The sequence below is a fragment of the Podarcis vaucheri genome (genome assembly GCF_965113315.1).
Source record: "Podarcis vaucheri genome assembly, chromosome: 1".
Classification (NCBI taxonomy): domain Eukaryota; kingdom Metazoa; phylum Chordata; class Lepidosauria; order Squamata; family Lacertidae; genus Podarcis; species Podarcis vaucheri.
In genome coordinates this window covers 37216341-37438316 of record NC_138759.1, presented here as the reverse complement: position 1 = coordinate 37438316, position 221976 = coordinate 37216341, and the positions used below count along the sequence as shown (strand labels likewise).

Sequence of the window (221976 nt, the reverse complement as noted above, 5' to 3'; positions counted from 1 at the left end):
TTCTTGATACAGGTAGGTAGCCATGTTGGTCTGACACAGACGGGAGGGAAAATAAAATTGTCCAGTAGCACTTTAGAGACCAACTAAGTTTGTTCTTGGTATAAGCTTTCGTGTGCATGCACACTTCTTCAGATACACTGAAACAGAAGTCACCAGACCCTTATATATAGTGGGAGGGTGGGGTGGGGTTTTTCTCAGGAGGGTAGTAGGAGATGGGTGATTGACTCAATGGGTATGATAAACCTGTTGACGACTGCTGGCATACACAATGTTAGAAGATGACCAATTGAATAGACCTGAGATGGTATGTTTGATGTTGTTGGGTCCAGTGATGGTGTTGTCTGGGTGTATGTGGCAGTAAAGTTGGCATCAAGCTGTGGGAGGAAGACCTTTCATTGCCTACAGACAGCCACCCAATCTTAAACAAATCCTCACCCACAATAATACAGCAACCAGACTTAACATAGACACTGGTACCAGAGCCTGCAATAAACCCAGATGCCAACTTTGCTGCCACATACACCATTTTTTCTTATTTGTCATAAGATTTTTTTGAACAGAGAGAGGGAGAACAAATCTGCCTTTCATTTAGTTAGTTAATGCATGGAGGTTTTTGAAAAGCTTTCCTTTCTTTAGAGTGGATATTTCCGTAGTTATAAAACTAAAATGTTCTTCCAAAAACTGCAGTAATTCTAGAATCGCCGTATTATGTGAAATGAAATGCGGTATTTACAGATTTGGTGCCCTCAACCTCTTTTCTATTCCTCTAGGTGTCATTTGTAATTTGTTCAGCCTTTCTCTTGGCCCAGCCTCCTTATGCGGTCATCTCCATGTGGTCAGCATGTGGGTTTCAGGTGCCTGCACTCACCAGTAGCCTAGCCAGCCTTTTTGCCAAATCTGCCAGTTTTTACAACCCATTCATCTATATTGGCATGAGTTCTAAATTCCGTAAGGACATAGTAACTTTGTTTCATTGCCTCAAAAGAGACAAGGAGTCAGCCATGCAAATGCCTATGTTGGTGCTGGATCAAAGGCATGAGCCAGCAGTCTGTCCAAACTGACAGAAGTATTTGGTGTCCAAAGTTCCTGAGGATAAAATGCCAGATGTAGAAATTAATTGAGTGTCCAGAGACACCATCCTTTGGCTTCAGAAGGACCTACATTTGTTCTCTTGTTTCTAATAAACTTATTGTTGTAGTCGCTAAAACAATTCCAAGGTATAAAAGACAGTCTGACTCTGACCTTGGGCTGAAGAAATAAATATCCTCGCAATTAAGTTTCCCAGCAACAGTTTTTGTCCTTAATTTATTAATATATTTCGTATTTTTAAAAAGCATAATTTTACTACACCTTAAAATTCATTGGTGGAAACCGTCTTTCTAAGAAGGAAACAGGCTTTTTTCCCTAGAAGCTTTTTGTTAAGAGCATGTTACATTTACTAATAATGAAATATATTTGTCCAGTTAAAATATATGCTTCCTGTTTATGCTGTTATGTATAGTATTTGTTTTGTTTTCCATTTCCTGCCTAGACCAATTCTTTTTCCTTTATTTGCAAAACCCTGCACCAATCATGACTACCATTTTCAAATACAATACAGTCAAACCTTGGTTGTCGAACGTAATCCATTCCGGAAGTCCATTCAGCTTCCAAAACATTCGACAACCAAAGCGTGGCTTCCAATTGGTTGCAAGAGCTTGCTGTACTCGAGTGGAAGCTGAACCAGACGTTCAGCTTTCAAAAACCATTCGAAAACCAGAGCATTTACTTCCAGGTTTTCGGCATTCGGGAACCGAGGTTTGACTGTATCTCACAAATACTCAGGACAGTCTAACACCTTGAACATCCATTAGAGTACAAAGAAACACTTTGAAAGTTCAAGCAGATATACTGTTTACCCATTCTGTTTACAGGGGATTCTCATTTACTGTTGTTAAAAAATCAACTGAGTCTGAATATTCATCTTATCTTTCTACATTAGCATTAATTTTCACATTTACAATCCATCTTACTAGAGTTGCCAGTGCCTTACCATCACAGTTTTGAAAGCGTCAGATGGAGGCCAGTGAGGAATTACCAGATGGTTGGTGACAACTCCAATCCTTCCATGGCCTCTCTCAGCCTGGATTTTGTGTCACTTTGGCAATGGCACAGAGATGTTGGACACAGAGGATTAAGATGGTAAGATTTGGGACCTTTGGGTTTTGTTTTGGGCTCAGCTTGAAATACTGGGGAAGCAGACTCATGAAACACAGCAGTTGAGGAAAGGTCAGATGCAGAATAGTAACCTGGAAGGGTGTGGCTAACACAATGGAAAGGGAAGCGGGTGGCGCTGTGGGTTAAACCACAGAGCCTAGGACTTGCCGATCAGAAGGTCGGCGGTTCGAATCCCCGCGACAGGGTGAGCTCCCGTTGCTCGGTCCCTGCTCCTGCCAACCTAGCAGTTCAAAAGCACGTCAAAGTGCAAGTAGATAAATAGGTACCGCTCTGGCGGGAAGGTAAACGGCATTTCCCTGTGCTGCTCTGGTTCGCCAGAAGCGGCTTAGTCATGCTGGCCACATGAACCGGAAGCTGTACGCTGGCTCCCCCGGCCAATAAAGTGAGATGAGCGCCACAACCCCAGAGTCAGCCACGACTGGACCTAATGGTCAGGGGTCCCTTTACCCTTTACCTTTAACACAATGTAAAGTCTAATGGAAAGAATATACAGCCAATAGGAAGGGTGATAACTCAGCAGCAGAGCATCTGCCGTGCATGCAGAAAGTCCCAGGTTCAGACCTCAGCATCTCCAGGTAGAGTTAGGAAGGACTCCTGCCTGAAACTCTGGAGGCCACTACAGTCAGTGTAGACAAGACAGAGCTGGATGGACCAATAGTCTGACTTAGAAAAGGCAGTTTCCTATGAGAAAGGTAAGGGACTAAGAATGGCACCCAGAGTGACCACTATGGGGTGCAGAAGATACAGAAGAAAGGAGACAGAGGAAGAAATAGCTGGTGGCAACCAATGGGGGGGGGGGATAGCTCCTAGAGATATCAAAAATAGCATGGGCTCCTTGGGCTTCTTGAGTGAAAAGTTGCTGGGAAGCTTGCTTATCAGCGTTTCAGTAGGTAAAAAGAAGTAACAGCTAAAATGGACTGATGGCCAAGAAGAACCTTATTTGTCCATAGTGTGGTAACAGGCTATTTTACAACAACAAAAGTCCAAGAACAATGTACCCATTATAGCTTTATTTTTAGCAGATGTCTTGAGGTGACGCTGAGCAACGAAGCAGCAGTGAGTTCCATATTACAGTTCCTGCTGAGAGCTTTTCCGGAACATTGGCTACCCTGAGCACTTAGATTATCATTTTTTAAAAATACAGACACATGGCAGCATCTTTCTAAAAGGTTCAAGTTTTGCATCTGAAATACATAGTTTAATCTACGCGTCTCCCCTAATACCTGGCTCTGGGGCCTTGTGATCGGATACATTCCTTTTGAACTCCAAAACAACATTTCTGGGACAATGAATAGAGAAGCCTTTGGTTTACAAAAATATTTTTGCAACAATCAGGTGCCTGAATGGGCTTCCTGTAGGCCTGGCGCTCATGAAGGCGAATTATGATGCTATGAACTATCACTGACCTCAAGCTTTCTGGGATCTATTGAATCATGCCAGCACTGAAGCAATAGGACTCTTTGTCGTTAAAAGTTACCTAACATTTGCCATGGGAACATTTGGGGAGACTGGACTCCCTCTCTTTGGCAGCAAGCACCAGGACCAGTTGCAAAAAGCGCCCAGGAACACAACTATGGAACAATGGTCTGGGGGGTGGGACTGTGCTGTTCTATGAAACTCTCTCTTCCATGGTTTTCTCCAGCTGCATTTCTGTTTGGATTCCTCCTAGGATGTATGGACAGAGCTGGTAGTATGTTTTTGCATTGGCACTAAAAATAAAACACCCAAGTTATTTGCCAACACACTGTGGCTTCTTTAGCAACCTTTAGTTTTTTGTGCTTAAAATGGATTTCATAAGCAGTCCTGGCCCAATACGGAACCCAAATCTACCCATTCCTCAGTGGGGATTTTTTTTGTTGTATTATTTTTGAATTTTATGATGTTCTAATGGTGTTATTGTATACCACCATGACGCTTTTTATGAGCTTGCATATTCTTATAAAATAAAATAGATTGCGCTGGAGAAGTCCTACCAGCATTTCTCCCTATGAACAGATGTTAATTACCATATTGGTCTGAATATAAGCCTCACTTTTCCCCCAAATTCTGACTGTGAAAAGTTAAAGTGTGGCTTAAATTCACGACCATACAAAAATTGGCTTTTATGATATCGCTGCTGAAACAGACATATGGTGAAACAGAACAGGGGTGAGTGCCTGCGGAATTTTAAGGGAGCGGCTTATATTCAGGTATTGTCTTCTTTTCTTTTTCCCCCTTGAATTTTAAAGGTATGGCTTATATTCGGGTGCAGTTTATATTCGGGCCAAAATGGTACTTTCAATTTAGTTCTGTGTTTAAATAGGTATTAGGCTTGTTCTGCTTATGTTCCTTTGACATAAATCATTTTAGGAGGTATATACCCATCAAGCTGATTTATTGCAGCATGGGATGTTTTTTAAAAGAAAGTCTCTTTTTTCCCTACCAGCGTTATTTTTTTATATAAAAAAAATGTGTTCAAAAGCACAAGCCTTGCCATAACCAACAGAATTAAAATCCATGCTTCCATCTGAAGGCTGTAACTAAACAATTCTACAGTGCCACCCTGATGAGCCAAAAATGACCACACAACTAGAATATTTCCTTTGTTTCTTTATTCCGAAAATTTATGCATTGTCTATTCTAATTTGCTTTAAATTTCCAGGAGAAATGTACATGGGCATAAATCATGTATTTCAAATATCCCAGATAAATGCTTCGTTTTGGTGCAACTGGATTGACAATCTCCAGAATCATTAAGAAAATAACAAGAGACAATTATAAAAGCAATTTACTCTCTCAATAATTTTGCATTCTTAAGAGAGGCATAATATTCAATTGGATCAATTTATCTTACCTAGAGAAGTAAAACAAAAGATCTGCCAAGCCTAATTATTTGTATGAATTTATAGCACTCGCCTTTGTATTTTCCTGCTCTGAATACACTGCTGTGGCTTACAGCCTTCTAATCACAATGTACACCTAACGTTTTCCATATCTAAGTGGTGACATCTTTTTTTTTTTAAAGAAAGCATTTCTTTTTTAAAAAAAGTACAACAATTTACTTTTATTCAAACAGAATATAACAACTTCTAAACTGTACATCCTAGGTTCATATCTATGTATTTGAGAGCTTAAGTTTAATAATGGCCTTTTTGCCAGTTGCCATGATAGGGACACAGGTGGTGCTGTGGGTTAAACCACAGAGCCTAGGGCTTGCCGATCAGAAGGTTGGTGGTTTGAATCCCCACAACAGAGTGAGCTCCCGTTGCTCGGTCCTAGCTCCTGCCCAACCTAGCAGTTCGAAAGCACATCAAAGTGCAAGTAGATAAATAGGTACTGCTCTGGCGGGAAGGGAGAAACAGCATTTCCGTGCGCTGCTCTGGTTCGCCAGAAGTGGCTTTGTCATGCTGGCCGCATGACCCGGAAGCTGTATGCCGGCTCCCTCAGCCAATAAAGCGAGATGAGCGCCACAACCCCAGAGTCGGTCACGACTGGACCTAATGGTCAGGGGTCCCTTTGCCTTTACCTTTACCTTTATGATAGGTAATGGGAAGCTGTGCTGTTGCCAAGCTTCTCTGGAGGCAATAAAGGCAAGAATGGGTTGTTTTCGGAGCATGTAAGGGCAGACTGGGGGAGGCTTTTGATCTGCTGGATTTCCCCAGAACATGAAGAAAACAATGCCAGTCTGTAACCAATAGGGGGGCAAGGAAAAAACCTGACAAGAAAAGGAAGCAGTGGGGGGAAAGCCTTCTCACTTTCCACTGACTTGAGTCACCAGTTTTGCCATTGTTTGTTTCAGCTGCCAGGCTTCAGGCTTCAGTTCTATCTCTAAGACTTCAGAAATGAAATCTCTGCGATCGGATGCTGCTGGAGTGAATGCATGCAAATGCATCTATGGTCTCAGCCCCTGCATTCATTTCATTTCACTTATAATTTGTATACTGCCTTTCTATGCACAAGGCTGTTTGCAAGCTGTAGAAGCAACAAAATATGCAACAAGGATCACACGTCCTCTAACAATCTGACACAATACAAAGAAGTCACAATAAAACATATTACTTTAAAAGAAGCAACTTATATGAAATAAGGTAATCGTTGATAATCCGCTTTGAATATATTGCGCAATAAAATTAACTCTCAAAATATCAGGAAATAATAATTTAAAATAATTTACTCTCAACAATTGCAATAAATCATTACTAAACTAAAATCAATAAAAAGCAGCAAGATCATAATATGTAAAACACCACAGTACATTTAAAGACCATGCCATGAGATTGAACTGAGCAACAAAGTTAGGAAGTTTATAAGATTCATTATTTGTATGTATAATTGTGTACAGTGCTACCTCAGGTTATATACGCTTCAGGTTACAGACTCCCCTAACCCAGAAATAGTACCTCGGGTTAAGAACTTTTTCAGGATGAGAACAGAAATCATGCGGTGGCGGTGCGGCAGCAGCAGGAGGCCCCATTAGCTAAAGTGGTGCTTCAGGTTAAGAACAGTTTCAGGTTAAGAATGGACCTCCAGAACAAGTTAAGTTCTTAACCCGAGGTACCACTGTATAGCGATTAGGAATGGGGAGTTCTCTTGGTTTTGGCTTCTCCCCGTTTCTCATTTTTCCATTATTGAGATGAGTTCACATCTACACTTCAGTTTGCGGGTTTCTTTTTTTAAATGATCCAGTTATGGTTATAGCTCTTCTTCTTCTTCTTCTTTGCCAGTCACTCGTAGCTGAGTAAGATTGTCTTCCATAAACATGGTTTTAACAATAAGTCCATAAGTGACCGTGGAGGCCAATTTTGGATCCACATGTCCTTCCACAGTGGAGACATTGGTTTCTGGGTGGGAGTTGATCACGGTGTGGATTTGCCGAGCATGCCTTCCTCTTAGCACGTTTCTCCCTTGCATCCTGAGTCTGAGTGTCTTCAAAGCCCATAACACCTTTGGTAAAGGCTGTTCTCCAATTGGAGCGCTCACAGCCCAGTGTTTCCCAGTTGTCAGTGTTTATACTACATTTTTTTATATTTGCCTTGAGACAGTCTCTAAACTTCTTTTAAGTTTAGAATAGAGTAGTTGCTTTGGAAGACAATAATCAAGCATCCGCACAACATGACCAGTCCAACAAAGTTGATGTTGAAGAATCATTGCTTCAACACTGGTGATCTTTGCTTCTGCCAGTACACTGATATTAGTTCGCCTGTTTTCCCAAGTGATGTGTAAAACTTTTCGGAGACACTGTTATAGCAGCAGTAATAATAATACAGGTGAAACTCGAAAAATTAGAATATCATGGAAAAGTTCATTTATTTCAGTAATTCAACTTAAAAGGTAAAACTAATATATGAGATAGACTCATGACATACAAAGCGAGATATGTGACGATTATGGGATACAGCTGATAAAAACCCCAAATTAACAATCTCAGAAAATTAGAATATTGTGAAAAGGTGCAGTAGCTATTCAATCCATAACACCTGCAATGGGTTCAGTAGGAAGCACAATCATGGGGAAGGCTGCTGACCTGACAGTTGTGCAGAAAGCCATCATTGAGACCCTCCATAAGGAGGGAAAGCCTCAAACGGTAATTGCAGAAGAAGTTGGATGTTCCCAAAGTGCTGTATCGAAGCACATTAATGGAAAGTTATGCAGAAGGGGAAAGTGTGGAAGAAAAAGGTGCGCAAGCAGCAGGGATGACCACAGCCTGGAGAGGACTGTCAGGAAAAGACCATTCAAACGTGTTGGGGACTTTCACAAGGAGTGGACTGAGGCTGGAGTTAGTGCATCAAGAGCCACCACACACAGACGGATCCTGGAGATGGGCTTCAAATGTCGTATTCCTCTTGTCAAGCCACTCCTGAACAAGAAACAATGTCAGAAGCATCTTGTCTGGGCTAAAGAAAAAAAAGAACTGGTCTGTTGCTCAGTGGTCGCAAGTCCTCTTTTCTGATGAGAGCAGCTTTTGCATCTCATTTGGAAACCAAGGACCCAGAGTCTGAATGGGGAGGCACACAATGCCAGATGCTTGAAGTCCAGTGTGAAGTGTTGATTTGGGAAGCCATGCCATCAGCTGGTGTTGGTCCACTGTGCTTCATTAAGTCCAGGGTCAATGCAGCCGTCTACCCGGAGAGTTTGGAGCATTTCATGCTTCCTTCTGCAGATGAGCTTTATGGGGATGCTGACTTCATTTTCCAGCAGGACTTGGCACCTGCCCACACTGCCAAAAGTACCAAAACCTGGTTCAATGCCCATGGGATTACTGTGCTTGATTGGCCAGCAAACTCGCCTAACCTGAACCCCATAGATAATCTATGGGGCATTGCCAAGAGAAAGATGAGAGACATGAGACTGAGCAATGCAGAAGAGCTGAAGGCTGCTATTGAAGCATCCTGGTCTTCCATAACACCTCAGCAGTGCCACAGGCTGATCGCATCCATGCCATGCCACACTGAGGCAGTAATTGATGCAAAAGGCGCCCAAACCAAGTACTGAGTACATATGCATGCTTCTACTTCTCAGAGGTCCAATATTGCTCTATTTGCAATCCTTGTTTTGCTGATTTCATTTTCTGAGATTGTTAATTTGGGGTTTTCATCAGCTGTACGCCATAATATCACAATTATAACAAACAAAGGCTTGACATATCTCGCTTTGCATGTCATGAGTCTATCTCATATATTAGTTTCATCTTTTAAGTTGAATTACTGAAATAAATGAACTTTTCCATGATATTCTAATTTTCTGAGTTTCACCTGTAATATAGCCATCATAACTAGTAGCCATTGATAGCCTTGTTCACCATGAATTTGTGTGATCCTTTACATTTTGTGGAAGTGAATTTCATAGTTCAGCTCAGGGCCGGATTTAGGTTTGATGAAAGGTCCTAAGCTACTGAAGGTAATGGGCCCCTTTATATGTCCAGCTGTCCTTTGTCAACAACAAATTGTCCCTGTTTTTTGTGTTGAATATATGCTATATGGTAATTTATGGACCTAAAAAGTATCTAAAGCCATTTGTACATGCAGAATGTAGGCACCCTATATACAGAAATGAGCAAACCAGTGATATTTTAGGGAACAGGCTAGCAGGCGGGGTCCATTACTTATACCATAGGAGCCTACACAACACAAACACTGTTCCCTTATGTAAGTTTTATTTTATTTGTTTTTTATCTTATATTTTGGAAATGTACATCCAGGTGTTTTTTTCCTTTAATTTTTTTTGGGGGCCCCAAGAGAGTGGGGCCCTAAGCTATAGCTTGTTTAGCTTATATGTAAATCCGGCACTGGTTTGGCTATGCGCTTGTGTGAAGAATGCTCACGTGTGCTTCTGTACCTCCTCTCTTTTACAACTGCTGACAGTGTGTCAAGCCACTTCCACTTCTCTTTCCAAAACAGTGGCAAACAGTTCACATGGCTTGAGGAGGAATAATGTGGTGATGGCAAACTGGAAAGGGGAGAGAGGGAAACGGCATGGCGTGCCACCCATTTACCACCTTCCCCCACCCCTCAGTCTTCCAGGACAGGCCCTACAATCTTCACATTTGAGTTACAGTGGTACCTCATGTTAAGTACTTAATTTGTTCCAGAGGTCCGTACTTAACCTGAAACTGTTCTTAACCTGAAGCACCACTTTAGCTAATGGAGCCTCCTGCTGCTGCTGTGCCGCTGGAGCCCAATTTCTGTTCTCATCCTGAAGCAAAGTTCTTAACTTGAAGCACTATTTCTGGGTTAGCAGAGTCTGTAACCTGAAGCGTATGTAACTTGAGGTACCACTGTACAGCCTTGATAGCCCAAATATTGGGCCCCAGGTCTAGATGCACTGGGCCAAAGCAGGAAACCTGGGAACCCTTCCAAGGAGGGAGGATAAAGTAAGTGGGTTGTAGAGGTTCTGCATGTGAGAAGAAGGTCAGAGAACAACAGGGGATTTTGCAGTGAGCCATCTCTCTTTAAAATAAATTTCCAATGCAAACATCTCAGCTTTTACCTCCTCACTCTAGATTCTACCAGCAGATTCTGTTCAGTTCTATTAGTCTGTAAGCCTGAAGGGAAAGCATGCCTTGGATTTAAATGTGTTTTAGAAATCATAATAATTTGATGGCATTTTCTTTGACTGCTTTTCACTGGTGGTCTGAACTGTATTTATTAGAATGATTTGTGGGAAGATGCTAATAGCTTTTTAAAACAAAAATAAAAGTTAAATGTATTCTTAGTAGAAGAAGGTAGCAGCATATTAGGCTGGCCAGAGAAATGTTTATGTTGACTCGCTGGATATTTTGGTAAGCAACAGTGCTTTTCTTGGCAAGCTATAAGAGCACACAGCAGCCTAGGATATTATTTAACAGTACAGCAGGCCATCTTATCAGCTTGGTAGAGGCATCGAGCCCTGAAGCCTTCAAAAGATGATCCAGAGAGTTTAGAACAACAACAACAGAGCCCAGAAACTAGTGGACAAACTTTAGGATATTTTCTAAGGAGCTGTGAATTATATAATTGGGGCAGGAGAGTCACCTCTTGTGAGCTTTAAATAAAAAAAGATGATAGCGTACTTAAGCTACTGAGTACTCAGTACTAAGTACCTGAGTATAACTGAGATATTGCATAGGAAACTGAGTTAAACAATTGGTCCATCTAACTCAGTATACTGACTGGCAGTGGCTCTCTATGAAATTAGCCAATGTACTCTCCCAGCTATACCTGGGAGATTCCAGGGACTGGACCTTGGACCTTCAGCAGACATTGCAGATTCTGTCACTGACCTATTTGTTTTGAAGGTGACATATACCCTGAGGCATCTGGTCAGGGATTGTGGGAGTTTTAATCATCAACATCTGGAAGCCCGCAGGCTCCCCGTCCCTGATCAACACCCTCCTACCCATTCTAGGTCTGTCTTTGTTTCCAACCCCTTTATTCCTACCCTCAATTTTATCCTTAAGGGCAATATCTTAATACGAAGGCCCTTCATTTCCCTTCGGTTTTAAAGCACACATCCACAGCTGCAGCCCACAAATTAGGATTTTCCTGATCCACAGAAAATTAGATATATGGGAAGAAGATCTGATATAAAACTTCCTGTTGCCCAACATGGTCATTTGCTGCTTTAGTTCTTTTCTTACTACTGCCATTATCTTTGGATATATGTTAGGTAAAGGGCCTTAGCTCAGTATCACAGCACGTGCTTGTGCACTCTAAAGGTCTAAGCATCAATCCTGATCCTCTTCAGGTGGAGAGAAACCTGCATGGACGCCTGGACAGCTGCTACGCTGGAGAGCCCATTGGCCTTTAATATGCTGGTGTGGGAGGCGAGAGCACCGACAATGACCAGCCATCACCGCACAACACCATGTTGCACTTTCCTGGGTCTACATCTAGTCAAGGCAAACTTTGTGCCGTGTAGAGACAGGTGCAAGCTGCCACCACAGCCTTGCAGCAGATAATACTGGGAGTGATGGACCACTGAATTGGTATAAAGCAGTTTCCTATATATAGCCAAAAGGGGTAGGGGGCCTCCTCAAGAAATGAAGATTGCGTGCTAGGTAGTTTCTAGAATTGTCCCCATTCTAATAAAATCTGTTAAGCCTTTAAGCCTGTAATCTTCCAAATGGCATAAGAATGTTTCCTGTAAGCTTGCCAAAATATCTATCCATAAGCAAACCATACTATCTCCTCCCTGCCCATCACTTTTAGCCCTTATTATTTGTGATGCTTAATAGGAATTCTCTGGAGCTGTTTTCTTTGTTTATTGAATAAAACACTTTGTCCACCTACCCAAAGGAAGTTAGTCTAATATTGAAGAGGAATGCTAAAATCTTGCTAGCAAGAATTTAATCCAGCAGAATAACTACATCCACAAAGCCACTTTTCTGCAGGCAGAAGACGACTTCCCTTTATATCATGATGAATTCATCATTTGCACAAGGGTGCTGGGAAGTCTGTGCACAAGTCTTGCACAAGGGTGCTAGGAATATCTGAATACCCTCCAGATATTGTTGAACTCCAGCTAGCCAGCCTGGCAAACGATCAGGGATTGTGAAAATTGTAATCGCGAAATAGCTGGAGACCCACAGGTTCCCCATCCCTGATCGACACCTTCCAACCCATTCTAGTTTTATCTGTTTCCAAGCCCTTTATTGCTCCGCTTTCCATCCTCAAATTTATCTCTAAGGGCAATAACTTAAAGGCCCTTTGTTTCCCTTCCATTTTAAAACTCCCTTAAGCAGAGTATCTGATTTTTTTAATCTTCTGGAGTGTAGATGAAGAAAGGACACATTCCCATTATACATTTCAAGCACATGTGTACCACTTAAACAGTCACGGCATCCCCACCAAAATCATCTGAACTCTAGTTTACCCCTCACAGAGCTACAGCCATTTGGGAGGGGAACTGAGGGAAAGGGGGAATCAGGTGCCCAAGGCAAGAGCTCGTGTCAAGGGTCTGTATTGTACGACACCCGCTAAGACCCACATCCCAGCAGCGGCCCCATTGGAGGTTCTTGGCCAATTGCTGCTTGATATTCACTGTATCTTCACCTGTCTCTCCTAAACAAGTGGGCAGTGACCAGAGCAAAGAGAAGGAACAGCTTCTGTTCACCTTGCACTCTCTCACTGTGTGAACTGGATCCATAGAGAAAGGCAAGCAAATGGACGACAGTGAAAAAGCAGTGGGCCCACTGAAGGCACCTTTCCCAGCCCCCCCCCAATAAAAACCCTGAAGCTTTGACCTCAAAGAAAAGGTCAGTTCTGCTCAGCCAGTAGAATTAGAGCCCTTTCAAAAAGCTTAAAGTCTCTGGGGTCCCAGCCAGTATACTAAGAAAAAATTAATTTTAATCACATACCGTTTCAATGACCTAATAGTGCAGTGTTTGCATATGCATAACAAATGAAACAGGAGCATCAGACGGCTAGGGAAACTTTAGATGGAACTTTTCACCTTAAAATCTTTACAGAGATCCAACTGATTAGAAGCAAAGAATCTTCGGATTTCATCACTTTGGCTGTAAAAGAGAAACAAAAATTATTGCCACGGGAAACATATAAAAACATATCAAGCAGCCAAAACATGTGTTGTTGCCGCACTCTGCTTGTTTCCCAAATACCCACAGTCATTTTGCTCACCTCCCAAGGAATATCTTGTTGGAACAGATTAGAACAGTCTATATCGAGATCCACAGTGGTCAATGAATGGCCTATTGGAAGACTATACGCAAGTTAGAATGGTGACAGCCAGTCCCTGGTTGCCTTGATCATCTGATAAATGTTGTGTTACTGTAGACAGCCAATTTCTTATGTTATTTTGTATTTAGATAGCAACCCATAAACCATTGGATCTGGGGTAAAATCATACAAGTGTCACTGTATTTTGCCAATTTACTAAGTAAACACTCCTCATTGCTGAGACTGCCTCAAGAGATAGCATAGGATCAAGGAGTACCCCAAGCTGCATACCTGTTCCCTCGGATGGAGTGATGCCCCATCTCAATTCCAAGACCTGAGCACTGTTGACCCACAAAACCATCATTGTGTCAGGATTTAGCTTCAGTTTATCAGATGTCACCCAACCCATCACTGCTCCAAGACGTTGGTTCAGCACCTGAACAGCCTCTCTTAATTCACATGGAGAGCTAGAGCTGAGTGTCATCCCAACAACTTCATATAGGTGTTAAGCAGCATAAATGTATTACTTCTGGGCAGTAGTTCCCCAGAGCGGCCCTGCAAGTCAGAGTGGAATCACGGCAATACAATGTCTCCAACCCCCACTGAGTGGCGAAGAAGGGAGCCATCGTTTTATGGCACAGTTCAACAAGCTCTTCAGGCCAGGGCTTTCTGAGAGAGACAAAATGGCAGCTGCTTTGATTCTCGTCACCAACAAAATTATCTTGCTTCCTGCCAGAAATGCAACCAAAACAAAATAGACAATTTTAAGCTGGCTGAGAAGGAATCCTTGCCAATTTGGTGCAACTCAGTGCAGACCATGAAACCAGCCACTTTTATATATATTTTTAATTGTCTTCATTCACATGTGTATGTCCTACTTGAAAGATGTGAGAACTGGGGGAATTAAGTGATTTATTTGGCATGGGATGGGAAGCTACACCCATCGCCAGATGGGTCTCATTCTTGAACTTGAAGCACAACAGCATATTTACCACGTGAGTATGAATCATAGTGCATTCTCGTTGAGATGAAAACCAGATTTATTCTTTTTACTCCATCACTAAGGCCCTAGATATGTGGCAACTGGCACAGCACGGTGTGGTGTTTGCAAATTGTGTCTAATTTGAGTAATAAGGTACGTCCACACTTGGATGCAACAAGATCTAAGCGACCTACTATAAACATTTAAGCACTGCTTCTTTCCAGACCACAGAGCACCACAGAGGCCAACATAATGGCAAACCTTCACATTGACCTGTCACTTTGGGTCTGCCATGTTTATTCTTTCCTGCTGTAGCTCTTGGTGGGAAAAATGTCCAAAGAAACCCTATCTCCACTTGGTACACTTCAATAAAAATTTCCTGGGTTTTTATATCAAGTGCTGCATGACAAGCACAATATGAACTAAGATTTTTCATTACTTAACTTTAGATGTATATAAAACAATCAAAAAAGGAATGTTTTGTTGATGCAGCTACACCTAAGACCCATTAAAGAAGAACTTGACAGAAAGAGAATGAAGACACATCTGCTTGGTAATCTTAAAGAGTAAAGCAGGGATTAATCCAAATAAATGTGTGGTATACAGCTGCTCTGCACAATATAGGCACCAGAAACAACCAAAGAAAAAGACATAAGGTCCTTGTGCCTCAGTCTAGATTTTTTTTCAGGAAATGAGACCTTCAGGCGCCACAGACAGGTCCCCCAAGCCACACTGATTTCAACGGAGAAAGTAGCTCCAAAAGGAGAAGCCCATATATGGCAGTGTTGCATAGTGGTTAGGTATCAGCATAGGACTAGGGAAAACCAGGTTCAAATTCCCACCCAGTTTTGAAAGTCACTGGGTAATCTTGGGCTAATTATTATCTATCAGCCTATCCTTCCTCATAGGGTTGTTGTGAGGATAACATTCAGGGGCCAGGAGAGAAAAATTATTCATGCTACTTTGAACTCCTTAGAGGAAAAGAGAAGATTTAAAAAATGTAATAAAAACATTAAAACATGCAAATATTGCACATGTTAATTTAAGGGATCTTGACCTGGGCATTTGATTTTTAACAGAAATCTTAGCTTGCACTAGAGTGGGTGTCCCTGACCCTTCTGAGCCCCGGGTAACATTCGGAAATCTAAAAAATAGTTGTGGGCACCACAAAAGAACCCATTTCACAGAAGAGAAAGTGGTGATACTCAGTACTCCCATCTAAAACAGGAAGAACACTGATATCTGCCCTCAGCAAATTAAACATGAACAAAAAAAAACAGGCAATACTCCCACCTCACCTCCAGAAAGCTGAAACCCACCAACCAAACAGCCAACAGAACCATTTTGAATTTTTTATTTTAAAAATATAAATTGGGAAGGGCAGGAGTTTTGGCTGGGTGGCAAGGGGTGTGTGCCATGGTTCTCCAAGGACGCCACACTGGAAGATTCTATCATCAGAGGATGTGGGAATAAAAAGAATTAGATGAAAATGCAAATTCCCCATGCCAGCAGCAATCAATAATAAGAGAAAGGAGGGAGATGAAGTTGACTCTTTCAAAGGTTGGCCGTGGGTCTGTGCAATATTTTGATTAATAACATGGGTACAGGGGACAGAAAGTGAGCTCATTAAATCTTCAGTTGGCAAAAAAATAATGTGACTGCAAACACTTGAGAACAGTTAATAGCCAATATCCACATGAGGTGGCCAGCTGGATATGTTTACCCCATATTGATTTTAAAAGAGCAGAGTGAGCTCAGTGGAATTCAAATAATACCTCAGAACTCGTTTTAAATGTTTTCTCAGGGATCCAGTGGTGTTTCCATAAAACATTTTTCTTTTCTAAGGTTGATACTTTACAAGCCAATATCAACAACAACAGGAAGAGAGAAATAGGTCTTTGGAGTAAATAAGAACAGGTATTATTTCGACCATATTATGATCTAATTTTAAAAAGTCTATATTACTGGGGGTGGGGAATAATTCATCAACAATCTAAAGAAAGACTTCAACTGCCTGCTTGCTCTTCTGACTGTTCACTTTCATTTAATTACTTGAGCAAACATGGCAAATCTTTGCAGGAGCTTTATATTAGCATTTAAAATAAACTAGTGTGTTTTCAAAATACAAGTCACATTCCGGTTCCTTCTGTGTTGCGCAAGCAGAAATTCTACACCTCAGTTAACGATTCCTATATTCAAGCAGAGCTTTCTTCTTAGTGTTTTACAGCAGCCAAGAACCCCATGCATTATGCAAAGCCACATATTCTAAATGGAAATTAAAAAATAAACTCAGCTTTCCAAAACTGGCCTTCCCTCGTTAAAATGAACCTGGACAAAAATGAAACAAAACCATTTTCTAGATTAGACTTTACCACATTCCTGTGATACACAACAAATTTATCTGCAGCTATTCTGATGCTCTGAAACCATTGGAATTTTTCCTAAGAATGTTCTCTGTCTCTCACCTGATTTCTTTGCCTTCCTGGAGAATTAGAGCATTTGAAACAATACTTTCAGCTCCAGTTCCTCTCTTTTCAGCCACTTTGCTTTTGAGTATGAATAAGCTTTTAGACTGAATTTGGATACAGGTCCAATCCTAGAATCACCAAACCAGCAATAAATGCTTAGGATGGGACACAATGAGCCTGATGCTATTAATCATATAACCAGTGGCAGTATACTGAGATCTCAAGCAAAATAGAGAACCTGGGTAAATAAACTGCTGGGCATAGTTTGGGGAAACTTGGGGGATCAAATCCCTGTTAAAACTTGAAGTTCGCTGGGTCAGTTGAACGAGTCACTAGTAGCTACCTCACAGAGTCATTCTGAGTATGAAATCAGGAGGATGGGACACATGAAGCACCATGGAGGGAAAGTGGGGTACAAAATAATAAACAGGATGGGGTGTTGCAGGAATAGCTCATGCCAGTAAACTAGGAAACACTGTCAGCACCAGGTAGGTAAATATTTCAGTTTCTCATTTTCCCCATTTTAAGTTTGGTTCTCTAGATTTTCACTGCAGTTTGTGATTATTTTTAAGTCCTCGTGAAAATTCGGTAGCATTTGATTGTGAATTTCTCCTAATAAACATTTTTTAATGCAATTTCCCCTAACGTACACATTTTTTGCAAAGCAATTTTCCCTAGTACAATGTGGTTTTGGTATGCTGTTTTCACTAATATATGTATTTCTATGCAAACTTTACCTCAGTGTATGCTTTTTTTTTTGGTACACATTACTTGGCTGGAGGCTGCATTGCAAATTGAGAGAAGTGTCAGTTTTGAAGGACTGCTGTTCTTCTGGTCCTCATATGGTTTCAGGAAGTGCAAATTAGGTAAGTTCACCTTTAAAAAATGGAATTGAATTCCCCCTCCCTATCACCTGGTCCCTCCTGCTCAAGCATTGTGCTTTGAAGGGCTATGATCAGTTACAGACTGCAAGTGCAGACATGAGGTCAATAAGGCTCTCTTTGGTTGCCGTACGGCAACAGCAGTCTGCAAATTAATAGGTTGCTTTTAATGGGTTCTCAGTGGAGTTTGTTATCACTGGAGATCTCCTGTTATTAAGTTAATGTTTCTTCCAGTTCCACAGAAACCAGAAATAACACTAACCTTATTATTCTAAGCCAACCTTATGTTTTGAATGCAAAGCACAGTATAAATTTAATAATAAATATGTAAAACATTAAGGGTACCATACCCTGGCCTGGCTGAGAAAGGGGGGAGACCAAAGAAGCTCTGGTGTTGGAGCCCCACTTCCTACTGCCTCAGAAACATTCAACAACCTGGACCAAGCAATGCTAGAGTTACAACACTGGGCCCAAAGTGGAACATGCTAAGGGAGGAATGGGAAACAGCTTGGACCCAAAGGATCCAAAGCTACTGCAGTCCAGCCAGTGGTGGAGCTTCATGCTCCGACACCGGGGGTGGGGTGGGGTGGAGAGCAGGCAGGGGCCAGCAACAGGCCCTGAAACTCAGGAGAGATTTAAATCCATCCATTATTTAAGAAAAGGGAGGAGATATAAAAGGATGTAGGAGTCTGAGCAGGGTTGGCCCACCCATGCAGCTAGGTGAGGTGACTGCCTCAGGAGAAAGGATTGCCAGCGGCTGCAGATCCTGATGTCAAACTTTCTCCGCAGCCCCTTGTTCCAGATGTAGATCTTCACTGAGCCCTTCTGCCCTAGCAAGGAGGGGGGTGCCATTTTGGCATTCACCTCAGGTGCCCAGATGTATTGGGCTGGCCCTGAGCCCAAGACCACTCTCCTGACTTAACTTTTGAAAACCCAGCAGGGCTTTCGATGAGAGGTTAAACCACCTTCAGATTTCCATCATCCCCAGCATCTTTAGGACTTCACAATAAGCTGTTTACACTGAAGCCACTTACTATGGGCTCATCCAAATTTTCACCTGACCCTTGTTTTGATCATATCATGTACCAGTTAATTCCCCCAGAGCTTTTCTTATTGTTCTGCTGCTGTGCCTTCTAAAAATCCAATCTTATTCACTGTATTGGCTCTTAACGGATGTGTGGACAGCCCAAAGAGAGATTTTGCTGAAGCAAGCTTTAGTTCAGTGGGTGAGATCGAATTTTTGCAAGGCACAGCTTCGGAACGAGAAAAGCTCTTGGACGCAGGGGAATTCATCAATTTACAGCACGATTAAAATGCGAGTTGAGCAAAAGTGTGGATAAGCCCTATGACAAACTCCCTACTCTGCTTTTTAAAACTGAGTTTTGTTTTTACAACCCGGCGTATAAATTGCGTGAAACAAATTGTATGGGGGTGGGGAGAGAAACAAGACATTTACAGACACAAACTCATGTAGGTCTTCAGTCTGGATTCAGTTTCTTAGGTTCTCAGAAGGCCCCTGGGACGCTACAGCCATTGGCATCTCTGTTTCTGGGCCAGTTCAATCATTCAGAGGATCAGGTATAAGAAAATGTTTAACATGTCAGGACAATTCTCTTTTTCTTAAAGCAGGATGTTGCCTATATTTCTGCTCCAGGATGTAACCATAGACTTTCTATCCCAAGAAACCACAGACAAGAGATATTTTGTTTATATGGTAGAAAATGTCCTGCCAGTGGTGAACTCATGTTACCTTGAGAATAGTGCTTTTGTGCTGCCTCATATACAGGCTGTCCTAGCGGTCAATTTGTTTTTGAATGTGTAAAAAAACACACCCACTTCCCCTGAATGTCTTCAAATGATACCTCATAGATGTAACTTTAAATAAAGTACTAAATTAAGCCTATGTGTGACTATTAAAAAGAAAAAAAGGGGGATGCAAAGGGACACATAATAAAACAAAATTAAAAGTGGTTTATTTTTGAAATGAATACTTTTATTTTTGAGTTTGCAGTTCGTGAGGTTTTCTGCAGTTCACATTTTGACACAGCTTAAAATCCCACCCCTTGAATAATTAGCAAGGCTGAAATTTGACTCAGTATCTTAGATTGGCCCTGTCTCCAGTGCTACTGAATCAACAGATATACTATTAAGATATTTTTAAAGAGCGTTTTATAACTGTGGTTGCTGGCTCCTCACAACTCATTTTTTTCTGTGTGTGTCAACAGATTACTTTAGCAGAGATTATTGTATCTCCAGATTCATCACAATGGAAACATTATAGAAGAATTTATTTGCCCCTTGAGCCAATTTTTTTAAATCTCTATTTATTTTAATTTTTTGACAAAATATTTTGTTATTTTGTAGTTAAGACTTCTGCTGAAAGCATGTTGTCAAGTGACTTAACTTCAAGGGAAAAGATTGGGAGTATATTCCTGATTCCCCCCCCCCCACCTTTCTTCCTTTGCAGGATTCAAGCCACACTCTCAAAGGAACATTTTTTTAAAAATTGAGCTGCATCTGCAAATAAAGATTCCTGTTACAAGTCGGGCTTGTGCTTGGCACTGAATTTAAATTCTGTGTTGCCTGACGTGCAAGAGAGATTGACTGCACTTGAGAGCTCCAATCAACAGACTTGCATTGTTCTTCTGTGAGTGGGACCCAAGTCCCACTCACAGAAGAACAATTGACCACTCACTCTAACACTTCAGATTGTTCCTTGCAGTTGTGGCTTTACCTTTAAAGCCCTATGCAGCCTAGGACCCTTGTACTTACGGGACTGCCTCTCCTGGTATGTCCCGCAAGGGACCCTAAGGTCCATGAATAATAATAGCTTAAAGGTCCCGGGCCCTAAGGAAGCCAGACTATTCTCCACCAGGGCCAGGGCTTTTTCAGTGACGGCTCCAACCTGGTGGAATGCTCTGTCCCATGAGACTAGGCCCTGCAGGACTTGCTGTCCTAAGACAGAGCTATTCCGCTTGGCCTTCAGTTTGAATTAGTCTGATGCTCTAGTCCCTTTTCCCTTTCCTCTTCTATGAAGAAACCCTTTCTGGGACCCCACACTTAAATTCTTCCCAGGTCTCCTTGCTGGCCCTAGTAGGACCAGCTTGGCCAGTTAGCCCTGGTGATCATTTGATGTCTACTGACTGGGTGTTCCCACCTCCCAAAAATGACTCCTGAATTTTTGAATTTTATTGATATTGATGCTGTATTTTATGTTGTTTTTAAGTTGCATTTTAATCAGTGTTTTATATTTGCTGTTAGCCACCTTGAGCCTGGTTTTTAAACCAAGACGGGTGGGGTATAAATAAATTATTATTATTATTATTATTATTATTATTATTATTATTATTATTATTATTATTGCCACCCCATATCTGATGGGTGGTGTGGGGCAAATAGGCATGGCGGGGGAGTGGGTGGAAATGACTAATTTGGAATAGGGTGTGTCAAGGTTTTTAAATTTTAAATTAGAATTGCTAACAGTCATAATCATGAGTCTGTTGGCATTGTGGGAAGGAAGAGGCTGCATCATATTCTACCTGATCTAATAACAACAATATGATAACTACTTCGCTGACATTTTTTAAAAAATAGGGGAGGGAATGGATTTGAGGTAGGACATTGCACTACCCTAGCATGTGCTTGTTGTTGTTGTTGTTGTTTGGTCGTTTAGTCGTGTCCGACTCTTCGTGACCCCATGGACCAGAGCACGCCAGGCACTTCTGTCCTCCACTGCCTCCCGCAGTTTGATCAAACTCATGCTAGTAGCTTCAAGAACACCATCCAACCATCTCATTCTCTGTCGTCCCCTTCTCCTTGTGCCCTCCATCTTTCCCAACATCAGGGTCTAGCATGTGCAGTGTCTATTAATTCCTCAAAATAAAACAAATATCCTCCATCACCAGAAATAGTTTCATCTTTTATTTGTGGCAGAGGTGGTCTAAGCTAAGAGGCAATGGCTAGACTAAGACCTCCCCATAAATTCTTGACTGAACTGAGTTTTGAACTGTAATTAGCCATTTATTGTAATTGTTAAGAGTGAATTTCTGTTTAATTATTAAACGCTGGTGTTTTGAGTTACTTTCATTGTATACTATTATATTCTAATATTATTGAATATTACTTTATCTGGTATAAGTTGTTTTATTTTAAAGTTATGCTTTATTATGACTTTCTATATTGGATCAGATTATTATTATAAGGTTTTGTTCTTTGTTGTTTATTTTGTTGCTGTAAACCACATTGTGTACAGTAATATAGAAAGGTGGTATACAAATTAAAAGTGAAATGAAATGAAACCGAGGGCTTCTGGCTAAAAATAATGAATTTATTGCCCAGAATTCTCCAGTATTTCCCAGGCTGGGTTGCAACAGTTTAACATTCAGAATTAAGAACTGTTAAAACAGATTAGTGTACACTCAGAGAAATACTGTGGGACCTGAAAACACACATCTCAGGTGCTTAAGGCCAGGGTAAAAAGGTGTGTCTTCAGCATCTGTCAGAAATTGTATAATGAAGAAGCCAGACTCAGCTCTGTGAAGAGGGGATTTCACAATTTAGGAGCTGCCACAGAGAATACCCTCTCCCAGACTTTCTTCTTCTTCTTCTTCTTCTTCTTCTTCTTCTTCTTCTTCTTCTCTCTCTCTCTTTCTTTCTTTGGCGATCACTCGTAGCCGAGTAAGATTGTCTTCCATAAACACAGTTTTAACAATGAGTCCGTGACTGTGGAGGCCAATTCTGGATCCACACGTCCTTCCACAGTGGGGGCATTGGTTTTTGGGTGGGAGTTGATCACGGTGTGGATTTGCCGAGCATGCCTTCCTCTTAGCACGTTTCTCCCTTGCATCCTGAGTTCGAGTGTCTTCAAAGCCCATGAGACCTTTGGTAAAGGCTGTTCTCCAATTAGAGCACTCGCAGGCAAGTGTTTCCCAGTTGTTGGTGTTTATACTACATTTTTAAAGATTTGCCTTGAGACGGTCTTTAAACCTCTTTTGTTGACCACCAGCATTATGCTTTCCATTTTTAAGTTTGGAATAGAGTAGTTGCTTTGGAAGACAATAATCAGGCATCTGAACAACATCACCAGTTCAATAATAATAATAATAATAATAATTTATTATTTATACCCCGCCCATCTGGCTGGGTTTCCCCAGCCACTCTGGGCGGCTTCCAAAAGAATATTAAAATACTGTGATACATCAAACATTAAAAGCTTCCCTAATCAGGGCTGCCTTCAGATGTCTTCTAAAAGTCTGGTAGTTGATGTTGAAGAATCATTGGTTCAACACTGGTGATCTTTGCTTCTTCCAGTACACTGGTATTAGTTCGACTGTTGTTGTTTAGTCGTTTAGTCGTATCTGACTCTTCGTGACCCCTGGACCAGAGCACACCAGGCACTCCTGTCTTCCACTGCATCCCACAGTTTGGTCAGACTCATGTTTGTAGCTTCGAGAACACTGTGCAACCATCTCGTCCTCTGTCGTCCCCTTCTCCTTGTCCCCTCAATCTTTCCCAACATCAGGGTCTTTTCCAGGGAGTCTTCTCTTCTCATGAGGTGGCCAAAGTATTGAAGCCTCAGCTTCATGATCTGTCATTCCAGTGAGCACTCAGGGCTAATTTCCTTAAGAATGGATGCGTTTGATCTTCTTGCAGTCCATGGGACTCTCAAGAGTCTCCTCCAGCACCATAATTCAAAAGCATCAATTCTTCAGCGATCAGCCTTCTTTATGGTCCAGCTCTCACTTCCATACATCACTACTGGGAAAACCATGGCTTTAACTATACGGACGTTTGTTGGCAAAGCGATGTCTCTGCTTTTTAAGATGCTGTCTAGGTTTGCCATCACCTTTCTCCCAAGGAGAAGGTGTCTTTTAATTTCGTGACTGCTGTCACCATCTGCAGTGATCATGGAGCCTAAGAAAGTAAAATCTCTCACTGCCTCCATTTCTTCCCCTTCTATTTGCCATGGGCCCAGTGGCCATCATCTTCGTTTTTTTGATATTGAGCTTCAGACCATATTAGTTCGACTACCACCACTCAAACTTCTGATGGTGCTGGAATTACCAAGAGGAATTAATTTGTTGACTGGAACACGCAGGAGGGTCTGTAGGGAAGGCGGTGGTCTGTCAGCTTGTAGCTCACCTTCTTAACTGCTACGCTTCATCTGTTCCCTGAAGTACTGTGCTGCAGCTGGAGCTTAGACTTCAGCTGTCAAAGTTCAAGTAGCGTACTTTTCAACAATGTTTTTAAAAGGTTGAAATCACTAAAGCTCAGCATACCCAAGAGGAAGATCTGTTTTCATTTTTACATAGTTCCTTGTCTGAAGTTAACCTAACTACGTATCACATGTAGTTCACTTAGCTGAGCTGCACATATATAATTAATTCCAGCCAAACCTACTGGGATACCAATGATATGCACTGGAGAAATCTCTTCCACTTAAATGCATGCTCAATATGCTTTCTACGTGCCAGTGCAATGACTTTAATGATGCACTTACACCCAAGGAAAGGCATATTTGGAACACGGGAGCCCAAAAAAGTAAGTGGAAATGTCAAAACCATTAAGAAACTGCAAGCACACCAAACAGAGTCAGCCACTGTACTGAAAGAATGAGCTATTAGAATGCAGTGATGAAAAGCAGGAAACAGGGGTTTGCATAATGTCAGTTTTTGCAGGCTTCTACATGCACAATAATAAGATAAAAGAATGTGAGCTATTTCTTCGTAGCTTTGGTACATTCATGGCATTATTGGTGTTGATAAAAGAGAATCTGCCTCTCTTTCATGAGAAGTACTTTTTTCAGCTTCTTATCTTAGTTATTATGCATATTTTTATTTTGTAACTATGAAGCAGAAGCTTGTGACATGCCAGGTCGCCATCTTTGGGAGAGAAAGGCAGCCCCCTCACCCACACAAGAAGCTGGTAATTTTCTCTGTCAGTATTTTTCTGCATTTCATTTTCTCCTCATCACATTGTTTAAAGTTCTCACTCCTTCCCCCTGTGTCCCCCCATAACATGCATACCCTTCAACATTTCTCCGATGAAAATGGGGACATCCTAAGGAAAAACGGGACACTCTGGGATCAAATCAGGAACCGGGACACCTCTAGATCAGGGACATCCTTGGAAAATAGGGACACTTGGAGGGCCTGTAACATGGGAACTTGGAGTCATAGAATTGCTTCATCCAGGGTGCAAGCCTAACCCCAGCCACTGCCCAGTGGGGTTTAACAGAGTGGTAGGGCCACTGCCACATCCTCAGCCCTGCCAAGCATGCCAGATGGGGCATAACACAGAGAGCAGGCCATCCAGATTGGGCCTAAATGCCATCATGTGCTAGCAGTGTGGCAGTCTTGGGAAGCAAGTGACTTCGGGCAGGCTCAGCCCCTCCCCACATTCTTGAGCTTTCTGCTGCCTGCCTCTAACGGTGGCAGCACTTCTGTCTCCCTGCACTTTTGGTGGGCAGAAGGGGACGCTTTGCTCACTGCCGGCACTGCCTGGAAGGGCTATGGTCCATCTCCACCCAATCCAACCATAGCTGTCAACGTTTCCCATTTTTTAAGGGAAATTCCTTTATTCTGAATAGGATTCCTCGCAAGAAAAGGGTAAGGTTGACAGCTATGAATCCAACCTACCTCCCAGCCCAGTGCAAAGGGGCAGGGTCGCTCTCTTTCCTTCTTTTACAGTGCTTTTCCTTCTTATACAGACACACAAGCCCTTGTTTTGGGACATTTTACTACTCAAAGGTACACTAGGATTTGGCTTCAGGTAGAAAAATCACTTAAGTTTTTAGTTTTGGTTTCACATTTATTAACTCCAGAGATGTGAAGAAGTATAAGAACATAAGAACACAGGGAAAGCCTGCTGGATCAGGCCAGTGGCTCATCTAGTCCAGCATCCTGTTCTAGTCCAGCCAACCAGATGCCTATAGGGAACCTGCAAGCAGAATCCAGTCACAAGAGCTTTTTTTCCCTCCTGTGGTTCCCAGCAGCCAGAATCATGGCTAGTATCCATCTATAGCCCTCTTCTCTATTAGTTCATCTATGCCATCCTGCCATCTACCCAGGCTACCCCACTTCTTTCTGTGGACCAAGAATCCTGCTTCCTACAGCTGATAAAAGGGAAGAGGAAGGTGCAACAATAGGGCTGGAGGAGGATTAGTGGGCAAACTGGAGAGTCTGTGGCTGAAATCACTTCACAGAGGGTGAAAAGAAGAAGGTGGTTCTCTGGGTTGTGGCCTGGCAAGCTTAAGAAGGAGGAATGTAATAGCAGTCTGATTTAGGAGGGATGGATGAAGTCCTGCCAAATAATGGGAACTTTTATAAACTTAATTTCATGTGTTAGAAAGACTTGCTCTGATCTAGAAATCTGCATGCAGGGGAATATTAATATGGGTAAACTCTGAGTGGGGGAACCCAGTTCATGCCTCAGACTGAATAAATGGATGGGTGGAGATGAAAGTGTTTTTAACTGTTTTATTTATGTTAAAAAAAGGGGTTGGATTTGTGTGGGGAAAGGGAGCCTTGGACAGACACAAGTGGGAAACTTACATGTTTATCATCTCACAACATTCCTACTATGTTGAGATTGTATTCATCCATTCCTTTCTCTCTGGAATAGAACTGCGTGCATTCCAGCAAGCATTAGGCGATACAGTCCCTGGCCTGACTGAATAAAGTTTTACTTCTTTCCGTCCTCTTTGATTCCAACAGTCAGTCAGTACTTTTCGTCTCAGGCCACTCTTGACATACCAGCAGATGTTGGCATTGACGTGACATTCTCTCTTTTGAAGCAGAGCTTCAAAATGCCTCTTGATTTATGAGCAGACCATGAATGCTGGGCATTCACTCAGAACAAGTCACCTGAGTACACCCTGTTCAGACTGAACAAAGGTTACAAAATGTCTCTCTTGTGCTAACACCTATTTGGGCATCAGCTGACCACTCAAGATGGCCCTATAGTTTGTTTGGGATTGTATTTGTTTGTTGTTTCAGCATTACTAAAACACTTTTCAAAGACATTCCTGAATTAGTGGACTATTTCTTGAAATACAATTTGTGCCACTGGCAGCTTCAATCCATTAGGCATTTCTAATTGCACATTAGGCTAAATGCTTTATTGAAATATGATCCCCTTTACGAGGATTATTCTGCTAGTGTGATTCAATCATTTTAGCAACAGAATGTTATCTTGTTGTAGTAGTTATAATGCATATTCATAACCCACTTGCCATTGAATATTTCAGTCCCAGAGCAGGGAGCAACAAAATAAAATAGCAGTAAAAATTTACATGGAAAAGGTGACAGGATACAAAAATAACAGATTCCATAAAAAGAAGTCCAATAAGTAACAAGCTAATAAACAACTCCATCATAAAACAAAACTGAACTGAACAGTGATATATTTGCTTGGCTCAGTAGCTGAACATCCTTTCTTCTGATTCTATATAATTTTCTGATATATTGTGTGCGTACACCATTATTGACAATGACACTACTAACATCATACAGGAAACCTTCAGCAAGTAAAAGGAGGGTGGAAAGTCCTACCATAAGTACAATAGAAAACAGGACCCCAAAGTCTCTTTAAAGCCACAATTATTATGGCTAAATGAATATACGCGCTGGGCAGCTTATACAATATGTACAAAGCAGCTACATAACTGCTCCATCTTCTTCTCTGACATGTTTAATATTGTCTAAATTGTTGATCTAGAGATAAAAAGCTTAATGACCATTGCAGATGGACTTCAGCAAAGCTATTTTTATATGTCTCGTCTGTTTTTCTCACACTATAGTGATGTGATCCAATGTATAAAACCAAGCCCAGTAAAAGGATGCAATCAATGTTTTAAGTGCATACCAAATAGTAACCTAAAGGCTTAATTGCACCAGAATCTTTGCCATTCTTTTGACCGGTGTTTAAGAATGCAGCCACATCTGTTAGGGCCACACCTTAAGCCATCTGCAAAACAGAAGATTAGTGGTGCTTTCAACCCTTGAACTGATTGTTCTCTCTTGCCAAGAAAGAGTTGCGGACGACTCTGGGGTTGCGGCGTTCATCTCGCTTTATTGGCCAAGGGAGTCGGCGTACAGCTTCTGGGTCATGTGGCCAGCATGGCTAAGCCGCTTCTGGTGAATCAGAGCAGCTCACGGAAATGCCGTTTACCTTCCCGCCAGAGCGGTACCTATTTATCTACTTTGACGTGCTTTCGAACTGCTAGGTTGGCAGGAGCAGGGACTGAGCAACGGGAGCTCACCCCATTGCAGGGATTCGAACCACTGACCTTCTGACCAGCAAGCCCTAGGTTCTGTGGTAAAAGCAGTGAAATATCTCATCAGGGTGGATATGGCTTACTCTCAAGGAACAGAGTAAGCACAAGGTGGATCAAATATGACATTAGGGGTGGGGCTTGAGCAAAAGTGTCTTTGCAGGAATTGCAAATGGGCAGAACCTGCAAAAACCCTATGTGCAGTGCTTTCCAAATGCCTGACAACCACTTGATTGTTGAGTGCTTTGGAAGCACTGCTCAGAGCGCTTTGCAAGATCTCTTTTTGGTGTTTGGGAAGTGCTGAGCACAGAGCTTTCAAAGCCCTTTGTGCATCACTTCCCAGCCAGATGGGCGGGGTATAAATGCTATTGTTGCCATCGTTGTTATTCCCATACACCCAACAATAATCTGAATATCAGGCATTTGAGAAGCACTGCACAAAGTGATTTGAAAACCCTGTGCTCAGCACTTTTCAACAATTGACTTGTTGGCAACTGACAATCAGCTGGTTGTGGTGTGTTTTAGAAGAGCTGACCAAGTCCTTTGAACTATCTCCCATAACAGGCCAACATGGACCAGTGTCAATCAGCTCACATCATATGGTGGATGGCTCTGCCCACCTGACAAATAAGAGATAAAGATCTGGTCCATCAAGCCAAAAGATTCCCCATTCCTGGTGTATGCAAATTGAGACCAAGCCTGATTATACCAGACAACATGCAATAGTATAGGAATCAAAAATTAATAAGGAGTTAAATGGGCTGACTAACAGGGAAATAACATAGAGTTGGAATTACACAATTACACAATAATTATGTAAGAACATAAGGGAAGTTCCACAGGGTCAGACCAGGGACCCATCCATTCCATTATCCTGTTTTCACCAGTTGCCTATGGAAGCCTGCAAGAAGGCACTGAGTGCAACAGCACTCTCCCCACTTGTGTTTCCTAGCAATTGGTACACAGTAGGACACATTGGAGGTGGAACACAACCATCATATGTAATAGGCATTGAGAGCCTTCTCCTGGCTCTGTCTAAACCTGTTTTAAAGCCATCCAGGTTGGTGGACAACAATACATCTTAAAGGAGCAAATTGCACAGTTAAACTATGCACTGTTACAAGTGTGAAGAAGTACAGAAGTTTGTACTGGGGAAAAAATACTAAAACAAACAGGTCATATTTCAAAACTTCAGGAATACAGCTAAGATTACATTGAGAAAATAGCTTTTTCTCAATTGGCATTTGTGCACTAAAACTGAAGGATGAGATGTGAACAAATGAGGTATCTTCCCTTTTAGCTTTAGGCTCTGTGAAGAACTCCCTCTCTATACATTCTGGTTTTGAATTACTAGGATTTGCTGTATTTGTTGCTTTTTACCCTATGTCCCCAGGTACTGTACTTGAGTCACGTGCCTTGGCATGAGCCAAAGAGTGAGAGCAAAAAGGATCTTGTCCTTCAGCTATCAGCCAAGGGAGAGCAGCCAGAGCATGCAGTGCTGGCCAACAAGATGTCAATGAAGCATGAGATGGACCAGGCCAACTTGCAATGTACCAGGAGCCAAGCTTGTTGTCATCACAACAGCACCATGATTTTCAATTTTCAAGTTATACCAGATACTTTGAGGAGGTGCAGAAGGGGAATAAGCAGCTGAATTTACAGTGACCTTCAGGGCCCCTTTTAGTGTGAGGTTGATACTTGTGTCTGCTGTCAGTGCTGACTGGTTATTTGCCAGGAGTTGGGAGTGTGAAATAACATGCAGTTATGTACCGGTAGCTGGGAGCTGGTGGATGGAGGTGGCTTTATAGCCATTCACCCCAGGGTAAAAGCCTACACTGTTATAGAACTGGGCCTCTCCCAGGTGAGAGATGAGAGAAATGTATTTGATGTTCCGGTAGGTGTGGGGAATGGACAGTCTCTTACATGTGTATGCTTCGAAAGTGAGGAAGAGGAAGAAGAAGAAGAAGAAGGGCTATAACAGTTAAAAGCCAGATATTGTATGTTTTTGGGGTGGGGTTAGATGCAAACTAATGGCTTTTAAATCATCAGTTTACCTGAAATCTTGGTCTTTGTTGACAGGAAAGAGTGTGTGGTTATGGTGGTGCTTAGGGGTGCCAACTACAGGGGTCAGAATGGGCTTTGGCCCCCTCAATATTTGTGGGCAGGGAGCTGAGTCGCTCCCCCCCCCCAACAGATCGGCCTTCTGCCTGCAAACACGCCCTCCATGCTTCCCATCCCCCACCGCCAGTAGGGCAGATTGGGGATCTCTGTGGGGTGGGGCACCTGGTTCACCCCCCCCCCCGATTGTGCATGATGTGCATATGACATCATGCGATGCCGGGCCCCCTCAATGTGGGGGACAAGTCAGTGCCCCTGGTGGGGATGGGGATGGGAATATAAAGGTTTACGGATGCTGGCAGAGACAGTGCACCATATTTTCCAAGTAAAAGTGCATAGTATTAAGTTGTACAACAACAAAAGGCAACGCTTAAGAAAATGATGTATGTCAAAAGCTAGACTTAGTTCTTTGGTAATTTTTCTTTTGAAACAAAAAGGAAAAGAAACAAAATCCATGTCTCCTTTGATTTACTGTTCTAACTGAGTTTTCCAGTGCTGGTTACCAGAATAGATTGGCAGAAGAGAGAGGAGCAGGAGGAAATAAATGAATAGCAAAGGAACCGAACTCAAGAATGAAAGAAGAATAAAACAGACCATATAGTAATAACCCTTCACTCTCACATTGCCTGCTCCCACTGAAGCAGAATACAGAATTTTGAAATAGTTGCAGTAGGAGCATTTTTCCACCCAATGATGGTATAAGTCTTTCACATCAAAATTAACATAACAGCAAACAAATCATATTGTTTTAATGGGATTTCTTTTTTGTTCAAATATGGATGTTTTTATTTACGTGTATTTTCACATACTTTCATCAGATACATAAAATGCCATGTAGACAGCAGAGTCTATAATGACACAGTTGTCTCCTTCTGCCATGCAGATGGGCAGGAGACTAATGCAGGCTCAGCTTGGGGCTTGTGCAAAATGGATCAGATGCAATGAATAGCCAGCAATGCATTGGATTACTGAGAAAAATCCTATACAGCCATTCCCATACATAAATGTGTTCAGTTTTATCTTAGAGCCATTACATGTTTCAGTCTTTATAGGTCCAATGATTTCCTTTTGCTGCTTTTCTTGAACTATACACTACCACCATTAAACTCAGTCTATCACTGTACATAGTCCTGGCTGGAGAGAAGAGAACAGGAAAGCAATTATTAATCCTGCACTGAAACTATTACATTCCAACTGATATTAACTATGTTTACTGTGCTCATACAGAGCAATTGTGTCATGCTATTGAAGGTTGGCGTCTTTTTGCTCCTCTGCCTCCATCAACGCTTCCCTGCCTTTGCGTGTGCTACTTTTGCTTTTGGGTCTCTTTCAAGTTCTAAGAGAGCCTATGTGGTATAATGGATAAGTTTTGGGACTTGCAATTGAATTTAGTTCCCTGCTCACATGTGGCATTCCCCTTGGATCAGTCACTCACCCCCTCTCAGCCTTACCTAACTAGTAGGGTTATTATGAAGATAAAATAGGGTGGACCTTTTCCTGAATATCAGGATATCACTTTTTCCTGAGCTGCTAGAAGAAGAAAAAGAAGAAGACAACGACAACGACGATGAAGAAGAAGAAGGAGGAGGAGGAGGAGGAAGAGGAAGAAGAAGTTTGGACTTGATATCCTGCCTTTCACTCCCCTTAAGGAGTCTCAAAGTGGCTAACAATCTCCTTTCCCTTCCTCCCTTATAACAACAAACACTCTGTGAGTGAGGCTGAGAGACTTCAGAGAAGTGTGACTAGCCCAAGGTCACCCAGCAGCTGCATGTGGAGGAGCGGGGAAGCGAACTCGGTTCACCAGATTACAAGTCCACCGTTCTTAACCACTACAACATGCTGGTTTAAGAAAGGTAAAATAAAAATGTAATAAAATTAATTCTAGTTTTCTCGGTTGTCAACTGAAAGAACACTCATGGGTTTGTCTCTGCCCCCAGAATATTCAGATCATCATTAACAGAGGAAGTGGAAGAAACAGCATCAGTAGCAGAGCCAGAAGCAGCAAAAGTCAACTTAGCAACAGAACTGGAGCCAAGTTCTGCCAGGATGCATCCTGATCAGGACAACAGCTGAATGCAGCTTCACCTGAAATTAAATATTTACCTAAGACTCTACTGAATCCTTAAAGAACGAGACATTTTGTCTTTCTAGTTCAGAAAAGGGTTAGCAATCAGACTGAGAACAGCTGGTGTTAAGAACAAGCTTATATAATGAATTGAATTATTTCTGCCCGACTGTGCACTGGGTACTGAAAACTTCCAGATTAAAATGAATGTCTAAAAATATTATTTCATGGTACAACTTAGCATCGGAATCTGATACAGAGGCTATCACCTGAGAAGTAAATTGCTAGACAAAGGCTACAGGTAAAGGCCTGTACAATGGAAAGCGTAAACATTAATTGTATCGTACTGGAAACTGTCAGATCAGTTTCAGAAGTCTCTAGCTGATTGTGAAGTTGTACAGGAAACAGACTCTTTTCCTAATATTATATCCTAACACTTTCGGGTAATTCAGTAAAAAAATGTTTTTATATGGTTAGGAAAATAGCTATAACAATATACCATACACACTAAATATACTATATCCAGTTTGTTGTTCTTGTTGTTGTTAATCAGTTAAATTTATTGGATGCTTTTTCTTGCCACAGGCAACTGAAAGCATCTTTACAAAAACAAAAAAACCATACATTCAATTAAAACCAATTAAAACAAGAAAACCTAGTATATATGTGCCAGTATTTATTTATGTATTCATACTGATTCTGTTCAGTTTCATTTGTATTTCAACATAAACCATTTTAATGTCATTCAAATATTTGATAATCTGAAAAATATGGTGTGCACCAGCTCTAACTGGAGCCTAACCATAAATACCTGATTGCAAACAATGATTTAGTACGTCACAATGAGCAAGTGGTTTTTCCAAGTCCAAGTACCTTATTCAACAGTCAATTTTATCCAGGAGTCTGGAAAACAAACGCAAGGAACATTAGCTAATGTAACAATACACCAAATGGTCATGCTTTTGCAAATATTTGTGTCTTGTAGGATGTTTTCTAAATCAACATTTTTTTATTTTACAAGTGGTCATATTTGTGTTTATATTTTCACCAGTTCATCAAAATGTACTTCCAAGTGCAATCTTGTAAACAAGTTACTAACTGGCATCATTGTACATATTTCAAAACCAAGCCCGCTCATGTCAAATGTTGGATCTTAGGGGTGCAACAATTTAGCCAACAAATTTTATTAAATGGGACAGAAAAGGGGACAAATTTCTCATGTCATCCCGGTAATGAGATGTGCTGCACTACAGGGAAGGAAATAATATCATCCTTCAAAAACAGAGGATTTGGTTGTCCATTCACCACCTTTGTTTTGATACCAGGACATTTGTGCAGATTACCAAGTTCCGTTTATGGCCAAGGCTGCTGACATAATCTTCCTGGCTTGGAATGCCACGACATCTATATTCCAGACTCTTCAGAGGCAGGGGATAAAAACCTTGGACACATGACAGAATTTAACCTCAAGGAACCACACAGCACATTTACCTTCACCTGCGGCCCTTGAAGGTAGCAAAGGGCCCCAAAGGCCGAACCCTGCAATGTTATAATCAACCACTAACTCTTCTCATACAAATGGAGGCAGGAGAGACAACTGTCCTCCCAGGAAATATATACCCTGATGGTTCCAATAACACTAATATAGAGCCACGAAGGCTACCATTCACCCTGGGCTCCTTGGGGAAGAAAGGCATGATATAAATTTATTTAATCTAATTACACATAGTTTTATTACTAAATTTAGAAAATCCTATATATACTCACTTACCTGGGAGCCAACCCCCTTGAACTCAGGATGAGTTCAGCTGTTAGGGTTTCTCATTTTCTTCATTTCCCTTTTCTTCATTTCCTTTCCAAATACAAAAACATATACTTTCGCATGTATACACATGCATATATTGAAGGTGTGAAAGGCTCTTTTCTGTGAGGTTTGCGTGTGTGTTTTCTAATGCTGCCTTTTAAAGCAACAAAAAAGTCCTCCGGGGCAATTCACAAGTAATATCATAAGATGTTAGAAGAATACATGCTTGATTTTAAAGCAGAAATCTAACCAGCTAGAATATAGAAATTATGAATGTAGGGTAGAATTCAGAACCTTTGCACACATCAAACTCACAGGAAGGGCACATCTAGGGGGAATGCAGTTATGGTATCTCGTATGCTATTTAAGCACTTTTTTAAAAAGTATTTTTATTAACGATTTTCTTGGGTTACAAAAGTACAGTATGTGTCATGTATCTCTCTCTCTCTCTTTTCCAAGTAACATTTTTTACAGATGTTTCATTTGTTGAGACATTAGAAAGAAGAGGGGGAAAGAGGTGGAGGGGGGAAAGGTGAGTGGGGGTGGGGTCAGGTGGTGACATTTCTATTACACTTAATATATGTGGGGTTTTGTGTTAGCATCACTTGTGAAGGTTCTGTTATACACTTGTGCTCCTTTGGTGGTGAGAGAGGCTGGGGTTGGCCTAGGGTGTGGTTGTTTGTGATTGGCTATGGTGATCTTTGTTTTCATGTGTGAGTGGGGTGGGTGGGTGTTTTGGATCAGGTTCGCCATATTGATTTATATGCTGTCGGTGGATTTTTGTCATTGTCTTGCTGGGCTACGTATGTGATCACTGAAGCGCTGAAATGCAGACTAATTCAATCACTAGTATTGGTACCCAAGACCATCTAAGTAAAGGCAGACATTTTATTCTTTGAACTGCCCTGAGATCTTATGATGAAAGGTGGAATAATAATAATAATAATAATAATAATAATAATGCAGATACTTTTGTCCATTTACTGTATTTATTTTTCCCGATTTGAACTATAAAATGGTAATTTTCTTGAGTCAAAAATGAGAGTACCCCTAAACATTTTAGAAAAAAGCACTGGATGAGACACATTTTACCCCATCCTAGTCGCCCACCACAAGGCTGAACTGAAGCTACAATAGCAGCTCTCAAGATGCAGGCAGAAGTCCCCCCACACTGTGTGTGTGTGTGTGTGCGCGCACGTGTGTTGCCAGTCAAGAGTGGACAACAATGGGCTGGAGGTGGATTGCTTGTTTTCTGGTTCACTATCTCAGGCTCCAGCTGCTTGCAAGGAGGAAATCAGTCCACGGAGTCTAAGGGAATCCAACTTGTACAGATGGAGCCCTTTCAGCCAGTGTCCCTCCGGGCCCCAAGCACACCATCCAGGGCTGGATTTAGCTTTGAGGAGGCCCTAAGCTACTGAAGGTAGTGGGGCCCTTTATATGTCCAAATGTCCTTGGTCAACAACAAATTGTCGCTGTTTTTTGTGTTGAATATATGCTATATGGTAATTTATGGACCTAATAGGTATCTAAAACCATTTGCATATAACAAATAGGAGCCTACACAACACAAAACACTGTTGCTGTATGTATGTTTCATTTTGTTTTTTATCTTATATTTTCGAAATGTACATCCAGGTGATTTTTTTTTGGGGGGGGGGCCCAAGAGAATGGGGCCCTAAGCTATAGCTTGTTTAGCTTATACGTAAATCCGGCAGGGACGCCATCCCTCGCTCTCCCGCGTGCCAGGCACATGGCAAGGCGCCACCGCCTCGGGAAAGGCTGGCCGGGTTTAAGGCCTCCAAGCGACCCCCGGCCCCGCGAAAACAAATGTTGGCGGGCGGGGGGGCTCTGCTTTGCTTCAGAGCTGGGGAGAGGAGAAACAAATGCCAGGCGAGCCCCCCCCCCAGCAGCGCGGGAAACGAGTGGAGCCGGAGAGCGCACCTGCCCCGCTTCTCAGGCGCTTCCCGCGCGCGCGGCAGCTGCCGCCTCTTCAGAAGCGCCCGCTGCCAAGGGCTCCGGCCCACCCGGGGCTCCTCCGCGCCCTCCCTCTCCCCACGCCCCCACCCCACTCCGGCGGGTCAGCCGCCTTCCCAGGCCACCCAGGAGGCGGCCGAGGTCTTGCCACTAGTGCTCATGCGCCTGGGCAGGGTTTAAAGCCAGCGCGCGCGGTCCCCTCGACGCGCAGCGCTGGTCCCAGGCAGACATCCCTGCGGCCGTGGCTGCTTCTCCTCCAGCATCACTCGCTGCCCGCCCGCCCGCCTGCCTTTCGCCTCGGCTGCCCAAAGAGGCGCGCTTTCTTCTTTTTCGCGCCTCTCTCAATTTCCCCGGCGCTGCGTATTCCAAAGGGCGCGACCATCCCACCGGTTGCGAGAACCCGAGGTAAAATAGGTTTGCCTCCCCCCCGTCGCTATTATCCGTTGGCGCCAATCAGGAGCCAAGAGCGACTGCTACCCCCCCTCACCCAAAAAGATGGTCTCCCCCTCCATCTCCTCCAGTGTGGGGAGGTGGGAGGGGGCGCGTGCGTGAAGAAGAGCTCCTCTGATTAACCCTGTCGGGGCTGACTCTGTGCCTTCTCCTCCTTTTCCTAGGTGCAGCCATGGCTCCGGTCCTGCTCTTCCTGGGTGGGTATTTTTAACTCGTGCTGGATCCCGGAGCTGGGTTGGGGTGGGAGCTCGGAGAGAGGCTTTCTCACATGATTTCCCCTCGGGGGAGGGGGGCTCTTCACCACAAGCCCCCGTGCCTCCTCTGCTCAGCGTCAGTCTGCTTCCCCCCTCGGGACTCCCTTTGACGACCCCGCTCTCCTCTCTTGATGGCAGGTGTCGTCTTTCTAGCCAGCCCTGCGAAGGCCGAAGAGAGCTCGGGTGAGTTAAGAAAAAATTGGGGGGGGGAATCCTTTCTCAGTTGCAAATAAGTTTGCTGCGCGGGGTGCATGAGCAGATGCATGCGGAAGCTGTACATGATGCATGCAGAAATGTTGTCTTGGGAGATCTTGCCATTTCCACGCGGAGAGGGACAGGATTGCTTCACAACCTCCTTCCCCTGCAAGAAACTGTCTGTAGTCCATGGTTAGGATTTCCGGAATGTATTTTTAAGTGTCCTCCTATTCTTGCATTGCAGAGGGTTGGACTAGATGATCCTTGCATAGCTGTCAACTTTTCACTTTTCTTGCGAGGAATCCTATTCAGAATAAGAGGATTTCCCTTTTAAAAAGGGAAACGTTGACAGCTATGGACCTTTGGGGTCCTTTCCAACTCTTATGATTCTATGATTCCATGGTTCTACACCCAGTAAAGACAAATTTCTATGTAATCAGTCAATGCCTTTCGATAATCTGTAGCTTTATTTTTCTTCATCCTAATTTGAACTTCTGTTAGCGATAGGCAAAGTACATACAGTGGTGCCTCGCAAGACAAAAATAATTCGTTCCGCGAGTCTTTTCGTCTTGCGATGTTTTTCGTCTTGCGAAGCACGGTCCGTCGCAACTGCGCCTCTTCAAGCGGCTTTAAGAAAAAAGCGCAAGATGTTTTCGTCTTGCGAAGCAAGCCCATAGGGAAATTCATCTAGCAAAGCAACGCAAAACTGAAAAACCCTTTCGTCTAGCGAGTTTTTCGTCTTGCGAGGCATTCGTCTTGCGGGGCACCACTGTACTTATTTAAGGGCTAAATGGCAAAGATAGCTTAACACCCTTCCCTGTTAACATGCATGATCAAATATTTTCATCCTGTAAGAGAATATAGACGAGTGTGTGTGTGTGTGTGTGTGTGTGTGTGTATGAATGAATGTTTTGAGTAAGGCAAAACTCTGTCCGTTTGCATCTTTTTCAAAGCTAAACATGAATACTTACACTTTTATATAAAGTCAGAGTCTAATGGGGCTGTGATACCCTATGGAACAGCAGGTGTATTTATCAACAGTTTTAAAAAGCAACTATGGAGTCCTGATATCCCCTCTCTCACCCATGCCCTTATAGTTGTGGTATCAGAAACTGCTTTTGGAAACTTCCCTGATTTTCAAAATGTATTAGTTTCCTTGCTGGGATATTTGAAAGGAGAAAAGCACGCATTCTGCTGCATGCACAGATCTAGTGAAGAAACTAGAAGGGCAGGGCAGGCCTCAAACAGGTGCTCTGGGAAATGAAAACAGACTTAAGTCCAAAACATTTCAACACGTTGCCCCAATTGCTTGGACTACTGTGGTCTGCTTAAACTGAAAATCCTACACACACTTACTGGAGAGTAAATCTTAGGGAACTCAGTGGGACTTATGAGTAAATATGCTTACAGTTGTGTTAGTTTTCCTTCCGCTGGAATCTTCTGTCTGATAACAATGAGATGTGACTAGCTCCGTTGGTAGAGCATGAGACGCTTAATCTCAGGGTAGTGAGTTCAAGGCCCACATTGTGTGAAAAGATTCCTGCGTTGCTGGGGGTTGGACCGGATGACCCTTGTGGTCCCTTCCAACTCTACAATTCTATGATTCTATGTGTTGGACTTGTTTGTCATAATAAATGTTCGTTTTTAAAGCACCTGTTTCATTCCTTGCTTCTTCTTCTTGTTTGTTGTTGTTTTACTCTCTGGTACTGCTCTTTTTTCTTCTCCTGAGCAGAACTAGTGGCAAAACTATTGTGGTCCAGGTGTTGCATTTGTGACTTGGAAACAGTTATGTTTGTGAGTCTACTACTGTAGCACTCTAAGTTTAATACCACTATTACTGTACAGTGAACTTCAAACTCAAAACTTCTCAGGATAAAAAATTGCAATATTACTTGTGTCTAAGGTTAATATGGAAATTGCCCATGTATAAATAGCAGGAGTAGAATCTTTTTTTGACATTTTTATGGCAAGCAGAAAATAATTGTGTTCACTATAGGCTACCACTAAAGCCCCTGTTAATTTGGTTTTCTAGATGACAGTAGGATTGATTTCCTTGTGGATTATTTAGGTCATAGCAACACACAGCAGTAGCTCTAGAAAAGTTACTGGAGAAGGATAGAGGAAGTTGTGCATTGAGTAAATTCCCACTTGAACCTTATCACCAGTGATGAAGTGTGCAAGACTATTGATCAAATAAGTACGTGTTTTCAGTTAATTATTATTTATTCTTTAATTTATCTGTCACTTTACACGAAAAAGCCTCTAAGTGACTTACGACAGGATGAAAACCTAGAATGTTCCAGTGTGAATAAAAGATGTAGATTGTGTGAGATACTGAGAAGCATCCAATGGCATAGCTGAATATACTTTACATTTAAGAACATCTGAATATTTCATGGCTGTAAGAAATAATAAATAATGGTCAAAGGTGCTTACTATTTTGGACTCAATGCAAAGATTATTGGAACAAGTGCGAAGGGAAAATGTGTTACACACAATTATATTTCTAAGAAATGGAATTCTACTACCACTGTTAAGAAGAACAGGAGAACCCAAGAAGCTACGCACCTCCGTTAAAGGGCACTATTCAGACAATAAACAAAATAAATGGATCCGCTGATACTGAAGAAATGAAAATTCTTTTGATTAAGGATCATGTTTCCAGTGAAGAATTAATTAATATCATTAAACAGAAATGGAGATGAAAACAGCCATGTGTATTTCTAAGCTCCATCAGCACTGGAAGGAGAACACAGAACTCTTTCCAAAATGGTGAGTGAGGTTTTTGGTGTATTTTTGTAAGCAAAGTCTGAGGATTTGACCTTTGACAATGGAAAAGCTCATCAGTTGTAGGAGTTGGCAAACCCATAAAGGACCTAAGCAAGATTGTTACAAAGGTTTCTTGTACTGTAGATATCTGGAGAAAGCAGCTATGTAAACTCAAGAATGCTTTCTTTCTCCTTTTATACAAGTAGAATGAAGTCTAAAAAAGAGGTAGTGACTCTGGAAGAACGTATTGGAAAAGAAAGACCAAAGGTGTCAAAATAAGAACGAAAAGGTTGTGTATAATAGCAGTAGTATCTTAAATATAGCTGGAAATTATATTGGAAAGGTATTTGACCTGCTGCTTGTGCCATGACTTCCTTGGACGTTAAAATCAAAATATACTTCTTGAACCTTTGTCCCATTCAAAGTTATTATAAGGCTTTGGAGAGAGTACACTGCATTGGATATCTGTTAGTAACAGTTGTCTGTGATACTCATTTTTTGCTCTGTAAGGGGAACATAGGTAGCATAATGCAAATTTGAACCATTTTTATATTTCTGGCAATAACTTAAACACTGTTGTCTGAGATATGGCTATTTTACATAATAACATAAGAGGAGTCTTGCTTGGTTAGCACAAAGGCCTGTCAAGTCCAAAATTCTGATCAGCTTCTCACAGTGGCCAGCCAGGTGCTTATGGGAACTCCGTTCAATTTCAGGTGTCTTTTAATAACTGTATTCTTCAAACAAGCCTTTCAAACCTGAGATTCTTTGCCACTTCTGCTGCTTCTTTTTACACTTCTATTGTTATTAGGTTGCCTTGTCATATTTTATATGAGAGTGTGGTTTAGAACTATGTAAATAAAATAAATATAAACAAATATCTCCAAAAGGAAAACATGAATGCAATAGGTCTCTCTGGGTGGCGCTGTGGGTTAAACCACAGAGCCTAGGACTTGCCTATCAGAAGGTCGGTGGTTCGAATCCTCACGACGGGGTGAGCTCCCGTTGCTCGGTCCCTGCTCCTGCCAACCTAGCAGTTCAAAAGCACGTCAAAAGTGCAAGTAGATAAATAGGTACCACTCCAGTGGGAAGGTAAACAGTGTTTCCATGAGCTGCTCTGGTTCGTCAGAAGCGGCTTAGTCATGCTGGCCACATGATCCGGAAGCTGTACGCTGGCTCCCTCGGCCAGTAAAGCGAGATGAGTGCCGCAACCTCAGAGTCAGTCACAACTGGACCTGGTCAGGGGTCCCTTTACCTTTTTATTCATGATCCCCAGCAATTGATATTCAGAGGGCTGCTGCCTCTGATTCTGGAGGTAATATAGTCATCAAGCTACAGGTTACTAAGGCACTGATAGCCTTGTCCTCCTTTGATGCCTAATCCCCTTTTAAAGCCATTCAGGTTGGTGGCCATGGCTATAAATATAGCAATAAACCATAATAAATCAATCAGTGAGGTGGAGAATAATGAAATGGTCATGGAACTTATTGACTATTATCTGCAGCATAGTGACTACTGTGGGCTGGATGAAGGACCAAAAAGTTGATTTTAACTTTGGTTATAATATCCAGGAAAACTATAGCACAACTATTGTATCAAATACCTTTTGAAATATAATTTTCAGCAATAATTGCATATGTAGCAGTAAGCTTTTTGTGGTGCTCTAGGCACATCTGTGCATTTCTAGATGTTGCACATCTACTTGGTGTTATCAAAATTCTGTGCTGATCATATGTAAAGGTCACTGTAAATATTATTACCATTCAGAACTTCACATACAGCCTCAAGAGCTAGATGCAAATATGCAGCCCCAGAAGCTGCGTCTTTTTACATTGCCTCCAACCTCAGTGGATCAAGGTGGTAATTGTCTTACAAGAATTTTTCCTGAAGCCTATAAACATGTTTAAAAACTTTCTTTTTCTTTTATAGGTTCAACAGAGAAAACTTATATTGTTCTATAAATACTGCAATTCTACTTTTGAACACACATGAGATTGCACTGTAATTTAAAAAAAAGCTGGAAATAAAACAGAAATAAATTTGTTTCTATTAATGAGTTATACTAAACTGGTGTGTTTCTGTGCTGTATGGAAGAATGTAGATTTTACCCTTCTTTAGTCTTGTATCCCTTATTTCAGTAAAAATGCATAAGATTGCAATAAAAAGAGATGAGATAACTTTTCAGTACTTTATAATGAATAACCCAATAACCAAACATAACGATAAACCAATCTACCATGGCTTAGCTAGATTTGTGTAGACTTTTTTAAAGCACAAAAGGGAATGGAATGCTGGATTTCCTTTAGTCGCTTGTCAAAATGTAGCGCCTATAATTTGGATTTTTAAATTGATCTCCTAAATCTAAAACTGATTTCCACACCAAATTATTGCACAAAATAGAATAGCACTATAGTACTAATATAATTAACATAAGTGAAAAATTCCCAAATGTGAATTTACGGTAATTAATTCAAAACAGAAACAGAATTGCTAAACCACAGAAGAATGAATGGAAAATTAGTGCAAGATCATTTATAACCCAGCCCGATGATTTGTTATGCCACTACACAATTAGCAAGACATACCAAAAGCCACAAAGTAATTGAAAACATGTCACACCACTTTGCAGTGACCTGGTGCCAGTGTCACAACCCAAAACAACACAGATAGTCCACACATGTAGACAAATATATTTCCCATCTTTGGATATGAAGAGTCTTACTAGTGCACACGGAACCAATGTTATTCGTAGCAAGTAAGGCTAACGTGAATTCCAGGGAGTCAGTGGAAAGTAACTGACCTGCCACATTTTCAATAGTCTGCAAACACATGGCTAATAAAAAAGGATATCCTGCCAAGGGCCTGTCACAAACTTTGAGAATCCTGGCAGCAAGCAGTGCCAAAGACCCATGGGCTTATGTGAAGATTAAACCAATACAAGATTTCGCTAATGCCCTGCTATGAGGTTAAAATGACAAATTAACATCAAAGAGAACACCCTGGCTTCTCATTGCAAGGGCAGGCTAGGTGAACAACAATAAGTGTTATTGCATTGCACTTCAGTGTTCTGACTTGTGAATGCGAACTAGTCCTGAAAACAGTAATTTGAGGTAGGTAAAATTCATCAATAGCTAATGTGTCCAGTGACACACACACGCAAACTAATGCTCTGTTTTCAAATTCAAAGGAGGCAAATAATTGCTAAGTGGTAAGGAATTGGGGATGATGAAACTAAAGAACTGTACTGTCAGTGCTCTGATGATGCAAATGCGGCCTATTAGACAGTATGTTGCTGTTATATTTAAGCTGCTCTCAAGTCAGCTGTCTGAGGAAAGAACTGTGTGGCAGGAGTCGCCTTATTCTCCATCTGCTTAAACATTGCCATGCTCTTGGATATGATGTGGGGGTGAAGAGTACTTCAAAACTACCACTGACATCAGCCATAACTTTGAGAACTGTCACTTTAAGGACTTGTTCCTGAGCTTGCTTTACCCTCTTCCCTCCCACTCCTTTTTCCTTGTGTGTCATGTCGTTTTAGACTTCAAGCCTGAGGGCAGGGGCTGCCTTAGAAATGATTTTTGTAAGCCACTCTTGAGAGCATTTTGGCTAAAGGGTGAGGTACAAATGCCGTAAGTAAATAAAATATATGAATTTACACTTAATGATGTATTCATAGAGGTAGACTGGCTGCGCTGCAATTGAATACTAATTTTTCTGTTAGGATATCTGAAGGTATCTGTTAGGTATCTGAAGAAGTGTGCATGCACACGAAAGCTCATACCAAGAACTAACTTAGTTGGTCTTTAAGGTGCTACTGGAAGGATTTTTTTTTATTTTGACTATGGCAGACCAACACAGCTACCTATCTACTACTTTTCTGTTAGGCTTTATGTTTTATATGCCACCTCTTTATTTTCCTCTGCAGTCCTGTCAGCTGTCTCCTGCTTTACCAGAGGACTGGATCTCAGAAAAAATAGTATAGATGTCCTCTGCCCATCGGACTGTCCTATATGGCAATTCCAAGTCTATGGGAATGTTGCGTATGCCTCCCTTTCCAGCGTTTGTGGAGCTGCCGTTCACAGGTAAGCCTGATTATAAACAGTTCAGTGAAAATTAGGGGTCAGTTTCCCATGCTGTTGTTGTTACTAATTGCATTTCTTACTCACCTTTGACCATAAGGCCTCAGGGTGGGCTATAACATAAAAACGTAACTTTAAAATCAGTTTAAAATGGTGTAGGTTGTTGGCTATGTAGCCTACATAGGTCTGTTTCAGGACATAGTCTGCAAGCACATGACATGTCAACTGTGGTCAGGCCTGGAACTGAGCAATAGAAGCTGCTTGGGAACCTGTTGCATGGCACTCCATCATGGAAGAAATGAACGATTTAACTATAAGAAATAGATGTCTCTAACCTCTAGCTTTTCTCATACTTTAAAAATAATATCGCATTAAGTTTGTTAGCTCTGCCCAAATGAAAATGTTTTTGGAGAGTACATGCAGTCATTTTCCAGCTATGTCCAAATGCAGCCTCCCTAGGCTTCTCATGGCAGGGATGGTGGCAATAGAAAGTGTCTCAAAAAGTTATGTGCCAGGTTCTGCCTTTGAGTATTCGTAAACTGGTTTCTCTTGGGCAGTAGTCTTTTGGAAATGGTGCTGCTCAAGAGCGATGGTGAAAGGTTTTTAATGAGTTTGGAACCTGGCATAATGCATTGTCTTCTAGCCATGTACAAATAGTCTGTGGAAAAATGTCCGCTAATGAGTGGATGCCAATAGCAAGGCATTCCTCGCTTTGGATGCATGTTACTGCTATTCTCAAGAGGTGCTTCAATATGTTTTGCGCAACTCAGTAGAATAAAAATATGCTTGCAAAAGAGAAACTTCTATCTTTTTTTGCCTATGCAGCAAGCCATAATTGGAGCCAGTGTTCAGTCCTGGAACTTGTTTGCTGGGATAGGGCTCAGCTCTGGCACATTACAGAAATAGATATGTTTGTGTGCATTGCGATTTAAGAACACAGTAATAATAATAATTAAGCTCCTCCCTCTCTCTGTGTGCGGATGTGTGCATGTATAACACAGTCAAGGTGTTAGGGAGGGATGTACCCCTTTCATCTGATCTCTGGACCTTATGTCTTCATGTCTCTTTCTTAAGATGTTTCAGCTGGAATATATTATACCAATAATGACACAGAAATAATATTTTGCCCCGATTGGGCTCATGGGCAACCCAACATTCTGGTTTGGAGCAGAAGTGGGATTTGTACATTGCTAACTGAACAGACTTTGTGCAAATCCTCTTTTTGGAGCAGGGTAGAACTGAAAAAATTAAGAGCAGAGGAAATATATAAGCCTCTGACCTGCAGGTCTCATTAGACATGTCAAGATGCTGAGATTGGCCCCCACAGCCCTATTGGGTGAACCTCACCCACCCTTCCTACACCTGACATCATATAACATCAGACGTGAGAAAGTTAAAGCTGGCAAATAACTGAAACGCTAAGAGTGTGCACCCAGTTTTTTTCTTTATGGTGGCAGTTTAAAGTTTCAATCATCTGATGTCATATCATATCAGGAGATTGACAGGTAAGTAGCCCCACTCACTTGTCAAAGTGGCTCATGAAGAGTTGGCCATTTCTAGATCTAGTCCTCCAGCCAGAAGTGATTCCAGATGTGATTCTCCGCTATTGATTTAAGCAGATAAACATGCATGTGCTTTACAAAAAAGCATGTACTTTACTGAAAAGCTTCCAGTGTTGAGACTCTGCAGATGTATTTCAGCAGCTCATGTTTCTTTAGCCAGCAGGAGAACAGACCTTCAGCAGTAACTACTTTGGCTATCAGTGAAAAGACTGTGACTATCTTCCTTGCACTTAACTAGCAGTTCTTTTCTTCAGAGAAACCGTTAGCTTCTCGCTATTACCAGTCATTAGCCCAGATAGATTCTAAATCAGGGACGGGAGTCTGTAACTTTCTGGATGTTGTTGGACAACAACTCCCATCATGGGAGTTTGTTAGCCGCCCTGAGCCCGGCTTTGGCTGGGGAGGATGGGATATAAATAAATAAAATTATTATTATTATTATTATTATTATTATTATTATTATTATTGGCCAAACCGTCTAGGGCAGGCTTCCTCAACCTCGGCCCTCCAGATGTCTTTGGCCTACAACTCCCATGATCCCTAGCTAGCAGGACCAGTGGTCAGGGATGAAGAAGAAGAAGAAGAGTTTGGATTTGATATCCCGCCTTTCACTCCCTTTAAGGAGTCTCAAAGCGGCTAACAATCTCCTTTCCCTTCCTCGCCCACAACAAACACTCTGTGAGGTGAGTGGGGCTGAGAGACTTCACAGAAGTGTGACTGGCCCAAGGTCACCCAGCAGCTGCATGTGGAGGAGCGGAGACGCGAACCCGGTTTCCCAGATTACGTGACTACCGCTCTTAACCACTACACCACACTGGCTCTCAGGCAGCCCTGTTTCAGGAAATATTTGATGTATTATAGTATTTTAATATTCTTTTGGAAGCTGCTCAGAGTGGCTGGGGAAGCCCAGCCAGATGGGCGGGGTATAAATAATAAATTATTATTATTATTATTATTATTATTATTATTATTATTATTATTATTATTATTATTATTATTATTATTATCTGGATCACAGGTTCATTACCCCCATTCTGTTAAACAAACAAACCAACAAATGTTTTTCCCTGTCTCCTATCCCCATATTCATAGCATAATTCCAAGCTGCCATGTGATACTTTTCCATGTTATCATGGGACTGTTTTGTATCCGTAATAGGCTTCTGGGCTATTCTCCCATTTTTAGGTTTTCTGCAATTTGGCCTGTTAAATCCTTCCTAGCTTATAAGAATTAGCTGCCATGACAGGGTTTTTCTTTCTTCCCATCCCTAGAGGGCAGCATTCTTGACTCTATAACTTCCTGAGGGTTATCTACAGACAAATATTTTTCATACAGAAAAAAGAACTAACCCGGACAATTTTAGGCATTTATGCTGCCCTTATGTGGCCTGAAAAGCCACAGAAGGGGCTATGCTTATGGAGCTAGGAAGCCAGCTCCCTCTTTGCACAATAGAAATAAATCATTTCTGATGATGCACATCATAGCTATAAATTCCAAAGATTTAAAACTTTCCAAAAAGACTAAAACACTCACTACATCATCTTAGATTCTTTTCAAGGAATGTATGATATCAGGCGTATGACCAAGAGAAGAACTGTGGTTTTGTTGCTCTTTAAAGAGACACACTAAATCTAATTGCATTATATTTTAGGGGGAAATCCTTTTGCTTAATTGAGGGGGGGGGGCATTACCAAAGTGTATTTTATCTACCAACCCTCTGAGTCTTCTGACATAGCATAATAATATGGAAGCAAGGTTAGGTGGTGTGGAGCTACAAATCAATGGCAGAGTCCATACAGCAAGTCCCAGCTACAGTTCCTAGCCATTAAAAGTAGCAGGGTTGTGCAAGACCCCTCCCTGGGGTCTTCATATATTCATATATTCAAAAGGAATGCCTATTTCCCAGGCCACATAACCTCTCCCCAGGCCACATGCCTCACCAACTAATAATAATAATAATAATAATAATAATAATAATATATCAGGCCAGGTAGGGGGCGGGACCACCCTGCCCACACAATAGGAGGAGGATCTTACCTGTCTGTCTTCCCTAAATGGGGGTGGGAGTGTAGCAGTGACCCATGCCCCCCTTCTCTTTGAGGCGGCAAAACCAGGAGGCTTTGGCTGTACACCTAGAGGTTGTCATTGCTCTCCCCTGTGACGGCGGCTTAACGGGGGCAGGCTCTCTCTGCTTGAACATATGTTCTCCGGAGCCAGCCCATCCCCCCCCACACTCTGGATAACCCCATAGCACGTTGTCTTGATTCGTTATTCCACACGGGGGCTGCCCAGGGTTTGGGGTATCTCGCCTGTCCACGCAAAGAGTAATGTGATGCCATTGGCATGTTCTCAGTACAGTGGTGCCTCGCAAGACGAAAAGAATCCGTTCTGTGATTCTCTTCGTCTAGCGTTTTTTTCGTCTTGCGACGCAAGCCCATTGACAGATTAGCAGATTAGCGCTATTAGCGGCTTTTAGCGGCTTAGCGGCTTATCGGATCAGCTGATAAGCGGCTTAGCGGCTTAGAAAAAGGGGGGGAGGGAAAAAACCCGCAGGAACTCGCAAGACATTTTCGTCTTGCGAAGCAAGCCCATAGGAGATTCGTTTTGTGAAGCACCTCCAAAACGGAAAACTCTTTCGTCTAGCGAGTTTTCCGTCTTGCGAGGCATTCGTCTTGCGGGGCGCCACTGTACTAGCATCCACTCAACCAAAATTTACAATTCTACTAGTTGGTTGTGAGGACTGGCACTGTATTTGCTTCCTTTAGTAGCTTTTTACACCAAACTCCTTAAGTCCCAAACTCAGTTTGAAAGTTTGGCATGATACATAAGGTAAGAGAAAGTGTCTGCAAAACAGTTGTACCAATGCTATTTCTTGCAGGCATTCACATTGTATTACTGTATCACAGCCAATGGCAGTATGAAAAAGTATATAATACTTCAAAGGTCAAAACAAGATAGAAATGGCAAATAGTGAAGACAAGAAGAGGAACTAATTTCAGCCACTTCAAGTTAAGGAGAAAAAGGGAGAGAAAAGAACAAGAACAATATTTATCTGATAATCTGTCTTCCCTGACCCTAGATTCCAATAGATTTATTATTTTGCATTCCAGTCATTAACCACAGAGAATACCATTGTAGTTAATTGCATGCAAAATGTTTTCATATATTTAATTGCCATATTTTGGGTTTTCTGCTTAGACCCAGGAGGTCTGCATTTTGCTTTCCATTTAATGCACATGTGGTTTCCCCATCTGTATTGTCAGAAAGCAAAGTAATAGCATCATGGTGTGCCATTTGGATCTCAGATGAGACATTTTCCTTTGGATTTCTGGACTGAGTAATGCATGTGCAGTTCTTGTAAGGACAGCACCTCAACTCATCTCTTTTTTATTTTTTATCTCCATCACAGTGGAACATTGTAGTTAAAGACTAATAACAATTCTCCTTCACTTTGACATGTTTTTTCCTGTCTTCGCATGGCCACATCATCTCTGTCAACTTGTATGGACATTGTTCTGGCATCGTTTTGTCCTCCCTGGACAATTATGCTGAGCTGATCATTATATTACTTTGACAGCATTAAGCCCATTCAAGAGAACAGGGACTAGTTGGCAGCATCTCATCTGTGCACATATAGCTGATGTATATGGATAAGAGGGCTGTAGCTTGAAGTCAAAGCCTAGCAACAGTTAGGTGAATTCTAATTTCCAGAGGGGGAGCTGTGTGAGTCCACTGCAGCAAAAACAACCACGGTGAGTCTTGTGGTACCTTAAAGGCTTAACCAATGTATTATGCAATAAATTGTTATGGACTTCAGTCCTCTTGAGATAATATCCAATGAAGTGGACTTTAGTCCATGAAAACAAATTCTAACATCTCTGAAAATTGTTTTCTTCAGTAGAAGACCTAGAAAATTTATTTTTGTTTTCCTTCTACTATTGTGCTTAAGCATAAGTCCTTCCACAGATGTTAGAAATCGGCTTTAAAATGAAATCTATGCTAAGAATGCAGATGCTCTTTGTGATAGGGTCATGTATACTGGCCGGAACTTAAGGCAGCATCTGGATCAAGCTGAAACACTTTAAAGTGCTATTGATTTTAGTGGCAGGGACTTAATGTCCACATTTATATCAGCTGTGCTTTCCCATGCTTAACTCTGAATAGGCTGCCTCCTTAATTTTTTTAAAAAATATATATGGTATGATCTTTAGTCTTTAGTCATACCTTGGGAATCCAGGCATTGTTGGACCACAACCACTGAACCACTGCTATTCCTGACCATTGGCTATGCTGGCTGGTGATGGTGGAGGCTGTGTAATAGGCTATAAATGCCAAGATAAAATGTAAATGGAAAGTGACAAAGACAGAGTAAGGAACTGTTCTAGTAGCTTCAAGCAAAGAAGTAGAACTAGAGGGGAAAATGAGAGCAGTGTTTATTAGTCCAATAGCATAACTGAGGAAGGCTGCACTAGATAAAAACCTAGGTGAGGGCTCGTTGTGGCCACTCTGTGGTAAGAGGAACGTGTGCCGCACAAATGTTTTGCTCCTCTCAGTTGTTATTAGACCTACATCAGAATGATACAGGTGCCGGAATTTAAAGAAAAGTGTTTCTGTTGCGCTGCTCTGTAAAACTCAAAATAATTCATAGCCTTTCACCATCAGATGCTAGTCCAGTTAAAAAAAAATAGCCAGAACAATTGTCTTGAAGTATTATTTGCTCTTAAAATAGGAAAAGGCCATTGCTAGCTGCTCACTTATGGTTTTTGATTCAGGTAGGTAGCCGTGTTGGTCTGACACAGTCGAAATATTTTTAAAAATTAAAAAATTGTCTAATAGCACCTTAGAGACGAACTAAGTTTGTTCTTGGTATAAGCTTAGAAAGTGTGCATGCACACAAAATCTTGTACCAAGAACAAACTTAGTTGGTCTCTAAGGTGCTACTGAACAATTTTTTAAAAAAAAATTATATATATTTATACTCACTTATGCTCACCGAAGACAAAAAATTAATATCCCAGGCTGACTACATACTAACCCATTTGTATCATTAAAAATCCAGCTTTTCTCATTCTGTAATCACCTAAATTGATTCTAAATACTGCCTTCCACAAGGGTGGGTGTGGTTACTTGATATGCTTTCTAGAACCCTCCCTTTGATTAGGTTATCCATTCCATTTCTTCCCTCAGACCCTCCAAGTGTCCTTATTTTCCAGGGGCAGTCCCAGATTCACAGAAGCCGTCCCGGTTTCTGATTTGATCTTGAAATGTCCCACTTTTCCTTAGGATGTCCCTATTTTCATTGGAGAAATGTTGGAGGGTATGGAGTTATCTGATCCCCAAGCCATTTGAAGGCATCCCCTGTATAGGGAAGGTTTTTTAATGTTTAATGTTTTATTATGTTTTTACACAAGTTGGAAGCTGCCCAGATTGGCTGGGGCAACCCAGTCAAATGGGAGGGGGTATAAATGGTGGAATTATTATTATTATTATTATTATTATTATTATTATTTAGGATGTCCCGATTTTCATTGGAGAAATGTTGGAGGGTATGCTCCCTGCACATGCCCCAGGTGAATGAAGAAGTACCCATCCATAATGTCATTAGGGTAGTGCGAATACACCTTCCATTGCTAGGGCAATCTGTTTTCAAATGGACACACTGCGGGGTAGTGCAAAATTAATCCACAACAAACCTTTGTTGTTGAATGAAACCAGTTTCTCAATAAGCACTTGTCTGGGGTAAGAAATATGCAATAGATCTAGTTTGTATGTGGACTATATAGAAAAAACAAGTGCTCGTTCTCTGTTGATTCTAGAATAAAATGTATGTATGCAACTTTAGAGTCCTGAAAGGGCAGTGATGTTTTGTTCCTTTTCCCTAAGGCTTTCTCTGTATTTCTCCATTCAGTATGTCATACCTTTCAGAGCCATACCTGTAGAATGTGATCTGCAGGATCATAAAATAATATTGTTATTAGCAGTGTGTAATAGTTATTAAAGGTAAAGGGACCATTAGTCACGGATGACTCTGGGGTCGCGGTGCTCACCTTGCTTTATTGGCCAAGGAAGCTAGCGTACAGCTTCCGGGTCATGTGGCCAGCATGACAGCCGCTTCTGGCAAACCAGAGCAGCGCACAGAAACACCGTTTACCTTCCTGCCAGAGGAAATATATACCTATTTATCTACTTGCACTTCATGCTTTCAAACTGCTAGGTTGGCAGGAGCAGGGACCGAGCAACGGGAGCTCACCCCATCGCAAGGATTCGAACTGCCGACCTTCTGATCGGCAAGCTCTAGGCTCTGTGGTTTAACCCACAGTGCCACCCGCGTCCCATGTAATAGTTATTAGCAGGGTTTAAAGAAACACAGTGACATCTCCAGGCTGTTCCTGTCAAACAACTGGGGCACTTACAGGAAATGTGGTAACCATTAGGTAACTGGCAAAGTGAAGAGAGTGTTGGAAAATTACCAGGGTAATTCAAATAGATGTTGACGTGCTGAGTGGCAACAAGCCCAGGGCACAAATAGTGGAATGACATGGTGACAACAAAACCAGGGTTTATTAGAGGGAAGTTACTTGATGTTCTTTGAGGCAAATCCAAAAGATGTTCCAAAAGGGCCCCTCAGTGCTAAAAGAAGCAGAGATGTAGTGTATTTACATCACATAATGATAAGTCCATCCTATGTTGCCCACAGTATATAAAGTACAACATTCTAGTGATGACGGAAAAGCTTGTAATCCAAGTAAGCCAATATAGTTAGATTTAAACCCATACAGTTCCACTGACCTCCAAGGAGATAATTTGCCAATCCTAATTCTGTTACTTTAAGGTAGGCCGCAATAATTTCAGTGGGTTTGATCTGCTCGTCATTTTTACTAGACTGCCCATTAGGAAGTAGCTTTGATTGGTACGAATACATGTTAAAAAAGAAGAAGAGGGTGGAAAATCATAGATATTCATAGAGAAATTCTCCATTGTGTTCATGGGGAGGGGATTTGAAACTATGGGAGTGGCTTGCCTAAGTCAATTTATTGACTTCATAACAGTTTATATTTGGCCCAGGCACTTCCTGATTTATATCCGAATTGTTTAGCCACTATGTTATGGTGACTATTTTACATGTTTGTTATCTCAAAGATCACACTTATTCAACGACAGCAGACCAAGATAACTGTGGTGTTAAACAAGAATTTAATGCATAATCCAGAATTTTGCTGGAACATCAAAGTAGTATTACTGTTCCAGCAGATTAAATTAATTGAATATAAGTGTGTTTGTAGCTATAAAACATAATCCTTCATTTCCTGGGAATGCTGATAAAAGTTGTGTAGGCTGAATTTTCGATGTGGTGAGTTTTTCATCCTTTGATCTAAATTAATATGATGGTAAAATGTTTATGTTCCCCACATTAGTAGAAACATGTGGTTGAACTACAGGTAACTTATATGAACAGGAGCAATCCTTCTAACGGGACCGGGGAGAACTGAAGGCAGAAAATCCAAAATATCCAAAGTCCTGCTAAGAGCATGGCAGCAGGATAGAAGGGAGGTCAGAGATTAGTTTTTCCTTTTTCCGTTTCCTTTGCTTTGTTTTTCATTGTTATTCTTGTTTGTTTTCTGATTCTGAGATTTCCCTCCCATTGTTTTCAGTGTGTCAGGGCTGATATATTCTCACCACCTCCACCCCATTTGAGAGATGGTGTTGGGGGAATTGGAAAGCTTTGGATTCAAGTCTTTCCATAGTCTACCCTCATCTCTCCTGGCTCACCCCTGTTTTGCTGCTACCAATATTGGAGCTCTAATACAGGATTGGCAAGTTAAAGGCTGCAGAGATTTCTGCAGTGGCTAGTAGAGGCCTTTAGAGGTTGGATCTCCCCTCTGAGGTTGGAGATCCCTCTCCACCCTTGGAGAGAAATCCTACTAAGAACTATAGAAATGTTCCCCAATAGTGGTTGTATCAGGAATTCAAATCTATTTCCTATTTTCCTGAATGATTATATAAGGGTGATTTTCATATTTCACTCTTACTCTTCCTTCTGCTATTTTACTATCCTCCATTCTAACTTTTATTTTCCTCTAGCTGTAACTGCTCCAAACAAATATTATTTATATTACTTTTGTACTACAGTAATAGGACATTCATGAGTGGGAGGAATTCATTTGACATTGATAGTTAGCTCTTATGAACTAGCATGCTGAGTAAATGTCACCAATCACTTAAGAAGTATGAAGGATGTGTAGTCAAGAATTATTTATTGCTGTCCTACCAAGTTGATTTATAAATATTTGAAACAGAAATCCCCTTTCAGATAGCCATTTTATCATCTATTTTTGGCAGAAAAGATGGAAGATTTTGGAAGTTAGCATTACAAAGTAGAATTGCTTGGGTTACGTCTCTGCAGCCACAGTCCCGTTTTACTTCTCACCAGTTGTGATTAGTGGCTGGAAAAAGGTGGACATGGCCTCAGTTGCTCATGCATTGGTTATATCCCCGTTGGACCATTGTGGGAAAGCAAACTGTGGGTTAGAAACTATCATTTGTCCATATTGTTGCCGAAAAGATGTGTGTGGAAGCAAAGTGATCAGCTCATATTGCACCCATCCAGCGTCAATTGTACCAGTTTCAAATATGCTTACAGACTCTACTTAAAAGTTATTGACCTTTTAAAGACTTGGGTTATCCAAAATTCTGCTTACACACAAAGAAGCCAAACCACTTGGGAGCAGGCCATTAAGGAGTGCTGCAAGTTATGTATCCAACTAAAGCTGTTACAAACCTCAAAAGTTTATCAGCTAAGCTAAGGAGACAAATTTGTACCCTTGGCAGTTATATTTTAAACTATAACAGCAGTTACTTCTCAAATCAGTCCAAAACACATTTTGCTGTGTTTATACTAAATGTATTGATAAGATGTTTGAGTTCTACTGAACTTGCTCCCAGGTAAGTGTGTATAGTATTATAGCCGAAAGCAACTGTTCAGTAAATCCGAAATGTTTCCTAGAAAGCACATTGCATTGCACTGAGTTGAGTTTGCTTCTTAGTCACTATGTTTCAAGCTGACCTGAAAATACATAAACTTACTTTCTTTCTTTCCCTCTTAATCTTAGTGATTGGAACTAGCCCCTGCAAAAAGGCATTGCAGCCATCTTGCAAAATTGATCAGGCTTGTAGTTAGACAAGTCTTCTCCACAGTGTGAATTGGTCATGGTTGCATGTAGTTATACAAATGTGTATCTGAAAATCTTATTTTGGTACAGAGGGGTGATCACCAGTAAAGGTGGGCCTGTCAGAGTGCAAATATTGCCAGGGCAAGAGAACTACCTTGCAATCTATGCCAATGGAATCCAGTCTCAAGCACTCGCTAGATGGTCATCATCATTCTCAGTTTCCAGTAAGTGCATGTTCAAGTGTTATTATTTTGCCAAGTGAGTTTTGAAAGTATCAGCATGGAAGAAATTGGCTGGCTCATTATTATTTTTTCTGTTGGTTTAATTTTCTATTTTTAAGAGTAGCAAACCACCGTGCTGCTCATCTTGTGTGATGTGATAAAGAATTTCAGACAAACCTAATGTACAAAATCAGCAGGCATCAAATGATGCCTTGTTGAGTCAAGGTTTTTCCTCCAGGGAGTCTCCTAAATATTTTAGGCTGCCGTGAAAAATATGTGAAGCATATGCAACTGTCAAAACATTGGCTTTTGCTTTGGCTTGAAAAAACTGATGCCAGGAATAATGTACATATTATTCCTGGACAGTTATGCAACGCATAACATGAATAATTACTTCAGAACTACCAAAGCAGTAAGTTCTACTCAATAGGCCGTAGGATGTGAGAGATCTTCATAAATGCACTCATTTACATTTGGTTCCTGATCTTTATTTGAGATGCTGCACTCTGCATGGTCATTCTCAGTCTCAGGGCTTTGGGCTTATTATATTTGCTCATGGGCCATTGAAAAGATAATACTTAGTTTACAGAGTCACCAGACTGTAAACTGATAAACTGGTGCCCTGTTTGCAGTCCAGCTATGTTTCTGATGAAACTAGAAGTTGAAATATTTTAAGTAAATTAACATTCTGTTCTTGTCAGTCACTTGTTTCTCCATTTCTTTCTCTCTCTATATATATATATATATTAGTTAACATTATTGGCTTCTATCAATAATGACTTACATCAAATAATCATCAATATAAAAACAAAGTAAAAAAACTTTGGGGCATGAATCATCGGTATGATAAAAAGTACTTCACAGTATAGGTAACTGGGGGAAATATTCTTGTCATCTGTAGGGTTTTCCATTTTACTTTCTGTCTGCCACTGCTCTGGAGTTAGTTTACTTTAGTATTATGCAATCTCATTTTAGGCTGGAGCATAGGCAGGAAGACTCTTTGCATCTAAATGCCTTATCTATTGTACTAGCTCCTAGGAGTCTCCTTCTCAGTGAGATCCAGGGGCTTGAGGTGTTGACTTTTTGCAGTTTCTTTTATTAGGTAAAACTGAGCATGTACAACCTGTTTTACCATAATGCAATTTGACAGAAATGCAGTAAGCTTAATTTATTTTTCAATGTGGTAACAGGACCCATGAGTGCTGCACTTGAAGCTGTTGGGCGGCCAATTTCAACAGCACGCCCACCCACAGGTAAGATGTTTCTTTCAAAATATGTTCTTACTGATCAGGTATATATATATATATATATATATATACACACACACTATATATATATATATATATATATATATATATATATATATATATATGCTTTCGTAGATTTTCACGGGTACAGGAATGCAGGTTTTGGTGTCTTCGGGTGTCTTCCCGTGTAAGAGTCGGGGTGTCTGTGCGACGTTTCGACGAGGTCTCACTCGTCATCTTCAGGCTGGTGCTTTCGGCTTCTTGTTACTGGAACAGAGCAGAGTCTGGTGTTTGAGTTCCTATAAATACTGTTGAGGGGTGTGGTGTATAGCCTCCAACGTTCTGGGCAGAGAGGAAGTTCCTAGATTAGTGTGCCTTTTCTTCTTTTGTTCCTTAATTACTTGAGGGATATCTTGGGTGATTTCATGAGTGATATTCTGAATACCACTGGGTGGGTCATTAAGTGTAGATTAGTTGCTAAAGCATGTGTTGGTGCCTTTTCTTCTTTTGTTCCTTAATTACTTGAGGGATATCTTGGGTGATTTCATGAGTGATATTCTGAATACCACTGGGTGGGTCATTAAGTGTAGATTAGTTGCTAAAGCTTTCGTGTCTTGACCTCTTGAGCTTGTGAAGAGTTTTTCTGAGAAGATGGCTGTGCTGCATTTAGTTGTGCTCTGGCTTGGCTTCGTGTATAGGGGCGAGCTGTGGTTTTGTGCCTTGTGCCAGCCAGATCTGTGTAGGGATTGCAGGGGGGTGCAGCATCCGGAGGTGCCACTATAGTTTGGCTACTGGATGGAGTCTGTAATATGTCTGTGGAGAGGGTCTGGGTTTGGGTCTGGTGTGGTTGATTGGTGACGGCGTTCTGTGTGCCTCTGGTTCTGGTGTCGGTTTTTGTGGGGAGGGCTAATTTCCAGATGTCTGGCAGGCGGGACGTGTCATCACGCTTGTTCATGTTGTGAGGGTGTTTCTCTATCTCGATGGCTTCCATGATTATTCTCTTGTGGTGATGTTCCATGTTAAAGAGCAATTTGGAATCTGCAAAATTAATTTCGTGTCCTGTTTCTTTCATGTGTTGGAAAAGAGAGGAAGTTTTTTCTTTTTTTTTGACGGCATTCTTGTGTTCTGCGATACGTGCATTTATTCGTCTGTTTGTTTGTCCAATGTACGTGGCTGGGCAGACTTTGCAGGGTATTTCATAGACCCCTTGGTTTTCCAGCTGGATTTTGTCTTTTGGGTTTCTGAGGATATTGGCTATTTTTTGGTTGGTGCAGAAGGCTGTTTTGATATTGTGTTTATGGAGGATTTTGCTGATTTTGTCTGTAGTGCCCTTGATGTAAGGAAGGAGGGCCATGCCATTGTTTTCTTCTGTGTCTTGGTTTTTGGGGGGTGTTTCTTTTTGGATTAGCTTCGTAACCCTGTTTTTCTGGTATCCATTGGCGATTAACACATTTGAGAGATTCTGTAACTCAGTTGTCAAGTGGTCTTTGTCAGCCAGGCGTTTGGTTCTGGAGATGAGAGTCTTGGCTACGGAGTTTATTTGTGCAGGGTGGTGGTGTGATTGTGCATGTAAGTAGCGGTTGGTGTGTGTTTTTTTCCGGTAGATAGTGTGTCCTAGGGAGCCATCAGGTTTTTTGTAGATTAGGACGTCAAGAAAGGGGAGTTGGTTGTTGTCTTCTATTTCCATAGTGAATTGTATTTTGGGGTGTAGGCTGTTGAGATGTGTGAGGAAGCTATCTAGTTTTTCTTTCCCGTGTGGCCAAATTACAAAGGTGTCGTCAACATATCTGAGCCAAAGTTTGGGTTTGTGTTCTGACTTGTCTAAAGCATTGGTTTCAAAGTGTTCCATGTACAAATTTGCGATGACCGGTGAGAGGGGTGATCCCATAGGTGCTCCTTCTATCTGTTTGTATCTTTGTCCATTGTGGATGAAGTACGTGTTGGTTAGGCAGTGGTTGGTCAGGTCCAGGATGTATTTGGGGGGGTTGTATTTGTTTTGAATGGCTGTCAAGGCTTCATTAATGGGCACTTGAGTGAAGAGAGATACAACATCGAAGCTCACAAGTAGGTCATCGGGATGTAGGTATTGCTTCTTTATTGTTTCTATGAACTGGAAGGAGTTAGTAACGTGTGAAGCGATGGATTTTGCATAGGGCTGAAGTTGCTTAGCGAGAAATTTAGCGAGATTTTGTAGAGGTGAGCCTATGGAGCTGACTATTGGTCTGAGTGGTGTTCCTTCTTTGTGTATCTTGGGGAGACCGTAGAGTTTGGGGAATCTGGATGATTTTTCTCTGGGGATGATTCTTAGCTGGATTTCTTCACTGATAGGAGAGGCTTTTATTTTGGATTTGGTGGTTTTTTCCAGATAGGTGGTGGGATCTGTTTTTATAGGTTGGTAGGTAGGGTCTTGGAGTAGATTTGATAGTTTTGCTTGGTAGTCCGATGTGTTCATCACAACAGTGGCGTTGCCTTTGTCAAAATCCAGCTGGAAAACCAAGGGGTCTATGAAATACCCTGCAAAGTCTGCCCAGCCACGTACATTGGACAAACAAACAGACGAATAAATGCACGTATCGCAGAACACAAGAATGCCGTCAAAAAAGAAGAAAAAACTTCCTCTCTTTTCCAACACATGAAAGAAACAGGACACGAAATTAATTTTGCAGATTCCAAATTGCTCTTTAACATGGAACATCACCACAAGAGAATAATCATGGAAGCCATCGAGATAGAGAAACACCCTCACAACATGAACAAGCGTGACGACACGTCCCGCCTGCCAGACATCTGGAAATTAGCCCTCCCCACAAAAACCGACACCAGAACCAGAGGCACACAGAACGCCGTCACCAATCAACCACACCAGACCCAAACCCAGACCCTCTCCACAGACATATTACAGACTCCATCCAGTAGCCAAACTATAGTGGCACCTCCGGATGCTGCACCCCCCTGCAATCCCTACACAGATCTGGCTGGCACAAGGCACAAAACCACAGCTCGCCCCTATACACGAAGCCAAGCCAGAGCACAACTAAATGCAGCACAGCCATCTTCTCAGAAAAACTCTTCACAAGCTCAAAAGGTCAAGACACGAAAGCTTTAGCAACTAATCTACACTTAATGACCCACCCAGTGGTATTCAGAATATCACTCATGAAATCACCCAAGATATCCCTCAAGTAATTAAGGAACAAAAGAAGAAAAGGCACCAACACATGCTTTAGCAACTAATCTACACTTAATGACCCACCCAGTGGTATTCAGAATATCACTCATGAAATCACCCAAGATATCCCTCAAGTAATTAAGGAACAAAAGAAGAAAAGGCACACTAATCTAGGAACTTCCTCTCTGCCCAGAACGTTGGAGGCTATACACCACACCCCTCAACAGTATTTATAGGAACTCAAACACCAGACTCTGCTCTGTTCCAGTAACAAGAAGCCGAAAGCACCAGCCTGAAGATGACGAGTGAGACCTCGTCGAAACGTCGCACAGACACCCCGACTCTTACACGGGAAGACACCCGAAGACACCAAAACCTGCATTCCTGTACCCGTGAAAATCTACGAAAGCAAATATCTCACCTCTACGGGGAGGAAACCTTCCAGCTGACAAGAACCTACGAGAAACTAGAAATCCGAAGAGCCACCATCTTATGTGATCTCCTGTTCCTACGCAACTGCCGAGACAACAACTTAACTCCCACATGCTTCCAACTTAAATTCCACTCTAAAACCCCAGCTACCGAAAGGATCCTGAAACGAACTGAACTATCCCTAATCAGAAACGAAATACATAAGAAAAGATACCTACTAAACCAAACCAACAAAGATCTGCTCACTCTTCACCTCAAACTATGTAACAAAATCCACCCTGCACTCTGGGACAAATGCAAACAACTAGCCGTCTGGAGAGCTGAAACTGAGACCTCACATAAGACAGACAGACACACCAACAAACTCTACAAACTAGAGAAACGCCAGAAGCCCAGCCACCCTCCACAACAACCCATGAAACAAACAGTACATAACATATCAGACAGGATCCTCACCCCAACTGAAACCAAAGTACTCTCCAAAGGTTTCAACTTTGCAGTCGCCCCGAGACGCATCCCCACGGAAAACATCATATGCGGAGTCGAAGCTAGCCTGACCAAAATCGACCCAGATGAAGCCAATAAAATCAGACTTGAAGTCACCAACATCCTCTGCTCCAGCAAACCACCCAGAAGCAATTTACACAAAGAAGAACAGAAAGCACTCACCAACCTGAGGAAAGACAACAACATAATCATTCTCCCAGCAGACAAAGGCAACGCCACTGTTGTGATGAACACATCGGACTACCAAGCAAAACTATCAAATCTACTCCAAGACCCTACCTACCAACCTATAAAAACAGATCCCACCACCTATCTGGAAAAAACCACCAAATCCAAAATAAAAGCCTCTCCTATCAGTGAAGAAATCCAGCTAAGAATCATCCCCAGAGAAAAATCATCCAGATGCCCCAAACTCTACGGTCTCCCCAAGATACACAAAGAAGGAACACCACTCAGACCAATAGTCAGCTCCATAGGCTCACCTCTACAAAATCTCGCTAAATTTCTCGCTAAGCAACTTCAGCCCTATGCAAAATCCATCGCTTCACACGTTACTAACTCCTTCCAGTTCATAGAAACAATAAAGAAGCAATACCTACATCCCGATGACCTACTTGTGAGCTTCGATGTTGTATCTCTCTTCACTCAAGTGCCCATTAATGAAGCCTTGACAGCCATTCAAAACAAATACAACCCCCCCCAATACATCCTGGACCTGACCAACCACTGCCTAACCAACACGTACTTCATCCACAATGGACAAAGATACAAACAGATAGAAGGAGCACCTATGGGATCACCCCTCTCACCGGTCATCGCAAATTTGTACATGGAACACTTTGAAACCAATGCTTTAGACAAGTCAGAACACAAACCCAAACTTTGGCTCAGATATGTTGACGACACCTTTGTAATTTGGCCACACGGGAAAGAAAAACTAGATAGCTTCCTCACACATCTCAACAGCCTACACCCCAAAATACAATTCACTATGGAAATAGAAGACAACAACCAACTCCCCTTTCTTGACGTCCTAATCTACAAAAAACCTGATGGCTCCCTAGGACACACTATCTACCGGAAAAAAACACACACCAACCGCTACTTACATGCACAATCACACCACCACCCTGCACAAATAAACTCCGTAGCCAAGACTCTCATCTCCAGAACCAAACGCCTGGCTGACAAAGACCACTTGACAACTGAGTTACAGAATCTCTCAAATGTGTTAATCGCCAATGGATACCAGAAAAACAGGGTTACGAAGCTAATCCAAAAAGAAACACCCCCCAAAAACCAAGACACAGAAGAAAACAATGGCATGGCCCTCCTTCCTTACATCAAGGGCACTACAGACAAAATCAGCAAAATCCTCCATAAACACAATATCAAAACAGCCTTCTGCACCAACCAAAAAATAGCCAATATCCTCAGAAACCCAAAAGACAAAATCCAGCTGGAAAACCAAGGGGTCTATGAAATACCCTGCAAAGTCTGCCCAGCCACGTACATTGGACAAACAAACAGACGAATAAATGCACGTATCACAGAACACAAGAATGCCGTCAAAAAAGAAGAAAAAACTTCCTCTCTTTTCCAACACATGAAAGAAACAGGACACGAAATTAATTTTGCAGATTCCAAATTGCTCTTTAACATGGAACATCACCACAAGAGAATAATCATGGAAGCCATCGAGATAGAGAAACACCCTCACAACATGAACAAGCGTGACGACACGTCCCGCCTGCCAGACATCTGGAAATTAGCCCTCCCCACAAAAACCGACACCAGAACCAGAGGCACACAGAACGCCGTCACCAATCAACCACACCAGACCCAAACCCAGACCCTCTCCACAGACATATTACAGACTCCATCCAGTAGCCAAACTATAGTGGCACCTCCGGATGCTGCACCCCCCTGCAATCCCTACACAGATCTGGCTGGCACAAGGCACAAAACCACAGCTCGCCCCTATACACGAAGCCAAGCCAGAGCACAACTAAATGCAGCACAGCCATCTTCTCAGAAAAACTCTTCACAAGCTCAAGAGGTCAAGACACGAAAGCTTTAGCAACTAATCTACACTTAATGACCCACCCAGTGGTATTCAGAATATTACTCATGAAATCACCCAAGATATCCCTCAAGTAATTAAGGAACAAAAGAAGAAAAGGCACCAACACATGCTTTAGCAACTAATCTACACTTAATGACCCACCCAGTGGTATTCAGAATATCACTCATGAAATCACCCAAGATATCCCTCAAGTAATTAAGGAACAAAAGAAGAAAAGGCACACTAATCTAGGAACTTCCTCTCTGCCCAGAACGTTGGAGGCTATACACCACACCCCTCAACAGTATTTATAGGAACTCAAACACCAGACTCTGCTCTGTTCCAGTAACAAGAAGCCGAAAGCACCAGCCTGAAGATGACGAGTGAGACCTCGTCGAAACGTCGCACAGACACCCCGACTCTTACACGGGAAGACACCCGAAGACACCAAAACCTGCATATATATATATATATATATATATATATATATATATATATATATAGTGTGTGTGTGTGTGTGTGTGTGAGAGAGAGAGAGAGAGAGAGAGAGAGACCCAGAAGCACAGCATGCAGGGAGATTTCTTTGTACAGAAGGATTTTATGAATTTTCCAAGACCTGCAAGAGGTGTTCAGGTAGCAAGCTTATTCCAGGCATATGGGAAAGGAAAATAGCTGTTAGCAAATAATTTGTGTATTATTATTGGCAAAATGAACATATGTTATCTTATTTACTGGTAATCTCTATAACGTGTGTGTGTGTATGTAAATATTTTTATTTGAGTTTTCAGCATTATACGAAACAAAAGATAAGTCCAGATAATAATCTCTGAAACTTGTTATTATAACAGTTAACAGTGAGTCTATTTCTGTCTATATCAGGGATGGGAAGCCTGTGAGCTGTTGGATGTGGTTGGACTGCAGCTCCAGCCAGCATGGCAAAGTGATTAAGGAAATTATAGTCCAATGGTATCTGATGGGCCACAGGTTTCTTATCCCTGGCGTATATACTCCACACTCTGTGTCTGTGGTCAGCAGCGTGTTTTTTAAAATGATTAAATACTAATGGTGAAATGAATCTTCGAAGTATGTTTTGAATGTCTTTGCTGAAGGGCCTTTCATAGCTCTATTACTAAGAGTACTTGCAGGTATAGAATTCATGATGTTTCCTGCTTTCTAGGTAAACGGCCCAAGAAAACAGTTGAGAAAAAATCTGGGAACAAAGGTAGGTTACCATTTCACCATGTCCAATAAAACAAATCTCTCATGTTAATTTGCCCTTAAGTTAATCTAACTATCTTGGGTGTTCACAGACTGTAAAGCGGATATTGCTTTTCTGATTGATGGAAGCTACAATATTGGGCAGCGTAGATTTAATTTGCAGAAGAACTTTGTTGGGAAAGTAGCGGTGATGCTGGGAATTGGATCTGAAGGACCGCATGTGGGAGTTGTACAAGCCAGGTACTAGAAATATGTCCTATTTGGTACATTGCTCCTTCTTAGGTGCTATAATTTATAACAATGTGATTAGCGTGGGCATTATTACAGTTATGCATTTTCTGTTATAGTTTGAATCACATTTGAACTGCCTATCAATGCCATCTGTTTCCCTACACATTAAATATTAAATGGCGCCCATGCAGTATATTAGGAGTATATTAACAAGTAAATGAAAATAAATAAATAGTAATAGTATAGAAAGTGATGTGTTGACACCAGTCTAGTGTGGCATTGTGATTACTGTGTTTAGCCCATTAGATCATGGTGATAAACCCACACTTGTATCACTCCCTAGCATTCGGTAGCCGAAGGCACATTTTCTCTGGGTGTTCTTGTGATGCTCTTGGTTATTTGTACAGCAGGTGTGGGGAACATTTGCCTCTCCAGATGCTGCTAAACTACAGCTTCCATAATCTCCAGCAGGTGTGGCCAATGGCCATAGATGATGGGAGTTGTAGTTCATATTAAAGGCCAAATGTTCCCCATACCTCTTATATAGGCTTGTAGTCATCAATAGATTTAATCTATATATAGGTATATTAAGGTTATCAGAACACAGTTGTGGAAAGCATGGTTAGCATGATAAGGGACAGAATAATAGCTATTCAAGGAAGTAAAACAGATATGCGTTTGCTAAAGCCCTGCCTCACATTACACCTCACCCCGCCTTATCTCCCTTTAAGTTTCTTTGATACAACTCACTGTTTTGTGCATCCAGAATACTTTTTTTAAGATGACGTCTGAAGTTCCCACAGTGCCAGATTAGCAGCCAGATTTTAAGCACCTCGAGACTGTGGATATACAGGGCATGGATACCCTGCCTACCAACAAATCCCCCAAGCTTGATACGCGGTTGGTTTCATTTGGCTTCTGAATAAACTGCGCTTACGTTTGAACATTGGAAACAGAGGAAATGAGAGTGACCACCCACCACAAGACATGCCAAAACATGGCTGTTTCTATATTGCGACGATCCAAAGCTTTAAGGTGGTATATTTGCTACAGATACATCAGTTACCATCATGGGGACACTTCCAAAGAATGGGAGTAAAGTTAAGGACAAAAGATCAGTGGTCCAATATAATGGTTTAAAATGCACCAAAAAGCAGCTCTGTTGGTCCTTAGGGATTGTAGGAATCAAGGTGCCTTATACCATCAGACTATTTGCCCATCTTTCTGCCTAGCATTTCCTACTTCTGAGTGGCAGTAGCTTTTCACAATCTCCCATTACATAGGAACATTGGAATCTGCCGTATACTGAGTCAGAGCAATGGTCCACCTAGCTCACTGACAGCCGCTTTATGCTGGCTGTCAGTGGCTTTCCAGGGCTTCAGACAAAGGACATTTCCAGGGCTACTTGGAGATGCCAGAGATTAAACCTGGAAACTTCCACAAGCAGGGTGGATGCACTGCGACTGAGCTATGTCCATCTCCTATTATCTGCAACTTGGCCCTTTTTAGTTGGAGATACCAGGGATCAAAGCTGCATGCAAAACGTCTCCCACTGTAGTCCTCACCCCAATTTTAAAAACAATACTTCAGTTTCTTTGGAATCCTTACATCTGGTTTTGTGTAATGGCAAGTTTCCAACACTGTAACTTTTTTTGGAAATCACTTCTGGGAGAAAGGGGCTATAAATCCTTTTTTTCCCCCCTCCTCTAAAATTTGAACCATCTGTGAGATTAAGTAGTGGAGATTTTATTTCTGCCACTTTCTCCCTCCCTCCCTCTGTCTCTTTTACTAAAGTATCAACTCTGCTCTGTCAATCCACATTGATCGTTACTGTGCGAATGTAATCCAAAAACAAATGATTGTTAACAATATATGTAAAAGAAAAAGGACCAAAAACATCTGGAACAATTTACACTGCTTGTTACCAAGCTGATGATGAGTTACCACATAAACATCTAAGTCACAAAAGGATTATTCAATTATATTTGTGGCTGCACTAGCAGCACAAACATTTCATCCAAGAGAATTAGTGTCATCTATGCTCCAAAAATGAGCAGTTCTTCTGAAAACTTTAGTAGAGCCAAGAAAAGCTTTTTGTGTTGAGTGGCTGACAGTGATGGAATAACCACATACAAGAGATTAAGGCCGGCAGAGTTTAAACTGAAAATAGCACTCCTAGATTTAGTTAAATTGTATATCTGACATGCAGCCAATGGATATGGTCACTTTGCTTGTGGTGGGAAAAATACAGAACAAAAAAGCCCAGAACAGGTGCTTGGAAACAGTTTATTGAAGTGAGTCCAATGCGTTTTGACTGTAAATCTCTCTTCCGGGGCAGCTGTGAAGACATCCATTTAAACAGTAATTCACAACTAAGCACAAAAATATCTCCCATGGCAATAAAACATGATAATCTGCCTCTTATTTTATCTTCATGTTTTTACAGTTTCTTCTGAAGGACACATATCCAAATGCATTGGGCAAATGAATGCAACAGAACCCCGGGTGGGGGGGGGGGATGAAATCTGCTTTGGAAAGAGAGGATTTAGAGTGGGGACAATTGTGGAGCTGGTGGTGGCGGGCGGCATCATGTACTTAAGCCTGAGCATACCTGCTTTTTTCCACTCCAATTCATCACATGACAAGAAGAGAGTAATACGACCCTCGCCAGACCCTTCCCCTCTGCAGCAACCCAGCTGCTTTTTCCTGTGAGAGGTTCTATTCACCTGTTTACAAGAGAAAACTTGTGTTTGGAAACCCAAGGGGTAAAAAGTAATTGAAGCGTTTGTGTCAGGCAGGCAGAGGGTCAAACATTTCTCTCTCTTTCTTCCCTCCAAATAATCAATCATCTGCTTCCCTCTGTCAACAAAATGCTCTGATCTCCTTCCAGCTCCTGCAAGGTGGGGGTTTGGGGAATCAAGCTGATCATTCAGGCTCTTTGAGAGTGGACCTTAGATATGGTTTCTTCTATTGATAGCTATCAAGTCAAGAAGCTCATGTCCCCAAAGAAGAGATATGCTACGGGTTTCGGTTGTGGGGCAGGGGTTGCTGGAGAGAGAGACACATCAGCCGCCTTTCAAACAACAAGAAAAGCAGATATAGGAAGAGAAGCTTAAACATGCTGACTTGGAAAAAGGGTTGCTACACAGCCTACACAACTTCCAGCAGCTCAGAACTTCATGCTGTGCCATCAGAATGTGTTTGGTATCCAAACACACCTAAAAATGTAAAGAAAAGAGAAAACAATTATCTATTTTAAATTGTATTTAGAATCTAGATAAAGTTAAATGTGTGGTACAAGTTTATAAAATAAAAAATATGGCATATATGGCTCCATTTTCATAGACCTCAGTGACATTTTCTGCAGTGCGGTTGTTTGCTCAGTTGTCTTTGTTTCAATGCTTTGGAAGGAAGACAAGAAGGTCTGTGGTCTACTTCCATCCACTGGTAGAGCAAGCAAATGTAGAAGATTCTGACTGGACTTAAAAGAGCCGATTTTCTTCTAGCATAAATTTGCAAGGCACAGAGAAAGGAGCAGGGTGGAGATACAGAAGATGTGCTCAGACTTCCCATTACCCTATTACTTCCCACTGTGCCTATAACACACATGGGACACAGGAGAAACTAGGACAACTATTAAGCACTTTTGAGATTATTTACAAGCAGGCCCTACATGCAGCTAGATCATGCCTGAAGTGTTTTCACAAGTGATTTTATGGTTGACACCTGATGCATTCTTACTGTAGAGTAATTGCCATTGAACCCAATGGGATTGATTGAGTTATTAATATGTGTGCTGCTTAGAAAGTGAAAGAAAACTGTACATACCTTTTAATCAACGTGTGTTTCCGCCTCTAATTTACAAACCTGGAAAATGTCATCACTGATTAAGTGATGCTTGTGGAAATTGCCAAAGATTGTTCTGAGATAGTGTGCAGTCATATTTGAGGACTGCAGCTATCTTTGTTAAGGAAGCAGTAATTTACTTGGGACTAGGAGCACCAGTGGGTCTGAATCTGACTCTATATTGGAGAAGAAACTAACAGAAACAGATGTAGTAAAATCAGTTTTGAAAAGATTCATAGATTAAATAATGCCACTCAGACTTCAAAGCATTAATTTTAGCACTGTTACATTATGACCTTGTTCTGTTTGTTTGTTTGTTTGTTTGTTTGTTTGTTTGTTTGTTTGTTTTTTAAATAGTGAGCATCCAAAAACAGAATTTTACCTGAAAAACTTCACTGCATCAAAAGATGTTTTATTTGCCATAAAAGAGATAGGTTTCAAAGGAGGCAATTCCAATACAGGTAAGTACAAGCCCAGGCAGGCAAAAGATAAAAAATAGTATTTTCAAATAATGATGTACTGTATTGGAGAGGAATTCAATGTAGCGCTAAGGAGATGGCTCTGTCAGCGCATTTCTGGTTGTCTGATGGAACATTCTCCCCCCTCCACCCATTGCATGCCCATGAGACCCCTGAACGAATTTTGGAGGGCAGGAAGAGGAGAGAGGGGAAAGGCCCATTGCGTGAGCAGAAGTCATTGTGCAAGCGCCCACTGGTAGCACCATGCAGTTGAATCTGGCCCTTTATCTAAACTAAAGCCATTCAAGCTATTTGCACTTAGAAATGCGGCTTTCTGAAATAGCAACCAAAGTGATGGACAGCCTCGAACAACATATGCTAGATGAGGGGTGAGGGACCTCAGGCCTGGGGGCCAAATGATGGGAACTGGAGTCCAACAACATCTGGAGAGCCACAGGTTCCTCACCCCCGATGTAGAGAATCACTACTAAATCTCTTCTGGAACTGTTTCCACTTGTATCTATAATTCCTGTGTGTGATCCCTGCAGAAAAGCATAGGGCTGGATTCAGCTAACTTGTCCCACTAGCTCAAGGACTTCCGTGAGCACAATGGAACTTTTCTTCTTCTCTTTCTCCAGCCCCCCCCCACGAACCAAATTGATGGGGAAGGGGGGCAGGAGAACCCCCAAAATTGCTTGTGAGGTGAAAAGAGGGGAAATCATTCATTCAGTCAAACAGAAATACATGTGCTGATGGATCGTTTGCAAAAGCACAGTGTTGATAATTTGTCATTTAAAAATAATGTATTGATAACTCTCGTGCCTCTTCTGCTATGATTTTGTAATACCAAAACATTTGTGACCCACCCCTGTCATCAAATTTCCTTTAAAAGAATTCACACTGTCTTTGATATATGGCTCTTAAAACTGAACACAAGTTGCAGTGGCCCTTTGTCTGAAAAGGGCTAGCCGTCCCCCCCCCCCCGCCCCCAGCATGTAGGATGGCTGCCTTACTGCCACACTGCTTGAAATTAGGTTTTACAGATTCTCTATTTACTGTTCATAAGTCCCTGGTCTGTGAAGTCTATGTTTTAGACATCTGAACAGAATGAGTTGTGCTTTCAAAAGTAGCAAAAATTGACAATTAAATCATTTTTCTTTTCTCTCCCCCTACTGCTGCCTTATCAGGAAAAGCATTGAAACATACAGCACAAAGATTCTTTACTGCTGAAAATGGGGTACGCAAAGGCATTCCTAAAGTCATCGTGGTTTTCATAGATGGCTGGCCATCAGACAATCTGGAAGAAGCTGGAATAGTGGCCAGAGAATTTGGTATTAATGTATTCATTGTGTCCATTGCAAAGCCCACACCCGAAGAGCTTGGGATGGTTCAAGACATTGGCTTTGTTGAGAAGGTGAGAACAGAACTTCCTAAATTTCCTGCCTCTGGGTGGGGCTTCAATAGATTTTGGACAAGATCCCCAACTGAAAAATCGGCAGGTTGTAATCCACGCTTTTGCTAAGGTAGCGTTATAAAAGGAAGACTATGTCAACTAAAAGCTCTCGAGAGCTGAGAAGTTTAGGGTAAAGTTCAGGAGATGATGCAGCTATGCTCTAGAAACAACCATTAGACATCACTAATGCTACAGGGATCGTTGTAATATACATAAGAAACATTCTACACAGCAATCTCAGTAACAATAGGTAAGCTTGCTAGGGGAAGGAAAGCATTTCCCAAGTAGTAAATATTATGGGCTATATCCAACTCAGAGTAGACTCATTGAAATGGGTGAGCCTAAGCTAGTTATGCCTATTAATTTGAATGACTTTGCTCCAAGTAGAATTTAAATTGGATACCGCCTTGATTTTGCTTGCCAGTGTAGCATCACTAGGTTGGGCATACTTGTGTCTCTAGTGGATGAAGGCAGGAGTAGCTTTTACAGGAAGTAGTCTGGTCCCTCTTCAGTTTTTTGCCTCAATATCACATTCTCCTTTTGGCTTCTCTTACTCTTTCATCTTGGCTTAGCAATTTTATTCTTCTGTTATTCCACTCCTTTTACTGTTCTTTCTCTGCATAAATACACACACCCACACAAATATTAGAATCCATGGCCTCGCTTTTGAGAGGGGGACAAGAGCAGCTCGCCCAGGCCACCAGGGTTTGCTGCTCATCTACAATTATTTTCTTTCCTTGTTGGGACAAAGCAGTGGACGCTTCCCCCACCACAACCAGTCTAGGGAGCACTGGATGGTCCTCCATAATGGTAATCACTGTACTATGAGATCTATCACCCCACAGGCTTTAATCAGCCCTTACAAACACAGCATTGGCTGGGTTGGATTCTTGGAGACAAGTCCGGTCAGCACTAGTAAAGGTACTGACCATTCCCTCCCCACAATCTGCATTTACCAGGCAACGTGGAGGGGCTTTCTTAAATGGGCTGGGCACAAGCAAGGTTCAGTGGAAACCACATCCATCCCTGACTTATTAGTATTCCTACAGGAAGGTCCTTGACAAAGGTTCGAACCTAATATCGAAAAAAACAACAACAACAAGCAGTGGCCATTTCTTCTATTCCGGCATGGCTGGATAGCCCTGCTCTGACCTTCAGGTAGGCACTATGGTACTATTCCGTTTGTCAGTGTAGCATCACTGGGCTGGGATGTACAAAAGCTTACCCAACTAGGGTGGGTCCCAACTGTAACAAGTTATTACTATGGGAGAGCCTGCTGCCGCCCACCCCCTGCCAAAATGCCACTTCAGAGGAAGCAAAGGTGCCTGGTGAACGTGCTCAGGGACATCCAGGTTGCTGCTCTGCATATTTCTAACATTGTCACCAATAGGACATTGATCTCAGAGATTCTCTGGGCTGAGGTGATGGCCACCAGGAACAGGACTTTAAAAGAGAGGATCTTCAACAGTACTTGTTTCAGTGGCTCAAAAGGTGGACATTGGAGAGCTGAGAACGCTGTGTGAAGATCCCAGAAAGGAAAATGATGAACAACGGGATTATAACGGAGGAAGTGGTTTGCTAGCGGGATTTGCTTGTTCAGTGTAGCATCACTGGGGCCACACCCTGCAACACCTTTTCCCATCTCTGTTTGCACAGTTGGCTTCCAGGTAATGGTTTGTTGTTGGAAATAGGTTAACAATATCCTGATCTTCAGTTCCCCACTGTTCATGCTCAGTGAGTACGCAAAACTGAAGAGGGGACAGACTATCTTTTGTAAAAGCTCCTCCTGCCTTTGTCTACTAGAGTTGTAAGTAAGCCCAACACAGTGATACAACACTGGGCAAGCAAATCTACCCTTCAGGTAGGTACAATGGTTCTTTCTGTTAAAGTCTAGGAAAATATACCCTTTTTAAAATAGACAGTCTCAAGGGAAGATATAAGCACCATGCATCACAAACAAACATTTAATGCAGAGAGTTATAGATAAGTAGTTAACATCCACTTATTCAATATAAGAGCCAAAATCCATAGCTTTTCTGTTTCGTTTTTTAAACAGGCTGTTTGTCAAAATAATGGCTTCTTCTCCTACAACATACCCACTTGGTTTGGTACTACAAAATATGTGAAGCCACTTGTTCAAAAACTCTGTGCTCATGAACAAATGTTGTGCAGCAAGACATGCTACAACTCAGTCAACATAGCTTTCCTGATAGATGGCTCCAGCAGCGTTGGAGATAGCAACTTCCGCCTCATGCTTGAATTTATCAGCAATGTTGCCAAATCATTTGAGATCACAGATATTGGCGCCAAAATTGCAGCAGTTCAGTTCACCTACGACCAGCGCACTGAGTTCAGCTTTACAGACTACGTCACAAAAGAGAGGGTTCTTTCTGCCGTCCGAGGAATCCGTTACATGAGTGGTGGCACAGCTACTGGAGAGGCCATTACCTATACAACCAGAAATGTTTTTGGACCTGTGAGAGATGGGGCCAACAAAAATTTCCTGGTGATTTTGACTGATGGCCAGTCTTATGATGATGTCCGAGGACCCGCTGTTTCTGCTCACAAAGCAGGTAAAATGATTGTCACTGTCTGTGCTCATACAAGTTACGTCTGGTGTGGGGAGTGTGGCTGCTTTTGAAGCTAATGATCTGAACAGCTGTGAAAGATAATTCATAGTTGTTCATTGCTATGTGTATTAGAACTCATTGGGTGGTATCTGACTAGGTCATACTTGGTGGACTCAAGCTAGTCTTGATTAACAACTCTACAGATGTCAGTAGAAGGAGCGTCTCCACCCCCATCGTTCTGCCCGGACACTGAGATCTAGCGCCGAGGGCCTTCTGGCGGTTCCCTCATTGCGAGAAGCAAAGCTACAGGGAACCAGGCAGAGGTCCTTCTCGGTAGTGGCGCCTGCCTTGTGGAACGCCCTCCCATCAGATGTCAAAGCGATAAATAATTACCTGACATTCAGAAGACATCTGAAGTTCAGGGAAGTTTTTAATCTGTGATATTTTAGTGCACGGGTGTCAAACACAAGGCCCGCGGGCCGAATCCGGCCCGCCAGACCTTGTCATGTGGCCCATGTAGCCGCCAGCCTTCACCTTTTATTCTCGCTTTTTTTTTTTTTTGACACAAGAAAGCCGCCTCTTCAGCGCATGCGCGGCAGCCTACAAGCCAGAGAACGTCTGCCCTCTAGCGGCGCCGGCCGTTCTACACGGGAAACCTCCACTTTACATGTCCTTTACATAGTCCTACAGATACAACCGGCCCTTTGAGGGTGACCAAACTGCTGATGCGGCCCCCGAGGAATTTGAGTTTGACACCCCTGTTTTAGTGTATTTTTGGTTTCTATGGAAGCCGCCCAGAGTGGCTGGGGAGCCCCAGCCAGATGGGCAGGGAACAAATAATAAATTATTATTATTATTATTATTATTATTATTATTATTATTATTATTATTATTATTATTATATTACCTTGGGATACCCATCCTGGGTTTAACAGAGATTCCCACTACATTCTGGACCAACTTGCTTCATTACACGTTGTGACACAACAATCATAAGGGGTTGTATCCAAAGCAGCACTAAGTCATGGTCCCGTTGGCACACAAATTTCTGCTTGCACAATAGAACTTTTGCCCTCTCCTCCTCTATGTGCTCCCTAAGTATGTTCTTGGTGTCCCTCAACCATCCAGAGCAGATATGGGGAAGGTGTGGGGCACATGGAGGGGCAGGAGAATGGGCAAAGACTCATTGTACAAGCAGAAATCCTTGCACTAAAGAGACATGTTGTTTGGATACTACCCATAGACTAATCAAGAACCCAAAATACATATCGTGTGTGCTATGGGATCATTCTGCAAGCCATCTTACAAAACCCACTCTCTGTATTCCTGTGAAATTGAAGCAGCACTTACAGCAATGGGCAGGTCCTATAAGCTCTTTATAGCTACGAAATAGGATAATGACACAGGCCTCACTTTTTTTTTTTTATTTAAGGAAGACTCAATAAACCATTGTCATGTCTGCTTGAGGCTTAAACCAGCCTTTCTTTTTTGCAGGTATTACCACCTTCTCCATTGGCATTGCTTGGGCACCACTGGAAGACTTAAAAGATATGGCATCTGAACCAAGGGAGACACACACCTTTTTCACAAGAGAGTTTATGGGACTGGAGCAGCTTGTTCCTGATGTTGTTAGAGGCATTTGCAGAGATTTCTTGGACTCCAAACAGTAAATGGAAGGCTGCAGGAGATGACTCTAAATCACGTCAGGAATGCTAAGGAGGTCTCTCTAGGGTATAGATGTTCTGTTATTCTAGCACACAAAGGGCTACTCTTCTGCTTTCTTTAGGCAGATCTTGTACGGAAGTCAGTGGAAGTTTTGTTTGAATAATCAGTAAGCGGAGAAGTTAGCCCAAAGCTGCCATTACATATGTATATTTAATATTTCTCAGTTAAAGTTTAAAGTGATGCAGATCTTATAGTTAAGGTTACTTGATATTCATGTTATGTATATAGAGAAAATACACAGCTGATCCTGGCATTAAATGCTGAATATAATCTCAGATACATTCTATCAAGTGTAAAAAAGATTGCTTTAGAATACTATCAACTGTGGTGAAAGGAATATTTTGCTGAGTACATAGCTATCAGCGCTGCATTTGCATAGCACAGACTAGTGCTTAGAACGTCTTGTATGCATCCTGATAAACAGTTCATGTACAGCAATTAGTTTCTTAAAAAATTATTTGACTACTCCAAAGCACAAATAAAAGCTGTTTAAAATCTGGCTAAGTTTGGATTTAAAACAAAACAAAAACAACATATACATACAAACCTTGGTCATGTGCATCTCCAAAGATTTGGTACTGTATGAATAATTACTTGCTTAAAAAAAAATAAAAAGTATTGAGTTCTCACTTCCTTAATGGCCTGGAATGCAATGAAACTATTAGGAAGAAAAATGTTTTAAGGGGCAACTTTCAGCTTTTATCTGAATTAATTCAATTGTTGTCAGTGGGACTGAATTCATTTAAATCCAGTTATGCCAGATTAAAAGACCCATTAACTGGGCTGTAAACTGCCTACCCACCATCAACTGCAGAACTGTTTGCCCCGCAACAAGTTGTTTTGTTTGTAAACATTATAAGCAATTACGAAAGGTACAGAAGGGATCATATTTAACTGGCTTTTAGTCATAATTTATGATTGTCAATATATTACATAAATATAAGTGGCAGCAATGCCTAGTATTTTTCTACTTTATTACCTAGATATTTCAACATAGGTGTTGTTGTTTTTAGCATGTGGGAGGGGAAATATGCACTTTTCTCAGATTACTATTTTATTCATAGCTTTAAAACTGTTTGATATGGAAAATACACATACCTTACATGACAGCTGTTCTCCACACTATGGTTTGTTTGTTTTTTTATAAGACTCCCAATAGTATGCTATAATTCAATAAAGCAATAACAAAGAATGCAGCTGTTTGTATCATTAACTGTGGAATTATCACAAGAAAACAAAAATAATTATTGTATACTGTTTGGGGAAATGATGAATTGTAGCAAGTGGTATAATGTAAGGCAAGGGTATGTCATCAATCTCAACCTACCCCATGGTAACTGTTTCCAGGGGGTACGGTGGTGGAATCATGTGCTGGGTCTGAATGGTTCAGGTGATGAGGCGAGAGCAGGTATGAGGCTTGCTTCTAAAACTGAACTCCTTTGTCAGGAGGGCCACCTTTATATTATTTCAGATGAAATACCTGCCACTTACACCTTGTATGTTGAAGCAACCAACTTTCCTACTGCTAACGTCTCATTTTTAAATATTCCCTTATTCACCATTTAGTAGACAAGGGCTGCCTTCGGCTATAGGACAAACGTACCAGAAGTCTTCCAATTTAAAAGCCAAACAAATATATTGGGTGAAATCCAGCATTGCGTGAGTGAAATTCCACTTGCACAAGGGGGCTTCTTCTTTCTTTCCTCCTGTAAAGTCCCCTAACTGCTTGGGTACATGGAAGGCATGAGCAGAAGTACATCCAAACAGCATTGGCTGCCCGCATTAATTTTGTTGAAACTTACTTATGACATCAGATTAGGTTTATTAGTGAGTTAGATGTTAAATACGTGAATATTTGCTTTAAGGGTTACTTTAAAGAGGGATAAATTTCCTTGCACTCATTCTCTTTCTTTTTGGAAGCCAATAGCCAGTTGCTATTATCTTCTCCCCAGTTAATACATTCGCTTTACAGAAGACTTGATCCAAAGTCTTCATCTGGCCAGGAACTCACTGCTACTTGTAGACACCTGACAGTCTGCCTTCAGCTCTTCTAGAGGACTGCTGCTGAAGTCTTCCCTCTTCCTACAGATCAACTCAGCTTCTGTCTCAGCCCTGGTGTCTTCACTTCCTCCTTAGACAGCCACAGCCTGATGCCACTAGGACCTTTCAGCTCTTATTTCTGTTTCTGCTTCTTCCTCTAGCTGATTCTTCAGTCCTTAACTCCAGACTCCCACAGTGCTAGGTCTGTCTTTTTAGTCTCTTCAGCCAAAACTCTTTAACCAATGAAAAGTTAGGCTCTTGACAAACCAAAGAGAATGTCCACTTTAGGACCTATCACAGCCTAACTTTTTTATTCCATGTGCTAATGTTCACTGACACAATAGAAAACTTCACATGGTAGAGTCACCTATTTAGTAACTTTATCTACATTTTTCTTGGCAAATTGCCACCTATATGACACCTGGGAGATGAAACCTGCCAACCTCTCTGTCCTCATTTAGTTAACTATTCACAAACGGAGCAGTTTTCACATATTAATACGATGCACAGGTAACTTTTACTGTTTCTCCACACTGCAAGTCTGTAAAAGCTGAGCCTGTGGCATTTGAGGCAGAATTCATCTTCCAAACCCTCTCAGCTTTTAAAAAGCAAGTTTCCATAGTTGTGAAGATATACTTGAAATCTGAGAAGGCAGAGGAGGTGCAAGAATAGGATTTCTTAGTGCTTGGCAGTGCTCCCTGTAGGTCATCCTCGTTCCCGAAAAATAAACAAAAAAGAAATAGTGCACACTGGTTCAATTTGCACAGCTCAGAGACTTTAGCTCTTCTTAGTGCAGAATCTATCTCATTTCTACTTATTAGTGCAAATCACACACAACCCAGCCAACCATCTTATTGGATTCCACAAAAGAGAAACCCAAGGAAGGAAATGACACTCTTAAAAAGCATTTTAGCAGTTGAGGAAAGTTCCAAGCCTTTAAACGGTTTGTGAGAACAGAAGGTACAGTATCAAACTTTATTTCAGTCACAGACCAGCATAAGATAAAATATACAGATAAACTGAACACACAAGTCTTAAAACAGGTAAGGGATAAAAAGTAGTAATTAAAAGGTGGTTTTATTCTACATACTTAAAAAGACAGAAACTAGGGCAAACGGTTAAAAGTGACTGAGGGAGTGTGAAGGAGCACAGGTCTTGCATTTTGGGCCTAGTTTGTTGCGCAAACCATCCTTTGACAAATATCCACCATGGCAGCACAAAATCTAGCAACCAAGTATGTAACATCTGGGATTTCATCTTGAAGTAAGGTAAAGGTAAAGGTACCCCTGCCCGAACGGGCCAGTCTTGACAGACTCTGGGGTTTGTGCGCCCATCTCACATCTATAGGCCAGGGGCCAGCGCTGTCCGGAGACACTTCCGGGTCACGTGGCCAGCGTGACAAGCTGCATCTGGCGAGCCAGCGCAGCACGCGGAACGCCGTTTACCTTCCCGCTGGTAAGCGGTCCCTATTTATCTACTTGCACCCGGGGGTGCTTTCGAACTGCTAGGTTGGCAGGCGCTGGGACCGAGCAGCGGGAGCGCACCCCGCCGCGGGGATTCGAACCGCCGACCTTTCGATCGGCAAGCCCTAGGCGCTGAGGCTTTTACCCACAGCGCCACCCGCGTCCCTTCTTGAAGTAGCAGACAGGTATAAAGTTGTTCTGTGCAACCTGATAATTTTTGTAGTATAGGTAAGATGAACCTGGCTTGTATATCTGTATAGCATTGGCAGTGAGAACAGAGGCATTGGACTATGGAGCTACAACTAAAACTAAGCTGGAAATGCTTTATGAACAGTTTGCCCATGTTCAGTTTAGTAAAACATTCTTTATGCCTGAGGATTGAGGAGAATCTATGGGAAAGTCATATCAGTGCTCCATGGCTCTATTTCCTCCACTGAAACCTTAGCTGCTGCTGCTGAGCCATAAGACCAACATTAAAGAGGCCACAGCTGTCCACAGAAACAATTCAGGGGTGGGAAGGTCTATAGTGTGTAACCAGAGATTGTTCAACTTGACTATTTGCAGTCTTTCTACAACTGAGCCCCGCACATCATTATGTGGTACCGAAGAGAAGCAACAAGAAACAATGGTGGACTGTGCCTGTTGGTGATCTTCTGTATTGTATGGAATTAAGCATTTCAGAACTAACTTCTAACAAATACTAGGACGATACATATATGAACTTAATATGTGTATGCATCTGTGTGTCTTCAACAGGAAGGATAGTGGTATCCACGTTCCCCATTTTTAATACAATTTCAAAGAAAAGCAGTTTGTTTGGCAATGTTTTATTAAAGAGTCACATTTCATTTAAGCCTTAGAATGCAGCACTCTGGAAAAGCTGCCAGGAACAATGTTTGACTTAAGAAAAGGCAATTATGAAACTAATTCCAATATAATTAATTCCAATATAATAAAATAAAAACCACTCTTGCCTATTAGTTAATGCTTTAAATTGGTGGAAAAAACCAAGAGTGCAAATCAGCAGAAGAGTTTTCAAAAACCTCTACACACAGACACATTTTGAAATCACACTTTGAGCTCTATGGTCAAAGGTGGGGTTTCCTTTTTTATTTACAGTATAAATTTAATGCATCAGGATTGCAAACAATGGTGCTGCTTTTTCTCTAATCTGGTTCTATGCAATATATGCTTACATTACTTTGTCAAGGGTACATTACCATCTTGTTTTGCTCCAGTTCAATCTGAGAAATACATTCTCTCTGCTAATCTAATTGTAAAACATGGAAACACAAGATACCATCCATTATAAGAACATTTTCCATGTCCCAATGATGTGCTCAGCAACTAATTCAAGAAACATGCTGCCACCCATTCTTAGTTTGTATTGTGCCGTTTTTCTCTTTAGAGAATGGGTCCATTTGTAGAAACAATTTATGGAAGAAATGAATGGCACACAAAGGTACTATGAACTGCTTTGCCATGAACAGTTACAGAAACAATCATCTTATGATTTTGGGGGTGAAATAGGCATGGAAAAACCACTCAAAATCTGTGTTTTAAGAATCTAGTCTGTCATTAAATGGAAAGTTTTACACTCCAAAGTGTGCTACTTAATATCATCTACCTTTTAGAGTAAAGGCACAATGATTTCATTAATTGTAGATGATAAAGAATAAACACAAGATTCCTTTAAGATTGTAAAATCAAATATCTAAAACTGTAATCCTAGTCGTCTGCCTCAGTGAACTCAGTGGGACTTACTTCTGAGCAGGCATGTGAAGAATTGAACTGATTTGCTTTCAAATTTGACTCTAATGCCATTGCTTGACAATATTCTCATTTAAAAAAATACAAGCTGCCCTGCCATTGTGTTTCCCATTTTTAAAATACAAATCACTATTTGTTCTTGAAACTGGTTCTTATAAGGGAGTGACACAGTTGAAACTGTTGATAAATATTACAAGTCTTTAAAGCAATGCAGTTTATTAAAATGTGCAAAGCAAGTTTTGTTAAAATTTAAACCTTCCTTTCCTAATTACTTGAAGAATAAAACGACACTTAAAACTCTGCAACACAAAATATAACCAACAGTAACATACAGGTACACCATTTAGTATTTATTATATGCATTTTATATACATTATTTTTTTAAACAGCTGTACTTTTGCTATGTTGTACAATCTTAAAAATTTGCTGATTCATAGTTTGTAAAACAGAAAACTTACAAAACTCATCAAAACTTGCAAACTGATCAGAAAGATTTTTGTGGAAGACTAGAAAAAATACTTTATTGTCTTAATCATGCAGTTACACAAACAAAATCTTTTTGTTACACCATAAACTGAAGCACATCCGAAAAAAACAAATCAAAGCAGAGAATAACTATTCCAAACACAGCCAATTTCTGACTCTTGATTCAACTACTTTTGCATTCTATTTGAACTGCAAATAAAAACATTTTCACTCCAAAAGTTCTGAAATGACTTCCTGGAATCAACTTTACTCCAGACACTTAACTGGAAAAAGTCTGTCTAACTTTTAAAACTATTACATGTCCCATTTTTAATCTATTTTAGACTGTTCGAAGAGTGCCATAATAGATATACAGGGCCCCTTGATACGCTACATAAAAAGAATATAAAGACCAACAAAAATGAAATAAATAATAGGCCATTAGCCAGATGGGTAATCCTTGATAAATAATCTCGTAAATACAGTTAAGATGTACAAAATATCACATAGTGATAGGATGCCAAGATTAATTTTAAAAGTTCATTGGGAGGGCTGGGGGTACTTAGTTCCTTTGTGTTTCGCTTACACAATTCTTTACAGTCCTTTAGGAAGCCAGTTATGCAATGATGATGAATTAGCATCCTGATGAAAGGACTTAGTTGAGCTTCATTAGATAACAAAGGAAACGGTATTGTTACAGGGCAGCGGGCCAGCAAGATCTCTGTGGTTTCGGGTCCTATAATGCAGAAAAAACATCATCCATACAATCTTGAGCACTGTTGTGACAGGCTAAATATATAAAAGACATATAAAAACTAGAATTTTATCCAAATATTTTGTGCAACTAATGCTAAACATTTTAAGTTAATTCCTTTTTCTTTAAAGCAAAATAAAAGTTTAAAAGGGGAATCTGTGGCATTTGACTGATAAGTGAAGATACTAAGAGATGCAAAGAAAGCTACTCTTGGAGCTCACTCCCCCAACAAGAGCACCACATTCCTAACCCTAAGGCAGCACACAGAGTCCAAAATAAAAGTCTTTAATAAGATCCGACTCCACGTTCGTTTAAAGACACACCTAAATAACAGACAAACGCTCAGTCCATATCCAGTCAAGGCTACAAATACTGGTTTGCTTTTTTTTTTCCTTTCAAAAATACAGTAATTACAGTTAAATGAATCAGCCCAGCGTTATTCACGAGATCGTGATTTCACCAATTTAAATCTGCCCCAAACACACAGTCTCTGCTGAGGCTGGTCACATGTAGTGTCTCATCAGTAACCGTTTCAGTGATGGCAGTGACGCATTCCCTCTTTTCGTCCAGGCAAACCTGCTACATGAGATGCAGGTTTGCTTTGTTATGTCACACAAATACTTTGGCAAGGGCATCGGCTCCTGCACTGGCAATATATGCTTTTGATGGATGAAAAGCTACGTCATAAATGGATTCATCCAGCTTTTTCCTATGGGCTGTTATTTCTTGCACACACGTTTTGCTGTCCAAATTCCACAATCTAATAGAGCAGTCATGACCTGAATGAAGAGAAAAACAAGGGTCAGGATTTCAGACATAGCTAAATGCACAACACAACAAGATCCACTAGCAATACAGGAGACGTTGCTGATAACAACAACAACAACAACAATTTATTTATACCCCGCCCATCTGGCTGGGTTTCCCCAGCCACTCTGGGCGGCTTCCAACAGAATATTAAAATACAATAGACTTACTTCCAGACATCAAGTAGATTCCATTAGGGTCCACAGCTAAACTTGTGACAGCGTCCAAGTGAGCAACCATAGAATGGATCATTTTACCTAACAGCAATTAAAGAACATGTAACGGTTACCAAGGATTCAACCTTAAGAAACAAAAATACTGCACTGTTGGATCAGAACAGGTTTCCATCCAGTTCAGCATTCTGTTTCCAATGGTGGCCTGCTAGGTGCTTCAAGGAAGGTCACAGAAAGGCATAAACATTTGCCCTTAAATCAGTAACAGTTTTAAAACGATTTATGTTAAAGGGATGGCATACGACTTTTAGAGTCTTCATTATCATAGTAATTTTGTTTCTGATTGCCAATTCTTTATGAATGCCACTTGAAGGCAAGTTGACACACTCGATTGAGAAGGTTAAACAGCTATTAATAGATTTGCAAAAAGCAAGAACAAACATAGGAAACACCAAGCCAATAACTTATTGAACATAATTCCCAGTCACTGAAGCTGCACAAAGTACAGAATCCAGGACAGCTAGAACAGAATAATGGAGACAGGAATATGCTTCTCAATTTGGGGCAACAGACTAATCCCATCTGCAGCTCCCATTTCCTGATGCCAATTCTAGCTCCAGCTATTTCCCCGCTACAGCAGTGAAAGATAAAATACTTTTAACTTCAATCTTAAAGGAATAAACATAGGCCTGCCATCCCCCCGCTGCACCTCGGCCACTATCTTGAGCTGCTGTGATCACAAGATTCCAGTGGAGGATTTGGGAAACTGGGGATTAGGTGGGGAAGGCTGAAAGAAGACCCAAATGTCCCAGACTAAAGGAGGGATGATTGACAGAGAGGAGAATCTATAGAACAAGCAGATGCATAAGAAAAGTATCAGAGGAATTGGCAGGATGCTGACGAAAAGGAAGAAGGGCATTTTCATTTCCTTACCCGTTTTATTGTCAAAAAACTTGATGTGTCTATCTTCATGAGCTGTTATTGTTACAGGGAGTGTTGGGTGACTTACTACCCTGTTAATGTGATTGTTTGATTGTAAACCTGAGAACACAATAGAGATGACAATCAGAGGAGGAAGGAATCACAATGAATTCAGTTAACATGTTTGGTGCCTATCGATCTATCTATCTATCTAATCTCCACAAGTTATCCCTGTCACTCTAGCTTCTTATGGGAGTTTACATGTGTGTCAAAGGATGGATTCAAAGACAAACTGGCTCCAATTCAGGAAAAGTGGGGGCTGGGTTGTTGCTATGAGAACGAGCAACAGCAAGCCTCAGGCTCTCGTGTTCCCCTCCTTTGCACACAATCAGAAACGACTGGACTCTTCCGCTTATAGCAAGACAAAATACGGTTTGCCAAGAAGCTAGAAGTGGAAGCTTTTCATCTCCCCCACCCCAGAAAGAAATGGGAGGAAAGAAAACTTGAGCCAGAGGACATACCATGACTACCCCTATCCCCTGTCAATGGAGTTTTGTGGAGTAGTTGAGCTGCCGCCACCACATCTGCAGTTCAGTCATTTATGGCGAAGCAAAAGGTGGGAGGGCAGGACGATTGAGCCAGATCCCTGCAGAAGCTTCAGGCTGGAGCAGTGGTCAAGTTTCAAGTCAAACAATAATGGCTCAGTCCCCCTCTCTCAGAATGCCCCATTTCTGCTAAACTCCACTGGCCTTGAAACCCCTCTCTACGTACAGCAGAAGATCAGGGAGAGAGATGAGTAGAGGGAGGCCTCTGCTCAATCTAAACCAGTGTTTCCCAAACTTTTTTGGGCAACGGCACACCTGTTTAATGAAAAAAATCTCGCGGCACACCACTGCGGCACAGCCCCGTGACGTTAGCGCGCAGCGGCACGCCGGGAGGGACGCACGAAAGTGAAAGTTTTTTCCCTCCCCCTTGCTGGGGAACCTCCAAGCTTTGGGGGTGGGAGGAGGCAGCAGAGCGAGGGACTGAGGGACGGCGGCAACTGAGGCAGCGGTGGCTGTTGTGGTGGTGGCGGCGATAGCGGGCGGAGGAGGGGGCGGCGGCGGGGCTTGAGGAGCCGTCGCCGGGAGTTGCTGCTGCTGTTGTTGCTGCTGCTGCCCGGACATGCCGGCCTCCTCCTCCTCCGCTCTCTCGCGCTCCTCCCTTTTGCACGCGCTGCCCCGCCGCTCGGCACCACCACCGCGGAGCCGCCCCCGGCTCGACGCGGATCCTCGCCGCCGCCGCCTCTCACCGCCCAACTTGCCCGCCTCCCTCCCACGGCACACCAGCCAACGTCTCACGGCACAGTAGTGTGCCGCGGAACACTGGTTGGGAAACACTGATCTAAACCATCCCCACCCACACAGACCAGTGTATATTATGGTTTGATTCTTTTGCAACTGAACTACTATTACTCTGACACAGAACTTCTAATAAACCATGCTTGCCAATGCTTGCTTTAATCAAACTGATTATGGTCCTAGTTTTGGGGCGCTCATGTACTATTTTAGCAAAGATTTCTGGGGTATGGGCAATGAAGAAAAAGTGGATGAGCAGATGTGTAACACTGGCACTTGTACTACTTGAAATGAACATTTTAAGAAGCAGCTTTCATTAGGCATCTCCTTACTTGAAGAGGTCGGGGTGAACATGTCAGCAAAAAGACATCAAGGACTTTTTATCTGGCAAGTGAAATGTGGTTTTTTTAAAAAATCTTGTTTGTCCTCGCCATTTTTCTTTGAAGTAGTTCATCCTAATTCTTCCATTTTACACATGGGGACTTGCTGATGGTAACTTTCAAGACCTCCCAGTAAGTTCACACAGTTGAGGCAGGATTTAAAACAAAGTTTCCCAGAACCAAATTCAACACCACCAGAGGAACTTAAAAATATTCCTGTTTACCAGGCATTTGATGGCAGAAAGATAGTGTTCCTGGCAACCGTGAAATTATTAGTTGTGAGGGTATGTGACTGTTCATACATTTTCAGAAGTTCTGAGATGCTTTCACATGTTTGAATGTGTTTTTAGATTATTTTTAATTGCATTGTTTTACTACACAGTCACCCTGGGCTCCTTTGAAAGGAAGGGAAGGGTAGAAATTAACAAATAATACGGTGGCAAGCAAATATCTGGTAAGAACAAAAACTGTGGCATCACTGAACTACTTCAGCTGAACCTCCCCCAGGATTTCTGTACACATATTTCATTGATGTAAAATATCCGTTTGAAGAAAATTATTTTCCTATATTTATATTACACCTTGGCCTTGTAAGATTAAGTCCCTGCTGCAAAAGTGATAAAAAGAGCAGTAAAGAACCTCTTTTGCTTACCAGAATCAGTCTGTGATGAAAGCATTACCAGTGCCTGGGATGTTTCCAAATCATAGATGACGGTGTTGCCAGTGCTAAATGATGTCACCATATGAGCAGGATCACAACCTATAAAGTCAACTGATGTGGGTATTCCATACTCTGGAGCCGAAAGAAAAGAACGAACAATGAATCTGTTAAGAGAAATACTTCTACATACAATTTAAGTTTCTAATATAATTAATTTACTCAAAGATAAATATAATAATTAAAGTCAATGTACTGCTCTTTTTTTAAAAAAAAAAAACTTCATACACCAAGCTATATTTATTTTAAAGCAATTTATGTTGCTTCCAAGTATAACTGCCATCTGAAATAAAATGGCTTGGATTCAGGGATCATAATGTGATTTTATTGGTTTATTTGTTGTTAGCCAGCCAGAGCAATAGAAAATACAATGAAAGGAAATTATTTAAAATTTTCAATAAAAACCAAAAGGACTTGGAGTTAAAGGAAACACAGGTGTCTAGACTATCATTACCCGCTGTTATGAACCTTAGATTTGCTTCTAGAAATACTATTTCTTGGCTGGTGTGTGTGTGTGTGTGTGTTTACAAAAATATTTTCTTTTAAACTTGACCTTTGTTAACAGATAGAAAACCTCACAGCTCACCTCTATTTCCATTGTAAGTGCAAATGCAGGGCACTTTTTCTGGTGGATTCCATAATCTAATACTGCCATCTGCTGAGCAAGATAGTAAGTGATTCTTTATACCGCTATAAGCAAGACCCCAGACCGCATCCGTGTGAGCAATTAATGTGCCAGCTAGAACGTTTGGCTCTTTAGAAAAAAAAGAAAAACAAAATTGATTAGTCAATCTTTTGAGTATTTGTAACCAGCATCCCAAAAGATGTATGGGTTCTTATAATGCAAATCTGTGTGGATAATCTATCAATTTGTTGTGAGATTCCAAATTATATAGTCATAATAACTGATCTTATTTCTTCTCTCCACAGATGGCTTCAGGAAGCAGCACTGGATGAGTGCTACTCTGGTCCTACCTAGGCTTTTGAGCTATGGGATGCCACAGGGCACCAAACTGTCTCCAATGCTATTTAACTCCAATGGGAGTGGTCACTGGAGCAAAGTGTCATCAGTATGCTGATGATACCGAACTCTATTTCTCACTAACATCTGATTGGGAACAGCTGAGAAGGCCCTGGACTGTTGTCTGAATACAATGGTGGGCTAGATGAGGGCTAAAAAAGAAGAGTCTGACTCCTGGCAAGACTGAGACTCTGTGGGTGAGCAATTAAGTTCCCACATCAAGGAAGTTGGAAAGCTGCCTGCCTAGATGGGATCCAGCATTGCCACTGCAGGCAGAGGTGTCCTTCGTGGCTAGGAGTGCCTTTCACCAATTTTAATTGTTTGGATAACTATAGCTGTTCCCGGATCAGCATAGCTTGACCGCAGTTGTCCATGCATTGGAAACCTCACAGTTGGATCACTGCAGAAACAACCTAAGTGGATTAAACTACATTATGACATATTTAAATAATGCTTACCATATGTATCATAAGGATCCACATTTGGGCTAGGCATGTTCCACCATTGTATAGTTGCATCTATTCCACCACTAAAACACTGCTCTCCATTGGAACTAACTGCCAATGATAATACAGGTCCACTGTTTTAAAACACAAAAGCAGTAGATTAAATACCAAAGTCAATTTTGCTTTATTGTTTTAAATATCAAAGCTTGAGTAGAATATCAAAATTACACTTTTAAACACACATACTTGCTGGTAACCTTACAATTTTGTTAAATAGTACAAAAGCTAAGAATCAGCATTAAAATATGAAAGATTCGAGAGGAAAAATCCTATTAGTAGTACAATTGGAACTATTAACAAAATAGATACTAAGGACACATAAGGTGCTCATTTAGGAAAACAGAAACTCAACTAAGGTAAGAACTTAGGAACAGCTAAGAACTTTAAGTATGTTTAGTAATTTAACAAACTCATTTGAAAAGTTACAATTATGGGAGAGAACAGCAAGTTACCAGCACATACAAAAAGCTGCTTCCATTCTTAATACACAACATCTCCTTATTTCGTCCCACCACATAACATGTGGTACCATACAGTGGTACCTCTGGATGCGAACGGGATCTGTTCCAGAGCCCCATTCGCATCCTGAGCAGAACACAACCTGTGTCTGTGCGTGCCACGATTCGCTGCTTCTGCGTGTGACGTCATTTTGAGCGTCTGCGCATGTGCAAGCAGCGAAACCTGGAAGTAACCCGTTCCGTTACTTCCAGGTCGCCACGGAACGCAACCTGAAAACGCTCAACCCAAAGCATATTTAACCCGAGGTATGACTGTACTCCATTTATCAGAAACAAGGGAACAAACACATCTTACATTATATTGTCACCTCAACTTTTCTTTTAACCCTTCATAACCATAACCAGTAGTGAACAGCATGGTGCGATGGCATCACTCAACAGATCTCTGGTTGGTTGCATCACTGCTACTTACTGGGAGACAGGGGCGGGGCTAAGGTGGCTGTCAGCACAAGCACCTTGGCAAAGTCAATCTGGTGCTCCTGTTGGTGCACCAAGCCAACCTTGCCCCTCCTCCTCTATCTCCCAGGAAGCAGCAGTGACACAACTAGCACCTCGCTCCAGACAAAGCCTGAGCGCCTACCATAGTTTGCTCTAGGTGTACCAGCAGTGGTCTGCCTGTGGAATGTATATATGAGAACATGGCGATACTTACATATGGGCTCTAAATGTGTAGATAGGTTCCACATCTAAAGAGGCACTCCTGTAAGAAAGGTGTCAGAAATAAAGAGGTCAGCATAATTGATCTCCCCCAATATGAAACTTCCAGCAATTTCTCTCAACAGTATCTAAATGTATACTTGCTTTTTGGCAGGAACTGTCTTTTGCAAGTTCCAGAGTTTTAGGGTATGGTCCTCAGAGGCCGTAACCAGCACAGGCTCTACAGGATGAAAAGCTAATGCCCGCACTCCATCGAAGTGGCTGCGTAGCGTATACTTAGGATTCCATGTTTTCCGAAAGGCATCTTTGTTGGCTGGCAGCTAAAGTAAGAATGCATATTGTTAACATCTAAGTATGAGAGGCACACAGCTAAAAGCTTGTCGGCTGTGGGCCCTTAATTGCCACATGTATCACAGAACACAAACTGAAGCATAAGTTCAATAAATGTTATCAAGGAATCTGTTCTGCTAGGATTGCATTGCAATGCTGTGGAATGACCTTCAGTACCAACTCTTGCATTTTTATAGGAATACAGATAACGTATTTTTTTTCATTTTGAAAGCAGGTTTTTTCTAAATTTGCTGCTTGTATAGAAAATGTTGAGGATTTATGACAGCCTCCTGAAGTTTTAGTAAACACAAGCTACCTAGAGGATTTCTGATGGTTAAAGAAGACAAACTTCCATATCCCATCTTCCTTCTCCTCCCCTAATTTCTATCTTTATTACAACACAATACATCATACCTGAGTCATCTTTCTTTCACATCCTCTCAGTCTATGTATGTGTCTTGCTACGTTTTTAAGGATTCTGTTTATAAAAACCTTTTCGGGATGCACTTGAAACAATGTAAATACCACAAATATACTGTCATTAAATGCCAACTACAGTAAGTTTCTTGTTGATTTTACAAGAATCTTATCTGGTGTGTGTCATTAATACATTTTATTGTGGAGACCTATTTATAATAATAATATGAAATAATATGCATGGTGCATAGCTATAGACCTACATTATGTGGAACATTCTAAGAATGTACTACTGTGAGATCTATTTTAAAATAAAGTTGTACTTACATCGTAACTGTAATCTGCATCATTAGCTACAGTCAAGTCTGCAAGGTCCCCAAGGCCCAGAACACTTAACAAAACGTCATCTGAACCCATAATAAATGACTTGCCCCCTCCAGATGGAAACGTAATTGGCTCAGCTACAAGAGACAAAAAATAGTTTATTATGATCTGGAGATTAAGAATTGGTAAGATTTTAATAAGAACCAAGAATTAAAGCTCAACAATTCGCCAAAATAAGTATATTTTGCATTGGCACATTTACAGTTATATGTTAAATTCCATCAGTAAAATATGGTATCTACTAATAAATCCCTTCTTACATATTTGTAGTCACTAACATCTGTAACTATAATAATGCTGTAATTTTTTTGTTTCCCTTTCCACACATTGATCCCCCTTTTGAGTATATTAATTTTACTGATCTGTTTTATTGATTACTAATGACCATGAATAAGCAAGAGATAAATATTGCATCAGAGCTGTTTCAGTTTCGTTTAATATTCACTTACCTTTTCAAACATGCCATTATGCACTGTTATTCAAAATGAAATTTGTGCCTTTCCCCCCTCAAATAACCTTTCACTGAAAATATAAAATAGTTGCAATCCTATAAACAAGGTAATCCCTGTGAGTAAGTCCCACTGAATTCAATAGACTCACTTCTTAAGAAGGCATGGACAGAATTACCAAACTACTGCCTCACTGAATATTTTTTTAAAATCATGTTTTGTTTTGTTTTAATAGGGCAAATGTACAGTGTCTGTACTTGATTATTAAGAGATAAGATGAAGAGGCATTCACTCATTTAAGCCTAGGGTGAAATTCAGTAGAAGTGAAATGGCTTTAAATCCAGCACATGCTATATTAAGAGAAGGGGATAGGAATTTTCTTCAGTTGTCCCTTCCTACTTCAGCCCCCTGCACCCCCCAAAAAAACTTTTCCAGAGGGTTGGGGGACCCTCCAGAATAGCATGGAAGGTGGCCGTGGGGGCTGAAAGAGAAAGGGAAAATCAGAGACAATCACTCCTTTTCTCTTAGGTTAGCATATGCTCCCTGCCCCCAAGCAAAAGCCGTTTTCAAGTGGAACAGCACTCCACCAGATTTCCTCACTAATTCCTACTTTATTTTTCAATAGTTTGCTAAAAATCAGTGAAGTGGCGCTTTCAAATGCATTTACAATTTCAGGAAATTATTTTCTTTTAAGAGAATTTAACCTGCTTTTGGACCAACATAACATTCCATAATGTCACATTTTCAATTTTAGTTTTCTTTGTATCTTTACTTTCAAAAACAGACATCATCAGGCTACCTATCCTACAGACTTTTCTCTACTTCCAAATCTGAAGGAATCAGTTTTCAAAGCATGCACAATTGTTATTTAGACCAAGCGATTTAATAATTATTTTTAGAATGAATACATCAACTATCTACAATATGAGGAAGTCTCTGGCATTCTCTAAATTTTGTCAAGTTTGTATTTTCCTGGTACTGAAGTTCTAGCAGAAGTAAATGAACAAAATAACCAGGAGAATCAGACACAGTAAAAAGAAAACAAAACTTTAAAAATCTACTGTTGCTGTTAATAGACTATACAACTAGCAGTGGGAAAGGAAGGCAATGCTCAAAACAACATGCTGTTTTCCACATTATGCAGCTTGCAGCTTGCCAAAAGAATAAAATTCCAACATAAAGTGCAGGAATGCTGCACTCTAGTGAGAGAATGAAGTCACACATCCAATCCATCTATGTATATAAACTGATGCATCCAGCTGCACTACATTAAAATGACTACCTCCTTCCAATGGTTTATTTCCTAATTTCTTTTATTTTTTAAAGGATCAGGCTGGGTTGCTTCAAGGTAGTTCTGTGCATCTTTAGAAGAGAACTGATTCCCATGATGTACCATTTGCACATACAACTTTTGATGTCAATACTAAAGGGTCCAGGACAACTAACAGTAACAGTGCATAAGCACAAACCTTGTTCAAACACCACATACTAAGGGTTTTGCATGGCCAACACATGAATATCAAGGAAAACCTCATTTTTTATTTTTTATTTAAGATAGAACTGTCCTTAAGATAGGATTTCCTTTGTTTCAGGGAATATTTTAGGAGCAAATTTGGGACTGACGTTGAAATTTTGAAAACATCAGAACATGTACTTTGATTACCAATGCTAAAATGCTGAGCTAACAGCATCTTATTTCAGGTGAGCAAAGCACAAATAATTTCCACTCAACACTGGTGCAATATGTTTAGATAAGGACAGATTTTTTTAAAAAAATATTCTCAATAAAGTAGAATTAATAAAACTTCAGAGAAGGGTATCATTTACCAATTTACCTTATTGTTGCTTAATATTTGCTATGCACCACTGTTATATTATTAAGCTTTATAATCAAGTAAACATACAAAATCTGGGTATTGATTTCTGTTATACAAGACAAAAAAGCTAAAGGACTAAAGTGGTATTCTTTTGCAAATCCATGTTGCCCAGCAACAATGGCATCTAAATGGGTTTGGAGGGGCTATACAAGTGTGGTTTTAAAAGAAAGCCTTCTAAAAATAAAATAAGTAGGTGAATTAGTTGTACCTTCCTCTGCTCTTGCACCTTCATGATCAGTCATTCTAGAAGAGGGTGACCTAGATTGATTAATGACTCCTGAAGGGATGTGGGGTAGCTCATCATCGCCCAGATCAGCTATCATGTCGTGCAGTTTAGTCCTGTTGACCCCTGTAAATTAATGTCAGCAGCAAAGGTTCATTTGATTGCCACCGCTTGACCTGACAGCCATTTACATGCCCAGTTTGCTAATCAATATTATTGTTTGAATGTAATCTCGTTATAAGACACATGAAGGAGTGTGTGTGTGTGTGTGTGTGTGTGTGTGTGTGTATATATTTACATGATGTTGTGTTGGAAAATGAATTAAGATCTCTTTTTTAAAGAATTCCAACTTGTTCTTTGTGTAATTGCTATTTGCTGTGCTTAAGATAAGAGAAGCTTGAATGTTTGAATTCCCTAAGAATGTAATCCTTGAACATATGCATATTAATTATATATTGACAAAAAAAATCCAGTATTTATATTAAAAGCTAGCATCACCAAGAAAGAACAAACTTTACCAAAAGAAGGGACAAAAGTAAAGGTGAACAGGTAGCTGGGAGGCAACAAACTGTTAACTTTCCCCTCTTGTGTTTTTAAATAGGTAATTGGGCAATTTAAAAATATTCATTTATCAGTTGTAAGAAATTTTATAAAATAATTATTGTATCTGGAAAGTTGACTTCAAATTAATACTCTGGCCTATAAAGTGCTTTAAACTAAAATGAGTGCAGAATCTCCAAAGAAACTTTCATAAATAATAAACCATAATCATAGATTGAAAATCAGAGAGATAGGAGGTGGAGTCTCCTCAGTCTGTTTTTGGCCAACAGAACTACCAGCTCTTCTTCTTAGCCAGGTAACCACAAGTCCTTCATTACAATAAATAAATTTCTCAATAAATTCTAAAACTACTCTTTTCACTTCAAGATCCCTACGCATCCAAGTTTTACCACTAAATAAAACACAATGTCCTTATATTACAAAAGATGGAGTTATTCTACACAAAGCGAAATAAAGGACCATGCCATTTACTGACACTCTAAAAAGTGCTAGATATGCACATACTAGGGTTGCCAACACCCCTTCCATTCCCCCCACATTAACTCACTACATTCCCCTTCCCACTCAATGCAACTGCTAAGTTCGCTTTTCACCTTCCCAACCCCATTTCTGATGACACTACTACTCACTTCTATTTTGTGGTCCCTCTTTGCACTAGTTTTCACTTTTACCCCGTGACTCCCACTGTCAGTATGTTTAAGTGACAAAAGACAAATCAGCTTTTAGTTACTAGACCAAAATTATGAACAGCCCTTTCCAAGCCTTTCTACCCTCACCAAGCTTTTAATGCTTTTATCTACTATTGAAACTTTTATAATCTCTGCACTTTTCTGAGACTATACAAGATATGATTTTTTCCACTTCTATACTGAGAAAAAATGATGGTCAGTACAAACTTGGAAGAACACAGTTACAGATAGGTAGCCGTGTTGGTCTGCCATAGTCAAAATAAAAAAATCCTTCCTGTAGCACCTTAAAGACCAACTAAGTTAGTTCTTGGTATAAGCTTTCGTGTGCATGCACACTTCTTCAGATACACAGTGTGTATCTGTGTTATTTTGGAAGAACACAGTTGCTCTTGGGACAAGGAGTTGAGAGACACCTGTAAGCATATCTGAACAGTGAGATCAACAAGAGGAGAGCTGCAGAGTGCTATCTTGCAGGCTATAAACTCTAAAGTGCTAATCATTTTAAAACCAGGACCTTGAGTCTGTGTTGTAAATAGAACACACAGCCTAGTCTTATGGCAGTTCCCAACTGTCTCAAGAGAAAGAATGCAAGAATGCTGGCAAAACAGGGAAAGGAACTTTACAGAGTGGGTAGAATCAGGGGGTGCTCAATCATACCCTAAATGCTAGTTTCTAAGGATTTGAAGTGGGTCTCACTTTGCCCAGTAATTCTGTCTGAACAAAGAGATGATGTCGGATATGGGTAGAAACAGAGATTACTGTGTTCCACGACAGGAACTCCATAACTGCTATGATTCTTAAAGGAGACCTGAAGCCCTGTGTTATGAAGTGGTGTCATCTTTACTTGGGAAATGTGGCACATCTGAATGTTCTCTGAATTCCAAGAGTGTACTGTGAACAGCACTAGGAAGAATAGGAGTGTGAATGAACATATTTTACAAGTCAGGCTACCCAATTGGTGAAACCCAAGAGTAAACTCTGTACTTGTCACATTGAAATCAATATAGAACTGACATATCATCATGCTATCTTCTACCTATTAACATTTTCAGAGGCAGTCACTGGTAGTTCCAACTATTTGTTATGTAGAGATCAAATCAGAATGTGATGAACCATTTTTGTATTACTGTTCTAGTACAGTTGCATTCTTTGTGGTATTGGCTGCCTTGGTTCTGTTGGGAAAAGGAGGGATATGCATTTTTATATAAAGACATTTTTCTTTACTAAATCAGATGCATCCTGTTGATTTTTTTTCTGTTGAAAAGCAACAGAAATTTTAGTAGCTGCATCACCTGGGAATATTACAAGCAGAGGACACTGATTCCCTAGCACCAATGAAAACAGCTGTGACCGTAATATCCAGCTGTTCTGATTACTAAACTCTTGTAGAACTTCTCTACATTTTTTGGTTTTCTGTAGATTTGCAACATGTACACCATTTCATTACAATTTGTGAGGAAATAGACACCTTACTGCTAAAACGGTTCATTAGTCCAACATTTTATCCTATATACTTTAAATATATATGCCGCAAAATAGTTTGATGTGGAAGCAGAGCCTGTCTCCAAACATATATTGCAGCTCCATAATAACTTTACAACAGACGTCTCTGTATTTGTCAGCACAAGATGGAGTTATATAATGGGCATGGGGCATTTCCTGAGGAGGCAAGAAAGACCCATTCAGAATAAAGTATTTAGTATTGGATTAAGCATATAATGCAAGGAACATGCAACGCTATTTTTAAAAAAGGAAAAAAATGCATGCACAAATCTATTTATAGTGTTAAATGTTTGCATACAAAGCCAATCTAGCATCAATATTTTACTAAAAGAGTACAAAAGATATGCTTTGATAACAGCATTCCTATGCATGCATTTGTGGAAGAAAATCTCACTGATGGGTTTAACTTCTGAGTACACAATTATAATTGGGCAACAATGTCAAATCTACAGACTGATGTTTATATCTAATGTTATTTGAGTGTGAGCAAAACAGATATTTGCTTTCATCTTTCTCTCTCCCCCCCCCCAGACCTCCATGCACCCTCAAAATTTGTTTCAGAAGTTTAGTGAACATTCTGAAGCAGATTTGGGGGCAGGGGGGAGGAAGTCTGTTCTCACAGTGTTGGATTTGCCCCTTGTATATATTTTACATTTCTGCTTCTTCTGCCTTAAGTCTACTATCTATCTTGACCAAAGTTTATCTGGCTAGGCAGCATTTCTCAAACCCCAGCTTAAAAACCCTGGCTATGTTCCAAGTCCTCCAAACTATTCCTGCAGAATATGAATGAACAGAATTCTTGGAAACTGATGTGTTTAAGAATCTGTGGACTGGTGAACTAATACAACACTGCCTAAGATGAGAACTAGAATAGGACATCTCAAACTAGTTGGCTGGACGATAGCAGTTCATGCAGCTAGAAGCTCTGATCTGTTCCTTGACTTTCTGCAGCTTCTATGGTTATCACAGCAGGTTTGGTGATTACAGTGCTAAATATTTGCTCGTGGGAGGAAAGCATCTCTATCTATGCTGCAGGATCCTTTCCCCGTTTCAAGTTCTTACTGCCCAGTTTGAGAATCACTGAGATTCTCGGATTAAAAAACACATGACTGCTGCAGACTCTTGTCATCCCAGTAGTGTCTGAGGGAAGAAGATGCTGAACTTATCAGCCCCACACTCAGCCCCTACAAAATTAGCTGCCAGAGCTACTCAAACAGACTTGCTTGATCATCAATAGGAGCAGCTCCTTCTGCACCGACAACTATCCTTTCCCCAGAGTTCTCCATGAACAGCAGAGAAAGGCTAAAACTCTTACTTCTGTGTGGCTTTTGCAGAAGGAGCACGAGACTCTTTGCACTGTTGGCAAAGCCACAGGCAAAGCTCAGCCCCTTCTTCAGGTTCCCTTTTGCTACTTTCATTCTTCAAAGTCAGCACAAACTGGTAGAAAAGATAATGTCCCTCCAAGCCCTCTGCAAGCATGAGGATTTGGGGGACTGTTTGATTCCCACTTCACTTCATGTGATATTTTAGCAGTAGCAGTGTGAAGTGCAATGAGATATGGCTCCTCCCAAGTCCTAGTACTAGTCCTTAATTAGTAAGCCAAGCCAAAATCTGCAGACTGTTGTTAGAAATACCTTTCACAGACAGAAAACTCTCTTGCTTCCTCAAAGTCCTTAAAAAAAAACACAACTCTACTAACTTTGGCAAACAGACAAAGGAAGACCCAACACTATTAATTTGTCTCAGGTTTCAAGTTCTCATTTTCTTCCAAATTGTTCCTAAGCAACGCTGAAGCAACTGCTCCACCTCCTGCTCCCCTCACCAGATTAGGATATTTAGATTTCATTTGAGATGTAGTTCTGATTTGCATATTTATCTGTTGGAAAGTTAAAGTTGGTTGCCCCCCAAATAGCAAAGTGTTAAAATGGAGCAGTAAAAACAGAATACATTAAAAAAAAAAACCTGTCAAAATTCAGAATCTGCACTTACTCTTTACCCCTTTCTTCCCCTTTCGTTCCTTCTTGTACTGTTCCTTCAGTTTACTTATTAGTCCCTGGTCTACATCCCAAACCTCAGCAGTTGGGGACAGGTCATCTTTGTCTACATGCAGCATATTATTGAAACAAAAATAATCAGCAGTTGGCAATGCAAGCTGTCTGTGAGTGTTATAGGTTAATCATCAATACAAAATGTTATTCAGTTACATTTCAGTATTATAAAGGTGCAGTTTGTTACTGTTTTGCAAAATGCTTCCCTTTTGGTAAAAAGAAATATTCCCCACACATTATAATGATTTGTCAACAGTAAAGAAGAAAAACTTCTTTGCATTCACTGATATGAAAAAATTAATGGATTAACGCTAATGTATGAAATTACTGCATCTTTAGTAAGACAATATTAACAAATTATTCAGCCAGACTTAAATAAGCAAATCAATATTTTCCATGCAATACAACTCATGAATGTGCAACTGAATTAAGTGTCAGCACCATTTTGTTCATGAAAACTACCATGCATTTCTCCTTCGGTCTTGCTCTACATGCAATAAGATCTAGTAGTGCTAAAACACATCCAAATCATCATAAAGGGAAGGGGGTTTTTTGTTTCAGGTTATTAAAAACATTAACGAAATTCATAGGGTTTCCTTTTTCCTTCTTTTAATTAAAAAAAGTGCACCAGTTCAATGTATGCTGTAACTCAAGCAGTCACGACAAATTCGGGGGGGGGGGGGAGTGATGGAAGAATAGGCTTGTCTACATTTATAATTTAAGTAATGAACATTCAAGCATTTATACCCAGATTATAAAACACATTGCATAGAACTTCCACTGAAGACACTGAGTCTCTATGAAATAAGTTTGGGTATGGTGTTATCTTAAAAGAATTAGCACAGGCACACTTAGTTGAGAAAGCTTGTAAGGAAAGAGAGCTCACTTCCACTCTACAGCAAGGTCAATAGATGTGTTCTGAGCATATGAAATATAAATATTTTAATGAACTAGTAAATCATGATCCAAGGTGGATTTTTGTAAGATTGATGCTTGTGCTCTACTTACTTGGAACTAATCCCTATTGAACTCAACAGTACTTACTTCCAGGAGCAGTCAGTGAGGAGTGGTGGCACCACACAGCTGGTCTCCTCAAAGAGGCAAGTGAAGTCAGTGCAAAGTGGGCAGATCAGTGGAGTCTAGAGGCACTGCAACTACTGCAACTACACCTGGAAAGCCAGGTGTGCAGCTGTGCTCCTCCTCACTGCCTTACTCCTGCTCCTTTCTAAGTATATAAAGGATTAGGTTGCAACTTGGAAGTTCCCAGCCAGCATTCCTATTAATACACTGTAGGCAAGCAAGCGTAAGTACCCGATGAAGTACTTTTTTGTTTTATTCAGTCTCTAGTCCTGTTTACAAGATAGTTCACACTTCCAGGATAATACACATTATAAGCTTAGGAGTAAGTGTGCACTTCCTTCTCTGACTATCTTACTGTGGGAAGAGGCTGACTAGGTAACTGGGAGATTCTGCAAGATCGAACCTGGCCGGGTTCAAACAAACAAAAAAGAGCCACTATCCACTATCATTTGGCACTATATCCAGCTACTTATGAAGGAGCAGATAGCTGGTGATGTAAAATTAGAGGGGTCCACACCTGATTTCATCAAAACAAGAAGTGTGATCTGAATACTCTCAAAAGTTTTAACCAAATGTTATATTATTTCTGCTTCAAGTGAGTAAGTTATTTAGGATCAGGTAGAGAATCAATTTAAATGCTATATTTAATAATAGGTGTTCAGAAGGACACTTTAATGTTGCTTCCTCTCTACTAGAAACCAACCATTAAATTAAATTATGATGATCCCCACCTGACTATAGGAATGATGCTTACACACTGGGCTTAACCATGGTTCACTGTAGGAAGACTGCATTTTTATAGCTGCCTGAGCATGGGATAAAATTGCATTAAAAGAACACAAAAGCTGCTACTTGAAACACCTAAGGAATGGATCCCCAAGAAGCAATTCCAATTGGTGGCAAACATACTATTCAAGTATCTGCTGAATAAAATCTATTACAACAACCAATACCTGTTGGCAGACAAGGGAGCAAGCATGGACTGAGATCATATGCTAACTGAATGGAATGAATCCTTTTGGAATATCCAAGACTTTTCTTGCTGCCACAAAATTATTGGGGAAAGGTGCTAGGACTTCACCAAGACAGCAATGTGAAATGCACAGGGTGGATGCTGAAACGAGTTTCTTCACTTATCTCTCCCCTTTGTTCCTTACACTGAATAGGTAAGTAAATATAAAGGTAAAGGACCCCTGGACAGTTAAGTCCTGTCAAATTTGACTATGGGCTACAGCGCTCATCTCCACTTTCAGGCAGACAGTTTTCCGGGTCATGTGGCCAGCATGACTAAACTGTTTCTGGTGCTGAGTACACTAAGTTCTACGAAAGGAATGGGAAAGGGTCACAGCTCAGTGCCAGAACATCTGTGTCACATGCAGAGGGTCACAGATTCAGTCCCCAGCACCTGCCAGACAAGCTGGAAAGTACTTCCTGTCTGAAACCCCAAAGAGCTGCTGACATTAACTATAGACAAAACTGTGCAAGATGGACCATTGGTCTGACAGATTCCTATGCTTTTATATTAATAATGATACAACTCTAGTTAACTGATCAAATTTATCTGATTTGTAAAGCCTATGTTCTAGTGATGAAGAAGCAGCTGTACTTAATTCGAGTTCTTCCCACCCGACATGAATTAAGAAAGAGTCAATTTCATTAGATTTTGCTCATTTTTTAAAAAATAAAGGATTACGGTAACTCCCTATGGGCGGATTTATGTGGGCATCAAGAAAACAATCTGAAGTGGCAACACATTCAATGGCTTTGATCTTAAGAAGCTCTTACATAAAGGGTCTGGCAGTAGGAGACCTTTGTTCCCCTCCTGAGAATCAGAGAACTCTCCTGAACTAGGTGAGATATGGTAGAGGGGCGTGGGATTCAGCAGAGGCTCCCCACAGAAAAAAGGGGGATAGAACGGATTCCCCTTGCAGCTCCCAGCAGCACCTTTTCAGGGGATTGCATGGGGAAGGAGAAATCTGTGAAAATCAACTATCCATTTTCCTTATTACAAATTCTGTTTGTCATGAAGGTCACTTCTTGGGAAGATAAAGAGAGCCAGTCACCACTGGCCAAATGCCTCCAATAAAGCTAGTTAGGAAACTCTTCAAGTAATTTGCATGTGCTGCTCCTCCTCTCTTGCAGGAGACCTCGCTTTCATTTTTTGTCCCAACCTTGAAAGATGCTTTAGAAAACTACTGAATACAATCTTTACAACAAGAATAGGTGGTTTGGAGGATCCAGGCACTATAAAAAAACTCTAAAACAGGGCCAATCTTTGTTCCCTCCAAACAAGTATCCAAACAAGAGTCCAAAGAATAAGAACAGATGGGGAGGCATGCAGTGGGAGGTGAAGCCAAGCCTCAAGGGAAAAACTTTTTAAAAGAAGGAGCTGGAAAAATAAAGCAGCTAAAAACAGAGGAGCTGTGAAAAATAGGGGAGATGTAGTTTAAATTCTTTCTGCATAGGCAAGATGAGAAAAATCAACTTCTGCCCTGAGTCAGATAGGAAACTAAACTGAAGAGATGAGGAGTACAAGCAAATTACTTGAAGAGCTTCCTGCCTAGGCCAGTTGGAAATATTAACCCAGTTGTGACTAGTTCCCTTCATCCACAGGAGAATTTCACTGAGCACAATTATGGTTCCTCACCCAGTGGAGGGGTGAAAAACAGACAATACTTGGAGAAAAGGTAGATTGCTGCCCAAGTGGTACTTGAACCCTCATTATCAAAAATAAATAAATCACAATAGAAATGCCGAAACAGGCACAAGTAACAGATGTGGCAGCAAACCCAACAGGAAATTTTATCTTTGCATTTCAAATGGTATTGCTAATAGCTGGAGCCAAGCTTCACCTTTCATATACGGAAAGGCTCCTTATGCCCATAGACTGCTTTTGATACAATGGGGAAAAGCTGCTTGCTTGCCTGACTGACTCTGCTGATTTCTCCCAACCTCTGCAGCCCCCAGTGCCACCTTCCTACACAGCTCTGGAGGGTCCCCCAAGCCTCTGGAGCAGTGTCAGAAGTGGCACAAAGAGCTGCAGACAAAGCAGAGAACCTCCCACCTGCTGACAGGAGCACCCCTCTGTTGACTGCAGGAAGGGCATGGCTGGGACTGCTGAGCTTTTCAGTGTCTGCCTCCTTTAGGTTTTCCATTCTGAGGTTCTCAGCCAAAGGCCAGAGGTCAACATGAAAACCATTACACAGCTGGGAAGAGCTCATTAAGACCGTATTGCTCAAAAATGGGAACAGTTGCCTATAAGTGATGGGAAAATCTAAAAGATCCAGGAATCAGGACAATGATTGTGAAAATATGGCATTATGAAATATCAAGCAGACTGAACTGGATCAATACTTTTTGACACCTAAATAAGTATGGCTCTGCAGTTTACAATCACAGTGGGATGCTCTCGCCAGCATAAAGTCTGGAGTCGGCCAAGCATCTTGGCATAAGACTTGTTCCATGACTTCTAGATAAACATCTAAACAGTGGCCTCATTTTTTTATATAAATGGTGGATCAAATTAGTGTTTGATCTTTCTATTTCAGCATTCTGAACTCTTGATTGAAGTGCTACAGCTCAATACAAAAATTAATACTGCTAGTTCAAAAAGAAAAGTTTTATGTTGTAAAGCCAAGTTTGCCACACAAATCCAGATAAATTAATCAAAGTACAGAAACATTTTAGCATGCTCATCAACTCAATTTCTAGGACAGCAGAAAGTGGGGAAAGACCCGTATATTTTACATCCTGGGTGCTTTGGGCAGCAGAAGCCTACATTGTTAACAGATTATAAAGACTTTCAGCTCTGCACTTCCAAATAAGCAGTCACAACAAACAACAGGCACTTTTGTAGCCTTTTGTTATATGTGGAGTTCTCTAAATTGGGGCAAGCGAATTAAATTCAGGAAATAAATTTTACTATTTGCAAATTAGGGAATAAAAGCACATAAATAAGAGCTGTCTTTGCAACAAATAGCTTACTTTATATTACACAATACACCTATAGTGATCTCACTTCGGATACTTTGTTTATAACTACAGGCACCTTGCTATCTATCTTGCTTGAAAGTAAGTCCCATTGATTTCAATGGAACTTCCAGGTAAGCATGTTTTTTTACTATTTATATTATTGCATTATTTTAAAATTCATTATATATTCTGGGGAAAAATAACCAATTTAGAATACTAAGCTGCCGGTCTTGCCAACAGTAAATGCACCATCTGCTTCAAGTATTAGTTTATCTTAAACAAATAAAAACAAAACAAATTACTTATTTAAAAAACTACCCAAATGATTGGAAAATTTATTATCTGCTTAAGCAAGGAAAGAATAGAAGATATAGGATAAGAAATAAAAGGTTGACCACCAAACTTAGGCTAAAATTCTAAGAAATAAGAGCACACAGGGAAATGGAATAAAAGCAGAAACAGATGTCATACTTAAATCTGAATACATTTTGACTTTTGTAATTAAAGAGTATGAAATCTACCATTCATTCTTTTTTCTTTCCTTTTTTATAGCATCTGAATACCACAAATAATTCAGTTTTTGGTTTTGATGCATATGTGCAGGCACACACAGAGAATTATCTTTACGTTTTATGTGATTGTTTCTTTATACTTCTTACCCCATTCTGTCCCATCTCCTGAACTCCTTGCCTCTCCGGCTCCCTCTCCATCTTCTGCAGTTACCAGGAAATCAAACTCTTTCAAGGCTTCTTCTGTGTCTGGATCATCTGTTAGGTCAGCTGCTAGCCCTTCATTTCCAATCTAAAATCGATTGTGACATAATCAGTTTTAGGGACAATATGCTTTGAGAAACTATGTTTTTTAGGTTCTCCCCCAATATTGCCATTTGGTGTACTTCTGAATACAAATATCATTTTGTCTAAAATAAAGAGCAGTGCATTAAATGTACTTAATCCATTACATGTGTTTGTAGAAAGGGGGTTCTTTGTTTATTTTTGTTTGTTTGTGTTATGTATTTTGGTTTGTGAACCACTATGTGAAGGTCAGATGATGGGCAGTATACAAATAAAATAATAAATATGGAATGAGATTAAATTGTGCTATTACTCTACAGCTATGTATATGAAGTTAAAATCTGCAAGGAATTGTTTTAGTGCTGATAAGGAGACACACTATTTGAAAACACAGGTTTGTGATTGTAGCAGAGAACCCTTTTTACTATTGATGCCTCCATATTATTAACCCCTCAAACACTCAAATTTTTCTTCATCTAATCAGTTGTTTGGTTCTCTACCATTGGATTGGCACAATGTGCATGGGCATGGGGAACCAGACACACTCCTCTCCCCACTTAGAAGGCGTTCATAAGCTATTGTTTTTACTTTCCTTTAACTGCTGTGTTGTCTGGTGCAACAAACTGTGATGAAGGCTAATTTCAAGCAAGACAACTTCAAACCGCTGTTTTAAATCTGGCTTGTTGAAGCTCACCGTAACTAATTTAAATCACAGTTGCTAGACTGGGCAAAACAGGAAACCATGTAAAAGCAGATGCATAAACTTTCAAACGTCTCCTGTCAGCCACATGAGGGGAGTTCAAGGCTAACTGTAGCTTGTGCATGTAGCACTAAACTGTGGGTTACTGTGATGTGCAAAAGAAATTGTTTACTTAGTTCATTTATACCACCCACTTTCCTCAAAGACGTTCAAGATAGTGCACCTTGTCATCTCCCTCACCATATATCATCTCCCTCACCCTATTTATCTTCACAGCACTGTGAGGGAGATTAGACTAAAATAGAATTACCATAGGCCACCCAGTGAACCTCATAGCTGAGTAGAGATTAGAACCAGGCTCTTTCCAATCCTGGTTCAACACTCAATCACCATGCCATATTGACTTTCAACCATCTGAACAGATATAAGGGAGCATTATATGTTTTACATTTCAATACATTATGTACCTATTCCAGCCAGTTATTTTCAGCCTGCTTTACCTCAGTTCAGGGAAGCACTGCAGAAGTTACAGTCTTAAACTCTTCAAGTAGGTTCAATTAACTTTATTCCAAAATCTGTTGGATTACTAGCTGTGTACTGACAGTGGTAATAAGATGACCCTATCTGTGCTGTTGGGTTGAACCACAAAACAATAAAACTAAGACTTTTTTTTACTTTGTGTTTTTTATTTATCCGGTGTTTTTCTTTTCCATCTGCAATATCTTCTATCATGTCACTCTCTTCTTCTTCGTCACTATCATCTGCATTTTCCAAGAAATTAAATGTTTCAAGAACATCACCAGGGTTCCTACAAGGGAAAAATATTTTCAATGTTGGTAAACAGCTATGGCTGCTTTCTGAATTAAGATTCTATGGTCAAGAAAACCCCTTTAAAAATCTCATTGATATGCACAAAGACAACAAGGAATGTGGGATTTCAAAGATTTCTAGCTAAATTTTCAGATTTTTCCTCCGAGGATTTGGCACAAAGAACAGGTATTTTTTAATTACTGCCTCACCTCCTTCCACTTTTTTATTCTCTAGGAAGGCAGGGCAGTATGTTGTTTTCTCAGTCTGTAGCAGGTTGTCTGTGCCACAGTTTGAAGGAAGTGGTAAAAAGTGTCAGGTCTAGAAGACAGCAAAAGCAGGATGGTTGCTTCTAGTATCTCCAAACTAGACCAAAGATCCCCTGAGGAAAGTAAGCAGCAATTCACATCCCATGAAGGCCCAGAATGCTTCTCACTTGAAAATAGAAGCATCCTCTAAGTGAAGAAACACATCTTGGATTTATACATATTACGATTATCACTTTCTAATGCAGTAGATTCTCCTAGATAAAAAGGATGTCAATTTTTAGGTACTGTATAGACATCTGCTTCAGACAAAAGACAGGATATAAGTTTTAAAAATGAATAAATAGCATTGCATTGCCTACCTTTTATTGTCCTGTCCCTTTTGTTTTGATTCTCCACCATTAAGAATCTGTTCCAAATTTTTAGTCTCCACTGAGCCGTTTGGTTCTGAACTGGAAAGCCCAAGTAAAGACCTCACCCTCTGTGACCGTACATCCAATATTGTATCTGTGTAACCTACTTCCTGAAGATACCTAATGAGTAAGAGTGAAAGCATTATCTTCGCATACATACACAAACGCCCACATATCTAAATAAGATGTGCTTTACAAGGATTTACGGTATCAATACTGAATTGTTTTGGGTTTTTAAAAACAAATTACTGAATTGCCCCCAGGCGCTATTGATTTGCACTTCCAAGTGTTGCTTCCCATGCAACACTTCCCCATAAGAAATACATATTTTAAAATACTTGCTTCTTTGTGTATAGGCTACCATAAGTGATCATAAGACAATCTCAAAATAAAATAATACAGTATATATAAATATATGAAAAGTATACAAATGTAACACTTACTGTCTTAATAACTGTCTGCCTTGCTTCCAGGTTAGCTGACTATTATGAGGTACTGTAGGAACCTCTGTATCTTTGGTTTCTTCTGAAATGCAAAATAACACTTTAGTAACACTTTCCCTGCAAGTCTTGTACAGCATGCGGCACACAGAATAGTGGATTTTACTTATTCTATGTCCTGTCAATTTTATTTTGATGAAGATTCTGCTCCATTAAGGATCTGGTTTAGTCTGTGGGGTTTGTTCTTTGTTGTCTTTAAGAGCCATTTGGCTGCAAAGTGGAAAATGAAACAGTAACAGAAAAACTAATTCTATTTTTTAGTTCTTATGTTTTTTATTGCTTCTGATTGCACATAAGGGTTACATGTTAGAATGCTCCCCAGTTAAAAATGCATGGGAAAGCAAGCATATTTGGAAGACTACGCTATAGCTTCTGAAATGCATATACTCCTGCTATGCCAACTTTCCATGTGAACGTTTGTTTATACATGGGGATGCACTTAAACCCTGAGATAGTAACAGCCAAGGAATTTTTGCTCTTACTCCATACAAGACTCCGCTTTTTCAAAAACTAACAAGATACTTTATGGACCTGTTCTTTTTTATATTCCCCAGTTTTTCCTGAGGACTTTATACTTTTAGCAGAATATCATTTGTGAATTTGCACACACGCGCGCACACACACACACTCTTCTTTGTTTCTCGGAATCTCTGCTTTCCTATTTTTACAAATATCTGGATATCACATTATTAGGGCCATCTGAAGGAGCGTTTCCACACACACCATCATTCAGCCCAGATACTGAGATCTATCTCTGATTTATAATCATAGTTATAAATCATACTGAAAATTAATCACAGCATAAAGACAAAGCCATACAATAAATAAAAAATAGCATAGAAATAAATTCACTTGGAACTGTATAAAGATACTGCTTACACAGTTGGGAAGGGATTTCTCTTTATATAAAAAGTGAGCAATAGAAGAATTTAAACTAAATTCAGTGGTTGCAAATAGTTTGTTACCTGATTCAAAAGTTGGCATTTTCAAGTCACCTTGGTTCAATTCTGTGCCATATTTTAGTTTATGATATTTTGCCCTTAAAAATTAAACATAAACATATTGATCAGTAATGAAAATTAATTCCCTCTGTGTTTTCCCACTGCATTGCATCTAAAAGCAATGCTCACAAAGACACTCATGCAAGGGGAATCCTTGTCCTCTTCTTCTCTCTGCAGCCCCATAAAGCTTCTTCTATAGGTCAGGGGAAATCTTTCGCGAATGGCCTCCACTCTCAGGAGAATCTTTCCGGGGGCAGAAGGGAGGAGGGCAATACAGTATGAGTGCTGCTTCAGATGCAACATACTACAAATTAATATTCCTGTTAAGTACATATCCATAGCAGCTATTTCTGGCAGTTGGTGTTCTCTAAAAATAAGAACCACAAATGTACAACGGAAAAATAGTTTTACCTCATTTCTCTAACTGTAAAACAGACACACGTGACTCTGCATACAGCCTCCAAAATTTTATTTCATGTAATGACCTAGCGAAAAAGGTAGGAGTACCAAAAGAGTCACCCACTTCCTAAAACAAACAGGAAATTGTAATCATTAAATGACTAAGCAGATGTCAGGCACTGAAATGCCAAGGGAAAATCTAGTCTCAGTGGCCCATCTAGGCAAACATCCAGTTGTCACAGTGGCCAACCACAGGTGCCTGTGGAAATCTGCAAGCGGGAGAGACTCTCCACTCCTCCACAAGAGAACTCTCCACTCCTGCTGTTTCTAGCAACTGGTATTCAGAAGCATACTGACTCCAATGGCCATCACGACCAGTAACGCTTGATAGGCCTATCTTCCACCTTCTTCCACTTCTTCCACTATATGTTATGTGAAGAAGTATTTTCTTTCCTGAGTCTATCAACATTCAGTATCAATGGATATGCACAACGTTGAGTGGTACAAGAGGAGAGAAAATTTTCTCTGTCCACTTTCTCTATGCCTTGCATAATTTTATGAACTTCTATGTCACCTCTTATTCAGATTTTCTCTAAACTAAAAAGTCCTCCATCCTGCAACCTTTCCTCACAGGGTACCTGCCCTAACTCCCTTGATCATTTAGTTTCCTTTTTCTGAACCTTGCAGTTGAGCTACAGCTACCCATCCATTTTGTTTCTATTTTAAATGCTGTGTTTGAGGATGGTTAAGTATATGCCCAACAGGGCATTGTTTGAACCCAGTGACTTCCTGCCTTTCATTAAAGAGAGTGGAAGTGTAGAATTCTTAACTGATGGTCTAATCATTTTTTGCTTGCACAGCTATACTGCATTGAAGCTCTGTAGCCATGAAGGCTTGGCTCTCTTGCATTTTTAAAATTTTCATTTCAGTAAACTCCTGTTATTCCTGTATGTCTCAAGCATGCTTCTTGTACAAGCTTGCAACTTCCCTATTAAGTCAGAAAATGTTACTTTCCCAAATTGTAACAAAAGGTCTTTTCCATTTCCTTTAAATTACAACTTTTCAGAGATCTTACTGCTTCTGTTCAGTCATTAGATACTGTTTTGCAACTGTCATGATCACTACTGCAGCAAAATTCTTAAGCTGGAAGCATTCACAATAGTGCTGTCATAGGAAAAAGGGAGGCTTTCCACATCTGAAAAAAAATGGAATGTCACATCTGTGGGATTTTAAATACAATGTCCGAGTATACTCATAATCTGACATTGTTCATCCCATCAGGCTCCTTTATTTATCACATCTGTGACAACACGTTACAGTAAGAATTATTATAAGGCAGAAAAGGCCCATGGATTATTTTCCGTTAATCAAGTCTTGGTAAGTTAAAATACTTTACATTGCATACAAAAACACACACATAAAAGTGGCTGGCAGTGTTGCACAGGCAGATTTTCACTTGCAGAATGGGACTTCCTCTTCCTCCTTTCCTGTACAGCACCCAACATGCCCCCCAAAATGTGATCTGAATGTCAACAGAAAAGAAGTCCTGTTGTGCAAGCAGACATCCACTGCACAATTAGGTGGCTATCTTCCTAAGAAAATAGTGCAGTGTGGAATTCAGAAACAATCCCAGCGTCTGCAACAAAAAACTGATGGCAGAAATTGCTGATGTGAGTTGTCAAAGCACTTCAAGTAACAGGAGAGTTTATTTTGGGCAGATCCAACTCAGAAATGAGATTTTGCTATATAAACATTAAGTGGATTGCTTTTCCCCTTTTTCTTTTAGTCAATATATTTTCTAACCTGTGGCCAATTTCCTTACAGGAAATGTACATTTTAAAATAGCCAATAAATTTCTCAGATTAGAGAATTGGTACACATACCTTTCTTGTTTTAATGCATATTCTAACATTTTTATTCTTCTTACTAAATCTTTCTTCAAGTTTTCTTGACCTTTTCTTTCACCTTGCAAAAATGCAATCCGAGCCTGAAAACATAAAAGTCAAATTAGAATTTTCAGTTCAAGTCTCTTGTTCACATATATCATCACTGAATGTATATTCCTGCCAGAAGTTTTCAAGGCATATTTCCAAGTTTTATTTTTAAAACTCCTGTAATAAACAAACAAATAAACAATGAGTAAGATCCAATATTAGTCATCCTCAGAACAGACCCGCTGAGCTCAATGGAGTTAAGTTATATGTGACCTAATAGAAATTCCTGTTTTGTGAAAAAGTAAAATGATTTAATAGTCAATTAGTCTGATCAATTTCAACTGATGTTACTAATCTGCAAGGTGTTGCAGTTTTTAAAAATAATAATAATAGGATGCCAGTAACAGCACTAAAAATAAACCAAACGATTTTAAACACACACACACACACACACACACACACACACCTTATTTCCAATAAATTCCAGTAAATCAAATTCTACAGTCAACATAAATGTTCTTTCAAAACCCTCTGAGAGATTAACCAGCTTGTCAAAGATTTTGCATTATTAATATAGTTGACAACAGAAGGAACAGGTCTGCACACGACTCACATATAAAATGTAACAGTAAAATCTGGATCTATTGTGTTTATCCTGCATATGATATCCCTAAACCTGTGCTCTATTCCTCACTTTGAAGTGACAGAAAAAACTCTGGGGTAAAAGAGTTCCCATATACAAATAAATGAAGCGCAGCCTTGTCAAATGCAACATTATATTCTGGCAGAAAACATTATACTCTGACACATAATTAGAATGTCCTTTCCATATAGGATCATTTGTATCTACCAGAAAGTATTCATTGGTTTGGTTTGGATTCAGAGGTGCACAAGAAAAACTCCATTATCGTGGAATTTCCTCACACCTTCAGCCACTACTACTACTACTATAATTATTGTTATTGTTACTATTATTATTCTCACAATACAATAAGATAACAATTACAAAAAATAAAAACAAGAGTCTAGAGTCCTCTCCTAAAGACAGTTCTCAGCCCCCACTGCCAACAGAAGGTAGCAGCCCCTCCCAGCTCTTACCTGGCATCTTTCCTTTCTCCTCCTAACCTCTCACCCTGGAAGACCGACATTACCCTGTCTTCCACCCATGAATACACAAACCCTGGAGCTTAAGAAAGGCCCTAAATATATCCACTGAAAAAAGAAAGAAGGAAAAGAATGTGAAAAGAAGAAAAAAGGAAAGGAAAGAAACAAGAAGAGAGGAAAGATTGGGGGGGGGAGCAAAGGAAAATAAAAGGAAAAAGACAAAAGGAAAATAAACATCAGAGAAAAATTTAAACGCAGGAATCACAACTAAAGCATCCGTGACAGATGGCCACCCAACCTCTGCTTAGAAACTTCCAATGAAGGAGAGTCCACCACCTTCTGAGGGAGTCCGTTCCAATGTCGAACAACTCTTACCACCAGAAAGTTCTTCCTAATACAGTGGAACCTCAGTTTTCGAGTGTCTCGGAAGCCGAACGATTCAGAACCTAAACTCCGAAAACCCAGAAGTGAATGCTTCCATTTTCGAATGTGCCTTGGAAGTCGAATGGCTTCTGAGGCACGTTTCTCCATAGAAACTGCCAACCGCCCACTGTGCCTCAGTTGTCGAATGTTTCGGAAGTCAAATGGTCTTCCTTAATGGATTACCTTCGACAACCGAGATTCCACTGTATTTAGTTGGAATCTCCTTTTTTGTAACTTGAATCTATTCATTCAGGTCCTACCCAAACTGTAGATGAAAATTCTGTGCACCTTTTTAGCAGCCAGGATTTCCTCACAACCCAACAAAATGGCTACAAGCAAAGTAAAAAGGAATTTAATTTCCTAGAACAACAACGTAGCTGGTGGAAGAGTATTTCAAAGTATTAAACAGAACACCAAAATGGCTTTTTCTTTGGTGGTGACTACAGAGTATGAATAATCCCCCTATGAAGATAAGGCAGGCGCTGATAGCTAAATGCTTCTGCCAATAATTAAAAATATACCTCTTTACCTGAACTTTCCCCAACTGTTAATCCCACTTCCTGGCATTTCTGGTTACTTTGACTGATACATATTTTTATTGAAAAGGTTTTTGTTGTTCTATTTAATTACATCCTGTTTTATTATTCTGTAGACTACTCTGACATTTCTTTGAAATAAAAGGCAGTATACGAATAATTTTAATAAACAAAACACAGTTCCAGAGGTAACGGCTAAGTGCCAGCCAGCTAAATCCACAGGTTCTCCTCCCACCAGAGTGACTACATTAACGACTGAGACACAAGTGGGTTCTGATATATAGCTAAGGAGAAGAAAGAAAAATCTGACAGTCAGCCTACTTTCCTGTCATTGTGCGGAGGAAGAGTGATCAACTGCAATCTGCTCAGGTAAGTTGTACATAAAAATGTACACGACACAATGTGAGTTATTAACTGTCAGAGCTGCCCTAGGTCCCAGCTCACAAAGGACCAACGCTGGTTCGTTGTTATATACAAAAGTCTTTATTGAAGTTCAGTTTTGCTTTCACAGCCGCAGCGCGCAGCTCTACGTCTTAAACTCTAGACCACTGAAACTCCGTCTGAGTCTCCTCCCCCCAGACACCAGTTTAAGACCCTAGCCTTGCTCCACCTCTTCCTCTGCTCTTTCCTCCTCTGGGTCCGCCTGTCAGTTGGGGTCTCGCCCTTCCTAGACTCTTCTGACGCTGAGTCCCCTGAGTCTTCCCCCTGCCTCCGGCGGGCTTTAGGACCTGGTTCCCGATCCGGGCTTTCTGCTGCCCCGCGCGCCTGTACATTTGAACTTGGCGCGCGCGCCCAGCCGGCAACCTTCGCTTCCCCCTTCGGGGAGGCTAACTGTACTTGACCTCCCCTCCGTTCCCCCACTCTCCGCTGGAGGTGTGGTCAGTCTCGACTCATCTTCTCTCCCTGCTGGAGGAGACGCTGGCCCTGACACCTGGGACTCTGGTGGGGAAGCTGGCCCTGATCTCCAGCTGCTGCTTTGGGAGTCCCCGCTGGCCCCCCTTGCCCTGACCATCGGCGCCTCCTTCTGGGAATCTTCTGATTCGCTAGAGAACCTCATGGAATCTCTCGGGTCACTGCCATACTCCCCTACGCTGCCCTCAGATCCTTCCCCTTCGCTCTCCATCTCCTCTCTCCCCTGTGCCTCTGTTCCTGAGCCCCTGACATTAACCTTAGCCTATATTGAGAAATGAGTTTTACTTTCTTACCACTTTCATAGTACATCACTGTTACCATAAAAATTAAATAGTCAAGAATGGCCACAAAGAAATTAGAAACGCACCAGTGATTTTCCATTATATGGCATGTTATCTTTCTTGGTAGGTAATATTCCAATCTGATATTAGGCAAATATACATGAAATCGTGTGGGTGCTCTACTTATATTGGAATCATTCATGATGCTTAAGCCATGTGTATTTAAAATAGTCTAGTTCTACCATTGAACCTGTTTTATATTTCCACCTGCCTATTTCAAAACATAATAAAAAAACCAATGTTTAAAAAAGGATAGTGAAAATAGAGCCATTAAAGTGACTGGTATGTAATTGTACCTGTCTCAGCTACAAAACAATCTTAAATACACTTTGAATGAATCAAGAAAACACTAGAAGGCATCCATCAATAAACATATAGAATTAGTCTGCAAATTCTCTATTTACCTAAAAGTAAATCCCACTGAACTCAACAGGTGATGTTCAATGCGGTACAAGCAGAAGTACCAGGACATCATCTTCCTCCATTCCCTCCTGCAGCACCCTCCCAAATCAGCTCCAGATGTTCTTCCTACTCTCCACAGCAGTTTTAGGGGTGGTGCAGGAGGAAGAAGAGGAAAGGGAACTTCCATTGCACAAATGTTCTGCTTGCAGATGGACAAAACTGTATGTCACCCACTGGGACTGCCTTCTGTCTAAATAGACATATATAGGACATGTTGCTACTAGATTTATTCACATCACTGGTTATTATTTCAGCAAAGTACACCAATATTTTTCTAAAATATAAAAAATGAAGACAGAAATAACTTCTGTAAATTACGAAGAATTGCTATGATATTCACAGTTATATGACTGTTCTTAACACAGCTTATAAATTCCAAAGACTGCAAATTGTCTCCCTTTCTACTTCTGGTGCTGTGGAATACAGTAGTGCCTAGAAACAGTGTTTGATTATCCTCCTTCAATCAAGCCTAAGCCAGGCTGCAGCTGGAGAAAACAGGATATCTGGTGACTGTGTTCAATGCCCCTTCCTCCCTTCTTCAATGGAGCCTGATTTTCTGTTTGTTTCAAAGTATACAACGGCATAACATGGCATTAATAAGTGTAAGCGAGGCTCTCCCCATAATAATTTATCAATCGCAACACCATTCTGAGAATGAGTTGTACAGATACTTGTGGAAGGACTGAACAAATGTTAAATGGTCATAACAAGGAAACAATGCCAATCATATGAAAGCCATGACAGTGTCCATGCTTCAACAAAAATTAATACAGTATATTTTTTCCATCAGTGGGATAATGGTGATTTCTTCCAAGAATAAATTGATTAGGATGGTGTTAAGGGGAAAGGTGGAACCAGAGAATACAGACCACAAGATCTCTAGAAATTACAATATCCAGGAAAGAGTGAGCCAATCCTAGACCTTCCTTTCTCTAACATTTCTTTGTAAGAGTGCTTGGAAACTACAATCAGTCCAGAATGGTATAACCAAGCTGTTGACAAGGGCAGCTGATAGAAAGCATAAAGACTCTGGGCTGAATTCAACGTGCTGGTAAAGATCTCTTAACTCCTTGTTTGGAACAGTGATATCTGAAGGACCACCATCTCTGATAAGAAGCTCCTTGCCTACTGAAATCATTAGTATAAACCCTACTGTGCATCACAGCATCACAGAAATGTGCCTTCTGGAGACCATGCTGAGAGCCTTTTTAGTATGTAAGACTTGGCTCTAGAACTCCCTTTCCAAAGCTGGCGCATTTTGCCCCCTTAGGGAACAATTTTCCATAAGATGGTCAAAAATGTTCCTTTAGGGGAAGGTTTCTGGGCCAAGAATGGTTACTCACTTTCTTATTTATTTATTTATTTATTTATTTTAATAGTGGTGGTTATATTTTGTTGGTTACATGTAATATTTTGTTGGTTACATGTTGATATATCAATCAACATTATAAGGATATTACATGTATCATTGAGACTGTATTGCTTTGGATGATCTCAAACCAAGGTTTTCCCTGTGAAACTGGAGCTCCGATGCTTACTACAGAATTCTTCTAAATGCAGCTTGCTTACAAAGTTGGTAAAACTATGAATCTGAATGAGGAGAGCAAGATCACAAGTTGGATTTATTCAAGGATTATTTGGAAGTGCTGTTTAAGTAAGCAAAAGTGCATTCACACATCCCTTTATGCTTGAAAAGAATGCACGATCAGCTTCTGGACTGCCTATATCGCTATCATACACATGGGTTCTACACACTAAGTCATAACCCTCCCCAACAAATTTGATATGACACCCCTTGCTCCTTTCTTATATCTCTCACAAATTTAGTTTTCCATCATGCATTATGTAAATGTATCAGCTTCATATGTGTTAATTATAAGTGAAAGCGAAATGTTAAAAACAGCAGCAGAGATGACAGAAAAAAGAACAATACAGATATTGTGTGAAGGCTGACAGTAGAACAGCTAATGTCAGTTTCTTATGCAACAGGGGACTTTCCTACGGAGAACTGCAGAGTCTTGATTAAAGGTGGAATGAACTGTTTTTCTCACATAAAGTAGTCCAGGAGGGCAAACAGCTTGTACAAGAGAGTTCAATTAGAAACAACTGTTTTATATGGAAGACAATGTTAAGTATTCAGAGAAAAATCACTACACAAGATCCGACGCAAAATCAAGTTGGTCCGCATTTCAAATGCTCCCAAAGTGGCTTTCTTCTGTTACTGTTTTTAATAGTTATTTATTGTAAATCACTTTGAGGAAGGCATGTGATTATTTTGAAGCAGTGTTCCTGCTACAAATTCAGCAAGTTTTAACTGAGTGAGTGTGAAGATGCATTGCAAATTTTTCATCTCAAAAGGAGCTGAGTTAATCAACAGGATAAACAGACAGTCCTTCCCTTTTGAAAACCACTTGTTCATTTGTGGGGGGTTTTCTGTACTGGAATCTAAATAATATTGAAAGCTTGTTTCTGAAACTGATTTACTTCAAAGGTATAAGTCTATTCCAACAAAAAATTGTTATACTGTTATACAGTGGTTCCTCTGGTTGTGAACGAGATCCGTTCCGGAGGCCCGTCCGCAACATGAAAAGAGCGCAACCCGCAGCGGTGCGTCTGCGAACGCGCGGGTTGCGATTCGCCACTTCTGCACATGCGTGAGCGGCGAAACCCTGAAGTAACCCTTTCCGGTACTTCTGGGTCGCCGCAGGACGTAACCTGAAAGAACATAACATTAAGCGGACGTAACATGAGGTATGACTGTACTCTGTAATATATTTTTTTTGTCATTCCCACACCATGACCACCTATGGCACATCAATGAAAGGAAGAGACTAGACACATGCCACAGGAGAAAGGAGCATGAGAACGCCAGCTACATTAGTCATCCTAATCAGAGCAAAAACTGTGTCTCTAATATGAGCGGCACAAAGTGCATCTGTAATGCTGCATTTTATTTATTATTTCACTATTCTTATAACTACTTATACTCCAAATACAACATAGTTCTCTGGGAAGTTGACAGAAACAAAACATATACCAATACTGTTCAAACTGTTACGGAGCAGAAATACCAAAAACTTTTTTAAAAAATAAAAATAGCAAGGTTAATCTAAAACTAGCCTGACTACAGCATCTAAAAAAAATGAAAGCAATATAAAATCATCAACAGAAAGAGGGGAATGGTGCAAAGACCTAGCACACCAGAAAGATGTACCCACTATGATTAAAACTGAAATTAAAAGTCCTGGGAGGGGAAAAAAGGTATTCACATGATTCCAGGAAAACCACAATCCAGGCAAGGCTTTCTAGAAAAATCATTCCATAAACTGAGCACCACCACTGAAAAGGCCCTCTCCCTAGTAACCACATTGTTCACTTCATTAAGCAGATGATCCCAAAGAAGAGCAGCTGATAAGGATCCCAATGGAAACTGCCTGCAAGAGAGAGCAAGTGACCATGTAGAGGAGTAATTAATACCAGTTCCAATAAATAGCCTGGCTGCTGTATTATGTACCAAATGACGTCTCAAGAACATTTTCAAAGGCAGTCCCAAATACAACACACTGCAGTGTAAGTCTTAGTTTAGTCCAGTCCATTACCTAGTTTAAGCACTTGTTCAGAACACCCACTGCTTCACTTGGATTAGATGAAAAGGAGATATAAAGCTGGGTGCCAGCCACATATTGGTAACACCTCAGCACACCCACAGTGGTTTCTAGTGATAGAAATTCCCCAGGCGCCAGGACAGTTATGCAACTGGCGCGGGTCCAGCTGCAACCACTGGAAATCTGTGGGTGCCAATCCGCGACTGACATCTCTATCTGGCTGGCCCCTACTGCTTTCTTAAGCAGGCAAGCAGAAAAGCTTATTTATTGCATTTATATCCCACCTTTTTCTCCAAGGAGTACATGGCTCACCCTCCTCCCCAGTTAATCCCTACAATGACCCTGTGAGGTAGACTAAAGCTGTGACTGGTCCAAGGTCACCCAGTGAGCTTCATGACTGAGGAGGATTTGAACCCTGATGATGATTTGTTGTTGTTGTTGTTGTTGTTGTTGTTCCCTGTCCACTACCAAGGGCACCACTACCAAGAAGGCCCAGGTCCTAGTCCAAGACTCAAACCACTACACCACACTGGCTTCCTACAGTTCTTCTGCTATGGGGCAGCTATATAAATTAAGTAAGTAAATAACTATGAGGAAAGCAAAGTGATATATTTCCCTTGAAACTTAAATTCGTTTTATTCTGGATTGTTTTACAGTATCTGATGTTTTAATGTGTTGTAGAAGACTTTTGAATTTTTTCTTTAAAATCTAAAGCGGTATAGAAATGAAATTAGTAACAATAATAAATCTCACCACAAAAAGGCACCTAGACATTTCATTGTGACGACTGTAACCTAGGTTTAAGATCTCATCTGGCGATTAACGTATATGTCTGAGTTTCTAACACTGGTTTCATGCAGTTGTGGAATAGCATGGGAGATAAAACAAAGCCATATGAAAGCCCACAGCATAACTGTCAAGAGGCTGAACAATAATTCCTGGGTACCATCTTCTAGAACTGAACTACTAGATAGCAATAAAACTACCACAACACTGTACCTCCAATCCCTACTTTCCAAAGGGAATTTTATTCAGCAAGCTTCTAGTTGTGACCAGCACCAATAACTCAGAGAAAGTGTAAAAGACCAAGGGCATGTGGATTTAAAACCAAACCAAACTCAATTCCAGTGGCGTCACAGTCTCAGTATTAACACTGAAATCACAAGGTAGCCCCCCCTTTTTAAAAAAAGGCTCTGAATATGCTTTGTAAATGAGATACTATTCTTAAACTTTACACCTGTTCTAGTAAACACCCTCCCGATTCACTAATTAAGTAATTCATAGACAATGTATCATGTTCTTGTTACCATGATTAAATCATTAAGTTTTTAGTTAGGGCAACACCCCCACCTCCCCTGGAGCTACTTAAGACCTGTGGGAAGGCAGAAGAGCAGAAATCAGGACAAGGGAGCTGGTCATATCAGCTCCTTAAGTTGGCCCCTGAATGTTTTTTTAGCATGTTTATTCCAATATTATAAATTGTAAAATACTTTGTTGCCTTGTTTTGATATTATATTCAAGATGCAGCATCAGAAATGCTTTGTACAAAAATGTTGCTCATTTCCAATTCATATAAAAATGCCACATCAAACATATCCAAGAAGTACAGTCATCCTCTTTGCAGGTTCTATCCTCTTTGTGGCTCAGTCATCTTGGACTCAACCAGTATATTACCCTGAGAAGGGCTGTAGTCAGGATGTGGAGAGGGGGATTTCACTTTCTTCTCATGCTGCAACCCATCAACTCATCTATATTCCTTTCAGATCGAACCAAGATATTAAGGGTCTCACCACAAAAACTGAATAGTGAAGAGAGTATGCAGTTTTGTCCAAGTCCCTTCTCAAGAAATACCAGTTTCCACAATTAACCATTTATAACCAATCTAGTTATGTTTATTACTGTCATTCATGATATTGATGTCCCCAAAATATATTAATGCTTATTTCAATAACAGCCATTCCGCTTAATTGAAAGCCACCTCAAGATCCATTAACTGCAACAATGTTGGGATTACACTTCATTGAGATACATATTTAAAACACATCTAATATTGCCAATTGTCTTTTTAAAACTGTATTGATCCTTCTCCATAAAGAACATACTTAACTATTAGCCAAGAATATCATTTAACCAGTATATCATATAACTTATAAACTCAGCATTAAAACTATAGGAAACTAATGAATTGCTTTATTTTAAATACTGTATAGTTTTAATGCTTCCCTCACTGTAACTGGCTGTCCTGGTCTGCTTTTCTATAATTAATGGGGGTTTGCTGGACAGTTCTGAATCTCATTTTTATCAAGTTTTTCAGCCACATTACTATAGCAATCATAAAACCCCTGTACAATCTCCAGTTTTGTATACAGTGGTACCTCTGGTTACATACTTAATTCGTTCTGGAGGTCCGTTCTTAACCTAAAACTGTTCTTAACCTGAAGCACCACTTTAGCTAATGGGGCCTCCCGCCGCCACATGATTTCTGTTCTCATCCTGAAGCAAAGTTCTTAACCCGAGGTACTATTTCTGGATTAGCAAACAGGACATGAACTTAACAGCACTCTGTCTACCTGATTCCCAGCAATTGGTATTCAGAGGCATACTGACTCTGATTATGGAGGTAGAGCAGTGCCATTGAAAGCCTTATTCTCCATTAATTTGTGCAATCTTCTTTTAAATCTATTTAAGTTGGTGGTCATCACTGCCTCCTATGGGAGCAAGTTCCATAGTTTTAAGTACATGCTCCATGAAGAAATGCTTTCTTTTATCAGTCTTCCAGCATCCAACTTCACTGGATAGCCACAAGTTCTAGTGTTAGGGGAGAGGGAGAAAACTTTATCCACTTTGTCCATGCCATGCTTCATTTTATCAAACTTCTATGATATCACCTCTTTCAAATCTCAGTTTCTAACACTGATAGCAGGGGTAGAAAACTCCAGCTCATGGAGGAGGAGGAGTTTGGATTTGATATCCCGCCTTTCACTCCCTTTAAGGAGTCTCAAAGCGGCTAACATTCTCCTTTCCCTTCCTCCCTCACAACAAACACTCTGTGAGGTGAGTGAGGCTGAGAGACTTCAAAGAAGTGTGACTGGCCCAAGGTCACCCAGCAGCTGCATGTGGAGGAACAGAGACGCGAACCCGGTACCCCAGATTACGAGACTACCGCTCTTAACCACTACACCACACTGGCATAAGAAGGCCCAATATGGGTCCCAGTTTGGTCTGCAGAACTGCTTCCCCCGAACCATGGCCACCTACCATTTGTGGGCATAAATGAAGCACTAGGACAGGGGTCAGCAAGGTTTACCTTGCCTGGGCCGGTTCACTCCAGCGGAGATCCCTCCGTGGGCTGGATTGGATGTGCGCCTGAGTGCGCACGCCTGTGATTTCCGGCGTCTGCGCAGACGCGATTTCCGGCGTCTGCGCAGACGCGATTTCCGGCGCCATGGAAGCGAGTCCCCGGGCCGCGCCAGTTTAGCACACAGGGACTCGCTGAGCAGGCAGCTCGTTGGCCGGTTAAACAACCCTCATGGGCCGCTTGTGGCCCATGGGCCTTAGGTTGCCTACCCCTGCACCAGGAGTTTAAATTTTGGCTAAGAACTCCTTAATGCAGCTGACTGCTTTGTAGCCAAATAGTTTCCCTTGCAGAGGGGGAAAATCTCTGATTAAAAAGTGAGAACTTTCTCCAAAGCCCACCCCTTGTAAGGCATGATCCCAGCTCTGAACAGCTGATTGGCACTTAAAGTGCATCTTCAAAAGAATTTGCTATAACCACCAATCAGCTGCTCAGCAGTTACAGTGACCTCCATCAAACTTTGACAGGTGTCAATCAAATGACATCATTATAACAGTAGAGGGTTGACAGGTGAGTGGTCCTGCACACCTGTCAATGTTGGTAAGTGGGACTGTGGGCGAGTTTTGAAGCTGGCCTACTAGCCAAACTCAGTTCTCCATCCCAGTACTACAGTTTACATAGGGGGGATCTCCAATTTTCATGGATTATCCTCTCAAGATGCAGCCTCTTATTTGTCATTCCATCCTATTTAAAATCAGTTGGAGATTTTTATTGGCCCTTCTTTGAGAGAAAGAAAAAGCCAGTAATGTATATAAAAAATAATCTAGGAAACTGCAACAATCTAAGGGAACAAGAGTTAATGCAAAATCTGCAAGATACGTGACAGAAATCCTGAAGTGAGGCTCTCCGTATGTCATTGGACTCTACCTTCTATTATCCCTGACCATTCCCCATGCTAGCTGATGAGAGTTAAAGTCCAACAACATCTGGAGGACATCATACTGGCTAATCTTGCCCTGGAGTGACCTATCAAACTTTCAAAGGACTAACACATGTCTACTAAGAAGTAAGTCTCATTTAGTTTGATGGGATTTAGTCCCAGATAACTGGATACAGGGATGCAAGTCATCTAATGCTGTATTAAATGGTCTTCAATGCCACAAAAGACACAAAGCTTCACCTAATATCTTTCCTATTACAATCACCATAATTCATCTGAATCAGTGTTTGACATCTACATTATTTCTCCATGTCCTAGAACCATTACCAGATTGTAAAAATCTCAATAATAAAAAAGGTTTGAGCCACACTGCTAGCAGATAAAGCATCTAACTGAAGATAAAGACTTATAATCAGCCCAAGCTGGGTCCTATATGTCATAAACATATATGATCGTGAATTTGACTTGCTTAGCTAGTCTCATGAATAAACATGACTTCTCTTTCAATATGATATACGTGATCCCTCAAAGCAGCAACAGCAACAACAAAAGTAATTCTGTTAAATAATAGGTTTGCCAAAATATAGTTGTCACTTGTCATGACACCCAACATCTAGTAGGCATTTTAGTCTCGATTACATTATTACTGTTTGTTCTCCTTTACAGTATCTCTTTGGCTTCGCAGTGCATTATAAAATTCAGTGTTTGCCTCACAAGAACCCCGTAAGATGGAATGCGGTCCCCCCCCAACAGGAAACTGCAGGTGAGAAATTGCACAGCTGTGCACAAGTCAGTACTTGTCCTCTGACAGACCTAGGGCTTCCAGATCCAAATCTAACTACGTTGAAAATCAACCATATTAATCAGGAAAAGCACACCTTCGCTTTTACATGCCTCACACTGCTCCTTACTTTAGCTATATGGGGACACACATCACAGGATACAGTACGAATGCAGGCTTTTTTTGTATTTTTTTAAAAAACCTTTTAGAACGTAGCTAAACCTCAGATGTGTACAGTTGGAGACTTTAATTATATAGCCACATGTACCTTCACACCTAGGCACCCAATTTTAATGGTCATTCACATATGACAAAACCAGATTAACTACCCAGCAATGCATGCTAAGTAGGGAGTCCTGGCCACTCCTGGATCCCTGACTCATGTGCCTATGTAATACTTGGTTCTGGCAAACACCTTACACCTTTCTGTATTTTGCTGATGTAACCCTAGATTACAAATGGATGAAGAATAAGCAGCAGCAGCCTGAAATGGTCGATCCGTCAAATTTATCCATTTCTCTCTGGTCACGTCTCCCACTTTCCGTTTCATTTTTATTTATTTTTAGTGGTAGTGTCACCCATGTGGGTGCTGAACAGAGACTGAAGGGGAAACACGCCTCCTATTCCTAGAAAGAAGGCGGGGTCCCTCGCCAAGAAGGAAGTGCGCGGCTTTGTATTCCCAAGGTAACAGCTGGAAATAAATAAGGTCGGGGGCTAAGAGCAGGTTGAGATCACCGTGTCCTTAGAAAGATGATGCGACTCGCCCTCCCGGTAGGCCGGAGAAGCCTCCCAAGTGTCCCGAGGGCTCCGGCAGCCGCAAGCGGGAAAGTCGCCGTTGCGGCCCCCCCGCCCCGCCCTCGAGCCCCAGCTAACTGTCAGGGCGCGCGGACGCTGCGGAGTCGGTGCTTTAAATTCCGGGGCCGGGGGGGGGGGAGACGGCAGCCCTCCCCTGACTAGCCTGACAGGCCCAGGCGGGCGCCATGCTAGAAACCAAAATGGCTGCCCCGGGGAAGGCTGCCCAACCCGAGGAGCCGCGAGCGGGGGAACGTGCCGAGTGACGCCCGCAGCGCCGGACAGGTAACTTTCTCCTCCCCCGCCGCCGCCGCCGCGTCGTCGTCCGTCCCTCACCCACCTCCCCTCCCTCCTCAGCCACGCCGCCGCAGCTCCCATCCCTCCTTCCCGGTTACGGACAGACCCTCCTCGCCTCAAGCCAGCCGTTCTCTCTCATTGTGCTTGTGTGTGTGTGTCCCCTCCGCCTCACCTGGAGCTCGGCCCTTTCCACCTCCCAGTGCGCGCGCTCCATCTCGAAGCGGGCCCATTCGTGCTGGATGTAGTGCAGGATCCCCGGGATGGTGTAGTGTTGAGGCCGGGACAGCTCCGAGCCGCCGCCGGGGCCCACCGCTTCCGGAGCCGCCGCTGCCGCCGGGCCTTGGGGTTGCTGCTGTGGCGGCAGGTTGCCTCCGCCGCCGGGCCCCGCGCAGCCCTGGCCGAGCAGCTGGGAGTTCGCGTTCCCTCCGGCGGGCGGCAGCGGCCCTTGCTGCTGCTGCGGCCTCGGGCTGGGCCCTGCCATGATCCCGCCGCCGGCTCCGGGATGTTCGTCCATTGTCTGTGGGGAGTCCTTCCCCCGCCTCCTCTTGCTGCTGCTGCTGCTGCTGCTGCTCCTCCCGCCTGGTGTCCCGAGTCCGGAGCGGCGCTGCTTGTGGGGAGGGACCGGCCCGGGGGTGTCAAGGACACGCGGAGCAGTAGCCGGGTGTCAGAGCAGCGCCGAGCTCCAGCCGCCGCCGCCGCCGCCGCTGCTGCTCCTGCCGCCGCCGGCCGCCATTACAGTCTCAGCTCCATCATCAGCCGGACAGATTCACTCAGCAGCTCGGCTCACCCACCCACGGGGTGGGGGGGGGAGAGGCGGAGGGACGCGGGGCATGCTGGGAAACGGCACCCGCCTTGCTCCGACACCCGCGCCGCCCTGCTGCACGCATGCGCGGGCGCTGCCTGAAGGAAATTATAGAGAGGAAAGTAGGGGATTCTTGCGCTCTGGGTGGTATTTGGTGTTCGCTGAGGGGGAAAAAAAATCTCGCTCCTTCAGTCCTAAATCAGTTTCCCGCGGCTGACTTTTTAACTCCTCGGTAAAACTCGCTTGTCAATGGCCAGGAGAGCCAGAGCTGCCCGCAGAGATGGTCGCTCTTTGGTTTTAAAGTGAGAATGACACTCGCACTTCACGTGTTCACTGTGCATTGTCCAGTTGTCATCCTCACGACAACCCTGGAAGGTATGTCAGAATGTTTCCCCGTGTTGCCGATCTGGGCGGTTGAGGTGAGAGAGTGTGGCTTGCCTAAGGCAACCTGCTGAGTTCCTGGCAAATGTGACATTTGAAATTCCTTGGTATCTCAGTCTTTTTGCCAGTTTACACAATGGTGTAAACTGTTGATAGTTGTAGACAGGGCTTTATTTAGCTCAGGAGGAACCGCCAGGAGCATGTGAAGAACATATAAATTCAACAGTTATCTGACCATGCTAAGAGTGCATTTTCCATTTTTTAGGAGAAAGCTTCCTATATCAAATGAGCCTCTTGCAGTGAATTTTTTTTTCTTGCCTGGCATTTTAAACAGCAACAATAATCACTGGTAGTCTACAAAGCATCCACTCATTCTGAATGTCCAAATTGGCATTTTACCCAACACCACAAACTCTGTCCCTTCTTCATTCCACTTCCATGAGATAAAGACATGGAAGGAATAAAAGGTTTTGTGACCCATTTTGAAAACTACCTTTCCATGATGGTATGTTTTTAAAAGATTGCAAAGGAGTGTATTCCATACTTAACTCCCTGCCACTTTAACAGTCTCTTGCTACTGCTTTCTCTCCTCAGTTTATAATTTTTCAGTAGGCTGCTACTGTTTGTTGCTCCTTCAGCTCATTTAAAATGGTCTCCCCGATGATGGGCTGTGCCAGCAAAACATTCTTGGCATTGCAGTTGCATTCCTCACATGTCTACAGCTGACTCCTTGGGGTGGACAAGAGGCTATTTCTCCCACCACACGCACAACACACCCTCCCTCCCCCAGGACATGAAACATGCGCTGATTTTGCCACTGCTGTTGTTATTATTACTCTGTCACCCAAAGTAGCAAGGCAGCAAATAGAAACCAGAGTACTGGCAGTCGGCAAACCAGTGTCAAATTACTACTATGAGTATGGGATTAAATTAAGAGAGGCTAACCTCTGTAGAAGGAGGGAGAGCTTTCTGAGCAATCCCTTGAGGGAAACTCCATCACAGGGATGTTTAAAACAAGGTTAGTCAGAGCCGTAGGGAACATGCCTTCTTTAGCCTTTGGTAAACTACTCAGTCATCTTTGCAAACCATATCCTTAAAAAGGAGCAAGTTAATATGTAAGCTATATATAGGAGCGTTTTACATCTACAGTGTAAACAAGTCACAAAATAAAATGTTTAATTGAAGGTATGAAATTAAAATACAGGAGTCTAGTGCTGACACACTTGTACTTCAAAGTAGGTTTCCTTTAAATAAAGTAGCTATTGCACTAAAGTGTTCTGTCACATCCTAAGTACCGAATAATGAGCAAATCACATTTAAAAAAATGCTTTCTTCTTCCAAAGTAAATTTGATACAGAGAGCTGGACTTTTAATGCTACAGTCATGAAACCATGGCTATAGGGGTCTTTTTTCTGTTGTGGGCTGCATGGCCAGTAGTGGGGCAGAGACAAAGATAAATGTTCTGGATTAACTAAACTGGAATAAAGCCCTGTTTCATTTTCCTCAGATTAGAATTCCCAGCCCTATCAAGGTCTATTGTTAGAGGCATTATGCCTTTGTTGAGGGATATATACAACAGCTTAGATAGGTTCTTGGTCTGATCCAGTAGAGTACTTAAGTAGAAGTATACCCTAAACGTTGACTAGGAAGTAATAAAAGTATAAGCAACAAGGTGGGAGTTATTAATGAAAGGCTATTTGTTCCCTGAAAAGCCTAAAGTGTTTTTGCTAGTACATCCTGGACAATTAAGCATTGCAAATCCATTTAAACTTGCATTTTTATAATCCAAAAACAGTTCCAAAAAAAAAATTGAGAACAGTAAACACTGGAATGTGAATTGGTTGCTAACTGTTTTCTAGATTCTCTTTGTAAAGTGAATAAACAGAGTATGACCGTTCCTGATGGCAACTATTAGCTTTTAATTCTTATTAATTGATCACAAGTTTTTATAGATTTTGTTTATCATAATGACCTCAAAGTAATTACAATATAAAAATATTGATAAAACTCATAAAATACAATTGAAAAATAACATGCAGTTTCAGTTCCATTAAGAACACAGAGATCCAGATTCTGAAGGGATCAACACAAGTTTCATGCCCCAAAGACTTCAGAAAGTAGGCGTCTTCACCATATGGCAAAGAAATCCCTTAATATTGAGGGTATCATGTTGCCAAGGGGAGGGAATTGCAAAGGTGGGCCACGACTACAGAGAGTTGGGATCTTCCAGATCCCAACACAACAAGCCATGTTTATTGGCAGGACCAGAAGCAGAACCCCGCTCAGCCGATCTCATGGTTTGAAACAGTCTACACCTAGATCCCTAGTCATGGAGGGCTTTATGTGTTAAAGTGGCTAATTTGGAGTGTCTTCTTCTTTGGCGATCACTTGTAGCCGAGTAAGATTGTCTTCCATGTACACGGTCTTAACGGTGTGTCCACAGGTGATTGTGGAGCCCAATTCTGGATCCACAAGTCCTTCCGCAGTGGAAGGCTCTTGTGGAAAGATAACTGCCCAGGTAGGAGAAGTGATTTATACTTTCCAACAATTACACCACTGAGTTGGATTTGTGGCGCTGCAGAGTGGTTGTTTTAGGCTTGTTGGTGCAGCACTTTGGTTTTTTTGGATGTTGAGCGATAGGCCAAGCTTTTCGTATGCTTCTTCGAAGATACAGTGGTGCCCCGCAAGACAAATGCCTCGCAAGATGAAAAACTCGCTAAACGAAAGGGTTTTGCGTTTTTTGAGTCGCTTCGCAAGTTCTTGCGAGTTTCTTTCCTTTTTCTTAAAGCCGCTAAGCCGTTAATAGCCGCTAAGCCGTTAAGCCGCTAATAGCCGTGCTTCGCAAGACGAAAAAACCGCAAGATGAAGAGACTCACGGAACGGATTAATTTCGTCTTGCGAGGCACCACTGTATTTAGGATGGTTTGGAGGTCATCCTCTGAGTGTGTACACACTACTTTGTGTCACACCTGCATGACTGAATCTTTTCATAACCTCATTCCCATAGCATAAAAAGAAGCATAATTAAATTCAAAAAATTTAATCTGTATCAATAATTTAATCAATATCAACCCTAAAGTAAGGTTTGGAATTATATTCTCATCATGCAGATAGCAGCTCATCATTTCCACCTGAATATTTCTGAGGATCACACTCTACAATGCCATTTTGGAGTGGGTTAATTAAAATAAATTCTCATAACCCTAAGGGGCATTAATTATGCTATCTTTATTTGCCTCTTCTATGGGCTAGAAGCTCTTGAGGCTTCCTTTTGAGTTTGTGCTGTTTACTTTTCCTTCTGAAGTGGCCCATTCTTCAGTTGAAACCACATAACCTGAGGATACGTAAGAAAATTTATACTTTTTATACGACTCCTATAATTTTATGGAAGAGGAGACACACATTGTTCCCACTCATCCCAGCATCTTGCTGTTGTTATTAAATATTATTATTATTAAATATATACACATGTATATAATTGAGAGAAGAATGAAGACACAATAAGGTTTATAATATAAGTTAGGGAATGGAGAGAGTGAAAAGAGAAACAGAACAGTCTCAGAGTTACAAACAACACAGTAATTAATTCAAATTAATGGGTAGCATGTTTAAAACAAACAAAAGGAAGTACTTATACAACACATAATTAACTAATAGAATGCATTTCCATATAATGTTGCAATTATTAGAATTAGTGGTGTTGAAAAGGATTAGGTAAATATGTGGAGGATGAAGTTCATCTGTAACTCATAACTATAATAACCAGAGCTACAGTGTTTGTGCTCAGAGACTGTGTACCATGTGCTTAATTCAAAACTAAGGTGTTGGGACAAAAATTTGCCTGGAAGTAATCCTCTCTGACCTGGAAGCTGTTTCCCAATAATTACAGAGGGAAAGGCATGTAGCTCATGCTCAAGACATGTGCTTCTTTATTTTAATCCCACATGTTCCTTGATCAACCTGGTTGTGCTGAAAACAGATTGTGCAGAGCAGTTCTAACTTGGGAATAGAGTGGCAAATTCTCCCAATCCTAACTGGGGCATGGAGCAGCCAGGACAGAGGGTGGTAGCAGTCCGTCCCCCCACCCCCCACCCCTATTTTTGCTGCACTAGCTGCAGCCTGGCACAGCACAGGGCTCAGATCAGGTTCTTCACTAGAAAACAGGCTGGCTTTGGAACCAGCAGCTCTGTTGGCACAGTGCTGCTCTGCCCCTCAAACCCAGTTTTAGGACCAAATATGATTATTACCAGCAGGAACACTGGCAAAAAGCAGTATGCACTCCATCGCCCTTTCAGGTTCACAGTGAAGGGAGACTTCTGTTGAATCCTTACCAACACCAGTACGGATCAGGGGTTAGGTATTTTTTTAAATAGAAAAGTTAAGTAGACTGCACCCAGTTCCTATGAAAATCACAGGTCTTAGGTCTGGACTTTGTTATCCGGCTAAGTCCTCTGGCCTTGATCAAAAAAACCTTCAACTCAATTGTCATAAAAATAGATCAAGTATAGGCATGTACTGCAACCTTTCTGTGGACCATCCAAATGGAGTTAGCAGACCACAGTTGGAGAATCTTTGCTCTACCCCTAAGGTTTTAAAATGCCTCACATATCAATTACTCTTTTGTCTCCTTAGAAAGGTGTTGTATCTAAATCCATTAACAATAGCCACAAGCCCTTTTGTGAGCTTTTAAGAGTACTCTCCTGACATGGGAGTGAAAGTTATTGTCAGCTTATGAGGAAAGAGTACCTCCTGTAATCTGTAAATAGCCTAATATTCTCTTAAACAGCTCCATATTTAAGAGCGAGCTGAGCATTGCATTTGGCATAAAGACATATGCCTATATCTATAAATAATAATAATATAATTATTTTACACAGTGGCTATGTTTCATAGCAAGAAGTTCCCCAAGAGGAAATTCAGCATCCATCTATAAATAAAATCAAGCATTAAGCAAATGAAAGAGTGTAAAATACTGTACTTCAGAGCAGAGCCAGCAGTGAATCAGACTATGGTGGCTATAGTTACTATGTATAATGCAAATGCAGTGGGAAATATTACAGGTTGGTTCTCTCACCAGTTCAGTCGTCGTTTGGAAGTCGAATGGAATCCGTTCCAGAAGTCCATTCGACTTCCAAAACGTCCAAAACCCAAATTGTGGCATCTGATTGACTGCAGGAAGCTCCTGCAGCCAGCCGCAAGCCCTGTCGGACGTTCGGGTTCCAAAAGAACGTTCACAAATTGGAATGATCACTTCCGGCTTTGTGGCGTTCAGGAGCCAAAACGTCTGAGTTCCAGGTCATTCAGGAGCCAAGATATGACTGTATCTTCAATTTGACCCAATAGGAATTGGCCCTTCTGCCTCTGTCCAGTACTTATAATCATAGCTGATTTCTTTTATAATGTTACTGTGGCATTCGCCCCAATCCAATTGCTCTGGGTAGTTTGATAACTGTACAAATAAAACTGGGGTTGAGCCTCTCTAGGGCCTGGGGAAGTAAAGAGAAAGTCTATTAAATAAAGCTGTTTTGGACAATCCTAGAACAAGTCAGGGGACGCGGGTGGCGCTGTGGTCTAAACCACTGAGTCTAGGACTTGGCAATCGGAACGTCGGCAGTTTGAATCCCCATGACGGGGTGAGCTCCCATTGCTTGGTCCCAGCTCCTGCCAACCTAACAGTTCGAAAGCACTTCAAAGTGCAAGTAAATAAATAGGAAGGTAAACTGGCAGGAAGGTAAACAGTGTTTCTGTGTGCTGCTCTGGTTTTGCCGTTCCATTACGCCAGAAGCGGCTTAGTCATGCTGGTCACATGACCCAGAAAAACTGTCTGCGGACAAACGTCAGCTCCCTTGGCCATTAAAGTGAGATGAGCACCGCAACCCCAGAGTCATTCGTGACTGGACTTAACTGTCAGGGGTCCTTTACCTTTTTTAGAACACGTCAATGGTATGGTGAAATTATATTTACCAGATGGGGTGTTTGAGGAGGGGTAGTACATCTGGTGGGAGACATCTGGTTGTGCTCCTTTTGGGGTAGTTTGTCCACCTTTGGTCTCCACCCTGCACTTAGCTCTCATCTGTGGCTCCTAAAAGCTGTCAGCATATAGCACTGGCCATACCCCAGGCCGACAAAACCAGGTGAGGGTAGCTGATCGGTCTGAAACCCTTGGTGTGTTAGGGATCTCCTCTGCATACAAAGACAGGTTCCATCATATTGAGTGGATGAGACCAATAGTGGGTCCAGTGGTCAAGAAGGCAGTTTCTGCATGTGCTGTAGAGGGAAATGAGGGGCAGATGGGGCTCGACAACCTGTAAAGGTAGCCCATGTAGCAGAAGGAAACACTGACCCCAAACCTCTGCTGCATTGTGATGATGATGATAATAATAATAATAATAATTTATTATTCCCCGTCCATCTGGCTGGGTTTCCCCAGCCACTCTGGGCAGCTTCCAACAAAATATTAAAATACAATAATTAATCAAATATAAAAGCTTCCCTGAATAGGGCTGCCTTCAGATGTCTTCTAAAAGTCAGATAGTTGTTTATTTCTTTGACATCTGATGGGAGGGTGTTCCACAGGGAGGGCACCACCACCGAGAAGGCCCTCTGCCTGGTTCCTTGTAACTTCACTTATTGCAGTGAGTGAACTGCCAGAAGGCCCTCGGCGCTGGACCTCAGTGTCCGGGCTGGACGATGGGGGTGGAGATACTCCTTCAGGAGAAGAAAAGGCTAAGAAGTAAACCCTACAGAAATCCGGAGTGGAGTCCCTAAGATGGTTGGATGGTGCTTTGTATGCCACCTCCTGGCAACTTCTGCAGCCAAGATGGCACCAAATGTATTGCTCTGCTTTCCTTTGGGCCACATCAGTGAGGCTGAGAGGGAGGTCTTGTCATCTTGGCTGCCCAGGACCTCCATATGCACATGGGCTTGTGTCCCAGTGAAATTACTTAAGTGTTGCCAACACAGCGGTTGATGTTCTTGAAAAAGAGGAGCTTTGTATTTTTGTATTTTAAAATGTGTGTTTGTGTGTGTATGTGTATATGTATCTAAAATGTGTGTTTGTGTGTGTATGTGTATATGTACCCAACTCTTACACGGGAAGACACCCGAAGACACCAAAACCTGCATTCCTGTACCCGTGAAAATCTACGAAAGCAAGTATCTATATTTATATATACATGTACATATATGAGTAAACAGCTATAGTGCCAGCCATAACAATGTACAGTATACATTTCTGTTAAAGTTGTGCTGGTGGTGTCATTAGAACTGTCTTTGAAATGCATTAGAAGTTTGTAAAACTAGTTTGACTAGATACTGTGGCAGGACAGGAACACTGAGCAGGTCTACTGTGGGTAACTCCATAGTACAGTAACTATAGTGCCATCTCCAGTTCTTGGAAAAATTATAGGGTCTTCAATAGGAAATGTATACAATGACTCTCGTGGGTACCACCTTAAATACACATGCACAAAATGATGACATCCATAATGCATTCTAAAGGTAACTGATACACCTCGGGTTAAGAACTTAATTCGTTCTGGAGGTCCCTTCTTAACCTGAAACTGTTCTTAATGTGAGGTACCACTTTAGCTAATGGGGCTTCCTGCTGCCGCCATGCGGCTGCCGCGCGATTTCTGTTCTCATCCTGAAGCAAAGTTCTTAACCAGAGACAATATTTCTGGGTGAGCAGAGTCTGTAACCTGAAGCATCTGTAACCTGAAGCGTCTGTAACCCGAGGTACCACTGTATTTTAGCGTTCTTGCCTCTAGAGAGGAGAGGAGAGAACATCCAAACTTGAATATAGTTAATTAAAGTTCTTGATACTGGTCACTGACCGTAATAAAATGACTTGACTTGAATTAAAGTTAGTTACAGTGCCAGAATCACCAAGTCAGAATGGGATGGACCCATTAGTTGCAAACAGTAGGGCAGGATCAAAGCAGCTGGAAGTGGTGTTCCACATATACTCCTGCTTGTTCAGCCCTGTTTCCCCCTGCAGCTCTTGTGGCTTCCCAAAAGCCCCTGATGGTTTAGAGATCTTCCACAGATCTTTCACAGATGCATCAGTGCTGGAATTTGTGACACCCCCCCCCCCACGCAAGGCAGTGTTTCCCTCACACAGAGCTCTTTAGATCCCAGCTTATCTCTACTAAACTATCTGGGAAACTAATTTTCTAATTATTCTTCTGCAGATTAGGCTGTGAAAGACTTACAGCATACCTTTAGACATTTGTTCTTTCTGGAAGATGATAAACTAGGCCAGGGGTCTGCAACCTTTAAGACAAAAAGAGCCACTTGGACCCGTTTCCGAAGAAAAAAAAACTGGGAGCCGCAAAACTCGTCATTATAAAAATAACTTTTTTGTCACTTTTTATTATTTCTTTGTTTGACCCCTCAGAATTACTCCTCCTCATAGAAATAAATGTTAAATTAACAAGTTACCTTTTTGTGTGTGTGTGTGTTCTTCACTCCCCTTCAAAACAGTGACCAGCGTACACGCCCCCTTTCAATGCAGTGACCAGCGTACATGCCCCTTACAATGTAGCGGGCAAGCAGGAAGGTGACGTCGGGACGGTGCGTGACTAACACACGCACTGCCCCCATGCGACATCACAGCCAGTACAGCGCCCGCCACAGTGGGGAGTGTCGGGGCGCACAATGCGCCTCCTCCCCTCGCTAGTATCCGCCCTGGAGCCGCGGGTTGCCGACCCCTGAACTAGGGCTTCCTTGAAGAACTGATGAAGGTTCATCTAAACTGTATTTAGCCTTTAGAATCCAAAGTTAAGTTGAACACTGAGTTATAAAAATATAAGCAGCCATTTGTTATTATTACTTTAACATGGGTAAAGCTGATGACTTATCATCTTAACCAGGCTGGGGAAATGAAACCATCACACCTGTCTACAGACTGAATTTTGCAACAATTACTCATGCTAAAAGGGTATTCATGGGAGCAATTCAGTTCAGAATTAGTGGAACAAATGAGAGGCTTGTTCACCACATTGCGAGCAATAGATTCACTGCTGCTGCTTGATACTGAGGTTGCTGTTTTGGAGGAGTGCCTAGAGAGGGGTGGTGTGGGAACAATAGTTCATTTAGCTTGCTTGAACTAGGCGAGGGACTGGCCCAACACAGGACATGTTAAAACATAGCATGATAGTGTCTGGGTGGTAGGTAGGTGATGAAATTTGTCTGCAAAATTAACAGGATAATGCCTCATGATTATTTCATACGTGGGTCATGAAAGTGACCCTGGAGTAGTTCTGTGCTTGGCTAATTTCCGCCTTTATAAAGGAATTTTTGCAAACCTTGGCTGATGGCATGGATCGCACTAGGTTCCAGTGTAATCTGGAATTGGCGAAAAACATAGATGGGTGGCTTCTTTGACCCTTCACTTTTTAAAAGTTGCTTGTTAACTCCCCCACGCAGGTAAGGGTAAGGGGGGTGAACTTAATAGTGAACTTAATCACTGAGTGAGGATTAGACCATGTGAGTTAGATACTGAACAAAGAGCAATGCCCTAGGCAATTATGATAGGGTATTACCAATTTCTGCCTTTTATCTTTATGAGCTTTATATGCTTGGGGTTAAGAAATGCTGAAGAATACATCTAGAATTAATGGCAATATATTATAAAAATGAGGGACGCGGGTGGCGCTGTGGGCTAAAGCCTCAGCGCCTAGGGCTTGCCGATCGAAAGGTCGGCGGTTCGAATCCCCGCGGTGGGGTGCGCTCCCGCTGTTCGGTCCCAGCGCCTGCCCACCTAGCAGTTCGAAAGCACCCCCGGGGGCAAGTAGATAAATAGGTACCGCTTACCAGCGGGAAGGTAAACGGCGTTCCGTGTGCGGCTCTGGCTCGCCAGAGCAGCGTTGTCACGCTGGCCACGTGACCCGGAAGTGTCTCCGGACAGCGCTGGCCCCCGGCCAATAGATGTGAGATGGGCGCACAAACCCCAGAGTCTGTCAAGACTGGCCCGTTCGGGCAGGGGTACCTTTACCTTTACCTTTATTATAAAAATAGCCCGATACTATAATATGCCATTATAATAGGCTTTAGAATAAATGCACCTCGCTCTCCCCTCCCCATCTTTTGGTGGTTGGCACATTAATGCAGAAGGAGGGGGGCAAATGCCCACAGTTCTAATTTCTAGCTTTTCAATTTTCTGCAGAACACTATTTTTCCACAGTAGCTAGCTATGCATTTCCTCCCACATGCCTGCTAAACATATCTCCTTGCTGGAATTTGCAGAGTGGGAGGGGTTTCGTTCTGGGAAATGTCTGCTTATACTTTATATGTTAGTAAAGCATTTTACAGCAAATGTTGAGGGGGGCACATCTAAAGCTTCATCCCAGCATGGATCACCTACAGGCAGCTGGCTGGGATGTTTTATGTGGCTTTAGAAGCCTCGTTCACCTGAACCCACAGTCAAAGCCTAGAAAAGGTTGTCCTTAACATAGTGCCAATTCAAACGATGAAGCTGTTAATTTCCTTACAGTTTTATTTAATCTCAATTTCAGTTTTGACCATCTAGCCTTGAAAGAGCAGACAACGAATCATGATCAAGTTTTTTCTTATGGTGAACAAGCAAGGGCAAACAAGACTCTCTCGATATTATGAATACATGGACCTTCATAAACGGACGATACTAGAAGCTGAAGTAATCAAGCATTGCCTTTCCCGTTCAAAGGAGCAAGTATGTCTTTTTATGTAGACATTTTAGGGTCTGATTGGGGCAGACCTATGACTTTGAACTTGAGCCTTCACCAAGTTCACAGCAGGGGTACATTCTGTGTATAGCACAAGTGTGTGTATTTGAATGGGATTTGGCATGCAAAAGGTGTGTGCACACAAGATGTTGGAATCTCCACCTAATCTCTGCTCTTCCCCACAGCCACTTTTGTCCCAACTTCCAACATCAGAGCTTGGCTGGGGGGGGGGGGGATAACCTCAGGAAGATGGAATGGGGCAGCGGTGCAGATGGTTCAACATCCCTTGCCTGTACAACCCCTTTGCTTTTTAAATGGCACTCTCCCACCAATTTATGTTGTTTAAAAATTAACTCTTGAATGCTGCATGTTAGGTGCTATTTGTGCCCATATATATAGTATGATGATTTCTTCAGTTCACCCCCTAATGTGATGGCTCCCAATTTTGGACCTCCTGATGTTTTTGGACTACAACTCCCATCCCTCACCACTGCCCCTGCTGGCTAGGGACAATGGGAGTTGTAGTCTAACAACATCTGGGGGCCCTTTTTCAGGGGGAACTCATAGGAACTCAGTCTTGGCACCTCTCAGGTGGGCACCATTGCCATTCTAAGAAAATGAGATATGTTTATGGTGAGTTCCAGCACCTCTTTCCCTAGAAAAATAGCACTGCCAATAAATGCTCTAATACGTTAATTCATATAGGTCCGCTCCATATAGAGATATGTGCTCTGTCAAGAAAACCATCTTTTTTATTGTTAGCCAATCCTTCCTTCATCTGCAAACTGTTGCTAGGGTAACAGAAACAAAATAATTTTGAAACCCTCTTTATTTCAACAAGACAGTGGAAAACTTTGGGGGGGGGGGTATACAGTGGTACCTCGTGTTACGTACTGTCCCCCTTACAAATGCTTCGGTTATGCGCTCCACTAACCCGGAAGTAGATGCCCCTTGTTGTGAACTTTGCCCCGGCATGCAAGCGGAAGTCATGCTCCGGCAGCACGGCAGCAGCGGGAGGCACCATTAGCAAAAGTGTGTCTCATGTTACAAATGGTTTCTGGTTACGAGTGGACCTCCGGAACGGCTTAAGTAACACGAGGTACCACTGTACTCTAGGCACCAGGATAGTTTCAGGATCCTAGCAAAGGCTGTGACACTGACTTTGAGTCAGCTCAGGTTCTTTTAAGGATCAAGCTAGATGTGATAGTGGTGTGTGAGCGATATGTCGTTTACTTAAAAACAAGGGGTGGGAAAACATGTGAGGAACAGATGACATTAAGTAAGGGGAGCACAACTTTACTGGCTCTTCTTTGTTTTAAGCAGTTTTCTCTCAGTTGAGCTCCAATGAAAGACCTGGGCTGGGAGAAACTGCTTAAGGCAACGGAGTGCAACAAAGTAAGGAAGGAGGGGGCTGGTTTTGTTAAACACAAAACACACGTCAGTGGGCTGTTTTACAAGTAGAGAACAAACCTCCACCCATCCTTGTTTTATATGTAAACAGGGCATTTTTAGAACTGGCATATAAAAACAATATTGGCATCGATTGTTCTGCCCTTTAATAACTTACTTAGCCTGCATAACCTAAAAACTGTCCAGATGAAATATTAAATAAGCAGATAAATATCTACAAAAATGTGTCATCCATCAAATTTTATCTATGTCTTTTTTTTAGTGTTCCTTTATTGAATACAAAGATTTTAAGCTGGTGTACAGGCAATATGCTGCTCTTTTCATAGTGGTTGGAATTAATGAAACCGAGGTATGTGTTTATTTCTTAACTATGTAAAGAAAAAACAAATATTGATCTATGAACTAAAGACAAATACCGAACCTGATATATGCCCATTGCTTCAGTTTCTTCCTGGTTTCCATGTGTGATCCAGTTCCTTATATTGTGTCCTTCACTCTGCAATATCTAGCTCTCCCACAATGTAGTTGCATAATAAGAGATGAAGGAAATGCAGTATAGTCCCTTTCAGCAAAACCAAGAACCCTATGGCACCTCAAAGACAAGCAGGGTGTCATGAGCTTTTGTAATCAAGACCCTGCAAATAGAGACTTGACAAGAGACCAGAGACCAGGGTGCTTCCAGGTGGGTGTTTATCGTTGGATTGGTACACCACATGCAAGCAAACCTTTTACAGCACCCATACAAGGTCATCATCAAAAAGCCAGCCCGTATTTTTTTCTCATGTAATATGAATTTATTATTTTGAGGGGAAATCTGATAAGTTAAAAAAACCCTGTTACTCACAACCCACTAGCGATATCTCAGTGACCTGTTTACAAAGGAAGCACCCTTGAGAAATTGTTTTATTCATGTATGTATTTACAACCTTTCTGGACTGCCTTTCATCACATAACAGTCATCAAAGGACAATTTTCAAGCACAATATAAAACATCATACGACATAAAACGACAGTGAAACACAACAATCAATAATATCAATCATCAATAAAACATAGCAGCATAAAATAAGCCTGAGGTCTTGGTCAGTCTCTCCTGGCTTCTTCCAAAAGCCCAGAACATTAAGTATGTTTTAACTTGGCAGTAAAATCCCAGCTAGGATGCCACCATCCATTTTGCCAGGGAAAGAGTTCCATAATACAGGTTCTACTACAGAGGAAGCCCTGTCCTGCGTCACCACACAGCCAGCCATGCCTGCCTGCAGGACACGAAGCAGTGCCGCCCCCTGCCAATCATGGGTTCCAGGCCATTCTGAGCACAAACATCAGCATTGGCATGGTCTGCATGCAATTAAACCTGATGTGAAATTCAGTGTGTTATTGTTTGTAATGCTGCCCTGGTACACTCTTTTTAATTTATACTTCTGGTGCAGTGAATTTTAAGGTCTAATGATCAGACTACTCGTTTTGTTTCCTAAAGCTTAAAACAAAAATCACAACTGTGAGCTTTATAAGTAATGTAGAAAAGTTAACAGATCACTGGTTTCTCTGATGTTCCAACTGATTTTCAGAATGAAATGGCTGTCTATGAACTCATTCATAATTTTGTGGAGGTTTTGGACAAGTATTTCAGTAGAGTGGTAAGTATGATATTGAACCAAATACAAACTCTTCTCTTTTTTTAGAAAGCTTTCATATGATTTATTATATCATAGACCTATTAGTCTGAAACATTTGCACCATCATAGAGTGCAGATATTTGACCTTTGGATTTATTTTTATCAAAAGACATCAACATTTAAGTCATTGGGTATTAAGCAAGTACACAGGTGGCTCAAGTCTGTATTATTCCACATGTACAGAATTATAGCTTTGTAGCTGCCTTGGAAATTGAGGAGAAATTGAGCAAAAGCTAAAGGAGAGCTTTGATAACTTGCTCCCAACTTTTGGATGTTTCTATTGGGACACCAGGAGAGGTCGAACATCTGAATGTAAGCTCTGACTATGTCATTAGATAAATATAGCACTTTGAAAGAATCTTTGAAACTCACAAATCTAAAAATACTGAGATGACAAATCATCTCTCTAGTAAAGGACAGATGTTCTTTTCTTTCCCACAGTTTGTTCTTTCCTCCTCCATTATCATCCTAGCTTGAGATACTGCCAGAATTCTGCAGATATTATATGTTAATTTTACTTTCACTAGCTCATCTCTTGGGAATTAACAGTTCAATTTGTTATATCATTTACTTGTTCTCTGTGTTACAAGCAATTAAAATAGAAACATGCATGATACGATGTACCACACTTTTCAACCCTTTTAGAGTGAACAAGCCAGCAGCTTCGAGCAAGGCCAGTCTCCATGGGGTGGTGCAAATTGTACATTAGACTCCGTCTTTCAGCCAATAGATGATCATTCAGAAATAGAGATATAGCCGCATCTGTTGATTGTGTTATAATCACAATTCAGACAAAACTGGTATTAGGAGGCAGTGCTTAGAATAAGGCAGGCAGATTTTTAGGAAATGTGCTTTCTTAAATGGGTGGCAGCTTCACATACGCATGTTGGGGCTTTCACTGTGTGCATTATGGTCAAAAAACAAAATAAGCTTTATTGTACTAGCCAAAGGCCATGACAAAACCATACAAACACTGTCAGGAAAAGAAATACCTATATAAACTATATAACTGTATATAAAAAGCAGAGCCAGTGAATTGAACCATCAAGATCATAAAATGCAGATGCACGTGTGTTCACAATATGATGCCCGACATGCAGAAAGATACACGTTCAAGGAGGAATGCCATGGCTATTTTTAACACTGGATCGCCTCATAACACACCAGCAGAAATGTGATGACTGACACACAGCCAGGACTTATGTGTCTTCCAGCAATTTGGCAGAAGTGCAAAACAAATCAGCTGCCCACTTTCACCGAAAACAATCAAAGTCTACCTGCAGAAGGTAGCTTTAAAAGTGTGAGGCCAGCATCTGGTGGAAGCTCCCACTCAAAAGAGGATTTCCCATAGTTTAGGGCTGTGCATCTTTGCCTCATCCAAAGCATAGCAAAAGACATTAACAGCTACTAGATACGGTATGCAATAGGTCTTGCTGCACAACAGTGTGGGGAAACTGTGACCCTCCAGACATTGTTAGACCCCCAACTCCCATCAGACCCAGCCAAGGATGCCCAAAGGTAGGGTTGCCATATTTCAGAAAGTGAAAATTCGGACACAAAAGTTGTATGGGTTGCCATATGTCTGGATCTTCCTGGACATTACAGTGATTTCCACCCGGACACTGTTTCCAACGGCCGAATCCTGGCTATGTCCAGGAAATTCTGGATGTATGGCTGCCCTACCAGTGGTCAAGGAAGATGGGAGCTGTAGTCCCTTAACTCTGCTTTAAAATAAGAAAGTTGTACTGAAAATGGCTGTAAAGGATGAGTGAATGTTTACAAGCTCCATGATAATCCCTTGGACCAAAAACCAATATACAAATAAACTTTAAAAACACTAATAATAGTGTACAATAATGTACAGTAGTCAGAAATGGAACAACATCAGTCCTTTGCTCTTGCTGATATGTCCCTTTTCCTCTTCTTTTTTTAGAGTGAATTGGATGTATCCTTTCAGTTTTCTCTATTTATGTTCCTGCTCCTTCCTGCGTCTGCCAGGCTGCGTGGCATTCATAGGAATCAAAATGTTGCCACGATGGGATTAAACTGTGTTCAGCAGAGGTGACTGAGCCATATGGATGGATGGTTTGTAGTATGTGAATAATAACAGTGTGGAGGTAAGTTGTTAAAAGGCTAGTGATATGGGTGGTGATATGATAGTTGATGCTGGGAAATGCAGACATTTTGTCTAAAGGTAGGAAATTTCCCCTTGCTCTACTTGCTGCATGCATAACTTTAATAGATTTCAGTGCATGAACACAGTAGCTGTGATTGAATCTGTTGCTGGGCAAAGGAAGAGCTCTGTCCTCAAAGGAACCGAGCTCTGAGCATTTATTCCTACCATTGAAAGGGATCTCTCTCTCTTTCTCTGATTGCTACCTGCTTTTCAATGGCAGAGGTATCTGGACAAAAGTCTCAAATGGAGATTTAAGCACATGGGGTGAATAGATACAGGAGAAGACTAGGGATGCAGATTAATGTAGTCTGCTTGCTCATTACAGCTGTTAACGTTCAACCGAATGACCATCTCCTTCTGCACGAACCTGCCTGAGCTGACCACAGTGTTTAGTATCAGATCCATTCATTGATTCTGCTGGCATAATGTAGTGGGAGAGGATTTGAGATGGTTGCTGATGACCCAAATGGGTTGGGTAACATCTCTCTCCATGTGACGGAGGCAGGAGAGCAAAGAACTCTGGGAGGCAGGCGCAGTCCCCTCAGTTTTTTCTCTCCTGCCTGACGGGACAGGTTTTTCTTCTTATGAGAGTTATCTTCTGTCATACTCTCAATGCTACTGGAGGTGTTATGGGTGTGTGTGTCCCCCATGATCTGGCCCTGCTTATTTAAGGGAAATGGAACTACGTCTGTAATATTTGGGGAAGACAAAAGGGGACATTCCAGGTGAGACTTGAATCCCCTAACATACCCCTGGGTGAAAAATATGCCAACCCCAGAAATGGTACACTATGTTTCCCTGTAGCTGTCCTGACACCTTCTACCATCATCAGCATGAGATAAGCAGGGCTCAGGATTTGGCAGTTTTCCAACCCAGATTCTCCCACCTCTATCCTTTTTGGATTGGAGATCAGTGAGGGTAGCATCAGAAGTGGACGGTCCTGAGAAACCAACAACAACAACCTCTGTGGTTGATGGAAGTAAGACAATTAAAGGGTGACATTACAAACACTCTCCTAATTGCATGCTAAATAATTGTATGATTAGCTCAGTCGGTAGAGAATGGGACTCTTAATCTAATCTTAGGGAAGGAAATTTTGCAATGAAAGGGAGGCTCCATTACATTTGAGTCAGGATTCCACTTAAAGAGGAAGCTTATTAGTATCCTCTTAATTACACATTAAGTACACATGAAGCAAAATGTTTTCAGTATTGTAACTGCAATACAGCAAAATAAAATAAAAAATACATCTTTGTGGAAATAGCCAGAATTTAAGCATTCCCTCACTACCCCCCATAAATTAAATCTCAAGTTTTGCTACTTAGCATGCTGGTGTATTTGACAAGTCCCAGCTATGTGCATGGAGAAGTGGGTGGAATTGTATTAAGCTCTTTAAAACAACTGCAGTAGGTGCTGATATCTGGGAGAGATGAGTCATTTAAAAAGATTACAAAAGCAACAGTTGAAAGTTATCACATCAAGTTTGGTGTGGCAAAACGGATCTGGAGTGGGAGTACTTTATTTTTTAATGCCTGTACTTCTGTGTAAGGAACAAGAGCACAGTTTTTCACATGAAAATAAGACATAGATGACCTGCTCTGAAAAGTATGAATTGCTGCCTAGGTTGCACTCCCATGCACATGTACTTGTAAGTATTACTCTTTGAGCACAGCTTGACTGACATCTAAGTAAAGAAACATAGGTTGGTGCTGTGCATTACATTACATAAAAACATTTAAGAAGAACATATCCATTTTCAGGAGAAATTACTGAATTTAGCTAACACACAGGCACTCCCTGCATTGAAGATGTAAGCAGGTGTACAATAAACCTTATATCGTAAAGACACTAGCTTCCATTGTGCTTTGATTTTCCCAACAGAAACAGAACCCGGGTAAGTGCCTGGAACCCCCCTGGAATATTGCTACTGCTAGGCAGAGACTGGGGCTGACACGCAACCTTCACAACATTACTTAAAGAAAATAAAGTCCAATAGTGATGCCTCATGCAGGGAGATGCAGTCCGTGGCATTCCCACAGTGACGGTGGCAAGATTAGTGGAGCCCTGGGTTGGCAGCCTTGCAGGGCCACTGACACCCTGACTTACCCCTCCACAGCCTCCCTCTGATCTCCTCTCCATCCCAATGAGCACAACGACCTCTCTTTACTGCAGATCAACATCATGCTAAGCTGGAGGAGATGTTCCTCTCTTCCAAGCCCAGCAGTAGGCTAGGAAGGAAAACCACACTCTTGGCTATTCAGATATCACTTTCTTCAAATCAGAGATGGCATTTTTCCCTTCCCATCACTGTGATGGGCTGGGAGGAAGGGAACTTCTCCCAGCTGCATGCTGTGATGGGGAGGAAAACCTCTGTCTCTCTTCTTCTGCTCAGTCTGAGGAACCTCTCATTCTATCCCACTGTTGAGGTGTTGAGGAAAGCCCTCTCCTCAAAGGTACCTTTCCCTCACACGTGCCCCCATTGCTGGGAGGTCAGAGCACTCATTTATATGTGCTGAGACCTAAGATCTCATAGCAGTAGCATCACTGGTTTTGCCCTCAATCTTGGGGGGTGGGGGCCCTACTGCAGGACAGTTTCCTCGCCTTTGAGCTAAAGACTTGCCACTTTTCAGTTGCGGTCCATCAACACTTAAAGGCCAAAAGCTTTGGTAAGAAAATATTTGCCAGAACCAACTTAATGCCCAAGCATTAAATCACATCAATGCACAATGCTTCTAATAAAACACAGGTATTTTTGAGGCATATGCTAATGGAAGCAAATATATTTAGTGACTGAAATAGCTATGCCAGTCACTGAGCCAAAACCTGTTTTGTCTTGGGGTGACACATCTGGCTCTATGAAACTTGAGAAAATACTAGGTATAGAAATCATCAGTGGTAAGTAGATATATCGCCAAATTATATTTCGGCCTTGTGTTTGAAAAAATATATTTCAAAGCATGTTCATACAGCCTACCTTTATTAGCCCCTTGCCCTCTATTTGAAGAGCAGTTCAGAGTTTTATTTAAAGATAAATAACCTTAAGAAGGAAACGTGGAGGCTTTGAAGTTGGTCATAAACATTGAGCAATAGGGCAGCAGAGACAGGTCACCTGGTCACAGTCTTCCCTTATGTGGTGAAGGGTAGTTTTATGTAGGGTAGTTTTATTAAAATTATAGCGATTTTGCAATTTCTTTTCTGTCTATACTGTATTTGCACTAGTTCACCACTGTGCTGTATTCATTGCCTATTTCCTAAGGTTCTAAAGGCCGTGAGTGGCGGGAGGAAGGGCAGGAAGAAAAAGGATGGAAATGACTTTGGGAGGTTAAAGGGAGGCCTTGGTGAAGGGGGAAGAAGGGTCTCGCTATGTGTGACAGTTTCTGCACTGCATTGTTTACAACAATGACAGAAGTTTGAGTAAAGCAAGGATGGAGAAACACTGAGAGGGAAATGGCAGTTTCCTAAAATGGCAGAGGTTTGAATGTAGCAGGGATGGATAAACAACACTGAGGGTTTTTTTAAAAAAACACACACCCAACAACAACAATAATTAACAACAACGACTTATTATTTATACCCTACCCATCTGGCAGGGTTTCCCCAACCACTCTGGGTGGCTTCCAACAGAATATTAAAATACAGTGGTCTGTTAAACATCAAAAGCCTCCCTAAATGTGGACAGGCTGCTTAGACGAGTGAAACCAACCACCTGTCTCCTTGATCCTTGCCCATCCTGGACAAGGATCCAGTGAGCCAGTGTGGTGTAGTGGTTCAGAGCGGTAGTCTCGTAATCTGGGGAACCGGGTTCGATTCCCCGCTCCTCCATCTGCAGCTGCTGGGTGACCTTGGGCCAGTCACACTTCTGTGAAGTCTCTCAGCCCCACTCACCTCACAGAGTGTTTGTTGTGGGGGAGGAAGGGAAAGGAGAATGTTAGCCGCTTTGAGACTCCTGAAGGGGAGTGAAAGGCGGGATATCAAATCCAAACTCTTCTTCTTCTTCTTCTTATAAAAGCTAGCCGGGAAGGGCTGGGCGATGGGCTTCGCGGGGTCATGAATGCTTCTCTCTCTGAGGGAGCCTTCCCAGACCTGCTGAAAGAGGCGGTTATCAAACCGCTTCTTAAAAAACCATTTTAGATGCTGCCAATATGGCTAACTATCGCTCAGTCTCAGATCTTCCATTCTTGGGCAAGGTGATTGAGCGAGTGGTTGCTGAACAACTCCAGGCATGCCTGGAAGAAGCGGGCCATTTGGATCCCTTCCAGTCGGGATTCAGGCCTCATCATGGGACTGAAACTGCCTTGGTTGCACTGGTCAGTGATCTCCGGCGGGCTAGGGACAAAGGTGAAAGCTGTTTCCTAGTTCTGCTGGATCTCTCAGTGGCTTTTGACACCATCGACCATAACATCCTTCTGGAGCGTCTAGAGGGGCTGGGAGCTGGGGGCACTGTTATACAGTGGTTCCACTCCTTCCTCCTAGGCCGTGTTCATAAGGGGGGGGCATGAGTGTTCAGACCCCTGGGCTCTCACTTGTGGGGTGCCTCAGGGTTCTGTCTTCTTCCCCATGCTTTTCAAGATCTACATGAAGCCGCTGGGAGAGATCATCAGGGGGTTTGGGCTGGGTGTTCATCAGTATGCAGATGATACTGTTGGATTCTCAAGCCTTTATCAGAGGTAACTGACCACTTTCCCGGCACTCGGCTTGAGATCCTTGTTGACCTCCCCGTCTGCGTCTCCCGGCAGGATACAGGCAAGGTCACGATTGGTGATCCCACTCAGCGTGAGAGGGACACACCACTCCTCCCTCCTCCCTGCTTCCCCAGGGAGGGGAAAGAGACAGACAGAAATCTATTTACATTGCTTTATTTCTGTCTTTGCATCAGTACAGAGAAACACGTCTGCACTCTCCAGTCTCCAACAGTAGAGAGACAAACTCCACCTCTGTACTTCCAGTACAGGTCAGATGACACTCTGAGCTAACATCCGGTGCTCAGTACAGTGAAAAGACTGCCCCTTTGTTTCCCTGGTACAGTCCCCAACAGTTACATCCTGTTTATCATTCCAGCCACCTGCAGCTCGCTCTCGCATTGCTGCTTTTTCCTGACAGATACCCAGCTCTACCTCTCTTTCAAATCATAACCAGTGAAGGCGGTGAAGGTCCTGTGTGAGTGTCTGGAGGCGGTTGGAGGATGGATGGCAGCTAACAGATTGAGGTTGAATCCTGACAAGACAGGAGTACTGTTTTTGGGGGACAGGAGGCGGGCAGGTGTGGGAGACTCCCTGGTCCTGAATGGAGTAACTGTGCCCCTGAAGGACCAGGTGTGCAGCCTGGGAGTCATTCTGGACTCGCAGCTGTCCATAGAGGCACAGGTCAATTCTGTGTCCAGGGCAGCTGTTTATCAGCTCCATCTGGTACGCAGGCTGAGACCCTACCTGCCTGCGGACTGTCTCTCCAGAGTGGTGCATGCTCTGGCTATCTCTCGCTTGGACTACTGCAATGCGCTCTATGTGGGGCTACCTTTGAAGGTGACCCGGAAACTACAACTAATCCAAAATGCGGCAGTTAGACTGGTGACTCGGAGCAGCCGCCGAGACCATATAACATCGGTCTTGAAAGACCTACACTGGCTCCCAGTGCATTTCCGAGCACAATTCAAAGTGTTGGTGCTGACTTCTAAAGCCCTAAATGGCCTTGGTCCAGTATACCTGAAGGAGCGTCTCCACCTCCATCATTCTGCTTGGACACTGGGGTCCAGCGCCGAGGGCCTTCTGGAGGTTCCCTCATTGCGAGAAGTGAGGTTACAGGGAACCAGGCAGAGGGTCTTCTCGGTAGTGGCACCCGCCCTGTAGGATGCCCTCCCACCAGATGTCAAAAAGAAAAATAACTACCAAACTTTTAAAAGATATCTAAAGGCAGCCCTGTTTAGGGATGCTTTTAATGTTTAATAGATTATTGTATTTTAGTGTTTTGTTGGGAGCCGCCCAGAATGGCTGGGGAAACTCAGCCAGATGGGCGGGGTATAAATAATTAATATTTATTTATTTATTTATTTACTTACTTACTAACTAACTAACTAACTAACTACTACTACTACTACTAAACAGGGCTCTCCCCCCCCCCAGTTTTAACCAGGAGAAATGGGTGCAAATAGAAGGTAACGAAACAGAGTCTTTTCCAACGGCCTTCTAGGCATGCTCAAATATTGTTACAACCCATCCCACCCCCCGTTCTTCTCTCTTCTTGGTGAACTCAAACTTTTCTCTCTTCCGTTCCTCAGCTGCCTTATGTGTGTGAGAGAAAGAAGGTGGAGTCCTCAAATACTCCATAGTACCTTCACATAATATAGTTCACTCCCAGTACTATGAAGTTCCAGATTGAACATAGCAATTTAGAACAGATATTAACAAGCAAACACCCTTATATGTATAGCACCCATTTTGTGCAATCCTGCGTCTTTTATTTATTTTTTTAAAAATCATGTATTATTACAGCCTGTTCCTTCAATGGTAAATACACAAAATGTTTAGTGACCAGCCGTAGTTACCAAGGAAGATGCATGTTCAAGTTCATACTCAGCATAAAGTTTGCTGGGTGGACCTGAGCCAGTCCCTCTCTTTCAACCTGACCCACCGCACTGGATTGTTGTAAGGATAAAATGGGAAGGGGTAAGATAATATATAGTGACCTTTGGAGAATGAATGGGACAGCGGTGTTAGTTAATTAATAAATATACAGTTACAGGTTTAGTGATATATCTTAACCTCAGATCACTGAGATTTAAAATCCCAAGGGTGGAGTTAGGCCAGCTAAGCTACTAGCAGTGGGCCTGATCTGGGCCTCTCAACTGGAGCTAGTGCAGCTGAAATGCTCAAATTGCCACCTTCCACTCTGGCCAAGGCAAGCATGTGGGCTTCAGATATGGTAGTGGCTCTGCCACTCAGTTTAGCCCAGCTGAACTGAGCATTGCAGCCTAAGGTTCCCATCTATAAAAAGGAAGTAGTAATATTGATTATATTGGTTTCCCCAAAAGATTAGCAAACATTAGTACTGTACAGGTTTGTCGCTGGTTTATCTCCCTGCATATAGCCAATTAATATTCTTTCAATATATGACTGCAGTATAATCCTGATGTGAAAAATCCCTGGTTTACTCTCTGAAAGTTTTGGTAAAATTTCATTTAAAAAGATAAGCAAGCCCTTTAGATTCTGATTCATTTTTAAGTGAGGGTTGGGCGTTGGACCGATGCTGTCTGCAAAGGAGTGGCATCGTTTAGCTGCAATGCTTTCGCAAGAGGACCCAGCGTGCCTAAAAGAACCAAGCAACTTGCCCTGCACCTTTGGGAAGAGCAGCTCAGGGAGATGAGGAAGGAACAGCCTGAGTGGGGAGGGATGCACTATGAGCTGCAGTCACTTGATTCCCAATAGCAGATGAAGTACTTGTTGGTGGAATGAAGAGTAGCTAGTTGTGGAATGCTGCCCAACAGGGTGGGGCAGCTCATATCTCACTGGGGGAGAAAAGAAGCCTCTTTGGGCTTCCAGTCATAATACCAACCTCCAGTTATCTCTGTAGAAACATTTTAAAAACACTTGACATGGAATGCATGTCTCATCAGATCCTGGAACCAAGGAAGCAAATGTTGAGTTTCTTTACTCTTTGTACAGGGGGCTTCGTTTTGTTTTCAGGTGGGGAGTGCTGCGATTAATACAGAACGTGTTCTAGCTGTTTGCTGGCTAAGTTAGTAGTACTGAAATGTTAGATCTCTGCGGACCTCTTTTAAATTTCAGATTACACAGCTGTTCTGGCTGGGGCTGATGGGAGTTGTAGTCCCAAAGATCCAGTCAAAAAGCTCTGGCAAACACCAGGTTGGGAAAGGCTGGTATGGATTATTACATCTCAGTGCACCCGTATTTCCACCATACGCGGTAAATACTTTAATGCAGTAAGAAGATACCTTCAGCAGGTCAAACGAAAGATAGGAAGGTTTTTTCAAGCAGTTGTGATGTTTTCTCAGTACAGCTGTTTGCAAGTTAAGGCATGTTGGAACAGTGAGGGACTGAAAGCTGGATACACAATTTTTTCATTTGAGCACTTAAGCAGAGGAAGAATGTCTTTTCAGCACTGATTCCACCTCATTTACGCATATAATTGCACTACTATGGGGAAAATAGGGGACTAGGGATCTCTGACCAGGGTGACTCCCCTCAAACTACAATTCCCAGGAACATTTTGGGGAAGCATGAGACTGATTTCTTGTCACTGATTTGCCTTAGCAGAATTTGTTAACCATTTTTCCCCTTGTGTTCTGAATGGTCACTTTGCTAAGCAACTGCTAAACATATTGAAGCATTTTAAAAATAAATTTGAAAATCAAGCTTTTCAGTGAAACTTTACACAGTTATTCTGGACTGGCTCTCTTAATGCAAGTCACAATAGGCTGATAGCTGTTAGAATAAGATTGGTGTTAACCAACATCATTTGCTACTTCTGCTGTTTCTCTTTTCTACATCTCTTTTAATTTACATACTATTATACACAATAACTGTATAGTTGGTTGTGAAACTGGAGTTACAATGTTATAATTTTTGCAGTTACCGAAAAACTCTTTAGAAAGTTCATCTGTTAAGCACTTAGATAAAAAAACAAATTTGAGTTCTGGCATTTTTCAGTTTAGTCCTGCTTATTCCAAAAGAAATTCCTTAACTTTATATGTACACAGATCATGTTCAAATTGGACAGAGTGCACATAATTTTGGATGAAATGGTATTAAATGGTTACATTGTAGAAACCAATAAGACCAGAATTCTCGCACCTCTTCTTGTTCTTGACAAAATGGCTGAAAGCTAGGAAGACTATGCCAGTGAAGGGTGTGTTCGCACAGAATTCTTCAAAACAGAAAGAAGGAACAATGAACTCTGAGGATTCAAAGGCTAGTCTTGCAACATTCCAAATGGGCTGAACTGAACCTTTTCATGCTAAAAGACAACTGAAGGAAGCAGGTGCCACACCTTTACTATCTACCTGTGAAAGGTTAATTAGTTACTGCTTTAAGTTTTTAAGATAACAAAATATTCTCATTGTGTAGCCTGTAATCCAGCTGGTGAAATAAATAGACTCTTTAATAATATATCTGTGTTTCACTTTTTCATCAAACAAAATTAATAAGGCAGGCTGGGAAATGCTAAAAAAATACAGGTGTGCTTTGACTACATGCAAAAGCAACCATGTTTGCCTAAATTGCAGAACTCTAGCATCCATTGTATCTGAAAGTGGACCCTCGACCACAAAACCTTATACCTTAATAAATGTGTTAGTTTTTAAGAGTTATCACCCTATGTAAGTCTCCATTTGACTTTGGTGAAAAGGCTCTATTGTTCACTGAACTTGCGTGATTCCTCCCCTAATTCCAAAGGGGGGGGGCCTCAATAGGTTATCTTCAGATCTCAGATCTCTGTCATGACCTCCCTGGAAGGGAAACTTGTACCTGGGCCAGGAGGGATTGAACTGAGACTGAAGATGAAAAGATTAGCAGAAAAGATGTGATGATCAGATAGATGATTTAGCACCTTCAGGGACTGTTTCCCTAAGTTTGGTCTAACCATAAAATTTTCACCTCCATAGAGGGTTCCAGATTGTATGTGGATGCAAAAACCTTTTGAAGAAAACTAAAACAAAGTTTGAAGATATATCTGCAGGGAAGTATTTTATGTAGATTGGGTGCAATGGTTGTTGTCAGGGGATACAGAGCTTTGAGCTACTTAGCTGACAAGATCTCCCCTAGAGCATATTGAGGCTCTCGAGGAAGCTTGAATAGCAGGGCAGAACACGGTGAATGTTGTCTTCTATCTGTTGGCTTCTTGAAGCCAACCTCTGGGGATAAAATCTTTGAAAGCACCATGACCAGGGCATGTAGAAAGTGAACTTGTAACACGTTCAGAGTACCATGGAAAGTATATAAACATTTTACTAGGGTCCCCCATGTACCCTACCTTTGAGGAGGCTCCATCCTATCTCATCATGTCATCAAACACTTCTGAAAAATAGGTTACTGATCCTATTTCATCCACTAGCTTGAGAGCTGTAAGCAAATTCTCTTTTTCCCCCTGATTAAGCTGAAGAGTTTTGATGCTTTTGACCAAAAGCCTGATGGGAAACCACCTACCTGAATAGGTCCAACTTAGCAGACAACTGCCTCCATCTCCCTGATGCTTTCACTTGTTAATGTAGTCTGGGGTACTAAGGGGAAACCACCCCCCAAATGCAAGACCAAAGTGGGAAAAGGAACTAATGATCACACCCAGGTTTTCTTCTCCACCATCCTTGGAGAGAGACAGACAGACAGACAGACAGAAGCTATATGTGGAAAACAAAGAAATGGGACTGTGAAATCCTTCCTTTGCATTGTGTTGAAGAATGAGAGACACAGCTATTGACGGGTTATCTTCCTTCTTCGAATGTGCTTACAATGCTTGTGTGTTTGCTTACTCCAAGTAGGACTGGTGGAAGCTGCTTGATTCACTGTGTCAAGAAGCCAGTGGGCTAAGTCAGGATGGCATTTCTTCCAATTCATGGTAGGAGTGGGGGGACAGAGACATTCCCCATCTGGAGTTAGCTTAGGAAGACTGATTGCCTATCTGGCTAGTATTGAAGAGCTTACTGGCCTCATTGCATCTTTCAGTGCTCAACGGTACATGCTACTGTTATGGTGCTTAGTGATGGTTTCGTAGATTCTTCCAAGCGTAATGGTGGGGATAGATGTGGCTTCCTGGGACGCTAAGGTATTTAGAAGGAAAAAATTAGAGGTTGGGATTGAGTGACCACTGAGGTCTGTCACTTAACACCCAAGAGGCCAATTACTGCTGCTGGGCGGGACCTATTCTAAAGAAATTTATGGACTTGGCCCAGGAGCTTCATCTAAACTGTTTCTCTTATCCCATCGATACATCAACAGAGAATGTTTTCTTAATAGCAACCCATTTCTGTAGTTTAATGTCAGATGCATTGCTGAATGAAATTAATGTCTAGCAAAATGAATGGGTCTGGCTCAACATTCCATACACTTTTAATGTGAACTAGAGCTCCAAGTGAAGATTACGAAGTAGCAACTGCTCAAGCAATCTCTACTCTTCACAGTGGATGGGTTAAGGGAGTGGGGCCTACTGCTGTAAACATATCAGACACAGGACCTGGGACATTAAAGATTAGACACGCAGTAGGCACACAGCAGGTGGCACTGTGGTCTAAACCACAGAACCTAGGGCTTGCCCATCAGTAGGTTGGCGGTTTGAATCCCCGCGACGGGGTGAGCTCCCGTTGCTCGGTCCCTGCTCCTGCCAACCTAGCAGTTCGAAAGCATGTCAAAGTGCAAGTAGATAAATAGGTACCCCTCCGGCAGGAAGGTAAATGGCGTTTCCATGTGCTGCTCTGGTTTTCCAGAAGCGGCTTAGTCATGCTGGCCACATGACCCGGAAGCTGTCTGCGGACAAACGCTGGCTCCCTCGGCCAGTAAAGCGAGATGAGCGCTGCAACCCCAGAGTCATCTGCAACTGGACTGAACAGTCAGGGGTCCCTTTACCTTTAGGGGAAGGCACACAAGCCCAAGAAGTGCTACCATGACTTACCTTTAGGATAACCTACATGATAATTGGCTTTTTGGGTATCAACTCAAAAACTATCCCTGTACTTGAAAGGGGATTGAAATAGTTAGAGCAAATGTAGCTGCTGCTCCTGTCACCCAACTGCTCACTCTGTGCAACTCTTATAAACAGTGTGGAGAAGAAGAGAGGAATCTTTTCATGGCTTATTATGAAGATGCATCTCTTGATTGAATCTTGGCAACTCTACAGAGACACATAAAAATTACAGGATAATTCAACACACCTAAGAGTGGATTATTAAATATCCTAATAGGTCAGTTCCGAAAACAAAATCTTACCAGCAATAATGCAACAAATTAGGCATTATAAGCACTTGGGGAAATGACTGTATTCTGGAATGTTAATTATTCTAACCTCCAATAAGGGCCCTTCCCTGCATTCAGTTTAAATAGCTGCCTTTGTTTGCTGACAACCCATTTTTGTATAGTGGATTTACAGCTTGATTGCTAAAGTGCTGAACTAGCAGTGATTGAAATCGGCTTGTTGTGAATGTTAAGGAAGAGTGCATTCCTCTGGTGAACTAAAAGCACCTGGAGATTAAGCAGTTGGTGCTATTGAGAGTAATTTATCTCAACATAATGGTGCACCAGTTCTATAGAAAAGAATATAATTTCATCATCAAGGTTAACCAAAATATATCTGTGTCATATCCTACTAATGCAATGCATAAACAGAATGGTATAGTGAGAATGATTACTGCCAATCTTACCTTTAAAGTTTTTGCTTTGCATTCAGGTTTTGATAATAATGGTAAATGTATTATATAAGTTTGTCAAGAAAGCAATGTTTTCATTGGGGTATTCCTGCATTGTAGGAAAATGGACTAGATTACCCTCGGTATCCCTCCCTACTCCAATTCTATGATATAAGCACTCTTGTGCCAGCAAAGTATCAAAACACTGTGAACTTGACACCGGTTATACAAGGATATAAGGCCTGATATTGCAAAGATAGGAGTTGCTGATGTTTTTCAAAAATGTTAGATTCTACAGCTAAATTATGTGCAAAACCAATCTTCACTGTAAAAGACTATCATTCCATTTTAGTTATATAAGAAAAATCCAACTACATTTACTAGTGAAGAATTACCATATTTGCAAGATAGGCTTTTTCAAATTAACACAAACCAGGACTTATCCTTTATTTAAAATATTGCTGCGGTCAATAGGCCAGTCAGGCCAGCAAGTTTTAAAACCACCTGACTATTTGTTTGTAAGCTTGCATTGTTACTAGCACAGCAACTATGAAGGATCTATGACTGTCAGGAGTGGCTTCAAACAAACATTATGGGCCGCAGGAAGAAGGGGGACATTTAACTTTGCAAACGTTCAGAATGCCTTGTCTAAGAAGAAATACCAAAAACTACCAGGTACAAAACTACCTTGAATCAGAAATGTTTTTGCATGGCTTGCTTCTAAATAAATCAGCAAATGCAATTTAAAGAACTGGCCTGGAGTTTATTAAGCCAGTGTTTCCCAACCGGTGTTCCGCGGCACACGAGTGTGCCGTGAGACATCGGCTGGTGTGCCGCGAGATACCTGGAGGGAGGCGGGCGAGTCGGGCGGCGAGAGGCGGGGCGGTGGCGGCGAGGAGAGGCCGCGCCTCCTGCTGCTGCCTGGCGCTCCTCCTCACAGCCGGCAGCGCTGCCTGGGCGCCTCCGCGCGACTCTGCCTCGCTGGGTTTGGTCTCCCAGCAGAGACGGGTCACACGCGCCCCTCCCTCCCTCCCTCAGCCTGCGCGGAGGGAGAGCCAGAGAGAGGCATCGCTCCTGCGCTCCGAGGCGGATTGAGCGCAGCTGAGAGGAGCTGCCGAGGGAAAAAACTTTCACTTTTATGCGTCCCTCCCGGCGTGACGCTGCACGCTGACGTCACGGGGCGGGGCTTTAATGGTGGTGTGCCGCGAGATTTTTTTTCAGTAAACAGGTGTGCCGTTGCCCAAAAACGTTTGGGAAACACTGTATTAAGCTGCAAGGAACTGTAAATGTAATACATTGTAGGGCAAAGCAACTGGCTCATGGGACATAATGCATAACAGCCACCTGCTATACAACTAACCTGATTTTTAAAAATCCACTAACATTTGGAGCCCTTTTTGTACTTTTAGAGGAGGTTTGGAAACAGAACTGTGTAGTACAAGACCAAGTATTTTTATTTGAAGAAATAAAGCATTAGAATTCAAGGCACTATTCTGTATACCAACATAACAGAAGAACTAGTAAGCGGTTTCATACGCTGCAAACTTTTTAATGATTAATGTTGAGCATACACATTGGAAATCTTTTTTTAAACTTCAAACTGCAACAAGTTAAATAAATGTTTTTAATATACAAAGAAAATACAACCAAAAGTAAAACTTGCTTTAAAGTGGGCCTTGCACCAGGGATCAGTGTCTTTTAAAAGCTTTATTGTTGAGCTGCACGCACACACACATACACACATACAAGGATTTAATCTTTATAGCAGGGCATTTAGAAATCAAAATGTATTCCCACTTGAAATAATAATAAAAGGTTGTGCATGATTATACGCAAACACCCCCCCCAACACTAGCATACTCCTATAGTGCAGGCACCATGAAAGGAAGGAAAGGAAGGAAGGAAAGCTTGAGATGCCCAATGACTAAGTTTTATGGAAGCAGATTTCTGACCAGTTAGCTTAAAGCCAGCAAAACAGGGATCAGTGATGGCAACTGTAGTGTACAGGGTATTAAACACTAAACTTTACACAAATACACTGTTATAAATCTTGTATCAGTGAACACTGAAAATCGGCAGATCTGCTCTTTGGAACAGTCAAACATTTGCTTCAGCTTCTGGTTGCACAAGCCCTTGGAAGCATCACACAGTGTTCTTGCCTTTTTCTTGCTGGCTGTGTAATTCATTGGGATTTGTTTCATTAGCAGCTAACAATTTTTCCATGTGTTTCCAAAGCCTCATGGATGGGGTGGGGGAAAGGCAAGTCTCAGTAGAGCACAGCGTGGAGATTGTATTTTCTGCACATACAACACAAGAGGCTTCACTAGTTATCAATGCAAAACCAGTTTGTCATATCCTGTGTCCTATTCATCAGCTCAGTTGAGATGAAAGCCTTTCTCCATGGTAGCAGCTAGCAGGCGCTCTCGCATAATCTCTTCAGAAGAATACTCAGGCAACTTAAGGTAGTGCACACATGTATTCACAGATGGGTAACTTGCATCCGTAGCATCAACCTGTGAATAAAAATCCGCAATTAACTTTTAAAATAGTGAGTGTAGCGCACATTTCCTTTTCAATTCTGTGTTGTTAAAGGTAAAGGTACCCCTGACCGTTAGGTCCAGTTGCAGACGACTCTAGGGTTGTGTGCTCCTCTGGCTCTATAGGCTGAAGGAGCCGGCGTTTGTCCGGAGACAGCTTCCGGGTCATGTGGCCAGCCACTTCTGGTGAACCAGAGCAGCGCACGGAAATGCCGTTTACCTTCCCGCCGGAGCGGTACCTATTAATCTACTTGTCCGCAAGGTCTGAGGAACAGTGGACTGGCCCCCTGCTGAAAAAGTTTGCTGACCCCTGCATTAACAGGATCCATGAAGACCTCTGCCAAAGGCCTGACAGGCTCCTTGTGGAGTGCAAGCCATTTTCTGAGTACAAATGTGTGAGCTATCTCAAAGACCAGACTTCATAAAAAATATCTAACACACCTTTGCTTAAATATATAGTCAAAACTTTTAAGAAATGGCCATACCTTGCGTACAACAGTGAGACGGGGATGTAGATTAGCCAGGCCTCCTGGGGGAAGTGTTGAACAGCCAGTTGTGAATTGCAGGAATGCTTTTCTTTCATCGGAAGACATGCCACACAAAACTCTAACGAATCTCAGGAATCCAGGGCTAAAGTACAAAACAGAACAGATTTTAAATATACCTACAGTGTTGACTATGTGTTGCATAATCAAACCAGTGTTGAACTAGTGCATGAGCATGCACACACTGCATCTGCACATCACAGTACATTGGTTCTTGAACTTAATCCATTCTGGGAGTCCGTTCGACTCCCGAAACTTTTTGAAAACCAAGGCGCAGCTTCCAACTGGCTGCAGGAGCTTCCTACACTCAATCGGGAGCCACGTTGGACGTTCAGCTTCCAAAAACATTCACAAACGGGAACACTTACTGCAGGGTTTGCGGTGCTCAGGAGCCAATTTGTTTGACAACTAAGCTGTCCGGGAATCAAGGTACCATTGTACACCCTAGTTGTTAAGTGGTTCCCACTTCACTCTTCCCCTAGCACAAGCAACAAACCATGCACCTGGTTTAGCAGCATTACAGTCAAACTGGGAATTGTGGTTTGTTTTTGCTCCAAACCAACCATGATATGAAGCCAAAAGTGGTTTGTCTGGACTGAAACAAATCTTAAACCAAAGGCCACGGTTTGTCACTCAGCTGCTCCATAATGAACTAAGTGTCAAATGGCTGACATAACCAAATGGCTTTTAATGCTTGTCTTTTACTATATTAAATTCCTAAATAAATCACCTTATCAAAAATTAGCATTTGAAGATAAAGATATGTCTGTAGGTACACTTTATTTTTGTTCGGGGGCGGGGAGATTATTATTAAATAAATGTTTGCCAAATATTACATGACTATGTTGGTATGTAAACATAGCATTTCCCTGTCTTCCTCTTTGCTGGCATGAAAGTTTATTTACTTATTGTGTGTTCACTCCTACAGCAGTCTCCTCCTCATTACCTACACAGACCATGAAAACGACATACAAGCATCTAGTTTCAAGTCTGCATGAGGTGGACCAATGCTCAGAACATTGTGAAGCAATACCTAGTCGTGTACTTTTAAGCCTTATCTTATTTACCTTCACCTGCCCAACATCCCCCCCAAAGGAAGACAGATTGCACAATTGAGATGTACCCATGTAGACATCAGTTCAGTGAACTATAAAAATCTGATTTTGTTTTATTACTGCACCAAACAGATCAAACCAAGTTGTTTGATAATAGTCCATTTACTGTGATTTTCTAAAAGTATTTTCTGTTTTCTTTTCATAACAGACAAATTACATTTTTAAAAGCAGGCACCTTCAAATGAATTGTTACAGTGAGGGAGTGACAAAAGTTCCCTTTTATCTTCTGTTTTACACTTGCTATGTATCTCCTCCACACTTTATGCAGGAGACCTGGTAAATGTGAAGAAGAAAAAAACCTTGCTTGTTCTAGCCAGCTTAATAATGAAGCATTCAGAGACAGCTTGATAGAACTATCCAGCCATAAACATCCATGTGGGAAAAGTGTCTGGGTATGCAAGCCTGCCACCCACTGGGAGATCAGTGGCATATGCAAAGCTGTAGACACCCATTTAGATAGCAAGTGCTGCTCAACCGAAGCACCACTGATTAACAACGCACTCATATCCAGAGGAGTGTACGGAGTGTTAGGTGAGGGGTAGTACCTCTGGTGGGGGACACGTCATGCTACTTCTGGGGTAGCCTGTCCACCTTTGGTCCCCCACCCTGGACTCAGCTCTTACCGGAGGCTCCTAGAAGCTGTCAGGTGTAACTATCTAGATTGAATTTTCTGCACTTGCCACGCATTTTCAGTGTCAACACCCCACAATTCCTTGTTGCCAAGTCCTGAAAGTAGTGCAAATATCTTGCCACTGGGTAAAGTACCTGTCTCGAGTGTAGCCAAGTTTAGGTTCTGTGTAGTTGATTATATCTTCAGCTGCCCACGACGGTGACTGATTTCCACAAAGAATCATCTGCACTTCTTCATGACTGAAGGAACTCAGCTTTTCCATTGGAAAGACTCTGTTGAAGCCATCTTGAAACAAAAAGTAAAAAAGCATAAGCACGAGCTGAGAACCATGTTATGTTTGAAATTCCTTAACTGATAAATATTTCCTTTAAATGGTTAAACAGCCCATATATGCTAGTCAGTTACATACCTCTAAAAGCATCCATCTGTTTCTGTATGCCAGAATGCATGCAGAAGTCAAACATCAGATCCACGTACTCCTCTGCATTATCCATAGTAACCAACTGTAACGAAATCGATGTAAATGGACAGAGAATGTTTACATTACATCACATCACAGAAGAATTTTGGGGAAATCAAGTAATTTTTAACTCTCTCATATTAAGAATTTTTCCTCTACCTCATCTTCACCACCAGGCTTAAGATCCACTGCTGTAAAGCCATATACTCTGGAAGAAGGGCAAAACTGGAAATTCAGCCTGTAAGGTAGGAGATGGAATCAGTAGATACACAGCAATAGGGGCAGAAGACATGCTTTGCATGAAAGAGGGCCTAGATTCAATCCCTGGCATTTCCTGGAAGGGTTGGGAATTCTGTCTGAAACTCTGAAATGCTGCCATCAATCACTTAGCATCATATTGAGCAAGATGGAGAAATGTTCTGAGTTTGTGCAAGGCAGTTTGGTTTGCTCTTAAGTGGGAATCATCTCACAAAATTTGAAAATTCCAAACAGGAACACAGTAGAAACAATATGGATAAAGCACTTTTTAAAAAAAAAATCTCAGTGTATGGAATAAAATGTCTAAACATGCATAGGTCAATTTATTACTCCACAAGGTGGCCACATGTATATATGAGCAAAAGGGGGGTGAGTGTAATACCTTACCCTAAATCTTCTATGCCAAGAGAAGGTCCCGATCTTGATGGGTTCTTCATCATTAGTTCCTGCATTTTAGTATTTTTCTCATCTTCTGAAAGTCCTTTGTTGCTTAATATTAGACGTCTCTTTATTGCAAGGTCTTTAATTTCTTTTAAAAATCTTGCTCTGTGAGGGTTTACCAATTCAAAATCTTCCCACGTTAAAATCCCATTAAACCAAGCTGGGGGTTTAGGCTTTGGTGGATCAAGGATAAATTCTGATTTGGAATCTTCTTCAAAGCTTCCTACTGAGAGAGAATCGTGCCCCTCTTCCGTAGACGCCTCTGATTGACTTTCTGTGCAGTGCAAGTCTCTGTCACCCCGCGACTCATAAATCAATTTGCTCATATTGCTTTTAATGTCTCCCATGCACATGAGTTTAAAGAACGGCTTAGAAATAGGCAAGTCCACCAGTCTGTTGTCTTGGATGCATTTGGCTAAGAAAATCCCCAGAAAGTGAAAAAGTTTGGTTATTCTTTCAAGTTCATCACTATCCTGTGGAAATGGTGCTGTGAACAGACCACAAGATCGCTGTACATAATATCCCGGAGGTTTTAATCCGCCACCTATATCCACCTGTTTTTTAAAAAAAATCAAAAAAAAAGTGAAGGGAAGTGTTAAGGTATTTCAAGAGATACACAAACTACTAAGACAAAATATACCTGACGCGATTCATCATCTGGAAAGTCGTCATCGCAGAGCCATGCTCCCAGTTCTGTCCTCTGGAATTCTGCTGCCACCAGTGCGTAAAACTCCAAGGTGGGTCCCAATCCTGTTCCTTCTTCTCCCAAAAACTCCACCTGGAAACCAGAGACCACAACAATAGTACTAGCAGTCTTTTGGAATATATCTTTTCTAATAAACAACTGCGCTCACTTAACACTACACAAGTGTAGTGTATTATTTTGTAAGAGGAATCTATTTTACCTCTAGGACTGACTTTCTGTCCGCATGAATCTGCATTACATTTTCTGCCCACTCCATCAAGGATTCACCACGTGGAACTTTTACTCTTTCATGTTTAAGGCGCCCAACTCTGAATTCTCCTGGATCATCTCTTCGCACTGTGCCTGTAGTTCGCGTTCGCTCAACAGTGGCCTCACGTCGATTCTGCAGCCACACTATCGCTCTGATATCAGGAAAAAATGCAGATACATTGCTTTAAAGCTCATATGCACCATGACTCAGAAAAGCTTTTTAATGAGACCTTCCTTAGGCCACTGTTTGCTTTCAATGAGGGTTTTTTTTAAAAAAAAAATCTATAGTTTATAAAATAACTAGGTTTAATTTCATTAATTTTAATATTGTATATTATATCATTGTTAATACCCTGCAACCTTAGGGTGAAGGATATGTAAGAAGTATTTCAAATAAATAAAAAATAAGTGATATCCTTGCAACAGCACAGAAGTTAATGGGACAGGGTGGAGCAAGGCTGGGAGAACCATGGGTTGGCACTCCTTGTCTCCCACAGATGGCACACATATCTGCCACAAGCTACCCCCACCTCAACACCACCTCACCCTGCCCCATCCCAGCAAACACAATGCTGCCACTGCTGCTCTTCTGTCCCTTCCATCCGCACACACTGTTGCTGTTATCATAGCTGTGATCTCTTTTGTCAGTTGCTGTCATTTTTGCCAGAGGCTATGCTGGAGAACTGCCTCTGAAGACACTCTCTCTCTCTCTCTCTCTCTCTCTCTCTCTCTCTCTTTTTCCTGGCTAGATTTCCTCCGCCTCTGACACCATTGTTTCCTTATTATCTTTCTGCCTCTTCCTAGGCTCTGGCCAACTGATTGACTCCTCTCATTCATCTGACCCTCAAACAGTGACATGCCTGCACTTAAATTCACTTCAGTCAAACCCTCTAACCAATCATAAGGTTATCCTTGGAATTCTGAATTCCCATTGGGCAATAATCAAGAATCAATTATTTTTAATGGAATGTGCACTAAACGTCCTCTCACAATTAGACATTTTCCATACTCCCGATTCACACAAAAGCTAGATTTTGTTGTTAACGGCCAGAATAGAAAATTTTGCAAATTTGTAACCAAAACACCTCCTGTAGCAGTCTAGTTGCTTCCTAGAAAAATGCCAACTGAACCCCCTCAACACTATCTTTTCTGACTATAGTTAGAAATAAAAGACCAGAGTCCCCCACCTTCACAGTGTTAACCATTTTCAAACCAAACAGCATCCATATCATAACAGAATTCTTGTATTTAGGATTTACTACCTAAAAATTCAATTTCTTCACAAGGAAACACTGATATTCCAAATACTGACATTAATGAGATTCAATATTCTGAAACTGCAGCAAATAAGCAACTTGCTTGTCAGGTTTCTTACCTTGATGCCCCAAATGCTGTACATGTGAAATACAGCTGTCGAGTTTCGAATGGAATTAAGAAAGGGCACTTGCTAGTTATCTGTTCACACCAGTCTGGCAGAGCTCCGCTTGCTAGTGCCAATGGCTCCTGTAATTTAATACACCCACTGTTTAAAATGCAATGTCTGAAGAATACATACAAAATGTATGATGGATCAATAACTATTTATGCATTCATATTTTCCTACACACTCACCTTATACCACTAGTTTTTGTACTTTGTAAAAAAAATTGTTGTAAATAGAATGGTCATAATTAAATAAAAATCTACTACTGTATGTTGTAGAAAATGGTTTGTTCTAAATGCATTCAAACGTCTCAATATATCATTGCCCAACTTGACACAAGGGTTCCCAAGGTGGAGGTGGCAGTTTTTGTGGACATTGGGCTGTCAACCACCATTCTGAATAAAGGTGGAGATTAAAAATGTGACTTTGGTGTGACTTCATCTGATCCAGGCTTCCTCAAACTTGCCCCTCCAGATGTTTTTGGCCTACAACTCCCATGATCCCTAGCTAGCAGGACCAGTGGTCAGGAATGATGGGAATTGTGGTCTCAAAACATCTGGAGGGCCAAGTCTGAGGAAGCCTGATCTGATCTTTGGCATGATGGGCCCAAACACCACTGATTTCAAACTCAACATTTCAAACTCGGCAGAAAGGGGTACCAACAGCCAGTTTGAATAAAGATGTCAGTCTGAAAGAGGACTCTGCCTGGTTTTTGGCATTGTTGCTGTTGGCATCTGTCTGTGTCAAGAGACAATGGAGTGTGCCTCTGGGGGTGAAGTCAAACCACTGCATTAGCAGCACTGAAGTTACTTCCCCAGGGCGCAAGCCTAGGCAGTGTGTAGGGAGGTCCTGGGCTGCCCAGATGACAAGAACCCACTCTCGGCCTTGGGCTGAGGTGTGTGCACACAGTCCCAAACTTCACAAATTACACTATCCATTTTAAAAAATAACAAGCTGTTAAGCTGTCATTTTTAATCACTGAATGTGTTGTATTCATTTATTTTCCAGCTTTCCTCCAAGGTGTTTTAACTTATAGATAACCCACATTTCACCCCCATTTTTATCTGCAAAATAATCCCAAAATAGATTAGGCTGAAAGGAAGAAACTGCCCAAGTTCACCCATGGCTGAGTGAGAATTTGAATCTGGTGCCCACAGTCCAATGCTGCAATCGTTAACCACACTAGACTTCATGCTTTTATAACAGTGCAATTTAAAGGAAATTCTAATTCTTTTATGACTTATGTCAGTAAAATCCTACCAATTTATGTTCAGTTTTCAAGATCAAGGCTGCAATTAATTGAACTGTACAACTGACTCAGCTTTGGATGCCTCACCAAAGCTCCCTTCCAGCACATGGCAAATTTCAGTATCAAGTACCATGGGCCATCTAAATATTGAAACAAAACCAGCAAATGAAGAAAAACCACATTCAAATAATTTTCACTGCTTCCTTTAAATAAGATGATATTTCAGACTTCAACCATCTACAACAGCTTCTATGAAACTAAAATGCCTCAGAAATAATCTCAGTAATAAATATATATATTACCTCAATCTGTTGAAGAATTTTTGTGGTGATTTTTTTGCTTGTGAATTCATCTGGTGGGAAATTAAACTGAAGCTGTTCATCTCCTTCTGAAATTATTAATAGAAATGAATAATAATGTACTAATAATATGTTTCCTTTGTGGAAGCTTTTAGGGGGAAATGTATTACATCCTGCTTACCTTCTTGAGAATTTCGAGTTGAATAAGGGTCACTTGCAACAATATACAAAATACGGAGCAACTGTAGAACATCTTCTACTCCACAGGAATTCTGTCCACTACCAGCTTTGGCTTGAGGCTGTTCTTTTATTGAACTAAGAATGTCTGAGTTCTGAAGTGTGGAAATAGCTCCCTGGCTCAAACTAGACTTTGATCCATGTTCACAAAAATCCTGTGTAAATAAATGAATGGAAGGAAAATAAATACATAGTAAAAGTTAGAATTGTGATGTAATTATTTTGAACTTTGAGACAGAGAAAATGTAAACATGGTTTGCATGACGCAAATACTGAGCCTTTAGCTGTTGTTAGGCACTATATTATTATTAATAATAATATAATACTGTGTCTATTCGAAAGCATACAAAACATTGGAGCTGGTAAAAGTTAAACATGAGGGTCACACATAAACATATTTAACCAGAGTAAATTGCATTAGTCACACATCAAGTCCCTCTGTCAGGACTCATAACACGATGCAAAATAAAGCATAGACATTCCCCAAATCAATACTTTTGATGCAGACATATACCTTGTATGCAGCTATGAGCTGGGAACAATTTCTGTTTTTCCTAATGCTTTTATTAGTGCCGGTTAATTTCCAGTGGCGCAGAAAGGCTGAATCCGCATTCTTCTGCAGGTAGGTTATCAAGTCATTCTTTGGTAATTCATCAGTGCCAAGGTACTGTTCCACATGCTCTATTGACCAGCAACCCTACAACAGGAACCACCAAATGTTGGTATTTCCTGGTTGTAAAGTTTGAAACATTTCACATGCACTACACACATTTATTTAGGAACATGCATTTACAAACATTCTTTAACATATCTTCCATACAACAGAACTCAGTTAGTGTAGCTTTTTAAAAAAGCTGCTGCTTTTTTTTAAAGTGCACAAACTGCACAAAAATCTGTTGACAGCCACATAAGTATTGAAAAGTTAAGATTTATCTCACCATTTTCCCACTTTCTTTCTCTTTATCAGAATCCTTCATTTCTCTGTATACAATTCTAAACATGAAAAGATTTAGAGTTATTTATGTACTGGCTTTCTACAACAGAACGCACCATTTCCAAATCAGTATGAATCTTGCGATATAATTTAAATTGTCTTCTGCTTACACTCTGCATACTAAAATAATTCTGAATACTTTGCTGCGTGCCACACAAGAGTAGCATTGGTGAGTCAGCCAATGATGCTTCTTAATACTAGACTGGCAAAGCAGCTGATACAACGCATTTCAAGAATTCAACTGCTGGCGCAACAGCTCTTGAATCTTGTTTTTAAATTCTTTAAACTATAAAAACCATGAATACATTTTGAATTACAGGCCAGCTTGAAGCACAACTATTCATTTTGATGTAGCAAGTGCACTCTTTGTGGTAAGAATTCTTTCATCAACACTTATTTGTTACAATTTCAAAAACAGTGTAAGAACCCTAACATTGAAATGTTAAGGCAGGGAAAAAGAAATGATGCCAATGTTTACCTAGGACTGCCACTATCCAAACACTACTGCCGCACAACCACCATCCACAAGGTAAGAGATGACATAGCAGCAGTTTTTGATATAGATTGTAAATACACATTGCAAAAAAATGCAGCCTTAGACGGTTTTAGATACAGCGTCAGATTTTAAATGTCTTACGTGTATGTTGGCTCCCAAATTCGTCTGAGCTTATCAGATTTCACGTTGCCATTGCAGGAAAGTTGTAGCAATTTTTGAACATAGTAAAAGATGGTTGATCGAAAATTTGTTAGGGGCAGCTCAACCTCGCGAGATGTACCAAGGCCTGTAACTTTCAAGGTAAGTGCTAAACGGGGAGATGGTGTACACTCAACTTCTTCCAGGAGTTCCAAATGGGGTGTTCCTGTAATCAGTGATAAATCAGTGCAATGAGTAATAGGTTTTTTAAAGTCTGCAACAGCTTTCAACATCTCACATATATTTCATGGTATCGTAATTCTTATCTAGACCTGAAAATAAATTCAAAGTAAAGGCGTCTGAAATTTCACATGAGGGAGGAGGAGAGAATAAGCATTTCAGCTTTACCCTGTTACCCTTACATGGTACCTGACTCACTCATTCAAATCTCACTTGCTTCAAACTCCTTTCTCCATTCAGCATCTCATTCTCATCAGCTTCTTCCCTGTGAAAACAGAGTGTGTCCCTCCCCTGCTACAACCTAGATTTGTGAAGGGAGAAAGTTTGGGAAGGTGGTAGGTATCTTAACATGTCCACCCCAAACCTAGTTGTGTCTCTCCTCCTCCAATCTTGTTCTTCTCTTAGGTTCTCTGACATGCTTGTGTATTTGTACGTGTATAATATATATTTATACTTCGCACATGGTTTTTCAAACAACTCATGGATATACCTGGGGGAGGGATTTCAAGATCAGTTGTCTGTTGAACATTAGTACGGCCAGGTCTAGGATCAAACGCAGGTACTAAAGCAGAAAACTGACGTTTCAAAACATAATCATCATCCCATGTTCTTCTACGACCTCCTTTTGTTTCATACTCTTCTTCTTCCTATTATGTAACAAAAATGGCAAAACGAACAAAAAAGTTGTTTTCATTTTTTAAACCCACACTGGATAGATAAGTACAAAAACTATCTATTGCTGCTGTTGCTAATTACTAATTAATTAATTTGTATACTGCCCTTCACTTGAAGATCAAAGGGCAGTTCACAATATGAAAATACAAAATGAGAACTCAAAATACAAAATGAAAGAAGAGCAAACCAATAACACCTCCTCCCACAAACACATTTAAAAGGCCATAGAATGTCCAATCAGCCAAAGGGCTGGTTTAAGAGAAACATTTTCGCCTGGCACCTAAACATATGTAAGGAAGGCACCAGGCGAGCCTCCCTGGGGAGAGCATTCCACAAATGGGGAGCCACCAAACAAAAGGCCCACTCTTGTGTTGCTGCCCTTGGGTCTCTTGTGGACGGGTCACACTAAGAGGGCCTCAGATGATGATTGGAGGTTCAGGTCAGTCCATACAAGGAGAGGCAGTCACCGAGGTATTGCTGTCCTGAGGCTAATAATAATAATAGTAGTAGTAAATTTTATTTATATCCCACCCTACCCAGCCATTACCGGGCTCAGGGCGGCTAACATCAAAATATAAATACGTTAAAACATAAGATTCAACAATCAACTTTAAGGTTTTATAGGTCAAAGTCAGCACTTTGCATTTGGCTTGGAAATGAACTGGCAACCAGTGCAGTTGGGGCAGGATCGGTGTAATATGCTCAAACCATTTTGCCTGGGTGAGCAACCTGGCAGCCAAATTTGGCACCAGCTGAAGTTTCTGAACTGTCTTCAGAGACGGTTATTTAAGTTGGGTAAGCCATGAGAATAGCATGAGATTAGCTAAGTATAAGTAAACAAACTGAACTTGCTGTACACTGTAGATTCTCACCTACACTTTCAAAAACTTAAAGCAGGGGTCAGCAACCTAAGGCCCATGGGCCGGAAACATCCCACAGAGGTCATTTGACCAGCCCACGAGCCGCCCCTAAACCCCACGGCGCGGGGGCTCGCTTCCGTGACACCGGAAATCGCGCCTGCGCACGCGCAATGCCGGAAATCATGGGCGCGCGCACTCATGCACATGCACATTCCGGCCCACATAGGGATCTCTGCAGGACCAATCTGGCCCAGGCAAAGATAAACCTTGCTGACCCCTAACTTAAAGCATCAATGCTATCCTGTTTAACTTACTTAAAATGCACAAACATAGCTGTCACTTGTTTAGCCAAATTTACAGAGGAAATTATGTGAATTCTCATCCTTGATTCTTTTCAAGCAGAATCAAGACTCAAGTTAATCTGGCATCTACAATGCAGATTTCTAATGCAGATCACAATCAAGACTCAAGTTAATCTGGCATCTACAATTCAGATTTCTAATGCAGATCACATATATGCAGTATTTTTGTGGGTGTGACGGTACTAACCAGTATGAAGTACCAGCATCTCTTTTTAGGCTGGTGCATGGCAGCCACTTTGCAGTGGCACCCATAGAAAAATTATCAAAATACAAGTAGCAGCACCTCATTTTTAATCCCCCAAATTGCTACATATAAGCATACAGCTAAAGACTGTTTGCAGCCCATAAGCCATATCCAATGTCATATTCTGTAAGAGTTCACCTCAGATAATTTGACACTGATATAATGGAACGGGGGAGGGAAAGTACCAAACTGGACATTTATTGCAGTAGAATCTATTTACATAATCTGTTATTTAGGGGTTTCTTTCGACGTTCCACTGAACTAATAATAAGAGGACATTTGATCTGTAAACAAGGTAGAACTTTTGTAATAAGCCACTGAAATGACAACAAGCTGCTGCTGCTGCTTCTTTAAAAACGGACACGTTCTCTAAATTACAAAACTGGTCCACGATGAACAACCTATACTATACTAGAAGTTCAGGAGAGTAGAAGGTTTTTTGATATGGTCCCCAAATAACTTCAGATCAGACAATATTGTAAAAATAGATATGCACTGTACCATAACTTCTTCATACTCTTGATCTTCTTGATTGTCATCTTCATTTTCGTCATCTTCTTCATCTGGCTCAGGTAGATCTTCATCATCATCTAACTCCGCTAACAGAGTGCTGGCCCGACAGCTATCAAGAAAATCTACACAGAACACACACAAACCACACACTAAGAACTCAGTTGCTTGTTGTTTGCTTTTAAAAAAAAAAGGCTGTAAGGATGAAGACTGATTTTGTTCTATAAATTCAAAGCAGGAACAGGAAAAAGAGGCTCAAGACAGTAGAGAAGAAACCTATTTAATGAATTTTGACAAAGGGGGAAAGCATTTCAGAAAACAACCTGAAAAAGAATGGGAAACTATTTGGAATAAGGTAAGATACTCAGACAAACTGATCCCATTTGTAAGCACAAACCATTAGTGGAAATGGCTAGCAAGCCAATAATTTTGCTACTACAGTTGCAATACATGTTTCATAGAACTTATTTCCTTTCATTTTCAAAAACGTCATATAATATTAGCAAATTATCTCATAAACCACTTTCATTCCTGTAGCAATGTGTCAAACCATGAAAAAAGAAAAACCACAGGAACCCCTCTAAAATAGCAGTATTCCAAGTTCTACAATGACAACTACTAATACTGGTACATAGCAGGCCTTCAACCATTCATAAAAGACAGGTTTCCATTTCTTGTTCTGTGTTCAGAGCACCCAAAGAACTGCAGGTACATTGCTAACAGCACTGAACCCACAACTGTAATGACACATGTAATGCCTACAGTTTCAAACATGGAAGGGTGGTTTTTTTTCACTTTGAAAGCAATTATCAGTCCCATCAAAAATATAGCAATGTACATCTGCCTACATTGTAGGAGCAATGCAAGAAGGGAATTGGAAAATGGTGCTTTGTTTCCTATACAAGCAGAAATTGTGCATATATAAAAATCCTAACTCTAGGAAAGTCAGAAACTGCACATGTTTTTTACATACAATTTATGTTCATATGGGATGCCTGTCACATATGAAGCAGTCTAAATCCCAATACAGCATAATCTCCTGGTTTTATAGGAGGCATTTTTGCATTTCATGGGTTGTTAACTTTCTTAAAACATATTACAGGCTCTTGAGATCATGCAAATGGGACTAACCAACCAGAAAGTCATCATTAAGCTTGACCTCCCATAACATCTGAACCTGGGAAACTGGCTTCTTACTCTCTAATAACCATGCTCTATGGAGATTTTAACAATATATTCATAATTCAAAACTAATGTGGCAAAAACAACAACTCCTCAGGGATAAAAAAGACAAACTGCTACTCTGATAATCACTTATACCTCAAATATGGCAACTAGCACTCAAAGCAAATTGTAAGACAACTTTCTAAAGTTTATGGCATTAGAACATCAGCCTAAAAGCATCTTTAACAGGTACATGAATATATTTGAGAGATGCTTATAGCTTTCAAATTCTGCTTCATACTGCAGTCTAGGAATTCAACAGATGCCACTTCCAGACTAAAAATATAATTCTAATTCTAAATTCTAATTTGCAAAGGCCCACATAATTTCTTGAATCGGTCTGTACTCTGAAAGGATGCCTTCTCACAGCCAGTGGCATGCAGCATTTCCCAGTGGCTTCTGCTGATACAATGTGAAATATTCATTACAAGTTCCAGCACTGTCTAGGTTCATTCCCCCAAGAGCTTGATATAATTTCTATCCCTTAATTCTACCATTCCCTTTTCTCCCCAACGCTTCCCCGAGAACTTCCTTTTCAGCTCCTAACTCAAATGGAATCTATCCACGCCAATATGCGGTAAACCCTTTGAGGATTCTTACATTTATTCTACAGTAATAAAGCCTTTTGTTGGGGATCTTATCACTTCCATTTTGTGTGCAGTCACCCCTAAGTACCAAACAGGAAATGGGAGAAAACTAGCACTCTCCCTGCAGAGCTTTTCCTTCAACCAATGATCCAGCGGTCATCTGTGCAGTCACACAACTTGTTACTATCTGTGTACAAATAACAGCTAGGAACTTACTAGACCTCTAGCTAGTGTAGCAGATCCTACCATTCCATCTCCTAGAACACTGCATTTTTGTGTGTGTGCTCTAAAGGGATGAATGACAATCTTTCCACTAAGTTCTCTTCCTACTCCCATGAAAGCAGCAGCTCATGTAACTTTTTTTTGCAGACATCCCCTAAATAAGCTCTTTATTTTTAATGCTATTCTTCTGCCCCTCCCAGAATCTGGGCCTTCAAATCTCCACTATAATGTCTGAAAGACACATTACTATTCAGACTTTTCCTGCACATATATGATGCAACTGATTATTTTAAAGAACTGCTTCAGCCATGGCAGAAAAGTTCTGACCTCCAACAGCTCTGACTGTTGCATGAGTGTCTTAGAAGAAGAATATAATATTGATCCCTGTGCTTACTGCAAGAAATACACCAAGAAGCCTAGCAGAACCCATTGACCAAACTCCAAATCTCTTTGGGAATAAGCATTAGCAACCCCAGGACTTTCTGCTACTAAGACATCATCTTCAATTTTCCCCACATGAAAAGCTATTTGAAATGACCTCTGTGTGAAAATGATGCAGTTAAGCTTCTGTAGGTCTTTACTATTTCGAAGCAAATGTGTGCATGCCAAGCTGTTTTGTTGTTTCCCCATAAATATGATTACTTATAAGCATGGCACCAGGTGTAAATGTTTTTCTATAACCAGGCCTTTGGCTGATTAAACAATCTATGGTCTTTTAAATGTTTGTGGGAGGAGAGTTATTGGTTTATTTCTGTTTCTCTGTTATATAGTTTGTGGTCTCATTTTGTATTTTTATGTTGTGAACTGTCCTTTAATCTGTGAATGAAGGGTAGTATAAAAATTAATAACAACAATAACAACACTGGCCAGGTTTAGACCTAATGAACCCAGTTCTCAAGGTCATGTTGGGGGACTTCTGTAGGCTTGTGTGCTCTCTTCTTTCCTGACACATGCTTCCTCTTCTATTTATAGGATTTTCCTAGAGTTTGCTGACATGTTGAAGCTGGCAAACTATGGATAGCTGCCACTGAATTATGGTTTGCCATGTGATTTCACAGTTGTGTTTGTGATAATGGAGCAGTACACCAGTACAGCTGACTGGAGATTTTGCCTGTGACAAGGGACCAGGCTAATGCACATGAAACAGTGAATGTGCTGTGGAGATGTGAAGTATTATTAGCTGTCAATGCCTTTCAACTTAGAATTTTGACAATGGTTCTAAATTCATACATGTGAACTTTGATCCATAATGTGTTCTTCTATCAGAATATTCCACCCATGGGAGGCAACTCCTAGGGGCCAAGCTCCCTTCAACCCCCCCCATAACATATTTGAGGGAGCTGAACCCAAATTTGATGGGCATTGCCATTCAAATGGTGTGCATGCACCACGTCTTGTGATCAATTATGCAGGATGGGCTTACCTGGGGACCCCAAATATTTTATTCAAGTTGGCACCCCTGTTCCCACCCAATTCTGGATGGTCCACCAAACCCCAGAAGTCACCTTTGGTGGGGGGAGGGAGGTGAGCAGGGGTTGCAATTGGAAGATGGGAAAGTCTCATTGCACAAGTGGAATTCTGCTCACACAAATTTGGATCTAAGCCACTGTTTTCAATGTGAACTTACTTCACAGAATCAATAACTGCAGCACACCATACTGAAAGACTAGACATAACAGTGATATAATACATATATATATATCTGGATTTCTGAATTTTTAGAAGTTTTCTTAATAGGCTAGGACATTCAAATCAATTGTCCTACATTTTAAATACCTTTATACTGAAATGCTATATAAAAATATCATAAATACAAAGAATGTAGAGGATTGTGAAGAGCTGATGTTTATAGAAAAGATGACACTGGGAGTAAAAGCCTTTGCTGGGGAACCCTTTATGTAACTGGTAACAGGGTAAACAGCTCCGTTATTTGATATGCTTTAGTAATGAAATAACTAAGTGAGAAACCCATAACAAAAGTAAAGGTGAAAACAGAAAATTATTAATGGGAAATCTGCTTATGTTCATTTAAAAATGAAACTTACCATATAAAGAATATTCTGCTTCCTGACCTGTATCGCTCTCACTAGATGTTGATGTTAGGCTAGTAGTTAGAGTGTTACTAAGTGACTGACCAACAGATAAAACTGTAGTTGCTGTGGCTACATTGCTGCTGCTAGTAACACTGGATGTAGACATGGTCACTGTTGATGTGGTACCAGTTGTAGTCAGATTAGGAAAACTTTGGGCACCCATTAGAGGAGAAGCTATAGATAAAGATATGGTAAGATAAAATAAATGATCCAGAGTAGAACAGTTTGCATTCATGAGTGCTTCAATGTGTTTCAATATTTTAAATAGTCACCAAGTCTATCTTATTCATCAGTGCAAAATTACAGGCCAATGCAAGAAAGGGCTTCAAGTAAAACAAAAGACCAAAATAGAAATCTGCTTGTGTTGAAGTAGCCCACGTTCTAGTTTTGAACAAGTACTATGATAAGAGCTAAGTGAATGTAATGCTGCTTCAATCTAGGCAGGAAAAACTGTCACTCCAAGAGAAGAGTCAAACAGAGATTCTGTTAGAGTGATGACATTTGTGCCTCTAGCAATAAGAGGAACATACCACCCACTAAGGGGTGGTCCTAGTGCCCTTTGGAGAATACTGAACACATATGTTGGTCCTCCAGAGATAAAAGAGTGAGTTCAGCACTGTTTTTGGAGAGCCCTTTCCCTTTCTGAGCAGATTAGCAGAACAGTTGCATTAACAAATTCCTCTTGGAAGCGGAGGGGAAGGGAGGAATGCTTTCAATAGGAACAATAATCTTTTGTTTAATTTCCATGAATAAATTTGAACTTTTAAACAGGATTGTCTTGAATAGTTGCTGTAAATAGATCAATCCAAGATATTTTCAAAAGCATTGGTAGTAATTTAACTAATATAGAATGAACCAAGAATCATCTAATTTTCTTTATCTGCTTTGGGTCCCAGGTGTGCAAGCAACTGTGTGTGTGGTTTCTCCCTCTTTTCTGAGAATGCCAGAATGCTCTCTTAAAGGAAGAACAAACATCTCAAATCATGCTTTCTTAGTGCATATATACATCCCAATCCACAGTTTGTTAAAATTGTTTTTGCAAACTAAAATCAAATTATGGTTTCAAGTTCTTACTTGGTACCACTTGAAAATCATGATTTGCCAAATAGTTTAAGTTCAAGCATCACAACAAGCTTGGTTTAGGTTTACAAACTATGGTGTGGTATTACATTTGGACCATCTCACTACTGACTCTAGTGAGTTAATCCATTTTATTAGTGCTTATCACCGATAATATGGGGTGGAAAAATTAAACACAGTAAAATAATTATATAGAATAAAACTATGTTTTACTAAACTCATCTTAGTTCAAGTAAGTTTTCACAGTCATGTTTCAGCTCGTTTTTTTAAATATAAACATATGAGAAAATGGATTTTTACAATGTTCTCTAAAGTGCAAATAATAACATTTCCAAATAAAGGGAAAGGTGAACAGCAGTTCCCACAAATTTTCAAGTAATAAGGGCAGCAGTTCAGTTTCCAATGCACACGCTAGTTGGCTATTCTTTTCCCATTTCATATCAGGCACTGCTCACCACATTAAAAAAAAAGACTAGAATGGCTGCACTTCCATGGCTCAACCCTCTGCCAAGCGTGGACCATAGTTGACAAAAGACAAAATAGAGAAATAACTTGTCATCTTATTCTTTCAATATAAAACTAAATCAGCAGTATCTCCTTAGTCTATCTAAAGAAGCCCTTTGTCTACATTCTTAACAATTTTAGCCTCGTAGCAAGAACTGCAGTAAAGCATAGAAACAAAAATAAATGGCAGCACATATAAATCTGTGTTTGTAACACTCATTTGTTTTTAAAAAGTATGAGCAATTTTAAGACAACACTGTTTTCCCTAAGCTTTTTACCTATTTCAGATGAATGAAATATTTTTCAATATTTTGAAGAGTGAGAATATAAGCACCAGAGTTTCCAAATTAATTCAAATTCAAGTACAACATTCTAAGCAAATTTCTATGAGACATGCATTTATTTCTAGGAACATCACTGATAGATTAGAATTAAGAAACAATTTAATGCTCTTCTAATCTATCCAAAGGATTTCAGTGCTATAAGTACCAGAATAGACTTAGCTATGATGTTGTGGCACCTAGATTTCTTCTTAGCAATGATATTTACTTTAATTCCCCCTGAAATCAAACATTAAGTAAATGGAGTAAGTAAATCCTGCTGCACAATTCTTTAATTACTGCAGCAAGAGCAATTTTCCAAGACAATACAAAATTGGGGGCAATATAGCTATTATACCACCCCAGATGACTCTTCAAAGCTACCATTATGTCAAGAATGTCAAGCCCATTTCTTCCCATTTCACAGGTGCAGCATAAGTTGGCAGGTATTTATTTTTACTTACTTGCAGTGCTCATGACATTTCTTCCTAAAGTATTAGTGTTGTTATCACTGCTACTTCGGCTTAAATTCATGTTGTTAGTGGCATTGGTGCGAGCGATGTTCGCCACTCTCCGGACGAAGGACTCCAAACTAGAGGTTTCTCGTGAGGATAGGTTAGGAACACTTGCACTGGAACTCATTGGAGCCCCAGCAGCCAGAAGCGAACTCACTGATAGTCTGTTACTTGCTGAAGAACTAAGGGGTCTCTGAGAAGCAGCTTCTTTATTTGTCAGCTCAGATACCGAGCTAACATCTGGAGAACTCACACTAACAATTCCCATGGATATAGCATTGGACTCCCCAGTTGTGCGGATTGAATTGTCAGTTCCTAGCTTTCTTTCAACATTTTCATTTCCCACATCGGCTGTCAAGGTGCTGGTACTTGCACTGGACGCTGACCCTACTTCAGTCTGAGGCATGCCATCAGCAGAGGAAAGGACAACAATTGGCTCATGAACGTCAGTGCCTGAAACTATATTTTGTTCCATTACATTTTCAGATCTCCGCTCCATTTTTGTCGAACCCAAGCTGATGTCGCTGCTACTGGCCACGCTACACACAGAACTGCTACTTCCTTTTCTACTTGAAGAGCCTGCAGCAGCAGTCATCTTGTCTGGACAGTTGTTTTTCACCAAGCTGCTCCATGACTGCGTTGTGCCTGAAACAGTGGATGAAACAGGTTTGGGTGATGCCGCTGAATCAGGGTCGTACCCTGGGGCAAGCTTGAGGTCAAATTTTCCTTCTGCGCCCATACGGTAAGAGTTAGAGCCACCAGCATCCCAGGTGACATCAATCCAGCCTAGAAAGGGACAGGAGTTTGTGAGACCCAGCAGAAAGCAGACAGGAGCGTGTCAAGACAGTAGCTCCACAATATGGGATCAGCTTCTCATTGGGCCGCTATCTTGAGTCACAGAAATTACTTAATAGGCTTTAAAGCCAAACAAAATAATAGAAAGGTTTGAAATTCAAGCAGTGTGATCACTGTAGGTGTACTACATTAAAATGGACAGCTCTTACCATAGTTCAATTTAATACTCAAGATCTGAGAATCCAGTCAAAAATGTAAAAAAAATGTTTTGTATTAAAAGTAACTATAAGTTTAAATTTTTAATTCCCTTAAAAGTAAAGTTTGAGCTATGTGTAGTAGAAGTGTGTGGGCATTTAAATGGTTTTCTTATCAGAATACTTGGTAACTGTTATTATGTTTCACATACTACAGTCTTTTAAGTTACTGGGGGAAATCCATTATTCTATTTTAAGTCAGCTCGCTAAGTATGGTTGGCCTCCATCCTCAGTCGTTGGTCAACCACAGCAGTGGTAAATGCAGTTCAAACTGCACCTGAAACCAGGCTTTCCTTTAGGTTGTGGCAAGACAGTCCTTGAACCTTTATATAAGGGGGGGTGGGAAGGGAGGGCAAACAGACCACGCTTGGGTACAAGGAGCATCCTTGCAGCTTCCTTCTGCTTGTGATATGAAGACCTTTCTCTATGCATTATTTTAATTACATTTTAAATAACTGGCACTCCAGTTTTTGTTTAACAATTACTCCCTTGGAAGAAGATTTTTAGTTGATATGGGAACTAGAGAGAATTGTTTTCTTGGAACTTGGCCTAATATGGTTCATAGAGTGATGGATTCAGAGTGGGGGAGCTAGTTAATCAAATCTTGAATGCTAAAGAAGACAAGCACATTAAAATATCACCACAAAATTTTCTATCTACTTTTCTACTTCTATCTAATTTTCAACTACTTTTCACAAGTATTTTTAAGTGAATGATTATTAGGATGATTTTTTTGCATAATAGGAGAAGGATCATTCTAAAGAAAAGATACACTTGAGATGGAGACCTTGAATGTGGCATCATATCCTTCCTCAAAAAATAGATTTTTAAATCTAATTGCTATGCCACTGGAAATTTAATATCTGCCTCTTAGCATTCCCCACTTTGGTTTAATCATATATTAGTATTAAGAAAACAGAAACTTGATCCCAGCGAAGCTAGTAAGGTAAGAAATGGCAGAGAACTTGACAAAAGCTGAAGAAAAAGCAAGTTGCAAATGCCAAGCCAGAAAAGGGATAGCAAGGTATTCTGATATTATACAGACAGGAAATATTTATTCTTCTTAGACACTGGATCAATTATTCATACCCATAACTCAACACACAAAATATAGGAGCAGAAATGCCACAGCTAATCTGTATATTGGAGTTGCATGTAATTAGCACAACTTGTATGTAACACTGTATTTTATGGACATGTGAAAATCAAATGTGAGTGGTGGTACTTTACTTCCCCAAGGAATACTGTTCCAATAAGACCTTGGTTCTTGATCTCTAACCATCAAGTAACTCTAACATTTTCTTTCTTGAAATAAAAGTTTCCCAAAGTACAAGTCAGAATCTCCTAGAACTAGGAAAGTTAGGTGTGACTAATACCTGGGGGAGTTTATGAACCGGTTTGTCCTTCTCAATTTCTGGATGCTTCTTGAGGTCAAGAGGCAAGTGATATCTTAGGACTTCTTACCCACCCAGTAATTAAGTGAGAGGTTTTCTCCTGGTTTTTCCAAGGAATTTCACTTACTACTTCTGCAAATCTTACATTACTCTACAGGCACCCTTTGTGCCCTGCTTTTCTTTCACTTTTAGGCAGTGATTTTAAACATGCTTATTGATTAACAAGTTCCATCACTATAAGTAAAACTTATTTTGAGGTAGAAATATTTAGAACTCGGGTGCTAATTTTATCTGAAGAAGCTCAAACAGGTTTTCTTTATGTCAGCAGGTCACTATGACAAATGCACTCTTGATTTAACATGATCAAACAGTACACTATTTTCTTTCTGTCTTCCTTTTGATTTCTGAATCTATATTTCCCTAATCACCAAACTAGAAAATGCAGTGGACTACTATAAATAACTTGTGGAATAAAGAGAGCTAATTGTTTAAGCAGTTGCTCACCATTGTGCAATTCGCCTGTAACAGTGCCTTCACCTTGTGAACTACCATCCTGATCTCTCCATTTCCAATCAATTCCTCTGATGACACGGGCACCTGGAACCATGTACTTCAGAACCTGAGAGCGTACCAGTCTCCTCTGCCTTCGCAGATTAGCCTCTGCTTCTTTAGCTGCTTTTCCTACATGCAATCAAAACTAGTAATGAAACACTGCTGGTTAAGCTATCTATACAAGATTTAAGCATTCCAACTTGGTGGCAGGTATTTCAAATATCAAACGGATATTTTGATCTTAAAACATGCTTAGAAACATGCTCTAGATTGGCACTAAGTTTTTGAAAAAGTTTAATTCATGGCCTACATTACAATAGCTGGTGGTAAGAACAAGAAATCATTCTATCTACATTGCTTACCTAGCTGATCTTCACACACACCATTCACAGTGCCATAAAGTTCAAATCCAGATAGAGAGAGGTAGTGTGTTTGCCCACTGGCATTCTTCCCCATTTGCTTAATTCTTACATGCCTCCAGCCTTGCTTCTCATCCTTTTGTAGATCTAGTGGCCATGTTGCTGTTGACCTTTACATTAGTTTGGGGAAGTTGAAGGAAAAAATTAGGTAATGATAAATTTAAGTGTCATAACAAAAACACAGAGAAATATTAATTATTTGTATGGTGGTTTTCATGGATCAAAAAGACCACCAGTTTACAAACAGAAAATTACTCTCTCCATTATACCATCACATGAATTAAATTTATTAAATAGTTGTGTTTCACTTAGCACTGTTGACTTGGGCCTTGTTCATATGTTATGGTAAACCACAGTTAGTGGCTTACCATGAATGGCCCAATTTAGGCAATTTTGCTTGTCGCTGCTATTGAATTGGAGGGTGGGGCGGATCATGGCTTATTGTTTCACTTCCAACAAATCAACCTGATCATTTGCTGAAAGCAAAACAAACGATGACCCCCAGTTTGGACATAACATAGGGCTGCCATGTTTCTACAGACATGTCCTGGAAATTCCAGTCGTATGGCAGCCCTAACATAACACTAAGACAAGAATCGTGGTTGTTTCATCTATATGCTAGAAAAACAGCCAAGGCTTGTGTGATCCCAGTAAACCATTAACTATGGTTTACCATGTTTAAGCCAAGCCACTATGGAAAGCCAACTTTTATTATTCAATGAATTTCAGCACAGTGAAGTAAATCCTGGACCCAATGCTATCAAGAGGTTAATTTCCAATTACTTCAGTGGACTGAGAATGGCCCATACGTTATGGGTACTAAATTTATTGTCATAAAATCAGAAACAACAATGGTCCATGTAAATGGAAATATTTTTACATACCCTGGTTCATTCAGACTGCAGTCATCAACATGAGTATATAGAGTAGTCCAGTTCTGTCCATCCTTAGATACTTGAAAAACCCAATTTCTGAGAGCAGATCGTCCATAACCACGAGCATGGCGTAATGTGTAAGCTGATGGTATCACCCAAAGACCAAGGTCTATAGCAAACCATGCATTTTTATCATCGTTAGTATGACAATTCAGAGCTGAACTGTCACGGCTTAAGATGTCTTCCAAACGGCCATAAGGCAAATTTCTTCCTTCTGAAGATGTAACTACCACCAGCCCATAGGCGGCTGGATTTACCCACTCATAAGCTGTTCTACAATAGAAACAACAATGTCACTATTACTCATGAATACTTATTTAAAGCATTTTAACTCCCCTCTTCAGCTGAAAAGACTTCCAGAGAATGGGGAAATAATACAGACTCGAGCATCAGATCTTATAAGAAACTGGGATGGCAACAGTTCAGGGAGCCTGATGGAATGGCCATAGGTAAGTGACAGACAGTATAGTCCAAATTTTAAAAGCTAAAAAACAAAAGCTAATATGCCATGCATACTGCAAACTATGTCCCAATAATACATTTTTTAATTTAAAAATGATGCATGGAAAATCCAGTGTTGCCCTTGGAAAATATTCAGAACTGGCCTGCAGGTATTTAAATACAATGCTATTTCATTCAAGATTTTAGCACTGTCTCAAGCTGAAGTTACTGAAATCTTACTTTGCATTTGTTCCAATCCAGTAAATAATTCCATTTTCATCAAAATCATGCTGGTGTCTGAAAATGAATGTCTGCCCTTCTCTGAGTTTTCGTACAAAAACAAATGATGATCTATCAAAGTCATACCACTGCTTTGCCACCTAAGGAAGAAAGGGGAAACAAAAATGTATCACATAAGTATAGAGTTTATTATCATCACTATTTTTATATATTACTTTTTGGTCCAAAGACCCCAAAATGGCTAACAGCATATTAATACACGATCAAAATATACAGTAAAAAGGTAAAGGGACCCCTGACCAGCAAGTCCTAGGCTCTGTGGTTTAACCCACAGTGCCACCAGCATCCCCTAAAATATACAGTAAAGCACAATTAAATGTCATAATTCCATCAACAGAAACAATTTAAGACTCAATGTAAGAAAACAAGAAAGCCTTCCCAAGATGGAGGATTAGAGGGTGCTCATCCCAACCCCCACATCTCACACTTGAGGACTAGAAACCTGAACAGACAATGACAAATACTACAAAAAAACAGTCACCTCAAACAGAAGAATTAATGTAATTCTTTCTGTAAACATGATAGGCTGGATCGAGTGCTTGACCCAAATCTGATCTTCCATTCACATAAGCGGCTGAGATTCATAAATGCTCCAAACAGAAAAGACATTCACTAATGCCTCCTGCCTTTTCCCATATGGTTCCCAAGGATCTCAAGACCCTTCAGAACAACTTTTCAGGCGCATGGGAGAAATGGGAATCTGCAAAAACTGCACTTCCTCCAGTGGAAACTACCATGGGCTGAGCTATGTGTATGGGTAGTCTGAATCCAGCCTGGGGAGAAGAGGAGTTTGCTCACCATTTTGAGGAGGTATTGCTCTAAAGATTCTACAGTTGCCAAGGGCTCCATTTTCAACATTCGACCTGTTCTGTCTATTAAAGCTGTCTCCCCAGAAGCACGCTCCAAGCGAAACCGCAACCGTCTCGTTAATATCTAAGGCCAAAGCAACAATATTTTTACTTAGAAACATCCCTTTCATTTATAACAAATACTAATGATTATGTTTTCAAAGTCAAGCAAGCATTAATAAACCAGGAAAATCAGCACAACTGACAAATCTGCATAAGCGGTATACACACACACTTACACAAATGCACAGATCCAACAGCATTCTTACTCTAGTAGAAAGTCTTTCCCACTCATGCGTAGTCTGTTTTGGACTCAATATGTCAAAAGTGACTGACATTGTCCTGTGTGGGCAGGCTGCAGCTTTGTTTAAATTCCTATCAATAACATTTTATGGCCCACTAGAGTTCATATCTTCAATATTCACAATTTTTTTCATATTGTAATACAACCCCAATTACATTCCAAGTTCTTTCACCAGGAAGTGCTTTCACCAGGTCTCACAAAAGGAACAGCACTGCTACATTTTCTTCTTCCACTCATAGCTCTTTGGACCTGAGCTGATTATTAAAACTTTTATTTATTTAGAATGTTTTTATACAGTCCTTCATTGAGCTGATTATTAAAACTTTTATTTATTTAGAATGTTTTTATACTGCCCTTCATTGTATTTAGGGTGGGGTACAGTATAAAACAAACACAAAAAAGGTCAAGGAAGGTCAGGGAGGAAGCTCCCACACCCAACAAATTAAGAGTATAGGCTGTTGTTGTTTTTTACTTAATACTAAGAATTAATATGACCAGAAATGTCTTGTGAAATCACTTTTCTATTTACAGCAATTATTTACACAGCCCTGCCTGGACCTGAACTAGAACCTTCATGCGTACACAGCAGCAAATCTAGATGATACCCATAAATGTTTGTTATGCCAAACCCACATTCCGTAAAACTTTTAATGGGTGACACCCAGAGTTGTGCAGAGTGGAACTTTGTAAACTGGATGCTCTGGGGGGTGGGATTTTTTCTATATTCCCCTTGCCTCAAAAATCAGGTCCAGAGGGCTGGGGACCCTCCAAAACAACATGGTAGATGGTGCTGGGGGCTATAGAAGGAAGGGAGAATTGGCAAAAAATGCCTCTCCCACTTCTGTCTATGAATTTGTCCAGTTTGCAAAGTGGAAGACTCCATTGGATCTGATTGAAGCATTATAATAATGAAATAGGTCTGTATCCAACTAAAGTAGCTCAGGACAACTGTAATTTATGGAATTTTATAGGAAGAATAGCAGAGATAAGGCACAGAAACATTTTTATTAGAATGCAGTAAATTTCTACCATATTGAAAAGTTACCTGAAGATTATATGTTGATCCTGGTGTATCATACAAGTGTAGAGGTAGACGTTCAATAGATTCTAATACTGCTATGAGTTTCCGAATTAATGCAACTGCTGGACGACTATTAACACAGAGAAGACAAATGTTACTGTCTTTAATACAAAGGGCTTTGAAAAATGAACAGAAGTTATGAAAACTTCAGAGTACAATTACAACTTCAAAATGTTGTTGTGATGACAAGCTATTTTTAAAACCTTAACTCTGCCTACTTAAAAACCGAACTCAAGCCAGCTTGCAACAATAAACATGATCCAACAATATATAAAACAGAGATATTGCAATGGTTTGTCATTATGAGAACAAGTAACCACAAGTCTCAGACTTTTGTGCTCCCACCACACAATGGGGAGAAAATGTAAACCAACAAAATTTGTAACAAATCATCATTTCTCCTTACACCCTTATAGTAGAAACTGCAGTTTGTTACTAACAATATTATATGCTGTGCATGGAAACTGTAGAACTTCCTGTTCATGCTTGCTTGTTATCACAGCAATAATGCATGATTTGGCATATGTCTGAATCAAAGCCAGGTGCATTGATTCATCAAACGTCAACATTTTAATTTTTTCTAGATCAGCTTAAGCAATGTTTAAAATGCTTTGTACTACATATCAAAGCTCAAAGCAATTTTTAATTATAAAATATTGCTTGGAGAATCTGAGATAAGGAAATCTGACAATAGTTACACATACCTTACATCTCCACTAGGTTAGATTACTGCAATGTGGTTTTACCACTCTCATTTTTTATTGTAACATTACTGTGTTGTTATTCCGGCAAAATTATCTTGGGGGCCTTGTGAGGGCCGAAACACAGTACAGTATATGCATTATTCAATAACTAATACTCTGTTTAAATGGGATCTCCAACTGCAAAGCAACACTGATGCGGTAAACACCGGGCAATTTAAATACAAAAAGCAGCAAGTTATGTTCTAGTCCAAGACCAATATGCCTTTTACTATTGAAAGAAGAGTATAAAAAAATAGTTGTGTGTACACATTATTTTTCCAGGAACAACAAAATTACCTTTCATCATCTTCATTTTCACTGAAAGCTGTTTTGAATACATTTATTCTTTCCACTAGCTGACTACAATCTTGTTTCAAATCAAAATCCACATTCTAAATGAAAAAGAGGGAATTGTTAAAAGAATGGCTGCTCAAAATTTGGGATTAGGCCATTATGGCTAACTTAACTCATTACATAAGGAGAAAACCAACTTCTCAAGTACCGCCTGACAAAGTGACAATGAGAAACGGGGAGAAGTCAGATGCATAAATCACACAAGTTTTGAGGAAGAACAAAAATTAATTTTTGCTTCAGAAAGAGAAGTATCTTATTCTGGAATGCACTGAAGTTTGTAATAAAAATTGTGACTGTGAGTGACAGTCTCCTGTTGCTCCAAAGACTATCAACTTGAACTGTTCAGCTCTTGCAACGAGAAATAAATGTGCAGCCCTATTGAGGGCAACGAAGCAGCAAGTGTTAACAACACCCACCTATCCTAACAGCACCATTCCCAGCATTTTTAAAATCTTCTCCTCCTTCACCTCTTCTGATATTTGCTATGTGATTTAATGAAAGTAAAACAAGTGTTTATAGTCTGATTGCCAGGCTGCATCTTCCCTCTGAAAACTCTCCTTTGTTTTATGGGCAGCACTGTCTGTCCAAGGCATGGTTAGACCACTAGAGCAGCACTAGGTTCACAGTGCTGGTGCAAACAGAGCTTCATGTCTCTTGACCCCTGTTCTTTTTTAGGTTAAGTTTAAGTGAAAGCATTTCTCACAGCTAACATACTACACTGTAGATATTCCTTAAGAAAATTCAAAACCTTTTACATTAACTGTGATTAATACAGTTTCACTGCACTCTCCACCTGCCCTGCCCCCCAAAGCTCAGGTGACATACACAGTTATCCTTCCTTCATCCTCACAACAACCTCACGAGGTTAAGTTAGGCTGAAAGATGAAGTTAACTGGTCTAAGATCAGCCAGTTAACTTCATGGCTGTGAATAAAGACTTGGCTCCTTGGCTCCGAAGTTCCCACTCATTCTCCAATAAAACTTACATTATTCAAAACAGTAAGAAGAGCCTGCACCAAGCCACTGCTGCACATTTCATATGGTGAAATAGTATTTTCATCCTTCAGAAGGACAATTAAGTTTTCCAGAGCAGTCTTCATTAAATCTCGCCAAGTGTTTTCTCCCTCAATAAACTGAAAAAGAAAATCAGATAATAGTGGCCCCATTCACTTTATGGTATTACACAACAGTAGTCTAACTGCGGAAACAAGAACTTCACAAAAAAGTACTGCATACACACAGTAAGCAGTACACTTCACATAGAATGGTGCAGATTTAAAACTACCATTTCCAGATCAGGCTGCTGTTATCTGCCACTCACCCTATTTCATATGCAAATTCCTGTGGCCCACTTTGACCTGGGCTTAGTATTATGAGCAGCTGTCAACAGCCCAAGTTAAAAGTAACCTGGAAATGCTTCTAAACTCACTTGGAGAATCTGCCAATACCATCAGACGAAGACAGATGGATTAATTTTTATATCTGAATCAAGTCAACATTAACAACAGCAGCAAATTACGCTTACCACTGCAATTTCCTCAATAATACTTACCTGCCTATTTGTATGGAGCTCCCATGAAGATTCTAATTGTGTTGCTATGTTCCTCAGTGTTACAACTACACCTCTAGGCATACTTTCGACAGCTTTGAAATGGTCATCGTACAAGTCTCTTGCCATAGTCCGTACCTGAGCATCATTTAAGAAATCAGGATGAATTTACAATTTCAAACCAAATGAAATATTTTATTGATATTTATGAATGCCAACCCTGGATCAGCTTCGCTTGGAATAACAGTACATAAGTAACTTACAATTGAGTCAGAATGCTTTGTATGATTTTGTCTACAATGATAGCCAAGGTTGTTTTCGGCTTTACCATTTGAAATGCTTTTGTAAATGGAGCTGCCAAAGATGGAATATGGAAACCTTTATCTACAAAACATTGGCTCTAGCACTGAACTATCCCCCGCACCCACAAGTCAGGATGTCAGTTACATTTCCCCTAAGAACCCCATTAATCTTGGTTTGTTAAACCAAAGTCCATTGGGGACTTTGCTCAAGGCTGTCTGCTAAATGTTATGGCTACAGATTTGATGTGTTTTTAAGAAGTGCACTTCCCCAACTTATTTTCAGACCCAATCCAAAATGCTACCTTTGTACCATACCATAAAGTCATAAACAATCTGCTTGAAGGTCTCCCAAATGAACTTTATCCATCTGTTCAAGCCATCTTCTGAAGTCTTGCTCCAGGTGATGACTTATTCAAGAGTTTTTAGAACACACTTTTTTTTTCATGTTGCCTCCCTGCCCCCAGTCTTCCCAAGGATGTCTGAAAGGCACCTTCATTCACTGGGAGATGCAGTCAGCTGTGTCCCTCCCAGTAACAGAGGGCTCTCTGATTCAGTAGAGGTTTCTGGGAGTTTAAAGGGAGGGGGTGGTGATTTCCCCACACAAATTCCCCCTTTCTCTTGCAGTCCCTTGCTGCCGCCACCACCACCACACTGTTCCAAAGGGTCCCCCTGCCCTGTTGATCTGATGGGAGAGTGCAGGGAGGTGGGCTGCAGAGGGAGAGGGGAATAACCTCCTCTCCCCCTCACTTTCCACTAATGGAAAATTCTACTGGATGAAAGAGCCTTTCATCAGCAGAGGGGGACAATAAATCTCTGAAAAACTTTTTTTTGGGGGGGAAGGGTTGGAAACAAAGGTCTTTGAGGAACTATAATTCTTAGTGATATCTTCTGTAATCTGTTGCTTCTTGAGGCTGACCTCAATTAATACTAATGTATTAATGCATTTTTGAATGGACTTTAGATTTCAAGTGAGTCACTCTAAATATTGATGCAAGTGGAAAAACAAGTTTTGATCTAATGTTGCATGAGTGCAGTACTACTCATGCAACAGAACTCCCCCATCTGCTTCAAAATCTGCTCTGCAGGTGTAGGGCAAGTAGGCTTGGCTGAAGGGGAGGCCTGGCGTACCTAACTTGGCTGAAACCTCCTCACCACTGCTCTAACAAATCCTTTAACTGATCTCATCACAGAAGTGAGAATTAATTTATATGCTTTTTAAACATAGCTAGGCTAAGTATCTAAACCACCTCAAGCCAGCAGCTAGCATGTACAAGAAGAAATACAGAAAGTAACAAACTGAAATCCAAATTCTCCATTAAAATGTTTTTAAAACATACTAACCTTTTGTTTGGTTTTTTCCGACTTTGATTTTGCCTTTCTTCCCCTTTTGCCAGTCCAACCGGTCACAAATTCTGATCCTACAAAATATCCAGGATATTATGTTGCCAGTTCATTTCTGTGCCCAATTCAAGGTGCTCACACTACTGTTTAAAGTCCTATATGACATAGGCTCCCAAATAACTGAATGATTGCCTCCTTGCCTACAACCCCTCTCCAGTTTTCAGATCAGCAAAGAGGGCCTGGCCTTCTTGGTAGTTCCATCACACTCAGAGGTTGGGTCTGTGTGACCCTGAAGAAGGCATTCTCTCTGGAAACCCTTAAGTTATGGAATTCTCTCTTTACAGAGGTGCATCTGGCAACTTCATTGTATGCTGAAAACATCTCTCTTTAACCTGGCTTTGACACTTAAGATATATTTTTAGGATCCATTCCAGTTGTGATTGCAATTTGTTTCACACTGTTTTAAATGCTGTATTTTATATTGTTGTAACCCACCAGGGACCTTCTGGCAACAGGTGGAAAATAAAAATGATGGTGATGGTGTTACCCCTTCACTGGCAGTTTAGACATTACAATCCTAGTCTAACATATCACAGTTTGCTAGATCAGGAATACACTGGGACCCCACGTGTATCTTCTCCCCTCTGCCCTTGCAAGCATGTTTAATGTAAGGTTTCCCTGGTCTGTTAAACCAGTTTAAGAAGACAAGAACCATCTACTGGATCAGGCTAATGGCACATCTAGTCTAGCATCCTGTTCCTGAAGTGGCCAACTAGTTGTCTATTGGAAGCCCCAAAAGAAAACACTCCCCATTTGGGTTTCCCAGTAATCAGTATACAGAGTCATATTGCATCCGATGGTGGAGGCAGAACATAGCCATTGATAGCTTTATCCCCCATAGAAAGTATAATCTGGATTTGGAGTCATAAGTATAATCCTCTTTTAAAACCATTCTAGCTGGACACCATCATTACTTCTTGGAGCTGTAAATTCCATAGTATTGGCCAGATGGCCAGGGCATCCAAACCAGGAAATTATGGCTTAAGTGTTCCCTTCAAACCAGATTTATTGAAAAAAGAATGTAATTTATGACCGGGCCACTGTAGATATATACATGCAATTACCTTTTTACACATATCTACATACTCACCTAAAGAGGTTTCAGCAGCAAATGAATGTTTAGTTCCTCTATTGGACTCAAAAACAAAACCTGGAAGATCTTCTTTTAATATTGTAGCTTGCTGACCATCTGAATTGTGAATAGCAATTTCTCCTTCCTTTAGACACGTAAGAGACCAATTCCCCACTGTGAGTTTAGCTGGGCCTGGGACAGATAAAATTGGCTGGCTTGTTGTGGATGGTTTCACCTGGCTTCGGGCTCTCTGTAACTTCTCTAAAAATTCACTTCGGCTTTCTGTTAAAAAACACACACAAAAAGAAGTAAAGGCTAACTAGTATTTGACTTTTAACTATCAGAAAGTAATAGTTTAGTTTCCATGAAGCAAAATGGGTGGGCATTCGATGCAAAATTATGTTGTAGATTCAAGTTCTCAGGATAGATATTTCTCACCGGCCTCCAATATCACAATATAGGACAACAGAAAATGTCTACTGGCCAATGGTGAAAGTTTTATGTTTTGGAAATCATTATATTACATAATGATTAAATATAAACAAACTGAATAAACTGAGCTAGTTGTTAAAATCCATTTCTACTAAATGAAATGCATCTAGGGGAAAAAACCTTGGATTTTATGGAGAATGGAAGCATCCAAATTTTGGAACTAAAGAAAAAAGAATTGATTTAATAGGAAAAGAAAACCAAATGCAGAGTTGTAGTATGGAATTCTGTGAACTGTAATTAACTGCTTTAATAGCAAAAATGTCAATGTTGTGTGTTGTACATAACTGCGTAACATATAAATACATTTTATGTTTATGTATTTACCACTACATTTTTAATTTATCTTTCTTTGAAAATAAAATTCATTACAATGTCTAAATGATAAAATACACATTACCCATGTTGATTGGGCAGACACTACTGACAGCTAATGAAGTTGAGTTTTGCTATATGGTCATGTCCAAAGTACCTTCAGTAGACATTTAGGGCTGGTTCATATGGCCTCATACCATCATCTCAAGAACCGGTTAGACTTTCATGGAAGCCCTGCTTATTTCAAGTTGTGCTTTCATATGCACAATGACTATATACAACTGCTGAGGTTTCCATTATAACAATGGCACTATGCAGAAATGCAAAATCACATATGTAATGCTATCACAGCTTGTTATCCTCCATCCCTCACAAAAATGTAAAAAGAACAATCTTAGGCATTCAATGTTAACTCATAAATTTCCTCTCCAGACAATAAGATTAATTACTATATTTCCCCATTCTCACTCAATGCTCTCCACCCTGGAAGTTCACAGTATTTTTCTGAGCAGGTAGAGGGGATTGACCTTTAAGTTTACAAGCTTCTATACTTCTGTGTACCAGGGCAGTCTCCCAAATATGTATAATTCACTCCTTTACTTTTTGGCTGCCTGTTTTCTTTTGTAGACTGACAAGTAATTCATCACCTAGGACAGGCATGACCAAACTTGGCCTTCCAGCTGTTTTAGGACTACAACTCCATCATCCTTAGCTAACAGGACCAGTGGTCAGGGATGATGGGAATTGTAGTCTCAAAACAGCTGGAGAGCCAAGTTTGGCCATGCCTGACCTAGGATATTCACAAGAATTATATAATCTCTGACTACAAGTGTTTTTGTCACAAGTAACTGGGAACCTTCAAATCAAGAGTTTTACTGTGCCTTGTGTTAAGCCATGCAGTGTGACAAAAAAAAAAAAAGTCCCATGGGGAAGGAGGCTAGGAACTCTTTTTAGGTTCTGAGGCTGCTCCCTAAACAGCCAGCTGATTGGCCTGACCTGAAAGGACTATCAAACCCTTGCAGCAGATATGGGATTTGCATGGGCAAACGGTCAGCTAGTCTGGCTGGCTCCTATCTCTGGCTCCCATTCCACTGTCCTTAGGCCCAAATCTCAGAAACTCATGTAGCCAGCCTACTACTTTACCAGGTCTCTATAGTCCAGCATTTTAAACAGGTATCCATTATAAATGAAATATCTATCACAACTGAAAAGGTGTCAAAAAGTGAATATGAAAGCAGAGATAGCTGGCTTTGCATTTACATGATCCTTGCAGATCAGAAAAAATAGCTGAAAATTATACTGCCAAGTTATGTTGCTATAGCCTTATGTTGCTATAGCTTTAAATTCTATCACCTCAAATCTAAAAACTGATAAAATTAGCATGAGATAATTAAAAAGCTATTTTATGAATAAGTAGAGTTTAAGAGCTGAACAGAAAAGCTTTGACCAAAGCATCAGAACCAGCCTGTAGCCTCAAACTACTGGGAAAAGCAATTTCCTGAGAATTTGAATCAGAAGATCTATTACAGCAATTGTTCAACGGAATAAAGCAATCTTACAATTCACTGCACACTTGGCAGTGAAAAGGGGGCAGCAAGCAATATCAACTATGTTGAAGAGCTACAGATAGCTTAAGTACAATGTGAAACTTCTAGCTCAATGTCTTTCAGTTTCTCAGTTCTGATCCACCTGATGAGAAACTTTGCACCACTTTTCACACACATGCAATTTCATTCTGCTAGCAAGTTGCAAGCCACGTCATCATCATTCCAACTTGCTTTACCTGAAATGCAGTGGATTACCACTAAATATTGCCTTTTAATTACTGTTTGACTAATATTAGTATGCATGGAAAGAAATGAAGACAGAATGAAGCTAAGATGTTCACTGAACACAGTTACAAAGAAGTCAGTTGCTGTCACATGCTAGTTGACAAAAGCATCACAATAAACTGACCACCTTCCACCTGTTTACATCCTTTACTATTTAGTGAGCCAATTCCTGTAAAAAAGAATGTCTCAAAATCAAATATATAAAATGTAAGATTCTTATGATATCTTTAAAGTATTAGTTGAGAACAACATTGTACCTGAACTATCAGATCCTCCTTCAGGGCTGCCACTGGAATACATTGTAGCTAGCTTCCCATCCAAGATAAATCTGAACCAGCCATTGCTACCATTTGATAGCTCCAAAGCTGCAGAATCACTCCAAATATACAAGCAGTCTCTTCCCCTAATGACTGACCAGTCTCTCCAGTGATAGGGTTTACCCTGCTGCAACTCTTTAGCATCTTCTTGAGGTTCGTCTTCCTGTAAAGCAAGATAGTTTAAATTCATTCGCTGTGGAATTCCTTAAGGGATCCGTAATACATTGTAAAACGGAACAGGTATACCTGCAGGCTACATTCTTACAGAAACACTTAGAATTTCAGCAGACACTGTCTGCATACAATATACAGAAAGACACTTAAAAACTGGTACAGTGGTACCTCTGGTTACGTACTTAATTCGTTCCGGAGGTCTGTTCTTAACCTGTAACTGTTCTTAACCTAAAGCACCACTTTAGCTAATGGGGCCTCCCACTCCAGCTGCATGATTTCTGTTCTCATCCTGAAGCAAAGTTCTTAACCCAAGGTACTATTTCTGGGTTAGCAGAGTCTGTAACCTGAAGTGTATGTAACCTGAGGTACCACTGTATCTTAAAAGCATACTAGAGACGCAAAGTTTGCCCATTTCTCTCCTATCCAAGCAGAAGGCAACAGACTGCAGCACCAAAAAAGTTTCTTAAATGAGTGTTAACACATTAGGTCCAGCAACCCATTACTAGAATTTAATGTACTTTTCACTGATATTTATTCACATTAAGGCATCCGAGACAGCAGTTGGGACATATATGCATTCAAATATTGTGTACTTACTTTCTCTGGTTTAGATTCTTCTTCATTCTCATCGTCAGAGGTTGGTCCTGCCAAAGTTGAAACTTTACTTATCACACCAAGCCTAGCGAGCTGATCCAAGAACAGGTCGCCTCCTTTATCAACCAAATCTCTTATAATCTGTAATGCTAGCAAGTGGCCATCATCGTCGTCCTGTAAAGTTGCACAGAAGTAAAAATAATAGGGATGTACAGTACTTCATTGTATATCTTGATGTACAGTTAAACATTTATTACATAATTAACACCCACCACTCCCAACAGAAAGGCAATCACTCATGGCCATACCACTGCAGGAAAGTGTTAAGTCTAATTTTTGAGAAGTAATCCTTCCCGAGACAAGAAATGTAGGGACATTTCACAGATTAACAAACCTACCGTACACCCAACAGGGAATCACAATCAATCCCAATTCCAATGGGATATTTCTATACGAAGCACCACAATCAATCTCTTTGCTTCTTATATTGAATCCACTTAATCTAATCTATTCAGAGGCACATCTAATTTGTTCTTAAACTTCCAGTAACTTCCTGAACTAAGCATTTCAATGCTCCACCACACATAAAAACTAAACTGATATCATTAGAAAATAAAATAAATAGAAAGATAACAATTACCTCTTGATCTAGAACAGTAGCAGTGATCTCTACCAGAACAGTAGGCAAATTATGCCCAGCATCAGAATCACAAACCTCTTTTAGAAGAGCTTCAGAACAAAAATGAATCATTTTTCTAATGAGAGCAAGACTTGCTTTCCTTTTAGAAAGAGAGAGAAATGATATTTTAAAGAATGAAACGGGAAACATACATACTTAGAAGAGCACAATACATTGGTAAATGCATTGAGTTGCTACCCACTTTACATGCTGTCTATTGTTATCATCAGGTAACAAAATATTCTGACTCTGGCCAAGCTACAAGCTGGACTTGGAGTTGGGACATTGCTGATTTGCGTTTTTCGAATTCCATTCAACATACCACCAAATATAAATCATCCAGATTTTGCTTTGCTTTTGGCTTGGTCATTCTTGAAAATCCAGAGCCTTGAAAGTATTCTAGCCACACAATATAGCATGTGAATCTCCACATGTACACACAGCCCTTTCCCCTTTGTACCTTATTGAAGGCAGCATAGTTTGTTGAAAAGTTTGAGCAAACACAGGCAGCAGTCTTTTCAAATATATTGGTGCCATTTCTGGATCACCTCTGGGCTCATTTGATTCTTCTTCATCTTTGTTTGAATCTTTCTTTTTCTTTTCATCGCCTTTGTTAACTGGACACATCCAGTCACCTATAATTGTAGAACACTATTAACACTGTTATGAGTTTTAAAATTGTTTTAAAGAAACCATATATAAACAATTTCCTTTCCAATGCAGATACAGACTAGGATAAGAATCTCCACAATACACTACTATAGATTTGTCTAGTATTAGGATCTACATCTTATATTCTATTTCCTATCTTTGAGGAAGAATGCACATGGTTATATAGCTGAAAAGGCAGTGTCCATGCAAAGGCAGAGGTATTGGCAGGCTCTGGAGGAACCCCAAGTTTTACAGAAGTACAAAGAATCTTAAAGAAAAACCCTTGCCTTCCTGCCTCTATCACGTGAAGAGGGTTGTAACCCAACCCATTCTCCTCCTCATCCACCGCCTAAAATGTTTTGTTTTTGTCTGCTTGCTCCTACAGCAGGATTTCAGTTGGCCTGCTCATACCATAGTTGATAGCTGCATGTGAAGCTTCAGAAAGAAGTGAGACAAGACACTGCCATGTCAGGCTGTTGTTACTCTTCTGCCTTAACCCCCACAAAAATATTATGCCACAGACTATTATGGCATTTTTTTCTGGACATTCGGCTGTCATAGCTACATGAAAAAACAATCTCTTATACTAGTTCCATTTGTTTTGAAACAGGGCAACAGTGAGCTTATTGCTGAATGCAGTCTGTTTATTTCAAGAAAAACTGGTAATAAATAATCAAACTGTTAACATTTCAGCAGTATATTTTTTTCAAAAAAATTGCTATCTTATGGCACGAATTGAATTCTACCTTATTAAATTCAACTTAAATTCAACCAATGCTTTACTATGATAAAAACTGCCTGGAATCTTTTTACACTAACCTGGAGATTGAAGAATAGCCACTACTTCACTGTGCCCTCTTTCACGAGCTTTGTCCAAAGGAGTCTTTCCATCTTCATCTCTCAAATCTGGATTGGCACCATGTCGCAAGAGAGTCTAAAAGCAAGTTATTATTACCAGAATTACTGGAATAAAAAAGCTACTCAGTATGTCAATGGTACAATTTAGGTTCCTCTGACTATGTACAGAACAGATTAATGACTTCCTCCCTCCCTCTCCTAAAGGGCACCATCCCTTACTTACTATTTGAATCAAATCACAGTATGTTGTGATATCTAAACCAGCTGGCTACAGTTTGAATTATTGCTCCAAACCAGAATTGATTCTAGTTTGGAGTAAGCACTCCTACTAATTTGCTGGTTCAGACATCATAGCAAACTGGTTTTTGTTTCAAAAACTAAGGAATGCTTTACAGAAGGGAGGAGGACATATACACTGCTCTTGCTCAAAATAATCCAGATCATTGAGGGTTGTCTGAAGGCAGCTATTGAGAAGGTGAGATATGTTACATTGTTATGTTTTTGTGAAGAGTTTTGCACAACTTTCATATTTGCCAAGGGCACAAACACACACTAAATAAATGTGTTTCCAAAAAATAAAAATCACATATGCCAAACATGAAGTATTAAAGGACAGGACACTTTTAAAAAAGACATACTTCAGCTGGTCTAAATGCTGATAAGGGATGGAATGATTTGTTATGATAGAAAAGATAAATATTTTAAAATCACCTTTGCTACCTGAGGTCTTCCAAAACATGCTGCATAATGTAAGGATGATGACCGTTGACCCCTATTAACATCAGCACCTCGTTCACAGAGAAATTCAACCTGTTTACAGATGAGCAACAGTTTATTTTTACTTGTACCATTTCCTTTATGCAGAAAATCAAAATAATGTTTCTTTTCCTTGTTTACCATTTCCTGAGTTCCAAAAGCAGAGGACCAGTTTAAGAGAGTTTGTCCTACATCATCCATAAAATTTGCTTCAAAAGCTAGAGGAGTGGAAAAGAAAGTGTCATTATATGTTTGCAACGATATAAATGAAAACAAAATGTTAAGTCTCAGTATTCTACCCTGCATATCAAACAAGCTAAAAATAATTTTCAACAAAAATATTATTCTTAGTGCCCATCCATTATAGAGATAAACATTAAGAAGCAAACTAGAAATTACAATGTCAAATAGAGGTCATTTGCTTACCACCTGTGTCAATAGCATCTATTAGGGCATCGGTATCTTTGCTGCGGATGCAATCTATCAGCTGCCGATGGGAACGGTCTCCAGTACTATCAAGTCTACGCAATCCTGGGATTCTGCCTGTAGATCCAGCACTAGACTTTGGCAAGGCTTTCCGTCCTTCAAACAGTAGCACCAAAAGAAGATCTACCAAACGCATGGTATCAAGTACACATCTTTCATCACCCTGCAATGCACTCTCTATAGAATCTGGAAGCTCAGATCTTAGGAGATCCTGGAAATAATTAAAAGTCTGAACAATAAAAATATACAGGACTTTAGAAAATCCAATGAGAAAGGGATTGCATCTCCATATAAAAAAGCTAATTTTTTTATTATTTATTATTATTTCAATTTACATTGCATCCTTCCTCCCAAAGGAGCTGAGGGAGGGAGTATAAGCAAAGTTCAAATGTAGCAGTAACAATTAACATTTTAAGGATTTTAGAATGTGAAATAAACGAAGGTCTACACAAATTTATTCTTATTTATGATGACAGAAAATTAAAGAAACAAAGAACATACATACAATATCTGCCAAGAAGTAAAGCTTAATTTAAAAAATAATAATAGATATTTAACAAAGAAATTCTTACATGTGTTACTACTGGAGATCCTCTGCAGAGTGTTGATAACAGGCTTACAATAGTTGACACCTGGTTACTTAATTTGGAATCTGCAGTTGCAGATGGTGCTCCTGTGCTACTCCGGCCAGGTTTACAGGCTGAAGATGGTCCTGAAGCTGTGCCACCTGCTGCAGCCATTCGAGATAACAGCTCCTCAGTTAGTCCATGTTTGGCTAATGGCGCTGGATCAACTCCACGGCGTGTAAATCGGTCAGCCAACGAAGCAAAACAACGCAGTGCACCATCTGAAACCTGAAGGAACAAATCATATAATTAAAAAGATTTGAAAGACAGAAAATTTAAAGTAAAAGCATCAATATTGACATTTAGTAAATTATACAAGAACACCGTTTCATATCAATCCACAGCTTCTATACTTTTTTAGCTATGCATTATTTCTTTTACGACAACAGTCATTTTCTAATGCAAGTCCTAAATAGGGATTGTAATTGGGGAAAGGAGACACAGCATTACGTTACAGATATATGTGGGATGAATAATCTCTGACCCAAACAGCATCCACACAACTGTTCAAGTGCAAATCCTAGCACCTAAGAAAGAATACCACGAATCCTCATTAGAGAGTTACTGTGGTATAGTGGTAAAAAGTATCAGACTAAAACACAGGAGACCCAGGCTCAAATCTGCATTCAGCCACAAAGCTCACTGGTGACCTTTGACATCACTTTCTCTTCTACCTCCCAGGATTTATGTGAAGATAAAATGGGGAGGAGATACAATGTGCGCGATCTTAAGCTTAAATAGCAGCTAGTGCTTTTCCATAACTACTTCCACAAAAGCTTGTGCAAGAGTTTGCATAAAAATTAGGCAGGTTCTATGGCAGTCCCAAAGGTTTCATTTGTGCAACTCTTTGGCTTTTATTTCACTTTATGTGAAATTAAATTAAAGCACAAAGTGTAAACAGATCACTGTTTTCTGATCACCAAAGAACATTTTTTCCCTTCCCATTTCCATAAAAAAGCCAACTGCAATCCCTCTAATTCCCCATAGGAATAAAAATTAAAAGTTACATTAGAGCCAAGGATTTCATGCTACTTGAAATTAATCCTACTACCATACATCCTACAACCATACAACTGTTTACTTGCACTAGCCAGTGCTGGCAATATGCACTAAATTCTTTGTAATATTTGTTATACAGTTCTCAATTCTGGAGTAACCTATTTACAGTGCTTTTTCAATTACATATTCTAAATTGTTTACCTGATGGTCTTCATGTTTTAACAGACTGGAGAGGGATTCAACACAAATTTCTAATGAGGAATCTTGAGGTTCCATTTTTCCACAGAGTCTGGATACTACAGCCATAGCAGAATGCAACGTATCTTTATGAACCAGGTGTCCACTGTCACGAATAAATGTCAACACACAGTTCAACCCCCCTGCTTCAAACACAGCGCCTGATTCACGGGTACAGATGAGTTCCAACACCTAGAATGAAAATGGAATTACACAATCATACAACAAAGCATGCATTCTTTCCAATCCAATTCTCCTAGTGCTTATTCACTTTTTATTTAAAAATATTATTGATCAAAATCATCAGTATGAATGCATTAAACCTCTCATGGTGCCAAAAAAGCTATAAACATGTAACAGATAGGGGGCTGTGTATGCTGGCCCTGCCCCTCCACCCCAACATTACCCTGTTGAACAGAAAGATCTGAAGGGAGTTTGTAAGCATGTGTGAATCCATGATCAGGAGCCCTGTGCTGACACACATACAAGCTCTTTTCAGACCTTGAAGCTCAACTTGGCAAGTGGGGGGCGGGGGGGGGATAAGACATATGAGTTTTAACGGGCTATGTCATATATGACTTTAGCAGTCTCAAGGTTCAAATATCTATGCGCCAAGCAAGATACGTTGCAGAAGATCCACAAACAGAATCTCACACAGGTTTTTAAAAATAATGTTAATAGCAATTGTGGAAATGCAATGAGATTTCCCACTTTTCAAGACAATTTGTCCACTAAGCCATCTACTTGAGACTGTTTGGGATAAGGGTATATTTTTGCAGAAGTTTTATTGTTTTGCTTAAGATATCAAAATTTAAAGCAATTCTGTCCTGGTCTTGTAAGTAGACAACTATTATAAAAACATTTTCTTATTATGGAGCTTTGTTTTCTGTGATGAAGGAAAATTAATACACCATACCTTTACACACTGCTCAGCCAAGTCTCTGCTGGTTCTGTTGTTAAGCTCAACAACTACTAAACGATTACAAAGTGCTTTGATAGCACCATCCACTCCCACAATCCGTCGAGTGCATTCCGCTGATACATCCAAATAATAAGTTATAGCACGAGCTGTTACCTCCAATACATTGTCAGGAGCACTTTCATCAAGGAATATTTTGCACAGTGCTGGCAAAAAGGTACGAGGGGGACATCTGCAAGAAGAGACAGATTACTCATCACTAACATACACATTTCCATATACATTTCTGTGATCTTCGCCATTGCAGGGAGTCTCAGGGTCCCTTCCAACTCTACAATTCTATGAAAGATTCTATGAGCCACTGTTTAGAATTAACATCTAGACAAAATAAAATGATTACAACTGTTCTGGGGTCACAGATATGGGCTTCAATACTAATTTCAGTTTCATGAACAGAACACTTGCCCACTGTCTGAGTCTCCTTCTGCAAAAAAATGTTCCTAATAGTTGGCTGACCCTCTATAAGATACTTGTGGCACAGGAGACTACAAAATGAAAACAGAACAGTTAACAATTGGAGGGACCTTCCTGCAAGTGCATAACTGCCTTTGACTCAAACAAACAACTTTGGATCCAATCCAATATCCACAACTTTAGACATATATTCTGGTTATAAGCACACCATCTATATCTGGAATGGAAAAGGAAATCTAAACTAGTTAAAAGCCTGTATGTGAAAATATTTTTGGGTATGTTTTTCTGAACTTACAGAGGACCTATGCTTTAATTTCAGTTACATAGTAAACCTCCATTAAAAGTCAAAATCCAATAATTCAAGGTAACAAAACCGCTACAAGCAAATGACAATAGAGACCACTCTGCACATCTGAAACATATTTTGACAGATTTCAGTTCTTTTGTCTGGATACTGTTAAATTAATGCCTTCTTATACATATGGCATACTACCTTGATAAATCTTTGAGTACATGAAGGCTTGCCTTAACGAGGATAACGGTCAGTTCTCCTCCTTGCCTAGGTTGAATAATAGGTCCAAGATCAAGTGTGTGTGTGTGTGTGTGTGTGTGTTGGATGTTGTCATGCACTAAATATTGGGGGGGGGGTGCCATAGCTGAACAGTAGAGTACATGCTTTGAATGCAGAAGGTCCATGTTCAATCCCAGCACTTTCTGGTATTTATTATGACATTGTCTGCCTCCACTTAACAAAGTTCTCTAGGTGAGTTACAATAAGTAAGTTTTTAAAAAGTTGAACTATAGTGGAAACCATAAACCCATTAAAGAGTAAAACTATACAACTGGGTTTTTTTAAAAAAGAACTTTGCACCCCCAAAATTAAAATGAATTTCAAATGAAGCACAGCCTAACAAAAATATGTAAAAGCCCTACGTGAATGGAAAGCTCTTCACTCAGTGCTTAAAATACTACAAAAATTGTACCAGACTCCCTGGAAAGGCTATTCTATAACCAGAACTAAAAGGGACTCAAATGCATTTGGCAGGGGCAGATGGAGTAGGATCTCTCAAGATGGATCTTACATTCAGGTGGGGCTGGGCAAGAACCCTGGATAACCACTTGCTAGTCAATGTAGACAACAGCGAGCTACAAGGATGAATGGTCTGAGTCAGTATAAGGCAGTTTTCCTGCATTCCTTCCTGGACTGCTAGAACACTAAATAAATTACGATTATGACACAAGAAGTGCATGTTTGTGTTATTCTGTATGTTCACTCCATAATCAGATTTGTCTACTCAATTCTGAGTTTTCATTCCACAATAATGATTGTGCACAGAAAATTGCTTTGCCTAAAGCAATAAAACCTTTTTCTTTAAAAACTCTGAACTTGGAAAAGATCAAATAAGTTAAGGAGCTAAATGCCTTTAAATTTTGTAATGAAATGGCAGCAAGATAAGTGAATCAAGTTTTTTGCACATACTCCAATTCAAATAGATACAAAATAATCACTCAAATTACAACTGTGATAAGAAAAGAGGTATAATATTGAGAAAAAATGTGAAATTAATCAGCAATATGTTTCACTATCATCACCATTCTACCTTTCTAAAGGCTGTTTCACACAATATACCTTCCATGGAACTATTTTGTACTTCCTCTATAGGGTGGCTTCTCCGGAGTTTTGTATGTGCCCGCCCACCATTTGGAACAACCCATACATGAGCTGCCACAAGCCACCACCCAGAATGTTTTGAAGATGCCTGGAGATACAGTGGAACCAATTTGCCTGGAAGAGGCAGTAAGCATTAAGTGGCTTATTGCATAAAATCAGGCAAAGTGGCCCTAAACCTGGATGAACCTGAAAGTTTAGAAATTCCATAAATTAAATCTTTATTCTACCTGCAGCCCTACTGAATCCCTAGAGCCTGTCCCTCTCCACATATGGCAACTCTCCATTCTGTCCATTTCCATTGCTGCCATAGGAAGAATTTAAGTACTGTAAAGTTTTGTTCAAGAAACATGAGTCTGGGTAATAACTTGTAGTGACTAGCCAACCATCTTGCTACTCTGTAACACCGCATTTGTTGCCTCAAACAGCAAAACCATTTCACTCACCGTCCACAATTCAACCTAAGTAAATACTATCTTATTCACATTTATTTTTAAATTTATTTGTTGTTGTTGTTGTTGTTGTTTAGTTGTTTAGTCGTGTCCGACTCTTCATGACCCCATAGACCAGAGCACGCCAGGCACTCCTGTCTTCCACTGCCTCCCGTTCTTGCCAATTACTCCAAGCAAGCAATAGCATATTAACATTGGTAAAATAGCATTAACCTGGTGCAATCACCCCTATTTTGTGTAACTGTCTCCAGATTAAAGATTCCACCCTCCTTTTCTGTGGGTAAACATGCAAATTGCATGTTCACGTATACATATAAATAGAAGCACAGACAAGCCTAGGAACACAGAGAATTCAATGCCTGAGCAGGGCTGCTCATTTTAGCAAGGAATATACTTTAAAACAGAGACAAAATACACATACACATCATGAAACATATACAAGATAAATAACATTACCCCACAGAAAAAGACAAAAAAACTAAAAAAAAAATCCTGAGTTGTTATTTACCTAACAAATGAATCCAGTGTCACAATTAGTTTTAATAGAGAGGGAAATTTAAAGATTTCTGAAATTTACAAACAGAGCAGCAAATAGACAGGAAACACCATGCACCAATGCTACCCATAACCATTTTACTATGGTAATTTAATAAAGATGGTTCTGCACAATTTCAACTATAAATTCTAACTCTGTGGTTAAAACTCTGAGGGCGATATCCAACTAACAAATCCCTCTAACAAAAGTCTGTGCAAAGACTTCCCCCCTCCTCCCCAAATTGGCTTGGTGCGTGTCAAAAGAATCCCCAGAACAGTGCAGTGGGAGGGAGTCATTCTAACTAGCTGAAATGCTTATGCTGATGGAACAATTGCCATAGAGCTACAATGAATTTCTCCCACCAAGTCTATTCAAAGTATGACTAACACTGGATATTTTTATTGTTTATATTTATTTATATCCTGATGGTTTCCCGGACAGGGACCCAAGGCTGCTTACTTACAGCTAAAATAAAAAGCTAAAAACATAGGGCGGAAGCAATCACTTTAAAATTCAGTGGCAAATGCATCAAAGTATATATAGTATTTAAAACTTTCTGAAGTGTTATTGTGAAAAAAATGTGATGACTAATGATCAGGCTCCCTGAATCACAGTCACAGAAAGGTGACTTAACACTACCAACTAATATTAACAGGACAGAAGGACTGAAATGAACATCACTACCTGTAAAATGCTTTTTGAAAGTCAACAGTTTTACAAACAAATTTCTAACCTATATACCAAAGTGGTTGTCTTTAAACTAGTTAAGTCCACTAAGGACCAGAGTGCATCTCCAGTGTCCATCTCGCTAATTTCAAGTTTGTGGTTTATGGCTCTCAGTCATAGTAACATACTTTTAAATAGCAAAGATGTTCCATTTTCCTTGACTTTAGGTAAAATATGGTTCCAGAACTAATAGACATAGGGGCTCGAGAACAGGCAAGGCATTCATGCTACAATTTCCCCCCTAAAATTTGTGGTTTCTTAAGCTCTCTGGTCACAACAAAGGGTTTACTTACTCTTGGCAGATGTATTTCATTACAACTGGGAAACTTTTCTAGTTCATAATAAAAAACAGTTTACTGCTCAGAAGAAAAACGTTTAAAGCAATATTGTTCTAATAACAACTACTCTTACGAGCTCTTGAAGGAAAGAAAAAATCCTATTAATCTCAAAAACAAAAGGCACATTATTAAATCTCCACAGTTCTTTCCTTATGTATCAATAAGTAAAGGTATCTTATTTAATAATAGTTTCCAGTCATCCACAGCAAATGACACAATTTAGAGACCTTAAAAATTATTAACTTTCAGTTCAGCTTCTCAGAAGAGAATCATGTTTTAAAACATTAAGATATGGTATAAGCACTATAAAACAAACTTGTCCACTATGACCCATAATTTCTAAGGTTAGTACTAAAATCTATTTCTGCTAACAGCTGCAACATTTTATAATTGTTATTTAGTCAGGGCACAGCTGAAACCCTCTGCTAAGTTTTAAAGTTAACAGTAACTGAACCGAACACTAATTTTAAATATTTCAGAACATAAAGAATTAGAAGAACTTGAAATGAAAAACTGATCTTTTAAAAATGATCTTGCTTCTGTCACCTTTTTTGGAAACACGCTTAATTAAAATTATCTTCCGCCCCCCCAACAGATCCATATGATTACAGCAAAAGCTGTAATGCAGATGTTTTTCTTATACCCAAGGATCTGCACGCATGCTAAAAGCAGCAAGCAAGCTCCCAAGAAGGAAATTAGTCCAGCTGCCTCCAGAAGAAAAACGCCTTTAACAAGAGTACAAACCTGATGTTAAAACAGATAGTGCTACAGCTGCTCTTTTTTTACTTCTTTTAATGATCACTACAGGTGTCAATGGATTGCTCAAGTCTGCCTAGAAACACTAGTTAACGGATTCAAACAGCAGTATTTCAGCTTGATGTGGATGAAATTGATCAGCAGATGTAAGCCTGCATGAAATTATGAAAATAAAAATTTACTTACGTTTCAAAGCATCGATCCACATTGTCAGACATCAAAAGCAGCATACATAACTGCTCCAGAGCTATTAGTTGCATGTCTCTTTCATCTCCTTGCCCCATCTGCAGCCACTCGAGCAATGTATCTGGGTCCACATCTGCCATGATTTTAAAGAGCTGCCTTTTCTTAAATTAAAAAGTAACCCAAAAATATTTTTAAAATATGGTCAGAATAACTTGAGTGCCAAAAATCTTCCACTCTACAAAGATCCCAGGTTCCTGTAGTCTTCGCCTAAAAAAAGAAAAAGCAATCCATCAAGAGGTGTACAGTCAAATTTTAAATTGTGCTTCCCAACTGTATCACAACATTTTTATGCTGCAATTCTATACATAGATTGAACTGATTGGAATTTATTTCTGAGTATATGTGTAAAATTGTCAAGCAGATACTTACTGCAAAAAAAATGCACACTTTGGAAATAAATGTGTACCACAGTAACCTAAGTCTTGCAGTCAGGATAAACTATGCACAATAGATTATATCTGATGATTTAGTATACTTTATTTTCTTTGTGCTAATCACTGAAAAAGTGCTGCACAGTGTCATCCTTTACCAACAGAATTGGTCTTGTGTTGGGATATTTCACAAGGCACTGCTAAAACAGTTTCAAGGTTATCACTGCAGCCATAACAACTAGAAACATGTTTAAAAATATCACTATATAAAAGTGTGTGTGTGCTGCCCAAAGATGTAGCAAACAGTGGTACCTCGAGTTACATACACTTCAGGTTACAGACTCCGCTAACACAGAAACAGTGCTTCAGGTTAAGAACTTTGCTCAGGATGAGAACAGAAATTGTGCTCTGGTGGCGCAGCAGCAGCAGGAGGCCCCATTAGCTAAAGTAGTGCTTCAGGTTAAGAACAGTTTCAGGTTAAGTACAGACCTCCGGAACGAATTAAGTACTTAACCCGAGGTACCACTGTAATTGGAACAGTACTCAGATATTAAACATTACTCATGTTATTAAAATAATTTATCCAGGGCTGTAAAAGTGCCAAGTGCCTGATCACCCAAGGATACAGAAATAGTATTGAAACCTAAGGATTTTAGTTAGAGGAAACCTGATGCATAAAAAATTAATAGTGGTTCCCAGTAATTTGATATGCTTTTCTGCCCTAACTTTTAATCTTCTTTATATCTTTTCATTCATCATGTTAGAGTTTTGCATACAACACATAGGTTGATTATGCGAAGGTGGCAGCATCAGGCCCAGTAGTTCCAAAAAGGGCAACACCAGCAAAATGTCACAATCACAATGTTCCAGTACTGCATCAGTGCTTGTATCTAATACTATGCATTCATTTGTTGATGTTGTAATTATACCTTGTAAGAAATGACTATGGTTGTAAAGGGAAAACGGAACACTAGCAGTTCAAGAACTAACATCCTCTTCCTAAATAATAATCAAGTTGTTTTTTTACAACTGGAACATCTACTGAAGCATTTTTTATCTTCCTCTTAGGCTATAAGGTACTGACATAATGATCCCCTCAAAGATTGAAGTTGTGACCACATAATGATTAAAATGAATCCTAAAGAGTAAGAAGGAACTTTTTCTGCTGCCATAACATTGCTAATTATGACCAAATATTCCTTAAATATTTAAGGAAATAGTGTGATATCCAATATTACTTAGAGTAGACTCAATGCAATCAATGTACTTGTCCATAAGTTACAATGAGTCTACTCTGAATATAACCAACACTATTACCCTAATAAATTTTGGTTTAAAGAATTCCGATTGTTGCTGTTTTCATTCACCTTGACACAAACATCCCACTAACAGACTGCCTATTTGTAACAGAAGGGGTATGTATATCAGTGATGAGATACCAACAAATGTGGCAATTACAGGCTACACTAGGAGCACTCTTTTGGACTGCACTACCCACAGCTTCAGCCCAAGCCAATTCATATTTACTTAAAAGTTTCACTGAGCTCAGAGCTGCATCTTTCTAACAGAACATACCCTAAACTCCCAAGAAAGCTGTCCAGATCCTCCAGACCTTCTCAGTGAGCAGAGAAATGATGTCTACTGCCACTGCTATTCCACAGGCAGAAACAATCATCCACAGTGAAGGACAAAGGGAGACATTCTGTGGGTATGTCAGTCAAAACCCTGACCCACAGAATCCTATGAAATCTCACTCTCATGAAATACTCCAAGAATGGTGGCAAAACTATGCCAGCCCAGGAACTAGTGTTATTTCCACCCCCACCATAGCAGTCCATGGGTGGGAAATTTTTAAAAACCCAACCTCAGTAGGTAAAAGTAATAGCCACTCCTCCCACCTTATTCACTGGCAGGCAGAAAGGAGCAGTGATTAGAAAATGGTGGTATCTCCACCACATAATATCCCATTACTTTGGGACTGGATGCCTTGTTGCTAATGCCCCCTTTCTTGGGCAAGGTGCTGGAGTGGCCACCTTTAGGTGTTCTTAGAAGAATCAAATTATTTAGACCAATTTCAGTCTGGCTTCAGGTCAGGCTTTGAAACCAAAACAGGCTTGGTTAACCTGATGAATGAGCAGCTTTATGACAGAGACAGGAATATTATGACCCTGTTGGTTCTCTTGGACATCAGCTTTTGATACCACTGACTATGGCATCTTGCTGGACCAATGCTGCAGGGTAGGGGGTTATGCTGGACCAACTCTACAGGCGTGGTGTTATGGTAGCTCTGCTTCTACCTGCAGGATAAATTTCAAAGGGCTGCATTGAGTCTTTTGCTCTTCCCCATAGCAGCTGTGCTGTGGGATACCACAGGGATCCATCTTGTCCCCCAAGTTGTTTAGAATCATAGAATCATAGAGTTGGAATAGACCACAAGGGCCATCGAGTCCAACCCCCTGCCAAGCAGGAAACACCATCAGAGCACTCCTGACATATGGTTGTCAAGCCTCTGCTTAAAGACCTCCAAAGTAGGAGACTCCACCACACTCCTTGGCAGCAAATTCCACTGTCAAACAGCTCTTACTGTCAGGAAGTTCTTCCTAATGTTTAGGTGGAATCTTCTTTCTTGTAGTTTGGATCCATTGCTCCGTGTCCGCTTCTCTGGAGCAGCAGAAAACAACCTTTCTCCCTCCTATATATGACATCCTTTTATATATTTGAACATGGCTATCATATCACCCCTTAACCTCCTCTTCTCCAGGCTAAACATGCCCAGCTCCCTTAGCCGTTCCTCATAAGGCATCATTTCCAGGCCTTTGACCATTTTGGTTGCCCTCCTCTGGACACGTTCCAGTTTGTCAGTGTCCTTCTTGAACTGTGGTGCCCAGAACTGGACACAGTACTCCAGGTGAGGTCTGACCAGAGCAGAATACAGTGGCACTATTACTTCCCTTGATCTATATGCTATACTCCTATTGATGCAGCCAATTGCATTGGCTTTTTTAGCTGCCGTGTCACACTGTTGGCTCATGTCAAGTTTGTGGTCAACCAAGACTCCTAGATCCTTTTCACATGTACTGCTCTCAAGCCAGGTGTCCCCCATCTTGTATTTGTGCCTCTCATTTTTTTTGCCCAAGTGCAATACTTTACATTTCTCCCTGTTAAAGTTCATCTTGTTTGTTTTGGCCCAGTTCTCTAATCTGTCAAGGTCGTTTTGAAGTGTGATCCTGTCCTCTGGGGTGTTAGCCACCCCTCCCAGTTTGGTGTCATCTGCAAATTTGATCAGGATGCCCTTGAGTCCATCATCCAAGTCGTTGATAAAGATGTTGAATAAGACCGGGCCCAAGACAGAACCCTGTGGCACCCCACTAGTCACTCTTCTCCAGGATGAAGAGGAACCATTGATGAGCATCCTTTGGGTTCGGTCAGTCAGCCAGTTACAAATCCACTGAGTGGTAGCATAGTCAAGACCACATTTTACCAGCTTCTTTACAAGAATATCATGGGGCACCTTGTCAAATGCCTTGCTGAAATCAATTTATATCTATATGAAGCCATTTAGAGAAGTCATTAAGAGATCTGGAGTTGGGTACCTTTGGGATGGTGATGGCATGACAACCACTTTTATTACTTCTGTCATCTAAATCAGCTGAGGGTGTGCAGGCGCTGGACCACTGTAATGAACTAGATTACAGTCAATAAATTGTGACTGAATCCTGGAAAGATGAAGGTCCTTTGGGTTGTTGGTTCTCATGTTGGGGAATGAGGCAAACAGCCTGCTCTAGATAGGACTGCACTCCCTTGAAGGAGCAAGTTTGTAGTCTGGGAGTAGTCCCAGGTCCATCTTGTCACCAAAGGTCCAAATTGCAATGGTGGCCCAGAGTGCTTTTGGTCACCTTTGGCTGCCTGTGCTACAACTGCTCCTGGAAAGGGATAGCTTGGCCACAAAAGTGCATGCTCTGGTAACCTGGTTTACTGTTAACTATATTGAAACTTTTTGGCATGGCCTTCGAATGCAATGGAGAGATCAGGGAATGTATTTTGAATGCTATTTGATTTGATAGGCTACTGATATGGATTACTATCTTAATGTACTGCTGATACGTTGTATTACTAGGTTTTTAAAAAATTCTGATACACATCATTCTTTCTTATGTGTTAAGCCACTTTGGGTATAATTTGTTATAGAAAACCAGTATAAAAACTAATGATAAGCTGAAAACAGATGAAAAATTCTCATAATTCCCTTGTCCTTCAGAAGCTAAATGCTATCTTTATTGGCATATTAAAGCTTCTTACTCTAACATACAAGTAATTACCTATTTTTGTAAACCTGAGGCTGTTCCTAGGTCAATATAACCACCACACACAAAAGCAGTTTGAAGTAAATATGCCCTTTCACACATTTGCTTTTATCCTTCCATAAATGAATTATATTACAAACATGGAAAAAGTTAACTGTACAAAGTTTCTTCAGTACTGAAGTATTAGGGAGAGGAAGACTCTCTCCAGAATTGTGCCTTTAAAAAATATATTGTTGGGCAAAGTCTGCCTGTGTGTTTGCTTGTGACGTGTTAGCAATTAATAATGTTACCTTTTAACAACATGGGGGGGGGAGCATTCCAGAAAAAAACCAGCCTTATGATGTAAAATACTACCCAGTTATAAACAAAGTTACATAGAAATTAGTCAAACTTACTTTCAACTTGGTCTGCATGAGAGACCAAACTAAAAACAATAGAATGATTCCTGCAGGCTGAAAAACCCCAGGTAACAACAACAAGAAGAAACTTTGCCCTGTATTAAATACATATATCACAAAGGTAAATCCTTCAAAGGCTGCCTACATGCACAGGGAAAGGCACACTTAGCTTAAATAAATAAAAGTCAAACACACAGTCAGGCACACTCTCCCACAAAGTAATAAATGTGGGGGAAGGGGCCAAACTTTTGTGGCAAAGCACATGCTTTTCAGTCCGCAGTACATCCAGCTAAAAGGATCTTAGGTAACAGGGCTGGAAGTTACCCAAGACTTTGGAGAACCGCTGCCGGTCAGAGTAGATAACCACTGGGCTACACAGACCGACAGCCTGACCATGAGGTGCCTTCACACGTTCGTGATATAATTATTTGCCGACCTTCTACGACGAGATTGAATAACGCCAACGCCAGACAATACAGCCAGGGATGTTACACTGACTTTTACAGATCCGGCTTGCAATCCACCCCACCCGCAATTCTCCGAGAGTAAGCCCCACTGAGCTCAATAGCATTCCCTCCCGAGTAGACACGGTTAGCATTACAGCCCCTAGTCACAAAGGAGAACCCAAAACAACGTAAGGCCACAAGCTCAGGCACCGAGAGGAAGCCGATCACTTCCCCTCCACAGGGCCCGCAGCCCAGGGCTCAGGCGAGCCCCGAGGAAGAAGCACCTGCTCGCCTCGCCTCCTACTAGGCCCACAGGCCCCAACCAGATCTCTTCGCGGCAGCCCGGACAGGCGACCCCGCTCGCTACCCTCCCGTCCCCAAACCCTCCGTTTCCCCAGGCCTACCAAGCCCCGCCGCGCCTGGACTCGGCGTGGCCTCTCTCCAGCCTCCCCCCTCCAGCCGCCTTCCCCACACGGACCCCGAAGCCCAGCCCGACCCGCCAGCGGCGGAGCCGTCCCGGAACCGCCTGCCTCGGAGCCCCAAGCTCTCCCCGCCTCCTCTTCTTACCCGGGCCGGGCCGCGGCGCTCGCGTTGTCTGGCAGCCGCAGGCCTCGCAGGGTGACCCGGTCAGGCGGCTTAGGAAAGGCCGCCGCGAGGCCCCGCCGCGCTCTTGTTTCCTCCTCCCCGCTGCCCGAGTGAGTGACTCGCTCGCTCTCCGCGGCGCCGCAGACTTTCTCCTCAGACGCCGCTGTGGCCGCCTCAGCTTCCCGGCGTCCTTCGCTCACCTCCCTCAGTCCATCGCCAGGCAGCGACGCACCCCGTCCATCTTGATCCTCCCGGCACAAGAGCGGGAGGGGGAGGGTGACGGGGAAGCGAGCGCCACAGACACGAGAGGGGGAGGAGGGGGAGGAAGGGGAGCGGGAGGGGGAGGAGCCCGTCAGCCTCGGAGTCACGCTCGGGCAGACTCCGGGAGATACCGAGGGCCGGCAGAGGGGGCGCTGCGGAGGCCAAGCTCGCGCCGGCGTTTCCTACGCTCTTTTCTTACCCGCCGCCGGTTACTTCTCGGACTGGTTTTCCCTCAGCTTCCTCGCCTCTCCGTAACGTTGGGGAAGCGTCGGGATGGGTTGAATTGGAAGCAGCAGCAACAACAACAACAGGAAGCGCCCTATCGCGTTCCTCAGGGCGCAAGGGCGAACTTTTATTCTCCTCGCTAAAAACGAGGAAGAAGCGACCTCCCCTCATATCATATACTACACATGTCTCCCCCCCTCGGCCCAGTTTCTCCTGTCCAAAGAGGAGCGAACTTGAGTCGCAGCAGCAGGCGAACGAGGGACTGGACGAGAGGAACAGAAATCAAAACCTTTCTTCTTCCCACGAGTCGCCATTACCTTGCGGGATCCGCCGCCCACTGGCTCCTGTGGCTTTAAAGCGGGATGTGAGGGGGCGATTTTATTAACGACAACCAAGTTTCTTGGGTGAGCGGAGGGTCCTCCTAGCTGTAGCTCGGACAACGGGGTGGCTCCCCTCAGGCCCAACAAGCCTGGGGAATGGGCAGGGATTACTGTATAAGAACTGCAGGTCCACCTACAAGGGCCGGGGAGGGGGCCTTCAGAAGGGAAATGCGGTTGCCTTCATTATGTTTTTTTACCCCCAAAAAAATATAAAATATTATTATTTATATTCCGTCCATCTGGGGCAGTGAGTGCACCTGGCGAGTTGGGTCAGCAGGTTGTTCTCCAACTGCATATACTGCACAGACACTGTCTATTTAAAGCACATCGCCCACCACCGAAGACTTGTGGGAACTGTTAAGGGTGCTGGGAATTGTCACTCTAGGAGGGTGAACGACAATCTCCAGGGTTATTTGTAGGAAAAGGGAAAATGCTTTAAATGTATTGGGGGGGGGGTGTACACAGCCTAAGTCAGAGATAGGGTGACCCTCCAGATGCTGTTGGGCTCTAAACTCCTATCAGCCCCATCCAAAGATGCTGGAAGTTGGGAGTCCAACAATTATCCTTAGTCAAGGTGGTCGTGTTTTCTCCACTTGAAGAGCCAATCTATGTGAGCATGTGGGCAGCAAAGACATCACATTAGAAGGGCAGTATAAGGAGTGCTAATTTTACCGCCCAGCATTTAATAATATTTCCTATATTCCTTCTTCCAATGTGCTCAGGATTCAACTCTCCTCACCACAATCCTACAAAACAATTTATACCAAGGGACAATGAGTTTAATTAATTTATTTTATGTTATTTAATTTAATTAATGGTTGAGCAGCCATTTGAGTCTATGTGTCTCCAGTCTAAGCCTTATCTGTCTGATGCTACACTGGGGGGTTTGAGGTGGGTGACACCTCCAGTGTTTCGGACCACAAATGAAGTATTTCTCAGGGACACCTACATTTCTGACTAGCTCACTGATTCTACATAATATTAAGTAATTGAGTGTAAGTTCAGTTATATACAAAGTATATGTAAATATTAACTAAAAACAAACAAACAAACAAGGACAGGGCTCTTTCACCTTGAATGTAAGAGGGGAATTTTAGCAGGTGTAGCTTGTCATACAATTATCTCTTCAGTACAACTATTAAAGGTGCAGGAGTCCTGCCCTCTTTTGCATCAGCCCTTCCCAACCAATGTACAGTGATACCTCAGGTTAAGAACTTAATTCATTCTGGAGGTCCATTCTTAACCTGAAACTGTTCTTAACCTGAGGTACCACTTTAGCTTAATGGGGCCTCCCGTTGCTGCCGCGCCGCCGTCGTGCAATTTCTGTTCTCATCCTGAAGCAAAGTTGTGTTGGATGAGTTTCAATTGGTAAGACTCAAGGTATTATTTCTGGCCCGAGGTACCAATGTATGCCAAAGGCACAAATTAAAAGGAGGGAGAAGCTGTCCTAATGAGGTATTTTTTTTTAAAAGGCCTTTGGAGCTTGCTGCATCACTCCAAAAATGGGAAATGGAAATGGCACTCTTTATGAAGTAATGTAGTAAACATATGGCCAAACCGTTAATTTACAAGGTATGTATATTTCTCAAGCAGTTCCAGGGGAGCTCCCAAGCAGTTCAAAATTTTTAGTTAAAATGAACAATTCTCCAGTGAGTACATGTGCTAGTTATGGTCCTTCTCTCTTTAGCATAAAGGTTGATGGAAGCAGAGAATCCATATGTGTATAACTGCAGTCAGTGGCAGAGCTTCATGCTCCGGCACTGGGGGGGGGGCAAAGAGCAGGCAGGGGGCGGGGCTGGTGTGCATCATGGGGGTGGGGCATGCTGCCTGCAGGGGCGGGGCGCCCAGTGCAGGCAGCCACGATGGCACTCTACTGGGATCGCGCTACCAGGGACGGGGCACTCCCCCCCCCCACTCCTCTTCCTCTGCCAATGACTGCAGTTCCACAGGGCAGGGTTAACTCATTGGTAAGGATTTCAGAGGCGAGGACCTAACCATTTCAGCCTCGTGGACTCATGGGCAAATTGGAATGTAAATCTGAGCATTAGTTTGTGTCATTTACACACCAGCAGAGCCATGGGGACAATGCAACTACACTATGTAGAAGGCAAAACAAAATAAAAATAAAAATATGTAGAAGGCAGTTCTCTGACCACCTAATTTCTTAGTATTATTATTATTATTATTATTATTATTTGAATTTATATACCGCCCTATAACCAGAGGTCTCTGGGCGGCTCACAGAAGAAAATAAAAATATAAAACCACAAAATATATAATCAAAATAAAAACAGCAACCCAATAACCCACCCCACCAAAATAACCCTCATATTTTAAAAGGGCATAGGATGCCAATCAAAACAACCAAAGGCCTGGTTAAAAAGGAATGTTTTTTGCAGTAATCTAACCTTGAGGTTACCAGAGAACAGACAACAGTAGGCTATCCCTGTCCAGATAGAGGCGTAGCTGGGCCACCAGTCAAAGCTTGATGGAAGGCACTCCTGGCCACTGAGGTCACCTGAGCCTCGAGCAACAGCAAAGGATCCAGGATTATCCCGATTCTATGAATCTGCTCCTTCAGAGGAAGTATAACACCATCAAGAACAGGCAATCTCCCACCTATCTGGTCTAGGGAACCACCCACTAACAGTGCCTCAGTCTGATCTGGATTGAGTTTCAGTTTGTTGGCTCTCCTCCAGTCCATTACCAAGGCAAGACACTGGTCCAGCACTTTCACTGCATCGCCTGCAGATGTAAAGGAGAAATAGAGCTGAGGGCCATCAGCATACTGCTGACAACGTACTCCAAACCTCCTAGCAGTTTCATGTAGATGTTAAACAACGTGGGGTATAGGATTGAGCCCTGTGGAACCTTCAATGTGGGGTTCCATTCCCCACAAGGAACACCATTGCATTCCCCAAGTAACACCCTTGGGGAACGGCCATCCAAGTAGGACTGGAACCACCGCAAAGCGGTGTCACCCACCCATAGTTCAGACAGTTGCTCAAGAAGGATACCACGGTCAAAGGTATTGAAAGCTGTTGAGAGGTCAAGAAGAATTAACAGAGACACATTTCCCTTGTCTCTCTCTCTACCGAGGTCATCATACAGGGTGACCAAAGCAGTTTCTGGGCCTTATCCCCGATTGAAATGGATCCAGAAAATCAGTTTCTTCCCAAAGTGCCTAGAACTGGTCTGCAACCACTTGCTCCAAAACTTTGCTTAGGAAAGGGAGATTAGCAATTGGCCAGTAGTTGGTTAGGTTTTCCGAATCCAGGGAAGGTATATTAAGGAGTGGTTTTACCGCTGCCTCCTTCAAACAGGCAGGGACCACCCCCTCATAAAGAGGCATTGATCACCTCCCTGGCCCAGCCACCTGTTCCCTCCCTGCTGATTTTTATCAGCCAAGAGGGGCAAGGGTCTAGAATGCAAGTGGTCACCCTGACTGATCCGAGCACCTTGTCCACATCCTTGAGCCTTACCAACTGAAACTCATCCAACACAACATGACTAGACTCTGCTCTGGACACCCCATGATATTCATCTGCTATAACAGCAGGTATTGGTAGATGCAGGCGATTTTATCCTCAAAATGCTTTGCAAACAAGTCACAGTGAGGTACCATTGGTTCTATCACCTCCTTTGGGCCAGGCTGTAAAAGGCCTCGTACAACCCAGAAAAGCTCTGCCGGACTACATAATGATTCAATCGAGGCAGTAAAGTAAGCCTTCTTTGCTTCCTTCACTGCCACTAGGTAGGCTCAGGGGTTATCATGTCAATAGCCTGAGCCATTCGGTTGTAAAGACATTACAACTTTGACATTATGACATGCCTATGTGTGTTTGGTAGCAACCATATGCCATAATGTGTAGTCCCTTCCTAGGATATTGTATGGGGGAAATATGTGCCTCTGGAGAGTACAGTTGCAGTACAGTGCAAAGAAGCCAGTCCAAGGACTACCTCATAAGTACCTGGTTTTTAATTTGTTTGTTTTTTAGTAGAACTGTTCAGTGTTCACTCTTTTATTTAAAAGTTTGCACATGAACAGAGTGTCCTGGACACATTTTTGCATGTAGGAGAAACTGACACAGGACAGAAATAGGCTGTTTCGTTCATTCCTACACATGAGGCAACCACATCCTTGAGACAAGCAGCTTTCTGCAGATAGACCCACCATGTGAGACATATTTTAACAGGGACTATATACATAAATTGTTGTTTGTTTTCACTATTGGTGAATGTATACACACCATCATTTTTAATATTTCAGAGAATTTCCCTCAGCATGAAAGGCAAACCTTGTTCATATATGGTTGGGTACATTGGATCCCCTCAACTGGGGTTAATGTGTTTAGGAATGGGGGTAAACAGGTTGGAGGTTAGTTAACATTCTTAATTGTGTTTGGTTAAATCTGCATAAAATAGAGCACCCTTTAAATTTTTTTCTTGGTGTTTATTGTGAACTGCCTTAGGAAGGCCTTTGATCACGACATGCATTATGAAAAAAACCCTAACTAATCAGTAAACATTGTGTTACGACCTTCAAAGCTGCAGTTCTGAACATGCATTATATGAAATATAGTTTCTGTTAAATCTGCTGATCATGTTCTAGGATATAAATTGAACTGTCATTCTAGTGTTAGGATTTAGCTCATTATTTTTAAAACCTGTAATCTATGGTTCTGAGATCCATCATTAAGTAGGAACCATCTACTCAGAACATTCTGTATATAATTACTCTCTGTGATTTGCTGTGAAAAAAGGCCACATTCAGGCACACTGGGTCATCACAGTGGCTCTTTTTGTAGAGTTGCATGACATTTTTAGTGAGGCTATTAGTCACAAAAGAAGTTAATAATATAATTAACGTAAGATTATAGTTTATTTAAATAGTGGTGACTATGTGGCAGATCCTTCCTGTAGTCACCAGGAAAATGGAAGTATGCAGAGAACCTGAAGACAATGGCAGTTCTTCCACCTCACACAGGACCAGGCAGTCACATGTCACTGTCCTGGGCAGACATCATTTAGGAAATCTTTAGTTACTCTGACTGACATGTGATGTGTCAATATCATTATAAGTGTAAAATATAACAAGAAGTTATATTTTAATTACCACTGAATGGAAATTGGGAAGATATGTGGATTGTAAAATATTGTATAAAATGTGAAGTATGTCAGACAAAGCCGAGATTAGGGATGGCAGATGAAATTAGTTCACTTTGCATTTTATTTTGAACCTACCACATTCATGCTTCCGAAAACAATATGAGAACTGAAACACAGTTCTCAGAAATTTGTACTTCTCCAAATGTTGTGATGCCACGTACACACACAAAAGGGTATATTGGTGAAACTCATGTGCAAAATACACTCCATTAAATATTTTGCAAAAATCCCACATACTAGACAACATACAAAAATGTGTATATTAGGAGATATGAACACAAAGATGCATCTGATTGTTCATGTGGACTTCTTAAAAAAAACAACAACAATAACACGTATGTATCTTTTCCACAAACAGGAGCGCAAACAAGATTGGAACAATTGAAAAGAGAGAGAGACTGAAATTGACATTGCTGTATGGAGTGTTCTGTTTAGTATTCCAGTTAGTTATGCCATCCTCCAGGATAGTCCATTCCATTCCCACCCAGTTTCCATCACCTGCCCTGCCCACATCATTGGTCAGCATTCCATGGCTACAGAGCACATTCAGTCTCCATTCAGCTATTCTGGGTTTTCTTTAATGATCAGGGTGGGGGAAGCTGATTGTAATGCCATCAGCTCCTGTTTCAGGTTCCAGGACAGAACACCAGTAAATATTAACTTTAAATACTAAATCTGGTAAGACACAAACCTGACTACCTAAACCTAACACAAAGGATTGATAGTGTTCCCGTGGATGGAGACTAGTTTATGAGCTGGGTGGACTGGTGAAACATGGAGATGGGAGTAATAAATTGATGGCTTGAGGGGAATTTGTGAGGGTAAGCCCAATGGAACATTTGTCTTTAAGGGCTTCTAAACCAAAATAAATTTCAGGCAGTAGGCAGTAGGTTAGATAGGCGTGAGCCTTGTGGAAAACATTTTGATCCCACTGTTGGGGACAGAGCTGGAGATAAGTGATTATCAGAAAAATATTTTAGTTTAAATCTTATTTATTGATGCATAATTAAAATGGGGCAAAACCTACCTGGGATAGAAAACATCAGCATTTATTCCAAATAGTCTACAGTGAAGCAATTAAAAGGCACTGTGGAGTTGATGCTTTTTACCATGTCACTTTTGACTGTCAATCTGCCATTATTCAAAAGATATACAGTTGTTTTAATAAGTAAAACAAATGGGGATAAATTATTAAAATGGCATTAACAATACAAAATATTTTTATTTTAATCCTTTGGATTTTTGTTTTATTTATGTGCCCCAAAATATCACAAAAACAGTTCCTGCCTCATACACTTTCCCAATTAAATTTGTGCCATTTTTAAATTTTAACATAAACATTTTCATTAGTCATATTTCAAAACACTGCATGACTGATGCTTCTGTGTATCAAACCATTCCAGGATTCAGAAATCTGAGCATGGTAGAGGTACCCTAAATGACCCCATAGATCTTAGCAACATGGCTTGGAATGACACAGTTTTCCAAGTGTAAGAAGAACAAAACACATTTATTATACTTGTGATCAAATGCTTAGCAATGTTGTTTTTCTGTACTTCTGCTTTATTCATACCTAGCACAGAATGCAGAACATTAACCTTTTCCATCTTATCCTTAAATTAATCACCATATAATTTATTTTCTTAAAGAAACAAATGTTTCAATCTGTTGTGCTTTTTCACAGAAAAAAATCATTTCCTGTTTCAGATTATTCTTGTTACAGTCAAAAGGATTAGCTACTTACTTGATACGTCCACTGAAAGGGTTACACAGTATACCGGTAATGTCTTATTCAGTCCAGATGGCTTTTCAGACATCTTCTTGAAAAAGACTTTTATCCAGAAAAGCAAATCCTGCTTTAAATCTTTTTCATTTAAAAAAGGGGGTTGGGTGAAACTTCATATTAAGATCCCAGCAGTTCTCTTTCAGTTTGACTCTTGTACAATCCTAGAACATCTCTGAACATAGGATCAACTTTGTGGCTTTTCCATCGTGTCACTGTCTGTAATCTTGGATCCCGGTAATCACAAGTGCAACTACGTCAGCTGTAAAGCACACTGTTTACCATTCACCAGCTTGTGCAATGTGCTGCAATGAGAAGTGTGTTAAAGGTTGACTATTACATTCTTCAAATGTTTTGATTAGTCATGTTGCTGTGGTTTCTGCCTGAGAACTGTATGCAATGTAAGTTTTGAAAGTGCACTGTATTTGAAAACATCAGTCTAGTCTTTATACAGCCATTTCTGCTCAATTTCCACTTTCAGACATAACTAACAGCATCTTTCAGACAGGATATTTTTCTGCTTAAAAAATAATCTATAATTGAGCAAACATTCTATAGATGTAGCCTCCTCAAGCTTGTGAGTCCAGCAGACAGGAAGTGAACTCCCTGCTTAAACTTCCTGCTTGTGCCGGGCTAAGAGCTGAAGTGACGAGGAAGGCGTCAACTTTGATTCCAGCCAATCAGGAATTGCAAGACATACAATCATTCTGTGAATGCAGAACCACACTTATTCTAGGATGACTAACAATTTTTCTGTAGTACAGCTTGGCTTGCCTAACCACAATAGCTGTGCATGCCCTGTGGAACTTTTGACTTGGGGTTTCTGACAATTTCAAAAACAGTTTGCAAAGTGGTATTTAGCTGTAGTTCGGTGAAGGGGGATGAGTCAGTCCCTGTACTTGGGAACAGAGAGCTGGTCAAAGGGAGAACAGAAACTCCTTGTTAGAACAGCACCACTTTCTTCCAGTCAGTGTTTCCAAGCATGATTCAAAGAACTGGTTATCATGCCCAACAAAGCCTTATATGACTTCGTTTCAGTTTGTGGGACATTCGCAGCCAAACCTAACAAATGCATATTATTGCTAGTATGAGAAGGGGCCTAGTCCACAGAGCTATATTGCTAATAGGCAGATAATAATAATAATCATCATAATTTTTTATTTATACCCCGCCCTCCCCAGCCAAGGCCGGGCTCAGAGCGGCTTACAAGCAATAATAAAAACAAGATGAATGATTACAACTTAAAAACAAAAATAAAATACAACATTAAAATAATGGAACATTAAAATACTCAGACCATTGAAGTACAATTGGTAGGGAGGGCTCTATATGATGTCATTTCCCCTCCTCTCCTAGAGAGGAAGAAACATTTGGAATTATTATTTCTCTCTCTCTTCCTTTGATTGGTGTGGGGGTACAGACATGCTTCCGCTTGCTCCAGCTTTAGGCACATTCCTGAAGCTGGTTATACACTCCCTCGCTCTTGCTCTTTGTGTGTGTCTGTATTTGCTGCTACCTTTGTTGTAAGCCAATTCATGATTATCATCCGAGCAAATGTCCGTTCATTTATTTAAGGAATTGCTTCTTATAAGAGCAATTATGTGTGACTGGCATTTACTCTGGCCTTAAGTCTTTTAGGACAATCTGATATATATGTGGAATTTCTCAAAAGCACAATTTGATGAACATTGTGTTCTCATTATATTGAGGACACTGATAATTCATTGCCAACCAGGCTGTGTAGGATCACAACGCTGAAGGCTTTCTGAAAATATCTTGGAGACTTCTGTTTTTTTTGCAGGCTATATCTCAAAGGAAGACTTAGTTTCCAAGTCTGGTTTATTTTGTTGGTGTTGGCTATAGCAATCTGAGTGTCTACTTGTTTTATTATTTGTTGGTTTCTAGCATTCACTTATCAGTATTTTCTTTTGTTTTTTTCTGTGTTTTATTGGAAAGTTTTGTATGTTATGTGCTTATTTTTAGCTTAAATGTTCACTAACTTGGGGAAAACATTCTGAAAATCAGGATACACATTTATTAGTAAAAATTTATTAAGGTTTCAAACAGCATTTCAATAAATGCTAAAAACAATATTTTGGGATACAAAGCCTTTTCCAGTCTCTTATCATTCTTATCATCACCAATCTGTTGATTTCTAGGAAGTCTGCACTGTGAACATTGTGAGTAGATATCCATGAGAACATACTGTACATATGTTAATCTGTCCTGCTCTTTCTTCTGTCACTGAATTAAGGCCCTTCACATGGTCACTGTTTTCAAAGCTGCTCTCTGTAAGGGTCAACCTAGATATGACTTGAATTGCATGGATGCACTTAACATGCAAGGTTTTTGTTGCTGTAGTATAAATAGCAACCTCTTGAGTGCAGGGTTGGGCAAGTGAAGTTTATTCCTGCCTCTTTATTCGTGCCACAGCCTGATCAAATCCGCCTCTCTGCACCTGCTGTTTGCTATTCCCTTCTGCAGTACCGTGCAAGAATCATTATGCAGCACATTGAACAAAAAAAAGTAGTGAATATCAGAAAGAAAGCTCCCACCACAGATAGCAACAAGAAAGGAAATTCTGAATAAACATCAGGAATAACTTTTTGATGGTAAGAGCTGTTTGACAGTGGAACAGTCTCCTTCGGGAGGTTGTGGACTCTCCTCCTTTGGTGGTTTTTAAGCAGAGGTTGGATGGCCATCTGTCTTGGATAGCTGAGGTTCCTACATTGCAGGGGGTTGGACTAGATGACCCTTGGAGTCCCTTCCAACTCTACAATGCTACATTAATAAATCTGATTATAATAAAATATAGCTATTGAACATAGAACATTGTAAAGTTTTAAAAATATAAATTCATAATTTATACTTGTTAATATATTAATATTATACTTAACGATATTAAATACATTTCTGTTTACAAAACTGTCTTGACATAGTTTCCCTTCTCAAAACCTAAGGAGTTCAACAAAAATGAAGGCTTAATTATTCAACTTCTGGCACTTTTGGTATCTGGAAAGTTAAATCAAATACTTCCCTTTAAAATAAATTAAGGAATTATCTCCTTATCTCTATTGCCTCCCTGTGGACCAGCTAAATCACTACAAGAAGAAAACAAAGTGGAAAATGTAGTGCAGGAATATCCCATAAGGTACTCAGTGCAACAAAGTTACTTTGTCACCTGTTGAACCAATGGCCTGCCTTTGAAGTTCATGGGTTCAGACTAAATTGGGTACATGGTGAAAGACTCATGTGATGTTCTCACCACATGTCTCACTTCCAGTGCAATAACATTTTGCCATACCACTGCCCACCCACTTAATCATGTGGAACCTGACACATAACCTTCCACTTATGCTCAGCCCAGGCTGGGCTCATTCAAATCTACATAATCCCCACACTGAATGCTGAAATTTTTTTGTGGGGAGTTTTTTTAAAAAGTTCACAAATTCTTCAAAAAATGTGAAGAACTGGATTTAAGATTTTAGAAATGAGGAACAAAATTTGGAGATTTGTCCATCCCTAGCCATAGGCCTATGCCCCGAGTCCTGACAAGAAGTACATTGACAGTTCTACAAACCATTGTTTATTACAGTACTTTATGTATTCCCAGGAAGTCGTATGTATTACTGTGATGTCTGGGCACTTCCTTATTCTTTATAATCAACTTATATCTGGCCTATTTCATGCATCTTAAAATCAATTGTTTTCATGTCTCTATATCAAAGAAGGCATTAGATTATAGCAGAGACAGGCAAGATTGAGGCTTGTTGGATCTAGTTTATTTTTGTTTTGTTCTTTTACTCAAAGTCCAGTATCCTCAATCTCTAGTTACAAAATCCAGTACACAGCCATGTTCAGCTCTTGGGGGTACCATTTCCAAATATAAAAGCTTTCTGTTGTCATCATCCTCACTACCAGCAAAGCAGAGCAGAAAATTAATATTCTGCATTTTGCTTTTTCAATAAGCCTGAATCACAGATGGAGATTTTAGAAAAATGAAGAGATTTGTGTCAAGTGGATTACTACCAGCATGTGTTATTACGTCAACTAGTAAAGAAAGTAACTGATTTGCTGGAAGCAAAATGACAATTATGAATGCATAAAAGCAAAGAAAGCACAGTATTTGAAAGACATTTTTCATTCCTGGACTTTTAGGGGCTCAAGCTTGGTTCTTCCATAAAGTTCTAATAATGAACACCAAATGTAATTTATCACACTATTCAATATAATATACACAATTTTTGTTCCCTCTCTTTTAAGTAGGTGCAGAGGTCAAGTAGGCATTTGGAGAATTACGTTGAAAACATATGTTGCATGTGAAATCTCAAATTCAGAGTTAGATACCAACCTCAGAGCATATCCTAACATGTTTATAGGTGTTTGTGTGAAAACCTATGGAAGGATTGGGTGAGATTTTGAACCTGAAATGCCAGCCTCGGGTCACATTTGCAGATATCTTTGTAACACAGATTAAAACACATAAAACATGTTCATGACCAGCCTGGCATTTACCAGCAGCACTGAAGAGAGGGACAACCGACATTATCACCCCAGTTCTGCATTCTGGGGAGCAGCTAAGAAGTGTTAATGATTTTATGATGGCAATGCCTCTTCTGCTGAATATTCGCACTTGCCTTCCAATGCCATAGCTCCCCTGCCCATCACCACTGAGATCCCACCCATAATTCCCTTATTCCGAATAGGATTTCCCTTAAAAAAGGGGGAAAGTTGCCAACTATGATCCCACCCCCACCCATACTACTTCCCTTCCTCCCAGGCACATAACTCAAAGGGGCTCAAGGGCCAGGTCATAATGGTTTTGATGATATTCCACAGTTACAACCAGATGTTATTTTCACTTCAGTAGGGAGATTCACCTTGTTAAGAACCTCAGCTACCTTACCTTCTAATAAGGTACAGATGCTCTAGATAATGCTCCCCCACCTCCCACCCCAAAAGCCACCTCAGTAGATACCCAGCAACAAACCACAATTCAGCCCCTACTGCAGGGCCTACATATATAAAACACAAAGTGGAAAAATCTAGCAACATTAAGTTGTTATATTGTCATTTCAAAGTGCATCTGTAAAGCACCATTCACGCCCCATTTGGCACAAGCATATACTTAACTTATTTTATGTGCTTTGTTTTTTTCTTATCTTCTCTACTGGTAATTGACCGGAATTATATATGCAGTATATATATCATGCATATACTTTTTAATTTCCATAGTTCATCAGCAGTATACCAAAGGTGCAAATCAATTGCATATATTTTTCTTTGGGGGGGGAGAGGGGGGAAGGCAGGGGAGATTAAGATCTGAGCAGTCCCTGCCTCCTTAACTAAAAGCTTCTTTCAGCTGGGAATATTCGTCATCTTCAAACTCCTCAAATCCTGTGTGGAAATATGCTTAGCACAAGCACTCTCTTAACCAATTGGCATGGGAGACATTTACATATTGAATGAGACCATACTATGTCTGCAATTTATCACTTCAATCTGCTTCCTGCATCCGTGCTGGTGTTAAATGATTAGAGCTAATAGCACAGAGACATTATCAGAGATACACTGGCATAATTTAAGAGGAACAGATGGGAGGTCTGGTGTTTCTCAGGAGGTCCGGGCAGCTCCCTCTCAAACATGCAGCTTTTCACAGGATGCCAAAATGTTCTTGCTGTGCTTTAGCTAATTTTGGAGAAAAACAGTTTAAAAAAAAAACCTAGCTCAATTTAGCTTTAGGTAGTAAACTGACTGATAGGTGTTCATAAATAAAGATAAATGCAAAGAACTAAACATTTTGCTATTAAAAAGAATTTTAAGGGCCAGACAGAAGAGAAAATGAGAGAAGTGGAGCAAATGAATGTGCTAGTTTCCCTGCAGTAAAAAGTAATGGTGACTTTTTGAGTTGGTTGTTAACTGCAGTACTAAATCTTCCCGTCTCAGTCAGGCTGAAAGTGTTACGCCGTACAGTTACAACAGTCCTTTAGAGTTCTGTTATTGGTAAAGTAGGCGGTCTTAAAACATGTTGTTTAATCTATTAAAGAAATTATTCCACTTCAGCTCTAATTTGCTGCTGTTAATAGTCATGTGCACTCACATTTTTGGTGCAAGCAAATCAAAAGCAGTGAAAAAGAATTGGGACTACAATGGCCTAAATTTTTAAAATATACTTGTATGAGTGGCCAAAGAAGAAAACAACTTGCAAAATGAAACAAACCACACACATACAACTAGTTAAGTAAATAAATAGAAGAAAACCCACGACTCAAATCCCACCAGGATTATACTTTTAGCATTAAGAATTAAGTTTAGGCATACGGTAAGTCTTAAAACATTGATCGGAAAGAAGAAAATGGTACCTTGCTTTGGGAGTCAAGAAATACACAAATTTCTACAACCACTGAAATAAACTGAAAGGAAACCCTTTTTTGTAACCTGTAATTAAATAAATATTTAATTGGACTTAAAAAATGTAAAATTTCATTCCACTGCTAATATATTTACTGCATAGAAATTCTCCCCCCTGCATATGTGAAAACTAATGCAGATCCCACACGTTCTAAATATAACAATTAATTGTTTCTTATAATTATGTCTCTTGATAACTGAATCAACATCCTGTAGTTAACATCTATGGCAACTCATTAGGAGGGATGAGCAAGCACAGCAAAATAAAGGCAGGAAGTTGCTTTTTAACTTCAGTGGTTACATCAAAAGTGCAAGTTGTTTATACTTGACTTTATGCTGCACTTAATCTTTAAGAGGTAGCATGGCAGTTTTCTAAATTCCCTGGAACTGAAATGGTATCTTCTTCCTAAATGCATTCAGTATAAGTACCGGTACCTATACCCTAGAACCAGCTTAACTAAATCAGTTTCCTGTCTTCTCCTGTAGGCTCACATAAATTTACAAAATATGAGTGAAAACTACTTGTAATAAAGGTTCTGGACAGATAAAACACTTCTTCATGTAGCACATAGTTATAAACTACAGAACTTGCTCCCACAGGAGGCAGTGATAGAGAACAACTTGGATGGCTTTAAAAGTCACAATGGTTTTGTTCTACACCCTCTGTCAGAATCATAGAATTGTAAAGTTGGAAGGAACCTCTAGGGTCATCTAGTCCAACCCCCTGCAATGCAGGAATCTTTTGCGCAACGTGGGGCTCAAATCCACAACCCTGCGATTAAGTGGAATGAAATTTTCCTGCTTGGCAGGAGGTTGGACTCGATGGCCCTTGTGGTCTCTTCCAATTCTATGATTCTAAGTGTCTCATGTTCTGCTTCTGAATAGCAGTTGCTCGAAATTGCAAGTTGCACTCCTATCATTGCGAGTTTCTCACAGGCATCTGGTTGGCTATTGTGAGGAACAAAATACGAGATTAGATGTGCCATTGGCCTGATTCAGTGGGTTTTTCTGGTGTTAATATACTTTTCCTCCAATTTAATGGTTGAAAAGAGGCTTTCATCTTCTGGGTATTTCTTATGCAAAAAAGAATGTTCTGCGTGTAGATCCCATTTCAGGATTTTGACATTCAGCATTTTCTGAGCTGCCTCTGCAGTTCCTGCTCTTGGACAGAGACTACAAATAAGACTAGCAGCTACGACAGCACAAGTCATGATGTGGGAGAGGAATTCTAAATCATTTTTTTATTATTACATACATCCCTCAAATAATTTCTTATCAATCCTTAATTCTCCTGTAATATGTTGCACTGCTTCCAAAAACAAAGTGTATCATCTGTGAACATCAATTGGATATAGGGATCTGGTGGTTTCTTGTGTATGTTGAGATGGACTGTGCCCTTTGGATCTTGAAAACCTATGCCAGAAGAATATGACAGGTCTTCAAAAGGTGGTGGTGGTGAGGAGATAATGGATGGTGTTAAACAAGTTAAGCAACTTTATTAAAGAAATAAAGGTAAAGGTAAAGGGACCCCTGACCATTAGGTCCAGTTGTGACCAACTCTAGGGTTGCGGTGCTCATCTCGCTTTATTGGCTGAGGGAGCCGGTGTATAGCTTCCGGGTCATATGACTAAACCAGCATGACTAAACCGCGTCTGGCGAACCAGAGCAGCACATGGAAACACCGTTTACCTTCCCGCTGGAGCGGTACCTATTTATCTACTTGCACTTCGTGCTTTCGAACTGCTAGGTTGTCAGGAGCAGGGACCAAGCAATGGGAGCTCACCCCGTCGCGGGGATTCGAACCGCCGACCTTCTGATCAGCAAGTCCTAGGCTATGTGGTTTAACCCACAGCGCCACCCGCGTCCTATTAAAGAAATACCTGTTGATAAATCCATCAGAGGGAGACAGGCGGACACCCTGAGACCTCTGCTTCTTCTGGACTATCTCCCTCCCACAGCACAGACCCATCAAAAACCTGTAGGAAGGATCAAGACCGGCAGGTGAAGACCTCAAGGTGCCTGTTCCATCTGGTCTGGTTTTGTTTTAAAAACAGGGTTTTTAGTGCAGCCATGGCGTTTTATGAACATTGAGAGCTGCTTTGAGAACACTAGAAAAGAGGGGTACCAATCTGTAAACGAATGAAATATCCATGTTTAGGTATAC

At 40.9% G+C, this 221976-nt stretch overlaps 4 protein-coding genes and 1 long non-coding RNA gene across 25 annotated transcripts; 3 read left to right on the top strand and 2 right to left on the bottom strand.

The window, feature by feature from the left end:
* The first annotated feature begins 35344 nt into the window (after positions 1-35344).
* Positions 35345-74731, top strand: COCH (cochlin). Of its 3 annotated transcripts, none has more exons than XM_082202282.1 (12): positions 35345-35360; positions 36529-36561; positions 36757-36801; positions 43508-43664; positions 54484-54617; positions 55805-55867; positions 63212-63256; positions 63345-63492; positions 67687-67790; positions 68975-69201; positions 71297-71813; positions 73305-74731. In XM_082202282.1, the coding sequence occupies exons 2-12, from the start codon at positions 36537-36539 to the stop codon at positions 73478-73480; spliced, it is 1641 nt and encodes a 546-aa protein (XP_082058408.1). In that variant the 5' UTR covers positions 35345-35360; positions 36529-36536; the 3' UTR covers positions 73481-74731. The 3 variants fall into 3 exon arrangements, with proteins under 3 accessions (XP_082058408.1, XP_082058406.1, XP_082058407.1); XM_082202280.1 differs by lacking the exon at positions 35345-35360 and adding an exon at positions 35847-36319; XM_082202281.1 differs by lacking the exon at positions 35345-35360 and having other exon boundaries at positions 36448-36561.
* Positions 74732-76540: 1809 nt separating this feature from the next.
* LOC309520492 lies at positions 76541-79407 on the top strand. The gene is made up of 2 exons (XR_014214259.1): positions 76541-76849; positions 77224-79407. It is a non-coding gene; the product is annotated as an uncharacterized lncRNA (long non-coding RNA).
* On the bottom strand, positions 79138-121673 carry STRN3 (striatin 3). 4 transcript variants are annotated; one of them, XM_082202229.1, is made up of 18 exons: positions 121073-121673; positions 107362-107465; positions 105044-105117; positions 104022-104103; positions 103528-103698; positions 102768-102900; positions 101258-101399; positions 95488-95598; positions 90731-90871; positions 88140-88273; positions 87210-87385; positions 87061-87108; positions 85843-85964; positions 84950-85117; positions 84298-84438; positions 81941-82048; positions 81005-81091; positions 79138-80806 (listed from the first exon to the last, which is right to left on the bottom strand). In XM_082202229.1, exons 1-18 carry the CDS (start codon positions 121412-121414, stop codon positions 80637-80639), a joined length of 2454 nt encoding a protein of 817 aa, XP_082058355.1. In that variant the 5' UTR covers positions 121415-121673; the 3' UTR covers positions 79138-80636. The 4 variants fall into 4 exon arrangements, with proteins under 4 accessions (XP_082058355.1, XP_082058357.1, XP_082058356.1 ...); XM_082202231.1 differs by lacking the exon at positions 90731-90871; XM_082202230.1 differs by lacking the exon at positions 95488-95598.
* On the top strand, positions 120225-147168 carry AP4S1 (adaptor related protein complex 4 subunit sigma 1). 5 transcript variants are annotated; one of them, XM_082202308.1, is made up of 6 exons: positions 120225-120495; positions 132601-132776; positions 134462-134548; positions 135768-135836; positions 137809-137820; positions 146762-147168. In XM_082202308.1, the coding sequence occupies exons 2-6, from the start codon at positions 132639-132641 to the stop codon at positions 146888-146890; spliced, it is 435 nt and encodes a 144-aa protein (XP_082058434.1). In that variant the 5' UTR covers positions 120225-120495; positions 132601-132638; the 3' UTR covers positions 146891-147168. The 5 variants fall into 5 exon arrangements, with proteins under 5 accessions (XP_082058434.1, XP_082058432.1, XP_082058436.1 ...); XM_082202306.1 differs by lacking the exon at positions 120225-120495 and adding an exon at positions 120582-120888; XM_082202307.1 differs by lacking the exon at positions 120225-120495 and adding an exon at positions 121798-122077.
* A 4754-nt stretch (positions 147169-151922) lies between these two features.
* Positions 151923-213924, bottom strand: HECTD1 (HECT domain E3 ubiquitin protein ligase 1). Of its 12 annotated transcripts, none has more exons than XM_082202121.1 (43): positions 213363-213924; positions 199420-199686; positions 194281-194515; positions 193329-193556; positions 192075-192356; positions 191443-191731; positions 191158-191234; positions 190972-191070; positions 190222-190336; positions 189212-189386; positions 188713-188851; positions 188076-188246; positions 187245-187467; positions 187112-187156; positions 184370-184633; positions 183220-183296; positions 181580-181714; positions 181014-181160; positions 179972-180066; positions 178896-179001; positions 177497-177631; positions 176639-176778; positions 175907-176230; positions 174966-175132; positions 174556-174732; positions 171558-172394; positions 169142-169363; positions 165055-165188; positions 162903-163059; positions 162176-162398; positions 161483-161537; positions 161059-161241; positions 160489-160699; positions 160311-160360; positions 158712-158839; positions 157287-157488; positions 157022-157159; positions 156328-156935; positions 155842-155920; positions 155632-155725; positions 155357-155507; positions 153417-153561; positions 151923-152907 (listed from the first exon to the last, which is right to left on the bottom strand). In XM_082202121.1, exons 2-43 carry the CDS (start codon positions 199557-199559, stop codon positions 152770-152772), a joined length of 7740 nt encoding a protein of 2579 aa, XP_082058247.1. In that variant the 5' UTR covers positions 199560-199686; positions 213363-213924; the 3' UTR covers positions 151923-152769. The 12 variants fall into 12 exon arrangements, with proteins under 12 accessions (XP_082058247.1, XP_082058245.1, XP_082058239.1 ...); XM_082202119.1 differs by having other exon boundaries at positions 160311-160396; positions 191446-191731; positions 213363-213922; XM_082202113.1 differs by having other exon boundaries at positions 160311-160396; positions 213363-213921.
* Positions 213925-221976: the final 8052 nt, after the last annotated feature.

Bases quoted from the DNA above. Each gene is read 5' to 3' on its own strand.
- COCH (XM_082202282.1), top strand. From the start codon at position 36,537: ATGGCTCCGGTCCTGCTCTTCCTGG. The intron at 36,802-43,507 runs GTGAGTTAAGAA...TTTCCTCTGCAG, and splicing joins GAAGGCCGAAGAGAGCTCGG to TCCTGTCAGCTGTCTCCTGC. The intron at 43,665-54,483 runs GTAAGCCTGATT...ATTTTGGTACAG, and splicing joins TGTGGAGCTGCCGTTCACAG to AGGGGTGATCACCAGTAAAG.
- STRN3 (XM_082202229.1), bottom strand. From the start codon at position 121,414: ATGGACGAACATCCCGGAGCCGGCGGCGGGATCATGGCAGGGCCCAGC. The intron at 102,901-103,527 runs GTAGGCAATGCA...TTTCCCTTGTAG, and splicing joins AAGGGACAGGACAATAAAAG to GAACCCTGGTGATGTTCTTG. The intron at 87,386-88,139 runs GTAAGTACAACT...TTCTTACTTTAG, and splicing joins ATGCAGATTACAGTTACGAT to CTGCCAGCCAACAAAGATGC.
- AP4S1 (XM_082202308.1), top strand. From the start codon at position 132,639: ATGATCAAGTTTTTTCTTATGGTGAACAAGCAAGGGCAAACAAGACTC. The intron at 132,777-134,461 runs GTATGTCTTTTT...TCTTTTTTTTAG, and splicing joins TTTCCCGTTCAAAGGAGCAA to TGTTCCTTTATTGAATACAA. The intron at 134,549-135,767 runs GTATGTGTTTAT...ACTGATTTTCAG, and splicing joins TTGGAATTAATGAAACCGAG to AATGAAATGGCTGTCTATGA.
- HECTD1 (XM_082202113.1), bottom strand. From the start codon at position 199,559: ATGGCAGATGTGGACCCAGATACATTGCTCGAGTGGCTGCAGATGGGG. The intron at 163,060-165,054 runs GTACAGTGCATA...GTTACATAATAG, and splicing joins AAGAGTATGAAGAAGTTATG to GAAGAAGAAGAGTATGAAAC. The intron at 157,489-158,711 runs GTAAGAAACCTG...TCCTGATATCAG, and splicing joins ACAGCATTTGGGGCATCAAG to AGCGATAGTGTGGCTGCAGA.